The 288,358-nt window shown below is 44.4% G+C and overlaps 4 protein-coding genes across 19 annotated transcripts in view; 1 reads left to right on the forward strand and 3 right to left on the reverse strand.

The window, feature by feature from the left end:
- Nucleotides 1-34,195: 34,195 nt before the first annotated feature.
- Nucleotides 34,196-168,418, reverse strand: LOC129820886 (rap guanine nucleotide exchange factor 6-like). Of its 12 annotated transcripts, XM_055877966.1 has the most exons (34): nt 168,045-168,418; nt 142,656-142,726; nt 140,069-140,125; nt 135,191-135,274; nt 116,665-116,734; nt 111,210-111,341; nt 108,626-108,643; nt 80,273-80,404; nt 73,453-73,633; nt 72,330-72,466; nt 70,818-70,976; nt 69,427-69,579; nt 68,549-68,713; nt 66,412-66,519; nt 65,893-66,096; nt 65,578-65,686; nt 65,037-65,280; nt 62,091-62,102; nt 59,901-60,058; nt 58,295-58,309; nt 56,261-56,501; nt 52,891-52,999; nt 52,464-52,747; nt 49,702-49,913; nt 47,885-48,008; nt 45,702-45,725; nt 44,774-44,994; nt 43,887-44,063; nt 43,074-43,235; nt 42,338-42,463; nt 39,122-39,344; nt 37,061-37,602; nt 35,534-35,824; nt 34,196-35,078 (listed from the first exon to the last, which is right to left on the reverse strand). In XM_055877966.1, exons 1-34 carry the CDS (start codon nt 168,111-168,113, stop codon nt 35,056-35,058), a joined length of 5,037 nt encoding a protein of 1,678 aa, XP_055733941.1. In that variant the 5' UTR covers nt 168,114-168,418; the 3' UTR covers nt 34,196-35,055. The 12 variants fall into 12 exon arrangements, with proteins under 12 accessions (XP_055733941.1, XP_055733950.1, XP_055733961.1 ...); XM_055877975.1 differs by lacking the exon at nt 62,091-62,102; XM_055877986.1 differs by lacking the exon at nt 58,295-58,309.
- Nucleotides 168,419-178,277: 9,859 nt separating this feature from the next.
- Nucleotides 178,278-209,541, reverse strand: LOC129820937 (folliculin-interacting protein 1-like). Of its 4 annotated transcripts, none has more exons than XM_055878082.1 (18): nt 209,336-209,541; nt 197,975-198,104; nt 195,122-195,268; nt 192,976-193,076; nt 192,439-192,513; nt 192,183-192,274; nt 190,846-190,929; nt 189,927-189,998; nt 188,720-188,855; nt 187,970-188,171; nt 186,269-186,354; nt 184,411-184,557; nt 183,793-183,962; nt 181,528-183,298; nt 181,187-181,352; nt 180,835-181,035; nt 180,610-180,725; nt 178,278-180,303 (listed from the first exon to the last, which is right to left on the reverse strand). In XM_055878082.1, the coding sequence occupies exons 1-18, from the start codon at nt 209,422-209,424 to the stop codon at nt 180,225-180,227; spliced, it is 3,864 nt and encodes a 1,287-aa protein (XP_055734057.1). In that variant the 5' UTR covers nt 209,425-209,541; the 3' UTR covers nt 178,278-180,224. The 4 variants fall into 4 exon arrangements, with proteins under 4 accessions (XP_055734057.1, XP_055734048.1, XP_055734066.1 ...); XM_055878073.1 differs by having other exon boundaries at nt 195,122-195,271; XM_055878091.1 differs by lacking the exon at nt 209,336-209,541 and adding an exon at nt 201,554-201,805 and having other exon boundaries at nt 195,122-195,271.
- A 4,965-nt stretch (nt 209,542-214,506) lies between these two features.
- The window catches only part of LOC129820953 (long-chain-fatty-acid--CoA ligase 6-like), an 81,936-nt gene continuing 8,084 nt past the window's right edge, over nt 214,507-288,358 (reverse strand). Inside the window, exons 2-22 of one of the 2 annotated variants that reach the window (XM_055878119.1) lie at nt 260,845-260,922; nt 247,160-247,380; nt 246,410-246,527; nt 245,690-245,754; nt 244,963-245,064; nt 244,637-244,736; nt 243,677-243,855; nt 238,419-238,451; nt 236,934-236,985; nt 234,652-234,725; nt 234,278-234,355; nt 230,520-230,654; nt 230,143-230,277; nt 229,778-229,873; nt 229,527-229,599; nt 222,206-222,294; nt 220,631-220,747; nt 220,264-220,407; nt 217,179-217,280; nt 216,848-216,919; nt 214,507-216,728 (exon numbers count right to left, since the gene is read on the reverse strand). In XM_055878119.1, coding sequence (XP_055734094.1) covers nt 216,588-216,728; nt 216,848-216,919; nt 217,179-217,280; nt 220,264-220,407; nt 220,631-220,747; nt 222,206-222,294; nt 229,527-229,599; nt 229,778-229,873; nt 230,143-230,277; nt 230,520-230,654; nt 234,278-234,355; nt 234,652-234,725; nt 236,934-236,985; nt 238,419-238,451; nt 243,677-243,855; nt 244,637-244,736; nt 244,963-245,064; nt 245,690-245,754; nt 246,410-246,527; nt 247,160-247,363 — 2,109 coding nt within the window. In that variant the 5' untranslated portion in view covers nt 247,364-247,380; nt 260,845-260,922 and the 3' untranslated portion in view covers nt 214,507-216,587. Of the gene's footprint in view, nt 216,729-216,847; nt 216,920-217,178; nt 217,281-220,263; nt 220,408-220,630; nt 220,748-222,205; nt 222,295-229,526; nt 229,600-229,777; nt 229,874-230,142; nt 230,278-230,519; nt 230,655-234,277; nt 234,356-234,651; nt 234,726-236,933; nt 236,986-238,418; nt 238,452-243,676; nt 243,856-244,636; nt 244,737-244,962; nt 245,065-245,689; nt 245,755-246,409; nt 246,528-247,159; nt 247,381-257,678; nt 258,153-260,844; nt 260,923-288,358 lie in introns of those variants that run through there. The other variant, XM_055878110.1, reaches the window with a different exon arrangement.
- Nucleotides 273,925-278,307, forward strand: LOC129820963 (interferon regulatory factor 1-like). The gene is made up of 8 exons (XM_055878131.1): nt 273,925-274,073; nt 275,453-275,544; nt 275,789-275,888; nt 276,060-276,271; nt 276,473-276,707; nt 276,829-276,863; nt 277,021-277,150; nt 277,626-278,307. The coding sequence occupies exons 2-8, from the start codon at nt 275,458-275,460 to the stop codon at nt 277,763-277,765; spliced, it is 939 nt and encodes a 312-aa protein (XP_055734106.1). The 5' UTR covers nt 273,925-274,073; nt 275,453-275,457; the 3' UTR covers nt 277,766-278,307.

Here is a 288,358-nt window from a genome sequence, read left to right on the forward strand (position 1 = left end):
ATTGTTGCCACTTCAATCCAACCCCCCAAAAATCTATGTGATAACATTTTGTCTTTACACTGCTACTACTCGCTGTTTAACATCTATGCACAGTCACTTTACCCCTACCTACACTACCGTTCAAAGGTTTAGGGTCGGAAATGTCCTTGTTTTCCATGAAAACATACATGAAATGAGTTGCAAAATGAATTGGAAATATAGTCAAGTGGTTGACAAGGTGATAAATAATGATTTCTAATTGAAATAATAATTGTGTCCTTCAAACTTTGCTTTCGTCAAAGGATTCTCCATTTGCAGCAATTACAGCCTTGCAGACCTTTGGCATTCTAGTTGTCACTTTTTTCCAATCTTCCTCTGTCCAGTGTCTGTGTTCTTTTGTCCATCTTAGTCTTTTCTTTTTATTGGTCAGTCTGAGATATGCCTTTTTCTTGGCAACTCTGCCTAGAAGGTCAGCATCCCGGAGTCACCTCTTCACTGTTGACGTTGAGACGGGTGTTTTGCGGGTACTACTACTGTATTTCATGAAGCTGCCAGTTGAGGACTTGTGAGGCGTCTGTTTCTCAAACTAGACACTAATGTACTTGTCCTCTTGCTCAGTTGTGCACCGGGGCCTCCCACTCCTCTTTCTATTCTGGTTAGCGCCAGTTTGCGCTGTTCTGTGAAGGGAGTAGTACACAGCGTTGTACGAGATCTTCAGTTTCTTGGCAATTTCTCGCATGGAATAGCCTTCATTTCTCAGAAAAATAATAGCGTGACGAGATTCAGAAGGAAGTACTTTGTTTCTGTCCATTTTGAGCCTGTAGTTGAACCCACAAATGCTGATGCTCCAGATACTCAACTAGTATAAAGGACAGTTTTATTGCTTCTTCAAACAGCACAACAGTTTTCAGCTGTGCTAACAATTGAAAAAAGGTTTTCCAATGATCAATTAGCCTTTTAAAATGATAAACTTGGATTAGCTAACACAATGTGCCATTGGAACGCAGGAGTGGTGGTTGCTGATAATGCTGCTATACAGCCTGATCTCTGTGTGAACGAGGTCCTGTTCCCCAGTCTGGCTGCACTTAACAGTGGAGGTGATTGAGTGAGCCGATTGGAAGCTCTGACTGGTGCGATACTTGCGACCTGCTAGCGGGTCAATAATCAACTAATCACGATCTTCAGTTTAGAATGCAATTAGTTTAAATCAGCTGTGTTCGCTAGGGATGGGGGGAAAGTGTGACACCAATCAGGCCTCCGAGGAAGGGAATTGCCTAGGCCTGTGCTAGCCCAAAGCCACACTGTAAGTTTCATAGGGCCCGCCCCCATCTTCTGGCCCCCCTCTTCTAGCCCCCACGTACCCCTTTCCTCCCTCTCCCTCTCCTCCGCTGGTTGCCAGGACTGCAGTTAGTGGCCCTTCATACAGTACAGAACCATACAGCCAAACTAAACCTATTTAGATATTCCATAAAAAATCTTCATAAAAAAGTTTCGAGCTACAATAGTCATTTACAACATTAACCATGTCTACACTGTATTTCTAATCAATTTGATGTTATTTTAATGGACCAAAAATGTGATTTTCTTTCAAAAAGAAGGACATTTCTAAGTGACCCCAAACTTTTGAACGGTAGTGTACATGTACAAATTACCTCGACTAACCTGTACCCCCGCACATTGACGGTACCGGTACCGGTACCCCCTATATATAGACTCGTTATTGTTATTTTATTGTGCTACGTTTCATAGAATTTTTTACTTTTGTTTATTTAGTCAATCTTTTCTTAACTCTATTTATTGAACTGCATTGTTGGTTCAGGGCTCGTAAGTAAGCATGTCATGGCTAATTTGATTTGAACATGGAAAACGGGTTGGATTTGCAAAAGGTCATCAACTTAAGGGCATTTCTTTCACCCAACTTGTAACCTAAATCCAATGACATGTTGACATGTGTTGTTGATTTCCCTTTGAATTCACATTAGTTGACAATTCAACCAAATAAAAATCAAAACTAGATGTTGAACTGATGTCTGTGCCCAATGGGTTGGGTGAGACTGTTACATGTTGACATCGCATTGTCTCTCAGGTGTCATTTTTACACCATGATGAGATATTAATCTCCTCCTGCTTCCTGCCCTCCCTCTTATTTGTTGCCTGATGAATATCTGATTACTGTTGATGAGGTTCTTTGTGCAAATACAAGAGAGAGATAGAGACAGGGGGGAGAGAAAATGACAGAGGGGGATACATAAATAGGGAGAGAGAGAAAGACAGAGAGAGAGCGCGAGAGAGACAGAGGCATGAGAAATAGGAAAAGACAGAGAGGTAGCGCTAATGTGGTCACGTGTACAAAAGTCTTATCAGGGGGGTCTCAGCACAGGATTGGAGCAGAGACAGCACTCTCTTTGAACAGTCTGCCAGTTGAACAGCTGCATACACCTCAGCTACGACTGTGTGACAGACAGCCTCTGAGCCTTGGAGGGATATTAAGACGGCATGCTTCCTCTCTCCTTCGTCTGTTTCCATCTGGGGTTATACATTAATCTGAGGCAGGAGGAAATCACACAGACCAATGTCCTCAGGGGTATAAAGGGCTGCATCCCTTTCATATTTAAGTGCCTTTCAAACGCATTATGTTGCGGTTACACGCTTTGTTTGGTGAATCAGAGAGATGTCTTGGACATCTCTGTCTTTGCGCTGTTTGTGTGGAGATCAAATTAGGTAATGGTCTGTCTTTGCCTACCCAATGCCACTAGCTAGGTTACCTGTATCCGACTGCCTCACAGCAACATAACTGTACTAGAGATCTGGATTCTCACTATTGGTCAAGGTGAGATTTTCCACCTCCACCCCACCATTCTTTAGATGAGGTAACACAAAAGTACCAGTACTCTACAGCAGAAGAGTTTCCCAACTTGGTCCTCCAGTACCCCAACAGTACACATTTCTGTGCTGTTGGGAGCACTCGAGGACTGGAGATGGGAAAAACAGCTATACAGCCTGATCTCCGTGTGAACGAGGTCCTGTTCCCCAGTCTGGCTGCACTTAACAGTGGAGGTGATTGAGTGAGCCGATTGGAAGCTCTGACTGGTGCGATACTTGCGACCTGCTAGCGGGTCAATAATCAACTAATCACGATCTTCAGTTTAGAATGCAATTAGTTTAAATCAGCTGTGTTCGCTAGGGATGGGGGGAAAGTGTGACACCAATCAGGCCTCAGAGGAAGGGAATTGCCCAGGCCTGTGCTAGCCCAAAGCCACACTGAGTTTCATAGGGCCTGCCCCCATCATCTGGCTCCCCTCTTCTAGCCCCCGCTTACCTCTTTCCTCCCTCTCCCTCTCCTCCCCTGGTTGCCAGGACTGCAGTTAGTGGTCCTTCATACAGTACAGTACAGAACCGTCGAGTGCAGGGAGAGTCATCAATCACATTGACAACGCGATTGACCGCAAGCACCTCCAGTAATCTCATCAGGAATATTGATTGATATGGAGGTTAAGGACTCTGTATCATAATGCATCGATTGATTTGGAAGGAACCAGTTTGAGAAATCTCAAGTGAATTGCACCTCAGTGACCTCTTGAGCAGCATTTGAATACTCAAATAATACCATTTTATTAAGCAGTTGGGAATTTAAACCCATCTGGCATTAAGCAATTGTTTGATTCCCCGAAGTAGCCTACAGTTTATGTTTTTGTTAAGAAATATATTACAACGTGTGAAGTGAAATACAATTAATCATATTTTCAGTCAAATTGCAGTGAGGATGTCTCAACTTTTGATATTCAGCAATATATATTAGACTAGTCTGCAGTGGTCCCTCAGACTGATTATGTACAGACTAGTAGGACTACTATCCCACCTTTACTCAGTCAGACAGACAGGGTAGCCCTTCTGCAGCCTGAGTCATGCTGTGTATTCTGGGAGGGAGGGAGGGAGGGAGGGAGGGAGGGAGGGAGGGAGGGAGGGAGGGAGGGAGGGAGAGCGGACTGAGAGACTAAATAGCCCTCAGTCAGTCTCGGTCTAGACAAAAAAGATCAACGGAGACAAATTTGGGCATCTGGTGAACCTTGCTCCCTCTCTCACTGAGGTGTGTTTCAGCCATTCTCCCTGCATGACCAGAGCTGCAAGCCCCAGCGTGTTGCCCTTCGCAGGGGAAGGACAAAGTGAAGCCCATTAATCCAGCCTGATTGCAGGCTCTTTACTGGGAGGGACACGTAAGTAGAGGAAGAGGGGGAGAAATCTATATGTCAGGATGCATCACTTCCATCCCTGAACAGGCCTATCAATCAAGCCCATCTGGAGCAGCTTAACTCCTTTATTTATCAGCCCCTGGTGCACTCCTGTAAATAAAACACCACCACGTATGGAGAGGAGGCCAGAGAGAGAACTTCCCAGCAGCACTTCCTGGGTGAGAGTCAGGAGATGGAGGGGAATCATTAATAGGTGTGTGTGTGTATGAGAGTTGACACACACACACACAGACAGAGAGCAAAGCTAAGCATCGTGATTTGTCCCTTTCCTATTACGTAGGTCTGTAGCTAGCTTGAACGTGCATTACACACCGTATCAACACATTTCCAAGGTGACTCCGACGAAAGCCTTTAAATCGACTTATATTTCGATCAGTCACTGAAAACGTGCACAGTGGTTAGAGCCGCTCGACGGTTCTCGTTTTCCATAGACCTCGTTACAGATCCGTCTCTCCTGGCTGCTTGTCACAGGTCTTCTCTCTCTCACTCACACAATAATAATTGCGCACTGTATAGGGGATAGGGTGCATTTGGGATACAGATATACTGTGGGACTGGGTGTATTCCCTGCTGTGGCATGTAACAGAGGTAGAATGCTCATTACCTGCTAAATTACACCTGTACCGTGGGGAGGCTGTCCCTCTGTCACCGTCTGTACTGCTCCACCAACACCATGGCACAAGAACTGACTGCAGACCGCACATAGCAGAGAGATAGCGCATGACAGAGAAAGAAATTAGAGAGATTGTACCGATATACAGCACCAGTCAAAAGTTTGGACACACCTACTCATTCAAGGGATTTTCTTTATTTTTGTACTATTTTCTACATAGTAGAATAATAGTGAAGCCATCAAAACTATGAAATAACACATATGGAATCATGTGGTAACCAAAAAAGTGTTAAACAAAAATCAAGGTATGTTTTAGATTTTAGATTCTTCAAAGTAGCCACCCTTTGCCGTGATGACAGCTCTGCACAGGTCCATGCCATTTTGGGCAGCGTGGGACTCAAACATTTTTCTGTCCCACAAAAAAAAAAAAATTGAAAAGAAGTGATGCCTGGAATGTTCATGCTGGATGGTGTTGGTAAGGCCATCATGGGTGTCTGGTTGGCTGGGTGTGCTGAGGAGCAGAGAGGGCTGTCCTATCCAGAGCTGTCTCAATCAGGCCAAGCCGAGCAGGACGGTCCTTCACCCTCACCTGTTCCACTCAGCCACTTTGGATCTACTGGGGGTTTTATGTCCAGTTTATGTCAAACTCAGTAAGGTGAAATGCCGCTCTCCCCACCTCACGCTCCATTGCAGCCAAAACATGCACGCGCACACACACATACGTGCACGCACACGCACAGAAGCTCACACAAACGCGCTTTTGTAGGGTGTGGCTCATCAGTGTAGCAGGTCGCCAAGAGAGCCCATCAAAGAGCACTGTTCCACAGAGCCACGCCTGGTGCCAGCTCTGTCAGCCCAGCAGTCACACACGGGCTGTCTTTCTCTTGTCTTTCTCTTCAAAGTCTGCGCCTGAAATTAGGTTTCACATCCTGTCCTTTAAAAAGGGAGCGAGGGGGAAAAAAGAGAGCGAGGGGGAAAAAAAGGGAGCGAGGGGGAAAAAAAGGGAGCGAGGGGGAAAAAAAGGGAGCGAGGGGAAAAAAAGGGAGCGAGAAAGAGAAAACAGGAAGGAGGAATCCATTCATTTTTATCTCTGGTCCGAGCTCCACTGTAAACACAGCTACATCAATCAGTCCAGTAATCCGTTGTCACTCCAGCTGCACACTGACAGATGTCTGCACAGACTGCGTGCTCCATGGGCACCGGGCAGGAGCAGAGAGCTAACTCAAGCAGATACTAAACATATCCACATTCAAGAGGAAAGCTGCATATGAAGACCACAGCACACCCATCCGATAGAAACCATTTGCCTTTACGATATAGAGACCCATATCAATGTTGAGGTTTGCTGTCAAATGAAGCCAGTTCAAGCTTCATTTAACAGACATAGTTTACACCTCCTAAAATCATTTACTTGCTGAGCTGTAAACTGTTTATCCCAGTCACTAAAATACCCACGGTTTCACTGCTTAAAATGCCATTTGAGTTTACGGATTGTGGATTCTAATGGTAATTTCAGCAAATAGCATTTATGGTTTCCACTTAATTTCCTTCAACCTGAATTCGTAATCTACTGGTAAGTGAGCACTTTCGCTTTTATGGAAGGTTATTTCAATCAGGTGAGAGAGAGTAGACCAAGAGAGAGAAACAGAAAGTGAGTGAAATAGAGAGACAGCACGAAAGCCTGGTATCACCACCATTCCCTTACCTCGCCACGGAGCCAGTCCAGAGCAGCAATGTACAGAACACATTGCCAATAGAACCAGGCTGTCAGACTGTATGTAGCCCCCATATCCTATATTACAAAACCCAGACAGAACCTAAGCTGCCTCCCAAAAGGCACCTACACATTCCCTACATTGTGCACTACTTTCGACCCAATCCCTACAGACAGAACCTAAACAACTTAAATTAGACACTGTAACTTGCAGACTAAATGTGTTATACCTTTGAACAGAGGCAGTCCAAACAGAAGCTGTTGCTGCCACTTTTTGAATGCCAGACAAACTCCTGCTTCCCTTTGCTCATGTACTGGATAAATCATTAGACCTGGGCAATCAGCAGCCCGGGCAGACTGACAGTTGTGACTAATGTGCCCGTGTATCATACTGTAGCCTGGGCAACACAGCAGAGACTGAAAATATTGCACATTCACACTAGACGTAACATAGTAAACATAAATCCGGGAAACTCGAATGAGTAGAATATATTACATTTGGTATGGTTACAGAAAACTGTTGGTTGGTTACTTAAGTCAAAAATGAAAGTAGGGTGGTTGGAGTGTACGGGTGGGTGTATAAAGTGAACGTCTAGCAAACCCAAAGGTTGAGAGTTCGAATCTCAATACGGACAACTTTAGCATTTTGGCTCATTAGGAACTTTTCAACTACTCACTACTTTTTAGCTAATTTGCAACTACTAAGCATGTTAGCTAATCCTTCCCCTAAACTTAACCCTTTTAGCTAACCCTTCCCCTAACACTTTAAACAAACTCCTAATATTACCCCTAACCCCTAGTCTAGCTATTATTAGCCAGGTATCTAAATGTTAGTCACCTAGCTAAAAATTGTAACATACTGTATCATACGTTTTGCATATTCGTAACTGTCACGTTCCTGACCTGTTTTCTGTTGTTTTTGTATGTGTTTAGTTGGTCAGGGCGTGAGTTGGGGTGGGCATTCTATGTTATGTGTTTCTATGTTGGGTTAAGTGTGTTGCCTGATATGGTTCTCAATTAGTGGCAGGTGTTTGACATTTCCTCTGATTGAGAACCTTATTAAGGTAGGCTGTTCTCACTGTTTGTTTGTGGGTGATTGTTGCTGTGTCTGTGTTTGTTACACCACACGGTACTGTTTCGTTTTTTCCTGTTCGTGCGTTCTTCGTTATATGTAGTTCACAAGTTCAGGTCTGTTTAACGTCGTTTGTTGTTTTGTAAATTTGTCGAGTGTCTTTCGTGTCAGTGTTCGTCTTGTCTATTAAATCATCATGTATTTATCACCCGCTGCGTCTTGGTCCGATCCATGCTCCTCCTCGTCCGAGGAGGAGGAATTAGACGAACGTTACAGTAACATATAGTGCAATTTGTGAACTTGTAGCATATAACACAAATTGTCATTCGTAACATATCATATGAAATGGGTGATGAACATCCACAAATGAATACATACCATTCTCTTGGATTTATGTACAGAATAATACAAAATGCTCTGAGACCAGGTTGTGTGCACATACATACATACGAACGCGCACGCGCGCGCACACGCACACGCACACGCACACACTTAAAGTAAACATGCTGAATGTCATGCAGTGGTGTGAACAAGAAGGAGTTCTTTGAAAACACATGAACGTAACAGTCAACTCCAGGCATTAGTCCTTATATTCAATAATCACACTCAGATCTCATCACTGTGTGTAGGAGTAGAAAGAGCAGACCTAACTCACACTAAATTAAATCAAAACAGGAACATTTTACATTTGGCTAGAAATTCAAAAGGAAATGATCTCAACAGAGAAAAATGTCCTCCTGTGTGCTACCTGTATCCCCCCACTAGTATCCCCATAATTTAATGAAGACAGCTTCTCCATCCTGGATGGGTAAATCAATCATTTCCAGGCCCAGGGACATGTACTAGTCTGTGGTGACCTAAATGCCAGAACTGGACAAGAACCTGACAACCTCAGCACACAGGGAGACAAACACCTACCTGAAGGTGACAGCATTCCCTCCCCCATATGCCCCCCTAGGCACAACTATGACGACATAACCAACAATAACGGGTCACAACTCCTGCAGCTCTGTCACACGCTGGGTATGTACATTTACATTTACATTTTAGTCATTTAGCAGACGCTCTTATCCAGAGCGACTTACATAGTCAATGGTAGGCTTCAAGGGGACTCCTATGGTAGGTACACCTATAGCACATCTCTTGGCAGTAGTACTGTAGACTACTTTATCACTGACCTCAACCCAGATTCTCTCAGATCATTCACAGTCAGCCCACTGACACCCTTATCAGATCACAGCAAGTCTACTTGAACAGAGCAATACTCAATCATGAGGCATCAAAGCCAAAGCAATTGAATAATATTAAGAAATGCTATAGATGGAAGGAAAGTATTTATGTTTATTTATTTTCCCTTTTGTACTTTAACTATTTGCACATAATATGACATTTTAAATGTTTTTATTCTTTTGGAACTTTTGTGATTGTAATGTTCAATGTTCATTTTGATTGTTTATTTCACTTTTGTTTATCTACTTCACATGATTGGGCAATGTTAGCATGCCAATAAAGCCCTTAAATTGAATGAGGATGAGAAGGAAGGGAAGAGTGAATCTGAAACTACGTCTCAACCACATAGGCCCTATGTATCCCTGTCCACAGCTCCGGTGTCAACACCACTGAGATGGGCTGAGACGAGTTGTAAGGTCCTCGCATGGTGCCACGCGCCGCCATCTTATCTCATGTTTCAAAAGAATAACTTCTGATAGATCTCATGAAGGTTCGTGTGTTCTACCCACCACACTCTCAAATTGCCTTTGCGCTGAATATTTTTTACACCGTCCGAGGTAAAATGTGTGTTAGCTTAAGGGATAAAGACGGAGGTTTGAGAGGAAAGGGTAATGAAAGGGGAAATGAAAAAATCAGCGGGGATGTAACATCCACAGGCGTGACAATCACAATGGGAATTGTTGGAGTAGAAAACTAACAAACAGGTTTTAAAACAGAAACATTCATATCTTTATATATCAGATAAAGTGTGACTACTCCTGTAAAATACTGTGAAATAGACCAAGGTAGCTTCTGGCAAAAAAAACCTTTGTAAAATACAATGAAATAAACACTGACAGTGGTAAGGACCACAAGAACAGTATTCTTTGCAAAACAGGAAAATGACACAGGTGTCATCTCAACCACCATCTTAGCCTACCAATGCATACTGTATGCATCTTTCAGACTCAACCCTCCAAACACACTCTACCTAGACAGACGGCTTACTTCCGAGCTGTTCTCAGCCCAACGACACTACCTCGTGTCACTTTAACAAATCACATGGTGCTTTAATCTAGCTCTGCTCTAATGTAATGCATCACTTTCTTTCACGCGTAAATGAAGTGCATCCTCCTCTGGAGACAGATCAAAGCCCTGTTTCCTGCTGGGCCAAGCTGGGGGCACAGAGGGCTTCACACTGAGTCAGAGACCTCTTCTCCTTCCTCTCCTCTGCTTTCTCTCACACTCCGTTTCTCTCCTCTTCCAGCACCGCCTCTGATCCCTCAGGTGAAGGACTGCCGGGCAGAGAGTGTGTGTGGTGTGTGTTTAGGGGGGAAGCAGTTGGAGTTAAGGCAGTTAAGAAAGTGAAAGAGGGAGAAAGAGAAAAGAGCACCTTTTCTTTTCCATGCGACCACCCTTCAGCCCTCACTCTCTCACAACCCGCCTGATCCCCCTCATTATTGAAACGCGGTGTAAGGCAACCCCCCACACCCTCTTAGTCATGGGTGGTGTTCTGGAGCCACACACACTTGGTGTGCTCTTTGATTAACCTTCCACTGAGTGAAGTGTATTTCTTCATCGGAGACCAAGACAGAACTAATCACGTCAGGAGATGAGCGATTTACTGTGTAGGCCCTACAGCTCCCACAACGTTAACTACGCAATATCTTTGTGTGTATTTAGCAAAGGACCTCCCTATGATTTATCCTGTATCATTTAACACTGGATAATTGGCATTCTGTGGGAGGGACCTGGGAACAGTTAAGATGCCCTATGATGCTGCTGACTGTGTATACTAACTTTTGTTTTGAAGTTAGGGCCATAGCTGCACTCCCTAAATGAAAGTGATGGTTCTCGTTAGGGGAATGATATAGGTGCTCCCCATTATCAGGTCTATTACGTGCTGCTCTGACCACCTCTGTATGGCTGGGGAGGGAAGATTATAATGGATGATGGCTTTTCTGTTCACCTCAGTGCTGCACTGATGAGCGGAGCCATACACTCTCAAATAAATACACAAACAGAAACAATTGCGCACACACAGGATCACACACACGCACACACATTCACATAATTACACAATGTCAAATGCACCTCAATGCCCATTAATAGCAATGACTAAAATGACTGTGTGGAGGACAGGGCCATTTCCCTGGAGTCAACGTTGACTTGTATTGGGACAAAACCCCACAAAGGGCAAAGACAATTGTGACAAATATAATCACTGGCTCGACAAAGTCAGAATGGAATTGTTTCAACACAAACCAATTTTAGCAATTTGTACCTTAATGGGAAGGGCAATCTCCCACGGAAAATATGTTTTCCAAATTGTCCTCCTACACAAATCGTCTTGATCAAAACGTGAGTTTCAGTTTTAGTGGCAGACAAGCTGATAGTCAGAGAGCTGGGCCTCTGCAGAGGAGGACCACTGCCCCCTGGTGCCTGGTGGAGGACAGATGGTTTTATCCCATCAACTCCAGGCAAATCAGATGATGTACTGCCCTTTAAGCTTTGTTTGGACCTCTTGTTGCCTGGCGACTGTGCCCGGGCAGCTACTGTGGGGAACAACGTTGTTCGGCATGTGGTAATTATGAGGCAGATCTCACCTATAGCCTTAAAGCTGCACTAACAGCACAGGAGAAGCCTTGTCCGAGCCAGAATGTTGCACAGGGCAGGAGCCTATCTCCTGTTTCTGTACCGTGAAGAAGCTTCATGTACAAGACAAGTACACTCCCTGTACAGGACGCTAGGAGGAAGAGGTCCAAGGCTGTTCGCAGCACGGGACAAGGCGGTGAAAAGGGACAAGGCCAACCTTGGTACCTGACATGGCCGGCGAAGAACGTCACGCTCAGAGTAGAACTTGTACTCTGGAACACTGGGCTGTCTGGACAGTCATTGATCACCAAGCTGCCCTCTGCTCCTGATACAGGCCAGAATCACCCTGTCCCCTTCCTTCTTTCCACACTAGTCTACAGTCAGGACATAAATAGCACTGTCCAGACAGCAGGGAGGCTAGGGGCCAAAGGCTGGAACACACACCGGACACTCACTACCTCCACCTTCTCTCAGGAATTGCAAAGGTCAATCCTGCAGACAGACCCAGCACAAGGTTAAAGGCCCACACCAGTAGAAGTCCACTTTTTCCGAGCTGAAAGAAAATGGCCAGAGCTTACATGATCAAACGATTTAAGTCAATAAGTCATCGTTATAGTCCAAGTATGATATGTTTTGGTTCTAAGTGACAAATCTGAACTGCCCACTTCGTGCAAATCCGTGTGAATGTGGTGTCTTTTCCTATGATATGACATACACATTCTTTTTGGCCTACGTTTCATCAAAGATAGAACAATGAGACAGATATTTCACCGGATGTATAAATGTGATGCATTCTGTTGCCGTTTCCACTCCGTACCAAATATGGTGATAAGAGGAAGCCCAGTGGACGGCAGTGGGAGAAGATGGAGAGAGATGGATTTTGGCAGATATTCTGCTAATTTTCTCGTCAATGAAATATTTGATCTCCATACAGTTTTCTGTTTCCAAAATTAGAATCTGTAACAAACAGAGTGGACTGCATTTTGTAGACTTTACCCATTGCCAAAGTTACCAAAAACTGTGTTGTTTAGAAGGAGTGCAAGGGCGAATTTAGTTATTGATCAAGGGCGCTTCACAGAGTAGGTGTTCCCTAACGGAAATATGTAAATAAATGCTAGAAAACGGATCTCACTAACTTGTGCTTGGCACCTCCTTGCTTGTTCTGCCCACTATGATTCATTTGCTCCCATTGGAAACGACAGGCTGTGGTCTATCTTGGGTTAGTTATAAATATCTTTGGTTTTGTTTCAGGGCTGGGTTTTATTTGAATGTTACCAGCATGGCATTGTTTATTAACCAGAAACAGCTGGAAAGTTATTCCTATTTGTGACTAGACTGAACCAAACAGCCTTGTGTCCACTTGCCGCCTGAGCCATGGAGAATATTTATTTATTTATCAAATCAAAATCAAATCACATTTATTGGTCACATACACGTGTTTGGCAGATGTTATTGTGGGTGTAGCGAAATGCTTGTGTTTCTAGCTCGAACAGTGCAGCGCTATATAACAAGTAGTATCTAACAATTTCACAACAATACACACAAATCAAAGTAAAGGAATGTTATTAAGAATATATAAATATATGGACGAGTAATAACAGAGCGGCATTGACTAAGATACAGTAGAATAGAATACAGCATATACAAATGAGATGAGTAATGCCAAATATGTAAATGTTTATTAAAATGACTAGTTTTCCATATTTACCGGAAATAAAATAATAACAGCAGAACATGTTCACAATTTTGGATATTGGATAATATTGGATAATTTGTCCATTTTGACTTATTTCTGAGCCAGGTTGCATTAATAATATGACAACTTTATAAGTGGTATAATTGCGTGATACGATAGCATTTTGCAAACCCGCTCCAAGATGAGTGGTTTTGACCACCAAAGTTTTGCTTCACTAGACGCTCCACTGCTTTGATTGATGCAACGTTCGCTAGAAACCACAAGTGTCTATCCAGATAATGAAGAGGCACCAGCGAAATAACATTCAAGGAACTTATAGTTCCGTGTTATTTGCGGCGTGCATGACCATGAGCAAAGTCATTGTAGCCTATCATTTCACTTCCCCTGTGAGAACCATGAGCACAGTCTTCCTTGTTTTGCCCTAGGACAGCCAAAGCCTGTCTGCAGCCTACCAAAGGTTGCACTGTGTTCATTGCAATGTAGAAAATACACATATCTGCTATCTTCCAATAGTTATACATATTACCTGAGCGTAATCATTTATTTTAATTTTTTACTATTTCTAATGGGGGATTTGCGGCCGCAATTTATGGCCACAATTTATGGAAGATGACAAAACTTGAGATAACAATATATGGCAAAGTCAAAGACAGGACAGTGGTTTCCATCTGTGGCAAAGTTTTCCCTAAATCAATGCTTCTGACAAATCTAGCTCCACATCCAGCTGGCTAATATTTTGAAAACAGTGTAGTAAAAAAACAAAAAAAACAGCAACATAACATTCGCTAGCTAGATAAGGTTAGCAAGATAGCTAGCTAGCTAGATAAGTAGCAACGGTCAATTCAATTGTTAAAATGTTTTAAAAACAATTCTAATAAATACAACAGTTGGACAATGAAGATCATTTTTTTATAATCCATCCATCATTGACTGAATGAAAGCACCAAATATTTTACTGGCACGGACAAATAATGAACGGAGTTCAGGGATTTTTTTGTGTGGGAATTCAGGTATTCAATTTGTCAAATGTATTTTTTATTTTTTTTAGAATGCACTCACATTACTTTTCTATTTTAGTCATTTAGCAGACACTTATATACATTTTCTTATTGTATCAGAGATTTTTTTATACAGTATGTTGTGTTAAAATAAATAATAGTATGTGCCTAATTTCCGTAACTACACGGGTGTATTTGCATATATGAATACCTTAACATAAAGGGGTGGAACAGGGCTTCAACCACCAAACACTTGCTCTGAATACCTTACCAGCACTGACCTGTGCAGTTTAGACTGCCTCATTGATTACTGTTGTTGTCATGTTCGCTTGCACAATTCTACAGGTATATCAATATCAGGATACCCTCAAATTAAAAATCAACACGCTTGGCTCTAAATTCCACCCATCTAAACATACTTTACATCGTTTGCTAGATCACACATAATATCACTATAATCCAAGTGTTCATTTTCAGAAGTTGCTTTCATTTAAGCAAATCTAATTGGCAAACATTTCAACTGTACTAAATAACACCTTTTTTCAATTCTTCTCCTTCTTGTGATGTAAATTTCCTGATGAAGCTTTAGCATTCTTATAGATTCAACGGACAGACAATGTATTCCATTGATCCCATTTCAGGCATTACCGGGGTCTGTTTGGCAGGTCATTACAAACATTTCCGTGGTCGTAATGTTAACGGGGGAAAACGAAAGGCACAAGCAAGAGTATGAAAGGGTTGCAGGAGCAAAATTAAAGCAATCAATTCAGTGAGATTTAAGTGACAAGTGGATTTTGCACCCCTCAAACACAGGAAATACATGGCTGAAGAAGACAGATCCTGAGGTGGGCGGGGCATGCGTGTTGCTAAAATAAAGTTAGCATGTTAGCTAGTTACACTGGCCGTCAGTTACACGGCCGTCAGTGCCCTATTTCGTGATGTTTATCAACTCCACGTGGAAATTCCCATAACCAATTTGTGAATATCTATAAGAAACCTTTGTCATTCTTCGGAGGTGGAACCTAAACATGCATTTCATCTCTAGGAAAGGAAATGATGGGGGGGGGGGGTCAGGTAGATCTGATAGAAGTAAGTAAGGAAGTAATGTACAGTGCAGACACCAAATGTATGGCGAGTCAAACTGAATAGAAGTTAAGAGCTTTGCTTGACATACCAATTGTTTCATACAACCGCTCTCAACACGCAGCAAAGGCAGAAGGACATAGAGAGGAGCGGCTATATCCATGTGCCTCCAACCCAACTCCATCCCTGGGCCCGGCTCCATGAGGGGGCAAAAGGTGGTCTTAGCCCCCTCAGTTGAAACTGTTTTATGTCCCTAAAGTTCAAATGTTTGAGTGACAGGTTGGCGCAAAATCTATATTTAAGCTGCACTTAGTCAGCACAATGGACAGAGCGTGCCACGGTGTGCGTAGGGGGGCTATGGAAAGCCATAAAAAGTGGGATAAAATGCTTCACATCTGTGGTATGCTAAGTGAATAATGTGATACACCTCCGCCTGTAATATTCAATTTTTTATGGGGGGGGGGGGGGGGGGGGTCAAGTTTACCATTGAAGGTGCTTCATTCAAAGCTGCTTCACACCCCTCCGCTACAGAGTTTAGGTAGCTTCTTAGCCTATTTAGCTAGCTGGAACCAACTAATCTGCCACTGCCACGATTGATATCAGAAATTGGCTTCGCAAAAGTACCCAAACAAAGCCAAAGGAGAAGGGGACATCTGGCTAGTTGTTGTTAAAAGTTGTGACAGCATTTTGAAGTTCCTTTTTGACATAGAACACACGCCTTTCGTACAACACAGAAGTAAGACTCGAGGCCACAGGGCTGCTGAAGGCGGTGATGGACCCCGGCTTTAAGTTTACAGTCACTATTGGTGCACAGAATCATCATCTCAATCATCCAAACAAATTTCTCCAGTCAAAAGCAACGTATCTTTATACTGGAGTCAAAGTGGTCCACAGTGCATTGGAGTGCATCAAGAAGCTGAGGTGTGACATCGAGTCACAGAAAAGCCAAGAAGATCATCAAGGACCTCAGCCACCCGAGCCACGGCCCGTTCACCCCGTTACTATCTAAAAGGCGAGGTCAGTACAGGTGCATCAAAGCTGGGACCGAGACACTGAAAAACAGCTTCTATCTGCAGGCCATCAGACTGTTAAATAGTCACCACTAGCCGGCCTCTGCCCAGTACTCTGCCTTGACTGTAGTCACTGTTACTAGCCGGCTACCACCCGGTACTCTCCCTGCACATTAGAGACTGCGAACTGCCCTATGTACATAGTCATTGAACACTGGCCACTTTAACAATGTTTACATATTGTTTTACACACCTCATATGTACCACTGCTGTACATTAGAACGAGCAATGTCGGAGGCCGGGATATAAATATATATGTACAGTACCAGTCAAACCACCACGACACCTACTCATTCCAGGGTTTTTCTATATTTTTTGTATTTTCTACATTGCATGTATTTATATCCTGGCCTCTGACATTGCTCGTTCTAATGTTGCTTAATTTCGCTGCACCTGCTGTAACGTGTATATAGCAAAATATGTGTACACAATGTCTTGTTAACAAACTATAGTTTTGGCAAGTCGGTTAGGATATCTACTTTGTGCATGACACAAGAACCCTTTCCAACAATTGTTTACAGACAGAATATTTCACTTATTATTAACTGTATCACAATTCCAATGGGTCAGAAGTTTACATACACTAAGTTGATTGTGCCTTTTAAACAGCTTGGAAAATTCCAGAAAATTATGTCATGGCTTTAGAAGCTTCTGATAGGCTAATTGACATCATTTGAGTCAATTGGAGGTGTACCTGTGGATGTATTTCAAGGCCTACCTTCAAACTCAGTGCCTCTTTGCTTGACATCATGGGAAAATCAAAACAAATCAGCCAAAACCTCAGAAAAAAATTGTAGACCTCCACAAGTCTGGTTCATCCTTGGGAGCAATTTCCAAATCCCTGAAGGTAACACGTTCATCTGCACAAACAATAGTACGCAAATATAAACACCATGGGACCACGCAGCCATCATACCACTTAGGAAGGAGACACGTTCCGTCTCCTAGAAATAAACGTACTTTGGTGCGAGAAGTGCAAATCAATCCCAGAACAACAGCAAAGGACCATGTGAAGATGGTGGAGGAAACAGGTACAAAAGTATCTATATTCACAGTAAAACGAGTCCTATATCAACATAACCTGAAAGGCCGCTCAGCAAGGAAGAAGCCACTGCTCCAAAACCGCCATAGAAAAGCCAGACTACGGTTTGCAACTGCACATGGGAACAAAGAACGTACTTTTTCGAGAAATGTCCTCTGGTCTGATGAAACAAAATTATAACTGTTTGGCTATAATGACCATCGTTAGGTTTGGAAGGAAAAGGGGGAGGCTTGCAAGCCAAAGAACACCATCCCAACCGTGAAGCACGGGGGTGGCAGCATCATGGTGTGGGGGTGCTTTGCTGCAGGAGGGACTGGTGCACTTCACAAAATAGATGGCATCATGAGGGAGGAAAATTAGGTGGATATATTGAAGCAACATCTCAAGACATCAGTCAGGAAGTTAAAGCTTGGTCACAAATGTGTCTTCCAAGTGGACAATGACCCCAAGCATACTTCCAAAGTTGTGACAAAATGGCTTAAGGACAACAAAGTCAAGGTATTGGAGTGGCCATCACAAAGCCCTGACCTCTATCCTATAGAACATTTGTGGGCAGAGCTGAAAAAGCGTGTGCGAACAAGGAGGCCTACAAACCTAACTCGGTTACACCAGCACTGTCAGGAGGAATGGGCCAAAATTCACCTTATTGTGGGAACCTTGTGGAAGGCTACTTGAAATGTTTGACCGAAGTTAAACAATTTAAAGGCAATGCTACCAAATACTAATTGACTGTATGTAAACATCTGACTCACTGGGAATATGATGAAAGAAATAAAAGCTTAAATAAATAATTCTCTCTACCATTATTCTGACATTTCACATTCTTAAATAAAGTGGTGAACCTAACTGGCCTAAGACAGGGAATTTTTACTAGGATTAAATGTCAGGAATTGTGGAAAAACTGAGTTTAAATGTATTTGGCTAAGGTTTATGTAAACTTCCGACTTCAACTGTATTTCCAATGCAAGAACACAAATGACACCCCTGGGCATAACTACATATCAGTATGTTTCATCATAGAAATAGATACAACCACGAACACCATAATAGAATGTAAGTGGAACTGTACGTATTGGAAACGTGTTTATATTAGGCTGTCATTGTTTAATTGAAGTGTCTTGTGCCATTTCAAAACGTGTTGCTGAACTCATGAGCACCTTGATTTTTCATTTTTGAAGCGGACCTATCGGCCTATTTAATTGGCATGACAGCTGTGCATGGCTGCATCTCACTGTAGTAGGCTATAGGCTGTTTTGGATCTCCATTCGCCTTTTGTTTACTGCGTTTGATTACTGTTAATGCAACTAGCCTTAATATAGATTGTGTCATGCCTTTATCAACCAGATGTTTCACCTACTAGGCCTACAGTACTTGGTACCGCTGTTTTGTTCTGTTTGCATTCATTCGGTCGCATTTCTCAGTTGTGTCGGTATTCTAAGCCAAACTGCTGTTCAGTGTTTTCGTTCAGTGTTTTTGTTCATGCATGAATATCTAGGTTACTACTTACAGCATTTAATTTACATAATTTTGGGAAGACAGCTGTGTGTACAGCTGCATTCTCATAGGCTGTTTGTAATAGGTGAATTGCCTTATCTTGTAGTCTATATTCTTTACCAAAACATCCTTGCTCAGGGCGCAGTCCATTGTGCTGATACATTGCAGCTGAGATAGGCTACAGATTTCTCGCCAACCTGTCACTTCAAAAGCACTTAATCAATGGTCTCAGAGTCTCGGTATTTAAACTTTATGTTAAACAGAATTCAATATAATTCCAATGCAAGAACTCCTAAAAAAAAATGTGGCCCCATCACCGATTTCAACTGCCCCCTTAAAGGATCCTGGACTTCCTGACGGGACTCCCCCAGGTGGAGAGGGTAGGCAACAGCACATCCGCCACGCTGATTCTGCCCCAACGGATCCACTGATGACACCATCTCTATTGCACTCCACATTGCCCTCTCCCACCTGGACAAAAGGAACGCCTATGTGAGATTGCTATTCATTGACGACAGCTCAGCGGTCAACACCATAGTGCCCTCAAAGCTCATCACTAAGCTAAGGACCCTGGGACTAAACACCTCCCTGTGCAACTGGATCCTGGACTTCCTGACGGGCCGCCCCCCAGGTGGTAACGATAGGTAATAACACATCTGCCACGCTGATCCTCAACACGTGGGCCCCTCAAGGATGCATTCTCAGTCCCCTTCTGTACTTCCTGTTCACCCATGCCTGCATGGCCAAGCATGACTCCAACACCATCATTAAGTTTGCCGACGACACAACAGTGGAAGGCCTGATCACCTACAACGATGAGACAACCTATATGGAGGAGGTCAGAGACCTGGCAGTGTGGTGCCAGAATAACAACCTCTCCCTCAACGAGATGAAGACAAAGGAGATGATCGTGGACTACCGCCTGATATGGCAACTGCTCGGCTTCCGACCGCAAGGCACTACAGGCTTCCTTCTTTTAACTCTGTCAATTACATTAGTATTGTGGAGTATTTGGAACCATCCTCAGTTCTCTCTTATCACAGCCAATAAACTCTGTTTTAATGTCACTGTTGGCCTCATGGTGAAATCCCTGAGCGGTTTCCTTCCTCACCGGCAACTGAGTTAGGAAGGATGCCTGTGTCTTTGCAGAGACTGGTTGTATTGATACAACATCCAAAGTGTGATTATTAACTTCACCATGCTCAAAGGGATATTCAATAGCTGCTTTTTTTTTTACCCATCTACGAATAGGTGCCCTTCTTTGTGAGGCATTTGAGACTGAGAGACCTTACAGATCACAGAATGAATCCATGCAACGTATTATGTGACTTGTTAAGAACATTTTTACTCCCCATCTTATTTAGCCTTGCCATAACAAAGAGTTTTGAATACTTATTGACTCAATCAAGCCATTTCAGCTTATAAGTTAATTAATTTAAAATAATTTCTCTCAACAACAAAAAAATATTACACTTTAACATTATGAGGTATTGTGTGCAGGCCAGTGAAAATAAATCTCAATTTAATCCAATTTAAATTCAGGCTGTAACACAACAACAAATAAGTCAAGCGGTGTGAATACTTTCTGAAGACACGCTGTCTATCTCAGTTAGCTCGTATCAAGCATGTGAAAAAAATACAATTTGATTTTGATATGACTTTATCCTAGCGCTGGGTCTGTCCATCTATTCTCCAGTCGAGAGTTACACATGTGTGTCAGGGCAGCAGCAACACAGGTAGTCTACACTCTAGCTAACAACCATCTACTAAAATATCTACACAAGACATTGGCCAGACAGCCATATATAATGAGTTAGATTATTATGGATGTTAGATGATGAAGTTATTATTTAAGAGCATTAAAGATAAATCACAATCAGTGAAAATAACAAAAGAATTTAGCCATGTAAGGCTGGTATATGTGATTTTCCCTCCACTTCCCAACGTAACTCAGAGAGACAAAGTTAAACTTTGTGATGTATAATTCATTTTTGTGTGTAATTTTCAGGGAATCATTTCCAGCCAACTCAACTGGGATGTGAACTTTTACTCTCCGTTCTGATCAATTCTCTGTGAACTCCATCCTTTGAATGTGCTGCTTAACATGCCGGTAGCCACCAACACAGAGAATAGTGAGGCGCTGGACAAAGGCAGACTCAATGCTCCGACATTGTTTTGAGAATACTGATTGGAATATGTTCAAAGATTCATGCACCCCGGACTCATCAATCAACATTGAGGAATATACGTAGTCAGTCACAGGCATCATTAGGAAATGTGTTGATGGCGTACCCACAATCCCGACATACCCCAACCAAAAGCTCTGGACGAGCTGCGATATTCGTACAATGCTGAGAGCCCGTACCGCAGCATTCGATGTCAGCAGAACGAACCCTGATGACTCGGTGGCACGTGACACATACAAGGCAAGGCCTGTAAATCTATTAGGGCCGCAAAAAGACAAATACAGACTCAAACTTGAATAGATGTTCGACAACTCAGACTCGCTGCGCGTGTGGAAAAGACTACAGACTACAAAAGGCAAATCCATCTGTGCGGCGCCCACCAAAACCTCCCTTCCAGACTAGCTTAACAAATTCTATGCTCGCTTTGAGGCAGAAAATACTGAGCCATCCAGGAACACTCTCCCTCCCCCGGATGACCTGGTGTTTTCACTCTCCGAGGCTGACGTGAGGAAAACTCTCAAAATAGAGAATACTCAAAAAGCCGAGATAGCATCCCTGGCTCTGTCCTCAGAGTGGGTGCTGACAGGCTGGCAGGCATCTTCTCGGACCTGTCCCTGTCCCAGGCTGTAGCCCCCACCTGCTTTAAGGAGACCACTATCATCCCAGTGCCCAAGAAAAAACAAGGTGACATGCCCAAATTACTATCATCCCAACGCGCTCACCTCAGTCATCATGAAGTGCTTCGAGAAGCTTGTCATGGCCCACATCAAGGCCAGCCTGCCAGGCACACTGGACCCACTCCAATTTGCCTACGGCTCCAACAGATCCATAGAAGATGCCGTTTCCATCTCTATTCACACGGGTGTAACACATCTGTACAAGAGGAACACCTGCAGTACCAGTCAAAAGTTTGGACACACCAGTTTTTCTTAATTTTTTACTATTTTCTACATTGTAGAATAATAGTGAAGCCATCAAAACTATGAAATAACACATATGGAATCATGTACTAACCAAAAAAGTGTTAAGCAAAACAAAATATTTTTTATATTTGAGATTCTTCAAAGTAGCCACCCTTCACCTTGATGATAGCTTTGCACACTCTTCGCATTCTCTCAAACAGAATCATGAGGTAGTCACCTGGAATGCATTTGAGCCAATCAGTTGTGTTGTGACAAGGTAGGGGTGGTATACAGAGGATAGCCCTATTTGGTAAAGGACCAAGTCCATTTTATGGGCATGGTCCAAGAACAGCTCAAATAAGCAAAGAGAAGTGACAGTCCATCATTACTTTAAGACAGGAAGGTCAGTCAATCCGACAATCAGTCTGCTGCAGAGGATAAAATAAATGCTCCACAGAGTTCAAGTAACAGACACATCTCAACATCAACTGTTCAGAGGAGACTGCATGAATCAGGGCTTCATGGACTACTAAGGGACACCAATAATAATAAGAGACTTACTTGGGCCAAGAAACATGAGCAATGGACATTAAACCAGTGGAAATCTGTCCTTTGGTCTGATGAGTCCAAATTTGCGATTTTTGGCTCCAACCATCGTGTCTTTGTGAGACGCAGAGTAGGTGAACAGGATGATCTCCACGTGTGTGGTTCCCACCGTGAAGCATGGAGGAGGAGGTGTGATGGTGCTTTGCTGGTGACACTGATTTACTTCGACCAGCATGGCTACCGCAGCATTCTGCAACGATATGACATCCTGTCTGGTTTGCACTTAGTGGGACTATCATTTGTTTTTCAACAGGACAAGGACCCAACACACCTCCAGGCTGTGTAAGGGATATTTGACCAAGAAGGAGAGTGATGGAGTGCTGCATCAAATGACCTGGCCTCCACAATCACCCGACCTCAACCCAATTGAGATGGTTTGGGATGAGTTGGACGGCAGAGTGAAGTAAAAGAAGCCAACAAGTGCTAAGCATATTTTGGAACTCCTTCAAGACTGCTGGAAAAGCATTCCAGGTGAAGCTGATTGAGAGAATGCCAAGTGTGCAAAGCTGTCCTCAATGGCTACTTTAAAGAATCTAAAATCTAAAATACATTTTGATTTAACACGTTTCTTTGGTTACTACATGATTCCATCCGGTTTGGAGCGAGCGGTCGCATTTGCATTCGCTCTGCAGGTAGTATAACTTTTCATTACATTTCATTACATTTCATTATAGTACAACGGTTTAATTTGTTTAATTTGTCTAACCTTAGCAATTTCTTCTTAGCTAACTACTTAGCCGTCTGTGTATAAAAGATAATTGCGTAATTATCGTATTCCGTCGTCTATCGTAGTCCACACTGCTATCTGCCCAGCAGCTAGCAAACGTCCACCGTCTACCGAATAGTAGTATAACTTTTCATTACATTTCATTATAGTACAACGGTCTGATTTTCATTTTCACTACAGTACAACGGTTTGATTTGTTTGATCTTAGCTAGCTACATAGCCGTCTTTGCATCAAACATAATTGTGTAGTTATTGAGGTTCGCCAGCCAGCTATTTTCGCCCTAACGTAACGCAACGTAGCCAACACTGCTAGCTAGCCAGCTTGCCACCGAATAGCAGCATTGTAGAAACGAGTGCATTACAACGGAACGACTTGATCAGTGTAGTGTTGGCTGACTACACAGTTGTCTTTGCTATCTTTGATTTGTACTTGTTCGATCTTAGCTAGCTACTTAGCTGGCTACATAGCCGTCTTTGTATCGGTGACAATTGTGTAGTTATCAAGGTTCGCTGAGGTTCGCTAGCCAGGTATTCTCGCCCTAACGTAACGTAACGTAACGTAGTCAACCCTGCTAGCTAGCCAGCTAGCCACCGATTAGCAGCACTGTAGAAACGATTACATTACAACGGAACGACTTGACTTGTGTAGTGTTAGCTAGCTACATAGTTTTCTTTGCTATCTTTGTATCTAAGATAATTGTGTAGCTTTGAGTAATTATCGGTTAGCTAGCCAGCTATTTTTCGCCTGCCGCGCTGCCGTCCCCCTACCTAGCCAACACTGCTAGCTAGCCAACTTCTACCGAATAGCAGCACTGTAGAAACTTACATTACAACGGAACGACTTGATTAGCGTAGTGTTAGCTAGTTGTCTTTGCTGTCCTTGTATCCATGATAACTGTGTAGTTTAGAGAAATTTAGTGAAATTGTCGAGGTTACCTAGCCAGCTTCACTTTCAACAACGTAGCCACTGCTAGCCAGGCTACTTCACCAGCCAGCAGTACTATATCATTTTAGTCAATAAGATCTTGTATTTTATTTTTATTTTTTTGCAACGTAAGCTTAACTTTCTGAACATTCGAGACGTGTAGCCCACTTGTCATTCTAATCTCCTTTGCATTAGCGTAGCCTCTTCTGTAGCCTGTCAACCATGTGTCTGTCTATCCCTGTTCTCTCCTCTCTGCACAGACCATACAAACGCTTCACACCGCGTGGCCGCGCCCACCCTAACCTGGTGGTCCCAGCCCGCACGACCCACGTGGAGTTCCAGGTCTCCGGTAGCCTCTGGAACTGCCGATCTGCGGCCAACAAGGCAGAGCTCATCTCAGCCTATGCGTCCCTCCAGTCCCTCGACTTCCTGGCACTGACGGAAACATGGCTCACCACAGATAACACTGCTACTCCTACTGCTCTCTCTTCGTCTGCCCACGTGTTCTCGCACACCCCGAGACCTTCTGGTCAGCGGGGTGGTGGCACCGGGATCCTCATCTCTCCCAAGTGGTCATTCTCTCTTTCTCCCCTTACCCATCTGTCTATCGCCTCCTTTGAATTCCATGCTGTCACAGTTACCAGCCCTTTCAAGCTCAACATCCTTATCATTTATCGCCCTCCAGGTTCCCTTGGAGAGTTCATCAATGAGCTTGATGCCTTGATAAGCTCCTTTCCTGAGGACGGCTCACCTCTCACAGTTCTGGGTGACTTTAACCTCCCCATGTCTACCTTTGACTCATTCCTCTCTGCCTCCTTCTTTCCACTCCTCTCCTCTTTTGACCTCACCCTCTCACCTTCCCCCCCTACTCACAAGGCAGGCAATACGCTTGACCTCATCTTTACTAGATGCTGTTCTTCCACTAACCTCATTGCAACTCCCCTCCAAGTCTCCGACCACTACCTTGTATCCTTTTCCCTCTCGCTCTCATCCAACACTTCCCACACTGCCCCTACTCGGATGGTATCGCGCCGTCCCAACCTCCGCTCTCTCTCCCCCGCTACTCTCTCCTCTTCCATCCTATCATCTCTTCCCTCTGCCCAAACCTTCTCCAACCTATCTCCTGATTCTGCCTCCTCAACCCTCCTCTCCTCCCTTTCTGCATCCTTTGACTCTCTATGTCCCCTATCCTCCAGGCCGGCTCGGTCCTCCCCTTCCGCTCCGTGGCTCGACGACTCATTGCGAGCTCACAGAACAGGGCTCCGGGCAGCCGAGCGGAAATGGAGGAAAACTCGCCTCCCTGCGGACCTGGCATCCTTTCACTCCCTCCTCTCTACATTTTCCTCTTCTGTCTCTGCTGCTAAAGCCACTTTCTACCACTCTAAATTCCAAGCATCTGCCTCTAACCCTAGGAAGCTCTTTGCCACCTTCTCCTCCCTCCTGAATCCTCCTCCCCCTCCCCCCCCCCTCCTCCCTCTCTGCAGACGACTTCGTCAACCATTTTGAAAAGAAGGTCGACGACATCCGATCCTCGTTTGCTAAGTCAAACGACACCGCTGGTTCTGCTCACACTGCCCAACCCTGTGCTTTGACCTCTTTCTCTCCTCTCTCTCCAGATGAAATCTCGCGTCTTGTGACGGCCGGCCGCCCAACAACCTGCCCGCTTGACCCTATCCCCTCCTCTCTTCTCCAGACCATTTCCGGAGACCTTCTACCTTACCTCACCTCGCTCATCAACTCATCCTTGACCGCTGGCTACGTCCCTTCCGTCTTCAAGAGAGCGAGAGTTGCACCCCTTCTGAAAAAACCTACACTCGATCCCTCCGATGTCAACAACTACAGACCAGTATCCCTTCTTTCTTTTCTCTCCAAAACTCTTGAACGTGCCGTCCTTGGCCAGCTCTCCTGCTATCTCTCTCAGAATGACCTTCTTGATCCAAATCAGTCAGGTTTCAAGACTAGTCACTCAACTGAGACTGCTCTTCTCTGTATCACGGAGGCGCTCCGCACTGCTAAAGCTAACTCTCTCTCCTCTGCTCTCATCCTTCTAGACCTATCGGCTGCCTTCGATACTGTGAACCATCAGATCCTCCTCTCCACCCTCTCCGAGTTGGGCATCTCCGGCGCGGCCCACGCTTGGATTGCGTCCTACCTGACAGGTCGCTCCTACCAGGTGGCGTGGCGAGAATCTGTCTCCTCACCACGCGCTCTCACCACTGGTGTCCCCCAGGGCTCTGTTCTAGGCCCTCTCCTATTCTCGCTATACACCAAGTCACTTGGCTCTGTCATAACCTCACATGGTCTCTCCTATCATTGCTATGCAGACGACACACAATTAATCTTCTCCTTTCCCCCTTCTGATGACCAGGTGGCGAATCGCATCTCTGCATGTCTGGCAGACATATCAGTGTGGATGACGGATCACCACCTCAAGCTGAACCTCGGCAAGACGGAGCTGCTCTTCCTCCCGGGGAAGGACTGTCCGTTCCATGATCTCGCCATCACGGTTGACAACTCCATTGTGTCCTCCTCCCAGAGCGCTAAGAACCTTGGCGTGATCCTGGACAACACCCTGTCGTTCTCCACCAACATCAAGGCGGTGGCCCGTTCCTGTAGGTTCATGCTCTACAACATCCGCAGAGTACGACCCTGCCTCACACAGGAAGCGGCGCAGGTCCTAATCCAGGCACTTGTCATCTCCCGTCTGGATTACTGCAACTCGCTGTTGGCTGGGCTCCCTGCCTGTGCCATTAAACCCCTACAACTCATCCAGAACGCCGCAGCCCGTCTGGTGTTCAACCTTCCCAAGTTCTCTCACGTCACCCCGCTCCTCCGCTCTCTCCACTGGCTTCCAGTTGAAGCTCGCATCCGCTACAAGACCATGGTGCTTGCCTACGGAGCTGTGAGGGGAACGGCACCTCAGTACCTTCAGGCTCTGATCAGGCCCTACACCCAAACAAGGGCACTGCGTTCATCCACCTCTGGCCTGCTCGCCTCCCTACCACTGAGGAAGTACAGTTCCCGCTCAGCCCAGTCAAAACTGTTCGCTGCTCTGGCACCCCAATGGTGGAACAAACTCCCTCACGACGCCAGGACAGCGGAGTCAATCACCACCTTCCGGAGACACCTGAAACCCCACCTCTTCAAGGAATACCTAGGATAAAGCAATCCTTCTGCCCCCCCCCCCCCCCCTTAAAAGATCTAGATGCACTATTGTAAAGTGGCTGTTCCACTGGATGTCATTAGGTGAATGCACCAATTTGTAAGTCGCTCTGGATAAGAGCGTCTGCTAAATGACTTAAATGTAAATGTAAAAATTCCATATGTGTTATTTCATAGATTTGATGTCTTCACTATTATTATACAATGAGAAATTAGTACACAAAGAAAAACCCTTGAATGAGTAGGTGTGTCCAAACTTGACTGGTACTGTATGTGAGAATGCTGATCGTGGTCTAAGGTTCAGCATTAAACACTATCGTTCCCTCCAAGCTCGACACCAAGCTGAGAGCCCTGGGTCTGAACACTGCCCTCGGCATATGGATCCTGGACTTCCTGACGGGCAGACCACAGGCTGTGAGGATTGGCAACAACACCTCCTCCACATCAGTGGAGGCTGGTTGGAGGAGCTATAGGAGGACGGGCTCATTATAATGTCTGGAATGGACTAAATGGAACGGTATCAAACACAAACACATGGAAAGCACGTTTGACTACATTCCATTAATTCCATTCCAGCCATTACAATGAGCCCATTCTCCTATAGCTCCTCCCACCAGCCTCTACACTGACTCTTAACACAGGGGCTCCCCAGGGGTGTGTTCTCAGTCCTCTGCTGTACTCCCTGTTCATCCACGACTGCAAAGCTTTGCACGATACCAACTCCATCATCAAGTTCGCTAACAACACCACGGTTGTAGGCCTGATAACCATCGACGGGTCAGCCTATAGGGAGGTAAATGAACTGGCATTGTGGTGCCAGGTCAACAACCTCTCCCTCAATATCAGCAAAACAAAGGAGTTGATTGTTGATTTCATGAAACAAAAGAGGGAACATGCCCCGATCAACGGGACTGCAGTAAAGAAAGTCAGACTTGTTATTGACCAACAACACTCCCGCTCTTGTCAAGAGGGCGCAACAGCGTCTCTACTTCCTAAGGCGACTGAAGAAATTCGGCATGCCTCCTCGTGTCCTCTCCAAATACTACTGCTGCACCATCGAGAGCGTCCTGACCGGTTGCATCACGGCCTGGTATGGGAATTGCAAGGCACGCAGCATCATCAAGGATGCCACACACCCCAGCCACGAGCTGTTCTCTCCCTTACCGTCGGGCAGACGGTATCGGAGCATGAGGTCTGATAGAAACTCTCTGAGCCTGTTATCATTCACAAGCCATCAGACTGCTGAACACTTGAACTGGAGTGACCACCTGCTCTGAATCTCCACACATGCACACACCCACACTGAGTGTACAAAACATTAGGAACACCTGCTCTTTCCATGACATAGACTGACCAGGAGAATCCAGGTGAAAGCTATAATCCCTTATTGACGTCACCTGTTAAATACTCTTCAATCAGTGTAAATGAAGGGGAGGAGACGGGTTAAAGGATTTTTAAGCCTCGAGACATGGATTGTGCATGTGTGCCATTCAGAGGGTAAATGGGCAAGACAAAAGATTTAAGTCCCTTTGAACGGGGTATGGTAGTAAGTGCCAGGCTCACTGGTTTGAGTGTGTCAAGAACTGCATCGCTCCTGGGTTTATCACGCTCAACTGTTTCCTGTGTGTATCAAGAATGGTTCACAACGCAAACGACATTCAGCCAACTTGACTCAACTGTAGGAAGTATTGGAGTCAACATGGGCCAGCATCCCTGTGGAACGCTTTTGACTATTTTAGGAACGTGTTCCTAATGCTTGGTATACTCAGTGTAGATGTACATCACCTTTGAAGAGAAATCAGAAAAATAGATGGTGAACAATGATACTACAGTGGGTGCTGTATTGTATATAGGATTCTGAGGAGGAAAGTGCAAAGGTGAGTGGAATAGAACCATTCAATATCCTTCTAATTCTAATTCTATGATAAAACCCTTCAGCCCTGTAGATCATGGGTAGGGATATCAGCGCTGAGAAAGAGAGGATGTTGCCACACTTGTGTGAAAGCAGCACACTGATAAAAATCACTGCTCCTGGTTGCGCTCAGTGGGATGCAACATCACAGAACCCCCAGATAGAAAAATATTACGTAGAACAGACGTGCTTCTTTCCAGTGTGTAGTAAGAACGGTCCACCACCCAAAGGATATCTGGGAAGCATTGGAGTCAACATGGACCAGCATCCCAGTGGAACGCTTTCGACACCTTGTAGAGTCCATACCCAGACGAATTGAGGCTGTTCTGAGGGCAAAAGGGATGCAACTAAATATTAGGAAGGTGTTTCCCTCATGCTACATACACACACACACGCTAAAATGTTTATTCTATTCTACTGCTGCTTACTTTAAGTTCGTATACTTATCTTTTATTTCTTGTTGCATTGTCGAGATGGAACCTGCATGTAAGCATTCCGTTGGAGTATGTATACTCTGTGTATCCCGTACATACGACTAATACAACTTGTGTGACTAACAAACTCTGAGCACAGCGAGCCACACACACGCCTTGCCTCTCCCTCTGACTCAGGCAATAAACCATTAACGACTTTAAAAAATAAATAAAAAACTGACTGACCTTGAAAACAGCATGCGCTTCAAATGATTTTCTCCCAGCTCAACACCTGATCCAAACAGATATTGAGCATTGCAGGAGGGGGCCCATTTTGGAAAGAGGGATGATTTCCAAACGCCAATGTTTGCCTTCCTCCGTGTAAATACTATAACAACATTGATGTGAGCGTATCTGTTTTCTCGTGAGAATAATATAGATTAGATGCTGTAAATACCAAGCATCAAAATGACATCTCTGAACAGAGAAAACGATGCATTGATTAGTAATATTCAAAGCACACATGATTGAATAGGAGGCTAAAGGGTGAGCGTGAGCTGCTCGCATTATTCCGATACACATAATTAGCTATTCACTGCAGGTGCAAACAGACAAAAGAACAACGTTTACCAGTTTATTATTGTCCAAATTCATATCAGTAGACTTGGAGAAATAAAATTAACTTTTGCTTTTAAACATTCTCTTAAACAAAAATAGAATAAGTATTTACAATCACTGGTGAAAGTACAAAGAAGCATACAAGCAAATAATTGTCTTTCTAAAAGACATAAGTTACAACAGCTATGAAAAGGGTCAACCAAAGTAAGCCACAGACCAAATAATATCTTTGTAACCGACACTGTGCAGTACAATTGCTACAGTCAAGCTTACAATTGTGCAGTTCTGCTAAATGCCTATATGTTTTGAGTTACATAACATTTCACATCTCACTTATTGCATTCCGGGTAATATGACAGAACCAGAAGCCAGCGGTTAGCGAGCGGGTTATTTAATAATGCCTACGGAGAAAGCCACAGTGTTGTCAGGGGCAACCTTACGGGAATTAGCTTTTGGATGAATTCCTACTAACGTGACATAATCGCTTCTATCTGTGTGGTCCATTACAGATCTATCTGGTGTGGGATTGGCTTTAGCCCCAAAAACTGTTATGATAACAACTGCTATAATAACATTGGAGTGGATGCAACTGAATGCAGGGAAAATATCTTTCCGATATAAAGTCAGAGTACCGCCGGCAATGGTGAAGGTGATCAGCCAATCGAATCTCGACACAGGGAAACTGAACGTACTGATTGAGAAGGGGCCGTTTCAAAGCAAAACTGTTCTAATTGACTGCAGGGGGGTGTTTTAGTTTTCCCAAATGTGCACGGCATGCTATTTATTCAGTCTAGTAGTGGGTAAACAGAGGATTGGTAGGGTTTGGCATCAATCAATAAAGTGTTCCCCGATCAATATGACCAGCTGACCTGAAGGGCAGAAAGGAGCACAGTGAGCCGGGCCATGCAGAGGCAAGCCACACAGTCAGAGGGAAAACACAAGACAGAACAATATCATCGTCCATTCGTCAAAAATGGATGACTTCTCTAGTCTACGGTAAAGCAAATGTCTTGACATTTACACAGCTCTACAGCTGTATACTTAAATAAGGCAACTTATTTAAAATACGAGGGAACATTCCCATATACACTGAGTATAGAAAACATTAACACCTGCTCCTTCCATGACACAGACTGATCAGGTGAATCCAGGTGAAAGGTATGATCCCTTATTGATATCACTTTTTAAATCCACTTTAAAATCAGTGTAAATGAAGGGAAGGAGACGGGTGAAAGGATATTTAGACATGAGACATGGCTTGTGTATGTGTATTTTAAGTGCCTTTGAATGGGGTATGGCAGTAGGTGCCGTTTTTTGTCAACAACTGCAACGCTGCTGGGATTTTCACGCTCAACAGTTTCCTGTGTGTATCAAGAATGGTCCGCCACCCAAAGGACATCCAGACAACTTGTGGGAAGTATTGGAGTCAACATGGGCCAGCATCCCTGTGGAACGCTTTTGACACCTTGTAGAGTCCATCATGACCGAATGAATTGAGGCTGTTCTGAGGGCGAGGGAGGGAGGGAGGGAGGGGGTATTTTAGGAACGTGTTCCTAATGCTTGGTATACTCAGTGTAGATGTACATCTATTTTTCGGATTTCTCTTCAAAGGTGATGGTGAACAATGACACTACAGTGGGTGCTGTATTGTATATAGGATTCTGAGGAGGAATGTGCAAAGGTGAGTGGAATAGAACCCTTCAATATCATTCTAATTCTATGATAAAACCCTCCAGCCATGTAGATCCTGGGTAGGGTTATCAACGCTGAGGAAGAGAGGATGTTGCCACACTTGTGTGAAAGCAGCAGACACTGATAAAATAACTGCGCCTGGTTGCAACATCACAGAACCCCCAGATAGAAATATATTATGCAGAACAGACGTGCTTCTTTATCATGTAGACAAGGGAATACTGTCAGCTCTGCACCTGACATTTCTATCTGAGAAAGTGAATGTTGTCCCCTCCAGAAAGTGACCCTGCTCACAGTGTGTGGGCTAGTTAGGGGCGGGTGGCAGGGGCTTAGGGCATGTTCAGGGGAACTCTTTCAGCGCAGAAGGCAACTAGGCCACAGCCAGTGATGGACCTGGGTCCATCTGCGCGCCATAGGGAACGTGCCTGTCCAAAATGACCCAGAAGCCCTCGGTCAGGAGGGTTGCATCTCAAATGGCACTCTATATTCCCTACATAGTACACTACTTTTGTGTCAAAAGTAGTGCACTACAGCCAGAGGCTCTGGTCAAAGTAGTGCACTATAGCCCTGGGCTCTGGTCAAAAGTAGTGTACTATATAAGGAATAGGGTGCCATTCGGGACGCGGCCGAGGTGTGTGTGAGGCAGTGATTGCAATGAACCTGGTGAGGGCGGCAGAGTCAATACATACAATAACACCTATACAACAACGTATCAGAAGGAATCAAATCAAAAACAAAGCAGCATATAGATATATACAGAGATGGCAGCAAAACAAAGAGAGAAGAAAAAAAAAAATCCTTAAAAGATTCCTGCCCAATGACAGAAAAGGGGGAATCACAATCTTGGATTTTATTATAACAAAATATTAAAAATAGTCTTTATAGAGGACTCTCTTTTCATCTATACATGATCAGTAACATTCATTTATGACAAACCAAAAATATATGTATACATTTATATACGCACTGTATATATCGCCATTCATTTTCAAGTCTTTGTATGGCAAAAAAGAAATTTAAACAAGCATCACGTACAAACAGCCAAAGAAAAAGATCTAGATGAGATACTCCAGTTATATCCATAATTACAATACCATTCTGCAGCTTAACCCTCAACCCTAGAGGGTAAAACCTGTTCAGACTGTACAAATAATTAGCCTTCGCTTGCAATAAGAACAATTAAAGCAAATTCTTTAAAATACTCTACAAAAATGTACTCTTCTTCAAAGTGTGGCTACATTTTGAACAAGGAATGTAGATGCATTGCAAACCTGGCGTTTAAATACATTTTGCCTTGACGAGCATTGCTTTTTCTTTTGTTGCCCTGACTATAAAACAAGAAATGGGATAGATCACACACACTTAATAGCCAAGATGGAAGAGGTACATTAAAACAAAACCCACCAAATGTGTTGTTTATGCTGCATCCACATATTCCTATTGCATACAAAAAGACTTTACATATCAAATTAACCTGAAATCATCATGTTTTTACATTTTAGCCTGTAATTTAATAGACAACTGTTAGTCTAACAAACAAACAAACACTGTAAACAAGTTTGTAAGCATCTTTGTAAACAACTTGGGCTGTTGGCTGCATGCCTAGCATTTAACACTTGCCAACTCTAATGTTTGTACAGTGCTAATACATTGTTTAACTGTACTGCAATAAAGTAACGACATGTTGTGCTATTTTACAGCAGTGAGCCTTTTTGTTCGTCAACTCATTAAAAACTTATAAAACCATTTATTAAACATAAACGTGGCAGCATGACACTAAAGTACCTCATGTTACTGTGGGTTCACAAGAGACAACAAGAGTTAACAAGAGAGAGAGCCTCAATGGATGAGGGTGCCTCATACACAATGGTATGAGATGCGCACTCACTCACTGCCCCCCTCACTCACTGCCCCCCTTACTCACTCACTGACCCCCTCACTGCCCCCCCCTCACTCACTCACTGCCCCCCCTCACTCACTCACTGCCCCCCCTCACTCACTCACTGCCCCCCCTCACTCACTCACTGCCCCCTTCACTCACTCACTGCCCCCTTCACTCACTCACTGCCCCCTTCACTCACTCACTGCCCCCTTCACTCACTCACTGCCCCCTTCACTCACTCACTGCCCCCTTCACTCACTCACTGCCCCCTTCACTCACTCACTGCCCCCTTCACTCACTCACTGCCCCCTTCACTCACTGCCCCCTTCACTCACTCACTGCCCCCCCCCCGTCACTCACTTTCTTCCCCTCACTCACTCACTTCCCCTCACTCACTCACTTCCCCTCACTCACTCACTTCCCCTCACTCACTGCCCTCAAAATAAAAATATTTGTGGAGAGTTTCTGCAGCTTGCTTGATCTCTGCTTCATCAACTAACGAGAAGAAAAACGATTGTTCAGATTTTCTCCCTTCCTGGATATTCTCATATTACTTGTGTTCGCATGCCATTTAAAACTGCACTCACTGCCCTCAAAATAAAAATATTTGTGGAGAGTTTCTGCAGCTTGCTTGATCTCTGCTTCATCAACTAACGAGAAGAAAAACGATTGTTCAGATTTTCTCCCTTCCTGGATATTCTCATTTTACTTGTGTTCGCATGCCATTTAAAACTGAGAGCTTCAAGCAAACGGCTAAAAAAACAAAAAACAAACACTTTCAAGCAACGACTGAGGAAAAACTAATTCAAAACACCTGGGACAAGAGAGCACAAAAGCAAATGGAGGTACTGTTAAAAAGACAACAGCGGGCATCGTCCATCCCTTCTTCATCCTCAGCACAGCGTCCCCAAATGCCTGAGCCATATGCCGTGACGTCACACCACTTCTCAGTCTGTATACAGTTATGTTTCAGGGGTGTGGGAGTCTAAAACTTGGGAGCTTCTAAACCAATTTTAAAATGGAGTAAAACAGATGATTGTACAAGTTCTGTGGGGCGTCGTTGGTTTAGCATTGAGCAGCTGTCAGCCGAGCCGTGGAGGGCCTAGAGAGGGGCGTGAACCCAGAGGAGAGGCAGCAAGGAAGCTGCTGTAGCTTAGACCACCCCTCCCTCCCTCTCCAACGGCCTGCGGTGTCCGTTCAGGCGTCCAGCCAGCTCTACACCGCGGACACCTGCTCATCTGCAACAGACCAGAGAGGAGAGAGTTAACCCCATGACTGACACAATGATTTCAGACAAAAAAATCTAGGAGGATCTTACAGCGGTGTCATAGACACTATGACACGCTAACTTAGCAGCTCGCATGAGATCGTGTCACTCTAGTTTGACCAGAAACATGAGAAATACTACCGTTCTATACCTCTTCTTTTTATTTTTGATAACAGACAGAGAAGAACCAAGAAGCTGAGACTCAGATTACAGATAGCATGAACAGTAGGCCAGGTACATCCAAATCTGAGCCCTTCAATAGTGAACCATCTGCCAGGAACCCAACTCTGACAGTAAGGTAACTACAGCACTCCAGCAGCATCACATAGACCCCTGAGCTATAGTCTAGTCTAGTACGACATGGCTGGCGCTATAGTCCTCCATGTTAACCTTGGCTGGGGCTGGTCTCTGTCGTTCTCCACGTACCATCCTCACTATCCCCTAGGCCCTGTAGGCAGACGCTGGCCGGCCGGGACTGGCCCTGGGATTCGTGGTGGAGGAGGTTCACCCCCAGTCTCCGGGCCTCCACCAGGCCTCCGGGGCTATGTAGCAGCTTAGACCTCTGCAGGGCCACGCTATAGTCGGGCGGCCGCAAGTGGGGTGGTCGTAGGGGAGCTCCATCCTGTCCATCGACCAGGGTGAGGCCCTGGTATCCCGGAGGGGTGGGGGGAGGCCCCCTGTACCTATCGTCCTTGGTGGGGGAGGTTACACAGTACACTGGCCGCCGGGAATGAGGGAGGAGACGGGAGGGGGTGTGACGGTGGATGAATGGGGGAGGAGACGGGAGGGGGGTGTGACGGTGGATGAATGGGGGAGGAGACGGGAGGGGGGTGTGACGGTGGATGAATGGGGGAGGAGACGGGAGGTGGGGTGACGGTGGATGAATGGAGGGGGGTGTGATGGTGGATGAATGGGGGAGGAGACGGGAGGGGGGTGTGACGGTGGATGAATGGGGGAGGAGACGGGAGGGGGGTGTGCCGGTGGATGAATGGGGGAGGAGACGGGAGGGGGGTGTGCCGGTGGATGAATGGGGGTGCAGGTGGGAGGGGGTGGGGGGGTGACGGTGGATGAATGGGGGAGGAGACGGGAGGGGGGGGGGGGGGTGACGGTGGATGAATTGGGGAGGAGACGGGAGGGGGGGTGACGGTGGATGAATTGGGGAGGAGACGGAGACGGGAGGGGGGTGTGACGGTGGATGATTGGGGGAGGAAGGGAAAGAGGGAGAAAAGAAACAAAAATGGAGAAAATAAATCAATGAGATGTTTCACCAGCACCATGTAGCAACTAAACCACTCACATAAAGAGATACTTAGGCGTGGCGGGTGGGATAAATGGCAGCAGCAGATTTGGCCCGTACTGTACAGTACTGCACTTCTCTTTTTAATCCTTCTGTCCATCCAGTCAGAGGACAATACAATGGCTTCGTCCCAAGTGGACTCTGGTCAAATGTAGTGCACTATCTAGGGAATAGGGTGCCATTTGGGACGCATCCATTATCTCAGTTCTCTGCTCCATTACCAGAACACTGTGCTCCATTAACAGAACACTGTCTGTGCTCCATTAACAGAACACTGTGCTCCATTAACAGAAGATTACTGAAACAGGAAAAGCCTGATTGACAGGTTAGATAATGGACCAGCTGAAGAATTAAGTATGTGAGCGAGTAATAGTACATGCTTATGATGAAACTACAGCTGTGCAAATAGCAGAAGCACAAGCAGGGGACCCCCACTGTACTGCACTTCCAACGACAGTCTCACGCAGCATGAGTGAAAAAACAGAAGCATTTGAGACTAGTGGCCAGGCACAGCAAGTGCATCCAAAACAACAGAATCTGCTTTTGTCATTCCTCCACACACACCACACCCATAGCACGTCACAAGTGGGGTTCACAGTTACACTAACACAACAACACAGTAGCGCTGATGGGAGAGACACACAGAAGACCCTCACCTATGAGGCCTTTCTCTGTGCTTGAGGTGACCATTTTGTAGACGGGATCTGTGCTTTGGGGTGCGTCAGGGCCCTCCCCAGGGGCGGCGGAGACGCCTTCGGCAGTGCGGCGTTTGATGGTGCCGTAGTTCCCCTCGTAGGTGTCCGACAGCGAGGAGGATGAGGCCCAGCTCTGCCGTGATTGGTTTAGCTCTGAACTGTCTCTGGAGAGCCTCTTGGCGTCCTCTCCTCCCACGGACCCCGCCCCCGGTCCTCCCGCTACCCCAACCCAGGCCAGCCCAGCCTCAACCTCGACTATAGGCCCTGCTAGCTGGGTGTGGCGGAAGCCCCCAGGCACTAGGTGGTCCCAGGTGGGGGGTCGGCCCAGCAGGGGGACAGGCAAGCTCTGAAAGCTGTCGTGGGAGTTGGAGGAGCAGGAGGTCCAGCTGCCCCGCCCGCTGTCGGCCACACTGTCCAGGGAGACGTGGTCGGGAGTCAGCTCCTCTGTGGAGGTGGAGGAGGTGAAGGTGGAACCCCGCATCACCTGGCCCCGCGCCAACGAACTGACCAGGAGAGAGGAACAAACACAATGAAACAGAGAAGAACGATGAACCCAACAGAGAAACAAGTAGCAATAACTGACCAGGAGAGAAAACACAATGAAACAGAGAAGGAAGCAAGAGTAAACAAGAGTTAATTTCCTGTCACCTTGGAGGACAAAGCAACAAGGTGAACGATTCCCGTTTAATATGTCCTGTTGCCTCCTCCCTCCATCCCAATTCCTTTCAGTCTCACAACACTGCAGAGCGCAAGGTGTTTCTAGGATTTTATCACTGTACCCGCCATATAGTAAAGTTGTCCTTTCTTTCATTATTAACCAGACAGCGTTTCATTCACTGAAATGTTTATTACGAAGCGTAAAAAATAAAATTGATTTAATGAACCGACTGACGCCGCAGCAGGTTCCCAGGTAATGAAATATTGCACAAAAAGCAGAGTGTGGTCAAGAAGTAAATGGTTTATTTATTTATGTCAGGGATGCCTCGTCGTGGAGGGACAGTAAAAGGCGGTTGTTGACCTGTTGGAGTTTTAAAAAGCTGTACACATAAAATGAGCAACACAGTTCATTTGGGACAGAGAGTAAACATGTGATGCTGATAAACAGTGGCCCCTTTATGATTTCCTGTTCACAGTGTGAACGAGGACATAATTAGAACCCCTTATTGGAACTCCTTTGAGGAAGTATATTGTGTGTGTGTGTGTGTGTGTGTGTGTGTGTGTGTGTGTGTGTTAGCGAATGAGTGTGTGTGTGTGTGTGTGTTGGTCCTTCTATCCTTGTGAGGTAGATAGTAAAACAAAGAAAATTCTCCCTTGTGGGGACATTTCCCTCATCCCAATGAGGACAAAGGCTATTTTAAGCTTAGGGGTTAGGTTCAGGGTTAGGTTACAATTAGGGTTAGTGTGAAGGAACATTTTATGTTTGTGCTTTACTAATAACCAATTTGACTGGGTTCATGCAAGTGACTGATTAAACGTGCCCGGGAGGAATCCTCACAATCAGTATCTGACATTTTGCAGTACAGCCAGAACATTGTTTTGAGAACGGAAAGGGACATCTCAGTTTCAAGGTCTCAGCTTGGAAAGGCGAAGCCTCGTGAGGTATTGGTCGGTCACACGCATAAACCAAACGTTAATGATGAATTATTTACGAATAAGCTAAATCAGGCAAATATAAATTGTTTGTATAAGTAGTATATAAGACATCTAAAGGGACTGCCCCGGCGGAGCTCACTTCAGACTGGTACTTTATGCATTTAAGATTGAATGTGACCTCTCCAGCTTGCTGTTAATAAAGAATAACTCATTTAAGATTGACTTCAGGTGTCCCTAGTGGTAATTTCCACAACAATTCTGGTGGTAATTTCCACGACATTAGGGTAAAGGGTTAGGAGTTAAGTTTAAAGTTAGGATTTTTTAATGGAAATACATTTTAGGTCCCCGTGAGGATAGAAGAACAAAACGTGTGTGTGTGTGTGTGTGTGTGTGTGTGTGTGTGTGTGAGAGTAATACTATGTGTATTACCTGGTGCTGGGCTGGCTGCAGTCAGAGTCGGTGTGTGTGAGCTGCGTGGTGGTGCCTGGGGTCTCAGTGGTGTCCCTGGCCTTGGTGCCTTGGCGCTCCTCTGCAGGGCCAGCAGGCATCGAGTCCACAGAGCAGTTACTGACGATGCTGGAGCGGGACGAGATCTCACTGTGGCTGGAGTCGGACAGGTTGTCGGACTTCACTGCAGGCATCAGGGCATAGCCTGGGGAGAGAGGGCGAGACGATCAGCCTGGAGCCGTGTTCATCCACACAGCCTGTAACAAACTAGATGGGAGACACTACTTTGTACTACAGGCTCACTATATAGGCAGGCCAGCAGCATGTCCAACACTGATCCTGACTAGTTCAATGAAATTATTTTATTAAATCGTTCAAAAAATGAGACATTGTAAATAAGAATTTGTTCTTAACTGACTTGTTTAGTAAAATAAAGGAAAAAAAATATATATTTATATATAGTTGAAGTCGGAAGTTTACATACATTTAGGTTGGAGTCATTAAAACTTGTTTTTCAATCACTCCACACATTTCTTGTTAACAAACTATAGTTTTGGCAAGTCGGTTAGGACATCTACTTTGTGCATGACACAAGTAATTTTTCCAAAAATTGTTTATGGACAGATTATTTATCTTCTAATTCAATGTATCACAATTCCAGTGGGTCAGAAGTTTACATACACTAAGTTGACTGTCTTCAAACAGCTTGGAAAATTCCAGAAAATGATGTCGTGGCTTTAGAGGCTTGATAGACTAATTGACATCATTTGAGTCAATTGGAGGTGTACATGTGGATGTATTTCAAGGCCTACCTTCAAACTCAGTGCCTCTTTGCTTGACATCATGGGAAAATCAAAAGAAATCAGCCAATTGTTTGGGGTTTAGCTCTCCACAAGTCTGGTTCATCCTTGAGAGCAATTTCCAAACGCCTGAAAGTACCACGTTCATCTGTACAAACAATACTGCGCAAGTATAAACACCATGGGACCACGCAGCCGTCATACCGCTCAGGAAGGAGACGGGTTCTGTCTCCTAGAGATGAACGTACTTTGATGCGAAAAGTGCAAATCAATCCCAGAACAACAGCAAAGGACCTTGTGAAGATGCTGGAGGAAACAGGTACAAAAGTATCTATATCCACAGTAAAACGAGTCCTTTATCGACATAACCTGAAAGGCCGCTCAGCAAGGAAGAAGCCACTGCTCCAAAAGCGCCATAAAAAAGCCAGACTACGGTTTGCAACTGCACATGGGGACAAAGAATGTACTTTTTGGAGAAATGTCCTCTGGTCTGATGAAACAAAAATAGAACTGTTTGGCCTGTTTGGAGGAAAAAGGGGGAGGCTTGCAAGCCGAAGAACACCATCCCAACCATGAAGCACGGGGTTGGCAGCATCATGTTGTGGGGGTGCTTTGCTGCAAGAGGGACTTCTGCACTTCACAAAATAGATGGCATCATGAGGGAGGAAAATTAGGTGGATATATTGAAGTAACATCTCAAGATATCAGTCACGAAGTTAAAGCTTGGTCGCAAATGGGTCTTCGAAATGGACAATAACCCCAAGCATACTTCCAAAGTTGTGGCAAAATGGCTTAAGGACAACAAAGTCAAGGTATTGGAGTGGCCATCACTTAGCCCTGACCTCAATCCCATAGAAAATGTGTGGGCAGAACTGAAAAATCGTGTGCGAGCAGGGAGGCCTACAAACCTGACTCAGTTACACCAGCTCTGTCAGGAGGAATGGGCCAAAATCCACCCAACTTATTGTGGGAAGCTTGCGGAAGGCATCCCAAAACGTATGACCCAAGTTAAACAATTTAAAGGCAATGCTACCAAATACTAATTGAGTGTATGTAAACTTCTGACCCACTGGGAATGTGATGAAAGAAATAAAAGCTGAAATAAATTATTAATCACTATTATTCTGACATTTCACATTCTTAAAATAAAGTGGTGATCCTAACTGACCTAAGACAGGGAATTTTTACTAGGATTAAATGTCAGGAATTGTGAAAAAACTGAGTTTAAATGTATTTGGCTAAGGTGTATGTAAACTTCCGACTTCAACTGTATATTAAAAAAAATCCAGTGTTTCTTCCACCTTCATCAAAAACAACAACGAATAATCAACATTGAAACAATAGAAAACGGGAGCTCCCTTATAATCACATTGCCGTTGACCTGTGAAGTCTCTCAAACACAACCTACTGACCCTAAAACTTTTTTCTATCCTGTGAATGTAATAAATACAGTCCAATATCTCAGAATCAGTTATTACATATTGGAATAGTGACATTTTGAATGAACAAATTATTAAAACGGAACATCGTACTTCATATTAAATCGAGCTACATTTTATGAATAGCTATGCATAGGTTGTCACATTGTTGTAGATCTACTTGGACTGAACCTGAACCAACATGTACCATACAGTACATGAACACATTCACTATCTTTCAATGAACTGCTGAAAAATCATGACAAAACTTCAAGTACACACATAGAATATTTCCTCAGTTCCCTTAGCACAGAATGTACTTTCTCAGTCTATCTCGGTACTCTAAGCCAACTTGTGTTCCGTATTCTACACAGGGAGTATTGTAGTCTCAGTCTGTCAGATTGTTTTTCTCCTGTTGTGTCTGTCTCTGCAGAGCCATGCAAAGGCCCTGCTGGGGCTGGCTGACCTCCTGGCCTGACCTTTAGCCTGCTCAGCACATCCCTGTCCTGGGCTACCCTCCTGGGCCTTAGAGGACCCTGTCTGCCCCTGATCCTCCACTGGTGGCCTAACCATCACCAACGCAGCCAACTTCTCCCTAGACTGACTCCTCTCCCTCAGCATCCTGAATGGGGAAAGCTCCCTCAACCTCTTCTTCAATGGAGAATCTGGAGGTTTGGGCCTGGGGGGGGTTACATGCGCTGGCCCTTTCTGGGTCACTGTCTGGGGAGCGGGCGTCCCTCGCCTGGTGGCCTTTGCGGACCCTGATCCCGGGTCTCCATGGGACCCGGAATGGAGTGGAGCCCTGAGAGGGCTCATCATCCCTGACCTGGGGCTGAACGCTGGACCCGCCTGGGGGCCTTGGGAGCTCCATCTCCCTAGCGCTGCCTGCTCTGTCTCCACCTCTCTGTCCCTGTCTTCCTCACTGTCTCTGCTGTGCTGCCTGGTCATCTGCAGTAACCTCTTGTGGAGGAGAGCCCCACCTATGCCGTAGCTGCGGGTGCCCGCCGTGCCTGCCTTGGTGCTGGCCTCGCTGGTCAGAGAGGACGACGAGCCAGACATGTTCATCTGGCTGTTGGAGTTATGCTGGGGCTTGGCCATGCCACCCACTGTAGACAAACAGGAGACAGGGAGAATGACTGAGGAGCTTGATGGTAAAGATTACACTAAATTACAGTATGGATAGGTGAGAGGAGGGGAAAAGAAGATGCTTGAGTGTATGGGCAGTGTATGTATGTGTGTGTATTTTGGGTGCGAGCGATGTTGGTTTTGAGGTGCTGATACAGAGGGTGCGAACTGTGAGGTACAAACCTTGAGGTATGGGTACGAGATGGGTTATGTTTAGTTGTGAAATGAATGAATGGATTTGAGTAGATTCTGATGTGAGCGGTAATGTGCCAGGATGAAAGCGGTGCAAGTTATGTTACGTAGCCAGGATGTAGACGTTTGGGGATGCAAGGTAATAATGTAAGCTGTAATGTAAATGTGCAGCAGCCAGCAGGGTTTGGGTCAATTGTATTTAAATTGTAGTCAATTCAGCAAGTAAACCAAATTCCAATGACAAAATTTCCTCATTTAAATAAAGCATTGAAGAGAATTGGAATCGGTGTACTTCCTGGATTGACAGGAAATGAAATGGAATTGACCCCAACCTTGGTAGCCAGGATGGTCATGTTTTAAGCGGTAGGGAATGTAATATGCAGTAACCAGGATGTAGACCTTTGCGCGGGGAGCCCTGTGGCGAGATGGTGGGGCTGGAGTGCAGGGAGGACACGATGGACACAGTGTCTTCAGCAGACCTCTTCCCACTCCAGGGACTGTCCTCTGATTGGCAGAGCTGGGAGCTGGGAGGCTTCTTTATCACTAGGGGAGAGCTGGAGTCTGGGAACGGGAGAGAGACAGAGATATACACTGTTGGAGTCTGGCACAGACAGGGACATACACTGTTAGAGAGTGAGCCATACAGCAGGTGTGGCACCATTAGTGTACTACAGAATATTATCCATTTGGCCACGTCTCCCTTGTAAAAGAGGTCTCCTGGCCTCAATTGGACTTCCTGGATAAATAAAAAGATCACCCACAAGACATCACAATCTCATTTTTAACAATGACTCACTATAAATGAACTCACTAATACACAACATGTTTACAGTGACAAAGAAATAGTGCAGTCAAACTCGATTGTCCTGGAATTGAATACCATATCTTCTGATGCTATTTCTAGGGACCAATATATTGTAACTAACAATTCATTTGAAGAAAAAAAAATGAATGAAGGGATACTTAGTCAGTTGCACAACTGACTGCATTCAACCGAAATGTGTCTTCTGCAATTCGGTGAAATCCCAGGTAACTTTTCCCAAATTCCCATCTTTTTCCTGAAATTCTGGACGAAAGATTCCTGATTTCATGCTTATTCCATCCTTATCCCAAGGATCTTCCAACCGGGGATTTCTGGAAAAACTGGGCATTTTGTGAAAGGCACCAGGTATTTCGCAACACTAGAAGAGTGTGACAGCTCCAGTGACTCACTGTGTGCGGCGTGAATGTCCTTGGCGGTGCTCTTCTTCCGTTGGGGGTAGAGGGGTACCTGGATCTGTAGCACCTGGGACACGCGGTTCTGGGCCTTCCCCCCGGGCAGCGCCGAGCGCAGCGACACAGGCGAGATGTCCGACTTGGTGGACCGTCGCTCGCTCAGGTTCTTGGACACTGCAGTCATGGAAACAGGAAATTATTCATCTTGCACCAGGCATTGCAAGATTATTATGTTCCCGACAGTAATAACAGAAACCGCAGCGCTTATCAATGGCCTGACCAGGAGATGAGTTACTTCAGAGGGTTGGTGTGTAAATATAGTAAACACAGAGAGAGGGAAATTAAGAAGGTAGTCACACAGACAGGAAATTTAAATATATCTTACACGTTTATAGGAAGACTAATAAAATGGGTATATCTGCATGAAAAACATTTATTTGTAAACTTGACTCATTTCTAAACAACAAGGCATAACCTCCTCTCTCAATAGGGCAGTGCAGAAGGTTCTCCTCAACTGTGAAACATCGGACGCCCACTAGGTGGCAGTGTTGGGCAAGTAAAACACCCATGGCTGTCAGACGCCCAAGTGAAAAACACAACTTCATTACAAGTGCATTGAGGAAATGTTGTCCCCCAGCTCTCTCCCCTGAAATTATTATTAAAGTGTGCTTTTTGTAGGAGAGTAAAATAACCTTCAGTTCTGTGAGAGTAGAGCTCTGCGGGAGGCTGGGAGCATCAGAGTCGAGGGAATACCCAACCCTGCCACAGTCCGTGACTGGCAAGGGGACGACATAGCCTAGTAACACTAAGTGATTCTAGGTGACTCTAAGTGTCATACGGGGTTGCATTTGGCCACCGACATTGTGGTCACGGTGTAGACTCACAGGTGCTGTAAACGGGCTCGCACTGTAGAGACATAATCTGGTGTTTCTCCTCGTCCGTCTCCACCGCCAGGTTGGACAGGTACTGCTTGACCTTACGGGCCATCTGAGCGTCCTCGTACAGCTTCTTAGCGTTGAGCAGCGAGCTGCGACGCACGCGCTTCTTGTGGGCCCCGCCCTGCACGTCCAACATGTTGGAGTTGGTGCTGCCCTGACTCAGAGACCTGGAGAGAGGGAGGGACAGATGGAGGGAGGAGAGGAGAAGCGGATGGAATGAGGAATGGAGGGAGGGAGCCAGGGTTGAGAGGAAGGTCGGAGTGAAGTGAAGAACGGAGGGAATAAGAGAGGAAGGGAGGGAGACGGGTCAGTTCTCCAGGACGCCAGTGGTGACACTTAATAGACATGCTGCGGGTTATGGTGATCGTGCAGCCTCTCAGTATCAACCCCAGCACTACCTTGTTAAACGGTCACTGTGGCATACACTCTGGACATTCGGAGAGAGCACTTTATAGCGGATGGGCAGGTCACTAAAACCCCATTCTGCTGCCGACTGTATACGGAGCACTGGAGCGCAGCAGGTTATAACAACCATGCAACAAGGCCGTCTCACGCGGATGCACCATGCTTAAACATGGGTCGATAAATAACAAAAAAATAACATTCTGTAGGACGAGGTCAGTCGAAAAGGGTTAGAAAATGAAATGAATGAAAAATCAAAGTCAGGGGAAAATGGCAGGATGCACACACACACAACGCAAAATGGACTCAAGAGTCAATGGTGACCTTTGGGAAAGGATGGACCCAGGCGCACACTGTGAATGAAAGGGTTAGGGACTGAATGATACATGTAGGGGGGCATGCGGTTTGGGAGGACACTGGCCACGTGGGGTGCATAGTGACTGGATGACTGGACCATTACCAGGGGACTTACCCTAAACTCTTCCACCTCTTCTTCCTGCAAGCAAGACCCAATGACATTGAAGCAACGTGGCTTACAGAGACAGTACAGTCAAGGAAGGACAGGGGCACAGTGACCACATGAGGAGATTGGGACAGAGCACGGGGACACAGCGGGAACTCTCCACATTCCCCATATCAACTGTGTGTGTGTGGGACATTTTGTGCCCAAATGTAACTCTGTGAATCCACCTTGTGTTTTGACATTATGTCCAGTAGCAGTGAGAAGTGTGAGAGATGGGTGTGTGTACTTTCTGTTTTGAGAATGGATGTACAGTGCATTATGAAAGTATTCAGACCCCTTGACTTTTTCCATATTTTGTTACATTACAGCCTTATTCTAAAATGGATTAACTTGTTTTTTCCCCCCATCAATCTACACACAGTACCCCATAATGACAAAGCGATAACAGATTTTTTTTAATTTTTTCACATTTATGACAATATAAAAAACAAATATCATATTTACATTAAGTATTCAGACCCTTTGCTATGAGACTCGAAATTGAGCTCAGGTGCATCCTGTTTCCATTGATCATCCTTGAGTTGTTTCTACAACTTGATTGGAGTCCACCTGTGGTAAATTCAATTGATTGGACATGATTTGGAAAGACACACACCTGTCTATATAAAGGTGCCACAGTTGACAGTGCATGTCAGAGCAAAAACCAAGCCATGAGGTCGAATGATTTGTCCGTAGAGCTCCGAGACAGGATTGTGTCGAGGTGCAGATTTGGGGAAGGGTACCAAAATATTTCTATATATTTCTAAATATTTATGAGTAATCGGGGGAGAGGGACCTTGGTCAGGGAGGTGACCAAGAACCCGATGGTCACTCTGACAGCGCTCCAGAGTTCCTCTGCGGAGATGGGAGAACCTTCCAGAAGGACAACCATCTCTGCAACACTCCACCAAGGCCTTTATGTTAGTGGCCAGACGGAAGCCACTCCTCAGTAAAAGGCACATGACAGCCTGCTTGGAGTTTCCATAAAGACACCTAAAGGATAAAGACCATGAGAAACAAGATTCTCTGGTCTGATGAAACCAAGATTTAATTATTTGGCCTGAATGCCAAGCGTCACGTCTGGAGGAAACCTTGCACCATCCCTACTGTGAAGCATGATGGTGGCAGCATCATGCCTGAGGAATGTTTTTCAGGGGCAGGGACTTGGAAACTAGTCAGGATCGAGGGAAAGATGAACGAGGGAAAGATGAACGGAGCAAAGTACGGAGAGATCCTTGATGAAAACCTGCTCCAGAGTGCTCAGGTCCTTAGACTGGGGTGAAGGTTCACCTTCCAACAGGACAACGACACTAAGCACACAGCCAAAACAACACAGGAGTGGCTTTGGGACAAGGTTCTGAATGTCCTTGAGTGGCCAAACCAGAGCGTGGACTTGAACCCGATCAAATAAGCTCTGGAGAGACCTGAAAATAGCTGTGCAGTGACACTCCCCATCCAACCTGACAGCGCTTGGGAGGATCTGCAGAGAAGAATGGGAGAAACTCCCCAAAGCTTGTAGCATCATTCCCAAGGAGACTCAAGGCTGTAATCGCTGTCAAAGGTGCTTCAACAAAGTACTGAGTAAAGGGTCTGAATACTTGTGTAAATGTGATATTTCCTGTTTTTTTTATTTTTTTATATATACACTTGCAAACATTTCTAAAAAACAGTTTTTCTTTATCATTACGGGGTATTGGGTGTAAATTGATGAGGATTTTGTTTTGTTTTGAATCCATTTTAGAATAAGGCTGTAACGTAACAAAATGTGGGTAAAAGTCAGGGTTTCTGAATGCTTTCCGAATGCACTGTATAGGGGGAAACTGGTGCTGCTTGGTGTGGAGGGAGCCTGAAGGGGGCAGGCATGCACTGTCTGTGAGAGCCTGGACTGTAGGACACACTGGGTAGTACAGGGGGCGGAGAGTAGGCAGATGACAACTCTAACCCCTGATCAGCTATTATTTCATCCCCCTAATGGTTAAGGGTAGGATTGGGAGAGGGCCCATACTCATAAAGCATCTCAGGGGAGGAGTGCTGATCTAGGATCAGGTCCCCCAAGTCCATGTAATCTTATTCAATATGATCGAAAAAGGCTAAACTGATCCTAGATCTGTGTTTAAGGGCAGTAAATGTAGCCAGGGGAGCAGAGCACCCACCTCTGTCGGAACATAAGAGCTGGGTCCATGTTGGCTGAGGTCATACGGACAACGTGACGGATCTCCTTGGCGATCATCCTCAGCTTCTCAAAGTTCACCAGACCGTCTACTTTAGAGTCATTACCTGCGGGGAAAACAGTCAGGTGAGCTTTTCTTCAACTTCATTAAATGTGCAATCTGGGTTTTCGAAAAACAACAAAGCGTTCACCCCATCACTTGTTTCGGTAAATATCTGAGGGATGGGGCTGGAGATATGTACCACTCAAACACTAATGATTGGTTCCCTCCTTCAGCCTGTTTAATTGGGTTACATTTAAGAGCCGAGCACTGGTTTTTGAACCAGAAGGGAGTGTGTGCCACTTAATGTGTAGCTGTTGATGTGTTCTCACAGCTTTTCGCATTAGATGGGAGTGATTGATTTACTTCTCAAATTATCATGCATCATCTGCACTTCTGTTAACACCGTGTGATAACAATGGGTTCCCTGGCCTGTGCAACACATCTCACTGTGAGGAGATAACGGCAAACACACACTAATGGGGAAATCACAATAAATGTCATTAACGTCTTCCATCTGTCATCCCAATCACCAAACGATCCGTTTCCTGTTTGAGTACTACACCATTTTTGGACTTTTTTAAAAACTTTGCATAATACCGAAATCTCTGTGGTTGTTCTAACTTGGTCTCACACGGGATGCCGAAGCAGAAAGGGAAGCAGAAGTAAAACCCCCTGAGCAAGCTTGAGAGTGACCTCAGTTTCAGCTGAGCCAGGGGGAAGTGGAAAACCAAAGGCCCATATGGAAATCGCCCGGAAACAACATGTCAATGACCCCAATATGGTACGAAAGCTTTTTCCATCTTAAACAGCAAGTCTGTGAAATGCTAATGTGGCTAATGGACAGAAGATTAGTCCTTTGTCTAATGAGTGCCTGAGCTAGGCATGATTCACTGTATACAGTGGGGAGAACAAGTATTTGATACACAGCCGATTTTGCAGGTTTTCCTACTCTACAAAGCATGTAGAGGTCTGTCCTTTTTTTTATCATAGGTACACTTCAACTGTGAGAGACGGAATCTAAAACAAAAATCCAGAAAATCACTGTATGATTTTTAAGTAATTAATTTGCATTTTATTGCATTTTGTTTTAGATTCCGTCTCTCACAGTTGAAGTGTACCTATGATAAAAATGACAGACCTCTACATGCTTTGTAAGTAGGAAAACCTGCAAAATCGGCAGTGTATCAAATACTTGTTCTCCCTACTGTATATGCTAATACAGTATATGCCAAAAGGAGTATACTGGTGCAAGGTGCAACATTCTAGATGTAAAAACACTGGACTTTAAGTAGCTAAGAACTCAACATGAAAAGCCAACATGATGAGGTTTCGGTCAAAACAATGACCTTAAATCACCGTGACAGGTCGCTCTTGCAAAATATATCGTATAACATCTTAATCCGACAAGCGTGTATAAATAAAGGTTAGATAAACAGGTAACACTTTATTTGGATAGTCCCGAGCAGATGGTTTATAGATGTTCAGTCGATGTCCAATAACTGTCAACAACATTTCTACTAACCATCTACTTAACCCCTATCCTAACCCTAATCTTGAACTTATTACCCTAACCTAACCCTTTTTCTAACCTTAGCAAGCAGTTGCTTATCAACAGATGGTTTGTTGACAGTATTCCCATCTGTAGAGCATCTTTATGGGACTATCCAAGTAAAGAGTGACCAATAAGTTAATCCGATATGGTTTCCAATGGACAAGATGAAAGCATTTTAGGCAGACACTGAGAAAGGCATCCATACCTTCATGTAGGAAGGTGAGGTCCTTCTTGACGACGGGGAACAGGGGGATGATGGGCGGCTGCATGCTCTGGCTGCTCAGGACGTTGCGGTACTTGGCCATGTTCCTGGACGGGTCGAAGATGTCCTGCAGGTCGCGGAACAGCTTGTCGTACTTACTGGGCAGCTTCTCCCACGACGACCTGAGACGAGCTATTGGGGCCAGATTTAGGCCACTGTAGGGCAGGAGACAAGGAGGACAGGTCAGGGGTTAGGGTTCGGACCACTGTAGAGGAAAAGACAAGGAGGAGAGGTCAGGGGTTAGGGTTCGGACCACTGTAGAGGAAATGACAAAGAGGAGAGGTCAGGGGTTAGGGTTCGGACCACTGTAGAGGAAATGACAAGGAGGACAGGTCAGGGGTTAGGGTTCGGACCACTGTAGAGGAAATGACAAGGAGGACAGGTCAGGGGTTAGGGTTCGGACCACTGTAGAGGAAATGACAAGGAGGACAGGTCAGGGGTTAGGGTTCGGACCACTGTTGGGAAGAAGACAAGGAAGAGTTCAGGGGTTAGGGTTCAGACCACTGCTATAGAGGAGAAGCTAGAATGGCCTATAGGGCAACAACAGCCCATCTCCTGTTTCTGTAGCGTGAGAGTGAGGCCGCTTGATATCCACCCTGGACAGAACGCTAAAGAGATTGGTTAGGGCTCAAAACGCTCCTTCAGTGGTTTTCTAGTGGTTTTCTGCCCTGGTCTACTTTCCTTCATCCACACTTATCCAAATGTAGTGGACAAGTGAGAGGCAGCCCACTGTTAGACCTCACCCTCATCCTCTTACCCTCTCAGTCGTTTCACATCAACGCAGATGAAAGAGAGGAAGCAAGGAAAGGAAACGACATGAGAGTATTGGAGACACCCAGAGGCTAGGAAAAGGTGAGTCCGCTCTGAGCTGAACGGGAGAGGAGTGGTGAAGCGGGGCAAGCTGGCCAGATGACCACTCCACTGCCCAGACCAGCCCAGACACAACATGCACACAGCACAGAGACACACTTCAGGGAATACAGAAGTGAAAGCTGAAAGCAATGTGTACCACTTAGGGGATGATGCACATTATCACAATTGAGGAGAACTCTCTTTCTTGAATGTACACCCATTCACTCACTAGGGTTGGGCGGTATGCAGATTTTCATACCGTTCCTGTACCATACTGGTGTATAAAGCTGTATTGCATACGTTTCTGCCGTACCTTACCTCATTGTAAACCTATAGATGTATAGGATACTGGACCCGGGCTCAGGGACGGCCAACTCTGGAGATCCGTTCCATCTCTACCGAGATGGGTCGATCTGCTTTTAGTTTTTTTTTTGCACCTTAAGTGTGGAATGATCTACAACGCACTTTAAAATTGGAGGAAAAAAAGGTTCAATAAAAAAACTACCGGCAGTGCACACAGGGGGCGCTATTTCTTTCCAAATATATATATTTATTTTTTTTACGCACAAAACAACTTCACGCAGCAGGGGTCTTGATCCAGGGGGGGATTGATCGTCTCTGCTGAAACCATGAAGCTTGGTCTTGCAAGCTAGCCACTTAGCTAGCAAGTTAGCAAACTAAATCCATAGCTTGAGCCCTGAGCTGGAGATCATTTATTTGGCACATCTGAGATAGTCAACGTATAGTTAGTTATAAGCAGTGGCGTAGCACTCCCCCCTCCATTGTTTTTATTATATATAATTCATTTTTACAGTATTGAAAATCATACCGTCTGTATTTCAAAATAACCCGGTATACATAGTATACTGCCCAAGCCTATGACTCATTCGCTCACAACAAAACACGCCATTCAAAAACGAGGCATCTTCAGTGTTTGTTTTCCCATTTCCTCAATGAACTCCTGTGGCTTTGTGAACTCAGAGCAGATTCATTTAGAGAGCTGCAAATTATGACTGGTGTTTCCTCTTTCCTCTCCTCCCTCCCCCCAACCCCCTCGTTCCCCCCTCCCTCTCCTGACAGACCTGGCAGCGCTGCTCTAGAATTACCCTCCTCATTGTTCTCTGCTCTGAAGTGGAGTCTCCAGCCAGCCAGCCAGCCAGCCAGCCAGCCAGCCAAGCCTATCAGCCAGCAGGGGTACTGACTGATCTGATTGCTCTAAAGAGGGCTTGAGACAGAGGGCCGCGTTACACATTGGATGACACAGACAGTAGTGAACACACACGACACAGATGCATACAGACACGCACACATGCAGAGTCAGGCAAACACGCACGAGCTCCGGCAGCCAGGCCGTTCCATGGCTGAGTGAGGAGACCACAGCGAGCCTAACCAGATTCCCATTGTCAGAAAGCTCTGAGGACATCCTCTGCCTCACACACACACACACACACACACACACACACACACACACACACACACACACACACACACACACACACACACGGACAGACACACACACGGACAGACACACACACGGACAGACACACACACGGACAGACACACACACAACAGTTCCCTGAAGATTCACGTCAAAGTAACAGCACAACGGACAACAGAAGCTCAATGTAGCCAAACCATAGAAGGCAGAGTTAACAACATAGCAAAGCAGAAATGTCATAACTGTTTTGGGACTCAATTTGGACAGGCAATAAGTCGTAGGGACAGATGTAGGATTGCGGGGCACGCTGATGCAACGAACTGCTTCGAATGGGAACAGATAGAGGACAGAACAGGGAGTGTTGCCTTGGGAGGGAGGGACTGGTCTCCTGGCCTCCAGACCCCAACTAACTCACCTGATGATGGCGAACATGGAGTTGAAGTTCTTGCACTCTCTACAGTTCAGAGCGATCTTGATGAAGTGTTTGATGGTCTTCATCCTTTTCATGGCGTTGGGCTCCCTCAGGATCTCCGTGGCGACCCAGAAGGTCTCCTGGTTGATGACCTCCTCAAACTGCTTGAGGCGCGTCTGCTGGACTCCCCCCGAGGAGTCCAGTAGCTTGAAGAGGTCGTCCACGTACTCGGTGGACTCGATGTTACGGAACAGCTCAAAGTCCCTCATGGAGAGCTGGGCGGCCACCTGAACAACAACACAACGGACTTTATTAACGCATACGAGACGGGGGGACGTGTCTTCTGCTGTACGGTCTTCAACCCCTCCGTTAAACACACAGAAATACACAAACACACACGCGCGCACGTAAATACACCAGATACACACACCTCCACGGTGCTGAGCTGGAGCAGGGTGATGTGACTCTCCTTCAGCAGCTCCTGGGCGTCATCGTCTGAACACAACGTCTCCGTATCCATGTTGTTCTTCAGGTAGTACCTGGGGACAGGGGGGGACGGGGGGGGTGGGGAGGGGACACACACACACGGTAATAATGAAGGTTTGTACCGGTAAAACGACGTGTTGATTACAAAGCAGACATAACATCAAGACCACGTCTAGAAACAATACGGGATCTTTATTTTTTTCCACGACAAATTAGTTATTATTAGCCCTGAATGATGATTGGCTGAAAGCCGTGGGATATCGCGGAAATGACAGGAAATGACTAACTATGTTGGTAACCAGTTTATAGTAGCAATAAGGCACCTCTGGGGTTTGTGGTATATGGCCAATATACCACGGCTAAGGGCTGTTCGTGGGCACGACGCAACGCAGAGTGGTACGTTGGTCATGCACCACAAACCCCAGAGGTATCTTATTGCTTAATTATAAAATGCAGCATTATCATTAGAAAATATATAACCACATGAATAAACATGCCTGCGTTATTGTATGTATTGTCTGTATACTATGTCAACTCCCTGGTCGACACCACCAGGGCAGCAGCAAACAGCAGCAGTATTAAGATGTGTTGGGGGGAGAGCGAGAGAGAGAGAGGCCCTGACAGTGGTGATCCATTACAGCCATACATTTTCCCATGGGTGGGTGAGAGAGAGAGAGAGAGAGACACATTTCTCCCCGATGCCCTTTTCTGGGAGAGCGTCCAAGAGCAGCACATTAGACTAGCGCTTCTTAATGGAGCCAAAATGTGTCTACAGCTAAACCTAGAATGCAACGCAGTGGCCAGCAATACATTTACAGTGTGCCACTTTTCAGGGGCAACGTCCGGGCGCCCGTTATCGTACTTGATGTGTACTTAAAATGCCCTGGCCGACGCTGCCAACTCAAGGCATCAGGGATGGGGATCTGAATAAGTGATGGGTACAGTAGAGGGGGCCAGGTCTCTGCTGCTTGGCCCCATGGAACCTGCTGCTGCTTCTAGCTGTCTGTGGCTGACTGGAAGGCCACTTGGGCTGATGCTGGGGGCTGGTCAGGGGCTGATGCTGGAGCTGGTTGGGGAGACTCTCCTGGCTAGATGAGTGTATGGGCTTGTCAGGAGTGAAGACTGGAGGGTTTCTGCTGGCTAAGCTTGTGTATCACCCACCAAGTCAGATCGAGGGTCAGTTACTCAAAGCATAGAGAAGTCCCAACAGGTCGACCAGGCACAGCTCTATTTTCATGGATAAGGGGGGCAACAAAGTGAGGGATGGTGGAAAGAGGGACATGCATAATACAACACCAAACAGATGTTGAATGTAACACGGTGGGCACCCGAGTGGCGCAGCGGTCTAAGGCACTGCGTCTCAGTGCTAGAGGCGTCACTACAGACCCTGGTTCGATCCCGGGCTGTAACACGACCGGCCGTGATCGGATGTCCCATAGGGTGGCGCATAATTGGGATGGTGTTCTTCGGCTTGCAAGCCTCCCCCTTTTTCCTCCAAACATAACGATGGTCAATATAGACAAAGTTATATTTTTGTTTCATCAGACCAGAGGACATTTCTCCAAAAAGTACGATCTTTGTCCCCATGTGCAGTTGCAAACCGTAGTCTGGCTTTTTTATGGCGCTTTTGGAGCAGTGGCTTCTTCGTGGCTGAGCGGCCTTTCAGGTTATGTCGATACAGGACTCGTTTTACTATGAATATAGATACTTTTGTACCTGTTTCCTCCAGCATCTTCACAAGGTCCTTTGCTGTTGTTCTGGGATTGATTTGCACTTTTCGCACCAAAGTACGTTCATCTCTAGGAGACAGAACGCGTCTCCTTCCTGAGCGGTATGACGGCTGTGTGGTCCCATGGTGTTTATACTTGGGTACTACTGTTTGTACAGATGAACGTGGTACCTGCAGGCGTTTTGAAATTGCTCCCAAGGATGAACCAGACTTGTGGAGGTCTACAAATTTCTTTCTGAGGTCTTGGCTGAATTCTTTTGATTTTCCCATGATGTCAAGCAAAGAGGCACTGAGTTTGAAGGTAGGCCTTGAAATACATCCACAGGTACACCTCCAATTGACTCAAATTATGTCAATTAGCCTATCAGAAGCTTCTAAAGCCATGACATCCTTTTCTGGAATATTCCAAGCTGTTTAAAGGCACAGTCAACTTAGTGTATGCAAACTGCTGACCCACTGGAATTGTGTAACAGTGAATTATAAGTGAAATAATCTGTCTGTAAACAACTGTTGGAAAAATTACTTGTGTCATGCACAAAGTAGATGTCCTAACCGACTTGCCAAAACTATAGTTTGTTAACAAGAAATGTGTGGAGTGGTTGAAAAACTAGTTTTAATGACTCCAACCTAAGTGTATGTAAACTTCCGACTTCAACTGTATATATTGTTTTTTTATATACTGTTGTCTACACAGGCTATCTGTAAGCTTACTAGACAAGAATGTCTTTCGATTTCCATTGTCTAGCCTAGGCTGCTCTATTTTGGCCACTACCCGGCGTCTATTACCCGTAAGGCACCAGGGCTCTGTGTGCTCCCGCTGGCTGTGTATGTATTAATTATTCCAAGCGTGCAGTCAGTCTGCAGAGAGAGGCACACACACAGTGACAGAGGATCAAATATTCATGCTAACCTAGTTAGGATGAGTCTGATGTGGGACGAGAGGAGCAGGGGCAGAGACGGAGAGCGGCAGCAGAGAGGGAGAGCGGCGGCAGAGAGCGGTGGCAGAGAGGGGGAGCGGCGGCAGAGAGGGAGAGCGGACGCAGAGAGGGAGAGCAGACGCAGAGAGGGAGAGCGGACGCAGAGAGGGAGAGCGGACGCAGAGAGGGAGAGCGGACTCAGAGAGGGAGAGCGGACTCAGAGAGGGAGAGCGGACGCAGAGAGGGAGAGAGGACGCAGAGAGGGAGAGCGGACTCAGAGAGGGAGAGCGGACGCAGAGAGGGAGAGCGGAGTCAGAGAGGGAGAGCGGACACAGAGGGAGAGCGGACGCAGAGAGGGAGAGCGGACGCAAAGAGGGAGAGCGGACGCAAAGAGGGCAGACATTTTAACTGACGAGGGCATTTCTGGGAATGAAGAGGAGGGGATGGGGAGGAAGGAGGAGGGGAGGCTTAGCAGTCCCTCCGTCTCACTACAATCTAACTAATTTTCAGACCTGAGGGGAACCAACTGGGAAGAAGTTTCACCAAACAACTGATACAGGGTCAGATCATATTATCCCAATTTGTATCCCTTTAAGGTTAAAAGATAGGATTGGGGTGGGGTAATCTGATCCCAGACCTGTATTTAAGACCACCGTCCAGTGTCTTACCTGCCGTTGAGCTGGATGCGGTCAGCCAGCTTGGAGAGCTGGTCAGGTAGCCTGCGTTGTTTGATGACGCCCTCGGGGCTGACCGACACTTCACAGAGGGAGTAGTTCTCCGGGGCTGCGCTCAGGCCAAACTCGTTGACCACGTGACTGACCACGTCCTTGGCAGTGGTGTCCTTGCTGATGATGATGTAACAGCTCTGCTGGTCAGCCTTGAACACCCGGATCACCTGGTCTGGAATGTCTGACGAGTGGAGGAGAAGAGCTTCGAAGATTTAGGATGGACGGAATACCAGAATGCACCGGATGCGTCCCAAACGGCACCCTATTCCCTACAGAGCGCACTACTTTTTGACCAGGACCCAAAGAGCTCTGGTCAAAAAGTAGTGCACTATAATATAGGACACAGGGTGCCATTTGGGACGCAGATCTCTTTCATACAGAAGCGTAAATATAGTGACCCAAAATAAAAGTCTCCAGCAACAACAAAAAAGTTTACAATTTCCATGGTAACCCAAAAGTTAAAAATAAGGAAGCAAACCGCCCTCGTGGCTAAAGGATACGCACGCGAGATGCATTTCCCAATATGCCAAAGGGAAGAAGCACTTCAGACTTTCTCTGCTTGCACATGAAAGTGCTTGTGGTCCATTACACACACATCAGCAGGGTAAAACAACGAGACATGAATAGCGGAGGACGCTAAGCGGTATGGGTGGAGGGGAAGAGCGTGGATAAAGGTATGACATTGGAGGGAGTGAGGACGGACGGACGGACGGACGGACGGGGGGGTGGGATCGCGTGCCTGGGAGCAGTCATGCAGGGAGCCTAATGACTTCAAGAGGAAAACATAAATAAAAGGGGGAATGGGCTTGGCTGACAGATGACCGTATTGAACACGCCACTGCTCCCTCCGTGTTTCCCAGGGAGTAGAGTGAAGCGTGCTCAACGGACTGTGAGGCCACAGCCATTATGGAAGCTATGTGCTCCTTTCTGGCCTCATCTCTCACTATGGCTGAGCCCATAACTAGAAACCCCATTCATTATTCCCATTACAGCAGCAAGATCGGCAGAAACAAATCACTGAGCCACACCAATAACACTGCTGCAGATGAGTCTAAATACAATGCAGTGGCTAAGCCATAATCAGCCATTTCAACCTACTTAAACTAAAAGTGGGGGGGCGATTTGTGCCGAGGGTCTAGACTAGAGCAATCATATACCCTCCAATCATATCTAGTAATTATCTATACACCTCCTTGACAGGACTAATACCGCCCTAAACGAATGAAAACGATTTACAAAACCAATTATTTATTGTATCGTGAGAAAGATGGCGGCCCCACAGGAAAAGCCCGTTTTCCACTGAGAAAAGACTCCTGGCTCTTGGGCGGTGATCTTCGGTACATTCTGCTGACGCAACGCTATTAGGGTTCCTACCCCCCCCCCCCCCCCCCCCCCTCCCCCCCCAACACCTAACGCCCCCTAGGCCTGCCTGCTAAGCCTTTTTCCTGTTCTCTCTGTCACAGAACCACGAGATATAAATCCCACCTAAAGCAGCATTAGCAGACAGGGGAGGAGCAACGGAGCTGGGAGGAAAGCACAGGGCCAGACGCACAGGGCCTGACGCACAGGGCCAGACGCACAGGGCCAGACGCACAGGGCCAGACGCGACACGGCACTTTAACACGAAGCTCCTTCGACATAAAAATAGTCAAACACATTCAGCCATCGCGAAGGATAGGTCCCAATTAGTTGCACTACATTTGACCAGGTCCCATAGGTCTCTTTTCAAATGTAGCGCACTATGTAAGGGAACAGTGTGCTGTTTGGAACGAGGCCCAAGACCTCCATGCAGAGCCCAACTTAGACTGGGGTCCATGACGTATGACACAGAGAGAGACGGAACTCGAAAGCTCATGAATGAAGAGGGGAAAAAATGACGGGAGGGGAAACTTGGAAGCATAAACTGAATGTTGCCAAAACGAACACAGCCCCGGTTGTCCACTGAAACTGGGAAGAGAGCATGTAGATACTTACAGTAGAAGCCCACGGCTGGGGAAGCAGACAGAGGAGGAAAGAGAGAGAGAGAGAGAGAGAGAGAGAGAGAGAGAGAGAGAGAGAGAGAGAGAGAGAGAGAGAGAGGGAGGGAGTGAACAGTGGTTGGAAACATGGAAGAGAAAGAGAGGACTTTGAACGACAGCTTTCCCGTTGTGGGAGGACGGAGAACGTCAGCGGGGCAGAGGGACTTTCACTAAAGCATCTGTTTATAATCAGATCAGGGAGAGAGGGAAGGCACAGTGTGTGTGGGACAGAGAGCTGGGATCTGAGTCTGCCGCAGTGTCACACACACACACACACACACACACACACACACACACACACACACACACACACACACACACACACACACACACACACACACACACACACACACACACACACACACACACACACACACACACACACACACACACACACACACACACACACACGCCTTCTTACACCCAATCAAAGGCCTAGATGAATAACACCGTACTTAACTCCAAACTCCAGTTTCTCTGATCCCCCCCTTAATCTAATTTGAGGCCAGGATTTGTGAGGGATTACTCCCCACACTGAAAGGGCCGCTTTGAAATGAGTGGTTGGGGGGGTCTACTGGGGTGGTGGGGGGGTCTGCACTTGTCGCTGAACATCCCCCCCCTACCTACCCGTCAGTCACAGTGAAAGAGCCAGAGCGCGGTCGGTGGAGAAGAGAAATGGCACTAATAGAAGATGATTCATCTCCTATCTCAGTGGGCTTGGCGGAAGGGGGGGGGGGGGGGGGGGGGGGGGGGGCAGTCCTCTACAGGCGTGCGTGATATATTGGGGCTGCAGACTGGACCCTCTGACTGCAGGCTGCGCTGAATGACAAATGATTGGGAGGATAAATCAAAAGCATATTCCCCCCTCCACTCCCCTCTCTTCTCGGGGAGGCCGCTTAGTTGTTTCAATAATTATGGGCTCTGAAATCTGTCAGCGTTTAATCCCTTTCATATGGCTCTAATTCGGTTTCATGTCCGAGCTCTTGAAATGGAAATGCTTGAGACACAGAGGAGAAACGGAACACCAGTGTGTGTGTGTGTGTGTGTCTATATGTGTGTGGCGTTCTCATAATGATCAATTCTGTGATTAACCCAAGGGCCTGCGGGGCAGAGCAGTGTGAGGAGTTTCTCCAAGCAGGAAGTGCTTTCACTCTCTGTGAGAAGTATTCCTCCCTGAGTAATTACTGCTGTTTTCCCACCGCACAGCTCCACTGTTATGCCTATTGCCAACATAACCGGGTCTGAAGAGGGCCACGCGCTTGAAAAATGAACAAGATAAACACTTGTGTAAAATGCGGCCATCTTCAGTTGGTAATTGTCTCAGTGGAGTAGTGCGCAGTCTTCACTACCCAAGCAGTGATCGCCGTGTGGCGAGCACGAGAGTGAATGGTCAGATGTTGGCCTAGCGCCAGTGAGTGCTTCTGCCTCTGTGTTTTTATCTCACCCTTATTTAACCAAGAAAAGAGTGTGTGTGTGTGTGTGTGTGTGTGTGTGTGTGTGTGTGTGTGTGTGTGTGTGTGTGTGTGTGTGTGTGTGTGTGTGTGTGTGCGCACGTCTTTCACCTGCTGGATTGGAGAAGTCCAACACATTAGTGGCTGGCTGCAGCAGGTCAGGGCTGCTGGATGAGAGGCTGCCAGGGATGGGCATGATGGCCACGCTGTGCCTGCACTGCTTAGTGCCCACGATGCTGTCATCCTGAGACTGACCCACGCCACCATCACTGTGGCACAAGAGAGACAGAGAGAGGGAGATGTGAGGGGATGTCAGATCCCTTACGATAATGGGCTCGAGTTTCCCTTGGTCAGGAACTCCTGGCCCCAGAGCCATATTCAAATCACTCTGCATTCAAATCAACAGTTAAAAGAAGCATTCCTGGCGTTCTTGATAGCTCTACAGCGCACCGCAATCCCAGCAATCCTTTCATAGGTAGTGAAGGATACACAAGGGGTTGGCAAAGATCCATCCATGAAAGATCACATGAATGACGCGGCTGACGAGCAGGGTGCACCGAAACCCAACACAAACCGGGCCCAGGAATGATGGCGACAGCCCAGTGGGCACACATACACACATCAACAAGACACGCACAGACACCCAAACAAACACTATGCATGATTGATGGCAAGGATGAGGAGCCTTTGTACAGACACCGAGAAAAAAAACAACCGTTACGCGTGACATTCAATCTTAAGACAGACATTTCAATGGGTCTGGGATGAGAGGTCTGCTTGCCTGGCCTGCCTCTCGGTGAGTATGTCTCGAGTCAACTCTCGAGGGTAAACAGGGACAGAGAGAGACATCCGCATTGAAAGGGTCTGATATGCAAATGGGATCCTTTTTGACGAATGGTCTCATTACGATGGGGGGATGCGGTGGTGTCTTTGTGGCTGGATTGCTACTCCCCTGACAGTGTCAGAACACCAACACACCATCATCAGGCCTCCAGGCTATAGCTCTAATTGACTGTTTCCGTACTTAAACGGCCCTCGCAGCTGCTGGAGACGGAAGGGGACGTGGCTGACGTGTAAAGCGATACTTCAGCCTAGACCTAATTTCCCGAATTGGTTCAAATTAGGTTACGGTCAGTAAGAATTTGGCTTATGGTTAAGGTAAAGGTCCGTTTTAGATTTTGGGATGCTGGTCCACACACAGGTGGACTAACTGATTGACACTTCCAAGGCCCCTCCTCCCCCAAATGACACACACAGTGATACGGGACCAACATAGCCTGCTGGTCCCAGATCCTTTTGTGCGGTCTTGCCGACTCCAATGGTTTGGCGTGACGATGACCATAGGGCTTGACAAGACAGTACAAAGAGACCAGGGACCAGGCTAGCGCGGTTAGCAGAGCTCACATAACAACTTACCGACATAGACACACCATAAAACCAAGACAACACATATCAGACATAACAACTTACCGACATAGACACACAGAAACATACACGCGTCACAGATAGGAATCTATCATATGTACTCCCGCAGAAAGTCCTAATGCCAATCACATTCCTCAGTAACGTGTGATTCAACCAAACGTTTAAACTCTACTTCCTCATACCTCAAAACTCAGTCTTAGCCCTACACGGCCCACGGTGATTCAGATGTCTACATTACGCCTAGGTTAGGTACGTGAGCACTTTTCAGAATACTATTATAGGCAAGCACCTTATGTTACACTCCAATCCCAATCAAATTCATACATGCCATGTCCTTAATACTACGGTGTGTTGCATGCATTAAACGTGAAGTGAAGCACTATGGGATGTGAAGCCGACAAATGAGAAGAAAGCTGCACATGGAAGCACAAACGAGTGTAGAATCGCATCACCCTGAACTCGACCCAATACTTCACCGCATTCTCAAGCTCTACTCTAACCGACCGTGAAGCTGCAGAGAATGCTACAGAGGGGAATAAACTGGTACGGTAGGAACAGCAGAGAACATCTACACGTTTCACGGATGCCTCGGTAGCATCAGGAATGCGTGCAGAGATTCTGAAGGATTCCCCCCCCCCCCCCGCATGAAGATCCCAATGCAGTCCTCCGGGCTTTCCGTTAAAAAGGTCATTGCTGAATTCCTCCCTGCCTACAATGACTGTGTGCGCCCGCGTCAGATATGGCACCCTATGCCCTACGTAGTGCACTGAATGCCCAGGGCCCATATAGGGAAAAGGGTGCCATTTGGAACACATACTGCGTTTTCTCCACGTTGCCAGTGAATGAGGGAACTAAATTACACAACAAGTGTCTTACCCAAAGAGTCGCCTGTGCAGGTGAGGCAGTTAGAGGAGGAACAGAGGACAGTGAAGAGCATGAGAACAACAAGGCTGCAGTACAGTACAGTGTGCCAGCGGCATGTTAGCACTGAGCAGCAACAACACAGACAGGCAGATAATGAGACGACGGGCAAGGCCACAGTATCCAGACACTGGACGTTACAGACAGACAGAGACAGACAGAGACAGACAGACAGACGGAGACAGACAGACAGACAGAGACAGACAGACAGACGTTACAGACAGACGTTACAGACAGACAGACAGACAGACGTTACAGACAGACAGACGTTACAGACAGACAGACAGACGTTACAGACAGACAGACGTTACAGACAGACAGACGTTACAGACAGACAGACAGACGTTACAGACAGACAGACGTTACAGACAGACAGACAGATGTTACAGACAGACAGACAGACAGATTTTACAGACAGACGTTACAGACAGACGTGACAGACAGACGTGACAGACAGACGTGACAGACAGACGTGACAGACAGACGTGACAGACAGACAGACATTCAGTAAATGTACCTCAGTGGAGGCTGCGGAGGGGAGGACGGCTCATAATAACGGCTGGAACAGAGTAAAGGGAATGGCAGCAAACCAGGTGCTTGATACCATTCCACGGATTCCGCTCCAGCCGTTACCACGAGTCCATCCTCCTGCCAATTAAGGTGCCACCAACCTCCTGTGATGTACCTACACACATCTCAGTCAAACACACACACGGGCAGACACAAAAGTAGTGAAAAACGATTGTTTCCTTATTTAGTTGAACCAATCATCATTGACTTAACTGATAACCTCACACTAATCAGATATACTAAAAGTATTGAATATACATTTACACATCCAATATACACTGAGTGTACAAAACATAGAATGACCAGGTGAATCCAGGTGAAAGCAATGTTCCCTTATTGATGTGACCTGCTAAATCCACTTCAAATCAGTGTAGATGAAGGGGAGGAGACAAGTTAATGAAGAATTTTTAAGCCTTGAGACAATTGAGACATGGATTGTGTATGTGTGCCATTCAGAGGGTGAATGAGCAAGACAAAAGATTGAAGTGCCTTTGAACGGGGTATGGCAGTAGGTGGCAGGCGCACCAGTTTAAGTGTCAAGAACTGCAACGCTGCTGGGTTATTCACGCTCAACAGTTTCCCGTGTGTATCAAGAATGGTCCGCCACCCAAAGGACACCCAGCCAAACTGACACAACTGTGGGGAGCATTGGAGTCAACATGGGCCAGCATCCCTGTGGAACGCTTTTGACACCTTGTAAAGTCCATGCTCAGACGAATTGAGGCTGTTCTGAGGGTAAAATAGGGTGCAACTCAATATTATATCGTAAATGTTTTGTACACTCAGTGCACATTTACATCAGGAAACCCACAGGACAGCCTGCTTTTGACAAATGGCTGATATATCTACTTATACACTTTTAAACACAGATAATGTGTATAAGAAGGAGAGTTTAAGAGGTGAGATGATACATACCCTGGCTATCCCTTGCAGTCGTCTCGTCAAATCACCACCATTCATGTCCAGCTCAAACTACCTAGTCTATTGGCTGCCAATGGAATCCCAGTAAATCAACTGGTTGATCAATATATGACCCAGCAGCAAAGCCAGGCAGTCATGTGACTTGCCTACTGTAGAATACTGCAGGGAGTAGCCTACATTATTTGTATTTATTTATATATTTTTATTTTACCTTCATTTAACTAGGCAAGTCAGTAAAGAACAAATTCTTATTTTCAATGACGGCCTAGGAACAGTGGGTTAACTGCCTTGTTCAGGGGCAGAACGACAGATTTTTATACCTCGTCAGCTCGGGGATTCGATCTTGTAACCTTCCCGGTTACTAGTCCAACGCTCTAACCACTAGGCTACCTGCCGCCACTAGGCTACCTTCGTTGACCTGTCCATCCTCCTGCTACCATCGCCATCAGAAAAGGCACATGACTCAAGTATCACACAAGCGGAATAAAGATGGAGACCTGTACTTGCCCTTTGTACGGTCTTCACCACTGTTTATTACACTAAGCCTGGGTCCCAAACGGTTCACTATTCCCTTATGGGCCCTGGTCAAAATAAAACGCGGGGAATAGGGTGCCGTTTGGGACACAGCCTAAGTAGAGAGAAAAGGACATGTTCCATCACATCAGCAGCCCAATGAGTTGACAGCATAAGGCCCAGCATCAGAAGTGACTGACGTCTGAAATCATACACTGACCTCACTACCCCAGCACGAAGAACGACCACACACAAAGCTGTTGATGGCGTGTACCGTAATCGCTAGCTACTAGCATCCGCCGCGGTGCGCTACTACCACGTTCTATCACATTGTCGGTCTATAACAGATAGACTACTAAAGAAGCGTGATGCTCCCCAATCAGTCTCTCATTTCCACTCTCTCTAAGTCCCCGCGGAGTAAATGGAATGAAACATGAATGAAAGCGATGTGATTTAGATACAGTTGTTGGCTATGGCAGATCAACGGCTAAATGACACTAAACGGTTTCCTGAAATGCAGGGCGATTACACGAGAGCTGACGGAGCAGAGCGTGCGTCGAGGGGAAAGGCAGAACTTTACGTGAGAGCGTTGCCAACGTCTCCCTGGGCAAGTAACACTGTTTCGTTCTCACCCTGCACTGAAACAGTACGGATCATAATGAGTCCAATGGAAGGTATGAAGGACTAAAATTGCATGTTTATGTTTTCAAAGAACAGACCCTCCCCAAAAAAAGCTTTTCCTTTAATCTACAATAACTTTAAAAGCTTTTAAGGGTAGAGCGAATGAGAATGGTCCAGCTGTCGCTGATATGGAGCGAAATCGAGGATGATGACGATGACTCCCTTTTACCTTAAAGCCCAGTGAATACAAACAAATACAACACAATACTCTCCTACCTGAAGGGTTTAGGTGGTAGGATGCTGAAGCGGGTCTTCTCTAGCATCTTCCTGATCTTGTTCCGTCCCCCAGAAACGGTGTTGGCCTTCATCTTCTTGGTGGCCTTGTGGTCTGTGGGGAACTCCATGTCTCCAGGCAGGTCAGGGATGGAGAAGCGGTTGCCCTTCTTCTCCTGGATCTTGGGGATGTGCGGAACGCCATTCTTCTTCTCGTGAACGATCCGGCTCAGCAGCTCTTTGAACACTGGGGAGAGGAGAGGAGGGTTAGTGGGTGAATGGCAAGACGCAGGTCACAGAACTAGGGTTGTAAAATAGGGTTGTAAAATCCTGATAATTCCCAGGTTTTCCAGAAAGTACGGTTGGAAGACTTGGGAAACTTGAGAAAGTTACAAGCATTTTGCAACCCAACACACGACCGGCCACAGATACAGACACAGACCCAGGTACAGACTACTGTTGACATCTGGCATTTTAATTGCAGATGGTCCTGCATCGTTAATGAAATAATCCTAGTTATGGTAAGAGGGCAGATTGTACTAACCGAAGATGTTAGTCTTGACTGTGAGGGAGAGGTGTGTGTTGTTCCTCAGGAAGTCCATAGCTTTGACGTAGGAGACGTTCTCAAAGTTCTGACCATTGATCTCCATTATCTGAACGAGGAAAACACAAGAGAGCTTCGAGTCAACTGCACTTGTTACTGAAACTACACCCGCAAAGGGCATCTGAACAGCAATCTAAACCGTATGAAATGGAAGAAAAAAAACATGGACTTCAAAAAGCAAAAGCAACAGCGTTTTCTTTGAATATTAACAGTACAATATAAAAACATTAAAACACGAGTAAACACTTCCCCTACCTGGTCTCCCCGTTTGAGTCCAGCCTCCGCGGCCTTGCTGCCCCCCTCCACCGACTCCACGAAGATGCCGAAACCCCTCTCGCTGCCGCCATGCAGGCTGAAGTAGAGCGGGGACTCTCTGGACGGTTTCTGCAGAGTGATCTGCCTCCACTTGGCCTTGGCTGCACACGCTATGTTCAGTAGCCTCAGGTGACCCTTCATTTTCTAAAAGGAACAGAACCGGGTTCAACACCTACTCACTCACTCAACTGACCTGGGCTAACAGCTAACACATCTGGCTCAACCGCAGAGTTGTTACACCCACAGACAGAAGCTCCGTACGTCTGTCTGACCACAGAGTGAAGCTGAAGGTGTGAGGCTTTAGTTCAGTGACGGTGTGAACACCTATTCATTATATAGTGCACTACTTTTGACCAGGGCTCAATAGTGCTTTGGCCAATAGTAGTGCACTATAGGGAATAGAGTGCCATTTGGGACGCACCGTTAAGTATAGACACAATATGGGAAAGGTGATCTTACTGTGGTTTCCAGCAGCTTCTCAAAGTCTTCAAGGAACCTTGTCATGGCTGGGTCACCTTCAAAGTCGTTGAAATGGTTGTTCACCCATAACAACACTATGCGTGTCACCTACACAGCGAAACAAGGCTGTCAAAGCTTAGTCAACAAACATAGAGAATCCTGTATATTTTCTGAAAAGCAGCAAACTCCAAACTTGAAACATTCAATTTTAGCAGAGGCTAAAGATACCTCTTGACTTATTCCACACTTTGTTGTGTTACAGCTCGAATTCAAAATGGGTTAAATATATGTTCCACTCACCAATCTACACACAATACTCCATAATGACAAAGTGAAAACACGTTTCTAGAAATATTAGCAAATGTATTGAAAATTAAATACAGAACTATTTCACTTACATTTAAGTTTTCACATCCATTTCTACTATGCTACTCCAAATCGAGCTCGGGTGCACACAATTTATTTTGATCGTGCGTGAGATTTCACGGCAACTTTGATTCGAAAGAAAAACACATGTCTATATAAGATCCTGCAGCTGACAGTGCATGTCAGAGAAGAATCTATACCATGAAGTCCGAGGAACTGTCCATAGATCGCCGAGATAGAACTGTGGGAAAGGGGATGAAAACATTTCTAGTGTTGAAAGTTTCCAAGAGCACAATGGTCTCCATCATTGGGAAGTGGGAAAAAAAATGGAACTACACAGACTCTGCCTAGAGCTGGCCGGCTGACCAAATGTAGCAACTGGGAAAGAAGGACCTTGGTCAAGGCGGTAACCAAGAATCAAATGACCACTCTGACAGAACTACAGAGTTCCTTGACTGAGATGGGAAATCCTCTCCAGCACTTCACCAAACTGGGTTTTATGGGAATGTGGCCAGATGGAAGCCACTCCTGAGAAAAAGGCACCGCTTGTAAAAAAGGCACGTGAAAGACTGAGATCATACGGCAAAAAATTCTGCGGTCTGATAAAACAAAAATTGTACTCTTTGGCCTGAACGCAGAAAACCAGGCACAGCTCATCACACCTCTAAAACCATCCCCACCGTGAAGCATGGCGGTGGCAGCATCATGTTATGGGGATGCATTTCAGCGGCAAGGACTGGGAGACTGGTAAGGATAGGGGGAACAATGAACGGAGCCAAATACAGGTAAATCCTGGATGAGAATCTGCTTCAGAGAGCAAACAACCTTAGACTGGGGCGAAGATTTACATTCTAACAAGACAATGACCGTAAGCATAGATGCAAAGCAATGCTGTAATGGCTTCAGAACAAGAATGTGAAAGTCCTTGAGTGGTCCAGCCAAAGCCCAGACTTTAATCCCATTGAAAATCTGTGAAAAGACTTGAAGATTGCTGTTAACTGCCACTCCCCATCTAACTTAACAGAGTTTGAGAAAATCTGCAAGGAAGAACGGGGGAAAATCCACAAATCCAGATGTGCAAAGCTGATACAGACATACCCAAGACGACTCAAAGCTGTAATCACCGCCAAATGCGCTTCTACAAAGTACTAACACTCAGGGGAATGAATACTAGATATATCTGCATTTCATTTTCACTAAACTTGCAAACATTTCAAAAAACATGTTTTCACTTTGTCATTATGGGGTATTTGTGTGTAGATGGGTGAGAGAAAAAAAAGATATGACATCTATTTTGAATTCAGGCTGTAACAATTTTTTTTTGAATAAGTCAAGGGGTATGAATACTTTCTGAATGCACTCTATCATAGAGAACTGCAAGAGTTCGGAAATGCAGTGGGTGAAAAAAATAAATAAGAGTAGCATTGTTAGAATCTAAACAAAGGTCATCTTCGCACACAATGAAGCAACCACACCGCAGACAGAGCTACAAACAGCGACTCTCTCTTTGAAGGGAAGGGCCCCTTTAAGAGGAAGAATGATTACACAACAAATTACATGCCAATACAGACTATTGACAGCACAAGACTAATCTTATGTTAAATCATTTATGCACTATGAGAGTATCTGGACGGGACAAATCCCCCGTACAACCAAGAACGCTGACCTGGCACAAGTTGTATTGATTACTGTGTAGCATACCCACGCCTTCACATAAGGAAGCACACATACATGTGCACGCTCACACGCACACACACAGTACTGTACACACCGTGTCTCTGAGGCTGTCGACTTTGAACCACTCGAGCAGCTTCTTGCCGACTTCCATGGGGCTGGAGAGGAAGGTGCGGTAGGTGAGGAGGAAGTCTTCGATGTAGGTGGGGTCAACCACCGATGGCTCCTCCACCAGGTGCAATATCAAACGCTCTGGGGTGCCCTGAGTGGACAGACACATTAAATCACGAATGCATTCCAACTCTCAATTCAATCCAATACAACTTTATAAGTTCCCTCGGTAGCAATTAAGACAGTATTTTCACCAAGGAGATCAAAGTCATTTTGGATTACTTTAAGAAAAAATGGAATTGGGTGAAAGGATAGCACTTCAAAGCAAACCTTGTGTGAGCAGTCACCTGACAAGAAGAGATCACCACGGAAACCGAGTGTGTTTTTAGGGCAATAGTAATTAAAGTGAGCCGTTTTCAAATGATTGAAAGACAAGAATACAGAAGTGAGGATCAGATCAGCCACCCGTCTGTACTGTATGTGTTTGGGGGAACGAAGGAGTCTTAGGAGATGAAGACAAGGAAAGCAGTCTAGTCCATCAGTAGATCAATAGCTGGCTGTTTACGGAGTCTTGGAGACCGATTAAGGGGGTGGACAATAGGCCGCACGCAAAAACAATAGCGTCTACAGGAGCGACAGCAGAACACGGTGGCAGTCACAGGTAGGTAGTCTCTGCATACATTCAAACAAAGCCAATTATGAACATTTTAAGACGATTTCTCAGACAGATTACACCCTAAAGCTAGACTTGGACTGACATGTAAACTCAACGGGGGGGGGGGGGGGGATCATCATTCTGGACTAGGGATAGCCTAATCTGTGTCCGGCAAAAAGGCCTTTTAACTCTTATATTTTGTTCCTCACCTTGATGACGATGTGTCCCTTCCTGGTGCCGCTGCGGTCCAGCTCGCGATGTTCCTTCACCATGACGATCTCTCCCTCCTCCTCCACCTTGTGTGTGTTCTTCTCCACATGGTTGAGGATCCGCCAGTAGTCCTCTTGGGCGATGCACACAAACTGGTCCACAATGACATGGGGACAGCGGGTGAACTTATAGTACAGGAGCCTGGTGCTCCGCACTAGAGCTGGGTACTCAAACAGTAACACGGAAGAACCCCGGGAGCAGGAGAGAGGCATGGCAGGGATGGATGACTGGTGGCTAGTGCTACTGGTCCAGCAATGCTAGTCTACAAGCGAACAGACTAGCTCCACTCCCTTGGCAACTGGTCCATCTATGATAGCATACTGCGGCTAGTGTTTACTATCTTGGTCCTGCTACTCTCCCGTAGCGAACATTCACCTGGCTGAAAGGTCAAGTTACACACCCCTGGCTGGCGTTCACCTTTCTGCCTGCGGCCGTCTCACTGGGCTGTCGTTCCGGGTGTGAAACAGTGACAGAAAACAACGCTTCTGGTGGAAGAGCTCTTCACGGAACTAGACATTGTTCGTGTAGAAACTGGGTAGTGACAGAGAGAGTAGCTCAAACCACTTCTCGAGCGGCAGGCTACTTTTACAACTGCTGTCTCCCATCTCTATATTAAGACCTGGTTCCCCTTCTGTATGACTAAGCAACAGCTCTTCAACCTAGCCCTCCTTTTGCTTGTGAAAGTCAACACCGTTTTAAAAGAGATTAAACACTATCTTAAGCACTTACGAATTGGAATTTCGTAACATATCATATGAATTGCAGATTGTAATATTTCTATTGCGGGACGTGACGTATCATAGAAATGGAATACGTCGTACACAATTGTGCTCAATTGTCGGGGGACCCATTTTGGCTCTTGGGTGCTACTTTGAAAACTACTGGCTGAAATGATACAAAACCTCTGTACCATCACTTACATTTAAACCATAGATCCCAACACTACGTTTATACCAGCCATCTCTGTATTCGCAAGGAACACAAGAACACCGCCATCTTAAATCATCCAACCCTATTGTCAAAAGGGAATGAAAAGTTCCCATTTCATTTCTCGATGAGGCTGCTCCTTGCTCAGTATAATGGGGTTATCATAGCAGTCTGACAAGAGGTCGAGCGGGCCGCCTCGACTCGGCCATTCACAGTGAAATGAAAGTCAGCGCCCCCAAACCGCAACCCTAATCACGATATAGTGTACTGATTTTGAGCAGGATCCATTAGGGTCCCAGGGCCCGTAGTGCACTATACAGGAAATAGGGTGTGATTTGAGACTCAAGCCTAGGAGTCCAGACGCTAGGAGTCCAAATATCTCTGTGAGAGAAGAGCAACTCACCTGGCAGTCGTCCCCCTTGGTGCGCAACACTCCGCTCATGTACTGCTTGTCCAGGGAGGGGGAGATGCCGAAGCTGTTGCCCATGCAGAGGGTCTCCATGCGGCTGTCTGGGTGGCTGATCTCCACCGCCCCGTTCAGGATCACATACCACAGGTCCAGCTGGGAGGGGGGGGGGGGGGGGGCACAGTGATGACAGCAGCAGTGCCAAACACCATCACTAAAACAGGGACTGACTGACTGACTGGCTGACAGGATGACTGACTGACTGGCTGAACCTCATAATAGAGCAGACGCTTTTATGCACCTTCACTCAAAGTAATCATTGTTGCCTGGTATTATCATGTGTCTCTGGATGTGGTATACAGAGCTTGAGCGAACCGAAGACGTTCTCCAAAAGCGAACGTGTGTTTTCCAACCTTGTGAATCTCGGCACGAGCGTGCGTGGAACAGAAGACACTGGAGTCTCATATCAGACTGCAGACTAAGGGTGAGGTATGTGTGTGCAGAACTCCGTAGGCGGGGAAGTGCTCGTCTAAGAGAGGAACATCTAGCTTACGTCCGCAGTAACTCTGAGACGGCTGAACATGGCTTTTTCAACCATGAAGGCTTTTTAAAAAGTGGAACGCAGACAGGCAGAGCGCTATCACAGGGAAGCATTGTGAAGGACGGAGACGGAGGAAATGTGATGAGCTGCGTTGACCTTTCCCCCCCCCTCTAGTATTTATTTCCTCTCCCCCTCATTGTCTCGTAGCAGCGTTAAGGATCCTGCAGTGCAGTGATGGCTGACTGATTCCTCCTTGACCTTCACACCAGCCCACAGCGGACCAGGCCAGGCAGCGGGTCTAGGAAACCTAGCATCGCCAACCTGTCTATCATACTGATCTCACACACGCACATCGCTTTGTGTAGCTGTCCCCTGCTTTACACACATGCGTGTGTGTGTGTGTGTGTGTGTGTGTGTGTGTGTGTGTGTGTGTGTGTGTGTGTGTGTGTGTGTGTGTATGAATATATATTGTATATATAGACACCTGCTGCCTCACTTTAATAACGCAGATCCCATCCACTCGTGCTAAAGTAAGCGGTGAGGCCATTCAATGGAATATACTATGCTGTCGGCTGGCCACTGCCTTTTGCAGACAGCCGTGAAAGATTCCCTTTTCCCCGGGATGTAGCGTCATTCATTCGTTCTGTAAGTCTGGTTAAATGACTGAAGGCTGCTGCTCTGCTACATACTGTACATCCCATTCACTGGGAGATGAAACCTTGTGACTACAGGGTGAAACGTGGTGCTTTCGAGATGCGGTTGTGATCACTGGTGGCTGCTGTTATAGGCCAGAATAACGTTACCACGTAACCAGACCAGGGAAAACTCTGGGCCCTAGCTACAGCCCGTATAACTTCAACCCTGTCGGTTGTTCCCGGTAAACGTCACATGGTCAGGGAAAACTCCCAGGTGTAGTGAGTGTGGAGTGGTTAATCGGGGAGGTGTGTGTTCTGTCTATGGCCCCGTACCTCCTGTTTGTCCTTTAGGATCGTGGTCCCCGCCTGCTCCACCACCTCAAACACCATGACAGTACACAGGTCCCGCCGGACCGACATGGTCATGTTGGCAAAGGCTGGCAGCTGGTGCATGAACTCCAACAGTTGTTCTGGATGGGGGAGGGAAGAGAACATGAGAGGAGAGAGCAGGGTCAAAAATGGGCTTAGCGGTGTGGCAGGGTGCTCGGTCGGCGCAGCTGAATTTTAGAGAACATTCTAGAGGCCCCCCCCATCGTGACGGTGTAGAGTTGTATTTTTTTGCATTTAAGCCAATTTCCTGCAATTCTACCAATTTCTCCATGCAGCTGTGAGAAGACGTTGCCGTTTTAAAGCTAATTTAGCCATGGCTAATGCTGTGCTCTTTTGCTCAAACACAAGAACAAAATCTATACTGCTAAGTTCATTGTCTTGGGAATTTTCATTTCTCCCTGTCTAACTCTTATTTTGGTGATTGTTAGTTCTCAAAGATGACATATAAAAGATGTAGGCCCGTTATCATTTCTACATACTTTATATCTGGTTTTAGTCGTTTAAGTTTACACTGAAAGTGTTTTTCCATCACCTTTTTAGGCGACCTGAAAAAAACGCTTAGGCGGCCCGCCCAATGATTTCAATGGCAGAAAAATCCCCAGAGAGAGAGTAAGAAATGGAGAGAAGATATGTGCCTACTGCCTAACAAGCCAACAGCAAAGGAGACTTTCAACCCATGCATCCCACAGCCTCCCAGGAAGGCCTCTCTCTGGGTCCTCTGATGTGTGGCCATGCAGCTTTCCCCCTCCCCCAGGAGGTCCACTGGACTGGTCTGCTAATGAGGTGGCCCAGCTGATTGCCCGCGCAAACATAAAAATGGAAATTAAAAAGGGAAGGCCCTTAGTATTTATAGAAACAGAGGGAGGGGGTGTGGTAGCGTGTGTGTGTGTGTGTGTGTGTGAGAGAGAGAAAGAGAGAGAGAAAGAGAGAGAGAAAGAGAGAAAGAGAGAGAGAGAAAGAGAGAGAGAGAAAGAGAGAGAGAGAGAGAGAGAAAGTGTGAGAAAGGGAGAGAGACCGCGACTGAGTAAAAGGGGGCATTCAGGGGAGAGTGTGGCATGCAGCTCACCGATGTCGTCATCGTTGCGGTCCACGGGGTCCTTCTCCAGACACTCCCGGACAAGGTCTCTACCCAGTAGGGTGTCCGACGTCCTCTCCAGGTCTTCGTCCTCCTCCTCCTCCTCCTCAGAGTCCACCGCCGCCTCCGGGAGCCCAGACAGGTCCACGTCACCCATCTCGCTCTCCGTGGCCTGCAGAGGTGACAGACATAACCATGGTTATTGTTTTAACTTACACAAAAACAAAAAACATAACATAACGTCAGAACAGACACCCTGTGCAAAAAAACAAGAGATTGCCAAACACGTCGCTAAGCATTACGCATACGCTAATTATTCATATTGCCCATTTTCTCCATGCTGTTTGGCCAGATGGTTGGGAGGGTTGAAAGGAGCTGGTTCTGAGGCCTACGGTCGTTTCAGATCAACTGGGATTTGAACCCACAACCCCAGGTTAGGGACTAGCTCTCCAGTCACTGTAGCAATATTGCATGCCATCTGTCTGCCCCCTAGGACACAGTAACAGAGACTACACCTGCCTGCTCTGCTCAACTCAACAGCTTCCCTTAACACTAGAACCGCTAAAGCAGTCATTTTTTACACCGCCATTTTTAAAGTCATTCCCCCCTCCATCCATTACGTTGTCTAAATAAGTCTATATAAGACACTGCCGTTGTAAGAATCGCAGTATCACAAGCAGAACTGGAGTTATAACCCCCCTCCCCTTTTAGAAGGGCATTGCAATTTTTCCTGCGCTGCCCCTCCTTCTCCCGACAGTAGGATCTGCTCCGCTCCTTCTCCCGACAGTAAGGTTTGCTCCGCTCCTTCTCCCGACAGTAGGATCTGCTCCGCTCCTTCTCCCGACAGTAGGATCTGCTCCGCTCCTTCTCCCGACAGTAGGATCTGCTCCGCTCCTTCTCCCGACAGTAAGGTTTGCTCCGCTCCTTCTCCCGACAGTAGGATCTGCTCCGCTCCTTCTCCCGACAGTAGGATCTGCTCCGCTCCTTCTCCCGACAGTAGGATCTGCTCCGCTCCTTCTCCCGACAGTAGGATCTGCTCCGCTCCTTCTCCCGACAGTAGGGTTTGCTCCGCTCCTTCTCCCGACAGTAAGGTTTGCTCCGCTCCTTCTCCCGACAGTAGGATCTGCTCCGCTCCTTCTCCCGACAGTAGGGTTTGCTCCGCTCCTTCTCCCGACAGTAGGATCTGCTCCGCTCCTTCTCCCGACAGTAGGATCTGCTCCGCTTCTTCTCCCGACAGTAGGATCTGCTCCGCTCCTTCTCCCGACAGTAGGATCTGCTCCGCTCCTTCTCCCGACAGTAGGATCTGCTCCGCTCCTTCTCCCGACAGTAGGATCTGCTCCGCTCCTTCTCCCGACAGTAGGATCTGCTCCGCTCCTTCTCCCGACAGTAGGATCTGCTCCGCTCCTTCTCCCGACAGTAGGATCTGCTCCGCTCCTTCTCCCGACAGTAGGATCTTCTCCGCTCCTTCTCCCGACAGTAGGATCTGCTCCGCTCCTTCTCCCGACAGTAGGATCTGCTCCGCTCCTTCTCCCGACAGTAGGGTTTGCTCCGCTCCTTCTCCCGACAGTAGGGTCTGCTCCGCTCCTTCTCCCGACAGTAGGGTCTGCTCCGCTCCTTCTCCCGACAGTAGGGTCTGCTCCGCTCCTTCTACAGACAGTAGGGTCTGCTCCGCTCCTTCTCCCGACAGTAGGGTCTGCTCCGCTCCTTCTCCAGATAGTAGGGTCTGCTCAGCTCCTTCTCCCGACAGTGGGGTCTGCTCCGCTCCTTTTCCCGACAGTGGGGTCTGCTCCGTTCCTTCTCCCGACAGTAGGGTCTGCTCCGCTCCTTCTCCCGACAGTAGGGTCTGCTCCGCTCCTTCTCCCGACAGTAGGGTCTGCTCCGCTCCTTCTCCCGACAGTAGGGTCTGCTCCGCTCCTTCTCCCGACAGTAGGGTCTGCTCCGCTCCTTTTCCCGACAGTATGGTCTGCTCCGCTCCTTCTCCCGACAGTATGGTCTGCTCCGCTCCTTCTCCCGACAGTATGGTCTGCTCCGCTCCTTCTCCCGACAGTATGGTCTGCTCCGCTCCTTCTCCCGACAGTGCCCAGTTGATAATCACCCTGATAATTGCCTCAAAAACTGAACCTAAACAACTTTTGTGCATATAACAAGTAAAGTATGATGGGGGAGAATGGGTGAGTTGATGAACGAGGGGAAGCCAACGACGCAAAATTATTTAACCAATTGTGACTGAAGAACAGTGCGGCCATTTAATTGTATTGGTACATTCTAATTCTAATCTCTAAATGGTTTGTACCCTGTATCAGTCCACTGAATCAAAGCAGTCTCATAAGTCTACTCTGGCCTCCTTGGAGTACACAGTGAGAGCGTGCATCATTTACAATGGCAAGAAGACCAAGACAAATGGATGCGCGTGCTGCGTCAGCGCTGCTACACGATCTGATGAACGCGACTCCGACGGTGGGGGAAGAAATGAATCGCGACATGTCAGCACGGACGACAACTTCACTTCACCGTCTCCGGCGAACAAGTTGCTGGCAAATAAAACAAGCACCGTGAACAAAGCGAGACGGGGGCTCCCTCTCCCTCTGCGCAAAACAAGGCGCCTGCACAGCCGCTGTACTCCACAGCGGTGCTGAGGAACAACCGGAAAACAGTCCCGCACCCGACAGTTGCCATCGACTAGGATACAGTACATTTATGCAACGCCTTATGCTCTTCTGTATAACACGTGCCGTGTTTTTCCCTACGGGAAAACAATCCTAATCTATTCTACTCTATTCTGTTCCATAGGTTGGCGTGGATGTTCAAGATCAGACGACACGGCGAGAAGGAAGGCGCCCGCCGCTGGCCTTGTTGCTGCTCGACTTGGCTGCTGTCAACGCACACGTGTTGTCCAAGCAGTGCATCGACAACACCCTGCCCATCAAGAGTTTGGCACACGGGCTACGTGCAGAGCCAAGGCAGTAGCAAAGACTCCACGTGCCAAGTTGCGCGCACAGCTCCCGGGGAGGAGACAGTGCCAGGTGGCCAGATGCACTAAGAGCCCAAGACACTTGTGTCACCTGCAAGCGACGTGTTTGTGGGAGGCGTGTCAAGCCATTGAAAGTGGCAGCGATTTGTGTCGACTCTTAGGTCAAGGCCTAACTGCTAAATGAAATCCAGCTGATGCCATTGCGTGAAAATGCACACCATGGTAGCACGAGCAGATAATAACTCACTATTTTGGACCGCTGTTCATAGAGACACTTTTGATCTGATTTCCACAATTTAAAATCAAGCACACTTGGCGCTTACAATGTCGTTTAAGCTACTGATGTTCTCATTTTTACATATAGCCTGCGGTAACACAAACTAATGAAAATGCTCATGTCTTAGTTGAAATAAACAAAACCTGCATTCTAATGTTACCTAAGACCTTCATAAACACTACCAGATTATTATTTTAGCAATAGCATATAAGGTCCAGGTATGAGCCTAAAAAACAGTCCTAGGTTGGAGGATTGACAGCACGGTGAGGGTGCACGACTCAAGCCTTTATCTGGGTCAAGCCCTCCTATGATCTACTTACAACCAAAGTAGCCATATTGAAAACAATCCATACATCCCCCAGTTTGACTGAAGGTAGACAGTGCTTCCTGAGAAGCACAAAAACGGTAGCGCACCATTTTTGAGATCTTACAACTGCCTTGCAAGAGTTTACAATGGCCAAGTAGAGGCAGACAAGAACTAGGCTAAAGAAAGACTGTCTGTACAGACGGTGTGAAACCCTGAGAGGATCAGTGTCCTCTTCGCCTCTCTCCTCATCTCTGGATCCTTTGTGCTTTTGTCTGGGTGTCAGACTTTAGAGCAGCTCGGTTCTTTCAGCATGTGGAGGAGGAGGGAGAGCGAGAGAGACCCAGAGAGAGACAGAAACAGAGTGAGAGAAAGAGAGCAAGAGAGAGAAAAAGACAGAAACAGAAAGAGAGAAACAGAGAGAGAGAGAGAGAGAGAGAGACACACACACACAGACAGAAAGCGAGAGGGAGGGAGGGTTTGGGCCCATGCAGTTCTCAGAACAGTTACGGGGCAGCTCTAAACTGACAGGAACATCAGTTCCTGCTTGTGCAGGAGACTGAGCCAGAGCCATCACATTCCCCAGAGAGAGAGGAGAGCGAGGAGAGGTGGGGTAGAGGTACAGCTGGGTTAAAAGTATATGTAATGATGAGGGTTGGGGTGGACTGGAGTTAAAAGGTAAGGGTGGGTGGGGTTAGCAATGATGATGCAGTAGGAGTAGGGCGGGGTCCTGTGTGCTCTGACCTTTAGCACACAGCGCTACAGGAGGGACAGAGGGGCCCCTCAGAACCACAGGAAGCCCAGCCAACACACACTATAATTAACAAACCTGGACGGAAGGGAGAGGAGGAGGGGACGTGTTCTTTCCACCATCGCTGCCATTGAGCTGGAGAGGCAGGGGGTAGCCGGGGAAGAGTGGGGAGAGGGATGAGGAGTGGCAACAAGAGGGCTAGGGAGAGCGCTTGGGGAGAGGAGCTGGGTCAGTCATGCTGGGGAAGCCTCTGAGATGGCAAAGTCAACACCTTTTCTTCCTTCCTGCTTCACATGCAGATCCAGTACATTCACCAAGAAAGCATTGACTGACTTCAAAGTCATACAGTATTAAGAGAACAAAAAGGCTAGGAGCATTACTTAAAAATAATGGAACTTCAAAAGCTTTTGAAAAGGGATGTTACAGGCCTACAACCAGGGTGGGAAATTAACTTTTGGGTCCACCAGCCACTCAGATTAAAAACTCTACAAGCCTTAATTACACCAAAAATGTCATTTAAATAACGATGACCATGCTTTCTAATGTTTCAAAAACAAGAAACGTATAACTAGTAAGAAGTAAACAGGGTATATAGCTTAATTTCATTTACTTTTTGAAACCAATGTATGTTAAAATAAATCATTTACATCCAATTATAAAAACAGATAAATACTCCTACAACTGAGCATCAAGTGTTCTGCAACTGAGCATCAAGTGTTCTGCAACTGAGCATCAAGTGTTCTGCAACTGAGCATCAAGTGTTCTGCAACTGAGCATCAAGTGTTCTGCAACTGAGCATCAAGTGTTCTGCAACTGAGCATCAAGTGTTCTGCAACTGAGCATCAAGTGTTCTGCAACTGAGCATCAAGTGTTCTACAACTGAGCATCAAGTGTTCTACAACTGAGCATCAAGTGTTCTACAACTGAGCATCAAGTGTTCTACAACTGAGCATCAAGTGTTCTACAACTGAGCATCAAGTGTTCTACAACTGAGCATCAAGTGTTCTGCAACTGAACATCAAGTGTTCTGCAACTGAACATCAAGTGTTCTGCAACTGAAAATCAAGTGTTCTGCAACTGAACATCAAGTGTTCTGCAACTGAACATCAAATGTTCTACAACTGAACATCAAGTTCTACAACAGAACATCAAGTTCTACAACAGAACATCAAGAGCCCTGCCACAAGGAGTACATGATGTGCTCCTAAGTAGAAATGTAGAAGCACACAAATACATCTAGGAGAACGACAAAGTGAGTGAATTCAAGTTTTTGGGCGTGTTCCATGCTCAATCAAGCACAATCATTAGGCGAGACAAAAAATGTCAACTGGCCCTTTAAGGAACGGGCCATTACCATGGTAACTTGGGCACTAGCTTGTGATGAAAAAAATGTCGGACTGCAATGTCTTCCAAGCAGAAGACAGTTGCAGCCAACACAAACTAACATTGTAGTGCTGAGCGATTCATTCTTTTTGAGGCCGTTTCGTTGGATTATACTTTGATTTTTAAATAAGAAATTATTATAAAATTTTTTGTTGTAGAAACATTACATTCACAATGCATTATGTGGGTTGAATGCTGTTACAACACCGAATAAAACAATGAATACAAGTCCCATGATGTTAGTGACTGCCCATTACTGCTTATCACTTATTAACCATCATTTATTCACATGACTTTATTTAATAAAATATTTAATTTGTTATGTATATTTGTTTTATTTGATGACTTTATGATTTCATTCTAAGTCGTCTCATCTCTACAGAGCTGCTGTCTATGCTGTCTGAAAGAAATCACTATTTTAGTAGTTCTTCAAAGTAAATAAGGCATACTTTTATGACTACTGAATACCAACTATCAATCACTTAGATCATGTATTTTCAGGTAGAGATACCTTGCGAAGCAACTGCTCTCTATGTATCCCATCTTGATCGCGCGTTCTTCTGTCTCTTAAGTAGCAGGCGTAAAAGAAACACAGACCGGACAAGTAGGCTGCAATGGATTATGGTCATTGTAGATAACTATCACGTTTTGTGTGCTAAACTATGTAGAACATTGGCCTGTTGGAAACTACAACTCCCTACTACATCGCAGAGTTCATGCAGCGCATTAAGCTCAGAGGGAGAAAAACCCCCGAACGAAACGGAATTCAAATAATTGAAGTGATTGTCAGAAAAAGAACTGACACTTCGGATAATTGTTCAGCACCATAACATTGAAAAACAACCTAGAATGTGAACAAAACGATGCAACCAGCCAAGAAACACGAGGACAAAGTCACACTTTCTAGTCTTGCTTGTCAATTCGACCAACTTCTACATGTGGGCAAAACAAACTTAAGCGTTCCCAAACACTCCATGTGACTACCCGCCAACGTGGCTGCTGAAATATGCATTCTTACCCCACTAATGACAAAATCTACCCGCATTTGGCGGAAGATCATTTTAAACCCTGCCTACAACATCAGCTCAGTTTGTGAATGGTGAATTACATAATGTGTGTATAGACCTGGTAGATGTCTGATAGGCTACTGCTCCCCGAATCACTGGCGATGCTGCATCCTGATTGGCTGGGCGGCACATGCATCCCCTGGCTGTGGGGGTGGTCTGTAAGGTGCATCTTGTTGAGGTCTCCGGGAAGCTGCTCAGACACACAGACAGGAAGAGAGGACAGCTGTTAATACCACAGGACACACACAGATGAACACGCGCACACAAACACACACACACACAGACACACGTGTGTTGTTGCAGCTGCCTTTGTGCGGTCGACTTGGCAGCATGAAGCTTGATACAAGATTTTTTATTTCATCAAAATAAAGGAGGGGGACGGAGACAAAACTTGAGAGGATTATAAATAATGGGGAGCGCGGCACTGACCCTCAGTGAAAGGTCATACTTCTTGATGGTTTGAGGGGGGAAAAAAAGAGTGTTATGGTTTCCGGGTGACTTTAGGGAGTCTGAGACAGAGTTGTGACAGTAAATCTGGACCAGTGACTGTGCCACAAATGGCACCCTATTCCCTGTTTAGCGCACTACTTTACACCAGGGTGCCATTTGACATGCACACACTGCCTGGCCTCCCAAACTCCTCTTTCTTACATTACCTACCCAGGCCCACTGTCTGTCTGTCACACTATCGGTCATACCGTTTGTCATAGCTCAACAGGCACTGATCAGCCGCTATGATACAGCCCTATCAATATGACAGGCAGCAGCTCACTGAATGACTTAGTGCCTGGATGCTTTCTCACACACACACACACACACACACACACACACACACACACACACACACACACACACACACACACACACACACACACACACACACACACACACACACACACACACACACACACACACACACACACACACACAAAGAAACACTAAGCAGTCTGATCTCGTTCAAGCTTGGCGACTTCGCTTGGAAGCTAAACCTAAGATCGCTCTTAATTAAAAAAACAGAAGAAATCTATTTGTCGTGAAAACATTTAGTCGGTTATTCCTTTTCATAACAAAGACAGTAAACCAATTTGTCCCCTGGCGAAATGAGAAGGGGATAAAAAAAAAAAAAGATAAGCTGTAATTGAAAGAAAAATGTATCACTGTCGTCGTTCTCTTTCGGGACGCAGATTTGTTCTCTGAGATGGTATATAAACAAACAATCATCAAAGCCATACGCTAACAACACAACACATCAATACTGATCACCTCACAAAGACTGGAGGACAAGATAAACTGCCAATCAACCTGAATAACGCCACAACAGCCCCGTGTTTCATCAACCAACCAAGCAAACCATCCCACCTATGAGAGACTCAAGAAACACACTAGCCCACAAAGGCCAAGCAATCCAAAAGAGACAAAGAGCAGTCACCAATGCCTTGCTAACAACCAAACCACACACATCCAACGTGACCCAGTTCAGCTTCTATATTCCATTGATCAGGTACTCTACCAGCTCCAGTCCAGCGTGCCCAGGTCTTACCAGTCCGCAGCGGGTGAGGGAGCTGGTCCGGTTGCGTCGACAGCGGGTGACCCTGCAGCACACTTCCTCCATAACCTCTGCAAGCTTGGCGCTGCCGGCCGGCCAGACAACAAGACACTCACCCAACGCTGGCGCCGGAGCCATCGCAGTACCACCATGCAATATTAAACAAGTTAAGTCTACGGTATGTACGGGTGGGGGCTGGGCTGCCCCACTACCTCTACAACCCACCCCCCACGGGGCTGAGGAGTAGGGCTGTGACGACAACGGAATTTGGGGTAAAGATTCATTGTCATGCAAATGTCCGCGATTCATGTCAGAAATTATTTTTTGGGGTATAATTTCATAATGCATATTTGCAAATTCGTTGTGGTACACCTAACGAATACAACACAGCTTTGGTGACAAGCCCATCTTCAAAAAATAATAGTTTTGACCACTTGGAACGTTTGAAAAAGAAGCTTCTCCTCCCATCTGTGCCGTTCTGCTCTTAAAATGATTACCAACTTTACCCTATTCATGTAATAATGAAAACAGATCATGGGTAAAGTACATCTACTTGAATATAAAGTTAAATCTCCCCTTCACCAAAAAATGAATGTATTTAAACGGTTCTGCTGAATTTTTTGTTGTTGTTGTTATTGTCGGTTATACGATTATACGATAATTGTGGGAGCCCTACTGGGGAGAGCCCATCCTCCAACCATGAACCAGCAAACGTCTCTAACACACACTTTCCAACACACCGCCTGTACAAGGAGAGAGGAGAACCAGTTGCAATCATGAGAACAACACTCTACTCAATAACACCTAGTTGGAGCTGCAGAAATCATACACTGACCAGACGGTTAGACAAATGGTCATTGACCAGACAGACAAAGAGGTCTCCTGGATGGGCTGGGCTCTCCCACCTCAGTCCTATGTAAAGAGACAGGCTAGTGGGGTAAAGAGGTCCAGACCGGGGCTGTCAGAGTAGCCTAACTATTAAAAAGTGTTGCCAGCCAAACAGGGGCCGGTTAGAACGGACTCTTTCTCAACGTCTCTATCGGCGCTAGAGGGGCGGTCCATTCTGTTTATTCCACAGCCAGGTGGGTCAATATTGATTCCTCTATGATGGGGTCAGGTTTACGACAATGGCCAATCTCCCCCCCTGCATCCATTAAACAAATCTATCCGATTCCCAGAGGACACAATGAATGTACGCATCCATCCTCCATGGCCTCCAACCCATGGAAGTACGCATGGAACATATAGGATCTCTATGCGCCAACCACTCAGGTTAAAACTCACACCGTCAAACCACAGCAATAACAATGCTGCAATTGTCTACAATCAGGAGCATTAGTGGTGACACCAGAGCGGGTGTTGATGTCACGGGGCACGGCAGCCAGAGTCTCTTATCCTGTGGATGTAGTCTGATGACATATGAGAGGCAGTGGGCGGGTGGGATTGGCTAATGAGGGCGCCAGGAGGACAAACGGACCAATGGAAAGGGAAGACCTCGCTAATAGCTGCAGCCTCGTAGAGCTCATTTACATTTCACACCAACAGAAACTTAAGATCGCACTCCAGTCCCCTCCCACATACCACCGGCTGGGGAGGGGCTCTCCTCCCATTCTGCTCATGAATTAATGACGGCCGTGTGGGGTGATTAAAAATGAATGATTGCCTCCTGCTGTATGAATTCATCACGTCAACGAGGGGACGCGCGTCGAGCCAGGACCGATCCTTTAACGCTCATCTCCAAACATCCAAACATAGTCTGAAGAGTCACAACAGAGAATATGTAATTTATTCACTCGTGTTCTAACCTTTTCTTGAAAATACGACTATTATACTGAACTCATTTCATCTCCGTAGACTGGCTACAGTAATTAACTGTCGCGGGGTTGAACCTGCAGTCGCCTTGTTCCCGTGAGACCTCGCCTACGTCCCAAATGGCACCCTAATTCCCTTCATGGCGCACTACTTTCGGAACAGGTCCCTGTTAGGCACTATAAAAGGGAATAGGGCGCCATTTGGGACGCAGCGATGGTATAAAGCAGTGAGAAGCCGTCTGGGTGTGATGCTAGTAATGGCTCTGGTTCACACAGACAGGCTAACGGTCCAGAATAGGCCGCTCCATCAGAGGCAGGGGAGTTAAGGCACCGCTACAGGATCCCAGCAGGGGCTCTGTCATTAAAACATAGTGGAGCTTGCCAACTACGAACTAACTGCCTTACTGCTCCAGCTCACCACAGCAAGGGAGGGCTAGCGTTAGCCTATCCACAGAGACTGCTGTGCGCGTAGCGCATTCAACAAGCACGGATCCACTCCATTTCTTTTCCAGTTTTCATCCGGGGGGGGGGGTTCAAAACATCATATTCGGTTTGATAGGAGAAAAATCCTCCCATCCCAAAATGAAAGATATAGGCTGAGAGAGATAAGCCAAAGGGAGAGGCTGTCTTCCTTTTATCACAGAGCCAAGCAGTCCACGGAGACAGAGACACGTTGGCCTGAAGGGTTGGCTGTGCTCGGGGGTTGAGGGAGGTAGGACTTCTGATGATGTCACCGGAGCCATCATCATCATCTGTCTAAATGATTCACTCCGGTCCCCTCCCCCTAGCGTCAATTACACTCCCAGACAAACATTTGTCACCCGGAGGATTGGACTGTTCCTCCTCCTCCCACATGGCGACAGGGCGGGCACGTTAACCCTGGGCTGACTTTGAGCTGCCGCAGAGGGGGGGGGGGAGATGGATCCATTTTAGATGTAGAGACTGAGAACACTGGTTACAACTGATCTGATCTCCATTTCCTATGTATCAAGACAAGAGGTAACCAGTGTTGACGCTGTACTCATTTCGCAGCAGCGCACTTAAAGCATACACTTAAATTACTAAAACCAGAGAAAGTTTGTAGAAAATATTATTGACCTACATATAAATAATATCATCTTTGAAAACTAGAAATCGCCAAAATAAAAGTTCATGCGATGAAACCAATAAAATAAAACAATGAATTGAGGAGTACTTTTGGAATGGCTGAATTACCAACCCGGGATCGCAGGGCACATGCTCAGGTGCACCAATTGAAATTGTTATAATGTTTAAGCACAAGAACACAGGATGCCCAGTGACATCCCCCACCCCCCTTCTAAGACCCTTGCTAAAAGAATCGAGGGGAAACACTGAAGTACTGGTTTAAGATACCAACAAGCTGTCCCAAAGCCACTTCGTCTCAGCCATAGCTATTTGTATTTATTATGTATCCCCATAATAAACGCCCCTCTTCCTGGGGTCCAGCAAAATTAAGGCAGTTTATATAATTTTAAAAACATTACAATACATTCACAGATTTCACAACACACTGTGTGCCCTCAGGCACCTACTCCACCACTACCACATATCTACAGTACTAAATCTATATGTATGTGTGTGTATAGCGCATATGTTATCGTGTGTGTGTGTGTGTTTTTTATTTTATCTATTTCACTTTTATTTAACCAGGTAGGCCAGTTGAGAACAAGTTCTCAATTACAACTGCGACCTGGCCAAGATAAAGCAAAGCAGTGTGACACAAACAACACGGAGTTAAACAAATGTTCAGTCAATAACAAAATAGAAAAGTCTATATACAGTGTGTGCAGATTAGGTAAGATTAGAGAGGTAAGGCAATAAATAGGCCATAGTGCCGGAAATAATTACAATTTAGCAATTTAACACTGGAGTGATAGATGTGCAGAAGATGAATGTGCAAGTAGAGATACTGGGGTGCAAAGGAGCTAAATAAATAAAAATATGGGGATGAGGTAGTTGGGTGGGCTATTCTACAGATGGGCTATGTACAGGTGCAATGATCTGTAAGCTGCTCTGACAGCTGATGCTTAAAGTTAGTGTGGGAGATATGAGTCTCCAGCTTCAGTGATTTTTGCAATTCGTTCCAGTCATTGGCAGCAGAGAACAGGAAGGCAAGGTGGCCAAAGAGGAATTGGCTTTGGGGGTGACCAGTGAGCGCGTGCTATGGGTGGGTGCTGCTATGGTGACCAGTGAGCTGAGATAAGGCAGGACTTTACCTAGCAAAGAATTATAGATGACCTGGAGCCAGTGGGTTTGGCGTTGAATATGAAGCGAGGGCCAGCCAACAAGAGTATACAGGTCGCAGTGGTGGGTATTATATGGGGCTTTGGTGACAAAGTGTGATGGACTGCATCCAATTTGCTGAGTAGAGTGTTGGAGGCTATTTTGTAAATGACATTGCCGAAGTCAAGGATCGGTAGGATAGTCAGTTTCACGAGGGTATGTTTGGCAGCATGAGTGAAAGATGCTTTGATCCGAAATAGGAAGCCGATTCTAGATTTAATTTTGGACTGGAGATGCTTAATGTGAGTCTGGAAGGAGAGTCCACAGTCTAACCAGACACCTAGGTATTTGTAGTCCACATATTGTAAGTCGAAACCGTCCAGAGTAGTGATGCTAGACGTGCGGGTAGGTGCGGGCTGCAATCAGTTGAAGAGCATACATTTAGTTTTACTAGCATTTAAGAGCAGTTGGAGGCCACGGAAGGAGAGTTGTATGGCATTGAAGCTCGTCTGGAGGTTAGTTAACACAGTGTCCAAAGAAGGGCCAGAAGTATACAGAATGGTGTCGTCTGCGTAGAGGTGGATCAGAGAATCACCCGCAGCAAGAGCGACATCATTGATGTATACAGAGAAAAGAGTCGGCCCAAGAATTGAACCCTGTGGCACCCCCCTAGAGACTGCCAGAGGTGCGGACAACAGGCCCTCCGATTTGACACACTGAACTCTGTCTGAGAAGTAGTTGGTGAACCAGGCGAGGTAGTCATTTGCGACACCAAAGCCGTTGAGTCTGCCGATAAGAATGCGGTGATTGACAGAGTAAAAAAAGCCTTGGCCAGGTCAATGAATACAGCTACACAGTATTGTTTTTTATCGATGGCGGTTATGATATCATTTAGGACCTTGAGCGTGGCTGAGGTGCACCCATGACCAGCTCGGAAACCAGATTGCATAGCGGAGAAGGTACGATGGGATTCAAAATGGTCTGTGATGTCTGTTAACTTGGCTTTCGAAGACCTTAGAAAGGCAGGGTAGAATAGATATAGGTTTCTAACAGTTTGGGTCTAGAGTGTCTCCCCCTTTGAAGAGGGGGATGACCGCAGCAGCTTTCCAATCTTTGGGGATCTCGGACAATACGGGAGGTTGAACAGGCTAGTAATAGGGGTTGCAACAATTGTGGCGGATAATTTTAGAATGAGAGGGCCCAGATTGTCTAGCCTGGCTGATATGTAGGGGTCCAGATTTTGCAGCTCTTTCAGAACATCAGCTATCTGGATTTGGGTGAAGGAGAAATGGGGGAGACTTGGCAAGTTGCTGTGGGGGGTGCAGAGCTGTTGACCATTGTAGGGGTAGCCAGGTGGAAAGCATGGCCAGCCGTAGAAAAATGCTTTTTGAAATTCTCAATTATCGTGGATTTATTGGTGGTGACAGTGTTTCCTATCCTCAGTGCAGTGGGGAGCTGGGAGGAGGTGCTCTTATTCTCCATTGACTTTACAGTGTCCCAGAACTTTTTGGAGTTTGTGCTACAGGATGCAAATTTCTGTTTGAAAAAGCTAGCCTTTGCTTTCCTAACTGCCTGTGTATATTGGTTTCTAACTTCACTGAGAAGTTGCATATCGCAGGGGCTATTCGATGCGAATGCAGTACGCCACAGGTTTTTGTGCTGGTCGAGGGCAGTCAGATCTAGAGTGAACCAAGGGCTATATCTGTTCCTGGTTCAATTGTTTTTGAATGGGGTATGCTTATTTAATATGGTGAGGAAAGCACTTTTAAAGAATAACCAGGCATCCTCTACTGACGGAATGAGGTCAATATCCTTCCAGGATACAACGGGCCAGGTCGATTAGAAAGGCCTGCTCGCTGAAGTGTTTTAGGGAGCGTTTGACAGTGATGAGGGGTGGTCGTTTGACCGCGGACCCATTACGGACGCAGGCAATGAGGCAGTGATCGCTGAGATCCTGGTTGAAGACAGCAGAGGTGTATTTAGAGGGCAGGTTAGTCAGGATGATATCTATGAGGGTGCCCGTGATTACGGATTTGGGGTTGTACCCGGTAGGTTCCATGATAATTTGGGTGAGGTTGAGGGCATCAAGCTTAGATTGTAGGACGGCCGGGGTGTTAAGCATATCCCAGTTTAGGTCACCTAACAGTACAAACTCTGAAGATAAATGGGTGGCAATTAATTCACATATGGTGTCCAGGGTGTGTGTGTGTGTGTGTGTGTGTGTGTGTGTGTGTGTGTGTGTGTGTGTGTGTGTGTGTGTGTGTGTGTGTGTGTGTGTGTGTGTGTGTGTTTGCCAAATGGTTGGCACATGCAGTTGTGCCCATATATCATGCAGTTGTGCCCGTTTAGGTTAAATCCCCCCCAACCTAAATCAGGTGGGTTAGAATAGAGTGGGTCTCTAGAGGTGTCTGCTAGTCAGTGACGAGAGGGCAGCCATCGGACACACGTGATGAGTGTTGTTGTAGGTAACAGGCTTGCCAGTTTTAGGGCCCGGGCAGCAGGGCAGAGCGTTGCAGGGCAGAGCACTCAGAGTGAAAGATCAGATTATTGATATACAGTCGATTTACTCCACTAGCCTGTCAGCTTCCCATCCCTTCCACGAGACCCAAACACCTAAAGCAGTGCTGGTAACAGAAAGAAAATGAGCGTCAATCCTGGCTGCCACCCCCTCTCATTAGGCTAACCTTTAATGGCCCAATAGACGGATGCACCGGAGGTAGAGTTGCGACGTAGCAGAGGACGGAAGGTGGAGACTAAACACTGAGCTGAGTCTCAAACACTGGGGCCCCTGCAACACAAGAGTCATTATGCATTCTATTTGGGTGGCGGAGAGTCATGCTAATTAGCAGCTTATTATGGACCATTGACTGCTGAGTTCTACTGGAGGACAGAAATGAGTACACACTAAAACAAAGGGATGGTTGTAGAAATGGATTGGCCAGAGGAGCCATTTAAATAAAAAAAATAGCCTGTAGAAGTTGTCATTCTCTCGGGAATTGGAACGTCCGAATAATGACGCCACCACAACGTTAGAAAGGGACACGACACGAACGTCAATGGCACGCCAGTACCCATGAACCCAAAAAACAGAGTCCTGCGTGTGCCAACCACTTGGCAAACAGTGTCATTGTTAACGTCATCCTCTCCATTCCAAACCACGCAAACATAGTGAGAAAGAGAACAATCTCCAGTATTTCAACATGTTACACAACTGTTATAAAGCCAACCTAGGTTGAGAAAACAGTACAAGGCACATGCTGTCGTTCTCCTTCGATGTCGGTCAATTCCGCTCCAGAGTGGCGCAGCGGTCTAAGACACTGCACCTCAGTGCAAGAGGCGTCACCACAGTGCCTGGTTCGAATCCAGGCTGCATCGCATCTTTGCTGTGATTGAGAGTCCCATAGGGCGGGGCACAATTGGCCCGGGTTTGGCCGTCACTGTAAATAAGAACAAAGTCTTAACTGACTTGCCTAGTTAAATAACGGTTCAATAAAATATATATTCATTCCATCTTTATTTAGAGATCGCCCTCTTCCACTCACGGCATCACAGCCAAATGGAGCTAAATGCTAAATAAGTGTCGTCAGAAGTCAAGTGTGAGCAGTGCCGAGAAGGCGCACACACACACACTCGGAGAAACGCACACACACTCCGAAGAGCACACGCGCACACACAGTCGGAAACTAGCCCTGCGGCTACAGACCGCTTCGGTTGGCTCAATGGTGTTACAGAGGTACAGCGGACCGAGCGCCGGTATGACGTCTCACACGTTAAACTCTCTGTGAACCAGCCTGCCCTGAGAGCATCCCGACCCTCCGCTTCCTAACACCCTGACCTTTTCCCCCGCTCCCAAAACACCTGCTGCACTCTCACACAACAGAGCTATAGAGCAAACTAAAGTCTAGATTAAGATACAGTAGAGGGAGTAAGAGAGAGCGAGAGAGAGAGAGGGCGAGGGAGAAGGGGGGGGTAGTATTCTCTTTTAAGAACCCCCTTTCCTCCTCCCCCGCTCCCTCTGAAGTGAACACACGGGGCTTCGGCAGAGAAGAGACTGCGGGTGAGAGAGAGGTGTAATGAATTGAACTTGGAATTGGAGGTGACGCGTGCGAAGACAGGCGAGGCGGGCAGGGCTGGGCGAGGGGGAGGAATAGACAGCGAGAGAAACAGAGCGAGAGAGCAGGGGCCGTGCCACACGGGGAGACGAGAGGAGAGTAGGAAAAGGCCGTCAGGAGAAGACCCTCACATCTCTCATTCATCTCTCTCCCTCACCCCCCGACGTAATGAGGACTGAATCAAAGGGGTGGGTAGTTACTCTCTGTGCCCCTTTGGTTTTACGCCAACGCACAAATCAGAGCCAGCAGCATAAGCATGACAATCAAAAGTGTCACATTTCATATCACAGCCTGGTCATCATAATATCGCATTTAACTCTCATCTCGAGAGGCTATTCCTTGCCCAGCACGAGTGTCACAGTCCGCTTGGCCCCAAAACAGGAAACAGTAACACCAAAATATTGTCATTATACTATCTTAGGGATGATGTTCCTGGCCCTAAAGAGATTCCAGGGAGCTGAATCATCCCCTTCCTGTGTTGTAACAGAACAGAGTCAGAGGAGGAAGGGTTGGCTTCACTTTGGAGCAGGCACGGCCAGTATTGTGATAGCCAGGATGTTAAGTGGCGGCCTGGTGCTGATTCTGGCCCCGCCAGCTAAGGGCTTTGACTTTTGCCCAAGGTAGAGCCTGCAGTCAGTCAGAGTGGCAGCCAGAACTGACTAGCAGACAGACATAGCAACAGTCTATGGGTGACGCTGTCTCTGTCTCAGGTGTGACAACAGTGACTAATAGTGTAAGGGCCATCCATGTTTAAATCACCAAGTTGGAATTACACTACACAATGGATTACCAGGTTTTGTGTGTGTGTGTGTGTGTGTGTGTGTGTGTGTGTGTGTGTGTGTGTGTGTGTACAGGTTTAAAGGCATTGCATAATCACTCATTTCATTTACCCTCTTCTGCTGGTCAGTGAGAAAATTACATGAGGTCAAAACTTTAAAGCGAAGTGTTCCTGTATCCTCCCTCTTCAGGAATGGTTACATATTAAAATCTCCTGGTTCATTTACATCAGTGTGGGGGTGAGGCTGTGCTGTCTCAGAGGGATGGGTTCAGTTCCCTGCCAGGGAGGTTTAATGTGTCTGTCTCCAACATGAATATTCATGATGTGGCATGGCTGAGACCTATCGCAAACCTCCTCCCTCCTCTCGCCCTGGCCTGTGTCCCATACTCAAACAGCACTGGAAGGGAGAGAGAGAGAGAAAGAGGAGAGAGAAAAGATGTGAGGGAGGGAGGGAGGGAGAGGGAGGATGTGAGAGAGAGCAGCAAGATGTGTGATTTCCGGATTTTTTTTTATTTCACTTTTGTTTATTATCCATTTCACTTCATTTGGTAATGTAAACATATGTTTCTCATGATAATAAAGCCCTTAAATTTAAATTTTGAGAGAGAGAGAGAGAGAGAGAGAGAGAGAGAGAGAGAGAGAGAGAGAGAGAGAGAGAGAGAGAGAGAGAGAAGAGAGAGAGGAGAGAGGAGAGAGAGAGAGAGAGAGAGAGAGAGAGAGAGAGAGGAGAGAGAGAGAGAGAGAGAGAGAGAGAGATGAGAGAGAGGAGAGAGAGAGAGAGAGAGAGGAGAGAGAGAGTGAGAGGAGAGAGAGAGAGAGAGGAGAGAGAGAGAGAGAGAGAGAGAGAGAGAGAGAGAGAGAGAGAGAGAGAGAGAACAAGAAGGTGGGAGTCTGGGCCTATCAGGAAAGAAGGCCATGGCCAGTGCTACCCGTATGAAGGACACAGGAGGCTAAACACGGTATTTTTAACGCAGCCCAATCCGTCCGGCCGCCCAGCCAAACCCAGCGAGAGGTCACTCCAGAGCCCCCTCCTAACCCCCTCTCCTCCCAGATGCTTCCTGCCCTCGTACCCCCCTCCACACCCTGCCAGGCACAACCACAATAACAACAACATGCCCAGGGAGGGACCACCAGACTAAAACAAGGGGGACCAGCCTGCAGGACAGTCAGCCACACCCTTCTGTTCTCGTGTTGTTGCTTGAGCTGGACCCTGTTCTCTACAGTCGGTACAGTCCTCTCGGCCCTCCAGATGGTGGAAAACACCGCAGCGGAGCGAGTCCTGTCTGACAGCTTAGTGTGGAGTCCTAACTAACAGAGTGGATCGTGTGGATAACAATACAGTCCACACAAACACACTTCACAAACATCCTTCCTCAGAGGGAAGAAATCCTACTATACTTCCAAATCAAATCAAATTTTACTTGTCACATACACATGGTTAGCAGGTGTTAATGCGAGTGTAGCGAAATGCTTGCTGGGGGTTTAACTGGGTGTTGTTGGTCGAACTGACACCGGGCTGTATGCAGGGGGTTGGGTATACAGGCTCATACAGGCCCAAGGATCACAGTCAATTAGTACTGTATGTGAACCCCTGTAGGAGCAAGCAGACAAAGACAGGTCTAAACTCAATCTGCCTGGAAGGACAGGCACACAGCGCTCGCATTTTTGTATTTATAAATGCCCTTGAAAATGATCCAAAGAGAGAAGGGCCTGCTATGTATAGGCCTACCCAGTGGCGGAGAGAAATCAATAGCACTAAGATAATGGAAACAGCTGGAATGGGTGAAGCTACTCTGGCTGAAATATCATCAGCGCCTGGGTCTGGTGGGGAGGGGGCACATGGATGACAGAGCTGTGGGACTGTGGAGGGGGCTCTCTCTCTCTGTGTGTGTGTGTCTGTGTGTCTGTGTGTGTGTGTGTGTGTGCGTGTGTGTGTCAGGGGGACGGCTAAGTAATGGGATCATCTGCAGTTAGCATGTCTTTGAGGCTCCACTAGTAGTCTGAGGTCATTTGGTCCTATAATGGCAGCACTAGCAGCACAATGAAGAGGGGGGCCAGGGATGCATCCAAAATGGCAAACTATTCCCAATTTAGGGGACTACTTTTGACCAGGGCCCATATGAGTCTGGTCAAAAGTAGTGGACTATATAGGAAGCCATTCGGGACACAGGCCTAGATCAGAGTACTCAACAACGCTCATCATCACATTTATTGGACAGCAATTACACAGGCCAGAGAGCTAGACAGTGTTTCTCATCCCGATACCAAATCTCTTCCACTTGTACCAAAAAAAAAAATGAAACACAAAAGCAGAGCTGTAGGTATAACGCTTTCAAATGATGCGTCGCTTCAATATTGCAGAGTAGTGCATTATCAAGATCTTACGCATCGTACTGGCAAGGAGGATGCGTTCATGCATGGTTCGAACAAGATTCTGCAAGGCGAGAGTAGAGTACAAAGTCCAAATAGGCACACGGTTTCTGAAACAGCACAACTGCGACGCTTTAACTTTTTTTGTGGGACCAAATCTCATATTTTTTTTTTGTGGGGGGGGGGGGGATGTTATAGATTTGTTCAGATACTTTTTTGTGTGATTTGACTTGGTTTTGAGAAACTTACCCCACCACCAAGAGTTTCTCATTGCTCGTTCTGCAGTATGGGGACCACAGATACCTTTCCATGTCCGAGCATGCGCGGTTTCTAGTTTCTCGTATCATAGTATAACATGCTATTTACATAAAAAAAAAAGAGAGCGACTTGTCATTTAAGGTAGCCAAATGCCTCGTCATCTAATCAGTGGCGTGCGTGAACGGATGAACGAGAGGCATAATTCGAATAATAATACGGATGAATAATAATACGAAAATAATAAAGAGGACAATTTCAGGCTGTTGTTACTTGAAACATCTTAATATTCGACTGACAACAGCAGACGGAGAGAAGCTCTGGTCTGGGCTGGTAGACAGCTTTCTGTGTCCAGGGAGGTCTAGGGTGTCATCCGGACAGGAAGGCGATAAGGATCGATACGTCATGCATTAGGCTTTTCAACAGCCAAAAAATTCTAAAATGATCATAAAATATTCATGAAAACAAATATTTGCCATTCGGTCCTCATTTAAGATTAGCATTAGGCATGAGGTTAGCGGTGAGTGTTAAGGTCAGGTTTAACATTTGATTGTTAAGAAATGAAGGGGTTTGGCAGGGTTTCGACATAATTATGACCATGCATTAGGCCTCCGGCCCATCCCTCGCAAATAACCATTCACAACAACAACTTTCTATGGATGTCTTCCCTTTGCACTTTGGTCAAATTTCGTAGCCTCGCAAAGCCGCCTGATCCCGCGAGCTTACATTGAATGTTGCTCCACAGATATCAGCAACATTCATGTAAGGTCGCGGGATCAGGTGGCTTTGCGAGGCTACAAAAGTAGTCCACCGTAGGGAATAGGGTGTTATTTTTGACACACTCCGTCTCTCTGCTGTGTGTGTTGTGAGTCTGAAAAGGCCCTATGCAGTGCACAAAACATTAGGAACACCTTTCCATGACAGACTGACCAGGTGAATCCAGGTGAAAGCTATAATCCCTTATTAATGTCACTTGTTAAATCCACTTCAATCAGTGTAGATGAAGGGGAGGAGACAGATGAAATATTATTTTTTTAAGCCTCGAGACAATTGAGACATGGAGTGTAGTGTGTAAGTGTGCCATTCAGAGGGTGAATTGGCAAGACAAAAGATTAAAGTGCCTTTGAACGGTGTACGGCAGCAAGTACAAGTTCAATGCGTATTCCTCTAGACACAAGTAAGTATAAGGGTCAATCAATGTACAGTAATCAAGTATTTGTGAATTAGGCCCATCTTTTGCACATTGCAGCTTCACAATGAACTGCCATGTTATCGAAAATGATTAATTGTACCAAACAAGTGTTTAACAATCTTCCATGGCCAATACATCACAGCAGCAAAGATGTATATAGATTTTTCACATTTTGATTTCCAATACTTTCCCCCTCATCTAAACCTACCTAGAATACTATAATATAATACCTTCGGATAGGATCTAATGCTTCACATCGGACTTCATCCGTCCTGATAATAATAGAATATGATTGGATGAGGTCCACATCCAGTGAGAGCCAGAGCCCGGTCTCATAGACTAGACATAACCTAGTAAATGTAAATCCGGAACACTCAAATTAGTATGTGTTACATTTGGTATGGTTACCTAAGACAGATGGTTACTTAAGGCAAAAAAACTACAGTAGGATGGTGGGTGGGTGGGTGGGTGGGCGTATAACGGGAACTTCTAGCGTCCCAAAAGGTTGCAAGTTCGAATCTCAACCCGGACAACTAACGTTTTAGCAACTTTGAAACGGTTTACTACTTTTTAGCTACTTTGCAACTACTTAGCATGTTAGCTAACCCTTCTCCTAACCTTAACCATTTAACCTAACTCCTAAACTTAACCCTAGCTAACTTTAGCCTGCTAGCTAACCCATGCCACCCTAGCCACCTAGCTAGAATTCATAACATATCATACATTTCCGCAAATTCAGAACATATTGTACATTTTTGCAAATTCAGAACGTATAATATGAATTGTAAATCTTAACATATCATACAAAACGGGTGATGGACATCTACAAATTAATACAAACCAAACAAAACGTAACATATCATACTAGGACACCTGTAGCACCCGATGTCACAGGAAGGCCAAAAAGATCATCAAGGACAACAACCACTCGAGCCACTGCCTGTTCACCGCGCTATCACCCAGAAGGTGAGGTCAGTACAGGTGCTTCAAAGCTGGGACCGAGAGACTGGAAAATAGCTTCTATCTCCAGGCCATCAGACTGTTAAATAGCCCTCACTAGCACCTTAGAGGCTGAAATCACTGAGCACTTTAATATGGGAACATTGGTCACTTTAATGTTTACATATTTTGCATTACTCATCTCATATGTAAATACTGTATTCTATTATATTCTACTGTATCTGAGTCTATGCCGCTCCAACATTGCTAGTCCAAATATTTATATATTCTTAATTCCATTCCTTTAGATGTGTGTGTGTGTATTGTTGTGAAATTGTTAGATATTACTTGTTAGATATTACTGCACTATTGGAGCTAGAAGCACATGCATTTCGCTAAACCTGCAAATGTGACCAATATAATTTTATTTGATTTAAATGGAGTACCTTGATTTACGTACAAAATAATACGAAATGCACTGAGACCAGGTTGGGCTGAGAGACAGTTACCCCACCAAGAGAGCCTGTCGATTGGGCACCCTCCCTACCTGACTGCCCTGGATCCATTTCACTGCAGATATTTCTCCCCTCCGCTTCCATTACTATTCAAAGGGGCATCAATCCAAAGTTCTGCAAGCCCATTGATTGCGGAGGTAGCAAGACTAAGCACTCTGCACTTGAGCAGGGAAACACTCTCCCCTGAGGGAAGGAAAGGCATTCAGTGGCCAAGTAGATAGTAAACACCTCAACGCAGCAGAACAGAACAAGGCAACAAGCCTTATCAACCCGCTGACAGCTCTCCTGATCCCAGAGCAGAGCCGTCAACAGGGGACAATGGATGGACGCTAAAAGCTAACGCGCTCCAGGCTCCATTGATAACCCTCGACCAAGCCTGCGCCCCAAATGGCACCCTATTCCCTATACAGTGCACCACGGGCTGCCATTTTGGGACAGAGCTCAAGTTACAGGAGATGCCCAGATGGGATGCCCAATAGTAAACAGGAGGAGGCTTAAAGATGCAGGGGAGCAGCACCCCACAGCAGCAGCAGTCCCCATTACTGTGGCCCTGGCCTGAATTGTATGATTGGAGACCATTGGTCTCTCTCGGGAGCCCATCAAAACAAACTACAGCCTCAGGCAGTCAGCCCAGGAAGTTTACAGTGACACAGAGGGATGGGGACAGGCTCCAGGGAGGTTCACGGGGTTCAGGCCAGGGAAAACAGTGCGCCGGATATTGGCTTCTGTCATCCGAAGACATCCACAGTGAATCCGTGTCACTTTCTAATTGCGTCGCTCACTTGTTAATCTTATTCCAGCGTGTTTGAGTATTCATTAAGGCATGGCCTGCTATGTCAATATTGAAAACCAACTCATGAACTGTTGAGCAGCCAATAGTGCTGTTTTTGCATGCTCCAGTTTGGAAGTAGCTAATTCATTCGCAATAGCATTCACATAGTAGTCTAATACGTGGAAAGAGTTTGTCCAGCACTGCCACAGATGAGAAGGACTCCGGTCGATGAATGCTGGCAGTGACCATCTTGTTCAGAGGAAAAATGGAACGGCGTAACACAGCCACTTCCCAACCACACAACAGTAGATCAAAAGAGATGGGAGTCAATACCCCGGACGGCCAACCGTAAGTGAGCGTCAGAAACTCGCTCCTCAGAAAGAGGTAGACATGAATTCAGCAGAATCCTCCTTGGCTCGGGCACAACACAAATGATCATGACCTTCATGCTATTTCTGTCCATACTGTAGCTTCCGTTAGTCTTGTGCTCGGGCTGATGGGCTCGCAGGGAAACTTCATTAACCTTTCTCCTCAGGTCCGCTCGTCTCATCAACGACGGGCGGCACACGTCGACTCTCATTAGCCACGTCTTCAAACAGGCTGCTTCTCGTCTCAAACAGACGGATGATACACAAGACTCCACTGTGGATGGAGAGGTCTTGTGCGCGACGACGGGATGTGTGATCTCTTATCTCCGATCATAGACGTGTCTTAGTTGGCAGTAAAATGCAGCCATTCCAAGTTCTTTTATCAAAAAAAGCAGTGGATAAGATACTTTACTAGGCCCACACGAGTTGGAAATGTGTCTTCTGCGTTTTCCCAAACCCCTCCAAGACACACACACACACACACACACGTTAGCGCAAATGGTGTGCGCCTAAGGTCAAATGTTTTTCACAACACCGCGCTCAGAACTTGTGGTGCGTAGACCGAAATTAAAGGGCTAAGGCCTAACATGATCTACCCTTTCCATAAATCACACAGACATTGATTTCGGAGCATTAGCTTATCGTTTAGGCTATGGAGCCATTTATTCATTCCAATCAATGCAAACATTTAGTCAACCTTTCGCTAATTCTGAAGAACCACAGAGCCTAAAAACACAAAATGTCGAGAACCCATAACTTGGTCAAAAGGAGTTCAGCGGAAAATGGAGTAACTTGGAACGCAGACCTGGAGTGACAAGAGATTGGCATTAACGTGTCAACCATTTTCACACCCCTCCCTCATTAAGACAGTTCTCATAACGAAGACAAGCAATCTTGGAAGCTCTCAACACCAAGATGTCTGGTCCCTTGGCGACACTGTGATTTTACTGTCAGTTGTCTGCCAGGACGCCTGAGTAACCTGTGATTAGGGGGCTTCTTGGCCCTCAGGCTGGATGGATGGACACCTTAGCACAGGAGAGAGACAGACAGCCACCGGTCCTGCAGCTCAGGTGGGCAAAATGTTGTCAGACAGTCAAGTAAGAAGAGAATCAACCAGCCCAGAAGAGCCCAACCAGCATAGTGACAGAGCCATAGACACTCACTCGCATTTACCTTTCATGCTGTGCATTCCAAATTCAACCTCATCATGCATAGCGTAAAGACTCATTTCATCATTCACACCATTCAAAATAGGACATGGGCTCTACCACACAAACCTGTCATTCGGTATTTTTTTTTTTAGCAGAACGCATTGTGAAATCTGAATGTCCAATTAATAAATACACGCCCATAATCTAAATAATGCATTTGAATTTACAGCAAAGCATGCATGAATAAATGATAAAAGCAGCGGTTGATTGAGGGCTGTACAGTTCACACCTAAACGCAGAGCATCACACACACAGCATCCTAACCCAGCAGAGTGCGCTGGCCACAGAAGGGATTACGACATCGCTTACTTTGGAGGACCACGGCTGCAAGCAGTTGGCATAGCAACGGACAAGGAAAGCCATGTTCAGAGCGAGAGCAGGGAGGCAAAGTTTCCCCTTTCGACACCAACAGACAGGGGGGAAAAGGAAAAGAAGGAAAAGAAAGCAGACGCCGAAAAGACTGAGGCTTCTTTCGAAGGGGCGAAAGGAAATCCAATCCTCAACGTTGTCCAAATGTCCTCGGGCGTTAGTTGTCAGTTTGCTATTGTTCATTCAGGTTCTGGCAGTGACTGTCACACGTCAATCAAGAGGGAAGCCAATGCCAATGGCGAGAGAGGCATTTAGAGGATCACTAGCGACCCTCTACATTCAAATTAAGAAATGTATTTAAAAAGCTGGACTCAGAAACAATTAGCCATTCGACATCTCCAGAGGGCTAAATGCATTAAATCCCAAAGACATAGCTGGTTGCATGGCCACAGCCTCAACGATCAGCGATCCTGCAAACTTGCTCAAGTTCAGTCGTGTTGTAAAACTGCAGACAGGAGGATCCTTAGAGAGAAGTCAGAGGGTTGAGGAAAAGTCATTTAAAGTCCCTGGTAGTTTTCTTTCCATCTTTTCAACCTGTTTGTAACTATGGCTGACAGACAGCCTGTTCTCCAGGGCTGCGCCAGCGGTGCTGTCACTAGTCAATAGTCCCAGAGAGAGAGAGAGACCACTAGCAGGACTTCCAGTCAGTCAGCATGCACTCATCTGTGTATTTCCCTCCTCACACCGCCTGGCTCACTGCAGCTCTCTTCCTCCCTCTCTAGCTCTCTCTGTCTAGAGCGCTCCGACAGCACGTGTGTGTGTGTGTGTGCGCGCGCGCCCGTCCGTCTCCAGAGGGGCCAGACCGCCTGCTCCCGTTCCCCAACTCAGAGTGCACAGACCCAGGTTAGCGCACTGCCCCCCCCCCCCCCCCCCCCTCCACGAGAACCTCCCATCGATTTGACGGTCCACCGCAAAGAGACAACAGCTAATAGGCGGAGGGAGGGAGGGGGGAGGGGAGCCCGGCTAAAAAAGAATGACATCACCTGGGCAGGGAGAGGGATGGGAGGAGGGATAGATGGGGGGAGGAAGAGGAGGAGAGAGCGAGTGCCAGGGGGAAACTGCATTAGACCGATTGGCTGGGAGCGGAGAGAGGGACAGAGGGAGAGAACTGAGAGAGGGAGACCAGAAAGAAGAGGAGCGGGAGCATCTTTATTGATCAGGCAGCAACATAAAGCCTTGTGCATTCAGCCACCTCCACTCCTTTAAATAAATGGCGAAATAACTAAGGGGAAAAAGAAAAAAAAACATAAATCACAGCACGTTATCTGAACCCAGAACAGAGGGCGGCAGCACACAGCACGCGTCTGCTTGGGAAATATGCTAATGCCTTGCCTTTCACAAACGCCCCAAATCAACGGCCTGGTTGTGAAATAGGACTTGAAATAGAGTAAATGGCTTTGATTTTGCAGCGCAGGCGCATTATCCCAGTTGCAATGTGAAGCACACTGAATTACACCTGGGCCAGAGACTGCGGTACCAAAGCGAGATATGCAAAAATGTGTACTACTAAAAGGAAGAGTACTAAACCCTTTCGCTGTAACAAAGAAACCCAAACCTATACAACCACTACTCTCCCTTATGGAGAGATGCAGAATGCAGCCGGCGGTGAGGGAGGAGGATGTGAAACTTTGTAAATCATTAGGTTCTCTACTTCAGTCTGCTGTCGAGTAAATGTGTCCATGTCGTAAAGTCTTCTCTCCCTGCACCACTGTGCTGAAGAGAGGAATAACTCAAGACCGTTTCCCCGCTCCGCGCGCTACCGCGTGCTGCTAAAGGATGACATCATTCTTTTAGAGAGCAGCCAATAGGAGGCCAGCACATAGAGCCTTTCTGGGAGCGCTGTTCGTAAAGAGGAGAGATATTTTTCTTGGGGATCTCTCCCTCCACACCCACTCCTACCTGACCCCAGCCCCTCAGCATGAATAAAATGACCTTTCATGTAATTGATTAGAGGTTGGTAGACGAAGGAGGGGAGGGAGGGAGACAGCGAGCGGGAGCGTGTGTGACGGTGAAAGCCAGCTGCAGCCTCGTTCAGAATTGTGTGGGGGCTCTCCCCTCCTTTTTTTATTTTTTTTATAGGAGGCACAAACACACCTCAGCAAAGCCTGTTTTACCATCCACGACTCAAAACACAAAAACAAAGGGAGGCATTCTGCTAATCACTGAATTCCTTCTCAAACAGTCACAGAGGAACCTTGAGGAGTGCCTTTTCATGCAAATCCTTCCAAACCCCCCCACCACAAACACAGTCATCAGTTGCATCTACTAACTGCTCTACTGACCAACACCATTTCACAGCCTTTTCTCTGATTCTGAGGCAGTCAAGGCGGCAGAGAGAGAGAGTTCAGGCAGGATGTACATCCTGTGTGTGTGTGTGTGTGTGTGTGTAAGAGAGAGTAATTTGAACAGATAGGCCTAAGCCTAGCAAGATAATGAACAATACCAACATGTCCATGATCTAAAACTGCCAACGCAGGCAGGCAGCCCCAAGGAGACACGATTGCATCATTCCACAGGCCAGTCATCAGGGGACTTCAGTCAAACAACTGGTCTCCAGCTGCAACAGCGCTGCTTGTGAACATGTATTGAGAAACATGAAGGAAGCTATATGCAGTTGAAGTCGGAAGTTAGCCAAGTACATTTAAAGTCAGTTATTTACAATTCCTGACATTTAATCCTAGGACATTTAGGATATCCACTTTATTTTAAGAATGTGAAATAATAGTAATAGTAGAAGGAATAATAGTAGAAGGAATGATTTACTTCAGCTTTTATTTCTTTCATCACATTCCCAGTGGGTCAGACGTTTACATGCAGTCAATTAGTATTTGGTAGCATTGCCTTTAAATTGGTTAACTTGGGTCAAACGTTTTGGGATGCCTTCCAAAAGCTTCCCACAATAAGTTGGGTGAATTTTGGCCCATTCCTCCTGACAGAGCTGGTGTAACTGAGTCAGGTTTGTAGGCCTCCTTGCTCGCACACGATTTTTCAGTTCTGCCCACAAATTTTCTATAGAAATGAAGTCAGGGCTTTGTGTTGGCCACTAAAATACCTTGATTTTGTTGTCCTTAAGCCATTTTGCCACAACTTTAGAAGTATGCTTGGGGTCATTGTCCATTTGGAAGACCCATTTGTGAACAAGCTTTAACTTCCTGACTGATATCTTTAGATGTTGCTTCAATAAATCCACAAAATAGATGGCATCTTGAGGAAGGAAAATTAGGTGAAGTGCACCAGTCCCTCCTGCAGCAAAGCACCCCCACAACATGATGCTGCCTCCCTCATTTTCCACCAAATCTAACAGATGGTTAGGCCAAACAGTTATATTTTTGTTTCATCAGACCAGAGGACATTTCTCCAAAAAGTACAATCTTTGTCCCCATGTGCAGTTGCAAACCGTATTCTGGCTTTTGATGGTGGTTTTGGAGCAGTGGCTTCTCCTTGCTGAGCGGCCTTTCAGGTTATGTCGATATAGGAATCGTTTTACTGTGGATATAGATACTTTTGTACCTGTTTCCTCCAGCATCTTCACAAGGTCCTTTGCTGTTGTTCTGGGATTGATTTGCACTTTTCACACCAAAGTACGTTCATCTCTAGGAGACAGAACGCGTCTCCTTCCTGAGCGGTATGACGGCTGCATGGTCCCATGGTGTTAATACTTGGGTACTATTGTTTGTACAGATGAGCGTGGTACCTTCAGGCATTTGGAAATTGCTCCCAAGGATGAACCAGACTTGTGGAGGTCTACAAATGTATTTCCTGAGGTCTTGGCTGATTTATTTTGATTTTCCCATGATGTCAAGCAAAGACGCACTGAGTTTGAAGGTAGGCCTTGAAATACATCCACAGGTCCACCCCCAATTGACTCAAATGATGTCAATTAGCCTATCAGAAGCTTCTAAAGCCATGACATCCTTTTCTGGAATATTCCAAGCTGTTTAAAGGCACAGTCAACATAGTGTTTGCAAACTGCTGACCCACTGGAATTGTGATACAGTGAATTATAAGATAAATAATCTGTCTGTAAACAATTGTTGTAAAAATTACTTGTGTAGATGTCCTAACCGACTTGCCAAAACTATAGTTTGTTCACAAGAAATGTGTGGAGTGGTTGGAAAAACTAGTTTTAATGACTCCATCCGAAGTGTATGTAAACTTCCAACTTCAACTGTATATATTGTACAATGGCCATCCCTGCTCTGATGAACAAGATTGTGACTCTAATTGTAATGTATAGAGAATGTGTGTGTGTGTTGGGATTTCTCCCATGGGACTCATTGTCCCTGCAGTGCTCAGGAGAATGACAGTGGCGAGACGGGATCCTTCGATATCCCTGAGCCATAGCAAGGCTCAGTGAACACTGAACAATAACACACACACGCTAGGCCGCGTCTGTCTGTGTCTGTCTGTCTGTCTGTCTGTCTGTCTGTCTGTCTGTCTGTCTGTCTGTCTGTCTGTCTGTCTGTCTGTGTCTGTGTCTGTGTCTGTGTCTGTGTCTGTGTCTGTGTCTGTGTCTGTGTCTGTGTCTGTGTCTGACCATCAAGCTATGTTGGGTATGCTATCACAGACAAAAGTGCCGCGTGTGTGTGTGGGGCACCGGGCTTACATTCACAGCTAATCAGTTGTGTGCGGAAAATTAGAATGTGTGAGCTGCCGAAAGCCCCTCCAGCCTGTTAAAAATAAATGGCCAGCAAAGCAGAATGCTGAGTTCTGTGAAAAGCTGTACAACTTCCATACAGATAAGGTTTTTTTCTTTCTTCACCAGCCACTTGCATATATTTTGGACCACTGCCTATTTCATTAAATGCAACAACAACAAAAAAATGATGAATACAATTGGTTCTCCCCAACTAATCTTCCCCTACCAAATACCTCCTGCAACAGTGAACGCAGAAAGTTGCTATTTTAATAATTGGTGTTACACATTTTTATTTTTTTTAAGAGCTTAGACCAGTAAAATGAAACATGCCTTTGGTCTACAGCTCTTTATAGAATCCGTATTATACAAAATAATCCCACGCTTGAGAGTCCAGACCACAGTCCCTCAAATTATTTGGGGTACTGAGCAAATGTTTGGTCTTGTGAGCGGAAACTTGAACGTTGTGAGAATTTTGTGCAAACTTCCAGCGCGCGTTTACAGTGAGGCCGTACCCTTACAATTTTAGCCAGTAGCCAATAGGCCATTGTGGTTATTTCTGCATAATGTAGACCTACCAACAAAACCAATGGAGCAAATCCCAGAACATTTCACATGGAAATAGCTTACAGTAGCCTGTATGTGGTGGTCAATGCAGGTCTACATTGCATAAGACTTCATTATTATTATTATTATTATTATTATTAGGGTTTTTCTCCCCAATTTCGTGGTATCTACGGACTCGGGAGAGGCAAAGGTCGAGAGCCGTGCGTCCTCCGAAGCTTCTTGACACACTGCTTGCTTAACCTGGAAGCCAGGCGCACCAATGTGTCGGAAGAAGCACCGTACAACTGGCGACTGTGTCAGCGTGCACTGTGCCCGGCCCGCCACAGGAGTCGCTAGAGCGCGATGGGACAAGGACCGGCCGGCCAAACCCTCCCCCTAACCCGGACGACGCTGGGACAATTGTGCACTGCCCCTGGGTCTCCCGGTCGCGGCTGGTTGCGACACACCCCGGGATCAAACCCGGATCTGTAGTGATGCCTCAAGCACTGCAGAGCCTTAGACCACTGCGCCACTCGGGAGGCCCGTTTTGACATTATGAAGGGCTTGACATGAATTCATGATTTTTTACTTGGTCTGTAACAACATGGGCCAAATAGGTGACTGTAAATTGTATTTTGTTGTGTTGAATGATGCAACAAACCACTTTACAAAATAAAATCTCTTATTATTACCCTACAGAGAATTATACAATGTAGGCTATCACTCTGCATATTGGCTTATTTGAATATTCAAGACTGTCTCAAAATACAACAGTGCCCCTTTAATTAATACATACGCTTTTTACCTGACTGGCTTTTCAAAGACAGCTTGAAATGTAGCCTACACATTGTAGGAAGCAGTAACTCCCCATTGCTGACCTATACTTATCTATAACTGGGCTAATAACTTGCTAACTAGCAAAGAATATCAACAAATGTGCACACACACGGCTCTGAACAGAAAGACCGCTCATGGGCTACCCCGCCAATAGAATTCTACTCCATTGTATGCCGTCTCTGCCTACATCAAAATCACAGTCTCAGTCTTGCAAAGTTAGATTTGTGTTGGTTTGTTGCATTGAAAAGGCGCTGATATAATGTTGATTCGATCACAGAGAAAACGTTGATCTATACAGTGCAAACTAATGGGGGGGTGGGACTCAGCCAAGTTCAATGTCTTGCGTCTGTGCACGGCCTGGCATTTCTTCTGCGTGGCAGTCCTGGAGGAGCTTAGAGGGAACATTGGTCCAGACCACCAATACTCCCTCGGATTAAACAGGCAAGCCCCTTTGGCCATATGAATAGCTGATGAAGGCGCCATCATCTTGTACTTGGCCGTCACAATGCTTTCCTGCTCCACTACCCACACAAAGTGCTCCAGCAGACCGCTGTGCTGTGGTATGGTGTACTGTACTGAGTACAGGTCTCCGGCTCGGAGCCCACTTCTCTCCTGCAGGACAGGAATTCCTGCCTTTTAACAGGGCCTTCCCTTCCCACCCAGTCCCTGTAGGGAGAGTGGGGAGATGAGAGGGAAGAGAGGGGGGGAGGAGAGGGAAGAGACGGGGGGAGACGGAATAGAGGGGAGAGAGGGGGGAGAAGGAAGAGAGGGAAGAGGAGAAGGAAGTGGGAAGAGAGCGGAGAGGGAAGAAAGCGGAGAGGGAAGGAGAGCGGGGAGGGAAGGAGAGCGGAGAGGGAAGGAGAGCGGAGAGGGAAGGAGAGCGGAGAGGGAAGGAGAGCGGAGATGGAAGGAGAGCGGAGATGGAAGAGAGCGGAGATGGAAGAGAGCGGGGAGGAGAGGTAAGAAAAGAGAGGGGGAGAGGGAAGAAAAGAGAAGGTGAGGGGGCAGTGAGAGGGGAAGAGGAGAGAGGAGAGAGCAACGAGAGAAGGATAGGAGAGAGAGGGGAAAGAGAGGGGAGGAGGCCTGGAGGGAATGTGTTGCCTGCGTGTGAGGGTGCATGTCTTGGACTGGTGATCCCCGAAGCCCCATGGTAAAGTGCTTGCCTGGCTTGAGCAGAACAGTCCGGCTCCATAGCACTCCAAGTACAATGAAAATAAGAGCCTTTCCCTGGAGGGGGGGGGGGGGGGGGGTTCAGCAAGGCTGTCATCTTAGCTACGATGATGTAATCACTAAAATTAGCTCCAGAGGCAGCGGCAGGCAGCAGCGGTACAAGCAGCACAGAAGGAATGACGTTAACATTTAGATGTAGGTCTGGCCTGGATCGTAGCCTGCGGTATCTTCTCAGGTCCCAGATCCACCTGCCCTGGTCTGCTTGTTCCCACTGCTTCTCACCGGTTTCACATGGCACACTATCTCCAGGGCTTTCACTTGTATATACCGGTAGTCAAAGTGCCTGGCCTGATAACAGTGTTTTACAGTGTTGTTGCTACAGCTGCTGTGCTCTTATTATGGAATATCAGAGCAGTTAATTACAGCGTTGTTAAAAGCCTTGTAGTGTTTGTATAATGGTACATCAGCTCAGGCTGGTGTGTGTGTGTGTGTGTGTGTGTGTGTGTGTGTGTGTGTGTGTGTGTGTGTGTGTGTGTGTGTGTGTGTGTGTGTGTGTGTGTGTGTGTGTGTGTGTGTGTGTGTGTGTGTGTGTGTGTGTGTGTTTTTGCTGGGGCTGGGAGGCTGAGGGGTGGTGGCTGGGTGGAGGGGGGCTGGTTCCAGAGGGGAAAGACATGATAAATCACCCAGCAGCCTCAGGCCTCAGTAAAGGGGGGAAGCATGGAAGTGAAAACCCCCAGAGGTCTCCTCTGCTCCCAAACCCCTCTCCCCCTTCCTCATCTCACCTCCCCCCTCACCACTGGCCAACATCCCTGCTCTATCCCTCACCCCAGGGGCTATTTGGCTCTGACAGAGGGGCACACTACGACCCCTGCCGCTCTGGGGTTAAATGTGCATTTTGATAGGACGAGACGGGATAGCGCTAGATGGAGAGATGGAGCGAAGTGGACGTGTGCCACATCACGTCACATCCCAGACAAGGTCGCGGAGAGTAGGGGGGGACAAGACAAAGAACATCAAGCTCACCTCTAAAAGATGACACGAGGGTCTCTGTGACAACAAGTCAGCGAGCAGCCATTTGCAGCACGACACCATGAGACACATCCCAATGTCATCATGACCTACAGTATCTACAGAGCCCGGCGGAGATGTGGAGCTGACGTGTAAATTAGCACTGGGATCAGGGTACAGACTGACAGCCCTCTATGTAATGCAACCCAGCCAGCAGCGCACTGACTCATCTCTAATGGCTGAACACCTCAGACTCTGTGATGATCGTGAGACCGAAATACACAGAGATACAATATCCGCTGAGACCTGAGGATTAGTCACTAACCAACGAGCGACTAGCGTTGAAGCTACGCTAAAGCTAGGCTGCGTTCCATTAGCCTACGTGTGTTTCCACCCACGTAGATGCTCACGCTAGCTACGTGACTGGTGGAGGTGCTGGTGCCGGAGAGGTTAGAGGACAGGAAGGGTAAGAGGAAGAGAGGCACAGCCTGCAGCAGACGTCTTGCAGACTGACAGGAAGTGAAATACCGCAGACCGTTGACTAGCCTAGCGACCTGCTTCTGCTACTAGCTGGGTGTCATGCGCCAAGACAAAGCAGAGACGTGCAGACGAGTGATCATCTCTCTCCAACATGAATGCAGCCTAGTCATTCTATTCAGGCCAAGTTGAGACATTCATGGGTCAGTTACCGGGTAGACCAGGTTTCGTAGAAACGTAATGATCCATGTAATAGTGTCTTGGCTAGGAAAGCACTTAGTACATAATTCTGAAGGCCAAGTGAGGTGATGTGTCCTTTTAAGGCATTGTGTGTGTGTGTGTGTGTGTGTGTGTGTGTGTGTGTGTGTGTGTGTGTGTGTGTGTGTGTGTGTGTGTGTGTGTGTGTGTGTGTGTGTGTGTGTGTGTGTGTGTGTGTGTGTGTGTGTGTGTGTGTGTGTGTGTGTGTGTGTGTGTAATTGAGTAAGGCAAGTAGGCAATTGATGTCCTAATAAAGTGGGGCAACGGAGTCATCCTTCCGTTCATTCGTCAGCATCCGTATATTAAATCCCATGGTGCATCATGCTAGTAATGCACCCCAGGTCTCCAGGGGGATGGCCTGGAGGAGGGTGATATTTCTGGATCAATGGCAGTCAATGTCAACAGCACGTCATAGGGATACTCATCAATTAGGGCCAGGCGTAGACACAAAGACACTGCTTTTGTCTGGTATACACAACATAGCCTGACGGTCCAGTTTGTTGGCGCTTTAGCCAAGTCCTCTCAAAATCCATCCTGGCGGACCTTACGGGTCCTTGAGGCAAATTTGTTCGGCATGAGGAAAGACACCTAGACACAAAGTTTCAAGTATCTAGGTCAAACGGGCAGCGGATGTGAGCGTGTAAGAGACATGCGTAGATTTCTTCCCCCCTGTGTCGTACAACAGCTGATGAAACATTTTGTCAGTGTTATTTCCTGTCGATGGTTGAAAACACAATCTACAATGGATCTTCTAATCAGCAGGTTTTCATACGTTTTCGGGTTTTTCCCCTCCCCACTCACAGACAACCCTAGCAAAATTCTTGATTGAGAAATAGTTCTTTGCTAAAAAAGCTTTTGCGCCCATTTTAATAGAAAACAATTACAGTAAGGTACTTAATTGTTACCCAGAAATGACTTGATATCGATATAAAACGTCTGCATTGGGCCTTTAACATACACCGCCACACTCAGTGAAGAAGTCAAGCTTCCAACGTACCTGGTTATACGCATAATCCTAAAGGACGACCACAGCAAGCATCAGGGGTGGAGAGGGAGAGATGGAGGGACGGAGAGAGAAAGACAAGACATCAGGAGGATCAACAGAGGGACAAAAACATAACTTGAGTTAACTTATGACTTCACTGTTAAGGGATTTATCAGTTTGGCTCTGTGATCAGGTGGCTGGTGGTGGGAGGAAGGGAGGCTATGTTTAAGCCAGACGTTATTGACTTTCCCTGGACATCCTTCCGGAAGGGCTGGGCTTCAACAATCCCAGCAGGAGAGGGGATGGGGACGTCAACCGCCTTGTCAGGGGGCGTGATGGAGCATGGGCCGGGGTGATTACTGAGAACAGCAACTGAAACACGGCATTGCCTGCGCCCAGCGATACTATCAGCAGCATGAGGGAAACTCCCCCGTCTGACAGGAGGGGAAACCAGGGAGCTGACACACACAGATGCAGATGTATCACCCACACAGGTGTAACAGACACACATGGACACAGAACACACACACACTCACTCACTCATATGCTGCACTCACACGCAACGCACACACCCCAACAGTTCACACACTACTTGTCAAACACAGTGTAAAGTACTCACACCCCTTGACTTTTTCCACATTTTGTTACGTTACAGCCTTATTCTAAAACTAATTCAATCGTTTTTCCTCAGCAATCTCCACACAATATCCCATAATGACAAAACAAAAACAGGGTTTAAGAAATTTTCGCAAATTACAAAAATAAACATAAAAAATACCTTATTTACATAAGTTTTCAGATCAGTTGTATAAGACTCGAAATTGAGCTCAGGTGCATCCTGTTTCCATTGATCATCCTTGAGATGTTTCTACAACTTGGAGTCCACCTGTGGTAAATTCAATTGATTGGACATGATTTGCAAAGGCACATACCTGTCTGTATAAGGTCCCACAGTTGACAGTGCATGTCAGAGTATAAACCAAGCCATGAGGTCGAAGGAATTGTCTGTAGAGCTCCGAGACAGGCTTGTGTCGATCCACAGATCTGGGGAAGGGTACCAAAACATTTCTGCAGCGTTGAAGATCCCTAAGAACACAGTGGCCTCCATCATGCTTAAACAGAAGAAGTGTGGAACCACTAAGACCTTTCCTAGAGCTGGCCGCCCGATCCAACTGAGCTATCGGGAGAGAAGGACCTTGGTCAGAGAGGTGACCAAGAACCTGATGGTCACTCTGACAGGGCTCCAGAGTTCCTCTGTGGAGATGGTTGTCCTTCTGGAATGTTCTCCCATCTCTGCAGCACTCCACCAGTTAGGCTTTTATAGTAGAGTGGCCAGACGGAAGCCACTCCTCAGTAAAAAGGCACATGACAGCCAGCTGGGAGTTTGCCAAAAGGCACCTAAATGACTCTCAGAACATGAGAAACAACATTCTCTAGTCTGATGAAACCTAGATTGAACTCTTTGGCCTGAATACCAAGCGCTACATCTGGAGGAAACCTGGCACCATCCCTACGGTGAAGCATGCTGGTGGCAGCATCATGCTGTGGGGATGTTTTTCAGTGGCAGGGACTGGGAGACTAGTCAGGATTGAGGCAAAGATGAACGGAGCAAAGTACAGAGAGATCCTTGATGAAAACCTGCTCCACAGCGCTCAGGACCTCAGACTGGGGTGAAGGTTCACCTTCCAACAGGACAACGACCCTAAGCACACAGCCAAGTCCTTCAGTGGCCCAGCCAAAGTCCGGACTTGAAACCGATCAAACATCTCTAGAGACATCTGAAAATAGCTGTGCAGCAACGCTCCCCATCCAACCTGACAGATCTTGAGAGGATCTGCAGAGAATAAATGGGAGAAACTCCCCAAATACAGGTGTGCCAAGCTTGTAGCGTCATACCCAAGAAGACGCGAAGCTGTAATCATTGCCAAAGGTGCTTCAACAAAGTACTGAGTAGAGGGTCTGAATACTTATGTAAATGTGATATTTCAGTTTATTTGGAATAAATTAACGCAAATTTCAAAACTTTTTGCTGTGTAATTATGGGGTATTTTGTGTAGATTGATTAAATTCAGTTAAATACAATTTTAGAATAAAGCTGTAACGTAAAAATGTGGGAAAAGTCAAGGGGTCTGAATACTTTCCGAAGGCACTGTACTTTCCTCACAGCACACATACCCCATTTCATACTGACACGAATAGCAAGCAAGCCCCCTGCAGAACATGGAACAGGCTTTATAGAGCCGCGGTAGTTCAGCGTGGATTAAAATGTAGAATACAGGCATGAAATCGACAAAACAATCATTCCTACGTATGTATCCTGGACACATTGGAAGCTGTAGACCAACATCTCAACCACAAACTGCTCTTTGACCTTTAACGACAACATAACAAGCAGTACTTCGTTAAGCCGTGTGTCCAACCTTCATAACTTCACCACAGCAGTCAACTCTACTTACTCCACACAGAGACCTAAGTACACCGACACCTTGGCTTCCACACTGCTGTCAATGGTATCGCCCTGTCTGAGCCTAGTAGACGTCCTGTAACTTCAGCAACTGTGATAGTGAGTAAGCTATACATTAGCGTTAGTCCTTACCGTGGGCTCCTGGCCGTCAGTGATCAGTTCCCGCTCTCCCCGGGGGTTGACTTTGCGAAAGCGTCGGCGGGAACGTCTCTGGGACGCCTCCCTCTGCAACGCCCTCTCCTCGACCTCGCTGGCATTGTCCACCTGAAACACATGACCAAGCTGGGCCTCAGCGCTAGAGCTCTGGGTCGGGAGTGCACAGCCTCCACCACTACTAGACTGTCCCTGTTCTGAGCTCAGCGTCAGTTTTTCGGACTGATCACAGTTCTGACTGGCTGCTGGTTCTGAGATCTGATTCTGGATCTGGTCCTGTTCAGGCTCCTGGTTGAACATCCAGTTCTTCCACAGCACAGAGAGCCTGTGCAAGCGCAGCGTCATGGGGACGGCATCCACAAGACAGGCGAGAGAAGAGGCGATATAGACGAGGACGGTATGAGGCGCTCTCTCTAGCTCTCTTCGAGGCTGTGACGAGAAGAGCTCTAGTCATTCTGTCTCGGTCTGCTGTCTAGAGTCGGGAGGCTGTTGCTGTACAACAGAACTCACAGTGAGGCCACAGTTTCCTGCAGGAAACAGTCAATATACAAATATCCTCTCCGAGCAGAACAGAAAAAAAAAAAAGAAAAAAAAAAGATTCCGGCCATACAATTAATTCCTGAGCGCTTTGTACTACTTCGCTGTTGTTATTGCTGGGGAATTTGTTTCATTTTCACGTTATACACTGAGTGTACGAAACATTATGAACACCTGCTCTTTCCATGACAGACTGACCAGGTGAATCCAGGTGAAAGCTATGATCCCTTATTGATGTCACCTGTTAAATCCTCTTCAATCAGTGTAGAAAGGGAGGAGACAAGGTTAAAGAAGCATTTTTAAGCCTTGAGACATGGATTGTGTATGTGTGCCATTTAGAGAGTGAATGGGCAAGGCAAAAGATTGAAGTTCCTTTGAACGGGGTATGGTAATAGGTGCCAGGCACATAGGTGCCAGGCACACAAGAACTGCAACGCTGCTGGGATTTTCACGCTCAACAGTTTTCCGTGTGTATCAAGAATGGTCTGCCACCCAAAGGACATCCAGCCAACCTGACCACTGTTGGAAGCATTGGAGTCAACATGGACCAGCATCCCTGTGGAACGCCTTCGACACCTTGTAGAGTCCATGTCCCAACGAATTGAGTCTGTTCTGAGTGTAAAAGGGGGTGGAACTCAATATTAGGAAGGTGTTCTTAATGTTTTGTACACTCAGTGTATAACCAAAACTGAGCAAATAGTTTACATTTGTGAGGTGATTTGTGAAACGGAACTATTGAAAACCATTTAAACTATTAAAAAAATGTAAGGAAGAATGCTCCAACTGTTTAAGAGTCACATATTTTAAGAGAGTTTTTTCACTAGAACAACAAAGCTTTTTTGATGGTCATTGTCATTCGGTGTTTTCTTTTCTTTTTTTTTTAAGTCAGTGTTGTTTGAGAGGAGGCTTTACGAGGCCAGAGAGCGGGTTTATCGGGACAGTGGAGGAGCTGATGTAACCTTCCAGTCTCTGTTGTGTGTTTGTAAACCCATCAGATTCTGCTCGTTTGGACACAGTGAGGGCCAAATGCCTCCGCCGACCTAGCTGGAGGAAAGCTGGAGCCGAAAAAAAAAAAAAAAAAAATGAAACTCAGTTAACAGAAAACATCTGCAATCGTCTGAACAATGCTGGGCTCCCCCCCCCCCGACCAACTGCTCCCTCTCTCGCTTTCTCTTTCCTTCTCCGAGTCGTGAAATCCCTGCTCACGCAAATCAACTTTTTCCACTGTATTTTACGCATCACGGGTGGACAATTACGTACGCAAGAACACTTTTTATTGCCGACTGTTTCGCTACGCTCAATGACTTAGATTACATTTCTAGTTCATATAGGAGTGGGTGGGTAAAACCTCTGAGCCTGGAGTAGAGTGGGATTGAGGAGGAGGATCAGAGAGGAGAGGGTAGTCTGCAATATACAAACCCAACCCAGAGAATCTGTGTGTGTGTGTGTGTGTGTGTGTGTGTGTGTGTGTGTGTGTGTGTGCGTCTTGGTGTCTTGGTGTACAGACTGCAGGGCTGTCATCTCTGTGAGCTCCAGTCATCCATCAGGATGTAATGAAACACATGATGGGCACAGAGGATGAGAAGAGATGGGAGAGGCATGACAAGGGTGTGGCCCCCGGACCCCTCTCCTCGGCACATCAGCTGGCCGGGACAGACGGTAGAGACTATATGGACACTGCTGACCTGCAAAACGACTACCCACAATCTGAAACTGACCCTTAACCCCAACCAAAACCTTAAAGGACAAGTCTGCCATTAATAACCAGTTATTATGCTGGTAGTATTTATGCACTACTGTAAGTGCACTACTGCACAATTCCTTGTTAGTTGTCATTTTGAAAAGGCCTGTATTGCCGTCGTCTACAGCATACACCGATTCCCAGGGTGCATTCCGTCTCCCATGACACAATTCTCTACCTAGTTAGCCTGCAGTGAGCTGTCAGGCCCGGACGACACCTAGTCTAAATATATTGCTCAGGTCATAAGTTATGAGTGGACTTCACATTACTTTTGGGTTGTAAATATATTATAACGCTTGCATGAACGTCTTGCTGAACAGATATGTTCACGTCATTACCATTACAATGGTGCAATACACCATTTATTTACATTTTTATGCAGCGACGCTCCGCATCCAACCTGGCAGAGCTTTTGCTTTGTCATTATGGGGTATTGTGTGTCGATTGATTAAGGGGGGAAAAAAAACAGGTTAATACATTTTAGAATACGGCTGTAACGTAACAAAATGTGGAAAAAGTCAAGGGGTCTGAGAACTTCCCGAATGCACTGTACATTTCTCGAGCCGGTAAATCTTGCCGTGTTGTGTCGCGCACGGGACTCAAGCATCTTCGGCTTTGTTTCTGGCTACAGAGAAAAGGCATTAAAGGAGATAAATAGACTCTGACAATAGGCCTACAGTAAAAGGCACGTTGTGTTGGGCGATGTGGTAAAGTCTGTTGCATTTTGAAAAGTAGACGGTGACAGCGTTGGGTTTATGTGGCGTTCCCTTGTGCGTGTTGTCGCGCGCGCAGGAGGCCCACGGCTGTCGTTTCCTGCTTGCTTGGCAGAGTTCGCAGAAAAGGTCAAATTGGGAACCCCGTGACCCCAATTGATCACATAAAATGTACACGTCGTATCTCACAATCGACTGGGCTCGCCGAGTTTAGTACGTTGGCAGTGACAGAATGCTTATTTTTCGTCGTCGTAGATTTGCAGCATTCCACAAAGTTCACAAGGATAACCTTGTGACCTCGCTCTACCTCCCTCTCCCTTAGTGAGACAGGTGCACACTTTGACAGACAGTCCAACACGAAGTCAGAGAGGCCTTTTCCTGCAGAGACCACTCCCATTTGTGCGTGCGTTAGCCACTAACGGGCGTATGCGACAGCGAGGGAGAGGAAAGCCCACACGTCAGGGCCGTGCTGTAAAAGCCTGGCCATTTTGCCTGTCACTAGAGATTAACAGAGACACGGACCCCGCTGTCACAGATACGAGGCGCAAAGATTTTCTGTCATGGTTGAAATGTACTGAATAACAACTCTAGGAGGGTTTGGTTTATGGAACAGCACATACTGCTGTAATGAAAAACCAACCAGACCGACGGCCTAACAGTGTTGTCACTGCAACGTCATCAACAGAAGACTGACTGAGCATCTCAACCTTACATTAAAAACACTCTAAAGACTAATAACTGTAATGACACACATACTAGTAAACAGAACGTCTCAACACTGAACAGTGTTGTTCACAAAGAGTCTGTCCACGTGGAGAGATATTTCCTGCTTGGACCATTAACAAGTTATCTCCTGGATGAGCCGGTCTCGGTGTGTGAACTACAAGGCTCCCTGACAAACAGGCCGAGACAGACAGAAACAGACAGAGACATAAAACAGACATAAAATGCCATACATCTCCAACGAGTCCAACCACTGGCCTGGCTACGCAAATTACGTGAGCAGTTAGTCTGTGATAATTCCCCAGGCCTCAATTAGGTAATTGGTTGGAATGTGAGTGATTTGACTGAGTGGTGCAGCGTGAGTGAGTGAGTGAGTGAGTGAGTGAGTGAGTGAGTGAGCGAGTGAGCGAGTGAGCGAGTGAGCGAGCGAGTGAGCGAGTGAGCGAGTGAGCGAGCGAGTGAGCATGTGTTTGTGTGTGTGTCTGCGTGTCTGCAGTGGCTCAGGTTCCCTCTATTACTACCCCTGGAATATTAATGGGAACGAATTTCCTTTTCAGTCATGCAACATGGCTTCATTTGAACACACATGCAGTGGCTAAGCATTAGGCACGGCTAGGCTGTTCAGGAACGCACTGAGGCCGCAATTGGGTGTGGGAATGATGCAAAACGCATGTCCATTAAAATAGTCAGTCATGTAAAAGGTACCTGATTGACACCTTTGTCAGTTTAGAACTCAAGTGATTATTCTCCAATGACTTTGATACGACGCCATCAATGAAGGGTCATTCCCAACAGTCCCTGTCTCATTTCATTCTCTCTCTCTGCTGCCCGTGTGGACCGATCCAACAGCACCCACAACACTGCCTGTGGTTATTATCAGTCCTATGGACGATAGGGTGAGGAAATGGGCGGATAGGAACAACAAACAAACAAGCAGCTTACGTAATGGCCTTTCCCCCCAGCCTACCCCCCCTCCACGTCCTCCCAGGCACAGGTAATCAGCCAGTCCATCTGCACACGGTGAAGACTTTCATTTCCATTCCCCATACCCCTCCTCTAGTGGATGATAACCAGCGGACGGACAGAGGACTTAGGCCAGCAGGCCAAATCTAATAGAGGAGCTCATTTCCTGCTTCCTCCCTCCCTCCCTGCCTCTGCTTCAGAAGCAGCGGTGTGCCGTGCTCGCTGGGCAGGCCTGCTCAGGGAGATGGCTCAAGTAGATTTGCTGTACCTGCCCCGGCCTCTGAACAGTGTGCTGGAACTATGACGAGCTGTAGCTGCCTTGCGGACAGACAGACACACGTCAACGTAGGCCGACGCACTGATCGGGAGACTTTGTGGGCATCGCATCGAATTGTATTATTGTCTTCCTAAGATCAAGGCTATAAGGCCTCGTTCAGACGAAGCTGATAAACTCCTGGAGAGGAGAGCTTCGGGACAACAAACGCTACGCCACGCGCCCATGGATGTTCATTTCTTTCCCGCAATGAGTCCGGATCCGAGAACACCCCCCCCCAACCCCCAATGATTTCTAGACCGCACGTGGGTAAAGCGGCTTCCTACCGCCACAAGTCACTGTTTTTGTTCTTGTCTTTCTGTACTGAGTCGGTAGATATGGAGAAAGGGAGAGAGAGAAAGAGAGAGAGAAGAGAGAGAGAAAGAGAGAGAAAGAGAGAGAGAAGAGAGAGAGCAAGAGGGACAAAGCGGCGGCTCAACTCACCACGATCATTTCTGTCGGCTCTAAAGTGATGCATTCACAGCCTCGCCTGCCCCCCAGCTGCTTGCCAAAGCTGTGGGGAGAGAGAACACACAGCACAGAGGACACAGAGTGTTAAACCAAGAGGCAGAGAGACATCTGTACATGGCCAAGGTTGCACCCACCCACGTCCTGTACTACACTGAATACACTTTGACAGCAAATTAGAGATGCTGTTTTTTAGTGGCAGTTTCAATGTATTTTGCAGATTCAGTCAATACTGATGTCTGTGTCCACGGATGCAAAGTTCCAAAACTTCCAATTCAAGCAACAATAGGCCTATTTCTAATAGTGATCCAGAGAAATCAACAATCATTCTCCGCTAAGGCATTGAGTTGAACTGGAATTTGTCATTTAGTGCCAGGCTAAAGTTGAAAAAAAATGAATTCACCTTTAACTAGACAAGTCAGTTAAGAACAAATTCATATTTACAATGACAGCCTACCGGGGAACAGTGGGGCTAACTGCCTTGTTCAGGGGCAGAAAGAAAGAGTTTTACCTCCTCAGCTCGGGGATTCGATCCAGCAACCTTTCGGTTACTGGCCCAACGCTCTAACCACTAGGCTACCTGCCGCCCGCTCTCTCAGTGGGATGTTTTTTTAAACAAACAGAGTTAATGCTTGTTAACAAATAAATAATTGGTAGAAGGAAAGGTTCACAGTGAGTTAACAGCTCCCCTCTGGACAACGAGCTCATGTTCGACTAGGATCACAAATGAGCTTATTGATCTCCACACAGCACTGGGCAGCGTCCCAAATAGCCCGCCAAATTCCCAATATAGTACACTACTTTTGACCAGAGCCTTCGTAGGGAACAGGGTTGCCATTTGAGACAAACGACAGGACTCAACCGTTTTGCTGGTTGCGCAACACCAATACACAACAGGCTGGCTCGGATGGCATCCACACTTCTCCATTCAGATCAAACCACACGGTATAATAGTATCACATTAGTCAGCCCAGTCACTTCCCCATTCACTGGAACGGAGCGGTTCTCTGCACCTTGACATACCAAACCAGTCACTAACTAATTCAACCCAACGGGAAGTGCGCGAGGAGAGGAGATAGAACACAATCCATCTGCAATCAGAAAGAAGCAGATTGCGCCGAAAATAACCGCACTCCAATTAAGAGCGAAAGCGAGGACTCAGCACTGATGCTACTGCTCTGTGAGACTCACTGATTCTAATTACGAGACGCGTGCTGAGCAAGGACAGTCCCGTATCGTCCCTTCCTATTCTCCTTGTCGTGGACTGTGGGCCGATGTGATAAGTCATTTAAGCGTGTTCTCCCTATCCCAGTCTGTTGTCCTCACTTGCTTCAAGATGTCCACCATTGCTCCTGTACCCAAGAAAGCAAAAGGTAACTGAACTAAATGACTATCGCCCAGTACCACTCACTTCTTTCATCGTGAAGCGTTTTGAGAGGCTAGTTAAGGATCATATCACCTCCACCTTACCAGGCACTCTTGACCCACTACAATACACATATCGCCCCAACAGATCCACAGACGACACAATCGCCATGCACACTGCCCTATCCCACCTGGACAAGAGAAATACCTACGTAAGAATGCCGTTCATTGACTACAGCTCAGCCTTCAAACCCCATAGTGCCCTCCAAGCCCTGGTTCTGAACTTCTGACCCCAAGTGGTTGGGCGTTATCCAGATTTTCATATCGTCATACCATCCTTCTCTCCTCCCGGGATTTAGTGTATTACCAGCTGAGTACACAAGGGGGCACCATTTATTTTTTTTTAACCCAAAAAAGCCCATTGGGCGTCTATTACCAGAATGCTAACAAAATTCTATAGCGAATTTCTATGGAGGCTGCTAGCTAAGTATAGTAACGAGCGCAAACAAAAATAAACTAAATTGCAAAGACAGCCAGAAGAGCATTTTTAAAAAAAAGTGTAAATAAGAATAGGATGTTTCAAACCACTTCTACATTAATATGGATGCGGTCATGATTACGAATAGTCCTGAATGAATTGTGAATAATGATTTGTGAGGAAGTCAGAAGCACAAATATCGTACCTCCCACGCTATTGTAATGGTGAGAGGGGAAAGGTGGATAACCTAGTCAGTTGTACAACTGAATGCATTCAACTGAAATGTGTCTTCCGCATTTAACCCAACCCCAAAGGTTAGCATGTCTTGGGGATATGATATTTATGCCTCTAACTTTCTCACTCATCATTATTCACGATTCATTCAGGACTGTACGTAATCATTGCAACATCCGGATTGACGTAGAAGTGTTAGGAAACATTCTATTCGTGTATACAATAAAAGAGACTCCAAAATGACAATACATTATTTACCATTCATTTCTATCGGGCACAAAATCATCTGAAACGCAAACCAAAACAAAACGACAAAAAAGCATCCAACGAGTGTGTAGAGTCACAAGCCTGATGTAATCATCGTGTGCTAGGAATCTGGGACCAAATTATACACTTTCGACTACTTTAATACACATAAGTGAATTTCTCCCAATACTTTCATTCCCCTAAAATGGGAGAACTATGTACAAAAAGTGGTGTAATTTCTAAAGGGTTCAACCGATATGGGATGAAAATACCCTCAAATTAAAGCTGACAGTCTGCACTTTAACCTCAAAGTCATTGTATCATTTCAAATCCAAAGTGCTGGAGTACGGAGCCAAAACAACACAAAACATTTTCACTGTGCCAATAATTACAGAGGGTACTTTATATAACGTTTCTTTATATTCCAGTCTCTGACACTGCTCTTTCTGAATGTCTTTATTTGTTTTATTTCGTGACCAATAAACGTTGATTTTGATTCGATTTGCCTGCGTACCAAAACGGCATCTTATTTTCTACATAGTGCACTACTTTTGACCAAAACGTTTCACTACACAAAAACGTTCAAACTTTCTCATTTCTGAGAATGGAATCCACCCATCGCACTGCACACACACACACAACCACAAAGGAACAATTACGTAAACATTGGGAAATATCAAAGCTTGTGTGTAAACTAATTTGCCAGGTGAAAGGGTAGGTTTCTAACTAAAGCCAAGGGTCTGGTAGCCTGACGTCATCAACATGGGCAGTGTGTGAGAGACTGAAACTTCCACTGTTGCAATATGGCCCAGAATCCTGGGCATCATATCGTGCCGGGTGGCACGACTTAAGGCTCTTTCTTATACAGTCAAACATATGTTTACATTGCCAAAGCAAGTGAAATAGATAATAAGCAAAAGTGAAATAAACAATAAAAAGTAAACATCACAGTCACAAAGGTTTTTGTGAATAAAGACATTTCAAATGTCATATTATGGCTAGGTAGTGTTATAACGACATGCAAATAAAAAAATAAAGCACAAAAGGGAAAATAAATAAGCATAAATATGGGTTGTATTTACAATGGTGTTTGTTCTTCACTGTTTGCCCTTTTCTTGTGGCAACAGGTCACACATCTTGCTGCTCTCTCACTCTTTCTCAATAGCAAGGCTATGCTCACTGAGTTTGGACTTTCCTTAATTTAGGGTCTCTCTCTCTACGTGCGCACCTCTCTACGTGTGTGGGCGCGCGCGCACATCTCTCTATGTGTGCATCTCTCATGTTTTTGAATAACAATGAGCAAAAGCTAAATGTGCATTTTAAAGTGAGGCATGGGGAGGGGCTCTATGCAGGGTTTTCCAGCACAGATTTGTGTTTTGAGTGTGGGGATTTGGGGCATAAGAGGTTTGCGTGCCCACATAAAGGCCTTAAACAAAGTGAGGGTACAAGCGCCAGTTGGGGAAATTGAGGTCAACATGCAGGGGGCAATAAGACGCAGACAGCAGAGGCTGGGCCCAATCACGCCAGAGATGGTGGTGTAGATGAGGCTGGGCCTAGTCATGCCAGTGATGGTGGGTTAGCTGAGCCTGGGACTAGTCATGCCAGAGATGGTGGTGTAGATGAGGCTGGGCCTAGTCATGCCAGTGATGGTGGGTTAGCTGAGCCTGGGACTAGTCATGCCAGAGATGGTGGTGTAGATGAGGCAGGGCCTAGTCATGCCAGATGGTGGGTTAGGTGAGGCTGGGTCTAGTCATGCTATGGAGGGTGGTGTAGATGAGGCTAGGCCTAGTCATGCTATGGAGGGTGGTGTAGATGAGGCTGGGTCTAGTCATGCTATGGAGGGTGGTGTAGATGAGGCTGGGTCTAGTCATGCTATGGAGGGTGGTTTAGATGAGGCTGGGTCTAGTCATGCTATGGAGGGTGGTGTAGATGAGGCTGGGATGAGTCATGCTATGGAGGGTGCTCTAGATGAGGCTAGGCCTAGTCATGCTATGGAGGGTGCTCTAGATGAGGCTGGGTCTAGTCATGCTATGGAGGGTGGTGTAGATGAGGCTGGGATGAGTCATGCTATGGAGGGTGCTCTAGATGAGGCTAGGCCTAGTCATGCTATGGAGGGTGCTCTAGATGAGGCTGGGTCTAGTCATGCTATGGAGGGTGGTGTAGATGAGGCTGGGATGAGTCATGCTATGGAGGGTGCTCTAGATGAGGCTAGGCCTAGTCATGCTATGGAGGGTGCTCTAGATGAGGCTGGGTCTAGTCATGCTATGGAGGGTGGTGTAGATGAGGATGGGTTTAGTCATGCTATGGAGGGTGCTCTAGATGAGGCTAGGCCTAGTCATGCTATGGAGGGTGCTCTAGATGAGGCTGGGTCTAGTCATGCTATGGAGGGTGGTGTAGATGAGGCTGGGATGAGTCATGCTATGGAGGGTGCTCTAGATGAGGCTAGGCCTAGTCATGCTATGGAGGGTGCTCTAGATGAGGCTGGGTCTAGTCATGCTATGGAGGGTGGTGTAGATGAGGCTGGGATGAGTCATGCTATGGAGGGTGCTCTAGATGAGGCTAGGCCTAGTCATGCTATGGAGGGTGGTGTAGATGAGGCTAGGACTAGTCATGCTATGGAGGGTGGTGTAGATGAGGCTGGGACTAGTCATGCTATGGAGGGTGGTGTAGATGAGGCTGGGTTTAGTCATGCTATGGAGGGTGGTTTAGATGAGGCTGGGATGAGTCATGCTATGGGGGGTGGTGTAGATGAGGCTGGGTCTAGTCATGCTATGGAGGGTGGTTTAGATGAGGCTGGGTCTAGTCATGCTATGGAGGGTGGTTTAGATGAGGCTGGGTCTAGTCATGCTATGGAGGGTGCTCTAGATGAGGCTGGGTCTAGTCATGCTATGGAGGGTGGTGTAGATGAGGCTGGGATGAGTCATGCTATGGAGGGTGCTCTAGATGAGGCTAGGCCTAGTCATGCTATGGAGGGTGCTCTAGATGAGGCTGGGTCTAGTCATGCTATGGAGGGTGGTGTAGATGAGTCTGGGATGAGTCATGCTATGGAGGGTGCTCTAGATGAGGCTAGGCCTAGTCATGCTATGGAGGGTGCTCTAGATGAGGCTGGGTCTAGTCATGCTATGGAGGGTGGTGTAGATGAGGCTGGGATGAGTCATGCTATGGAGGGTGCTCTAGATGAGGCTAGGCCTAGTCATGCTATGGAGGGTGGTGTAGATGAGGCTAGGACTAGTCATGCTATGGAGGGTGGTGTAGATGAGGCTGGGACTAGTCATGCTATGGAGGGTGGTGTAGATGAGGCTGGGTTTAGTCATGCTATGGAGGGTGGTTTAGATGAGGCTGGGATGAGTCATGCTATGGGGGGTGGTGTAGATGAGGCTGGGTCTAGTCATGCTATGGAGGGTGGTTTAGATGAGGCTGGGTCTAGTCATGCTATGGAGGGTGGTTTAGATGAGGCTGGGTCTAGTCATGCTATGGAGGGTGGTGTAGATGAGGCTGGGATGAGTCATGCTATGGAGGGTGGTTTAGATGAGGCTAGGCCTAGTCATGCTATGGAGGGTGGTGTAGATGAGGCTAGGACTAGTCATGCTATGGAGGGTGGTGTAGATGAGGCTGGGACTAGTCATGCTATGGAGGGTGGTGTAGATGAGGCTAGGACTAGTCATGCTATGGAGGGTGGTGTAGATGAGGCTGGGACTAGTCATGCTATGGAGGGTGGTGTAGATGAGGCTAGGACTAGTCAGGCTAGAGATGGTGGTGTAGATGAGACTGGGACTAGTCAGGTTATGCTAGTGGATGAGGAGAGTATAGTGGGGAAGGGCAAGAGACTAGGGGGGAGGAGGAGGGTGTCAAGCAGAAAAGGAAAAAGGGGGAGAAGAAAGGAGGTGGGAGGAGAGAAGCAGGTGTGGTCAAAGGCGCCAAGGAACCTTTGCTTGGGGCTGGGGGGGGGCCCTGACCAGAGAGGAAGGCTAGAGGTGGTCAGGATAGGAGATGGAGATGAGGAGGAATGCGAGTCTGAGGAAGAGGATGCCTTTTTTTCAGACTCCTCTTCAATGGGTCAGGAGCTGACAGCCAGTCAAGCAGAGGGTCAAAGAACACGTTGGAGGGAACTGACAAGGTTCCTGAATGAGACCAAGAAGAAAAAAGTTAATCTTGAGGCTTTTTTTTTCTGATCTGAGAAAGTTGGTAAGATCAGTACAACATGCTATGAAAAATGAGGGGCATGGTGTCCTCTCACCCAGGAAACGGTTTAGGAAGTGGGTCACCACAGTGCGTAAGGGTCTACCTTCAGACACTGTTTAGATGTATAGTTTCGTTCTGACACTGCGGCTTTTTGAGCTTTGCTATTGGTCTCTTTCTTTGCTGACTTTTCTCCCACTTCTTATGGAGACTCTTCGGGTAGACTCGTTCAATATAAATGGCGCCAGAGACGCGGGAAAGAGGAGTGTGTCGGGTGAATATGTAAAACCTCAAAAAGTACAGGTGTTGTTTCTGCAAGAGACGCATAGTGACGTGGTGAATGAAGTCGATTGGGGGCTCTGGTGGAAAGGGGCAAGTGTGTTGAGCCATGGGACAAATTTTAGTGCAGTCCTTTTTGCATCAGGTCTGTCTGTAAAAATGTGCTCCTAAAAGGAGGTGTGTAGGGGTAGGCTGCTTGTTGTAAAAGCAGAAATTAACAACATGGGTTTCGTCTTTATAAATGTGTATGCGCCTAACACAGGGAGAGAGAGAGGGGTTCTATTTGGGTGTCTTAGACAGGAACTCTCACAGGTAGCGCCTGAGGAGACGCTGGTGAACGGCGGGGACTGGAACTGTACAATGGACTTAACGAAAGACAGAAAAGGGGAAGAGCCTTATTCAGTGTCAGTGGGAGTGGTAAGGGACTGTTATTAATCAGTTCGACCTAGTGGATGTTTGGAGAACTAAACATCCCAACACAAGACAGTATACAAGGGAGAAGGTTTTTGGGGCTAGGGTGAGTACAGCCCGAATTGATCGTTTTTACATGTCCAGGAATCAGAGCAATAGGCTGTTGGGAGAATGGTAGCGCCCGTGGGGTTTTCGGATCACCACATGGCCTCGGCAGGCATTCTATTGGAAGATTAATGTAAAGCATTTTGACCAGGTTTCCAGACTTTTTGGGAAAGGTGGGGGCAGCGAAGAGAGGCTCTCTCTCTCCTCGCCTAACTCTCTCTGCGCCTCTCCCTCTCTCTCTCATTCTCGCCGCGCCTCTCTCTCTACGCCTCTCTCTCATTCTCTCTGCGCCTCTCTCTCTCAGCGCCTCTCTCAATTCAATTGAATTTGCTTTATTGGCATGACGTTACAATGTACATATTGCCAAAGCTTACTTTGGAGATTTACAATATTAACATCATTAAAATAACTATAATCAATATTGTCAACTGGACAACAGTAAGAACACTAATCAAGGGTGAAATTAACCATACAATGAACAATAACAATAACATTGGCACAGAAGACAATATTAGGTAGGTTGGTCTCTGACACTGTCTCTCAATTTCAATTCAATTCAATTCAATTCAATTGAAGACTTTATTGACATGGCAAGTTCATTATTACTTACATTGTCAAAATACACATATAGAAAAAATAAACATGTATATCTATATAAAATATCTATATATATATTTATAGATAAATAAATGGTGGGACCAATAGCAGTAATAATAGTAGTAGTGAACATGGGATTACCATTAACAACAACAACAATATTAATGAGAACAACAATACATTAAAGCAATGGTGGTAGACCAGTGTCAACGGGACTGAGAAGACATGACATGGTATGAAAGACAATACAAGAAGGGAAATATTATCAACATTACATTGCACTTTTCACTGGCTGTCCCTCAGGTTGGGGCTGTTAAGTTCATGTTTTAAGTATCCCTATATTTCTGTTATTACGGGGCTATCACTCAGTCAAGAGTGCGCATGCGCAGGAGGTCGTGGTCGTTGATGGACCTAGCCTCGAGTGTAATGGCTACTTGTAGTGTGTTCATATAGTATAGTAAACTTTGTTAAACTGGAACTTTGTCGTTGTGTCATTTCGAGTTAACAGGGGCAGGAGGACACATATTTGGCTGCCAAAACTGCACATTTTGGCTTTCCACCAAATAAATATTAGATTTTTTCTTCATCATTTATAGTTTCAAATTCTTTGTATTGAATTATAATTTTGGGAAAGAAATATTCTCTTAGGTCTGAGTATTTGTCACAGTGTAATAGGAAATCCAGCTCTGTCTCTACCTCTCCCCTGGAGCAGAGTGAGCACAGCCTGTCCTCTCTGGGTAGCCAGGTTTGTCTGTGACGACTGGTCTCTATAGCCAGACGGTGCTCACTGAGCACCTCTCTCTCTCTCTCTCTCTCTCTCTCTCTCTCTCTCTCTCTCTCTCTCTCTCTCTCTCTCTCTCTCTCTCTCTCTCTCTCTCTCTCTCTCTCTCTCTCTCTCTCTCTCTCTCTCTCTCTCTCTCTCTCTCTCTCTCTCTCTCTCTCTCTCTCTCTCTCTCTCTCTCTCTCTCTCTCTCTCTCTCTCTCTCTCTCTCTCTCTCTCTCTCTCTCTCTCTCTCTCTCTCTCTCCATGCGCCTCTCTCTCCATGCGCCTCTCTCTCTCTCCATGCGCCTCTCTCTCTCTCCATGCGCCTCTCTCTCTCTCCATGCGCCTCTCTCTCTCTCCATGCGCCTCTCTCTCTCCATGCGCCTCTCTCTCTCCATGCGCCTCTCTCTCTCCATGCGCCTCTCTCTCTCCATGCGCCTCTCTCTCTCCATGCGCCTCTCTCTCTCCATGCGCCTCTCTCTCTCCCTATGCGCCTCTCTCTCTCTCTATGCGCCTCTCTCTCTCTATGCGCCTCTCTCTCTCTATGCGCCTCTCTCTCTCTCTCTATGCGCCTCTCTCTCTCTCTATGCGCCTCTCTCTCTCTCTATGCGCCTCTCTCTCTCTCTATGCGCCTCTCTCTCTCTATGCGCCTCTCTCTCTCTCCATGCGCCTCTCTCTCTCTCCATGCGCCTCTCTCTCTCACCATGCGCCTCTCTCTCTCTCCATGCGCCTCTCTCTCTCTCCATGCGCCTCTCTCTCTCTCCATGCGCCTCTCTCTCTCTCCATGCGCCTCTCTCTCTCTCCATGCGCCTCTCTCTCTCTCCATGCGCCTCTCTCTCTCTCCATGCGCCTCTCTCTCTCTCCATGCGCCTCTCTCTCTCTCCATGCGCCTCTCTCTCTCTCCATGCGCCTCTCTCTCTCTCCATGCGCCTCTCTCTCTCTCCATGCGCCTCTCTCTCTCTCCATGCGCCTCTCTCTCTCTCCATGCGCCTCTCTCTCTCTCCATGCGCCTCTCAATTAAATTCAATTCAAGGGGCTATATTGGCATGGGAAACATGTGTTAACATTGCCAAAGCAAGTGAGGTAGATAATTTTTATTGTTTATTTCACTCATGTATATTAACAGTAAACATTTAACATACAGAAGTTTCAAAAGAATAAAGACATTTCAAATGTTGTAACGATGTACAAATGGTTCATGTACAAAAGGGAAAATAAATAAGCATAAAAATGGGTTGTATTTACAAATGGTGTTGTTCTTCACTGGTTTACCTTTTCTTGTGGCAACAGGTCACAAATCTTGCTGCTGTGATGGCACACTGTGGTATTTCACCCAGTAGATAAGGGAGTTTATCAAAATCTGCTTTGTTTTCGAATTCTTTGTAGATCTGTGTAATCTGAGGGAAATATGTGTCTCTAATATGGTCATACATTGGTCAGGAGGTTAGGAAGTGCAGCTCAGTTTCCACCTCATTTTGTGGGCAGTGTGCACATAGCCTGTCTTCTCCTGAGAGCCGTGTCTGCCTACGGCGGCCTTTCTCAATAGCAAGGCTATGCTCACTGAGTCTGTACATAGTCAAAACTTTCCTTAAGTTTGGGTCAGTCACAGTGGTCAGGTATTCTGCATGCATTCTCAATTTGGTGTTTGTCCCATTTTGTGAATTCTTGGTTGGTGAGCAGACCCCAGACCTCACAACCATAAAGGGCAATGGGGTCTACAACTGATTCAAGTATTTTTAGCCAGATCCTAATTGATATGTTGAATTTTATGTTCCTTTCGATGGCATAGAATGCCTATCTTGCATTCTCTCAGATCGTTCACAGCTTTGTGGAAGTTACCTGTGGCGCTGATGTTTAGGCCAAGGTATGTATCGTTTTGTGAGTTCTAGGGCAAAGGTGACTAGATGGAATTTGTATTTGTGGTCCTGGCGACTGGACCTTTTTTGGAACACCATTATTTTGGTCTTACTGAGATTTACTGTCAGGGCCCAGGTCTGGCAGAATCTGTGCAGAATATTTAGGTGCTGATGTAGGCCCTCCTTGGTTGGTGACAGAAGCACCAGATCATCAGCAAACAGTAGACATTTGACTTCAGATTCTAGTAGGGTGAGGCCGGGTGCTGCAGACTTCTAGTGCCCGCGCCATTCGTTGATATATATGTTGAAGAGGGTGGGGCTTACACTGCATCCCTGTCTCACCCCACGGCCCTGTGGGAATAAATGTGTGTGTATTTTGCCTATTTTAACCGCACACTTGTTTGTGTACATGGATTTTATAATGTCGTATGTTTTTCCCCCAACACCACTTTCCAACAATTTGTATAGCAGACCCTCATGCCAAATTGAGTTGAAGGCTTTTTTGAAATCAACAAAGCATGAGAAGACTTTGCCTTTGTTTTGGTTTGTTTGTTTGTCAATTAGGGTGTGTAGGGTGAATACGTGGTATGTTGTACGGTAATTTAGTAAAAAGCCAATTTGACATTTGCTCAGTACATTGTTTTCACTGAGGAAATGTACGAATCTGCTGTTAATGATAATGCAGAGGATTTTTCCAAGGTTGCTGTTGACGCATATCCTACAGTAGTTATTGGGGTCAAATTTGTCTCCACTTTTGTGGATTGGGGTGATCAGTCCTTGGTTCCAAATATTGGGGAAGATGCCAGAGCTAAGGATGATGTTGAAGAGTTTTAGTATAGCCAATTGGAATTTTTTGTCTGTATATTTGATCATTTCATTGAGGATACCATTAACGCCACATGCCTTTTTGGGTTGGAGGGTTTATATTTTGTCCTGTAGCTCATTCAAGGTAATTGGAGAATCCAGTGGGTTCTGGTAGTCTTTAATAGTTTATTCTAAGATTTGTTTTGATCATCTATGTTTCTGCTATTTGTTCTTTGTTATAAAGCCAAAAAGATTGGAGAAGTTGTTTACCCATACATCTCCATTTTGGATAGATAATTCTTCGTGTTGTTTGTTTAGTGTTTTCCAATTTTCCCAGAAGTTGTTAGAGTCTATGGATTCTTCAATTACATTGAGCTGATTTCTGACATGCTGTTCCTTCTTTTCCATAGCGTATTTCTGTATTGTTTTAGTGATTCACCATAGTGAAGGTGTAGACTCAGGTTTTCTGGGTCTCCATGTTTTTGGTTGGACAGGTTTCTCAATTTCTTTTAGATTTTTGCATTCTTCATCAAACCATTTGTCATTGTTGTTCATTTTCTTCGGTTTTCTATTTTAGATTTTTAGATTTGATAGGCATGCTGAGGGGTCAAATATACTGTTAAGATTTTCTATTTTCTCTCTCCCCCTCCGCGCCCCTCTCTCTCCCCCTCCGCGCCCCTCTCTCTCTCCCTCTCTCTCCCCCTCTCAAATTCAAGCTGCTTTATTGGCATGAAAAACATTGTTGCTTTGGCAATAGACACAATGTGTACATTGTAATAAAAGTATAAACAATAACAAATAATAATATAAAATGGTAGTAAATAATAACACAAAATTAAATACAAAAATAACAACAATATAGTAGAATGTAATAAATATAAATCTCTCTATCCCTCACCGCGCCCCGCTCCGTCCCGCTTCTCCGCGCCTCCCTCCCCGCCCCTCTCCGTCCCGCTTCTCCTCTCTCCATGCCCCTCTCCCTCTGCGCACCCCTCTCCATCTTTCTGCGCCCCTCTCTCACCCGCCTCTCCGCGCCCCTCTCCCTCTCCGTACCCCTCTCCCCGCACCCCTCTATCTTTCTGCGTCCCTCTCTGCGCCCCTCCTCTCCCTCCGCACCCCTCTCCGTCCCGCTTCTCCACCCCCCTCTCCCTCTCTGTACCCCTCTCCCCACGCACCTCTCCGCACCTCTCCATCTTTCAGCGTCCCACTCTGCGCCCCACTCCGTCCCGCCTCTCCGCGCCCCTCCCTGCGTCCCTCTCCGCGCCCCTGTCCCTCCAGCCTCTCCACGCCCCTCTCCCTCCCGCCTCTCCCTCACCTCCGCGCCCCCCCTCTCCTTTTGTCTCTGCGTGGATTTGTGATGTCGTATATTTTTTCCCCAACACCACTTTCCATCAATTTGTATAGCAGACAATCATGCCAAATTGAGTCGAAAGCTTTTTTGAAGTCAACAAAGCATGAGAAGACCTTGTTCGGTTTGTTTGTTTGTCAGTTAGGGTGTGCAGGGTGAATACGTGGTCTCTCGTATGGTCATTTGGTAAAAAGGCAATTGTACATTTGCTCAGTACATTGTTTTCACTGAGGAAATGAACTAGTCTGCTGTTAATGATAATGCAGAGGTTTTTCCAAAGGTTGCTGTTGAGGCATATCCCACGGTAGTTATTGGGGTCAAAATGAGGATGATGTTAAAGAGTTTAAGTATACTTAAAAATAAAGGAGAGCCGCATATATTCTAGGAGCTCAGATGCAAAAATATTTAATTTACCAATGTTTCGACAGGCAAGCCGTCTTCATCAGGGTACAATGACCTTGATAATTTATTGTTAAAACGAGAGGCTGCTTGGATCTTTAACTTAAAGACCCTTGCTCTCTTCGGTCTTAACGTGGACTTTGATCTGAAGCCATTCTTGTGATTGTTGTGACTTTGCCATTGTGGTTGTTTGGAGGCTTGTGTGGTCTTAAGTGAGTCTATGATCGTATGCTATCCATTTGTATTTATTGTATGCTGCTCTTTCTATGCCATTTTAATATTTGAGAAATTAACCAATGATATTAGGCCACTCTTGGCCATGATTACAGACACCTGTGTGTCTTGACACTATATATAAACGAGTCATCCCGCAGTGTCTGTGATTGTACCCTGATGAAGACAGCTTGCCTGTCGAAACGTTGGTAAATTAAATATTTTTTGCATCTGAGCTCCTAGAGCTCTCCTTTATTTTTAAGCTTTCTACTCCGCTAGCCAGCACCTCGCCTAAATAGGTGTGCGTTTCTTTTTCTTCTAAAGAGTTTAAGTATAGCCAATTGGAATTTGTGGTCTGTATATTTTATCATTTCATTTAGGATGCCATCAACACACTCTCTCAATGTCTCTCTGCTCAGATAGGGTTGGAGGACTGCTTGGCTTAATCAGCTGTGAGAGCCAGAGGTCAGCCTCGCTTTGACTCCTCTCTCCACACTCCAGTGAGGCTGGGCCTGGCCTTGTGCAGCCTGTCAGCTGATGGGAAATGCTGCCTGCCAAGCCTTTCTGCATGCCTGCCTAGCTCCCTCCATCTCATCCCCCAGGAGCTAATATATGCCTACGCCTCACTCCAGCCCTCCATTATCTCCCCCTATCTGACACTACAGCGCCCCCACCACAGCAAAGGCATCAGCAGCTCTGGCCCCTCGGGCGAGGCAAGAGTGACTGGAACACAGAGATCCTATTTTTCTCTCACAACGCTGTTATCAAAGCAGTTCTGTGGTAAAATAACTGGATTATGGCAAATCTAAAAAAGGCAAAATTAACTTACTGTGTCCTTTAGAGTCCTAACTCTGTGCAGTAAACATCTTTGGGGTTTTACTAACAGACAGGTCTTTCAGCAGGTGTTGAGGGGTTTCTCTCTCCAGAAGATGTCCAGTAAGAGAAGAGGTTCAACCCAAACCTCCAGACAGCTGCAAAGCCTAAGGCCCTCGGTGAGATACCAAAGCCACACACACACACGTCTTTAACCCAAATATAGACACTTCTTGAGGTAGTCATGTTACCCTCCTGGTAACCAAGCCCGGTCAATAAGTAAACTCAGTTCGGGAACAGCCTGGTTAGAAACTAAAAAACAGAAGTTGTTTAAAAAGACGTTGAAACAGAAGTTGTTTGGCGCCCGTGTCTCCACGGTAACGATGACTAACAGTGGAGAGAGAGAGAGAGAGCGACCACACACCACTGTCGAGGTGGAGCCGAGCATCTTGCTCTTAGCTCAGACTGTTCTGCTCTCTTGGACAAAACGCCACACAGTCATTAACACTACAGCCAAGACCATGTCGGCTAGCAATAAATTGGCCGACATGAAAATAGCATATTGCACTGAACCACCAGATAGGCCTAGTTCTCACAACATTTAGAAATACTCATCAACTAGACTAACCCGTTTTAGTTACTAGAAATGCATGACTGCTACGTTACAACTACGTAAAAACGTACTATTGTTACTACGCCCAGCAGCAACAATCACAAAATAGCATCAATGTAAAGGGGGGGGGGGGGGGGGGGGGGGGTCGATGAAATTCAAGAAAGTATTTAGGTGAAATTGAGTGTAATTCTATCAAACTCAAGCCACAGGGTTGAATATTGACAGAAAGGACAGAGGCATTTTGTTACCCACGACATACTATTTATATATTTATTTAACCTTTATTTAACCAGGTAGCCCAGTTGAGAACAAGTTCTCGTTTACAACTGCGACCTGGCCAAGATAAAGCAAAGCAGTGTGAGAAAAACAACAACAGAGTTACACATGGGATAAACAAACGTACGGTCAATAACACAACAGAAAATCTGTATACAGTGTGTGCAAATGAAGTAAGGAGGTAAGGCAATAAATAGGCCATAGTGGCGAAGTAATTACAATTTAGCAATTTACACCCCCACTGATATATGTGCAGATGAGGATGTGCAAGTATAAATACTGGTGTGCAAAAGAGCAGAAAAAAAACAAAAACAAATATGGGGATGAGGTAGGTAGTTGGTTGGATGGGCTATTTACAGATGGGCTGTCTACAGCTGCAGCGATCAGTATGCTGCTCTGACAGCCGACGCTTGAAGTTAGTGAGGGAGATATGAGTCTCCAACTTCAGTGGTTTTTGCAATTCGTTCCAGTCATTGGCAGCAGAGAACTGGAAGGAAAGGTGGCCAAAGGAGGTGTTGGCGAAGGGGGTGACCAGTGAAATATACCTGCTGGGGGGCGTGCAATGGGTGGGTGTTGCTATGGTGACCAGTGAGCTGAGATAAGGCAGGGCTTTACCAAGCAAAGACTTATAGATGACCTGGAGCCAGTGGGTTTGGCGACGAATATGTAGTGAGGACCAGCCAACGAGAGCATACAGGTCGCAGTGGTGGGTAGTATATGGGGCTTTGGTGACAAAACGGATGGCACTGTGATAGACTACATCCACTTTGCTGAGTAGAGTGTTGGAGGCTATTTTGCAGTAAACAAATTAGTCAATAAAACCACTAGTCTACATTACTGAGCAAGAATACGAATGATGTTTACATTAGAAAAACACAAACAAATGCAAATGTATGAGATTCTAAAGGAACCTGCTCCAGTGTCAGATAATCAACAACCTCCGTACATGAGAAGGGCTGTGGTTTCACCAGAATCAAAACATGGAAAGACATGAGAACTTCACAAGAGCTGAGACGATAGCCTGCCCATCAGGTTTAGGATCACGTAGTCTCGTGTTCATCGAGGCTGTGGTTAAGTTAAGATGAATCCGTTTATAAGTGAAACTGTGAGTAGAAAGAGACACTTCTAATGGGCTGTCGCTGGCTCGGTAATTTCTTGCTCAATGTGCCTTTCCCTCAGTAGTAGCAGGCTTGTCTTTCAGATGTTGAGAGTAGATTTAAATCGACATAGTACGGTATCCACACAGGCCCGATGGCATCCTGCCAATGCGTGCCTTACCGCAGGGAATTACAAAACATTTAATACATGGGTTCACGTTCCCATTCCCAACCTTCCTTGATTTGAGGGGTCAATTATTTTTAGTTATTTTTTTTACAATTCGTGATTGGTATAAACAAATCTAAATCGCCGATGCTTTAGGATAAAAACAAAGTGGTAAAATGTCAGAAGGAAGACGCGAATCGGATGCTGCGCGTGGGAATATCTTTGGTTTGTCATTCAGACGCCGAGCTGTGTCCTAAAGTAGACGAGTCAAAGACATCTAACTTTCCTTGGGAATAATCTGATTCAAATGTGAGGATCTGTCGCTATCAATTGATGAAATCACTTTCTTTAAAATATGTATCATTCAATTTAGGTTTCATATAAATGACCATAAAAAAAACATTTGGTAGCGGAATAACATTTGGGGAAAACGGGTGTATCGGTTTACTTTATTTTGTATTTAATATAGGCTCTTAATAACCAACCATTCAAATTAAAGGGAGGGAGTAACATTTTTCAAATGTGAAAAGGGGGACTCTTCGGGAAAAATAGGTTGGGAACCACTGATATAGCCCATAGCAGCATTTAGATTCCCAAGCCGGCTTCAGTCCACAAGCAGAGGGGGGAGTTAAACTCCTTAATGACTTACTAAGGCATACATCCACGACTCCAAGTCCTAGGGCTCAACTCCTAACGGAACGATTAACAGAACGAGGAACACGTAAACACCAACCTGACAAACAGCTACGTACAGATCTGCTTCTCTGGGTCTCTGATGGGAGATGATTTCCAGCATATCCTCAATTGTTTTGGAAGTAAATAGAATGGTACAGGTCTCGACCCAAACTGTTGTAAATCCAAGTCCAGTCTGTTTAGAGATCCAGTGGGAAGAGGAGGCGAGTCATTGTGGGCTTGAGTCTTTTCTAAGGGACGGAGTGCGTTTTTCTCTCTGGTCTGTGTGTCCAATGGCTCCAGGGCGTGTGTGTTTTGTGTGTGTGCTCATTTCCTGCCTGGATATGCTTCTGGGCTACATGCTGCTCAGGAACACATGGCCATTCCCAGTCCTGCCAGGAGTTCCGCATTCCCCACCTCCCTCTTCCCTTCCCCCTGCTCACTGCCCTCCTAGCCCCCCCTCAGCCCCATGGACCCCTGCAGAGGCAGCACCCCAACCCCACCGCTCTGCTCTGTCTGTCATCAACTGCCGTGCACAGGAACGTGCACAGACGCCATGTTCACAGTCACGCATAGGCCTACACACAGACACACACACACACTTCAATATCTCTTCAAGGCAGCCGTGGTTGCCCACCTTCTCCTTCTGCACTGAAGCACATGGCGGTCACCTCATGTGCGCCCAATTGCTGCCAATATGCAGATTCAGCTTCACACAGTGTTTTCCAATGCTTTTTGTCCCCATTTCCCATTTGTTTCATCCTCAATGCTTCAAATCTGATATATGCTGTGCAGTAGGGTAGAGGAAGTGGTACCATGTGCAAATTATCTTTCAAAATCTTTGTGTTTCATGGCTGGGCAGGAGGGGGACGGGGGGACGGATGTGTTGGTGAGACCGACCAGGGCAGGCAGACGAACATCATTAATAAAGCGGTGAAAATGGGCCTGGCTGGTGTGTCTGTGTCCGAGACATCTGTACTCAAATCAGCAACACACACACACACACACACACCCCTCATTATCAGTGGCTGCAGTTATTATAGCCATGTGGTGCTAGAGGAATCTCACACTTGCCTCAAAGGTGCACTGCATCAAAAAGACACGATCCCTACTTTACGTGTGTGTGTGAGACAGTGAGAGGGAGACCATGAGAAAGTGTGCATGTGTGTGTTAGAGACGTGTGCCTGTCCGGCTCTCCCGCTCCCCTCGCTCTGACAGACGAGCCAGTGAACTGTAGCAGAAGCCCACTCGGTTCAGAGCTCACTCCTTGCTCTATAAAACAGACACTTCATCACAAGCTATCTTATCAAAGCCCACACAGATCTGAAGCACACCGCCGCTTGCTGCTGCTGCCTTCGTCCAGACAGGCCGGTGGTCTATCTCCTACCTGGTTGCGTCCCAAATGCCACCCTGTTCCCTATATAGTGCACTACTTTTCACCATCACTCTATGGAACCTGGTCAAAAGTAGTGCACTAAATAGGGACTAGGGTGACATTCGGGACGCCCACGGCCTCTCTCTCCTTACCCCGTCCAGTCAGTCTCTGAAGAGGCTGTGTGCTGATCAATGGACGATAGATGGTACCTACCAGCATCTAGCCAAGTACATGTGCTCCTTGACGAAGACGGAGCCGGAGAGGAGGATGTACCAACATGTGGCGAGGCTGTCTTGGCTGTAGGGGGAGACAAGATTACAAGGAACATTGTGTTAGTCTACATCAGGGTTCCCCAACTGGTGGCCCCCGCGGGTGGTTTTATTTGGCCCCCAAGTTTTCTGAGCAAATTTAAATAAAAATACAAATTCCAGGGTGTGGAATTTTCATTTCTTAGACATAAGAAATCTGTTCCCAAGTATTCCCATGCATAATAGAGACAGTGATCGTATACAAATGTAAGCAAAGGTTTGAAATGATTCGGTTCTAGTCAAACATATGTTTGGGCTTCTTACGGTCAATTTGCAGAGGACAAATTATTTGTAATTATGTTCCGACTGCCCGACCATCCCCTCCAGAAAATAAATTGTCCCGCGTCTGAATCTAGCTGATGATCCCTGGTCTACATGTCGCCGTATATGGACACGTCTGCATGGTGACATCACATGTGCATTATATTTGAAAAGGATAGGCCGTGAATTTTTCCTCAACCGGGTAAAAAAAAAAGAAATCTGGGCCCTACAAACAAGTCTTGAATGGTGGTACAGTAGATGCATTAGCATCGTTTAAGTAGAGGCTGAATTGCCTTGGAGAAATCCACTTGCATGGCTTCGATAGTCCTGTTGATATTCTGTCCAAACAGGGCACTTCATTAGCCGTCAACCATGAGGAGAGGCAGTAGCATCTCAGTCTCCTCCTCAGAGAGGGAATATGCAGCCGGGGCAGCCTTATTAACAGATGCAATATGGATGGAGAAGGGTAAGGTTTAATTACAATAAAAGTACATTTACGTTGGTAGCCTAATGTATAAACCAAATACATTAGCAGGTTCACATGGGCTTTAGTATTTCATAGGGAATCCAGATTTTTTTTCCATATGCTGTTTACTACCTCCAGCAGGTACAGTATTAGAACGTTGTGTCAAGAAGCAGTGCGGCTTGGTTGGGTTGCGTTTCAGAGGACGCATGGCTCTTGACCTTCGACCTTCGCCTCTCCCGAGTCCGTACGGGAGTTGCAGCGATGAGACAAGACGGTAACTACTACCAATTGGATAGCACGAAATTGGGGAGAAAAAAAGAAAAAAAATGGGTGAAAAATACAACAACAACAAAAAATAAAATGGCCAGAGTCGGTCCCCTCCTCAAGAAACTGCAGACCGGTATCTTTACTTTTCTGTTCAATAACCCTTAAGCGTGCTGTCCCTGACCAACTCTCTCACTATCTCGCTCAGAACCATCTTCTTGACCCTAACCAGTCAGGCTTCAAGACGGGTCACTCAACCGACTGCTCTCCTCTTCGTCACAGAGGCACTGCCAAAGCTGACTCTCTCTTATCTGTTCTCATCCTCCTAAATCTATCCGCTGCCTTCAACACCGTGAACCATCAGCTCTTCATCTCCACCCTCTTTGGGCTGGGCGTCTCAGGCTCTGCACACTCTTGGATTGCATCCTACCTGGCAGACTGCTCCTTGCAGGTGGCGTGGAGAGAATCTGTGTCTGCACCACGTACTCACACTACTGGTGCCCCCCACGGCTCTGTTAGTAAATCCATTCAGTCGACTCATTTCCTCATCTGGTCTATCATTGCTATGCGGATGACACTCAACTGCTTTTCTCCCCCCCTTCTGACACCCAGGTGGCGACACGCTTCTCTGCGTGCCTGGCAGATATCTCAGCTTGGATGTCGGTCCACCAGCTTAAGCTCAACCTCAACAAGACGGAGCTGCTCTTCCTCTTGGGGAAGGCCGGCCAGCTCCACGACATCTCCATCACAGTTGACAATTACGGTGTCCCCCTTCCAGATTGCAAAGAACCTTGGCGTGACCCTGGACACCAACCGGTCGTTCTCTACAAACTTCAAAGCAGTGACTCAATTCAGCAGGTTCACGCTGAACGTAGAGTACGACCCTATCTCACACAGGAAGCGACACAGGTCCTAATCCAGGCACTTGTCATCTCCCATCTGGACAATTGCAACTCGCTTTTGGCTGGGCCATCAAAACACCTGCAACTTATACAGAATGCTGCAGCCCACCTGGGGTTCAACCTTCCCAAGTTGTATGTGGTGGTACTTTGCTGGTGACACTATCAGCGATTTATTTAGAATTCAAGGCACACTCAACCAGCATGGCTAACACAGCATTCTGCAGTGATACGTCGTCCCTTCTGGTTTGGGCTTAGTGGGACTATCATTTGTTTTCAACAGGACAATGACCCAACACCTCCAGGCTGTGTAAGGGCTATTTGACCAACAAGGAGAGTGATGGAGTGCTGCATCAGATGACCTGGCCTCCACAATCCCCCGACCTCAACCCAATCGAGATGGTTGGGGATGAGTTGAACTGCAGAGTGAAAGAAAAGCAGCAAACAAGTGTTCAGCATATGTGGGAACTCCTTCAAGACTGTTGGAAAAGCATTCCATGTGTGTTATTTCATAGTTTGTCTTCACCATTATTCTACAATGTAGAAAATTGTAGGGGGGGGGACTTGAATGTGTAGGTGTTCTAAAACTCTTGAGCGGTAGTGTAGATATCACATTTACATTAGTATACAGACCCTTTACTCAGTACTTTATTGAAGTACCTTGGCCTCGAATACAGCATCAAGTCTTCTTGGGTATGATGCTACAAGCTTGGCACACTTGTATTTGGGGAGTTTCTGCCATTATCCACTCAAGATCCGTCAGGTTGGATGGGGAGCGTTGCAGCACAGCCATTTTCAGGTCTCTCCAGAGATGTTAGATCGGGTTCAAGTCAGGGCTCTGGCTAGGCCACTGAAGGACATTCAGAAACTTGTCCCGAAGTCACTCCTGCGTTGTCTTGGGTGTGTGCCTAGGGTCGTTGTCTTGTTGGAAGGTGAACTGTCGCCCCAGTCTGAGGTCCTGAGCGCTCTGGCGCAGGTTTTCATCGAGGATCTCTGTACTTTGCTCCGTTCATCTTTCGCTCGATCCTGACTAGTCTCCCAGTCTCTGCCGCAGAAAAACACCCCCAAAGCATGATGCTGCCACCACAATGCTTCACCGTAGGGATGGTGCTAGGTTTCCTCTAGACGTGACACTTGGCATTCAGGCCAAAGAGTTTCATCTTGGTTTCATCACACCAGAGAATCTTGTTTTTAGGTGCCTTTTGGCAAACTTCAAGCGGGCTGTCATGTGCCTTTTACTGAAGAGTGGCTTCCGTCTGGCCACTCTGCCACAAAGGCCTGATTGGTTGAGTGCTGCAGAGATGGTTGTCCTTCTGGAAGGTTCTCCTATCTTCACAGAGGAAATCTAGAGCTCTGTCAGAGTGACCATCTGGTTCTAGATCACCCCCCTTTCCAAGGCTTTTCTCCTCCAATTGCTCAGTTTGGCCAGGCAGCCAGCTCTAGGAAGAGTCTTGGTGGTTCCAAACTTCTTCCATTTAGGAATAATGGATGCCACTGTTCTTGGGACCTTCAATGCTGCAGAAATGTTTTGGTAGCCTTCCTTGTGCCTCAACACAATCCTGTCTCGGAGCTCTACGGACAATTCCTTCGACCTCATGGCTTGGTTTTTGTTCTGACATGCACTGTCAACTGTGGGACCTTATACAGACAGGTATGTGCCTTTCCAATTTATGTCCAATCAATTCAATTTACCACAGTTGGACTCCAATCAAATTGTAGAAACATCTCAAGGATGATCAACGGAAACAGGATGCACCTGTGCTCAATTTCGAGTCTCATAGCAAAGGGTCTGAGTAGTTAAGTAAATTAGATATTTCCGTATTTCCCGAGTGGCGCAGTGGTCTAACGCACTACATCGCAGTGCTAACTGTGCCACTAGAGATTCTGTGTTCGAGTCCAGGCTCTGTTGCAGCCAGCCGCGACCGGGAGACCGGTGCACAAATGGCCCAGCGTCGTCTGGGTTAGGGAAGGGTTTGGCCGGCAGGGATGTCCTTGTCCCATCGCGCAAAAGCGACTCCTGCGGCGGGCCGGGCACAGTGCATGCTAACACGGTCGCCAGGTGTACAGTGTTTTCTTCCGACACATTGGTGCGCATTGTGTCAAGAATCAGTGCGGCTTGGCTGGGCTGTGTTTTGGAGGACGCACGGCTCTCGACCTTCGCCTCTCCCGAGTCCGCACGGGAGTTGCAGCGATACATTTTTATTTTTTAAAAAGCAATCCGCAGTACATAAAACAATAGAGGAAATATGGATGTAAATTAAGACGTAGTATTTTCATACTTTAGTATACGCTTTTCATATTAATATGAAACTCCTGTTATTTTTCATAGACTTTCACAAAAACAAGTGTAACTCTGAAATGTCAACGGACCACTGAAAGTATACCAAGTTTTTTATTTTCAAAGCCTTTTACATTTAATTCAGCATGTGTCATGCGAATTTCACTTTTTGCGACCTGCGGAAAAAACTTCGAAGACAACAACCACAAAATATAAAACCCCAAAAAGTTGTTACGAGAAACCTGCACCCACAGCTGTGCCCATGCCCAGACTTTTTGGATATAATGTTAAATGAAACGTTAAAGTAAGACCCCTCTGAATGATTCAGAACATGAAGAATCTTATTTGCCTTGGTAAAAAAATCTATTTTATAACATAAGTGAAATTTCATCACCTGGGCAGAGTGGGTGGACACTACCATCATCAAAACTGTGTACGCAACCAATAAATGTATTTGATGCTGCAGACAAAAACAGAAAAGGAAAGCAATGTTCTTCAAGAGAAGCAAAGCAGATGTTTAGGTTTTCCTGTACGTGTGTGTGTGTGTGTGTGTGTGTGTGTGTGTGTGTGTGTGTGTGTGTGTGTGTGTGTGTGTGTGTGTGTGTGTGTACTTACTAGAACAGGACGTGGTTAGCTTCGTGTCTCTCATACCTGGCTGAGGTACACATCGACCTGCACAACAACAAAACATCATCTTTATTATGACTATCAGTTCATACATTACCAGTTTTATAAATTATACGCGTATACATTATCAGTTCATATATTATCAGTGTCATAGATTATACGTTTACACACACACGACAGGTTTTTTCTGGAGGTGTAGATAACTTCCTGCAATTTTAAACCAATTTCCTGCAATTCTGAATTTCTCCATGGAGCTGTGAGACATTTTTGCAGTTTAAAAGCTAATTTCCTACAATTCTACACATTTTGCCACAGATAATGCTTTGTTATTTTGCTCAAACATAATAACAAAATCAATACTGCTAAATTCATTGATTTTGGAATTTTCAATTCTCCTTGACTGTCTAGCTTTTATTTTGGTGATTGTTGATTCTCAAAGATTATATTGCTGAAAAAGATGTAGGCCCGTTATCATATCTTCGTACTTTATATCTGGTTTTAGTCGTTTTAATTTACACTGAAATAATGTCCAATCAGTGGAGAGAAAAAAAATATATATATATGTGTGTGTGTATATATGTGTGTACACACACAAATATTTATATTTTTTCTTTCTCTCCACTGATTGGACATTAGCGACGTGAAAAAACACTTAGCTCAGACACTACTAGTTCATACGTTATCAGTCCATACATACGTTTCCTACATGATCAGCTTTATATATTACACGTTTATGCATCATCAGTTCAGATTAGTGATGGGGGAAACAAATCACATATTTACAATATATTGTTAAAAATAATATCACGCACCAGAGTCTCTGGGTTCGCGCCCAGGCTCTGTCGCAGCCGGCCGCGACCGGGAGATCCGTGGGGCGACGCACAATTGGCCTAGCGTCGTCCGGGTTAGGGAGGGTTTGGCCAGTAGGGATATCCTTGTCTCATCGCGCTCCAGCGACTCCTGTGGCGGGCCGGGTGCAGTGCGCGCTAACCGAGGGGGCCAGGTGCACGGTGTTTCCTCCGACACATTGGTGCGGCTGGCTTCCGGGTTGGAGGCGCGCTGTGTTAAGAAGCAGTGCGGCTTGGTTGGGTTGTGCTTCGGAGGACGCATGGCTTTTGACCTTCGTCTCTCCCGAGCCCGTACGGGAGTTGTAGCGATGAGACAAGATAGTAATTACTAGCGATTGGATACCACGAAAAATTGGGGAGAAAGGGGGTAAAATTAAATAAAAATAATAATAATAATAATATTAAATATCACGATATGTATCGTTTTGACAATATCACAATATTATTTTGGCACTAGTTGGATGTACTTGCACCAAAACTCTGTATAGATTGTTCTCCGTCTTTTTAAATAAGGAGCCAAATCGTCTTCAGCACATTTATTTCCATGACTGATCAAAACTCTCGTCCCTCTGCAGCAAACATACGGTGAGCAATATGTTTGAAAGATCGAATCGCAATAAATAAAATAAAAATCACAGTATCAAATCACAATACATATAGAATCGTAAGAAATCGCAATACATATCTTATCATGAGTAGTGTTGCCCGGTATACCAGCACCACGGTAATATCACGGTGCCAAACTGTCATGAAACTTATGACGCCAACATTTTCGAATACTGTAGTACCATTTCATACGACACCGACTTTTTCATCCCTACCGATCAAAATAAATATTCATAAAGTCAGGTCTGTTTATAAATTCAGTTGAATTTAAGCAACAGCCACTGGTCTATTTTATGCAGATTAGGACTGAGAAATGCCTGGGACCTCACAATACAATATAATCACAATACTCTGGTGCCGATACAATATGTATTGCAATTTAATACTGTGATTTTATTGCAATTCGATGTTCCAAACACATTACTCACCATATCTGCTAAAGAGGGACAAGAGAGCCATGATAAAACTAGTTTGAATCAGTCAGAGAAATAAATGTGCTGAAAACAAATTGGCTCCCTATTTAAAAAGAAGATGGAGAACAAGCTATGAAGGGGGGAAAAAAACGCTGTTTTGGCGCAGGTACAGCCGATTAGCGGGAAAATAATATTGCGATATTGTCAAAACAATACATCGTCAAAAAGAATATCCCGATATGTAACTGCCTTTTTTCTCCCATCACTAGTTCAGACATATACATGACCACAACCAGACTGACAGCTCTCATATCCGAGTGTTGATTACGTGGAATGGTTGTGGTTAATGTCTCAGTGGTGTATGGCTGCGTGGCCTGGCCTGCACGCCGTCCCCAGTGTGCGCAAGTCAACTCTGTCCTATGTATGAGCAGGAGATTGGACTGGAAAGGTCATGTGGATGAGTCACAGAACACTAGTTGCAGCTTCCACACCTGGGCCTGTATTCATAATGCCTCATCAGAGAAGGAGTGCTGATCTAGAATCAGGTCCCCCCCTCCCGACCATGTAGAAAAGCCCAATCTCATTCATGATGTTTTAAAAAAGGCCAAACTGATCCTGGATCAGCGCTCCTACTCTAAGATGTGGTGTAGGCAGCTTTAGCAGGGTGGGTGTTTTGGTGTAATGGTTGGACGGAGAGGTAAATCTGACCTGAGCTGGTGCTCCCTGAGGTGGGACAGGACATCCATGTGGTAGAGGTGACAGTAAACGGTGTGCAGGTCCTGGAGGAGGCGAGATAAAAAAAAGACATTTTAAAAAGGTTCAAAACAGACATCCCACCTCACCCAGAGGCAAGGCAACACAGGTTGATTGACACTTGAAAGACTTGAGAAATGCAGCTCACGGTCAGGCTGTGGTTGGTTTGCCAAAAAGGTCTCTTACTCTAAAGCAGGAAGTGGAGACCTAAAAGCGTAAGTCACGTGTACACTATAGGCTTAATACTCTCAGATATGTATTGAATGACGGCGCAACATGTTTGGGCACGCAGGCGCTCAGTCAGGATTGACCAAAGAGTCTCAAAACGCTGGAGGATTTGTACGGATTACCAAATGACTGTCAATCAACCGTTTTTCACAAGACACACAGAACACACATACAGCCATCCCATATCAGAGCAGCACAACGCTCGTAAAAGATTAACCTCTGGCTGCTTAACTAGGGAATAAATTAACCTTTGTGCATGATTTGTGTGTCAACTCAGCACTATGCAAACCAGACCAAGGGCACGAGCGAATGTTCATTTTCCTTGAGGAATTTAGGCCCATTGCGTAAAACCATGTTTCCTATCAAATTGACAAATTTAATCCGGAGCGACAAACACTCACTGACACACAAAGCCCTTAAAAACAGAGTCCTATCAAACACAGCTGTTCAAACATTAAGAGCAGAAAGCCTGAAGAACGCATGTGGAAACTTCCATGCGGCCATATGGTGTGGTAGGACAAGAGGAGCTATTGAGCCTACGGGCAACTAACGTTAACAGGTGTGGCACACTCCCTCAGTGACTTCAGCCAAGCGCGCGCACACACACACACACACACACCGATGTGTGTGGCAGCAAAACAGCAAGTGCTAGTTAGCTGAGACGGCTGAGGGACAAATTCATTAATAGTATCAAACCTCTGGGTTTTTGTCTTTGTGGACATCCTAGCGTATTTGCTGAGCAAGTCAAGGTGTACCGTACTCAGATGTGTGTGTGTGTGTGTGCGCGCAGTGTAATACAGCTGGGACGATAAACCGAAAAATATCGGACACAGGCCATACCGATCACTTATCGCAGGCCTTTTGCTAATATAGGTGATTGTTAAATGGGACACTGGATGGCTACAACCATTACAGTTGTAGTAGTAGTTTAAAGGATAATAAAAAACTAAAGAATATTATAAACATATCGTTTTATTCATCATTATCACAGAAATTCGGCCAATTTATCGCAATAGGGATTTTTGTCCATATCGCCCAGCTCCTCCGTGGACACAAAATAATTTCTCAGTGTTGAATAGACAGATCCTTCAGAAAACACCAGGCAACGCTGGAATGTGACACAGGAGACTGTAATAAATACAGGGAGGGGTAGAAGTGAGTGACTGTGTGTGTGGGTGTACAGCATAGACCTCCTGTCCATGTGCGTGGGGTTTAACAATGAATAACAACATCAGAGCCATGGCAGGCTGGGCTCCTCAGCATTTAGCCTCTCCTTCCGCTAACACTTCCTGGGAGAGCTCATCTGGCCTGAAAACCAGAGGCCAGCCAGGATTTGCTGATAGAAACCCTCTGACTGTCAGTCACTCTACACTCCTTCCTTCTACTTCACACAAAGGAAAATCGGGAGGAACAGGTGGAGGGAGTCCACCTATTGCAGGGGTAGGCAACTAGATTCAGCCGCGGGCCAATTATAGTCGGAGCAGATGGCAGGGGGGGCGGAACATAATTATAATAATTTGTACACAAATTGACCACAACTATGCCCAAAAAGAGATTGTATTTTCTATACAGTACCAGTTAAAAGTTTGGACACACCTACTCATTCAAGGGTTTTTCTTTATTTTTAATATTTTCTACATTGTAGAATAATAGTGAAGACATCAAAACTACGAAATAACACATATGGGATCATGTAGTAACCAAAAAAGTGTTAAACAAATCAAAATATATATTATATTTGAGATTCTTCAAAGTAGCCACCCTTTGCCTTGATGACAGCTTTGCACACTCTTGACATTCTCTCAACCAGCTTCATTAGGAAGTAACCTGGAATGCATTTCAATTAACGGGTGTGCTTGTTAAAAGTTCATTTGTGGAATCTCTTTCCTTCTTAATGCGTTTGAGCTATTCAGTTGTGTTGTAACAAGGTAGGGGGGTAAACAGAAGATAGCCCTATTTTGTAAAATACCAAGTACATAATATGGCAAGAACAGCCCAAATAAGCAAAGAGAAATGACAGTCCATCATTACTTTAAGACATGAAGGTCAGTCAATTCGGAAAATGTCAAGAACTTTGAATGTTTCTTCAAGTGCAGTCGCAAAAACCATCAAGCGCTATGATGAAACTGGCTCTCATGCACCACAGGAGGACCCAGAGTTACCTCTGCAGCAGAGGATAAGTTGATTAGAGTTAACTGCACCTCAGATTGCAGCCCAAATAAATGCTTCACAGAGTTCAAGTAACAGACACATCTCAATATCAACTGTTCAGAGGAGACTGCGTGAATTATGCATTCATGGTCGAATTGCTGCAAAGAAACCACTACTAAAGGACACCAATAAGAAGAAGAGACTTGCTTGGGCCAAGAAACACATTAAACCGGTGGAAATCTGTCCTTTGGTCTGAGTCCAAATTGGAGATTTTTGGTTCCAACCTCTGTGTCTTTGTGAGAGGCAGAGAAGGCGAATGGATGATCTCTGCATGTGTGGTTCCCACCATGAAGCATGGAGGTGGTGTGATGGTGCTTTGCTGGTGACACGGTAAGTGATTTATTTAGAATTCAAGGCACACCTAACCAGCATGGCTACCACAGCATTCTGCAGCGATACATCATCCCATCTGGTTTGCGCTTAGTGGGACTATGACCCAAAACAATGACCCAAAACACACCTCCAGGCTGTGTAAGGGCTATTTGACAAAGAAAGAGAGTGATGGAGTGCTGCATCAGATGTCCTGGCCTCCACAATCACCCGACCTCAACCCAATTGAGATGGTTACGGGATGAGTTGGACCGCAGAGTGAAGAAAAGTGCTCAGCATATGTGGGAACTCCTTCAAGACTGTTGGAAAAGCATTCCTCATGAAGCTCGTTGAGAGAATGCCAAGAGTGTGCAACTCTGTCATCAAGGAAAAGAGTGGCTACTTTGAAGAATCTCAAATATATTTTGATTTGTTTAACACTTTTATGGTTACGACATGATTTCATAGGTGTTATTTCATAGTTTTGATGTCTTCAATATTATTCTACAATGTAGAAAATAGTAAAAATAAAGAAAAACCCTTGAATGAGTAGCTGTCTAAACTTTACTGGTACTGTAAGTATTTTTCTTTTAACTAAAAACTGGTGGGTAAAAAAATAATTTGCGGGCCGGTTTTGGCCTGTTACCGACCCCTGACCTACAGTGTGACTGAGCCCCAACCCTCCTCCTGATAGTCTGTACATGGAGTAGTCGGGACAGAAGTCTGTCATCAACTCAGTCATAGTCTGGATAGAAAAATACTTCTTCCAGACAGGGCTGCACTTGGCTATTCTTTAGAAGTTGAGCTAGGCTTATTTCCTGACCATGTGACCTGACCAGTGAAAACCCCTGGCCCTATATTATCTAGTAAGATCTGTGTTCCTTATGAGGGTCTTGTTCAAGCAAACTGCTAGGAGGGGTTCCCGGTCTTCCTCCTATAACCCTTATGACCAGAGATTTACAGGCAAGCCTGTATTTTCATAGACTATATTACCTCATGTTGAAAAGTAGACCTCTTCATCCATAGGCTTTAAAACACAAGCACCACTGAATTGGATAGGGAGAAGATGCCAAATGACGACCTGAAAACGCACACCACGGTACAATTCAATTCATTCTGTATGAAATAGCCCTAGGCCTGCCCCACTTATAGCTCGGAAGAAAACTACAATTCTTGAAAACACTGGCAGCAGCATACTTACTGTACACCGACGTCTTCGAGCTACTAAAACCGTATTGACTTTCCCTCAGAGCTAACTGGGTTAGCGAGAGCAGCTTCTGCAGTGGCAAGCACTATTCTTTCTGAGGCCAGAGGAGTCAGCCGGGTGAGCGCAGCGGTTGAGTTCCAATTTGGACCCTATTCCCTAAGTAGGAAACTACTTTTTAACAGGGCCCATATGGATCTGGTCAAAAGTAGTGCACTATATAGGGAACGGGGTACCATTTGGAACACAGCCAGTGAGTGCAGTATGGGGCCGGCCGGGCCAGGACCCAGAGGTGACTGAGGCCAGTAGTGTGTTCAGGTCATGCCAGACAGACCCCTGTCCCCTACAGTCAATGTGTCCCACATGACCTGGGGCAGGGGTCCACTCAATATGCAGGCGCCACTTTGCGCTTCCTCTCACTGGGGGGGGGGGGCAAGGCAAGGCCAATGGTCGCCTACATTTAAAACACTGATGTCTATAGGCTTAGGTCTACAACTGGCCTCCTTTCCAGAGTCCACAAAAAAAAAAAAAAAAAAACTGCTCCCCTTCAGTCATTGATCAGACAGAAACTGATCATCAATAGCCCCAGACAGGATGTCAGAATCACCAGCGTGAACCTTTTCAATAAAATTGTCTGTCTCCCCCATGGAGTGCTGTAACTCAATCACACTACAGTCAAAGTCCAGCTCTCCTGTACTGACAAGGCTGCTTTGCAGGGTGAGGGGGTTAATTATGTTTCAATTAGCCTAATCTAAATAAATTCATGCAATAGACACATTCCAATTCTGTAGGCTATTTAAATGTAACTCACCCGCACCCTGCTTCTTTGACTTTAACTGTGTTGGCGTAAGAAGCACTCTAGGATGACCTTTGACCTATCGTCTCCCTAGAGGTTCACAAAGTGGCCTGACCCCATCTGTGACACGTGACATCCTCAGAGTGTTGAACCATCCATTAAAACACATCACCAGCTAACTACAGACAAATAGCGTATCACCTAAAGTGCAGATACGATCATCTGAACTGTCAAAACATACCATTTTCCAACATGTCAGTTTACACTAAATCAAATGTACAACGATAACAAAATAATGTTCTTCATTTCACTTAGGCCTATGCTTGACAAAAATGATGTGGTAAAAGATTAGGATTGCCTATTTAATTATTTTTAATCAATCAAAGTGGGCCTAAACATAAAACACAAGAAGCTGCAAAAGGACAGCAGCAATCTTGCAATTGAACAGCAAATGTAAGCAATGTCCTTTTGTTTATATGTGTAGAACAGAGTGACATGCAGGTACAGTGTTGCTGCCACCTTCTGGCACATAGGCTGCCTGCTCCTCAGGTGACCCTGTGCAATAATTACAAGCAAGCTCTTTCTCGCTACAGAAGCACCACCCTGGTCTGTAGACTAGAGTTCAAATGGTCTTCCAAGCCTACATAAAATGTACAGTATGTAGACCTTACAGAGGAGGGCATTGTACATAACACCACAGCCATTCAGGTTGCAGAATAAACATCCTCCTGGACATTTCCATAGACTTCTAAAACTTCTATCAACAGCATAGGAATAAACACATCTGAAGACTTCACACATTCACTGCAATTCACCCCGGTATCTTAAACACGACGGGAACACAGCAGACTCTTTATACCTCACTTCATAATACACACATTATTTGAGGCTTGGAGTACGCCCAGGCAGAAACGAGCGTAGGCTAAGGCAGTGAATTAGAGGTCTGTGGACTCGGGGAGGCAACACGTGACCGCTTCACTGTATTGTAGGGCCGACTGAAGAGATCTACACACCCATTCAGGCATTTAAGCATTTCAGATCAAAACTCTAAAACCAGGGACGATGCAGTAGCACTACAAATCTCCTTACTTGACATTAAGAAGGCTTAAATTCTGTGAGAAAAAAAAAAATGTTCCCATTAACGGTTTGACATGCACGCCTGTAAAGTCAGATTTGATTTTATTCCCGCTTAAGACCGTTGGTCATAGAGCAGCAAAGTGCTCGGGTTAAATCCTCTCTCCTGTTAGCGCTTCATCAAGGAGTCCCGAGTGGTGCAGCAGTCTGAGGTACTGCATCTCAGTGCTAGAGGAGTCACTACAGACCCGGTTTTGATTCCAGGCTGTATCACAACCGGTCCGTGATTGGGAGTACCATAGGGCGGCGCACAATTGGCTCAGCATCGTCCGGGTTTGGCCTTCATTGTAAAATAAGAATTTGTTCTTAACTGACTTGCCTAGTTAAATATTTTTTATAAAAGAGTCAGAATCATGCTTGGCTTTCAGGTAGGACTACAGCGCTTACATTTTGCCATGGTACGGAGCGTCAAACTAATCAAATGGTCCTTAGCCTAGCCTTTATGCAGTGGTATAAAATACTAAATTAAGTAAAAATACTACTTTTAAAGTATCTGTACATAATTGACAACTTTTGGATTACTACATTCCTGAAGAAAATAAATCTACTTTTTACATTTTCCCTGAGACCCAAAAGTACTCGTTACATTTTGAATGCTTAGCAGGACATGAAAATGGTCCAATTCACACACTTAAAAGAGAACATCCCGGGTCATCCATACCGAGTGATCTGGCAGACTCACTAAACACAAATGCTCCATTTGTAAATTATGTCAGAGTGTTGGAGTGTGGCCTTGACTATCCGTAAATGAAAAAAAAAAGAAGACTATTTTGCCGTTTGGATTGCCTAATAGAAGTAACTTTAAATTATTTATACTTCTACTTTTGACACTTAGGTATATTTTTGCAATTACATTTACTTTTGATACTTAAGTATATTTAAAAGCAAATACTTTTACTCAAGTAGTATTTTACTGGGTGACTTTCACTTGAGTCAGTTTCAAATAATGCATCTTCACTATACTCAAGTATGACAATTGGGCACTTTTCCCACCACTGCCTATATGTACAGTATGGCGCTTTTAGAAGGGGGCAGTGAGGTTCCTTGGCCCCCCAAAGTCGATACTTTCAAAGCGGTTGATCCCTTACGGTGTAAAAATAAAAAGTGGGTCTTTAGTGAAATCCTTAAAAGCCTGTGGGGAAAAAAAACAAGAAGTTTATAGAAAGCCCAGGGTAGTAATGGGGCATCATGGAAAAAAGGTAGAGTGCTGCTGTACCATCGCCACACTACAGTACAGCTGTCATCTATCCACCAGCCCCTGTGCCAGACAACACAGCCAAAAGCTCGGCTGGAAAACACCATTTTTTTTTGCCATTATGTAATCTTAACTAATTCGCAGAGATTGATATTTTAGACTCGACGACGGCTGAAGAGAACAGCAAAGTTATGACAACAACTTAGGATGTCAAACTTGAGCAAAGGCTCTAACTCCAAGTCAAAATCCAAGCTATAAAAAAAAAAAAAAAAAAAAAAAAAAAAACTCTGGGTTTACTCTTTATTCTAAATTGTAGATATAACAAAAAAAGTTAAGGGCTACGGTTGTTTTCTCTCTACCCATAAGCCTGGAAGACACCTTGTGAGAGAGAGCAGAGTGCTGAGCTCACTTTGGTGAGGCTGTAGTCTCTCTGCTGCCAGCCCGAAAATAAGTGTTTGAGGGTGGGCGGCTGGGCTTACAGTGTCTACAAAGCATTCACACCCCTTGACTTTTTCCACATTTTGTTATGTTAGAGTACGCATTTAAAAATGGCTTACATTCAGATGTTGCGTCACTGGCCTAGACAGAGTACCACAATGTCAAAGTGGAATTAAGTTCTTTGAAATGTTTACAAATGAATACAAAATGAATGGCGGAAAGGTGTGGGAGTCAATAAGTATTAAACCCCATTCGTTATGGCAGCCAAAATAAGTTCAGGAGTAAAAATGAGCTTCACAAATCACATAATGAGTTGCATCGGCTCACTCGGTGTGCAATAAAATGATTTGAATGACTACCTCATCTCTGTACACCACACATACAATTATCTGTAACGTCCCTCAATCGAGCAGTGAATTTCTGACACAGATTCAACCACAAAGACCAGGGAGGTTTTCCATTGCTTTGGAATGAAGGGCACTATTTGGGAGATGGTAAAAAAAAAGAGACATGAGCATGGTGACGTTATTAATTACACGTTGGATGGTGTATCAATAGACCCAGTCACTACAAAGATACAGGCGTCCTTCCCGGAGAGGAAGGAAGCCACTCAGGGATTTCACCTTGAGGCCAATGGTGTAACTTACAACAGTTAGAGTTTAATGGCTGTGATAGTAGAAAACTGAGGATGTGTCAACATTGTAGTTACTCCACAATACTAACCTAAATGACAGAGTGAAAAGAAGGAAGCCTGTACAGAATACAAATATTTTTTTAAATGCATCCTGTTTGCAACAAGACACTAAAGTAAAACTGCCAAAAATGTGGCAAATAAATGTACTTTATGTACTGAATAGAGGTCAACCGATTATGATTTGTCAACGATTATTGGAGGACCAAAATAAGCCGATACCGATTAAATCGGCCGATTTTTTTTTGTTTATTTGTAATAATGACAATTACAACAATACTGAATTAACACTTATTTTAACTTAATATAATACATCAATAAAATCAATTTAGCCTCAAATAAATAATGAAACATGTTAAATTTGGATTAAATAATGCAAAAACAAAGTGTTTTAAAAGTGCAATATGTGCCATGTAAGAAAGCTAACATTTAAGTTCCTTGCTCAGAACATGAGAACATATGAAAGCTGGTGGTTCCTTTTAACATGTAAGAAGTTTTAGGTTGTAGTTATTATAGGACTATTTCTCTCTATACCATTTGTATTTCATATACCTTTGACTATTGGATGTTCTTATAGGCACTTTAGTATTGCCAGTGTAACAGTATAGCTTCCATCCCTCTTCTCGCCGATACCTGGGCTCGAACCAGGAACACATCGACAACAGCCACCCTCGAAGCAGCGTTACCCAAGGGGAACAACTACTCCAAGTTTCAGAGCGAGTGACGATTGAAACGCTATTAGCGCGCACCCCGCTAACTAGCTAGCCATTTTACATCGGTTACACCAGCCTAATCTCGAGAGTTGATAGGCTTGATTTCATAAACAGCAGAGCTGATGGCAAAACGCACAAAAGTGCTGTTTGAATGAATGCTTACGAGCCTGCTGGTGCCCACCATCGCTCAGTCAGACTGCTCTATCAAATCATAGACTTATTTATAACATAATAACACACAGAAATACGAGCCTTAGGTCATTAATATGGTCGAATCCGGAATCATCTTGAAAACAAAACATTTATTCTTTCAGTGAAATACGGAACTGTTCTGTATTTTATCTAACGGGTGGCATCCATCAGTCTAAATATTCCTGTTACATTGCACAACCTTCAATGTTATGTCATAATTATGACGTAAAATTCTGGCAAATTAGTTCGCAATGAGCCAGGCGGCCCAAACTGTTGCATATACCCTGACTCTGCGTGCAATGAACGCAAGAGAAGTGACACAATTTCACCTGGTTAATATTGCCTGCTAACCTGGATTTCTTTTAGCTAAATATGCAGGTTTAAAAATATATACTTCTGTGTATCGATCGATTTTAAGAAAGGCATTGATGTTTATGGTTAGGTACACGTTGGAGCAACGACAGTCCTTTTTCGCGAATGCGCACTGCATCGATTATATGCAACGCAGGACACACTAGATAAACTAGTAATATCATCAACCATGTGTAGTTAACTAGTGATTATGATTGATTGATTGTTTATTCTAAGATAAGTTTAATGCTAGCTAGCAACTTACCTTGGCTTCTTAATGCATTCGCGTAACAGGCGGGCTCCTCGTGAGGCAGGTGGTTAGAGCGTTGGACTAGTTAACCGTAAGGTTGCAAGATTGAATCTCTGAGCTGACAAGGTAAAAATCTGTTGTTCTGCCCCTGAACAAGGCAGTCAACCCCCCGTTCCTAGGCAGTCATTGAAAATAGGAATGTGTTCTTAACTGACTTGCCTAGTTAAATAAAGGTGTAAAAAATAAAAATAATAAAAATGATTTTAAAAATATCGGCGTCCAAAATTACTGATTGTTATGAAAACTTGAAAATCGGCCCTAATTAAATCGGCCATTCCGATTAATCGGTCGACCTCTAGTACTGAATATAAAGCGTTATGTTTGGGGCAAATCCAACACATCACGGAGTACAAAAGACATTTAAGAATGGTGGTGGCTGCATCGTGTTATGGATATGCTTGTCATTGGCAAGGACTAGGGAGACTTTTAGGATAATAAGAAACAGAAGAGCTAAGCACAGGCAAAATCCTAGAGGAAAACCTGGTTTAGCAGGACAATTACCTAAAACACAAGGACAAATATACACTGGAGTAGCTTACCAAGACAAGATGTTCCTTAGTGGCCTAGTTACAGTTTTGACTTTTAAAATCGGCCTGAAAATCTATGCCAAGAAAATGGCAGTCTAGCAATGATCAACAACCAACTTGACAGAGCTTGAATCATTTCGAAAAGAATAATGTGCAAATAATTGTAGTCCAGGTGTACAACGGTCTTAGAGAAGTACCCAGAAAGACGCACAGCTGTAATCACTGCCAGAGGTGATTCTAACATGTATTGACTCGGGGGGTGTGAATACTCACGTAAATTCGATATGTCTGTATTTCATTTCCAATCAAATGTGCAAAACTTTCTGAAAACATGTTTTCACCGTCATTATGGGGTATTGTGTGTAGATTGGTGAGAGAATTTTTTTTTAAATAAAATGTTAAAATTCAGGCTGTAACAAAACAAAATGTGGAATAAGTCAAGGGGTAGGAACACTTTCTGAAGGCATACAATACTGTAGCTAGCTACATAGATCAGTGACAGAGGAAAACGACAGGTTCTGTGAGGCTGTGGCCTACATGCTTTTACTTGTCTGAGTCCACAGGCTGCCTGCAAGGCCTAGCTAGGTGTTTAACTTGAAGGCAAATCTGCTTCTGTTAAGACACAAGTCAAGTACAATAAGATTTTTCCAGACAACCGTGTGGCTGGTGGATATTAAATACACAGAAAAGGACACTTTTTAAAAACAGGGAACGGGAGATACCTAGTCAGTTGCACAACTGAATGCATTCAACTGACATGCATCTTCCGCATTTAACCCAACCCCTCTGAATCAGAGAGGTGCGGGGACTGCCTTAAAAATCGACGTCATCGGCATCCGGGGAGCAGTTGTTTGGTGGTTAACTGCCTTGCCGGCTCGGGGATTCAAACCAGCGACCTTTCAGTTACTGTCCCGACGCGCTTAACGGCTAGGCTACCTGCCGCCCGAAATGAACTGCGGTGATATTATAAAAATGGACGTGACAATAGGGATTAGCCCAAATTTAAAGAAGAAGAGCCCTCAACCACATCCCCCGGTTTGAATACATTTGCATGGGAAATAAGATGGTATGTTGACTGAACATGGCTCCCGTGATGGTGACAACAGTGTCACTTATCACCTTGGCAGCACAAACATGTCGGTAGCCCTGGGGGAATGGCATCTTATCAGGGGAACATAGCAGCATTTGGTGTACTGGGAAGGGACACGCAGAACAACATATTGTACTTCGAGTGCATCTATCGCTTGCTGCTTACTCTTTTGTTCAAAGTCCCAAGAAATACATTCTCTGTGCAGGACTGATAGAAGTTCAAGCGCTGAGAATTCTGCTCTTGACACATTGTTACTACTAACATGATAATTGGCCTAGGGTGACGGTTAGAACACAAGGCCCCTTGAAGTCTGTTTAGTTAAGAAATATGAACAATTCAAAAAGGCAAACAAACTATACTGAGCAAAAACAAAACTCAACAATTTCACAGTTCATATAAGGAAATCAGTAAATTAAAATAAATAAATTAGGCCCTAATCTATGGATTTCACATGACTGGACATGGGTGGGCCTGGGAGGGTATAGGCCCACCCACTTGGCAGCAAGGCCCACTCAAAGGGGGGCCAGGTCCAGCCAATTAGAATGAGTTTACCCCCCCAAAAAAGGGCATTATTGCAGACAGGAATGTATCATCGAGGCACAGATCTGGGGAAGGGTACCAAAACATTTCTGCAGCATTGAAGGTCCCCAAGAACACAGTGGCCTCCATCATTCTTAAATGGAAGATTGGAACCACCATGACTCTTCCTAGAGCTGGTCGCCCGGCAAAAATGAGCAATCGGGGGAAAGGGCCTTGGTCAGGGAGGGGACCAATAACCCGATGGTCAATCAGAGAGCACTAGATTTCCCTCTGTGGCGTTTTTTTATTTATTTAGGTTTTTAGGCAATAGATATTGTTGTCATTTTGTCACTCAAATATCACATGAATACACATTAGAAATGGCAAAATGTATAAAACAGCAACAAAATGTGCTTTTAAAAAACTGCTAAATGTTCTTTGCACCCCATGACAAGGTCTGTAGAATTGTAGGAAATAAGCTTTTAAACCTGCAACATTCTCTCATGAACAGTGCCCCCAAGTGAAAGTTTGGAAACCCCTGTTCTACACTATACATTGCTTGTTTTGTCATAAACTGAAATTAGGCGAACTATTCGAATTTTAGCAACCAGGAAACGCTGGAGCGATTTCTGCATATTGCACGTTTAATGTTGTTGAAATATCATAGCCTTTTTGTCATGTCTATCGCATTAACAAATATGTATTTATCATTGTCGTTACACTTTTTTTCAATTTGTCTCAACAGATGTTTCATTCCTGACCACGTCAGTAGTGGTTCACCTGATGAGAAGAAGAGCTGGCTGCATGCCTGTGTCACAAATCGTGGACAGATGTGTCATGTTCGGTGACATCACTGACATTGCAACCGGCGTCAGAAATATGTCCAGGGGCCAACCTCTACAGAGGAAGCATCTCCCATGTCACATTTTCCAAGTTGCAGAAATGTCTACACATACAGCAAAGCAAAATAGAACCATCAGAAAAAAACTATTCAGTGTCAGATGCAAGCAGGGGTGTAATCATTATGCTGATTCTGTTCCAAGACATTTAGTCTGTTGCAAAACCGTTTACTCCAAACAGAAAACACAAACAAGAGTTTCTATTGGACAAATTCAGGTAGGTCCCTCACCTTTTTAGTTTCTCCATTTGCTTCTGTTTGGTTCTTAAATGGTAAACGGTTTCTGTAATGCATACACTCTGGCCTAGTGAGGGTAAAAAAACTACAAAAACTACAAAAACATACTGAGGCGAGACTGAGCTATGGCTTCTTCCTGTCCAACATGCAGGATGGAGTACAGGAGGGAGATATTGAGGTTATACATTGTAGCTCTGTTGTTCTACAATGCCTATGGTCATAGCCAATATCCCCACTAGCTGGCTACTAGACACACAATATAACAGTTGGCCCTAAAGCTTTTTGTAGGGAGCAAAGAAAAGCAACTACTGCATGTATCAGTGATGGACACTAGCTAGAATGTGGTCCAATGCTTTTACAGCAATATAGCTAGCTACTAATACAATAGCCCAACTTCTTGCACAACACATAAGGTTGTCGCTTGGTCAAATCATAAATAATACTATATACACACACCAAATAAATTGACCAACAATAAATATAACAAGATATACATAATGTATTTATACTGTATGTTCCTTATCATTTACTTAGTATAATCAAACCTCATACAGGTACTGCACTACATTGTCAATCCGCATGGAATGCAAAATTACTATTTAGCTTGTATTCTCCAAACAAAAACAGCAGTATACCTGTAACAGATTGTGTATTCTTTAATATACAGTGCATATTCAGACCCCTTGCCTTTTTCACATTTTATTACGTTACAGCCTTATTCTATATTGATTAAATAAAAAATATCCTCAATCTACACACAATACCCCATAATGACAAAGCAAAAAACGTTTTTTTCTTTCGTTTTTTTTGCGAATTTATTAAAATACATAGCTATTCAGACCCTTTGCTATGGGACTTGAATTTAGGCTCAGGTGTATCCTGTTTCCATTGATCATCTTTAAGATGTTTCTACAACTTGATTGGAGTCCACTTGTAGTAAATTCAATTGATTGGACATGATTTAGAAAAAGGCACAGCTGCCTATTTCGCACAGTTGACAGTGCATGTCAGAACAAAAACCAAGGTATAGCCATACGACAGGAATGTATCAACGAGGCACAGATCTGGGGAAGGGTACCAAAACATTTCTGCAGCATTGAAGGTCCCCAAGAACACAGTGGCCTCCATCATTCTTAAATGGAAGAAGATTGGAACCACCATGACTCTTCCTAGAGCTGGACGCCCGGCCAAACTGAGCAATCAGGGGAAAGGGCCTTGGGCAGGGAGGTGACCAATAACCAGATGGTCACTCAGGCAGAGCTTTAGATTTCTTCTGTGGCGATGAGAGAACCTTCCGGAAGGACAACCATCTCTGCAACACTCCACCAATCAGGCCTTTATGGTAGAGTGGCCAGACGGCAGCCACTCTTCAGTAAAAGGCACGACAGCCCGCTTGGAGTTTGCCAAAAGGCACCTAAAGACTCTCAGACCATGAGAAACAAGATTCTCTGGTCTGATGAAACCTAGATTCAGATTTTTTATGAAATTTGCAAAAACATTTCTGAAAACATAATTCCACTGACATTATGGGATATTGTGTCTAGGTCAGTGACAAAAAAATATAAATTTAATCCATTTTAAATTCAAGTTGTTACAACAAAATGGGGATAAAGTCACGGGATGTGAATACTTTCTGAAGGCTCTGTACGTCAAGTTAACATTTGATTATTTATGTATGGAGGTTGTTATTATAGGCTATTGGTTCCTTACTCAGCCCGCAAAGGAAAGATAAAAATCATCGACTATTGAAATACTGCATGCATCATCAGCTTTTCTGAAAGATCTTGGCCCGGGACAGTATTTTTATTTTATTTGGGCCAGCAGCTTTCGTTTGGCACTGGCAAATTTACCTACATTTAAAGGTCTGCAAAGCATGTCAACCTGGGCCCTGCATGACCCAAATGCATTTATAAACTTGTCCGGGCCAGCGAGAAGAAAAAAAAGTTAACGTTGGACACCGCAGGGATGTGCTCTCTTTTCTCAACGGCTTGAATCAACAGATCAGCCTTCTCCATTGAATCGCAGCATTGAAGAAAAAAAACTGATTTCCTCCTCAAGAATGGGAAGACACTTGGGCCGGGCCCCATACGACAGGGCAGGAAGGGGGAGCACTAAGTCACTTCCCAGGTCACAACCTCTGCTCTATGTAGCCCATAGCGACAGGGTCAGTGCTTATGAGGAGCTCAATAGGATCCACATAACGCTCCCTGCTGCAGCTCCCATCCTCCTCGTTACCATCCAGCAGCACCAACTAAACAAGGGGCTCCAAAGGAGGCGCAGTGGGCTAACTGGAGTCTAAACAGAGGAGGACTGAAACCGACCTCATAACTCACACAGCATGGGCAGAGCCTCTGAGCCAGGAGAGGCATAAAGCAAGCCGCTGGCTGCATGTAGTGTGTGCTGCTGCTGCTGCTATTTTCTGATAAGAAGATAACATGTTAACAAGCATTGGGAAATACATTTGTGTAATCCTTAACTATGTGTCAAAGGGCAGGAAGTGAGGTAGCGCGTGGACTTTTACAATACATCTGAACATCCTGCAGTAAGGTTAGCCTAGGCGACTTCCTAGCTGGCAAAATCATTCCAGTTGACTTTCAACTAGACATTGCATTCAACTTGAGGCACACCTTCATAACAAAAGGCACATAGCCATGACAACACAAAAGACAACCCAATGTTTTACATGTCTCCATGTACATGTCTATTTAACAGGCTTGGGGGAAAGGTGTGCCGATGCCAAACAATCCAAAGCTAATGGGATTCCCAAACATATAAAGGGTCAACCAAATGACTGTATATGAATGGACCAAAAAAAAACATTGATCACATGATACAATTAATTCCTCTCCTTCAGGAGGATGAAAAGATTTGGCATGGGACCAAAGATCCTCAAAAAATTATATAGCTGCACCATCAAGAGCATCGTGACAGGTTGCATCACCTAGACTTGGTGCTCCGGCTTGCCTTGCGATAGGAGAGAGAACAGTCTATGACTAGAGTGGCTGGAGTCTAACATTTTGTAGGTGCTTAATTTGACACTGCCTGGTATAGAGGTTCTGGATTGCAGGAAGCTTGGCCCCAATGATGTACTTGGCTGTACGCACTAACCTCTGTAGTGACTTGCGGTCGGATGCCGAGCAGTTGCCATACCAACAGTGATGCAAGCAGTCAGGATGCTCTCAGTGGTGCAGCTGTAGAGCTTTGATGATCTATGGCAAATCTTTTCAGTCTCCTGAGGGGGAATAGGCGTTGTTGTGGCAACTTCACAACTGTCTTGTTGTGTTTGGCCTATGACAGTTTGTTAGTGGTGTGGACGCCAAGGAACTTGAAGCTCTCAACCTGCTCCACTGCAGCCCCGTCAACGTGAATGGGGGCGTGCTTGGCCCCCCTTTTCCTGTAGTCCGCGGTCAGCTATTTTGTCTTGCTCCCGTTAAGGGAGAGGTTGATGTCCCGACACCACACTGCCAGGTCTTTGACCTCCTTGCTGTAGGCTGTCTTATCGTTGTTGGTGATCAGGCCTACCACCGTTGTGACTTTGGGAAACCTAATGATGGTGTTGGAGTCATGCGTGGCCACGCAGACGTGGGTGAACAGGGAGCACAGGAAGGGAGTAAGCACGCAACCCTGAGGGGCCACCATGTTGAGGATCAGCGTGGCAGGTGCATGTTGCCTACCCTTACCACCTGGAGGCGGCCCTTCAGGAAGTCCAGGACCCAGTTGCAGAGGGAGGTGTTCAGTCCCAGGGTCTTTAGCTTAGTGAGGGCACTATGGTGTTGAAAGCTGAGCTGTAGTCAACTAACAGCATTCTCACATAGGTGCTCCTTTTGTCCAAGTGGGAAAAGGCACTGTGGAGTGCAATGGAGATTGTGTCATCTGTGGATCTGTTAGCGCGATATGCAAATTGTAGTATTGTTAAGAGAATTTTGTTCTCAGTTGTTCATAATACCCAATTGAATTAATTACTCAGCCTAAAACCCAGAATTTGTAAGAAACTGGTTGAAATGAATCAAGCGTAGGCCCAGCTACAATTGTCAGGAATGTTTATTTAGAGAGCTCTGCTTATCATTTCCGGTACATTGGTCTATATACCTCACATTTCGTCATAAACGTCCCTCCTCTCAGATACAATGGCAACATAGTTCACAAGTCCTACAATGTATAACAGGTGGCGGACGATCTACTACAAGCCCAAGGTCTCTCCCCTCCCTGGGTGGGGAGACTTCCATCCCTGTTATCAGTTTCACAGTGGTCACAAGTTGTCTGCCACAGTTCCTTGCCTACCAACAGTCCCTCTTTCTTATGGACAAACATGATTCCTCAGACAGGATACAATTCTGTTAGTTATAATTCTACGTTAAATGTATACATCGTTTAGTCATTATTCATACAATTCCCATAACAAGTGTGTCTAGGGTTTCTGGGATGATGGTGTTGATGTGAGCCATGACCAGCCTTTTAAAGCACTTCATGGCTACAGACGTGAGTGCTACAAGCAGTAGTCATTTAGGCAGGTTACATTCGCTTCCTTGGGCACAGGGACTATGGTGGTCTGCTTGAAACATGTAGGTATTACAGACTCGGTCAGGGAGAGTTTGAAAATGTTAGTGAAGACACTTGCCAGTTGGTCAGCACATGCTCAGAGTACGCGCCCTGGCAATCCGTCTGGCCCTGTGGTCTTGTGAATGTTGACCTGTTTAAAGGTCTTCGGAGAGCATGATCACTGGTGCTCTCAAGCATGGTTCAGTGTTGCTTGCCTCGAAGTGAGCATAGAAGGCATTTAGCTTGTCTGGTAGGCTAGCATCACTGGGCACTTCCTGCTTGAGTGTTTGCTTGTAAGCAGGAATCAGGAGGGTAGAATTGTGGTCAGATTTTCCAAATGAAAGGCGAGGGAGAGCTTTGTATGCATCTTTATGCGCACGCGATATGCTGATGGAAATTAGGTAATTCAAGTCCCCAGCTACTTGGAGTGCTGCTTCTGGTGAGAATTCTCATTTACTTATGGCCTTACATAGCTCATTGAGTGCGGTCTAAGAGCCTGATTCGGTTTGTGGTGGTAAATAGACAGCTACAAAAAATATAGATGAAAATTCTACCTCAGACGAGCAAAACCTCAAGACTTCCTTAAATATTAGAGATCGCGCACTCCTGTTGTTGACAAATAGACAGACCACCACCCCTCGTCTTACCAGAGGTTGCTGTTCTGTCTTGCCGATGCACGAGAAACCCAGCCAACTGTATATTATCCATGTCCTCGATCAGCCACGACTTGGTGAAACATAAGATATTAAATGTCCCGTTGGAAGGATAGTCTCGAACGGAGCTCATCCAGTTTATTCTCCAGTGATTAGACATTCACCAGTAGGACGGATGGTAAAGGTGGATTATCCACTCGCTGTTGAATTCTCACCAAGCACCTGGATCTGCACCCCTGTATCGGCATCTCCCCTATATGCGAATGACAGGATTTGGGCCTCATCTGGGAGGAGCCGTACATTTTTGCCCTCTGATTCGTTAAAGAAAAAAAATCTTCATCCAGTCCGAGGTGAGTAATTGTTGTTCTGATGTCCAAAAACTCTTTTCAGTCATAAGAGACATATCAGAAACATTATGTACAGAAAAAGTTACAAACACGATAACACATACACAGAACAGCACGATTGATTAGGAGCCTGTAAAACAGCAGCCATACCCACCAGTGCCATAATGTATCCTTATAACCTTTTCTGTGTGTGATTGTTTTTAAATTGGTTCAAGGACATAGTGCATTCGTAAGGTACTCAGACCCCTTCACTTTTTCCACTGTCAGGTTTCAGCTTTATTCTTATGTTTTCCTTTCACCAATCTACACACAATACCCCATTATGACAAAGTGAAAACAGTTTAGAAATGTTAATTAAAAATAATAAACCTGAAATACCGTATTTACAGAAGTATTCAAACCCTTTACTGAGACTTCAAATTGAGCTCAGGGCCATCCTGATTCCATTGATCATCCTTGAGATGTTTCTACAAATGTTTTGGAGTCTACCTGTGGTAAATTCAACAGATTTGGACAGGATTTAGAAAAGGCACACACCTGTCGATATAAAAGTCCCACAGTTGACAGTGCATGTCAGAGCAAAAACCAAGCCATGAGGTTGAGGGAAATGTCAGTAGAGCTCCGAAACAGGATTGTGTTGAGGCACAGATCTGGGGAAAGATACCAAAAAATGTCTGGAGCATTGAAGGTCCCCAAGAACACAGTGGCCTCCATCATTCTTAAATGGAAGACGCTTGGAACCACCAAGACTCTTCCTAGAGCTGGACGCCCGGCCAAACTCAGCAATTGGGGGAGAAGGGCCTTGGTCAGGGAGGTGACCAAGAACCCGATGGTCACTCTGACAGAGCTGCAGAGTTCCTTTGTGGAGATGGGAGGACCTTCCAGAAGGACAACCATCTCTGCAGCTCTCCACCAATCAGGCTTTTAAAGATAGAGTGGCCAGACGGAAGCCACTCCTCAGTAAAACGCACAACAGCCCTCTTGGAGTTTGCCAAAAGGCACCTAAAGGACTCTCAGACCATGAGAAACAAGATTATTTGGTCTGATGAAACCAAGATTGAACTCTTTGGCCTGAATGTCAAGCGTGACGTCTGGAGGAAACGAGGCACCGCTCATCACCTGGCCAATACCATCCCTACGGTGAAGCATGGTGGTGGCAGCATCATGTTGTGGGGATTTTTTTCAGCGGCAGGGATTGGGAGACTAGTCAGGATCAAGGGAAAGATGAACAGAGCAAAGTACAGAGAGCTCCTGCTCCAGAGCGCTCAGCACCTCAGACTGGAGCGAATGTTCCCTTTCCAACAGGACAGCGACCCTAAGCACACAGCCAAGACAACACAGGAGTGGCTTCAGTACACGTCTCTGAATGTCCTTGATTTGCCCAGCCAGAGCCCGGACTTGAACCCGTTCGAACATCTCTGGAGAGACCTGAAAAAAGCTGTGCATAGAAGCTCCCCCTCCAACCTGACAGAGCTTGAGAGGATCTGCAGAGAAGAATGAGAGAAACTCCCCAAATACAGGTGTGCCAAGCTTGTAGCGTCATATCCAAGAAGACTCGATGCTGTAGTCGCTGCCAAAGGTGCTTCAACAAAGTACTGAGTAAAGGGTATGAATACTTATGTAAATGTAATATTTCAGTTTTAGGCTATTGTGTAGATGGATGAGGTGAAAAAACGATTTAATCCATTTTAGAATAAGGCTGTAATGTAACAAAATGTGGAAAAAGGGGTCTGAATACTTTCTGAATGCACTGTTCATCTGGTGTATTAGAAGCAATTATTGGTACCATGATTGTCTTCTAAACGTTTTTTTTTTTTTACATGAAAAATTCAATTTTCCCATTACCTATAATGGGGGATCCTGTTATCTGCAAACAATGCCAGCAGTACAGTGATCAGCCCTTAAATTCTGTGGCATCAATGAGGGGGCAGTTGTTCTCCTTTGGGCCAACCCATAGACATGAAAACCAGTAGATACTGATAGCGCTGCCTTAGTCACCAGCAGCTCCAGACCTGATAACTTCCATCACAATGAGTGAACAGCCTGAGGGGAGGGCACTTCACGGAACCAGCTCATATTCCCGGCATGCAAGAGGTGTGCACGTTGCATTCTTGTCGCACGCGTCAGCTAAATTAGGGATTTAAAGAGTCAGTTCCGGTCCAGCTTCATTCTTTCATGTTAGTGCTCTGAAGTGGACTGCCAGTAGAGCCAATGTTCAGAATCGGCACAATCTGTACTCTGTGGGTGTGTGCGTCAAGTTGTCAAAATTACCACTTGTAAAGGTATTTTAACCGAGTGTTTTGAAGCAATGCCACAAAAAAATATTTTGGTGTCTTGCCCGTCCGTGTTTGTGTCCGAAAATGGGCTTTAGAGATAACAAAAGAACGTGTGAGAGGGGGCGGGTGCATAGCCTTGCAATTAAACCAAGAAACAGATGTTCCACTTCCAGAGCATTGTTTAGAGGAGGACCAGACCGAGAGGAAATGTGGGACTGACTGCAATAAGGTATTGTGTTGTACTGAGTGACTCAGCTTTTCCATAGTCTCAACATTGGTCTTAAGACAGTACCATTCTGTCAATGACAGTACATAAAATTCAACCCTAAACAAGATCACCTCAAATAAAAGTGCCAATATATGAATTGAAGGGAAAATAAAGGCATCATGGCTCATCAGCCCAGGAAACTGTGGTTGTTTAGACTTGCTGCATGAGCAGTGTTCTACTCCAAATTGTCCAGATCTCAAATATATATTTTTTTTATATTTTAACTTTATTTAACTAGGCAAGTCAGTTAAGAACAAATTCTTATTTACAACGGCGGCCTACCCCGGCCGAACCCTAACCCCAGACGACGCTGGGCCAATTGTGCGCCGCCCTATGGGACTCCCAGTAACGGGCAGTTGTGATACAGCCTGGAATCGAACCAGGGTCTGTAGTGACACCTCTTGCACTGAGATGCAGTGCCTTAGACCGCTGGTTCACTCGGGAGCCCTATCACTAGCTTTTTTTTAATATAGCCCATCTTCTTAAAGGGAACACAATGCAAAAGAGAAAGAATGGACAAAGCCCAATGTAGACTTCTATGTCCAAAGACACTCAAATAAACTTCACATTTTCCAGGTCCTTCTCTAGTGTACCTGCGCAAGGCTATTGAGTGGAATGTTATTGTGCTAACTTCAATCTCATTGGGTTGTATGCAGGATGTTTGTGACCTATATATTTGAGCTGCCTTGAAAGAATAGGAGAGTCGCCGCGCCTCGATCAGACCGACAGCGTCATTGCATCAATGCCGTGTATCAAACTCTGCAGTCAAACTTTTTTCATTACGTAATCCACATTTTTTACTGGATATGTATGCAACAGAAGTTCAACCTTCACCTTCTGCTACCATTTCTGTCAAGTCTGCACATATATCCAACGTATGCGTCAAATTTTATCTAACCTACGCACCAAAAAGAACACAGAACGCACTGCAACTGCAACGCTGCAAGACAAACGCAGCGTTCCATTGGAAACCAGTGTACTTCTGGTGTACCAAACACGCAATGACGCTGCCGGTGGGAGAGAGGCGTTACAAGGCCCACTTTCCTTTTCTATAACTCACACAGAGGGGAGTCAAACTGACAGACAGGGATTCCAGACCAGTTTCGCAAAGTAATAAATACACTTTAATAAGACTACCAGGGCGACAGTTTTAAAAGCAAGAGCTTGTAGTCTACTTCTCTGGTAGCCCCTATAGAGGGATAAGAACAATAATAGAGACAAACATCAAAATGTAAGTCTTTAAAAAACTTTAATGCTGTGAAAACTTCTGTTTGGACACATGCTCTGCGTGTATACCGAACAAAAATATAAAAACGCAACATTTAAAGTGTTTCATGAGCTGAAATAAAATACCCCACAAAAAGCTTATTTCTCTCAAATATGGTGAACAAATCAGTTTACATCTCTGTTAGTGAGCATTTCTCCTTTGCCAAGATAATCCATCCACCTGACAGGTGTGGCATATCAAGAAGCTCATTAAACAGCATGATCATTACACAGGTGCACCTTGAGCTGAGGACAATAAAAGGCCACTCTAAAATGTACAGTAGTGTCACACAACACAATGCCTCATGTTGAGAAGGAGCGTGCAATTGGCTTGCTGACTGCAGGAATGTCCACCAGAGCGATTGCCAGAGAATAAAATGTTTATTTCTCTACCATAAGCCGGCTCCAACGTAATTTTAAATAATTTGGCAGTACGTCCAACCGGCCTCACAACCACGTGTAACCACGCCAGTCCAGGACCTCCGCATCCGGCTTATTCACCTGCGGGATCGTCTGAGAACAGACACCCAGACAGCTGATGAAACTGAGGAGTATTTCTATCTGTAATAAAAGCCTTTTTGTTCGGAAAAACTCATTCTGATTGGCTGGAGCTTGCTCCCAGTGGGTGGGCCTGGCTCCCAAGTGTGTGGGCATATGTCCTCCCAGGTCCACTCATAGCTGTGCCCCTGCCCAGTGATGTGAAATCCATAAGTTAAGGCCTAATGAATTCATTTTAAATTGACTGATTTCCTATATGAACTGTAAACTCTGTGAATTTGTTGAAATTGTTGCGTTTACATTTTTGTTCCGTATAAAATAACAAAACATTGCAAAGCGTCTACAATTTACTTTCAGGGTGTGTTGTTTTCAGGAATTCAACAGGAATTCCCATTGCTTCACCAGGGTGAAACGTTGACCTTTGTGACTAATGTAGCCTGCCTACTTCAGAGTGGCCCTGCAGCGTCTGCTTTCACTATCAGTACTGGCTCTGAGGGAATATGCCTCTTCACGCCCTGAGTACCGCATGGAATGCTGCTTTACATGCAGGCAGCCTTCACACAACACAGCCATTACAGGCTGGAAATATGTGCTTGTCTTGTACCAATACAAATTTTGAAAATAAATGATATCAGCTTCTTGTTTTGTTTCCTTACTACAATTCTTCCGAGTTGCACGGTACTGATATCGTAACAACCCTACAGTAAATCATACAGTAGTGGGCACCTCTACCGACACAGCCTCTTAGTGGATAGAGCAGGATGATTAACAGGAAACTCAGGACACGGACATCATTGTGCATCGCAAATGGCACCCTGTACCCTAGCGCACTACTTTTGATCAGCAGTTTATTATGTAATATGTAGGGAAAAGGCCACCATTCTGGATGCAGCCCATACCTGGAGCATAAAAGTCACTCATAACGCCCTACATCTGAGAGCAACGCACGCAATGCCTATGTCTGCCTACGAGATAAGCACCAAGACCACATTTTCATTCATATCACTCACCTGACAAACTTACCTTCCTCAATAGTAGTTTTACACAGCTGTTTTGTTTATGTTTGAGGACCAACACATGTTGCTTAGAGTGTGTTGTCACTTTGTATTATGCACTCGCCCTCTCTCAAAAAGGAACAGAAACCCCTCTTTGCACATTGAGTGAAAACAAAACCGTGGATCAGTCTAAGAAATTGGCTTTTGAACTAGGTTGTAGGTAGGATTTAGCCAATTGTGCCTTGAAAAGTGCTTGCAATTCAAAATGTTCTGCAGCTGAACAGAGTAGGCTATTTGGGGAAATAGTATGGCAATTGCACAGTAACAGAGTGATGCTGAGACTCCGATTTGTACACTTTAAAAAAGTGTGTGAAACAAAAACCAAAGACTGCAGAGTTAAACAAACCCTGCACAAAGACTACATTTTACAAAAACATTTACTTGTAGAACAGTGCAAATGAAAAGTTTGGTAACAGAATGATGGCACAAACAGTCATTCTGTTATAAAACTGCGCATCTGAAAATGTTTTTCAAGTATATCTGTTTTAGTAACATTTTCAGTCAGTTACTGTGGAATTGCCTTATGGCAAAAGCAATGCCAATTAAACTGGGCTGAGGTTTGGATTGTCAGAGAAGAGCAGTTAATTTAAGCTGAGGTTTAGAAAAATAACTTCTGCATCTCTGTGGGATGACAGGGGAAGGAACGATTCATGGATTATAATAGTATTCTTAAAGTAGAATCAAACAAGCCCATTCAGAAGTCAGAGAATTTGGAAAAGTTCTATCAAATGGTACACCATATAAAGGCTACTGTTTATAAAGGATGATTGTGTGTGAATGGGGGGGGGGTGTAGTTGCCTTTTTGAAACAGCTGAATATCCTCAGATGATAGATCCCTTGTAATGATGACAGTCCCACAAAACCCTTAACAGTAATGATAGCCAGAGAGAGATACTATTGAACATATGACCGGAGGCCCCCATAATAGAACAGGACAACAATTGCATTATCGTTTAATCTTAAAACTGCAAGTTTTCAGAAAACTTAAAAGGGAAACCGTACTGAATGATATTTATGACGTCATCTAAATAAGATTGACACTCACTTTCCATTGCAGTAGTTACAAACTTTCTCTCAGGTTGGATAGCTAGCTAGAGTAACTTCAGTGTGTGTGTATATATATATATATATATATATATATATATATATATATATATATATATATATATATATATATATACACACACATATATATAAAACACACAAAGGTGGTTCGTTCTCACCTTCCTGGAAATAAAACCAACTGAGTGACTGGCTGGGTGAATGGATAACACATTGCTCCTCGTCAACTAGTGCGTTAGAATGCTAGCTAGCAAGATAATTATTCCAGCTAGCTAGCTAACTTTTTTGACATGAGAAATTCAAACCAAGAACACATAGCTAACGTTAACTTGCTTACCTCTGTTGTCCTTTGTGATGGAGGTTTCTTTAAAGCTTGTTTGAAAGAAGTTTCCATCGATCCAGTCATTGTCACAACTTCACACCAGAAACAAATCCCCAAGAAATCAATGCATTGATCCCATCTCACTTTAGGCCGATGCCGCTATACACCCATCCCGTTGCTATCCCGTTTCTTCGCCCGAGCATGGAGGGAAAAGTCCTTGTTAAAATGAGAACAAAACTAAAAACTAAAACAAAACTGGTTCACATAAAATTGACCGAAAGTACATAATACAAAAATGGATATGTGAAGAACGATATACATGGTTAACATCCAGTTAGAAAGTTGCCTCCCTCTGATCAATTCTTCATTTGGGAAGAATTGACTGCTGACACTACTATTCTGCTAGCAGCACTAACGATGATGTCACTTTCCTATGGTAATGTACCTTCGAAATAAAAGCCCGCATTTCAAAACATTGCAAAGAGTATAACTCATTCAAAAGATACTACATGTTAATCGATTTGTATTATGCTTACAATGAAATGCAAGAAGGAATTTATTTTGAAATATGTTTTTAAAACATTATTTTAAGACCATTGTTGACAAATACAATGTTCAGACTGGTATGTTGACAATATGGGGCTTATAGTGAAAAAACGATTATTTGTGCCAATATAAAAGTGGGGTTTAGAGTACTCATTAGGGTCTGTAGAATCTATCAGTTGAGGCTCCTCCGAGTAGGAAGGAGAGGACCATCCTCCAAAGTAAATTTCATTTTTTTTAAACAGACCATTTAAAAAGTTCTCCTTTTTAGATAAAACTATACTAAATATAATCACGTCACCTAATAATTGATTAAAACACACAAATTTGCAATGAAGGTCTACAGTAGCCTCAACAGCACTCTGTAGGGTAGCCCCATGGTGTAGCCAGAGGACAGCAAGCTTCCATCCTCCTCTGGGTACATTGACTTCCAAACAAAACTCAAGTATTTTTGTTCACCCAACTTAGAATACCTCACAATCAAATGCCGACTGTATTACCTCTCGAGAGAATTCTCTTCGGTTATAGTCACAGCCGTGTATATTCCCCCTCAAACCGATACCACGACTGCCCTCAAAGAACTTCACCGGGCTTTATGCAAACTAGAAACCACATATCCTGAGGACACATTTATTGTAGCTGGGGATTTGAACCTCTATTAGATCGGTGTCCACCCGCGGGACGGTTGAGCTAATGTGCGCTAATGTAATTAGCATGACGTTGTAAGTAACAAGAACAATTCCCAGGACATAGCCATATCTGATATGGGCAGAAAGCTTATATTCTTGTTAATCTAACGGCACTGTCCAATTTACAGTAGCTATAACCATGCTATTGTTTGAGGAGAGTGCATGTACTTGAAAATAGTAGTTATGTAGTTATGTACTTGAAAATGTATCAATAAACCAATTAGGCACATTTGGGCATACTTGATACAACATTTTGAACAGTAATTCAATGGTTCATTGGATCAGTCAAAAAAAATGCACACACTGCTGCCATCTAGTGGTCCAAATCTAAATTGCGCCTAAATCGGAGTAATACATTGTGGCCTTTCTCTCGCATTTCAAAGATGATGGAAAAAAAGAATATGCATATCCTTGCTTCAGGCCCTGAGCTACAAGCAGTTAGATATGGTATGTCATTTTAGGCAAAAATTTGAAAAAAAGGGTACGATCCTTAAGAGGTTTTAACAAAGCATATTTGAGTTAAACGCTACGGAAGTTCTATCAACACATTGACAGTAATACTCACAATGGAAAAACATTGAACCACTGCTAATCAACTTTTCTAAATGCCTACAAGGGCCTCCCTTTGGCAAATCTGATCACGACCAATAACATTTGATTTGAAAGTGAACTGTGTTTACATTCCGCTGATTCTGTTGAAAAACTTGACATAAACGGAACAAAACAGGGATGAAGTTAACTGAATATGTCCAATAGAAACTCTTGGACTAATGATTACAACCTATATCAGCTAGATGCAGGCAAGAGTGTGCAAGGTGGTGACTGTCTGGGCTAGGTTGTAGCAACCTCATGATGGGTATAGAGAAAATGTGAGTATTATGTAGTAGAATTAACCTAGCTATGTTATATTGAGCTGGGTGAGTTGAATATGAATGACAGTCATCCAATATGCTGTAATTGAAATAAGGCCATGCTCATGAAAAAATTAAGTGTTCTCCCTCATCTTAAATGGCACCGACCGCCACTGGAATCTAAATGTCACTTCATGGGGCACTGAATAATACAGATTGTTTACTACACCCTTTCCATAGGCCACAAAGCAAATCACTGGCGCATTACACATTGGCTAAAAAGGTGAGATGAGAAGTGAGGGGAATTAAGGTTTAGAATGTTCACATCGAGGGTCTGGCGTCATTGTGCTTTTGTACGGATTGTGCTTTTGACCCAAATAACAATATCAACAGGTGAATAACATGATACAAAGACAAGGGAATTCTGGTTTGTCATTAGATATAGTGCTAACAGACAGGCATACCTGTTCTAGGCATTTGTCTAGATTAGAGTGCTGCTGGCCTTTCAAGCTGCCCATTCCATTGGCCAGAATGCATTACACTGTAAATGTAATACATATTGAAATGCTGGTATTAATACAATATTAAAATGTCAAATGATCCATACCTTAAGGTGGTTGCAATGTTGTGAAAAACAAGAGTGCAGCAAAAACATATTTATATTTCCCAAGTTTAGCATGTCTTTGTAAAAGGACTCTAACATTTTTTCTGCGTTCCTGTTGCCAGCATAATATCCAGCGGTGTAAAGTACTTTTTTTTGTTTAATTGGGGGAGGGAAATCTCTACTTTACTATTTAGACAACTTTTACATCACTACATTCCTCAATAAAATAATTTATGCTTTAATTTTGAAAGCTTAGCAGGACAAGGGTGCAATTCACACGCCTATTAAGAGAATACCCCTGGTCATCCCTACTGCCTCTGATCTGGCGGACTCAAGCAACACACATGCTTCGTTGGTAAATTGTCCGTGTACCCCTTGCTTTCATTAAATAAAAAAGAAAAATGGAGCCATCTGGTTTGCTTGATATAAGGAATTTGAAATGAATTGTACTTTTGATACTTAAGTATATTTACAGTGTTCCACAATTGTTTACACATATTTGCTGAATCTTTAGCCCATTGTCCCCAAAACTCTCTCTAGCAAAAGCAAACGTTTTTTTTTGCAGCAAAAATGGCACACGCATCATATGAATAGATCTGTCTACCAACCAACACTGATGTGCTCAACACAAAACACTACTATGAATATCCCATCAGTAGGTTCATGCCTTTTCAGTGTTACACTGTAGCCGGTTGTAAAAGATAACAATAATCTACTCAAATATACATAAACACACAAATGCAATACAGTAACAAAAACATTTCCAAAATGCTGTGTTTTGTATCTAACACTTTCCATACCCAACAAGATAAAACCTAGAAAAAGAATTAAGTAAGATAAAGGGTTTTCTGTACAAAAATAAGTAGCGCATTCTTTCAAAACAGACAAAAACAAATGCAAAATGTAAGAAAAAAATGACATTAGGCTGCATCCTATTATGGTCTGGCCACAGCACCTCATTTACATCACAAGCGATGTTTCTCCCTGACTAAAGAATCTTCTGGAGTGACGGCTCCAGCCGCCGAAAGTCCCCACAGCAACTTCACCACATGCATCTGCCATTGCCTGGAGAAGAAGCATGCGTGCGAGGGGATGGCGGTCGTACACCTTCCATCGCCATGCCGAAAAAAAACTCTTCAATTGGGTTTAGGAATGGGGAATATGGTGGGAGGTATAGAACAATCAATTGTTTGTGGTCAATGAACCAGTTGCGGACCAGAGCAGCCCGGTGGAAACTCATGTTGTCCCAGATGACAACATACCTGGGCTGCTCTGGTCCACCCCTCTGTTCGGCTAGAATGAGGATGCCATGTAGTGTGTTCAGGAATGTGATGAGAAAGGCGGTGTTGTAGGGACCAAGGTTGACATGGGGATGGAGGACACCTTGCTGGCTAACGGCTGCGCACATGGTGAGATTCCCTCCACGCCGTCCAGGGATATTCACAATGGCCAATAATGTTCCATCCCCTTCTTTTGGCTAGGCCAGCCTCTATGTAAATATAAACGTGCTGATGCAGTGGCATCCAGCTCCAAGACCCTGAAACAGACAAGACAATATGTGACAGACCTAGAGCAGTCAATATGGTGAGGCACAATACACGGGATTACAGTACTGTGCTTATACAGTGCTGATATGATAGTAAATTCACAGTATAGTACTTACATGCACATATTCATAGCGCTGTTCTTTAACCCTCCGACTTTTGCTCAAATGGCACCCTGTAGACCTGTTTCATCCAAATTCGGTTGCGCTGTAATACACGGCCCAATGTAGACAAGCCCACCTGGTGAATGTTATTGAATATTGTGTTTGTCTGCAATTATGTGGTTCTGGATTTCTCGTAGTCTAATGGTATCGTTTGCCACCACCATTTTCAGAAAACAAGTCTCCTGTTCTGGTGTGAACAGCCGGTGTCTTCCAAGATCAACAAATATGATTGGTTACAGTAAGCTATAATAATCAATTTTCTTTCAATATGAAATTACATTCCTGTAACATTGGTCAACAATCACTGAGTAACATATGCCTAGTAATATGTCAGACTGCAGTATACATACATACATACATAAAGAGCATAGTGTAGATGGTAGGTAACTTACCGGTTCTCATTTCTGGATATACAAATGATAGATGCAACCATGTAGCGGTTCAGGTTGGGCTGAACTCTGCCCAGCCTCCCTCATACTCAATCCATGGTTGAGCACATGGTCAACCAAAGTGGCCCTGATCTCATCTGAGCCAGCCAGCCAGCCAGCCAGCCAGCCAGCCAGCCAGCCAGCCAGCCAGCCAGCCAGCCAGCCAGCCAGCCAGCCAGCCAGCCAGCCAGCCAGCCAGCCAGCCAGCCGTTCCCCTCTCTCCTTTACATCTAGCTCTTGCTTCACCATTGATTTCCTTTTATACAGCTAAAGCTCTGATTTCTAAGTGAACAATTCATCAACTAGTGTTTACACCTGTGAGGAGTGGGTGTTGCCAATTGGTGTATATAGCTTGGCATTGCTTTTCAAAGGGACTAAAGAGATTTACATTTTGAATGTTGTGCCTAATGTAGAGAACTGTGTGTAGTGTTTAGCAAAAAAATGTGATATAGAATTGAAAGCTGAGTCTAAAGCAGGAATTGTGCTTGCAATTTTGCAGACTTGGTTTAGGGATTTGGTACATGAGTTTCAGGTTTCAGTGATTGCGTTTCAAGTTCCAATTTTAGTGTGTAAACAATTGGGGAAAAACTGTAAAATGGTTGTACTGGGACAAGTTTTAATACAATTGTAGGCCTCGTTTTAAAATGTTATGAGTCCGCAGTTGTTCTGTGTAGTTACGCTAATCATATTTGTCATATACACATGGTTAGCAGATGTTAATGCGAGTGTAGCGAAATGCTTGTTTGAGACAAGTGTATTGCAGTTATTTTTGTCTTAGACTTAATAAGCCAAATATGTTTGAGTAACAAATTGGGAAATAACGAGTTATTTGGATTTTAGTTACCACTAGTACTTGGATAAATTCGTGCTCGTTGACATTAAATTCACATTATTGTCATTGACCCGTGTCCGATCTCTGTACACTTTCGCTGCGTATTGACCAGCGGAGAACAACTGCCCACTCTCATCGAAGCCACGGAAGTTAAAGGCCGACCGAGGTATTGCATTGTTAGCAAAAAACAGGATCCCCTATTACAGTGAATGGAAATGGTCAATCTTCGTGGTCAGTCTTCGTGTAAATCAAATAAAAATGGAAGACAATCATGGTACCAATAGTTGCTTCTAAAACAAGAGATGTATGTCCTATAAACAATTATTTTAAAATCGCACACAGAAGAAGTTAACTTATTTTAAATGCTAATGTCAGCCTGCAGTACCCTCCCTGATCGTCCTTCAATGTGAGTTAAAGTGTCTGCATACTAGGTTAGGTTTGCTCCAAACAGAACTCCGCTAGAAGAAGTGCACGTTTTTGCCTCGCATACTCCCTTAAAACACCGCTTGAAAAAAAGAGGCAATAGTACTTTATGTCCCTCTTGATACGCCTTAGCCAGTATAGATTTAATCAAAATAGTCTGAGGTAATCTATGATAACTCAAGAAATCTGTCATTCATTTAGACGTTTTTGCTGAGGTCTTAATCATGCAATTGTACATTTAACTATGATGTTTGGTGCAGTATTTCTCAAGTGGAAAAATGTGCACGAGAACAAGTCGTCTCTCGTTGAATGATATACTTCATTGAAGTATCCCTACTGTTGACCAATCACCGAACGAAGGGGTGTAGACTTCGGCTACCGAATTTCGGCTTGCCTCGAGGGAAACAAGATGTGTGTACGTACATCGCCACCAAAACTAACAAAAATGGCACAAAATGTCATAATATATGCACCAATTGTTTTGGATGGGAAGCATGTAGACGCATTTAGTCACTGAGAGGAGGCAGCACTGAGCTAGCAAGCAAAGTCACTCCCTGGAGTAGCTCAAACTGCGCATTTTATCAGAGAGAGAGACGAAGCGAGAGGTTTTACTCCTCCCAAAATCTGTTCACGAAAATGAACCCTGTGAGGAACGTTTGTATGGCGGTCATTGAGAGTGTAGAATTAGGTCAACAAAAAATGTAATTGCTCATTTGCTACGTGAGGCTTATTTGATCTAACATCCGTTTCGTAATGGTTAGGTTGTTACGAATGCACTGACGTAAGTGGACGCACGTGACATTTTGGCAACTTTGGGGAAAAAACGACTTTGTAATGGAGCTGTAACTGTTGTCATATAGATATATTGAGAACTCATCATGGATATAACCAATTTTAGCATGGACATTGCCATTGAGGGCTTCCACCATTTTAAGTGTGGGAATTCCTATGAGTTGGGAGAAAACAGCCAATGAAGAACATGAAAATGGACTACTTTAAAATGGTGATGGCCTCAATGGCACGGGTACAAAGATTCATCCACTATTTCTTGCTATGGCCTGTTGTTCACGTGCGTATCTGCCCTCTCATTGGCTAGAATGGTCCCACCTGATCTCACCTCTTCCCGCCTGCCTTCCATTTTTGAGGACATGTAGTTTTATTGTTAGAGCGGTCACATTGAATATCTTGTTAATATAGTTTTGTTTGATAAAATACATTTTTATATTCAAATGTTGGAACTGGGTTCTACAGTTTGAACCCGTGCCGTTTCTGGCTCCACACCCTGATGATCCATCATGTATGACATTCCTGGGAGTGTGTAAACTTACATTTTGTATCACCATTTTTGTATGTTCTCTATAGTTATGTACTTGGAAATGTATCAATTGACCAATTCGGCACATTTGGGCAGACTTCATTGTCCAGTATTGTAATTCTTCACTGGATCAATCTGAAACTTTGCACACACACTGCTGCCATCTAGTGGCCAGAATCTAAATTGCACCTAAACTGCAATAATTCATGACCTTTCTCTTGCATCTCCAAGGAAAACGCTATGTCTGGCACAAACCCAACTCCTCTCATCGCCTGAGAACACCATCCCCACAGTGAAGCATGGTGGGAGCAGCATCATGCTGTGGGGATGTTTTTCATCGACAATTTATAATTCATAAAGGTCATGTTAACTGAGAGTAAGGGTTAAGAGTTAAGGTTTGGGATAGGGTTAAAACCAGTGTCCACGACTAGGATTGAATGTACAACCTGATCCAGAGTCATAAGATTACGCCCTTTCACCACTCCGTCCACAACGCCTTAGCAAAACTCAAGCCTACTTGATGATAATAGCACTCACTGTTGCCCCTAGTGGACAGTTTAAGGCATTTCCCGACATCCTCCAATTTCAATGTCAATCTTGAACGACCTGGCGGAGCTAGCGAGTTCTTCTGTAAGAAATGACATTATACTACACGTGTTAAGCTCCTGCATAAATTAAATATTAGTATACAGTATTAGCATCAGGTAGCCGAGTGTCGTTTTTTGTTACGCATTGAAAAGGTAAAACCTTGATTGCATAACTTCGTTCATTTCCAAAATATTGTGAGAAAAACGTATTCCACTAATTGCATCCCTGACAACGGGTATTTCTATACCTGTGCAGATCAGGTATAAATAAATTAGTTAATCAAGAATATAGTACAGTATTTCAAGTTAGTCATTTTTTGACGTGAAATTATTTGTAAAACTGCAGTGTAGAGATGCTGCATCAGTACATCTGAAAAACTTCCACCTTTCCTCGATCGAAAATAATAACCCAGCAGCATCCCTAGTAGTTTGTTTGAAAATCCATTATGAAAATCCATTATGATAGTCTATAGTGGCTAAGTCAGGCATGAGAGACCATGAGTAAAAACACCTTGAGTATATTAGTTGTTTAGTAGTTATTTGGCACGTTGAAAACCCTCAAAATAAGTTAACTGATAATATAAAGGTGGTTTTGTATACCAGGCTATGACAACTCCAAAAGGCGCTTCCCCAGGTTAAAAGGTAACGCAGTAAGTTGCAGTAGCTTACTGTATATGTATGTATGCATGTACAGTGCCTTCGGAAAGTATTCAGACCCCTTGACTTTTTCCAAATTTTGTTACGTTACAGCCTTATTCTAAAATGGATTTAAAACAAATCCTCAGCAATCTACACACAATACCCCTTAATGACAAAGCGAAAAACCGTTTTTTGGATAAAAAAAAACAACATTAAAATAAAAAAAACAGAAATACCTTATTTACATAAGTATTCAGCCCCTTTGCTATAAGACTCAAAATTAAGCTCAGGTGCATCCCGTTTCCATTTATCATCCTTAAGATGTTTCTACAACTTGATTGGCGTCCACCTGTGGTAAATTCTATTGATTGGACATGATTTGGAAAGGCACACACCTGTCTATATAAGGTCCCACAGTTGACAGTGCATGTCAGAGCAAAAGCCAGCCGATGAGGTTGAAGGAATTGTTGAGAGAGGATGGTGTCGAGGCAGAAAAGATTCTGCAGCATTGAAGGTCCCCAAGACCACAGTGTTCTCCTTCATTCTTAAATGGAAGAAGTTTGGAACCACCAAGAGTATTCCAAGAGCTGGCCGCCCGGCCAAACTGAGCAATCGGGGGAGAAGGGCCTTGGTCAGGGAGGTGACCAAGAACCCAATGGTCACTCTGACAGAGCTTCAGAGTTCCTCTGTGGAGATGGGAGAACCTTCCAGAAGGACAACCATCTCTGCAGCACACCACCAATCAGGCCTTTATGGTAGTGGCCAGACGGAAGCCTCTCCTCAGTAAGACACATGACAGCCCGCTTGGAGTTTGCCAAAAGGCACCTAAAGGACTCTGACCATGAGAAACAACATTCTCTGTTCTGATGAAACCAAGATTTAACTATTTGGCCTGAATGCTAAGCGTCACATCTGGAGGAAACCTGGCATCATCCCTAAGGAGAAGCATGGTGGTGGCAGCATCGTGCTGTCGGGATGTTTTTCAGCAGCAGAGACTGGGAGACTAGTCAGGATTGAGGCAAAGATGAACGGAGCAAAGTACAGAGAGGTCTTTGATGAAAACCTGCTCCAAAGCGCTCAGGACCTCAGACTGGGGCAAAGCTTCACCTTCCAACAGGACAACAACCCTAAGCACAGCCAAGACAACACAGAAGTGGCTTTGGGACAAGTCTCTGAATATCCTTCAGTTGCCCAGCCAGAGCCCGGACTTGAACCCGATTGAACATCGCTGGAGACCTGAAAATAGCTGTGGAGAAACGCTCCCCATCAAACCTGACAGAGCTTGAGGATCTGCAGAGAAGAATGTAGCTCCCCAAATACAGGTGTGCCAAGCTTGTAGCGTCATACCCAAGACTGTAATCGCTGCCAAAGGGTCTGAATACTAAGGTAAATGTGATGTTTGTTATGATTAATATATTAGCAAAAAATGGTTTTTGCATTGTCATTATGGGGTAGTGTGTGTAGATTGATGGGGGAAAAAACAATTTCATCCATTTTAGAATAAGGCTGTAACGTAACAAAATGTGGAAAAAGTCAAGGGGTCTGAATACTTTCCTTAGTTTGCACTGAAATTAAACATGAATTTGAAATGAAAAATGTATACTGAAAGTATTTACTGAGACACTTGCATCTATAACATTGGCATCTTTATTGCACAACATTCCCATAAAATTGGGAAAGGATAATTTGAGAAACAATTCATATTGAAATAAAATTAATATGTACAGTTTACATTAATCATTACACACCATACTAAATTATTTATTCATATATAAAGAGAAAAGTAGATATAAAGTCATACCTCCGAGAAATAATCAGGGGTTTCACAAAATGCAATAAGTACAACATATCCTGCAGTGGCCTAGCATCTTACATGATAAGCATGTAAAAAAAAATGTTTACAGCAAAATAAATTCTTCAGAAGCCCCTGATCCATTCACACTACATGTCCATTAAAGGTAGACTCAGCGATATGACGTAGATGCATTAGGTAAACAGCATAGCGGGTCAATTTCCACAACAACTAAGAGTGTTGAAGTGCGAAGCTCAACTTCTGAAGCTCAACTTCTCAGCTGTTTTTGTGCCATGGCTACCATGCTGTGAACAGCAAGAAGCGAACCTGGGCAGATACTGTGTGTGACTGTGTGAAAGCTAAGTCTTGCATCTCAATATCTCCAGTGCTGCTCTTTCGCTGAGACTCCATTGTATGGCATTCTCTCTCCAGACAAAGTACTTCAAAATCAAATGCAACATCAATTTCTTGGTTGGTAAAAATATTTGTAAAAAACAACAATAAAACTGATTTGTGGTTTCACCTCTTGCTTTTGTAAAATCAAACGCAGTGTTGTGTTTAGTTAGCCATAATTAAATATTGGAGTATAGTGTAATGAACTGATACACATATTGTTAACATATATTCCACAACTCTCCCTTTGTAGCATTCAATACAGCCGTAAACATAGTATAATGGTGGCAAAGCGATAAAAAAGTTTTAAACCGTGAAAATATTTCAGTTTGAAAATATATGTGATCATTATTTCGTTTTTTTCAACATACCGCAGTAGAAATGGGCTCTCATTGTACTCAAGAGAAATACAATATTTTTCCCATTTTCAGGAATTAAATTAACATCCCCTTTTCAATAAAGCACAGCATTGTGTTCGCACAGTTTTATTTCCTACGATTAAAAACAAAATATTTTTTCCCTCAGGCATTTCTAGTGGGTAACTATAAAAAGCAGATCTGAGGTAGTGTTGTACCTGTGATAAAGTATGTCAAAGCCACATTAAGCATTTTTCAACCTCAGCTAATAATTAAAATGACTATCGATTACCCAGATATGACCTCTAGGCCTATGTTTATAATTAGTGAAAAGATGTAGTTCATTTTCAAATGAAATCCAATGAATTATGGATCATTTAGAGAGACATTTTAGGGCAAGTACACTTGTAAACAAATACATGAAGAACACAAACATAATTGGCATAAAGTGACAATATTCTCTATGATATTTACAACAAAAAATGCATCCTATCCATCTCCGGAGTCCGTTGCTTCCTATGACCTGGTTAAAGATTGTACAGAAAAAAAGTACATGAAAAAAAAAAAACTATTTTAGTACCGCTTTCTTTATTATTCATACTCAACAGAAAATGTCTGACTTTGGCTTTCTTGTCCTTTAACAGGGTTAAAATAGTCTGGATGCAGAGGTGGGGGAAAAAACATTCAAAAAGAAGAGAACGATTTAGGGATGCCTCCTTGGCCTGGAGTTAGCCAGCAGAGCTTCAGCACTTACTAGCGGAGAGTAGACTGTGGGCTAGGCTGACCCCTTGTGGCAGTGTGTTTGTATGCCCAGTGGCAGCAACAGCAGTATCCACCGAGGTGGCCCTTTCTTCATCCCAAATGACACCATATACACAAATTATGAATAGGATGCCATTTTGGATGCACACCTTGTCCAGGAGACCCTCTCTGAGAACGTCAGCAGGGCGTTGGCGGACAGGGTCAAGCCGCCATGTTAGGCCAGGGCAGAGCACAGTATCAGTCATACTCCATCTCTGGCTTTGGTTCCATCTATTATAGCAGTATTTGGGCCACATAGGGAGAGTGAGTGCTCGCCACAGCTGCCAGCAGTGGAAGGTCACTGGACTCAATACTGAAATGATAAGAAAAGCCATACTTAGATTATTGTACATAGCTGAGCAAAAAGCCATGGGTATATTCTAACTCCGTTACTGTGAATGTTTTTCAGATGTAAATAACAAAGTGCAGTATGTTAAGAACAGAAGGAACATTGATCACAACATTTATATTTGACAATAAATGGCACCCTATCCCCTTATATAGTGCACTACTTTGGACCAGGGCACATAGGGCGCTGGTCCAAAGTAGTGCAATATATAGGGGAATAGGTGCAATTTGGAACGGAATGCCATTGTATAAGAACGGTTTAGCTGCTCACCCCAGGACCATCCCCAGCTCCTTGACGTGCACTCTAGTCTGTCCCTTCAGGTACTCTGCCAGCATTTTACTCTTGAAGTAGATCTCCTGGAGTCTGTCCTCAAGGTGCATTATGCACTGAGGAGAGTTATAATCTTGTTAGATGTTTGTGATACCGAGTAGCCAAAGTAGGGAGTACTCACACTGCTAAAAACTGCATGCTAATTTGGCATTTGTATGAACTTACAAAGTTGGGGGAGACGTTCATTTTGTAGAGCTGGTGGGTGGACTGGAGGATGCTGGACACGAGGCTGGACACCAGGACTTCCTTCCCCAGTTTGTTGTTGTCTGTCGCTCGTCTCTGGCTGCTGGCTACCTGCACTGTCCACTTATCAGTGTCTGCGATAATGCAGACAGCCTCCGCAATGGGCTCATCCAACACTGGATGCTGCAAGAAAAAAAAAATAGGAGAATACTTTGGGCTCAGACGGCTGCAGATCAGATACAGCATGTAAAGGATTAAGTGAGTTAGACTTTAGGGTCTCACGAAGCCTCACAATCCAGCTGTTTAGTGCTTGAGGTATATAGCAGTCTTTTACCTGTACAGCGTGGGCCAATTCTGACATGAGGCCCTGCCTTAACTTGTCATCGTTGGGCATCCCCTGCAGAACAAAGTCCGGCACGTTGGTCGGACAGTACCCTCCGAACAGTGACCTCCCAAAGTTGGCAATGCTCGGTTTGGAGAAATTCTCCACTAGCTTTGACCTGTTGATTTAAGACATGGCATAGATGACATCAGAACATATTCTGACACATAAGTCACAGAGGTTGAGTTGAAAACAATGTTTTTAATGTTGACATCAATACGCCTTGTAAAACTCAAGACGTATACTGTGTGAAAGTGGCCAAGCTATTGGTTCAGAGCCAGTGTGTATCTCACCCAGGGAAAGGGACCTCCACCTCCTCCTGCCACTCGTCTGGTTCCTGATCCTCTCTGTAGTAGATGTCGCTCTCGCTCTGCCTGTGGATGTCCTGCCCTGCGTCTTCGCTCTCGCTGTCCCCCAACGCACTGTCCGAACTCTCGTTCCGGGGGATCTCCCAGTCATTAAGCGGGGCCACCTTCTTTTGTTGGTCCTCTATGTTGTCCCCTTTGCGGACAATTACTGAAATCACAATGCCCTTGTCCTGCTCAGCAGAACAGCTCCTACAGGAGTCTGCCTCCGACGTGTCTGTGGAGCCACACCTACACCTGGTCTGGACGTCTGCCCCCCCTCCACCCCCACCTACCTGTCCCATAACGCCCTGTCCCGTACCCTCCTGTCCCTTAGTGCTACTGCTGCTCTGGACTCCCGAAGGGTCCAGCAGCTCTTTCTGGGTTTTGTCCGTGCCGCTCGACAACTCTAGGCGTTTCGCCACGTCATCTATAGTTCTGGTCTCGACAGGGTTGTCGTCACTGAAGTATTCGTCGAACAGCTCCGAGCACTCCTCCTCGCTGACAGGGTTCCACTGGGGCATCTTACTGGAGACGCGCATCAGAGTCTTCTCCCCCCCACCGTTGGTCTTGGTTTGGTCCGCTGATGTGCCGGTTGTGGACTTCACCCGTTGATCACCATCGTCACTGCTCCCACTCTGCTGCTGCTGTTGTTGTTGATGTTGTTTTTGTTGCAGTAGCTGTTGTAGTAGTAACTGTTGCTGCTGTAGTAGTAACTGTTGCTGCTGTTGTTGTCGTCGTAGTTTCTGTTGATGTTGTTGTTGTAGCAGCTGTTGTTGCGCTTGATGTAGTAGCTGCTGCTGCCTCTGTTTCTCCATGATGTATTTCTTGTGCTTCTTAATGTCCTCCTCCACCTTCTTCCTCCTGTTCTCGGTGTCTGACCCTGGGGACTGGGGGTCGCCGATAAGAAACAGCACTTTGGTGGCAGGCTCTTCCTGGTGGTTTGACAGAAAGGGGCCGGGTACAGGTACAGGTACGGTCTTGTCAGGGGGCTTCTTCTCCAGTGGTATCCCTGAGGAATGGAACAACTTGATGGGCATCTCCTCTGTCACCTCCTCCTGGCTGGCCTTGACCTCCAGCTCTGCCTCAGGCTCGGTCTCCAGGAGCACACAGGCTTGCTCCCCGGGGGAGGCTGAGCCCACACGCACCAGCGTCTCCAGCTTAGCATCCACACAGGAGGTCGGTGACTCCTTCAGCGGCGCGGGCTCACTATCATCCTCCGTGTGGACGATGATGGGCACAGCGTTGGTGTTGTGGCTGTGGTGGGCCAGGGCCTGCAGGACGCTGCTCTTGGAGCCTTGACTGTTCTTATTACTGTCCCCCTCATCGTCGTCCTCCTCCTCCTCCTCAGGCCCATTGCCAGCCTCAGTGTCTGTGTAGGTGCTACTCTGCAGGCTGTTGTTGCTGTCTGAGGGGTAGCTGCTGTCCTCTCGGGACTCGGGACCCTGGCTCAGATAGTCTCCGCTAGGCTTGTGCATGGTGACCAGCACATAGTCGGACTCCTCCACCTCCCCGCGCCGCAGTGAGGTAGTGATGAGGGAGCCGGGGATGACGATAGCCTCGTCCTCAGCGCTGTCCAGCATGTGGGTCTCCAGCAGCTCCGAGCAGCGGATGAAGTAAGTGAGCACGTAGAGGAGTCTCTGGACTAGCTCCTGCCTCCGACCCACCACTACCGTCCTGGACAGACGCACCGGGGAGCCGATGGCCCCGTACAAGTCACCTATAGGCACAAAACAAACACCACAGTTAACTACAGTTCATCCCAATTAACTACATATTTCAAATTCTGACTTTGTTACATATGTACAGCTACAATTCAAATGTGGTCAGAAGTGTATAACTTATTCTTTCCCTTTTACATTTGGGAGAGTGAGGGAATCAGCGTTCTGTTTGATCCTTTTCAGCCACTAGGAGGAGCTGTACACTAAAGTTGCATGTGCTAAAATGAAGCCCACTATTTGGTATTTACAGCTAGTTACTGTTAAGTATAGGAGCGTCTTTTAACAGTCGACTAAACAGAGATATTTCTGCCATGTTATTTAACATGAAGTGAGCGATGATGACTTTCATACCATTTAACAGCTTACAAAAAAAATGGATCCTGACAAATATGCATGCCACGATGGGATGGAATTTAAGGATTGTGAGCACTGGCCAGCCGATTTAGTAGACCGCGATTTCTACTAACCCAGGTAACATTCGGTCTGTCCTTACCGAGCTGGGCCCACAGTGGGTTGTAGGGGTGGGTCTTGGCCAGCATATCCACGCTCTGAGAGGAGTGTTTCTCCAGAAAGATCTTGATGGGCGGCTGTCCGTTGGGCATGACGGTGGGCACCCAGGCCAGGTGGTTGGTGAGGATGGCTGTGAGGAGGGCAGGGAGGAACCTGGGAGAAGAGGAAGAGAGAATTATTTAGTGCTCTACTTTTGACCATGGTTCATAGGGCTCTGGTCAAAAGTAGTGCACTACATAGGGAATAGGGTAACATTTTGGACACAGTCACCGTCTACCGCTTCCACTCTCTGTCTGACTCATTTTTCTCAATCTCCACCCCCTCTGCAGCCTCGTGTTTCCCCTCTTCTCGAACTCATGATCATTCCCGAGATACATCATAGTGGTCACTGGTCAGTCTAAATCACGTGGCAGTAGACTACTGCATCCTAATACAGTGAGTTCTATGGATGTCTTGCTACATTGGCAAATGATTAAGCTTGGTTTTGTAACCTCGACAAAAACAAGCTAAAGATTGGCAGGGATTCCTGACTTTTCAGCTCGTTCACTATTGCACACATACAGCACTCACATACAGAAACAGACAGACAGGAGCACTCAACTGGTTCTTTGAAGCCTGCTCCATAAGCAGGGAGAGCTCCCTCATGAACTGTCCACAGAGCTGGTTCTTCTCGGGGGCTCCAGACATCATGGTGAGCCAAACGGGCTCGGCCACGCGGGGCATGGTGTAAAGGTTGACGATGGTCGTCCTGGAGAGGGGGAGGGAGAAACACAAGCCATCATTGTCTCGGGGTGAACAAGAGGGCCACAGTTCTCAGTCCAGGCCTTGCTTACAAGGGAGACCCTCTGAGGCAATTCAGCGTCTGGAAATTTCACAGCGGGAAGCAGTCCAGAGTTTTACACAGAACTGAGGGCATCTCTGAGGATGGAGGAATGTGCGGCATTATAGTTTTAGATCCCAGATGTTTGCTGATGAGCAGGGGAAACAAGTAGTGTAACTATCGAACAACAGCTATAGGTAATAGGAAGGAGATGACAAGTAGTGAGGAGATCGATGATTTGTAAAAGGTCTTTCCCTGAATGAAATTCACAGAAACTAAAAGATGAACACAAATAACATATAGGCATATTGTGTCTCCTTTTACAACAGTAGTGTTGTTAAACATCAGATTTTAGTTTCAACTGACTGGGATCATTTTGACACACTGCTAGGAAATATGCAGACATCGCGTAACTAATAACCCTTCAACCCCACTCTACCTTAATGTTATTATTCAACGAACACATAAATCCAGAACCTTTTGCTAAAGTTCATCACAGCAACACTTCTCAGCCGCTATTGTGAAGTACCCTATTAAAAGCCCATGGCGTGGGTAGTGAGGTTTTTCCCTGACGTGGGGAAGCCAGCCCATGGTCTAGCCTTACGGCCGTCTGACCAGCTGTCCAGGTGAACTTTAAGGCACCGACGGACGTGAAGGAACGTCAAGTCGACTGGACATTTATAAAACCGACTGAGTCTAAGTTTATACTTCATTCATTCCATGCGACCTCAATACCACTGTTGTGCGGGCAGAGCATTTTAAGTCCGTCAAAGAACGAAGAGACTTTTGATTGGTTTTTATCATATCCCAATCCTACAAAATATACAATTGGCATCGTATGTGTGTTTCCATGTTGCTTCCGTGGGTATGGGTGTGCATTATATCAGACTGCGTCAATTTACACCTGACTTCGTCATCAAGCAGCATTTCTTCCATTTTACGCCATTATGTTTCCATGACCTCAGAGACCTAAAGGTCAAACACAAATAGCAACTATATTGGCCTTCCTGCTGATGGCACTGACATTATTTACTCTTCTGGTAGCCCGGACACTGTCTGAGGGAGATCGTGTTTCCTCAGCGCGGGGGCTTGGGTTGCCATGGCACAGCGCCAGCAGGCATATGACTGCAGCAACGGGAAGCCTTCACACTGTGCTCAACACGTCTCTCTCCCTCCCCTCCCACCGCGTCAGTGGCTCTGCAGCAGGGGATTTCCCAGCATGCACTGGGAGCAGCAGGGATGTAGCTGGCCTGTCGTCACCGTGTGCGAGTGTGGACAGGACAGGTAGGGACTGCATGCTCCCTCTCTGCTTACAGTGCAGATTATTAATGAGCTTATTTTGGCCGTGCTTGTGAGAACACCCTGTGGGGACGCTGCCCAATGTTAGGAAGGTCAGAAGCTATCTACGTCACACTAACTTAAACTAAGGCATGGATTAATGATCTACTGCTCTCCGACACTGTATATTTCCTTTTATGTAACATATATCAAAAAGTCCCTATGGCAACCAATTATGCCTCCACCTGTCCTCCCTCCTTGCCCAGGCTCCTAGGTAACAAGCTAAGGGATTTGCCTCTGCTACATTGTCAGTGTGGTTTGCTTCAGTCTCAGTAAACACATGACAGTAACAGTAACTCACCTGAATTCATTGAGGCCATCCACCATGCGGCTGTAAGCCAGAGCCCTCTGACTGGCATCAGCTGATCGCCGGCTCATTTTCATGGCCTTGTAAATGAGAACAGAGGCATGTTTAGAGGCATGTACTTAGAGAGGGAGAAGATAGAGCAGGGACCCCCCCTGAGACTACACACACTGACAAGAACAGAGACTGGATACAGTGCCTTCAGAAAGTGTTCACACCCTTTTACTTTTTCCACAGTGTTGTGTTGCATAGTGGTATTAAAAATGATTTGTCATTTTTTGTCAACGATCTACACAAAAAAACTCTAATGTCAAAGTAGAAGAACAATTTTAACATTTGTAAAACATTTATGAAAAATAAAACACTAATATATCTTGATTAGATAAAAATTCATACAAGAATTCATTCAATTCATACATTAATACATGTTAGAATCACTTTTGGCAGCGATAACAGCTGTGAGTCTTTCTGGGTAAGTCTCAAAGAGCTTTCCACACCTGGATTGTGAAAGATTTGCCCATTATTCTTTCAAAAATAATTTTTCTTGTTGATCATTGCTAGATAACTAGGTTTTGCCATAGATTTTCAAGCAGATTTAAGTCAAAACTGTAACTCGGCCACACAGAAAAATTCACTGTCTTCTTGGTAAACGATTCCAGTATAGATTTGGCCTTGTGTTTTAGGGTATTGTCCTGTTGAAATGTGAATTAATCTCCCAGTGTCTGTTGGAAAGCAGACTGAACCCGGTTTTCCTCTTGGATTTTGCCTGTGAAAAACTCTCCAGTCCTTAACGATTACAAGCATACCCATAACATGATACAGCCCCCACTATATGAATAGCGGTACTCAGTAATGTATTGTATTGGATTTGCCCCACACACTTTGTATTCAGCACAAAAATAAAACTGTTTTAAAAAGTCACCATTTGCCTCAGCTGTTTCTTCATCTCCGGCAACTAAGTAAGGAAGGACGCCTGTATTTTTGTAGTGACTGGGTGTATTGATACGCCATCCAAAGTGTAATTAATCATTTCACTAGTCTCAATGGAATGTTCAGTCTTATTTTGTTTTACCCATCTACCCATAGGTGCCCTTCTTTGCAAGGTGGGGTACAGGTGGGTGGGATACAGAGATGAGGCAGTCATTCAAAAATCATGTTAAAACTATTATTGCACATAGTCAGTCCATGCAACTTATTACGTTAAGCACATTTTAGGCTTGTCATAACAAAGGGTCTGAATACTTAAGACTCAAGACATATCAGCTTTTTATTTTTGAATAATTTGTCAATTTCAAAAAACATAATTCCCCTTTGACATTATGGGATATTGTGTGTAGGCCAGTGAGAAAAACTCTCACTTTAATCCATTTTAAAGTCAGACTGTGACAACAAAATGTGGGAAAAAGGGGTGTGAATACTTTCTGAAGGCACTGTAAAAAAAAAAAAAAACAGCCACAAAAAAAACACACATGGCGCTGACAGATCTAACAGAAGTTGAGATTTAACACAAGATGGTTTTTACTTTTCCATCTCAGGCCCACATACATTGTATATGTTTAACACACTGAGCAAGTCTGATTGAAAGCCTCCCGCTCTCCGTTCACAACATATCATTTTGTATATCTACCATCACTGTCAAATATGCCAGGGAGACTTCTCCACACACCGACAACAATATCTATGGGAGCAGGTCCTCACCTGTTCAATGGCACTTTTGAGTTTGTTCATGTGGCTCTCGAAGAGGGGGAAGTGGGAGAAGAAGAAGTCCTGGAACTTGCTGTTCTCCTCCTCGTCCTGGGAGAGGAGGAAGATGACGCCGATGGCTATCTTCTTCTTTCTCGCCACGCCCAAGCTAGGACCTCCGCTCTCGTCCGACATGTTAAAGCTCTCCTCCACAGACCTGGGGCAGGGGGAAAAAAACAGACATAAATTCTACGGGGGACACAGAGACATCGTGACTATGAAGTGAACGCCAGTATTCTTAACAGGCAAATGTCAAAGGAGAGAGGTAAAGGATGCCTTGACATAAGATCTCAACCTGGAAAAGGGGGAGAACAATAGACAATAGTACTCACTCACTAATCAGGATAGATAGAACACCAAGAGTAGTTGATACTCTTCAACAGGGACAACTCCCAGAATAAACGATACGATGGAATACCTAAATGTAATTTGGAACTGGTCATGTACTATTAAGCCAACACCCAGTGACAGTGCGTTTGGTGTCCTGTAATTGATAGGTGTAGATAGAATTCAGGGAGGGGCCAGTGGTCCCACACAGTATTATGATCCTCCAGTCCAGTCATTTGTATATACAGTAGCGATGCCTGCTGGAATTTGAGGAAGTCATCAGGGGCTCCACTTCACATGGGCGTTCGAGAGGCCCAGGTGGGGGGTGGGGGACACCAGAAGGGGAATGTGTGTCATTGTGTTGAGCTGCTGTCTCACCATCTTGGGAAGACCCCGTTTTCCAGACTGGTGGTCTGGCTGCGGAGCCAGCGTCTCTGGTAGCTACTGGCCTGGCTGCTGGTGAGGGAGGAGCCCGGGGAGGGGAACGGAGTGATCAAGAGACTGCTCAGAGACGCTGTGGAGGGAGGGAGGCATGGATAGAGCGAGTAAGAGAAGAGGAATGACAAAGGGGAAAATGGGAGTAACAGAGAGCCATAGAAGTGTAGAGAGCAAAAGAGAGGAGTTGAGGAATGAGAAAGGAGAGAACAAAAGGAGAGAATAGAAGAGAGGGGGAGGGTAACAGAGAAAAGAGGGAGAGTGAGTCAGTCAGGAAGGTTACTCATACACAACAGAACAGGGGAAACTCACATAGCAGACGTCTGCACTGCATTCGTTCAGCTTCCCACAGCCCTCCCTGAATATTACAGCATGGCTGTATCACCTCACAGTCACAAGGAAAGCTGACCCAATACCAGGCACCACGTAGGCATAGATCAATGGAGGCATGCCAAATGTTTGTGATTGAGGACTAGGGAGGTGTATGGGTGTAGGAGAAGGGGAGCTTTTTGTGTGTGTGTGTGTGTGTGGTAGAGGGGACCAAATTAGAACCTCATTTACTAGTACAAGGTTTTGGGAGGTGCTATATTTAAGCATCTGCCTGTGACGTGGGTGGTTGACAGAAAGTGAGATTCCTCTCATGCTGGCAATGCCAGGGCTGGGGGTCAGTTTCCACTGCACAGGATTTTCCAGCATCTCTCTCTCCTCCACACCCCCATGAAGGATGGCTACATGGTGGCAGTGGGGGTCAATGAATGGAAAAAAAAAGGGTGGCCGTTAACATCTGTGCCATGCCTCCATTAGAAAGGCCCTGGTCAAACGTAGTGCACTGTGTAGGGCACATGGTGCCATTTGGGATGCAGCCATGGTGACACTATCAATCCAGTTTGACCTTGAAGAGAAAGAAATGCTGTGTGGAGCTGACTGGTCTACAGCCGTGACCCAGAGGAAGGTGGCTTCATCTAAACCCATTAGTTGTAAGAGCACTCTTGTTTAGAGATGGTTCAGCGAGAGAGGACACACCAGTGAGGTGAATCTAGTACTAAAAGCCAGTAACCGAGGCGCAGCATCTCAGAGAGACATATAAGGCTTCGGATCAGTGCAGGGTGTCTAGCAAGGCTAATCCTGGATTTAGTTTAATAGGCATTACCTGATCTGGCGATTCCACTGTCTCTCTCGTCGTACAGGTTTCTGCCCGGCATATCCATGGGGTTACTGTGACCTGCAGGAGAGAGAGAGAGGGAGAGAGAGAAGGGGAAAGACTGAGAAACAGACCAGGTCAACTCGGCCCACTGAGGAGCGCAAGCCGGGAGGGGTGCCAGTGCTTTACCCACCACCGCTCTCAAAGCAAGGGGCAACCTTCGCTACCACAGAACATTAATTTCCCAATGACCAAGTCCACCAATTACATACCGCCACAGTGCAAGACACTTGCTACAGGGCCCTCTACTAGGGTACTGTGGTTTGTGTTCATTCTAACCCCACTCGGTGTTGAAGCAGGTGCAGCAGCAGTAGCATCGGAGATACACAACAAACAACATGTACGTTCGCAGAGGTTTACCTCGGCGTGAACACAATAGGCTAAATGACAAAGGGAAAGTTCACGCCATAGTTTACGAGTGCAGAAAAATGTGGTGGCCAAGGCATTGTGGTGGCCAAGGCATTGTTTAGTGTGGTGCTGTTGATATGATTTACGGTCAAAACAACACAAGCTTTGCTGCAACGCGCCGTTGCCCCCCGCCCACCGTGGCCTGCACCTTATGAACATTCCACTATAGCATAGCTAGGGAGCAACATGCCGTGCCACCTAGCAGTGGCTTACAGAGGGTCACAAGGAGGCTATTTATACGTAAATCACCACAAGGGGAGAGGTTTCGGCGGTTCAGAGAAGGAGGGAGGAAAAGAAGGAGGGAGGATGGAGTGGTTATGGTTCAGAGGGTAGGAGGGAGTGAGGAAAGTGAGGGGTACAACAACCATAAAGCAGATATTGATCATGCCCCGTAATACACTTGCTGACACATGCGACGTACGTACACATGCATGCAACTGCACACAAGCACATCGCAAACCTGAAAAGAAAGAGGCACTCTTGATGAGGCGGAGAGGGCCCTGCTCAGAGAAGGCCCGCCGCGGGCTGCAGAGCTGAGATAAACCTGCGCAGCACAAAACGGACAGGGAGAAGAGACAAAACAAAACCGGACATGAACCACTGTTAGTAGAGAAGCAGGAGGCCGACTACCATGTAGGCACTCTAACCCCGACGGAGAGACAGACAACCTGGAGCAGTCCGGGACCACAATGTGACCACAACGGAACCGCAACGTCCGTCGGATATATTTAGTTGCCACGGAGAGTAGTCGGTCAGGTGGACCAAGATCCCGCACAGAAAATACAACCTCACAGCGAAATACTTTTTAGAAAACATTCCGAAATTGTAGAGGAGAGTGTATTTTCTGTGGGGATGACAGAGAGAAAACAAGAGATGAATTTGCCAAAATATCTGTGTTTGCATCATAAATCTCTAGAGGCACAGGCTCCAGTGGAGAACTCTTGGCAAATTCAACTCAGCCTGTTTTAAACTGTCCTGAAATGGACGTTCAAGGAAAGGGAACAAACAGTTTGCCTGGAGAATACACATCAATTCAGGTAAAGTCAATTTACATGTGACACACGTAAAAAGAGAGCCAGTGTCTGATAAAGATTTGCAACACAGATCACATACAGTTAACTGCCCAAATAAAGGAAACACTTGAGGAAATGAGGGATACTAAGTATATTGAAAGCAGGTGCTTCCACACAATTGTGGTTCCTGAGTTAATTAAGCAATTAACATTCAAATCAGTCTTAGGGTAATGTATAAAAATGCCAAGTGGCCCATTCATTTTGGCTACCATAGAAGAAGAGTTCTCAGTGACTTTGAAAGAGGGGTCTCAAAGGAGCATAGGGGTTTTCAAGGGTGTGTCTGTGTCTCAAGTCACCAGATCGCAACCCAATTTAACAGGTATGGGAGGTTCTGGAGCGGTGCCCGAGACTGTTTTCCATCGCCATCAACAAAACACCAAATTATGGAACTTCTTGTGGAAGAATGGTGTCGCATCCCTCCAATGGAGTTCCAGACACTTGCAGAATCTATGCCAAGGCGCAGTGAAGCTGTTCTGGCGGCGGCCCAACGCCCTATTAAGACACTTTATGTTGGCGTTTCCTTTATTTTGGAAGTTACCTGTGTCTATGCATGGATAAAACGATAAACAAAGACATGATAGATAAACGGAGATAAACAAAACAGTGCTTCAGCACAACCAAAATAAAATAAAACCCATAGGTGTCGATATGAACAGTATACATCCATTCATGTGTGAGACATTGTAGGTGCCAGACCAGTCAGTTGTACTGTGGTTGTGGTTACCTATGTTCCCCAGTAGACCGTTGGCCACAGTGTTCTGATCCGGCCTCAGAGCGTTGGGGTCCTGACCGATGAACTCCAGGCTGTCTTGCAGTCTGCCAGGAGCACACAGACAATGGCACAGGTTCAAAGGGCATCAGTAGAAGAGATCGAGATAGATGGAGCGAGTATAGAAAGAGGAGGAAGAGAAAGACAGGAGAGAGAGAGAGAAAGACAGGAGAGAGACAGATACATGAGGGAAGGTGGTAGTAGGGCTTACGTGTTAAGGCTGCCATAGACACTGCTCCCTGTTCGGGCTGTAAACACTTTACTCAACATCAGCTGATGGGGCGACCTGTAAACAGACAAGGGAGAAAGGGCGAGAAAAATAGGGGGGGGGGGGGGGGGGGGGGGGGGGGTCGGGGGGGGAATTCATGATGACTTGGTGCTCCTGACGTGTGATGTACAGTACCAGTCAAAAGTTTGAACTCATTCAATGGTTTTCCTTTACTTTCACAAGTTTCTACATTGTGGAATAATATTGAGGACATGCCAAGAGTGTGCAAAGCTGTCATCAAGGCAAAAGGTGGTTACTTTGACGAATCTAAAATCTAAAATTTATTGTGATTTGTTTAAAACTTTTTTGGCTACTACATGATTCCATATGTGTTATTTGATAGTTATGTCTTCACTATTATTACACTATTCAATAATGACAACACATCAAGACAGCTGCTGTGTACATTTCTTAGAGCTCCAGTTCAAAGTGCTGTGGGACACAATCTCCCCCCCCCCCCCCCCCCCGCCTGGATCTCACCGTATCTGATGGATTTTGAGTGTGGAGCCCTTGTAGCTCATGGCCACAGAGCCAAACATCATCTCCCCCAACATGTTGGCGTCAGAGGAGCACCGTGACCCCTGAGAGACAGGAGAGGAGAAGGGGAGAGAGGGAAAGGAGAACAGAGAGGGCGAGTAAATTGCATGGTTTTCTGCAGTCAAGACTGAAACATAATACATTGGATTGACATTAAAGTCTGAAAGGCATTTATTTTTTTGTTGCCCAAAAACTTTGCTCACTTGCCCTCAAATGTAAATGAGCTATTCATGCAGAGAACCATATATTGCCTGCCTTTCACCAACACATAGGGGACAAATAAGAAATTATCCGTAAAACAATTCTCAGAGCAGGCTCAACTTGCATGACTGCCATAAATGGTCTGCCTTTCACTCAAATGGGGAGGAACCAGAAATATCAGTTGTAGGCTACTGGAAGTCGTTGCAGTTTGGTTATTTTCGCAATCACACACACCTTAGCCAAATACATTTAAAATTCAGTTTCATAATTCCTGACATTTAATCCTAGTAAAAATGCCCTATTTTAGGTCAGTTAGGATCACCACTTTATTTTAAGAATGAAATGTCACAATAATAGTAGAATGATTTATTTAAACTTTTATTTCATCCATCACATCCCAGTGGGTCAGAAGTTTACATACACTAAATTAGTATTTGGTAGCATTGCCATTACATTGTTTAACTTAGGTCAAACGTTTTGGGTAGCTGTCCACAAGCTTCCCACAATAAGTTGGGTGCATTTTGGCCCATTCCTCCTGACAGAGCTGGTGTAACTGAGTCAGGTTTGTATACCTCCTTGCTCACACATGCTTTTTCAGTTCTGCCCACAGAGTGGCTTTGTGATGGCCACTCCAATACCTTGATTTTGTTGTCCTTAAGCCATTTACCACAACTTTGGAAGTATGCTTGGGGTCATTGTCCATTTGGAAGACCCATTACCGACCAAGCTTTAAATTCCTGACTGATGTCTCGAGATATTGCGTCAATATATCCACATAATTTTCCTCCTCATGATGCCATCTATTTTGTGAAGTGCACCAGTGGCTTCTGCAGCAAAGCACCCCCACAACATGATGCTGCCACCACCATGCTTCAAACCGTAGTCTGGATTTTTTATGGCGGTTTCGGAGCAGTGGCTTCTTCCTTGCTGAGCGGCCTTTCAGGTTATGTCGATATAGGACTCGTTTTACTATGAATATAGATACTTTTGTACCCGTTTCCTCCAGCATCTTCACAAGGTCCTTTGCTGTTGTTCTGGGATTGATTTGCACTTTTCGCATCAAAGTACGTTCATCTCTAGGAGACAGAACCCGTCTCCTTCCTGAGCGGTATGACGGCTGCGTAAATTGCTCCCAAGGATGAACCAGACTTGTGGAGGTCTAGTTTGAGGTCTTGGCTGATTTCTTTTGATTTTCTCATGATGTCAAGCAAAGAGGCACTGAGTTTGAAAGTAGGCCTTGAAATACATCCACAGGTACAACTCCAATTGACTCAAATTATGTCAATTAGCCTATCAGAAGCTTCTAAAGGCATGACATCATTCGAATTTTCCAGGCTGTTTAAAGGCACAGTCAACTTAGTGTTTGTAAACTTCTGACCCACTGGAATTGTGATAGTGAATTATAAGTGAAATAATCTCTGTAAACAATTGTTGGGAAAATTACCTTTGTCATGCACAAAGTAGCTGTCCTAACCGACTTGCCAAAAATATAGTTTGTTAACAAGAAATTTGTGGAGCGGTTGAAAAACGGGTTTTATTGACTCCAATCTAAGTATATGTAAACTTCCGACTTCAACTGTATGTATGTATATAAAAAAACATATATGTCCATGAGTGACTGTTCAGTTTACTTGCCTCAGGCAATAGGGAAACCCTTTATGTCAAACTATTAGGGTTCAAGCCAGTGTCTTTTGATCATGAAATAGCTCTCAGTGGTATGCTTTGAGGAGCTGTGGCCCATCTATCCAAACAGCGCGTGAGGTGTCAGAGGGACCATTCTTACCCATAGAGATGTACTAGAGAGTTAAATCTCCTTTCCAATGGTGTTTCGCCAGCCAAAACAGGCTTCGAGTCAAGTACGCCTCTCTGTCCAACAGTATGTTCTCACCTGGAAACGCAGGCCCTGTTCCCTGGGTTCGCGGGGCTCGGAGGCGCAGGAGGAGGAGCTGTCTAGAGAGCTGGAGCTGCCCCCTGTAGGCCTCAGCTGGCAGCACTTCCCAAACACCTTCATCTGGGCCTCACTACTGCACATCTTCTGCTGGGGGAGGACCAAACAAATAATACATTTATATATATACACACACACAAAATTATGTGGACACCTCTTCAAATTAGTAGATTCTGCTATTTCAGCCATACCTGTTGCTGACGGGTGTATAAAATCAAGTCATAAAATGTTTGCCCTGCTAGAAATGTCAGTGCTGTTATTGCGAAGTGGAAACGTCTAGGAACAACAACGGCTCAGCCGCAACATGGCAGGCCACACAAGCTCACAGAACGTGACCGCCGAGTGCTGAAGCGTGTAAAAATCGCCTGTCCACGATTGCAACGCTCACTACCGAGTTCCAAATTGCCTCTGGAAGCAACGTCAGCACAATAACTGTTCGTTGGGAGCTTCATGAAATGGGGTTGCATGGCCGAGCAGCTGAACAAAAGCCTAAGATCACCATGCGCAAAGCCAAGCGTCGGCTGGAGTGGTGTAAAGTTCGTCGCCATTGGACTCTGGAGTAGTGGAAACGCGTTCTCTGGAGTGATGAATCACGCATCACCATCTGGTAGTCCGATGGACGAATCTGGGTTGGCGGATGCCAGGAGAACACTTCCTTCCTCAATGTCAACTGTAAAGTTTGGTGGAGGAATAATGGCTGTTTTTCATGGTTCAGGCCCCTTAGTTCCAGTGAAGGGAAATCTTAACGCTACAGCATACAATGATATTCCAGATGATTCTGTGCTTCCAACTTTGTGGCAACAGTTTAAGGAAGGCATTTTCCTCCTTCAGCATGACAATGCTCCTTTGCACAAAGCGAGGGCCATAAAGAAATGGTTTGTCGATATCAGTGTGAAAGAACATGACTGGCCTGCACAGAGACCTGACCTCAAACACCTTTGGGATGAATTGGAACGCAGACTGCGAGCCAGGCCTAATCGCCCAACATCAGTGCCTGACCTCACTAATGTTCTTGTGGCTAAATGGAAGCAAGTCCCCGCAGCAATGCCCCAACATCTAGTGGAAAGCCTTCCCAGAAGAGTGGAGGCTGTTATAGCAGCAATGTTCCAACATCTAGTGGAAAGCCTTCCCAGAAGAGTGGAGGCTGTTATAGCAGCAAAGGTTGGGACCAACTCCATATTAATGGCCATGATTTTAGAATGAGATGTTTGAGCAGGTGTCCACATACTTTTGGTCATGTAATGTATGTAGTACAAGAATTAGGCCCTGGTCCTTTGAGTTTCTCGCATACACCCCCCCCTCCCAAAAAAAACAACACTAGTATTTGTCATGGCCTATCACATAAATAAGAAGCATACTGCCTCTGTCTTAGGTTTGATGAGCTTCTGACTGATCTTTAAACATAAACGCTGGATATCTTTTGCACAGAGGGCACATTTATAGGAATTGTCTGACAGTATAGTTACACATAGACACACCCGGATGGAATTCAATAGTTTAGCGGTACAATCTTTCCCCCAAAAAATATGCACGTAGAGCGACAAAAATGTTCTTCTGTTCATGTTTGAATGATTGATGTTTATAGACATACATTGCTTAAATAATGATAATAACAAATACAGTGCATCGAGGGATTTCCTAAGAAACCAAAGTGTTAGTAACATTAAATGTAAATAAAACATTTTTTTAAATCAAGCCTTTATCAAAGCTTTATCTCGTATTCCTACGCAAACACAACCAACAAAGAGGCTTTCTGTATCTCACGAAATGAGATTGATGTCAGAGCATTCGACGTTATTTCTGTTCGTCTTAAATCCATACAGATTAAAACACAAATCTTATCCCCCCCCCCATGTGATGTGACTTAATTTGTCAGCAGAGAATGGCACCCTATTATACTGGACTGCGTGTGTTGCTTTGCTTTAGTAATGGCTCACATCAAACAAATGTCTCGCCACACCCTGATAGAGTACACAAAGGCTTGGTACATGTGAGTGCCTGTCATATGACTTCCTCAGGAACTCGTGAGCTGGAGCTGCAACCGCACTCTTGCTCTCCCTCCCTCCCTCCCCCTCCCTCTCTGCAGCACCCACTCCCTCCCCCTCTCGCACTCACTCACTGCTCACCCTCTTTCTAGCTTGTACAACCTCGTTACTCCCCCTCCCTCCCTCTCAAGCTAACTCACTCACTCTAACTTGCTCTCCACCTCTCTAGGGAGAAACAATATCCTCAGGCAAAAAACCATCATGTGACAGGGGTCACACAGGAGCAAACTAAACCTTAATCATGCTGCAGAATGCATTGAATGGCAATGACTAACATAGTACCCACACTTGTTGCATAGACAGGGCTAGCTAATTGTGGCCCTTATCCAATAAACTCATATTGCTTTTTAATACAAACATTTACAATAGGTTGTTAAAGTAAATACACATGCTCTATTTGGACACAAGGGTGATACAGGTCAAGCAGTTGGGGTGTTGTCAACACCAAAGTACATTGCAGCAACCCATGACAGCGCAATGCCAAAAGGGCTGAAGATGTGTGATAGAGACTCAGACTGGTCATGTGAGTCTGGAGGAATGTTTACACATCGGTGGCGGGTGTCAGCTGATGCTATTATTATTGGAGATAAGAGGTCCAGTTCAAACCGGTCAAGCCCTCTCTAATACAGCCACAGGAGCTTTAGACAGCATTACCCATTTCCCCCACACTATGGTGTACAGCCTCATAAAACATCTTCCCCAGACAAGACACATCGCCCCCCATATCCCTCACCAAAGTGTCACTCACCAAGGCAGGGGCTTCCTCTGCACTCCTCTTTTTGGCACTGGAGTCGAAGAGGACATTTCTCCCCCGTCGCTCACAGTCTTGGTACACTATCAATCTGATCTGGCTAGGGTCCAGCTGTGGGGATGACCAGCTAGAGAAAAAGAGAGAAAGAGAGATGGGGGGGGCAAGCATGAAGCATATGAGCATGCTGGCACTACTAGCAATGAATGTAGACCTGTTACTCAAACTATCAAACTGACTCCCAAAATATCAGCAGCACGTTAAGACAGACATTCCCCAGTCAGACCTGTCTTCAACCAGTCAGAATACCAGAACCAAGCAGAGGTCCATAATGGCCCAGGTAAACTCCATCAAATAAAGGTGGACTGACAGTTGGTTAATAAGTCCTCTTATTAGGACCTTTCGGTCGGTGGGCCTCCCCGTCGTGCCATTGCGGCCATTCCTCCCCTCATTCTGCCGCCTCCCCGATGGGGAGCAGAGACAGCTATGGCCACCCCCCAGCCTCCACCACAGGGCCTGTTCGGTTTGGAGGGCCGTAAAAAAAAAGTGATGGACAGACAGACGAAACAGAGGAGGATTTTTCTCAAATCTGAGGGATGGGAAGCAGGGAGTGGATAGGCCTATTTCTAGCTGTTTATTGGAGAGTCTGTGAGGGGTCCTCTTAAATGCCACTGTTTTGAGGGGGGTGAGGGAGCTTAGCTGTCCTAACTCCCTGTCAATACCATTAGTCACAGCCCACTGGTATTTGTGTTCTCTGCATTACTGTGGTCCTTCAGGGCCAGGGATGTGTACTGGTCTGGGCTAAGTGCGTGTGTGTGACATGCTGTTTACCAAAACATTGGTGTCAGTCACAGTATAACCTACATACCTAATTCACTTGGGGGGGGGGGGGGTTAGTTCTTAAGCCTCTAATCTAAAGGAACTTTTAATCAAGTTATCCATTGCTCATCTCAAGTCATTTGATAATTTATATCGTTGGTATTAGGGGCTTGGGTGGTACACTATATATATATATATATACACACACACACACACACAAAACACACACACCGCATCCCGGAGTATTTTGCTTAAGTTTAATACATTTGAATATTTACAGATACTTTTTAAGTAAATACTTGCAGTCAACTTGTGCAGTACCTCAGAAGATAAAGAAGATAGTGTTCTTCATTTCACCTGTCACCATTTTTTATTAGAAGGCTTACCTGTAGTCCCCAGGTAAGTCCTCACGTGTGGTTTGTGTACAAGCACACGACGAAAGACCGGAGCCTTGTTTGTCACCCACTGTTGTGCTGCACGCGCCAGGTGATCTAGTTACAGTATGGAATTCACAACTAAATGTTTGCCAGCCAGGTATCTTATTACTATTAAGTTAACGGTCTAAAATATGCCAAATTTTCCGCAGTTGTGCATTTGGTTTGCTAATTTAGTAGCTAGTTAGCTATCTAGCTAAGTGGTTAGCTACAGTACTTCCAAAATCAAGCTTTGCTTGGTAACAGCAGAGAATCCGCTCCTGGACCAAGAGCCTTGCTGTTTAATATTTGTTTTGTATGTGCAGCTAACTTTGAGTAGCATTTTTTAGTTACTTGTATAGTTTAAGTCAGAAACTATACAATGTTAGCAATGCCTTTTTTGAATTTAGTTAGCATTCTCTACGGGATTTTACATGTACTTGTTAGCATTGATAACCTTCGGATTAGAGCCTCGGTGGGGTTGAAAACAGTGTCCCTTGTGTTCAACGCCAATATTACCGAATATCCCAGTGTGGTACAAGGTTGGTAGGAAAGTATGACACTGGATACTGCCCAAGCCTAGCTCGTATGACATTGGCCGAACATAACGTCTATCATTGAAATAGATTCATTATCAGTGTCCTCACAATAATTGCTACGTCCGTGTACAATATTCCCTTTATGTGCCCATCAAACCTTCACTCAATGACAGCACAAATCGAGTAGGTCGGCTAAACGAAAAACAACATTCAAGAAAAGAAACCCTGAAAGTGAATTTGGTGATGGTACACGAATCCTATAAAGTAATCATCCTTGGACTCATTCATGGAGTGCAAAAGTTGTCCATTTTGAAAGCAAGGCATACCCTGGCGAGAATCAGCATTCCATGGCAGGCCAAGAACACTCCCCTACCCATTGCAGAGCATAGGAAAGAGCAGACTAGTCAAACTTACTGTGCCTTTGTCCTAAATGGCACCCTATTCGCTACATAGGGCACTACTTGTTCCACAGGGTTATGGTCAAAAGTAGTGCACTATATAGGGATTAGGGTGCCATTTGGGATGCAAAGAGCCTGTTACACCCCAGGCTCTCCATAGCTGGCCTATATATTCTGTTCAGAAACATCCAATTCCCCTCAGACAACCAAGTCATCAATGATGTTGACTCTGAGTTACGCACGAGGCATTCACTTTTTCTCATTGGGGCAAAAGTCGGTCCGCTCTCCTTCCTGTGTCGTCGTGTAGTTGAGAAGTGTCAATTTGTTAGTAGGTGAACGGAAGTGTCCTATAAATTGGACTAAATGATAGGATCATACCGTATGGACTAAATGATCGGATCAAATGACAGTAGCGCAGGCCTACAGCCTGTCAATATGTTTTAAGCACGATGGCATTACTCCTTAGCATGATACATTTACATATAGGCTAGGCCTAGCTAAAGCTAGTAATAGGATTCATTCAGCCTAACAAACAGAAGGGAGTACAAAAACTAAAACATAATATGAGCTTGGCAAATCATTTCAGCAGAGGACAACAGACAACGCAGCTCTCCATCTTATCAGAACAGAAGTCAGCAGACGAGAGAAAGTGGAGCAGTTTTAAGAACACTGTGTCCATCAACCAGTGACAGAGAGCGAGCGGGGAGAAACAAGGAAACAGACCCTATGACAGTTGGCTATTAGGAGCCATTCATAAAAGCAGCAGCACACAAGACTGTTACATACAGCAGCACAGTGCTGACCTCAATTCAGACTGAGCCTATAAAATAGCCTACAAAAAAAGGCCTATAAACATCATATTAATTTCCTTGCGGTATCCATCTCTTAATGTGTTTCTCTATCCCTCAGTCTATGAATGTTTCAAATGTACTATTTAGACTAGGGCATTTGTAATAACAACAACATTTTGCTTATAGCTCAGCTGTATCAATCAGAGCATACAAAGAAGCATTGTGTGAGCCGGAGCCCTGCAGTGCCAAAGTAAACTCCCTAAAAATTACAGAAGACGGACAGCCTTTGACTGAACGGCGGTAAACACTGCATCCACACTGGTTCCAAATAGAGAAGCAACTGCAAGCTGTCAGAGCACTAATCACCACATTACATAACACAGCAGCACACTGTCACCACAATTATAGTGAAAATATATAGCCTTGCGCCACTTAAAAACAAGTAGATTCAAGCACCGCGACACACAGCTGCAGCTCTCGCCGTGAAGCTGAAAGTAACCTTGAGTTAGGTATTCTAACCACATTCAAATCCAACACGGTCAAATCCTGAACAGTATCACAAACACCTGGCAATAATCATACACACAAGCAACAAGCTGTTTGAAATATTACTAGGTACCTGGGCATCATTGTGCATCTGCCAGTCTTTCCCCCAGCCCTCTCTTTGCCCTCTCATCCACTGCGTGGCTAAGAATAGCTCTGAACTAAATTCACACAACAACATGAGACTGTCAGGTGATCTTTGCGCTGTGCTGGACAGCGCCTGGACAAAGGCATCCCGGCACTGCCGCTGCCCACTGGGCGGGAGTCTAGTCCCCCTCTGAAACTAAAGAAAGTGACAGGCACAGCCATCCACTGGAGGTCTTCACAGGGAATCATATGTCCTCCTCGCTGTGACCGCAGAACAGCCCTCCCTCCCACCAGAAAGGCACACGCTGCAGAGGCCATTGGGACACTGTGTGTGTGTGTGTGTGTGTGTGTGTGTGTGGTGGGCAGCCAAGTGGGGTGAACATGCATGTTACATAAACAGTCAACCTAAGCTGTGATGCTTTTCCTCTGTCTGATAATGGGGGTTGTTTTTGAATACACAGAGGGTACTTTTCCAGATAAGCATTCTCGTGAACCAGTCCAGCTAGGCTATATTCTAAAACTCTGGGCTGAAAATGAAACCCTGCTTTGGGACGCTGGGTGCTAGAATAACCTAATCACACTTTCTTATGAGTGAAAGAGGACACCTGCTTACCGACTCCAACACACAAACACCATCTCACACACACACACACACACACACACACACAACTGGATCTGTGGACAACACACACATACCCTCCCTGCTAAAACTAAAAACACAGTGACTGCGTCTGAACTGGGGAGGGGTCAGTGGGAGCTGGAGGAAGGGGGAATCCTTTATCCAATCTCTCTCAACAGCCCCAGGGAAGCCACAAGATGCTAATGCAGGGGAGCTTGAAAGCTCCAAGTCCCTACCACGGCTGACTCACTTGGACACCTGACCCACAACCTGTTGTGTTTCCTTGGTTTCAGCCAGGTGACCGCTCACTTCTGCATTCCACTCCATGAGTCATATGATCCACGAGTGTGTGGATCACATCCACATTCTCGTCAAACCAAGTTCAACCCCTGATTGTTCAATGGAAAGGATGCCAGAGGAAACCACAAACCCAGGGGCTGTGTGTCTATGACTGAGTGGATCATGCTGCATCACACATGTGTAAGAACGGTGTAACATTGTGGAATGCTATTGCTGTTACATGATTGGCAGACTCGCATTATCTCTGGGGAAAACAGTTATTCTACTTTAAGTCAAGCTGAGTGCAAGGGGACTATGCCTAATTCTGAGCTTCAGTTCTAGACCAAGAAATGGCTGTCTGAAAGCCCCCACAATACTGAGTGTCTCTGTTTTGCCAGACTGTACAGAAAGTAGGTAGTCAGGTGATATGGGATGCATCACTGATATGGGACTCTCAACTAAATAGGTTAGACCTAGATTACATTCCCGAGACGCCTTTAAAATGTTCATACCAGTTTATGGTGTGCCATTACACATGATTGACAAAAGCATATTTCTCTCAAATGTTGTGCACAAATGTATTTACATCCCTAATTAAAATTAGCATTTCCTCTTTGCCAAGATAATTAATCCACCTGACAGGTGTGGCATCAAGAAGCTGATGATAAACAGTATGATTATTAAACAGGTGCACCTTGTGCTGGGGACAATAAAAGGCCACTAAAATGTGCAGTTTTGTCACACCATAATTCCACAGATATCTCAAGTTTTGTGGGAGTGTGCAATTGACATACTGACTGCAGGAATGTCCCACGGAGCTGTTGCCAGATCATTTAATGTTCTTCTCTACCATAAGCCGCCTGCAATATGATATTATTGAATTTGTCAGTATGTCCAACTGACCTAACCACAGACCACATGTATGGCCGAACTGTTATCAGCTGGGAAACATGCGGACGCTTTTAGGCCTGCATATTAAAATCTAGGATAAATGCCGGTAGGCCTACACCGTTCAAACACCAGCTTTTCAAAGGCTTTGATGTGGTTTATGAGGAAACATTGATTGTGCTGCTAACTAAGAGAGCATGGAAGAGTTCAAGAAATAGGCCTAGTAGGCTACATATATTTACATTTGATAGCCTAAATCTCACACAAATAGGCTATTCTGTTTCCATTAAGACATAGGCAACTATTAGTACTTACCAGTACCATAGGTAAAGACAGGGTGGGGTCCTTTACACAAAATATATATCTTTACCATGACCCTGCTGTTCTCAGAACTCTTGAGTCACTTAAAAATAGCACTGATAGGAAGAACATGTCGACAAGCTGTCTTACAGACCACTGGCCTGCCTGATGAGATACAACACACTCACTAGACCAACTCATTAAAAAAGAAAAACCACAAAGTAGCCAAACCACAACTCAAGACGGGGAAGCAGGAGATTGGATGTAAAAAATAAATAAAAAAGCAACAACTTTCCCTCATCTAACCTGGCAGCTACTTTTACAGGTTGTGACTGACTAGGGAATAGAAGTGATACTGTGACAGACGTTATGATTGATGATCCCGCACATGACACACACACACACACACACACACACACTGTTATGAAACTATGTGCAGAGGGAACTTGAGCCTAGATTTCACCTCTCTCAACCATTCCACTACTACATCTTAAAGTATCTGTCCAGTGTTCGAGAATGTTTATGAAATATTACCTACAATTAATTACAACATGAATTAAATAGATGTCCTTCCCCAAAAATTTAACTAAGGACGTTAAAAAGCAGCTTTTCTCTGTGCCTCTGCTTGGCCTGTTAGGAAAGAGTGGTTTGGGAGTAAACTGCTTTGACAGCTCATCCAATGAAACTTGCATACAGCTGGATATTCAAATTAGCTTCCATGTGGGGGCACTGGGGCAGTCTGCCTGAGCCCGAAAGGACCAAGTCAAATAGTTTGGATAGATTCAGGATTTGGAAACACACGATGGAACTACTAGTGCACTTTACCATAACAGCAATAAATGCAGACAGATAATTTCACAAGTGTGAGTCGTTTCTGTCCTTTGCTTTGTCACTATATTCCTTTGCTTGAAAAACAAGAAAAAAGCGGTCTGTGTACTGTTGTCCATCTTTACACTTCCTCAAAATATTCAGAATTAATCGGAGATAACTTAAGAAATCTGTCATGAATTTACACCTTTTTGCAGAAGAAATCATGATGGTACAATTTTACATTAAGATGTTTGGTAGACTATTTCTCAAGTAATCTTTTGTTGCATATAAAGTGTAATTGAATAACAAACACTTCATTGAAGAATCCCTACTGTAGACAAATCACTGACGAAGGAGTGTAAAGTTTGGCTTCCCTCGAGAAAAACATTTCTGTGCACGAAGCTGCTTGTCTAATCACATAAGGGCACATCTTATCCAAAGAGGATGATGTCATTATCTAAGCAAATTTCAAGAGTTTTTTTTTTAAACGGTTTGCTTCAAAAATAAGTGTACTGAGTAGGGATGCACGATATATCGGTGAACATATCGGAATCGGACGATATTTGCTAAAAAATGCCAACATCGGATGTCTAGTTTAACGCCACGATGTGCAAAATCTGATGTCAAAGGTACCGTGCATATATATAACGTAGGTACATGACCGCAACTTAACCCTGTTGCCCAAAGCTAATGGTATAAGCAGCCAGCTAGCTTCATCTGGCTAGTAAGGCTCGACCGCACCGGGTTGTGTTGTGAAGCTAGCCACAATAAGGATTAGGCACAATAGTGGAATTTACGGTTGGCCTTCAAAATAAAATATATGTCATTGACAGTAATGCAAATATATACAAATAGTAGAATTATGCCATACTTTTATTTTGAAGGCTAACTGCAAAGTCCACCATTGTGGCTAATCCTTATTGCGGCTTATCGATGGGTCCGACCACAATTAATCAAACAAGAACTGTCTTATAAATTAGGGTTATTTTAGATGACACCTAGCTATATACACTGCTCAAACAAATAAAGGGAACACTTAAACAACACAATGTAACTCCAAGTCAATCACACTTCTGTGAAATCAAACTGTCCACTTAGGAAGCAACACTGATTGACAATAAATTTCACATGCTGTTGTGCAAATGGAATAGACAAAAGGTGGATATTATAGGCAATTAGTAAGACACCCCCCAAAAAGGAATGGTTCTGCAGGTGGTGACCACACACCAGTTCTCAGTTCCTATGCTTCCTGGCTGATGTTTTGGTCACTTTTGAATGCTGGCGGTGCTCTCACTCTAGTGGTAGCATGAGACGGAGTCTACAACCCACACAAGTGGCTCAGGTAGTGCAGTTCATCCAGGATGGCACATCAATGCGAGCTGTGGCAAAAAGGTTTGCTGTGTCTGTCAGCGTAGTGTCCAGAGCATGCAGGCGCTACCAGGAGACAGGCCAGTACATCAGGAGACGTGGAGGAGGCCGTAGGAGGGCAACAACCCAGCAGGGTTGTGTGGGTTGTAGACTCCGTCTCATGCTACCACTAGAGTGAAAGCACCGCCAGCATTCAAAAGTGACCAAAACATCAGCCAGGAAGCATAGGAACTGAGAAGTGGTCTGTGGTCACCACCTGCAGAACCATTCCTTTTTGGGGGGTGTCTTACTAATTGCCTATAATTTCCACCTTTTGTCTATTCCATTTGCACAACAGCATGTGAAATGTATTGTCAATCAGTGTTGCTTCCTAAGTGGACAGTTTGATTTCACAGAAGTGTGATTGACTTGGAGTTACATTGTGTTGTTTAAGTGTTCCCTTTATTTTTTTGAGCAGTGTAGTTAGCTAGCTAACTAACTATAGCTACTGAAACAGAAGTCATGTTATTTGACACATCAAAGTGTTATTTGACATGTATCTTTTTTGACACGCAAAGACCTGAACGGCATTCCATAGAAGTACTGGTTGAGAATGAAACAACTGAACAAGCACAGCAAGTAAATCAGCACAGCAAGTAAATGAAAAAAATAGGTAATGACAATGTTTTACTGGTAATGGGAGCATACATAACTGCCAACAAAATAACTTTTTGGTCAGTGTGGTGTGTATGTAACATTTATTTAACTAGGCAAGTCAGTTAAGAACAAATTCTTATTTACAATGATGGCCCGGAAGATGCTGGGCCAATTGTGCGCCGCACTATGGGAATCCCAATCATGGCTGGATGTGATACAGCCTGGATTCGAACCAGGGACTGTAGTGATGCCTCTTGCACTGAGAAGCAGTGCCTTAACACACACACATGGACGCAGTGGTCTAACTATTTAACTGTACTAGCATGCTTAAAAAGCCGCTAAAATTATAAATATCGGTTATCAGTTTCGCTTTTTTTGGCAAGGAAAATATATCGGAAATCGGTATCAGCCAAAAATGTCATATCAGTGCATCACTAGAACTGTGAGTGTTTTTTCTCTAATGTATGCTTTGGCTAATAAGTAAATGGTGAGTCAACAACATTATTTGGTTATGAGCAACCAGGAATTCATCTAGATGTATTTTTTTTTTTTTTTTTACATGAGGCAGCCACCAACATGCTTGAAAATACGAAGTGTAGCACTTAGTGATGTGTTGTCCCGAACATAATGCTTCGTATTCAGGACATGAAGTTAATTTCTTCACTGCCTTATTGCAAACAGAATGCATGGAATATTTTTTTATTCTGTACATGCTTCCTTCTTTTCACTCTGTCATTTAGTTTAGTATTGTGGAGTAAATACAATGTTGATCCATCCTCAGTTTTTTCCTATCAAAGCCATTCAACTCTAACTGTTTTAACGTCACCATTGGCCTCATGGTGAAATCCCAGAGCGGTTTCCTTCCTCTCCGGCAAGTGAGTTAGGAAGGACACCTGTATCTTTGTAGTGACTGGGTGTATTGATACGCCATCCAAGTGTAATGAATAACTTCACTATGTCCAAAGGGATATTGAATGTCCGTATTTTTATTTTTTACCCATCTACCAATAGGTGCCCTTCTTTGCGAGGCATTGGAAAACCTTCCTGGTCTTTCTGGTTGAATCTGTGTTTGAAATTCATTGATCGACTGTGACCTTACAGATAATTGAATGTGTGGGGTACAGAGATTAGGTAGTCATTCAAAAATTGTGTTAAACACTATTACTGCACACAGAGTGAGTCCATGCAACTTGTGAAGCAGATTTTTACTCCTGAACTGATTTAGGTTTGCCATAACAAAGGGGTTGAACACTTGACTCAAGACATTTCTTTCCATTAAATTGGAGAATATATCTTTTTTTAAACACAATTCCACTTTGTCATTGTGTGTCACTGATCTACACACAATACCCCATAATCTCAATTTAATCAATTTTAAATTCAGGCTGTAACACAACAAAATGTGGAATAAGTAAAAGGGGTGTGAATACTTTCTGCCTGGGGAAGGAGCAGTGTGTTTTGAGTTCTAACTCAAGGCTGTGTGTGTTGTTCTGTGGTACAGGAAGGAAGCTGTTTGCATTCGAGGCAGGACGGGAAGCAAACAAAGCCTTTGGCAGGTATCTCTCAGCGATATACAGTATAATGCCCTTGGTCACACGTAGCCAGGGAGTCAGGGTAATATGAGCTCTGTTAAGGGTTTTCCTCAGAGTGTCAACCAACCTGCTGCCCTGCCTGGTATTCTTATAGTCAGTCCAGTGTCAGTATCTGAGTAGTTTTACTGTCAGATAAGCAAATCAATAATTTTGTAGTAGGAGACACCAACATGCTTGAGTGTGTGTTAAAGTGAACTATCAGTCCCGTGTGTCTGATGAATGAAGCCTGGGTGCAAAGAAATGTACTTAAGTGCGGGCCAGAAAGGGAATAGTAACCCATGCCACGATGGGGGCCAGTGCAAAATGAACTCTGCTGCATCTCTCTCTCAGCCTGGACATCTTTATGAATGTGGATTTGACACATATAGGGGAGGGTATTTAGTATAATGGGTTCTCATGAGTGACAGATATAAATGGAATCCACCTGAATTCATTGACATTTCTCTTAAAATGATAGGTCTATAATTCATAAGATCTGTATTTTTAAAGGATGTTTAAAAGGATTTCCCAATGCGCAGTAACAGAAGATAAATATCAAACGGTTTGTAATTTCATAGTAATCAGAGAAACTAAGGCACAACTAATGTATTTTCTGAGCATTCACAGAGCAGCTTCAGCTTGCCAGCCATCCGTTTGTCATAGGCCCATTGAACAGTCACGTGCACAGAGCACATACTGTCCCTGGTTGACTGGCTGGCTTGTGACCACATCTCAATGCCTGCTACTGTACAATGATGTATGTATATATACACACACACACACACACACACACACATCATTGGTGTAGTAACATGTATGCAGCGCCGTTGTACATTGCACCGAGTGTTGATAATAATCTGGAATTGTAGCAAACTAGTTATGAATAGTTAGTTATTCATTCTAAAAATCGATCATTTATTCCATGGAAACACACCCCAATTATGAACACCCTATCCAGCCCAAATTAGTAACATTAGCATTAGAAGTTAACACTTGCTTTGTCTCGTGTTACCGAAACGTCTTCAAGTAATTGCCACCAAGAGTGGCGGCATTGCCTTATTTTCTACAAAGACCCAACATGTTCCTCGAGCGAGTTCACAAGGTGGGTTAACCTTAGCTTGCCGGTGGCAACAATAAGGGCCGCATTCAGCTGCTGTCATCAGACATTAGTTATGCTAATACGGATTGCATAGCAGTATCCTAATACAAGGCTCTGGACCTTTTGCTCACCTCTTTCACAAGATGAGCTGCTCAACTAACGTTAGCTAGCTAGTTTATTACGGATAGCATGCGCACGTACCTGAACGCGGGATCCTCTTTGTTGCATCTTGGGGGCGGCGAAAAGGCATTTCTTTTATTAAAAAGTTTATGGAAAAGAGTTGGAGGCATTTTGTACCAAATATTTAGGTACAGAACGTCTCACTTTCTTTTAAATCCAAGAGCAACGCTAGTTCCTTGAAACTAATTCCATTTGTGTCGGAGTCATATGACAAGCATTAGTCACACGAGCTGCTTGGAAACCCACTACATGTTTCTGATTGGACGATGATCCACTGCTCCTTGTCGAAAATACTTGATTGGCTGATATTTTTGGCCAAGCACCACGTGGTCAATAGAAATGCTGTGTTGATGTTTTGGCTTAAAGTTACCACCTGGTCGAGATACGAAATAAAATGTACATTAAAAACTCCTAAAACATAATAAAGAATCCATTTATATCCCAGTCCAGGACACCGTAGGAGATTACATATTTTGATAAGTTAAATATGGTTCATATTCAATTCCTAGCCTGAAACATACTGTATGTCACATGTCAAATAGCTCAAATACCAGCTCTTCAACAGGGTGGTAATATTAATATGTATTTAGTTAAACAAAATCAATGTACATTATGTATTACAGCAACAGAATTTCATACATGTTTATTTTCTATTTAAAAAAACAGACAACCTGTACATGGACTGTGAAAACATTCTCTTTTTCTTTACAGAATTGTCCTAAAATAAATAATAAAAAAAAAAATGTACAAACTGCCTTTTCATTAGTTTTGTATAGCTTCACAATTGTGTATTGAATTACAAGTTTGCAAAACTATTTCAAAACATGCTTACAGGGCCTTGTGAGATGAATGTGTTGTGAAAATGTCATGTAAAATAAGGTTATATATGAGCTTCAGCCAATGTGGTTTGTTTGCTTTCTCACCTCGATTGATGACAGCTTTAACAAGTTGTGGTAGCTTTCCTTCCCGGAGGGGTGGAACCGGCACACCTTGCACAGCTGGTTCTGGAACTGCAGAGTGAATAAAGCACAATATTCAATAAAAACAATAGAACATGAACAGATGTAGCAGCAGATTAATCATACTCAATAACCATCACTATAAATTATTATGACAAAACAGTATGTTTCATGGATAGGGTGGCAGGAATTGAGCCCAATTTGAGCCCAATTTACAGCCAATAAATAGAGACAAGTTTTTCCTGCTCCAGTCACAATAGTCAGGAAAAGCTCCTGGCCCTACTCATGGAAATGCTTGAAAGGACATGATGAAAGGTCGCATGAGAAAAGCATGACCTCTAATGGACATTTTGAGTAATGACATATTTCTGCAAGACATTTCAGTGCAGGGTAAATAGAGTCCGAGGATGTGGAATTTACAGTTTCTTTAGAACAAAAATCTGCAAGACTTCATCCTGTGTAGAACTGGTGAGCATACCAAACAGCTTCACCCTCATCTTCAAATGCATCTGTCGAAGGTACACCAACATTGGCGAATATCATCTGGTGGCGAAAAACACCAGGCCCACGGTCAGTCAAACAACATTCTATGACAGCAACTCATCCAGATTGACGATTCAGAGAGAATGCTTACCCTCAGGGAGGAGCACCTCTGCCACACTTTTTTGAAATAATGTGTTCTTTTCTTTCTCGTCTGCAAAGTCAAAGAACCTGGTTTGCTCCGGGGAGTATTGTGTGGGTCTTTTCTGGACTTTTGGGGCTTCTTCAGGGGCAACCGTCTCTCTGTCGCCCCCTGTGTTTCCGGTCCTCTCAGTGATTTCACTGGCCGTGTGGCCACTGACGGGCTCACATTGTTCACTACCATCTTCTCAGTGGTAACAGAGTCACTGAATGTTACTCTCTTCCTGCATTTTGATCTTCCTGGGTCTAATCATCACTGACCTTGAGAGAAAGATTTCATTACTAACTGACATTCATACACTATTTTTTGTGTGTGTGTGTTTTTTTTTAACCTTTCTTCAACCAGGAAAAGCCCATTGATACTCAGAGTCTCTTTTTCAGATGATTCACAATTTCTCTTGAGAATGAAACAATTTCTCTTGAAATGCCACTGTGATACAGCCAGCCAGAATCTGAGAAATACAAAAAGACAGGGGAGTGTTTTCGTACTCGTGGTGTTTTCTCGGGGACTGAGGGCACAGTTACTCCTCCAGGCAAGGGTGTTCTTTCAATGGAAAAATAAGCATTGTACATACAGCTTGTCTACAAATACATGGAAAATAAATAATCAGTTCGATATGTGTTCTCCTGCTTTTGTTAGGTGTTTGACAGAAATAAGTCAATTGTATATTACAAACAAAAAATATAAATGATAAACAAATCCCTAAAAATGTGTGTCTAATGGGCAGTGCTAAATGGCTGTGAACAAAGAAATGTCATTTGTTAGGATATACTGTTTCATTCTATGAAAAAATGAATGTGACATCTAATACATTGAATCCAATTGACCTCTTTTCCTGATGTTTTCCATCATTCATTTGGGAGATATCTGCAAAGATACAAATAACATTGTGCACACATAAAGAAGCATGGAATACTTTATATCCCAGGTTGGCAAGGTTTCACTTTCCTTTTAAAAACGACACATTGGCTGTGTCCCATGGCAACCTATTAGCTAGAGCAGGTGAGTGAGGGCTGGTTGGGGATGCGGAGAGAAGCAGGTGAGTGAGGGCTGGTAGAGGATGCGGAGAGAAGCAGGTGAGTGAGGGCTGGTAGAGGATGCGGAGAGAAGCAGGTGAGTGAGGGCTGGTAGAGGATGCAGAGAGAAGCAGGTGAGTGAGCGCTGGTAGAGGATGCGGAGAGAAGCAGGTGAGTGAGGGCTGGTAAGGGATGCGGAAAGAAGCAGGTGTGTGAGTGCTGGTAGAGGATGCGGAGAGAAGCAGGTGAGTGAGGGCTGGTAGGGGATGCGGAGAGGAGCAGGTGAGTGAGGGCTGGTAGGGGATGCGGAGAGGAGCAGGTGAGTGAGGGCTGGTAGAGGATGCGGAGAGAAGCAGGTGAGTGAGGGCTGGTAGAGGATGCGGAGAGAAGCAGGTGAGTGAGGGCTGGTAGAGGATGCGGAGAGAAGCAGGTGAGTGAGCGCTGGTAGAGGATGCGGAGAGAAGCGGGTGAGTTGGCGCTGGTAAGGGATGCTGGGAGAAGCAGGTGAGTGAGGGCTGGTAGGGGATGCAGCTGTTTGATTACAGCTGCCACACGTGATATGAGCATGAAAGTGAAGTGGATATTATTGAACCTGTGCATACAAGAGACCAGTGGCTGTTGCTTAAATTCAACTGAATTTATAAACCAAACTAACTTTATAAACATTTTATAACAGGCGCCAGCAGGTTCTTTAGATTGGTAGGGTTGGAAACTTCAGTAGTATCACATGAAACTGTACTATGGTATTCTAAAAATGTTGGTGTCATAAGTATCATGACGTTTTGGTATCGTGGTATTACCATGGTACCGGTATACCATGCGACACTAGATTTAATAATTTAATATTCAGATTTAATAATCAACAATCAACTTCTTACAGCATAGGCTGTCAGCCAGGTATTTTTTACAGTGCCTGCTGAGTCCTAGACCAACATACACATACACACATACACACCATAGACTTCCTCTCTGCGGAACATCTCAGGTGAGATCAGACTGCTGGTATCGCTGGAGATAATATCATCTGTCAGTTTCATCACAATCCAACAGGAGGGAGGAAACATCCATTGGCGAAACTGCACCTAGAAAATGCTTTACGTTCAGTGGTCAACTTTCTGACCCAATTACAATCCAAAACATCACAGACCAAAAGGAGCAAAGGCCCTCCATCCCTTCACTCACTCACTGACAAAAAAACCCAACATGTTCCAAACTCAACTTGCACGGTCTTCTGTGCTTGAATTGATTGTGCTCTCCTGAAAAAAAAAATGGAGAGTGATAAGCTAGAGTAAATCGGAGGTGAAGCAAACTGGTTTAATTGAATGTTTTCACTCATCAGGGGAGCAGTTGACGAGACAGATCTGTTTAGGTAAGCATTGTAATGGGATGTCAAAGGGATGATCAGTCACTTTATTGTAGCTACAAATATTATCTGTCTGCATCCCATATGGCAACCGATTCCCCATTTAAAGCACTACTTTTGATCAGGGCCCATATGGCTCTGGTCAAAAATATTGCACAATATAGGGAATAGGGTACCATTTGGTACTCAGGCCTTATGACTGCTATTACTTGTTAAGCAGATGAAGCAGCTCACCTGTGGTTAGCGCATATTGACTCATTTATGGGTGTCAGGACCTTTTTGCTGTGCACAGAGGGGTTTAACGAAGAGTCACTTCAGTTCTGAGAATTAAACAAAAGATGTGCTTGATGATCAGTTTGTCTGGCAGACCAATTTGCTTCTGCCAGACAAGTGAACAGCAACCATAGTGGGAAAACCTACTGATCAGCTATGAGCAGGACTTAACTTCATCTGCAAAGTAGAAAACTAGTTTGGTAATGAGTACACTGGGCTTGGGTTCTTTTTTTGTCTACCAGTTGTGCTGTAGGTAAATGTGTGTAGCTGGTTGTCAGAAATTGTTTTTCTAATAATGTTATAGATGGCTCCTGTATATCTTTTATGTGTAGGAATACATTAAAATAAGTCTATGGAGATATGGCCTTCAGGTATAATCATAGTAGCTCATACTGTAATTGTTCAAACAAAACACGAATGCGAGCTAGCAAACGTGTTTGAGTGACCAGAAAATGACCCCTGCTAAACTAGCTACTGCTAGCTAGGCAACATATTTTTTTTGCCCAGGTGTTTCACTTGTTAGATGTAATTAGAAAGCCAGCGAATCAAAAAGATAGTTTGAACAAACTATTCTTAATAAAATTATTTAAATATTGTAATTGGCCATAGCGAGTATTTCAATTCTGGATCTTCAGCAACTTGAATGAGCTTGAGCCTCTCGAGCTATTCCGATATTATTTGGAATGGCGGTGTTCCCCCAAAAAATGTATTTTTTGCGACCCCTGCTGGTCATAAAAGTGAGATGCAAAAATAGAGTACACTTGCGCCAAAGAGTTTTTTATAACTAACCCATTTTATAACTAACTCATTGTTCTATCTGTGCTAACGCTGTACCAGGTTTGAAACATGACCTCACCTGGAGTCATGTCATTAGTCAAAGAAGACACGGACTATTCAAATATCCAACATGTACAGCTTTATTCCTCTCCTGCCCATCATTTAGGTTTACTATAAAACATACTATTATTTATATATTTTTAAACATACTACATGATTATTTATATTCTGCCCTGTTTACATTCATCAGTTGGAATTTGACTATACATTTTTTATTGATTTCTCACCAGTCGCATGGTTTCACATGCAAAGAAAAATTGTATACCTTTAATACTTTACATTAATTTACATAAGTGCTGTACAAGCATGCTTGTTCTGCCAGATGCAATGTACACAATCCTCGTACTCTCCCCTACACATATCAATCACATCTTATCTGTTAAGTGGATTCATGTTATCCTCTGAACAGCTTGTTTGTAAGCAGAGACTTGTGATTGTGACTCAGGATAAAAAACATTTTTTTTATTCTGGTTAGATATTTATGTGACAGGTGTATTTGTCCAGGCAGAAATGACTGAGAGCGCCCTCAGCTGGTGCAAACTTGAAATAAGTGCGATGGAGGACTACCGTCAACGGCCTATGGTCCTTATAGGAGCCAAGGGCTTAAGTCAAGTATTTTTTTTGACAGTGTAATTTAAAAAAATAGTTTTACCAAATAAAATGAGCTGGATGTTGCAAATGTATTATTTTAATCTGTGTGATGGACGCTACGATTTGAGCCCTGGCTGACTGTGTGTCACAGCACTGTGTTAGCCTGCAGAGCTAAATCATGTAGGCATGTACTTTGTGGGCTAGTCTTCAGGCCTCAGTTCACTCAAAACCCACTAAAATTACAATTGTTAGCTGTAACAGACAATGTGAGGTTCTACTGCTCACGAGCATATTTCAGAGGCTCTGTAAGTGCAGCCTTTCCCCCACTAAAATCAGACATCAAATATGATGATGAAACATCTGAGGTACTTGAAGAAAATACACCATATAGACCTTCAGCACTCAACATTGTGGTTGTTGGCTGCTGAGAAGAAGCAGGCACTAGTATTTAGTGCCTGCTTGTTGTGCCATAGTAAACTTCAACCAATCACACAGCCACGTTAACTGTGTAAAGCTCAATAGACTCCAAAAACACAGGATGAACACTTCTATGGAGACTGTGCCACCTGTCCAACTGTGTGCATGCTCACATTACCCTATATCACTATCGTGATCATAGTTAACACTTTGTCTATATCGCCCAGCCACATGAGTCAGTGTTGCAATGCAAAGGTAATCCTGTTTTAGTTTGATTGAGCATCGCTTGACATGGAAAGTAAATAAATAATAAATAAAAATTATTCCAGAATTTATTTTATTTTTCTCTGCCCCATCCCTACCCCAACACACCCCTAATCCTTATTGCTGCACTCATTCAATACAAGGATATGGTGATGATTCCATATGACAGAAAATTCAATAAAAGTTACAATTCATCTCACTACAAGCAAAAAAATCCATTCATATGCTTACATCTACATCTACATAGTGATACTTTGCGACCAGAATTAACTCAAAAGCCTATACATTTGTACTATGTAGACCCAAAATGTCACTGTCCATTTTGTTCTAACCTCCGTCAATGGATGGAGCTTGTCGATATCGACTACATGAGAAAGCCTTACAGTTGGACTGTCGACGACCAGAAAATCCCAGGACAAATTTTGAAGTATCATGTAACAGCAGTCCCAGCAATGCAGAGCACACTGCATGCACTGCCCTTAGCCCATGTATGTATGTTCTTACCAGGCAAACTCTGAGCACATCATGTAGGAAAAAAAACTGATGCAATCTTTAAGTTATGTTTTGATAGGCCTACAAAGGAAAGAGGAACGTGCAGGCTATGTTGACTGTCTGTTGCTGCCGTTTCACGATGGAGAGGAGGCTGATTTGGTTGTAGATCTACATTGGCTGCCGTGGGGCAGCGGGCAACACTCGGTCAGCGGGCGTCAAAAGAGAAATCGATTATTCCTTCCTGAACCACAGTCACTTGTTTGGCTGATTTGAGTCTGTTTTTGTGGTTTCATAGGGGTGAAGTGGAGTGAAGGAGAAATGTGCATGAGGAGTGATGTTGCTGAGAACCAGGCTTTTAGTTTGTGGTCGTGGTAGTGTTTCACATGGAGATGTTTTCGTACAGGTCTTCAATCTTCTCCTTGAAAAACTCCCTCAGCTCAGGTCTCTTTGCTTTTAGTGTCGGAGTCAACAGGCCATTCTGAATGGAGAATTGCTCATTATGGACGTAGATGTTTTTCACCTTAGGAGAAAATGAAGACATTATAAAATGTAGACAGGATCCTGTGTCATCATCGTGTTCTCTTTCAGATACTTGTCAGTTGCCCCCACCAATGAACACCTCACAATTGACACACCCACCTGCTCGAACGAGTGGAGGCCGCTCGCCTTGCCCAGTCGCTGCAAGTCTTCCATGATGGCTTTCTTCAGGACCTTTACACAAACAGAGACACAACACCACCACACTATGACTCTCGAAGATGATACCATGTGTTGTGCCAACCTTTTCAACAAAGGGCCCAACTCTTAACAAAAAAGGGGTTCAACAGGGCACCCTTTCATTTTGTTTAATCAGTTTACTGAGAATCTAGGGCTATTTCTCTATTCGCATAACACATAGTTGACACCTTTCATCATGGCAACAAATGGAACAAACACACCATTGAATGTAGACTAATTTAAAATCACATACAGTATTTTTACAGAGGTCCCGATAGCTCCCTTCCATGCCTTTCTTCAGGGCCCAAGCAGGCATTGTCTCTGGGTCAGGAACAACTATGGCAACCAGACAGGACTGGAAGAGTAACAGACCATATAGTATATGAACATTAGAAGTTAGAAAGGGGAGAAAATAAATATATACAGCCCCAGTCAAAAGTGTGGACACACCTATCGATCAAATGTTTTTATAAAGCCCTTTTTACATCATTTACTCATTCAAGGGTTTTTCTTTTTTTTTACTATTTTCTACATTGTAGGATAATAGCAAAGACATCAAAACAATGATATAACACATATAGAATCATGTAGTAACCAAAAAAGTTAGTAGTAACTAAAAAGGTTTTGACTCAAACGCAAAGGAAAGGCTAGCAATTATAATTTTAGTGGTGGTTGAGTGAAAAGTTAAAAAAGTTAAGTGTTAAATCAAAATATATTTTAGATTTTAGATTCTTCAAAGTAGCCATCCTTTGCCTTGATGACAGCGTTGCACACTCTTGGCATTCTCTCAACCAGCTTCACCTAGAATGCTTTTCCAACAGTCTTGAAAGAGTTCCCACATATGCTGAGCACTTGTTGGGTGCTTTTCCTTTATTCTGCGGTCCAACTCATCCCAAACAATCTCAATTGGGTTGAGGTCAGGTGATTGTGGAGGCCAGGAGATCTGTGGTAGTGGGACTAATTTCAAACCAGACAGGATGGCATATCGCTGCAGAATTCAGTGGTAGCCATGCTGGTTGAGTGTGCCTTGAATTCTAAATATGTCACAGACAGTGTCAATAGCAAAGCACCCCCACACCATCACACCTCCTCCTCCATGCTTCACGGTGGGAACCACACATGCGGAGATAATCCGTTCACCTACTCTGCGTCTCACAAAGACACGGCGGTTGCAATCAAAAATTTGGCCTCATCAGACCAAAAGGACAGATTTCCACCGGTCTAATGTCCATTGCTCGTGTTTCTTGGCCCGAGCAAGTCTCTTCTTATTGGTGTCCTTTAGTAGTGGTTTCTTTGCAGCAATTTGATCATGAAGGCCTGACTCACGCAGTCTCCTCTGAACAGTTGTTGAGATGTGTCTGTTACTTGAACTCTGTGAAGCATTTATTTGGGCTGCAATCTGAGGTGCAGTTAACTCTAATGAACATATCCTCTGCAGCAGAGGTAACTCTGGGTCTTCCTTTCCTGTGGCGGTCCTCATGAGACCCAGTTTCATCATATTGCTTGATGGTTTTTGCGACTGCACTTGAAGAAACTTTCAAAGTTCTTGACATTTTCTGGATTGACTGACCTTCATGTCTTAAAGTAATGATGGACTGTCGTTTTTGTTTGCTTATTTGAGCTGTTCTTGCCATAGTTGGACTTGGTCTTTTACCAAATAGGGCTATCTTCTGCATACCACCCCTACCTTGTCATAACACAACTGATTGTCTCAAACGCATTAAGGAAATAAATTACACAAATTAACAAGGCACACCTGTTAATTGAAATGCATTCCAGGTGACCACCTCATGAAGCTGGTTGAGAGAATGCCAATAGTGTGCAAAGCTGTCATCAAGGCAAAGGGTGGCTACTTTGAAGAATCTCAAATATAAAATCAATTTAAAAAAATTTAACACTTTTTTGGTTACTACATTAATCTATGTCTTCACTATTATTCTGCAACATAGAAAATAGTAAAATAAAGAAACATCCTTGAATGAGAAGATGTGTCCAAACATACATATCTATATACACTACCGTTCAAAAGTTTGGAGTCACTTAGAAATGTCCTTGTTTTATTTGAAAACATACACGAAATGAGTTGCAAAATGAATAGGAAATATAGTCGAGGTTGACAAGGTTATAAATAATGATTTATTTTGCACCGGGGCCTCCCACTTCTCTTTCTATTCTGGTTAGGGCCAGTTTGCGCTGTTCTGTGAAGGGAGAGGTACACAGCGTTGTACGACATCTTCAGTTTCTTGGCAATTTCTCGCATGGAATAGCCTTCATCTCTCAGAACAAGAATAGACCTGACGAGTTTCAGAAGTGCTTTGTTTCTGGCCATTTTGAGCCTGTAATTGAACCCACAAATCCTGATGCTCCAGATACTCAACTAGTCTAATGAAGGCCAGTTTTTTGCTTCTTAAATCAAAACAACAGTTTTCAGCTGTGCTAACATAATTTCAAAAGGGTTTTCTAATGATCAATTAGCCTTTTAAAATTATAAACTTGGAATAGCTAACTCAACGTGCCATTGGAAAACTGGAGTGATGGTTGCTGATAATGGGCCTCTGTACGCATATGTAGATATTCCATAAAATAAAAAATAAAAATCAGAAGTTTCCAGCTACAATAGTCATTTACAACATTAACAATGTCTACACTCTATTTCTGATCAATCTGATGTTATTTTAATAGGGGAAAAAAATATTTCAAAAACAAGGACATTTCTAAGTGACCCCAAACTTTAGAACGGTAGTGTATATATAATTTAATATGTTTTTTTCTTCTGGATTATGGAAATTCTCCTGTGACTCCATTTTCATGCATACATCTCTCTATGTACACACACACACACACACACACACACACACACACACACACACAAACAAAACCATCACGGGAGGGAATGAGCTGGTGAAGACTGACTAGAACTGGGTGCGTTCAAGTCGTCGATGGCCAATGATCACAAAGGAGCTACAGTATGGGCCTAAGTAAGTCTGTGTCTCTATGAAACTAGCTGTACATAAACAGTGTCAAGCATAAACTGTGGCATTAAGAAAAGTCACAACTGACTTGACTGGATAAGGGGTTTATAAACAAATTGAGCGACATATATAATGAATTGGCTTGACCCGATTATTTATGTCCTCTGGCAACAAACAGAAAAACTAAAACTGCATGGGTTCGGTTTAGAGCACATGGGTACATGTACAGTCTGGACACAGAGATGTCTAGGTATCCTCAGGTGGTTCTGGGTCCAGTGACCATCTCTCATCATAATGCTCAAACAACGAACCACGTGCTGTGATGTGATAAGGAAGAGAGGTGGTTAGGGAGGTAGGTTAGTTCACCTGTAGACTGTCACCATGGACGTAGAGCTGGGTCACAGGCTCACAGCGGATGTAAATGTTCTCTATCTTCTCAGGGGAGATGTACTCTCCCTGGGCCAGCTTAAAGATGTGCTTCTTCCGGTCAATGATCTTTAGTGTTCCGTTCTGAGGAGTGTAGAGGACACGAGAGAAGAGGGCAGACGTCATAAGGAGATAGTGGGAAACAGGTCTGAATCCTGTCTTGAAATACGCTCATACCTTACATTTGAACTGAGATACTTGTGGATCGGATTCAACCATAAAATAGGATATTGTACAAGGATGGCAAAGAGATGTTTGAGGAATTGTCTTTGCAAGTGAAGGGTCATAGACAAGCGTGTGTACGTACGGGTAACCATTTCCCTATGTCTCCGGTGTGGAGCCAACCGTCTATGTCTAGCGTTTCAGCCGTCCTCCCTGGGTCTTTAAGGTAGCCCTTAAAAACATTGGGCCCTTTCACACACACCTAATGGATGATTGGAGGGAGGGAGGGAGAGAGAGAGAGAGAAAAACAAAGTGATAATTAAGGAGAATATGTTCAGCCCACAACTATCATTTTGACTAATGCTGACATATTTTACATGCAGTGGCTATCAGAAGTATTCACCCCCGTTGTACTGTTTCACATTTTGTTGCGTTTCAAAGTAGGATTGAAATGAATTCAGCCCCCACTATGCTTGAAAATAAGGAGGGAGTTACTCATTGACGTGTTGTGTTGGATTTGCCCCAAACCTAAGGCATTGCATTAAACCTAAGGCTTTGCATTAAACCTAAGGCTTTGCATTAAACCTAAGGCTTTGCATTAAACCCAAGGCTTTGCATTAAACCTAAGGCTTTGCATTAAGGCCAAAAAGTCTATTCCTTTGTCGTTTTTCTTTTCCTTCTTCAGTATTACTTTAGTGCCTTCTTTCATACAGGATGCATGTTTTGGAATATTTGTTACTCTGTATATTTTCTTTTCACTCTGTCATTTAGGCAATTATTGTGGACTACAATGTTGTTGATCCACCCTCAGTTCTTCCTTCACAGCCATTGAACCCTGTAGCAGTTAAATAAAGAAATAAAAAAATACTAATTCACCAATGACCTCAAGGTGACATCCCTGACATCCTTTTTCCTGCAGCAGATCAGGAGGATGATTGTATATGTGTTGTGTCTGGGTGCTTTAATACTTCATCCACGGCATAATTATTAACTTGACCATTCTTAAAAAGAGATATTCAATGTCTGATATGTTATGGTTACCCATCACTGCCCTTCTTTATGAGGCTTTTGAAAAGCTCCCTGGTCTTTGTAGTTGAAATTCAATACTTCACTGAGGGACCTTACATATGTTGTATGTACATATGGAGGACAGAGGAAGGGATAGTCAATCAAAAATCATGTCAACCCCATTTATTTCACACAGAGGGAGTCTTATTTTGTGATTTGTTAAGCCAAATTCTACTCCTGAAATAATAAAGGCTTACCCAAACAAAAGGGGTGAACACTTTGGCAACTATATTTTAGTTATTACATTTGTCTTAGTTTGTTAACATTTGTAGAATTTTCTTTTCACTTTGACATTGAGTACTTTGTGTAGGTTTATTACAACAACAAAACAAATCATCAAAAAGAGAGGAGGACCAAGGCACTCTTCATATAATTAATTAAAATGCCTTTATTAGTATGGCATGTTCAATTGAAACAAAGTTCTTTAAAAAACGACGCGGTTCGGCTGCATGGCCTTTGTCAGTTTGTCAGGGAGTACAAAAAAATCACAACAAAATCCATTTTAATCCTACAGTCACGGAACAAAATGTGAACAAATCCATGGTGGGGTAAATAATTATGATACCCATTATAGCCTCAATGACCAACTGTCTGTGACCCTGTTCAAGTACAGACTATCAAAAAAATATCCTTGATGTTTCATTCAACTCACCTCTCCTTCTCCTTTGGCAGCAAAGTAGTTCTTTTCAGCCACATCCACCAGCTTGATGAGGTTACATGGCAGTGGTGCCCCCACATGACCTAGAGTTAGTCATCAAAATAAGGACAAATATGAGCAAAAATCGAGTTTACAGACAGCACTAACTGATTTCTTTATTTGTTTGATTCAAGCCATTACACAGTAAACTGCCACTGAAAAGTATGGAGTACAGTATAATGCCCCCAAAAAACAAATATTAAGCTGAAAATACAAAAACGTAGCCCTCTTGTTTATTTTCCAATACCTAACACACAGGTGTCAAACTCATTCCACGGAGGGCCTCGAGCCATTTGCACACACTGTATATAGACTTAATTTTTTTCTATTGTGTTATTGACTGTACGCTTGTTTATACCATGTGTAACTAACTCTGTGTTGTTGTTTGTGTCGCACTGTCACGTTCCTGACCTGTTTTTCCTTTTTCTTGTGCTTATTTAGTTGGTCAGGGCGTGAGTTGGGGTGCGTTGTCGGTGTTATTTTCTATGTTGGGTTGTTTGTGTTCGGCCGGGTATGATTCTCAGAGACAGCTGTCAATCGTTGTCCCTGATTGAGAATCATACCTAGGCAGCCTGTGATTCACGTGGTTTCTGTGGGTGTTTGTATCTCGTGTAAGTGTTAGTACCACACGGGACTGTTTGCGGTTTTGTCACGTTTGTTGTTTTTTGTATATTAAGTGTTCAGTCTACGTGAATTAAAAGATGACCACTTTCCACTCTACATATTGGTCTGATCCTTCTCGCCTCTCCTCCTCGTCCGAGAAGGAGGATTACGACAGCCGTAACACGCACTGCTTTGCTTTATCTTGGCCAGGTCGCAGTTGTAAATGAGAACTTGTTCTCAACTAGCTTACCTGGTTAAATAAAGGTGAAATAAGATATAAATAAAATAGTGTCTGCAGGTTTTCGATCCTCCCTTGTACTTGATTGATGAATTAAGGTCACTAATTAGTAAGGAACTCCCCACACCTGGTTGTCTAGGGTTTAATTGAAAGGAAAAAACCTGTAGACACTAGGCACTCCATGGAATGTGTTTGATACCCCTGACATATAACATATTCAACATGTATTCTATAGTAATGGTTTTACATCTATTATATCAACTGCAGTTGAAATATGCTCACCTTTTCTTTACAATTGTTTAACTGTTTCCTTTTCTGGTATTTTACCACTGTCAACTGTGTTTATTTTCAGCAAACTTAACATATGTAAATATTTGTATGAACATAACAAGAATCAACAACTGAGACATAAACTGAACAAGTTCCACAGACATGTGTCTAACAGAAATTGAATAATGTGTCCCTTAACAAAGGGGGGGGGTCAAAATCAAAAGTAACAGTCAGCATCTGGTGTGGCCACCAGCTGCATTAAGTACTGCAGTGCATCTCCTCCTCATGGACTGCACCAGATTTGCCAGTTCTTGCTGTGAAATGATACTCCACTCTTCCACCAAGGCACCTGCAATTTCCCGGACATATCTGGGGGGAATGGCCCTAGCCCTCACCCTCCGATCCAAGAGGTCCCAGACGTGCTCAATGGGATTGAGATCCGAGCTCTTCGCTGGCCATGGCAGAACACTGACATTCCTGTCTTGCAGGAAATCACGTACAGAACGAGCAGTATGGCTGGTGGCATTGTCATGCTGGAGGATCATGTCAGGATGAGCCTGCAGGAAGGGTACCACATGAGGGAGGAGGTTGTCTTCCCTGTAACGCACAGCGTTGAGATTGCCTGCAATGACAACAAGCTCAGTCCGATAATGCTGTGACACACCGTCCCAGACCATGACGGACCCTCCACCTTCAAATCGGTCCCGCTCCAGAGTACAGGCCTCGGTGTAATGCTCATTCCTTCAACGATAAACCCGAATCCGACTATCACCCCTGGTGAGACAAAACCGCGACTTGTCAGTGAAGAGCACTTTTTGCCAGTCCTGTCTGGTCGAGCGACGGTGGTTTTGTGCCCATAGGCAAAGTTGTTGCCGGTGATGTCGGGTGAGAACCTGCCTTACAACAGGCCTACAAGCCCTCAGTCAGCCTCTCTCAGCCTATTGCAGACAGTCTGACCACTGATGGAGGGATTGTTCGTTCCTGGTGTATCTCGGGCAGTTTTGCTATCCTGTACCTGTCCCGCAGGTGTGATGTTCGGATGTACCAATCCTGTGCAGGTGTTGTTACACATGGTCTGCCACTGTGAGGATGATCAGCTGTCCGTCCTGTCTCCCTGTAGCGCTGTCTTAGGCGTCTCACAGTACGGACATTGCAATTTATTGCCCTGGCCACATCTGCAGTCCTTATGCCTCCTTGCAGCATGCCTAAGGCACATTCACACAGATGATTAGGGTCCCTGGGCATCTTTATTTTGGTGTTTTTCAGAGTCAGTAGAAAGGCCTCTTTAGTGTCCTAAGTTTTCATAACAGTGACCTTAATTGCCTACCATCTGTAAGCTGTTAGTGTCTTAACGATCGTTCCACAGGTGCATGTTCATTAATTTCATTCCTTCCATTTCCTTGACTTGAGAACCCAAGCCTCCCTCTTCTTTCCTAGCTGAACTCATGAGGTTGGTGGTCACCAAATACTACTTGGAGTTTGACGATGCCTACTTCCTGCAGTGTAGCATGACCGCCATGGGCACAAGGATGGCAACCAACTTCACTAAACTGCACCTCGGATAAGTGGAAAAAAGTTCATTCTAAACTAGACCAACTCTTTTTTCGAGAGCCTGATTCTGAGAGCCTCCCTCATCTATTCAGAACGAGCACCGACAAACAACTTCTTCCATGCTCAAAGTTAACAACATAGGGTCAGAGCTTCTGCTTCCGTCAATGTGCATTCGACAGAAGATTACAGATTTAGAGCAAAGGGCTACAATCACACATGGAAAAAACCAAGCTGAAAGTAAACTCGTGGAAATTCCTATAGCACAGCTACTGAGCAAGCCCTAGACCTAGATCCTCCATCCAAATGGTCACTACCTCCATCCAAATGGTCACTGCCTACACCGAGCAAAGTCCAGAACTCCTAGGCATCATCAAAAAACGTTGGCATATTCTCTGCTTAGACCCAGCTCTAGGCAATACATTTCAGCAGCCTCCCATGCAGCTTAACATTGCGCTAAAAACATTTAAGACAATATTGTCCCATCCGATGTCAGCCAAAGCGCAAACGAGACCAGCATCCTGCCAATTCCTCCTGTACTTCATATACATTCAGGAGAAAAGCTCACTAGTGCGCTATTGTTAGAACCAGTTAGTCCTTTTTGCTTTTGACGTTCTCCCTAGTTTTGTTTAACCCTCATTTCCCCCCCCCCTCAAAACCAAATATTTTCTATAGTCGTGGTTTTACATCAATTATATTTACTGCAGTTGAAATTTGCTCCCCTTCCAATTTACTGTTTGCTGTTCTGTATTTTACCACTAGGTGGAGACATTGACCACAGTACCCCTCACCCTGTATAGTCTCCCCTCTTGTTAGCACCACCGGTTGAAGAGTTTTCTACCTAATTGGGAAAGGGATACCTAGTCAGTTGTACAACTGAATGCATTCAACTGAAATGTGTCTTCCGCATTTAACCCAACCCCTCTGAATCAGGTTGCCTTAATCGACATCCACGTCTTCTACGCCCGGGGAGCAATGGGTTAACTGCCTTGCTTCAGCACCACCCCCAACATCAACATATGTGAAAATTACGCATTTCTAGGTTTTGTAGTAAAAAAGAGACACCATTTCCAATGACATCATTGGTGTGCGTGGTGATTTTAGCAGGCGTTGCCTACCGATTGGTTGATGTCATTGGAAATACTTATCTTACTCTCGTTTTTTACTACAAAACACAGAAACGTACCACTTTCACATGTTGATGTTATGGATGGGACACGAGCTATATTACTTTTACAACATCTGAGCCACAACATTATTTTGTGGAAATAGGCAATACTTCGTGTGGTTTGACAATCAGGCCTGCACAATAGTTGAAGTCATACGTCTATCCACACTTGCTAAACATTTTTAAAAAACGCATGGCACAAAACCAAAGACCAATTCTCGGGCATTTGACGATCTTGACTTGTCATTCCCCCCCGACACCCCTGATTCAGTTTTGTCTGACGTCGTTTCACACATTCAGTTGCCTGATCCAAACTAACACTGAGCTAGCCCACTGATTAGGTACTGTAAGAGCACAGGGCCTTATTATGAACGTGAACTGATTTGCTTTTTGAATAACATGATCCACTCCTGCCCTGTGAAGAAAGGATCTATCTGCTGGTAACCGCAACAGCCTCGTGAAATAATAAGAGGCAGACAGGAGACGATTGACATCCGCGTTCAAAAATGGCTCCCTGTTCCCTATGTAGTGCATGGTTTAAAGTAGTGCACTATATAGGGAATACGGTTCTGTTTGGGACGCACAGAGGGTTTCATGGGTTGATGTCTGGGTTAGGCGTTTCAGTTCCTTTAACAACCATTAAACCACAAGTACTGCAGCTCATTACTTTCCCAGTGTAACCTTTGGCCATGGCTGTTTCACCTACGTAATAAAGTGCATACTTTATCATATAGCAACTGTGAACCTGTTGTAAAACACAGAACAACAACATGGTGCGTGGGTAAATACTGTATGTGATCCACAGGCCTTTGACCCCAATCTGGTCAGGTCTACCGACACGTCACCCCTGTTCTCAAACGTTACAGAGGGGAAATGGTTATGGTCCTATTTGGGCGTCCGAGCGGCACGCTGCAGAAAGGTGGCACCTGCATCCCATAGCCACAGAGCTCAAAACCTAAAACCTCAAAGGTTGTGTGAGGCTGAAAGCATGTGACTCTGACTAATAACACTATCTCCCGAAGGGTGATACGATAATGTGTTCCCAACACGCAGCATGTTATCTCTGTTTGATTTTGTTTCCACTATAGTCAAATTGGAGACTTTCACCCAGTGGTGCAGGATAAGGTGTTTATATTTTACAGAAAACAAATGAACATCGGACTTTCAGCATGCTTATAAGGAAGGGCACTCAACATGCTCGGCACTGACACAAATGACTGATGATTGGCTGAAAGAAATTGATAGTAAGAAGATTGTGGGAGCTGTTTTGTTAGACTTCAGTGCAGCTTTTGATGTCATTGATCATAACCTGTCGCTGAAAAACGTAGGTGTTACGGATTCAGCGTTACCTATCTAATAGAACACAGAGGGTTTTCTTTAATGGAAGCCTCTCTCATGTAAATTCTGTTGAGAGTGGTGTACCGCAGGGCAGCCGACTTTGGACATGATTGTTTTCTGTTTTTACGAATGACCTTGCACTGACCTTGAATAAAGCCTGTGTGTCTATGTACGCTGACGACTCATCAGTATACACGTCGGCTGCTACAGTAAAATGAATAACTAAGACATTTAACATAGAGCTTCAGTCAGTTTTAGAATGGTAACTAGCAATAGGCTGGTGTAAAATATCTCAAAAACCAAAAGCATCATTTCTGGGACAAATCACTCGCTCAACGCTAAACCTCGTTTATATCTATTATTGAAAAATGTTGCTATTGAGCAAGTTGAGGAGACTAAACTGCTGGGTGTAACCCTAGATAGAAAGCTGTCATGGTCAAAACATATAGACTCAATGGTTGCTAAAATGGGAAGAGGTGTGTGCATGATAGGGCGTTGTTCTGCCTTCTTGACATCTCAGTCGACCAGACATGGAGGGAAAGTGTCAGTAACAGGCATGTCAGTCCCTCCTGGCTCAAAGTTGAGGAGAGATTGACTGCATCACTATTGGTCTTTGTGCGAGGTATTGATGTGTTGAAGGTACCGAACTGTCTGTTCAAGCAGTTGGCACAAAGTTTGGACACTCATCGGTACAACACAAGACATGCAACCAGAGGTCTCTTCACAGGCCCCAGGTCCAGAACAGAGGCTGGGAAATGCACAGTATTAAATAGAGCCATGACTACATGGTTCTCTCTGCCACCCCAGGTAACTCAAGCTAGCAATAAAACCATTTTCAAAAAACAGATAAAAGAACACCTTACTCCACAAAGAGGACTGTTAAGAGCCATTTTATATATCTTGTATTGTAATTTACACTGTACTATGTACTAGACCTAGATATTGTGTGTATGTACTGGTATGTACTGATATGTAGACTATGTGTGACATTTTCAATGTATGTATTTCTGTCCTTGACTAATAATGTCCTGTACTATGTATTATGCCATGTTTCATGTGGACCTGATGCTTTTGCATCAGTTTACTTTCTAAACTTGTTATCATGGTCGAATTACTGTCCGGGGTGGCCTCCATTGATTTTGCTAGTCTCACTCAGATATCATATAAAAAAAACTGCAAACATTTCTCTCTACCCTGTGGAAAAATCTGAAGAATTGCAGGAAATTAGCTGTAAAACAGTGTAGTAAAGTTGCAGCAAACTTGGGTTAAAACTACAACAGCGACTCTCAACTCGTGGGTTGCGACCCAAATTTTGGTTGCAGGAGGATTTGAATAGGTTGCGGGTCACTTGAGTAATTTATTTGTATTCTTTTTATGGAAAAATACTCCAGTCTGAACTTAAACAAGTAAAAGCAGCTAGAAAGTGTGTAAATAAATATAACTGAACCTACATTTTTTAAATAATTTAATCACAGTTTTTTAATATAAAGTTAAAGTATTAGCAGTGCTATTTAGCAGATTTGGTTTATTTAATGGTCTCAAACCAGGGAGCTTATTAACATTCTACATCAAGAATACGGGCAAAATCTAATTATTGACAATTTAAAAAGTGGGAATAATTTTCCAGATTGCATTTTGGCCCCCCAAAAATTGGGATGCGAATATTGGGTAGCGACTGAGACAAGCTGGTTCAATATGAGTCCCGAAGCACAACCTGTTGAGAACCACTGCTTCATACCCCATGATAAAAATGTGTTAGAATTGCACTAAATTAACAAAAAAGTTATCAGCTGTCAAGATGGGGGGCCACTAAAATGTTAGAATTTTTTGTTGCCCTCACCCCCATCAAAGTTGCCCACCCCTGTCGTAGAGGTATTCTTGCTCCCTGGTCTACAGTAGGGGTATGTCCCAAACGGCTCCCTTCATATGCACTATGTTTGTCCAGGGCCCGATTCCCCTATATAGTGCACTTCTTTTGACCATCTGGTCAAAAGTAATGCACTATATAGGGAATAAGGTGCCATTTGGGATGCGTCCCATATTATAAGGTTTGTTGGGTGAAGTGGGAGTGGAGCATCTGGAGAAGAAGAGGAGAGGGAAGATAAGCTAACCTGAGGTCCAGTCTCCAGGAGTGGTGAAAGTACAACCAGCAGTACACTCCGTCTGGCCATACGCCTCATACACCTACAGCCAGCAAGGATAGACAGCATGATAGGAGGTTGTGATTTGCGTGGTTTGTCTGTGTGCACACATCCTCAGGTGTTTGTGTATGTGTGCCTTCTTGTGTGTGTCTGTTTGTGTGGGTTTAAGCACTCATACATGTTTGTGTGTGTGTGTGTGTGTGTGTGTGTGTGTCACTCACCTGACAACCCAGTGCTGCCCTGAGAAATCCCAGTACGGTGGGGGAGGCCGGAGCAGCTCCAGTTACAATCATACGTAACCTCCCACCCAGGCTGGCCTGCCAACAGAACACAATATTATCACAACCCAAACTCCAACAACACACCAAACATTGAGTCTTTCTTGGAATACAGTGGATTCTGCCTGCCAAAGGGTCACACTGGGGACATACACAGGGCGTATTCCCCATTTATTGTCTGAACACACACACAGCACACATCTATGTATCAATCTTCACATCCGTCCGTCCCTCCGTCCATCCATCCATCAACCGTGTCAGGCCACTCATAGGAAGGAGAGGACAAGAGGAGGAGGTGAGGTGGATACCTGTATCTTACTGAAGAATATCTTATCCCACAGGCTGTCCATGCGGATGATCCCACGGCTGACCTCTGACCCTTTTCTCTTGGCTGCAAAGTTCAGCAGCCAGCGCTTCAATGGGGTGTTGGCCTGGCTGAAGATCTGTGGAACACACACACACACACACACACACACACACACACACACACACACACACACACACACACACACACACACACACACACACACACACACACACACACACACACACACACACACACACACACACACACACACACACACACACGAGAGAGAGAGAGGGTGAGTTGATATAAGATATGGAGAATGAGGGGAGGTGTGTGCGCGTCTATGCGTGCGCATGTGTGGGTAGGTGGTTCTCTCACCTTGTCGTACATGCGGTTGAGCAATCGAGGCACCACGGGGAAGATGGTGGGCCGTAAGGCCTTCATGTCATCAGACAGCAGGCGGATGTCACCTTGGAAAAAGCCGATCCGGCCACCGTGACAATACACCACAGACTGGGGAAATAGAGAGAAAGAAGACAAAACAGTGACCGTTGATTCAAAAAGCACTTATTGCATACAGTTGGGGAGAGTGGGGTAAGTTGAGCCAAAGGGATAAGTAGAGCCACCCTTGTTTCTAGCAAACCATACACAAAATTAATAATTTGAGTCCGTGGAGGAAGAAACCACATGGAAAAAGTGGTAAGCAAGTTAGGACTTAAAAACATTTTCACCAAGTCAAATGAATTTATTGTGTTAGCGATTTCATGATGCTTGTATGTAAACCAAAGTAGATCATTTCAAGATTGTTCTATACATCAGTTGGGGTCTCTATAAGCTTCAATATGAGGTCCTAAACCTAGCATGAAAGTGCATCCTTGTAGCTGTGTGGGATAATATAGTCAACATGTTTGCTTTGGGGTATGTTGAGCTAATGGTTAAGCATATGGCAAGTTAAGAAAACTGAAGTGTTTTCTTCCCATGTGTAATGCAAGGCATTATAGTTGGGATATGAGGTAACAACAGGGCCTGGCCTATGTTAAAAGTGATTTTAAAAAAGTACAAAGTGTTTGTTAGGTGTTAAGCCTGTGTTAAAAGATTATAACAATTATTAAAAGACAAAAAAAAAGTGATTGTGATTGTGTTGAATTGTGTTTGGAAAATAAAGATAGACATCGTTTTAAAAAGGAAGTGGTAATATTTCATTCAGTACAGAAATGTGTAGGTGGCTTAATTTACCCAATCCTGCGGCTCAATTTACACCATATAAGCCATGTTTTCAAAACTGTAATGTTTACATGAATTCTGATTATTTCCAGGAATGCGCAACATCCTAAAAATATATGTAGATATTTTTGTTGGAAAGAATATTACAAACGCAACATGCAACAATTTCATTGTATTTACTGAGTTAGTTCATATGAGGAAATCAGTCAATTTAAATAAATTCATTAGCCCCTAATCTATGGATTTCACATGACTGGGAATACAGATATGCATCTGTTGGTCACAGATATGCATCTGTTGGTCACAGATATGCATCTGTTGGTCCCAGATACCTTTTTAAAAAATGGGCCTCACAATGAGCCTCAGGATCTCGTTACGGTATTTCTGTGCATTCAAATTGCCATCAATAAAATGCAATTGTGTTCGTTGTCCGTAGCTTATGCCTGCCCATACCATAACCTCACGGACACCATGGGGCACTCTGTTCACAAAGTTGACATCAGCAAACCGCTCGTCCACACGACGCCATAGACGTGGTTTGCAGTTGTGAGGCCGGTTGGACGTACTGCTAATTTCTCTGAAACGACGTTGGGGGTGGTTTATGGTAGAGAAATTAACATTACATTCTGTGGCAACAGCTCTGGTAGACATTCCTGCAGTCAACATGCCAATTGCACGCTCCCTCAAAACTTAAGACATCTGTGGCATTGTGTTGTGTGACAAAACTGCACATTTTAGAGTGGCCTTTTATTGTCCCCAGCACAAGTTGCACCTGTGTAATGATCATGCTGTTTAATCATATTATTGATATGCTACACCTGTCAGGTGGATGGATTATTTTGACAAAGGAAAAATGCTCACTAACAGGGATGTAAACAAATTTGTGCACAAAACTTGAGAAAAAAGCTTGTGCGCATGAAACATTTCTGGGATCCTTTATTTCAGCTCATGAAACATTTCTGGGATCCTTTATTTCAGCTCATGAAACATTTCTGGGATCCTTTATTTCAGCTCATGAAACATTTCTGGGATCCTTTATTTCAGCTCATGAAACATTTCTGGGATCCTTTATTTCAGCTCATGAAACATTTCTGGGATCCTTTATTTCAGCTCATGAAACATTTCTGGGATCCTTTATTTCAGCTCATGAAACATGAAACACTTGACATGTTTATATTTTTGTTCAGTGTACAGTATATTTCCCTTGACGGAGTGATGCTGAATGTATTTTTTTTAATAACATGATACTTGGTTACAGAGCAATTAAATAGAGCAATTTGTCACGATCTTCTTTAGGTGAATGAGAGGACCAAGGCGCAGCGTGATACGAATACATCTTCCTTTTTATTGACGAAGATGAACACGAAACGAAACACTTTTACAAGCTACAAAACGAAAGTGCAGTCACACGCTACTAACATTTAAACATAGACAATTACCCACAACCTGTCTAATGCCCATGGCTGCCTTAAATATGGGTCCCAATCAGAGACAACGATAGACAGCTGTCTCTGATTGAGAACCACTCAGGCAACCATAGACATACCTAGACACCTACACTGAACACAACCCCATAAACTCTACCAAAACCACCTAGACACTACAAACACCCTTGACTAGACAAAAACACACAAACATCCCACACAATTGAATAGCCCAATGAATAGTGTGGGCATTGTGTACTTTTTTGGCCTAGTTGTTTCAGATTTGTTTATACACTTTAGAAGTACCTTTTTATCCTTCCTAAAAACCAAATGGCTGATAGTAACTTATAACCTCCACACTCCTCTCTGTTTCTTAACAATTAGACATTTGGTTAAAAGGGGATCTGACCTAATACATGGTCATGGTTAGAAGGGATACAGCTTTTATCAAATAAACGTCAAAAGTGGAAATGTTTAGCATTTTAGCTAACCCTAACCCCTTGTCTAACCTTAAGCTAATTCTCCTAACCTGCTATGTTAATTCTCCTAACCTGCTACTCCCTTCTAGCCATGACCCTAATTCAATCCCATCTTTGGAACATTTCCTACTTTGGAGGAAAGGCTCTGCAGGGACCGCCTTTTCTCTTCTTCTCCGTGTTGACAGACGTGATTTGCATAATAAGACTGCAGCACCCTGGCAGGTATCATAACACTGCATGTGGCATAAATGTTTTATTGTCACATCTACAGTGTTGCAGTGAAATGTGTTGTTTTATAGGGTCAACCATAGCAGTACTTCATCCCTGGAGCAATTATGGTTAAGTGCCAGGCTCAAGTGCACATCGACAGATTTTTCACCTTATCGGCTCGGGTGTTTAATCCAGCGACCTTTCGGTTACTGGCCCAACGCTCTAAGCGCCAGGCCACCTGCTGCCCTAGGAATATCACAGCATAGGCATAGCCTACTCACGGAGTTCTACACAGAACATGAGGTGTTCCTTCTGAGGATTAACTCGTGGGTATCTGCATTGCTGCATAGAAGTCCCACGCATTAACACTGTCTGGGTGTGTGTCTTCTCGTGAACGTGAAGAACATGTCTGGGAGGTGGTTTCCTGTGTTTGTCCATAGCTACAGGAAACAACAGACCAAGCTTGTGGTCCAAATGGCTCCCTATTCCCTTTGTAGTGCGATATATAACATAGGGTGCCAATTGGGACTCAAGTTTCCTGTAGCTGTGAGAAACGGATGAAATAAAGCACACACCCGTAACTGTATGAGCCAGCTTTTACAGAGGCAGCAGATAGGGTATCAGTAAAGAGCTGACGGGCTATGGCAAAGTTAACATCCCAGATAGCAAGGTCAATTGCGGCCGAGGACCAGGGCAATTGCCAAGATCCTTCAGGTCTGGAAACGCACGCACACACACACACACACCAACTATAATAATACAACTCAAAGCCTTGTGTGGACTTTGTTTGGGACATTACCTCAATGAGTCTCTCAAACATGTGAGCCAAAGGCAGGAAGGAGATGAGAACATCGTCTTGGTTTGGGAATATGACTTTCTGTGGCACGCCAGACAAGCATGGGGGAGAGAAGCGGTGGTTAGACAGGTTCAGAACCATTTGTTTCCCACCACTAAATTGTCAAATATGATACTAATGAGAAACATAAATGATGCACAAAAAATAAATACATCTGTGTCTTATTGTCCCATGTAAGATATTGGACTTGAAGCAATTTAGTGAGCCTTGCCTCTAATAGAGTTACAGAAATGGGAGAAAAGTACCTACTAAAGATAAATGCAAGGCAAATTTCCCCAAAGGAAGGGTCTGTGACACAATAGTCTGTTTGAACTCACATCTGTGACTTTGAGGAAGCCTGAGAAATCAGCCACTACATTCCCGTGTGTCAGCATGACTCCCTTTGGGTTTCCTACGGAGGAGGGATTCAGAAAAAACTCAATGAACTTCTCCCCCTATCCCTGCTCTCAACAATGAGCATTAGCTCTGTCCCAAATGGTACACGATTTCCTTTATAGTGCACTACTGGTCAAAAGTAGTGCACTATATAGAGAAAAGGGTGCCGCATACAGTATCAATCCATGGAAAACAACCAAGGTAGATATACACTGAACAAAGATATTAACGCAAAATGCAACAATTTCTGAGATTTTACTGAGTTACAGTTCATATAAGAAAATCAGTCAATTGAAATAAATGCATTAGGCCCTAATCTATGGATTTCACATGACTGGGAATACAGATATGCACCTGTTGGTCAAAGATACCTTAAAAAAAGGTAGGGATGTGGATCAGAAAACCAGTCAGTATCTTGTGTGACCACTATTTGCCTCATTTAGCGCAGCACATCTCCTTCGCATAGAGTTCACATCTCCTTTGCATAGAGTTCACATCTCCTTCGCATAGAGTTCACATCTCCTTCGCATAGATCAAGCTGTTGATTGTGGCCTGTGGAATATTGTCCCACTCCTCTTCAATGGCTGTGCGAAGTTGCTGGATATTGGCAGTAACTGGAATACTCTGTTGTACGCGTCGATCCAGAGCATCCATAACATGCTCAATGGGTGACATGTCTGGTGAGTATGCAAGCCATGGAAAAACTGGGACTTTAAGCTTCCAGGAATTGTGTACAGATACTTGCGACATGGCATGCTGAAACATGAAATGATGGCGGCGGATGAATGACACGACAATGGGCCTCAGGATCTCGTTACGGTATCTCTGTGCATTCAAATTGCCATTGTAAAAATGCAATTGTATTTGCTGTCTGTAGCTTATGCCTGCCCATACCATAACCCCACCGCCCCCATGGGGCACTCTGTTCACAACGTCGACATCAGCAAACCGCTCACTGTCTGCCATCTCCCGGTACAGTTGAAACCGGGATTCATCCGTGAAGAGCACACTTCTCCATCGTGCTAGTGGCCATTGAAGGTGAGCATTTGCCCACAGTTTGTGCAGAAATCCTTCAGTTGTGCAAACCCACAGTTTCATCAGCTGTCTGTGTGGTTGGTCTCAGACGATCCCGCAGGTAAAGAAGACGGACGTGGAGGTTCTGGGCTGGTGTGGTTACACATGGTCTGCGGTTTTCAGGCTAAAAAGAACGTTGGAGGCGGCTTATGGTAAAGAACTTAACTTAAAATTCTTTGGCAAACGCTCTGGTGGACATTTCTGAAGTCAGCATGCCAATTACATGGATGGATTATCTTAGCAAAAGACACATGCTCAAAAACAGGGATGTAAACAAATGTGTGCACAACATTTGAGAGAAATAAGATTTGTGCTTATGGAACATTTCTGGGATCATTTATTTCAGCTCATGAAACATGGGACCAACAATTTACATATCGCGTTTATATTTTTGTTCAGTGTATATGGAAAAACAAACAGTTAGCTATTAGCAGCCTAGGAACTAACAGAACAATAATATTATGCCACCTGTTTTTTCAAATTACACATTCACTTTAAAAAAAAATATGTATTTGCCATGGTGGAAAATGCCTGAGTTATACCACCCTGTAACAACTTTTGGAACACACACTCAGAGACAGACCACAGGATATAAGAGGGCACCAGCAGAGACATCCACCAGGGGGAAACAGGCTTCAGGCTAATGGAAGTTACACTGAAAGACCAACAGGTGGCACTCTTTCCACTACTGCAGTGGGCCGCTTCGCTGCCTGTGACTAAAGCTGTGGTTTCCACCCTCGTCGGAAATATCGGGATTCTCCTAATCTTACTCCTGATCTTCTTTGTGACTGTGCTTGTGGCCAGACTGTAATAACAGGTTAAGATTCCAGACAACTCCTCTTTTATGTCTAAATGTCTTTCTCTCGGAAGTCTGACAGTGTTAGGAGCCCTACCATGACCATACTATTAACTCTGACACATGGCATTGGCCCTGGTCTGAAATGGTCAGGGGGGGGGGGGGGGGGGTGGTCTCTTCCTGTTAATAATATGTCACGCACAATGAGAGAAGCAATAGACACACGCCACCACTGTGATAATACACATTAACACTGCGATAATACACATTAACACTGCGATAATACACATTAACACTGCATTCAGCTTGAAAGAATAAGACCCTTTGGGGTGTCTGGTGGCTGGATGATCATACCTGTGGTACCACTGGTGAAGCACACGATGGACAGGTCTTCTGGTGTAGGTGGCTGTGGGGGAACAAACGTTCAGTCAGGATATAGCCCTGAAGGAGATCCTTTTTTTTTTTTAGATTTTTTTAAAATTTTTATCACATTTTCTCCCCAATTTTCGTGGTATCCAATCGCTAGTAATTACTACCTTGTCTCATCGCTACAACTCCCGTACGGGCTCGGGAGAGACGAAGGTCGAAAGCCATGCGTCCTCCGAAGCACAACCCAACCAGCCGTACTGCTTCTTAGTACAGCGCGCCTCCAACCCGGAAGCCAGCCGCACCAATGTGTCGGAGGAAACACCATGTACCTGGCCCCCTTGGTTGGCGCGCACTGCGCCCGGCCCGCCACAGGAGTCGCTGGAGCGCGATGAGACAAGGATATCCCTACCGGCCAAACCCTCCCTACCCCGGACGACGCTATGCCAATTGTGCGTCGCCCCACGGACCTCCCGGTCGCGGCCGGCTGCGACAGAGCCTGGGCGCGAACCCAGAGACTCTGGTGGCTCAGTTAGCACTGCGATGCAGTGCCCTAGACCACTGCGCTACCCGGGAGGCCTGAAGGAGATCTTTAACTCATTGACATCATCTTTAGACAATAATCCCCATCACAATGGCCCATCTCTGGCATTTTAAGCAAGGTGTGACTGTGGAGAAGACGCGCACACAGCAAAGAGAGATAAAGTAATGACTCAAGTAGTGTTTCCAGGGTGACTTTCTACTTTAATTGAGTCCTTTTCTATTAAGGTACCTTTACTTTTCCCCCCGAGTCAAGTAGGACTGACAATTGGGTACTTTTTCCACCATTGAAGAACACAAGCACTCAAAGTGCTCTTTGAGATCAATAGTACGCATTTCAAGCAGCGGTTACTACGGGAAAAAGACAACTAAAGAATGTTCGCAAGACCTTATGTCTGCGGTGTGATCTCAATTCTTCCATAATAGCACACGTAGTTCAGTGCTCCATATGGCAATCAAAGGAAACCAATTGGTTTGTACTCGAAATAACAAATGTTCGATGGAGAAAAAGTAAACATATTCAAATACTCTCTCCGCAAACACAAATAGGTCTAGGCGGAAGAAGTGTCACCAGGCCAGAGATATGTAGTCCGCAGTATATCCAAAACAAAACATAGTCAGCACGACACCGAGGTCTTCCTGCATTCTGCCTGTTATTACAGGGACAGACAATATCCATCTCAAGGCTATTCGAAGATGCTAATTTGTGGTCTGTGCTCCCTAACCACAAAGTTGCATCATGCACTGTTCTCCAGTGTGTGAGATTAGACAATAATTACAGAGAGACAAGATTACAGCCAAGACCTCGATGTGAACTTTTCTCAACTAATTAATTATTTCCCTAGCTGGGTAGGTTATGACTGTGTGGATGTGATGCAGCTAATGATACAGAGATGCTTACTCAGTCAAACCAGACATACAGACTGCACTTACCATGGGATTTCTATGCTTCTCTCTGCCCAGTGCCTAGATGGGACGACAGCATGCAAAGAAGCACAACACCTTGTGTTAAATAATCATTAGAAGAATCATAAAATACAATTTACAGCCATGATGAAGTAGAGGGGCTTGAATATCTGAACAACGGTAATGTCCCAACAAAAGAGAGGCTTGCATAGTTTCACGCTAGCATCATTTTGTTATAAAAAGTGCCGAAGCAGTCCTCAACTGGCAATTTCATTTAAACAGTACACGCAAAACACCAGTCTCAACGTCAACGGTGAAGAGGTGACTCCGGGATGCTGTCCTTCTAGGCAGAGTTCCTCTGTCCAGTGTCTATGTTCTTTCACCCATCTTAATCTTTTCTTTTTATTGGCCAGTCTGAGATATGTCTTTTTCTTTGCAAACTAAATGTCAGGGGTGTTTACGTTTCTATTTTTACCGCTTCTGAACCATGATGATGTAACCTATATTTGCCTCATATTTCTGAACAGCTGAAATAAAAAAAAAACTGTGGTGATTTCAACTAATATTCCCAAAAATATTTATTGAAGGCTATACAACCTTCTCTTTTGTAACAGATGTTGCAGTCACACAAGCAGGAGGAAGTCCCTACACATTGCTTTGGAGCAAAAATGTTTTACATTCTACATTCTATTAATGCAATTGTCTGCACAATTTCCAATCCCCCATATATATTTTTTGTCAATATTTATATTAATTTAAATATATACTGTATATATATATATATATTTAAAAAAATATATATATTTCTGTTCTTTATTATTTTCCCCTAACCCTACTTGGAGTTGTAACGGCTGTCGTCTTCCTCTTCCTCGGACGAGGAGAGGAGAGAAGGATCGGTGGACCAATACGCAGCAAGGTATGATGACATAATGTAATTTATAGAAAGACAAAGACGAATACGAAAACACTTGGAAAATTACAAAATAAGAAAACGACGTAGACGAAACCTGAACATGAACTTACATAACTACACGTAGAACTCACGGACAGGAACAGACTACATCAAACGAATGAACAGCCAAACAGTCCCGTATGGTACAGACACGGACGACACAGGAGACAATCACCCACAAACAAACAGTGAGAACAACCTACCTTAATTTGACTCTCAATTAGAGGAAAACGCAAAACACCTGCCTCTAATTAAGAGCCATACCAGGCAACCCAAAACCAACATAGAAACAGAAAACATAGACTGCCCACCCAACTCACGCCGTGACCAATAAACACATACAAAACAAGAGAAAACAGGTCAGGAACGTGACAGGAGTAAACTAATAGACAACAATACTTAGGATTCCACTTCCAGCTTGTACATACCACATACATTTCATGAACAGTATATTTTCTATATTTTATCTTTTGTTTGTTTTTAGTCCCAGCCTTCAGCTACCCTCAACCCATCCCATCTATCTCTGAAGACCATCTTGTTTTGATTTCTAGATGCCACATATATTTTTCCACTGTGCTGTGATTTTTCAGAAAAGTTCTGAACCTTTCTATTCTCATAGTGTCACCCCCTGATCTGTTTCACCTGTCTTTGTGCTTGTCTCCACCCCCCTCCAGGTGTCGCCCATCTTCAAAATGATCCCCCGTGTATTTATACCTGTGTTCTCTGTTTGTCTGTTGCCAGTTCGTCTTGTCTTGTCAGGTCTTACCAGCGTGCTTGCCCGTCTTCCTTTTTCTCAAGCTCTGCTTCCTAGTTTTCACGGTTCTGACTATTCTGCCTGCCCTGACCCTGCCTGCCGTCCTGTACCTGCCTGACTCTGACCTGATCACGAACCCCTGCCTGTCCTCTACCTGCCCTTTGCCTGCCCGGTGTTTACAATAAATCATCTAAGAACTATACTATCTGCCTCTTGTGTCTGCATCTGGGTCATATCCTGAGTCCTGAGATACATAGTTTCTACAGATTGTAAATTAAAGATAAATACCTTTGCTAAGAGTATTATTATATTATTGATTGATTGACTATGACTTTTCAAATCAACCAGCAGTGCTATTTGCAGAGTTACACTACAGTTCAAAAGTTTGGGGTCACTTAGAAATGTCCTTGTTTTTGAAAGAAGAGCCCTTTTTTGTCCATTAAAATAACATCAAATTGATCAAAAATACAGTGTAGACATTGTTAATCTTGTAAATGACTTTTGTTGCTGGAAACGGCAGATTTTCTATGGAATATCTACATAGGCGTACAGAGGCCCATTATCAGCAGCCATCACTCCTGTGTTCCAATGGCACGTTGTGTTACCTAATCCAAGTTTATCACTTTAAAAGGCTAATTGACCATTAGAAAACCCTTTTGCAATTATGTTAGCACAGCTGAAAACTGCTGTCCTGATTACAGAAGCAATACAACTGGCCTTCTTTAGACTAGTTGAGTATCTGGAGCATCAGCATTTGTGGGTACGATTACAGGCTCGAAATGGCCAGAAACAAAGAACTTTCTTCTGAAACTCATCAGTCTATTCTTGTTCTGAGAAATGAAGGCTATTCCATGCGAGAAATTGCCAAGAAACTGAAGATCTCGTACAATGCTGTGTACCTCTCCCTTCACAGAACAGCGCAAACTGGCCCTAACCAGAATAGAAAGAGGAGTGGGAGGCCCCGGTGCACAACTGAGCAAGAGAACAAGTACATTAGTGTGTCTAGTTTGAGAAACAGATGCTTCACAAGTCCTCAACTGGCAGCTTCATTAAATAGTACCTGCAAAACACCAGTCTCAACATCAACAGTGAAGAGGCGACTCCGGGATGCTGGCCTTCTAGGCAGAGTTCCTCTGTCCAGTGTCTGTGTTCTTTTGCCCATCTCAATCCTTTCTTTTTATTGGCCAGTCTGAGAGTGCTTTATCTTTGCAACTCTGCCTAGAAGGCCAGCATCCCGGAGTCACCTCTTCACTCTTAGGTGTAGGCAGGGCTATAATTAAATAAGTAAACTGGGGTATGACTAAATAGTTATTCAGGGTGATTTTTCCACAAATAGACGTTCTATTAAAATGTATTGCAGTGAGATTATTTATTTATTTTGGGATATGAAATCCGAGTATGTCCACTTCACCGTCGGACCATTTTATTGGTGAACTACACAGTAATATAAAAAATTGTATTTTATTTTTTAGATCTAATACGTAATATGGTGCACTTATCATCATTCGATTTTAATCCAGAGAGATTAGAAAAAATATCTAGATCCTCTACGAGGCTGTGCAGGGATCCAAATTGTGGATTTAAAAGACAACATGAATCATCATCGTACAATGACACATTTGTTTTTTAGCCCTGGATTTCTAGCCCTTTGATATTATTGCTGGATCTGATTTTAATAGCTAACATTTCGATGGCCATAATAAATAGATATGCCAATAGTGGACAACTGTAACGGCGGCCTTCCCTCTCTTCACTAGAAGGGGGGGGTGAAACAGGGATCGGACCAACACGCAGCGTAGCCAGTGCTCAACATGTTAATTAACAACAACTACCGTGAACACTAAACAAATACAAAATAACAAAAGTGGCAAACCAATGCAGACCACAAACACAGAGACAGGAAACAACCACCCACAATCCCCAACACAAAACAAGCCACCTATATATGATTCTCAATCAGGGACAACGATTGACAGCTGCCTCTGATTGAGAACCATATTAGGCTGGACACAGAAACAGACAAACTAGACACACAACATAGAATTCCCACCCAGCTCACGTCCTGACCAACACTAAACAAGCAAAACACATAAGAACTATGGTCAGGACGTGACAACAACCTTGTTTCACTCCTCTTGACAATGTAAAACTTTGTGAGAAAGTACTTTCTCATATCTTTAACCCATTGTACAAAATTAAATTCCAATTGTACTTTATCAAAGGGATTTTCAAAGTCATCTATGAATACCAGGCGTGGTTTCCCCCGATTGTTCATAGTGTTCCCTTGTTTCCTATACTTGTTTTATATAATCTCCAATGTAATGTCCATGTAAAAAACCTGTCTGAATAGGAAGAATAATATCTGACAATACCTTTGTAATTCTACGCGTTATGCGTAAGGTCTCTCCAGTTTTTTAGGTGGACTGGATCTTTATATTTACCACCTGGGTCCTGTTTCAGTAATAGTGAAATCAAATCTTCTTGCTGAGTATATGATAGTCTACCATTTTTGTAGGAGTGGTTAAAACACATTAATAATGGACCTTTGAGTACATCGAAAAATATTTGCTATACCTCAACTGGTATGCCATCCAGCCCTGGAGTTTTCCCAGACTTGAAGGCTTTAATTGCATCTAGAAGTTCTTTGTCTGTAATTAGGCCTTCACTTGACTATTTCTGTATTGCTGTTAATTTTACACTATTAATGGAAAAAAATCCTTACAATTAACTTCAGTTAGTGGAGATGGAGAAGACTGAAATGAAAACATATGCTTAAAGCACTTTGCCTCCTCTTTCAAAATATAGTTTGGTGAATCATCTTTATAGTCTTAAGCTAATCTTTATAGTTGCTGCCATATTTTAGCCACTAGCCAGTTCCTGTAAAAAAGAATGTAACTCCCAACTTGAGTTTTCCATTGGGGGAAAAAACAATCTGTGTTTTAACCACATATAGGCACTACTAACTGCTATTTTGCTTCTCAATGATCATGCAAGTACCGCACGAGTAGGCTACCTAGCTGTTCCACCTCTGGCCAGCCGAACGTTCTAGGCAAACCCGAGCATGTGTATCCAGACCGGTAAACAAAGTCTGATAATGGGCGAGCTTGTTTTGCATCGCCTGGCACCCGGTGAGGTATTATTCCTCACCTCGTTTGTCAACTACTACTTTCGGCTGCCTACTATTTGCAATGATAATGTTCATAATTATGCTGCCATATCGTAGCGGGTGTTGCTTTAGTGTACAACATAAAGTCTCCCCCTTCATGCCAAGGAGGCGGAAGCGGCAGCGGAGCAGTGGGAACACTGAGCAGAAGCTAAGTAAGCAGCAGAGTGGGTAGCAGCTAGGTAAAGAAAAAATACTGCACCTGCGCAGAAATCTGTATCAATAGCCACAAAATCCGGAACTGTAGCCACTCCGTAAAGTACATTAGCTGGGCTGAGTCCCCTCTCCCTCCCTATCTGAGGTCCCTCCCTCCCATCTCCATCTGCCCCTACTCTCCCCACTCCCTCCCTCCTCTCTCCCTACCCTCTTACACTACTCCCCCATCCCCCTTGCCCCCTTAGACTCTCCCTACGTACCTCAACGTCTTGCATGGACTGGACGATGACCCCGCAGCCTTCCCCCTGCTCCAGCAGGGCAGGGTCAAAGGGGTCCATGAGGATGATCCTCTTCAGCCCGGGGGTGTCCTGCCTCTCCACGTTACCCAGCAGCACCTGGGCCTTCTCAGGCTTGTCGCAGATCACTGTGATGATGTCGGCTGAAAGACAGCACACGAGATCCTTTTGTAAGAACTAGAACACACATACATGATCCAATCAGCTAGTAAACACACAGCTAACTAACTACTGCTCTACAAACAGATTGCCCTTCCATGGCCTTGGAGCAGAGACAAATCCTGTTGGGGCACTGGGCCAAAACCAACGCACTATGTCACTGAGGGGCAATTGGAAATGATGAATAACATGATGAAAGTGAGTTAATGCTATCTGTCTGACTAGTGTGAGGATGGAAAGCCCTGAGGTCATGGGAGAAAGAAGGAGAGTGCAACGACAGATCTCAAGACCTGCTCCCTCCCAAACCCACTGAGCTGAGCTCATTACCTGCAGCATAAGGCGAAGGTGAGCCCTTGCCTGATTCCTGTGAGTGAGTATGCGGAGTTAAGGGGATTGTGTAACTTAAACACGAACAAACACAATTCTCTGGTCAAGGTAAAACTGTTATTCAGGAAGGGAAGGCTGAGTGTCTCAGTTTTTGTTCTTTTCAGACACATCTATAGGTAGTATGTGTTTCATGACATCGCCAACGCAACTTGATCAAGAAAATAATTAAAAGAACTGGGCTATGAAATCAAAAGGAACATTCTAAGATCTATTGGTTTGGGCGAATAGAGTAGACAGCAGTACACTTACAGCAAGTTTCAGTCCCAAATGGCTCCCTGTTCCCTATGTAGTGCACTACTTTTGACCAGGGCCCATAGGTGAACAGTGTAGGGAATAGGGTGCCACTTGGGACACACCTCAGAAAGCTGCTAGTCTTACCAGTGTTAATGATGTACCGTATGGCATCAGGCCCTAGTGTGTCATACAGAGGCACCACCACCATAGAGTAGGTGTAGCAGGCCAGCTCCGAAATGATCCACTGCAAGTACAGACAGACAGGTCAAGAGGAGGTCAGCGTCGCCATAAAGAGAATAAAAACGCCTCTAGGTGAGCAGTCGGGGCTGTTAGACTGTACGTCACGTCAAAACATTTGTGAATCAGATGTCATCCCAAATGGCACCCTATTCCCTATATAGTGCATTATGTGGAGAATAGGGTGCCATTTGAGACGCACACACAGTGTCTCGCCGTGATGATGACCTCACCTCTGGCCTGTTCTGTGCAAACACTCCGATGAACTGATCTGGGCTCGGCGTGCAGCCCTGGCTCAGCAGCCCCGACCCCAAGTGCTCCGCCCGGGTCGTGACCTGGAAGTGAAAAATAAATAGCAGCTGAGCATATTGGGAAATGAGAAATATGCCAGTATAAAAGAGAAACATACTATCCTCTGCTCAATTCTCATGATGTCATAGATTCAAATTTGGAGCAGAATCCTTCCAGCTGCAGCATTCCAATGCTGAAGCGTTTATAAGCCTCCTAAATAAATCCCTTTCAGTAACATCGAGGAGAAAATACTATTAAAGAATTCCATACACAGAATGCTGAAAATGAATTCCTCACTTTTGATTGTGTTTGGAAGCCAAAATCCCTTCAAATGTGTGTGTAAAAAAAGGACAGTATTTCAGTAGTTGTACAGAAAGCTTTAGTGTAAATCAACTTCAAATTCAACTCTGTGTTACTACAGAGGTTTGAGTAGTAGCAGACGTCTCTCCTTGAGGTAGGGGAGACTGTAAACTGAACCTGTGGATCTGTCGAGACACCATATGCCACACCTCCAAATGCAATACAAACCACAAGGAGTGAGTTACACACAGAGCTATAGATTACACTAGCCCTATGAAGGAATAGACCACACAGAGCCTGTGTGCAAAGCAGAGAGCTGCTCTTGTGCTTCAGTGTTCTGTACAAAAGGTAGTTCTACTGTGTGCTTACCTCTTTATAAGACAGCCACTTGTAAGGCTGGTCGGGTAGCCGGGAGCCTAAACAAGGTCCATCACCTAGAGACAATACAACAACAGGATGAGTCAGGGGGGAAAAAACGAAAACACAGAAACCCCCAAAACGATCACATAAAAACACAGAAGTTCTTGACTGACACCTATGACCACGCATGTACAGTACATTTTGATTCCGCTATCTATTCCTTTTATTTTGTTCTCTTCGGCAATCTCTTCACAGTGTACTAACAATAACATGACTGTTGGACCTCAGCATTGGTCATTCAGCCCATTCAGAACCAGATGTAGAGAGATACTATCTACTTTATATACGGTCTAGTCTGTCTGCAGTTTAACTTTAGGCCTCACACACTAATTCCCACACGCTCGGTTGACATGATAACCTAGATGGCACTTTTTCACTCACACAGACAGACCACACAGGCTGTGGTCCATCATCACTTTGTCGGACCACAATGTCTATGTCTGGGTATATTACTCAGACCACATGCACACAAAAAAAAACATGTTTGTGTGCATGTACCGTATGTGACATTCATGCAGACACTGTGGTCTGAGTAAGTGCTAGTGTGTGTGCATGTGTGCACACATGCTGTCTGTCTGTCTGCGACTGTGTCTGCACATGTAAGAGTATGTGTGTTTGTGTGTGCGCGCGCGTGTGCGTGCGTGCGTGTGTGTGCTTGTGTGTACACACCGGCTATGTGGAGGCCTCTCTGGAACACCTCGTACATGGTCTTGGCATCCTCATGGTAGTGTGCCAGCAGCTTATTGGGGCTGTCCCCCAGCATGGACCTGCGACCCCCATCTTCATGCTAGAGACCGACAGGGGGAGATAGACACAATGAGGCTAGGGAACACACACACACACACACACACACCAAAGTAAAAACATTACTATTTCTGAATGTGGTCCAAATATACAGTAGGTTCGATGACCAAAATGTTACCCTTTATTCTCTTACTTACGTGAGGATGTGATGATGTGTGTATGAGGTAAATGGAGTGGGTGTAACAGTGGTATTGTGTAACCCTCAGGTAAACCTCTGTGGGGTTTTATGTATTAGTCAGCCCCCTTTGTTGTGTGCTGCCCTGGTGCCCAGAGCCTATATTCACAAAGTGTCTCAGATTGCTGGTCTAGGATCAGGTACATCCTGTATTATTCATCATGATCTAAAAGGCAAAACTGACCCGAGATCAGCACACCTTCTCTGAGACACTTTGTGAATACGGGCCGAGGTGGAGTATCGCATCCAGAGGAGGCTGGTGGGAGGAGCTATATGAGGACCGGCTCATTGTAACAGCTGTAATGGAATACAGGGAATGGTACGAAACACATCAAACGCTTGGAAAGAACGTTTGACTCCATTCCAGCCATTACACTGAGCCAGTCATCCTATAGCTCCTCCCACCAGCCTCCTCTGATCGCATCGTATCTCTGGCTTACCAGCACTTCCTCAGACTGGTGCCGGAGGTTGCAGGGAGGAGAGATGGCGCGTGGCCGTGTGGCCAGCCAGTAGGCCAGCACAGCAGTCAGAGCACCAATTCCCACCAGCGTGGAGGTGGGCAGGGAGCGGAAGAACTGGGTTAACTCGTCCAGCTCAGGCAGCCGTAGACTGCTCATTAGCTCCTGGGCCTGCATCCTCTCCATCAGGGTGGAACTCAGCTCTGGGGTGGGAGAGGGGGGGGGGGGGGGGGGGGGGGGGGGACAGAAGGGTCGAGAGGAGAGTAAGTGAAAAGAAAAGGCAGAGAGAGTCGTCCAGGTCCTGAGGCAACAAAGCATCCCCAAACCATCACGCTACCACCACCATGCTTGACCTTTGGTATAAGGTTCTTACTGTGGAATGCAGTGTTTGGTTTTTGCCAGGCATTATGGGACTCATCTGTCCATAGAACATTCTTCCAAGAGTCTTGATGATCATCCAGGTGCTCCCAGGTGAATTTTTTGGCAAACTTGAGAACTTTTTGGACGAGATTGGTCCCATTATGTGTGGTGAAAACAAAACACTGTATTCCACAGTAAGAACCTCGTACCAACGGTCAAGCATGGTGGTGGTAGTGTGATGGTTTGGGGATGCTTTGCTGCCTCAGGACCTGGACAACTTACCTTAATAGAAGGAACCATAAATTCTGCTCTGTATCAGAAAATTCTACAGGAGAATGTCAGGCCATCCGTCTGTGAGCTGTAGCTGAAGTGTAGCTGGGTCATGCAGAAAGACAATGACCCAAAACACACAATCAAGTCTACATGAAAATGGTTAAAAAGCAATACATTTGAAGTTTTGGATTAGATCTAGACCTAATCCCAATTGAGTTGTTGTGGCAGGACTTGAAATATGCAGTTCATGCTTGAAACAGCACAATTGTTGCTGAGTTAATGCAGTTCTGCATGCAAGAGTGGGCCAAAATTCCTCCACAGTAATGTGAGACTGATCAACAACTACAGGAAGCATTTGGTTGCCGTCATTGCAGCTAAAGGTGGCACAACCAGTTATTGAGTGTAAGGAGGCAATTACTTTTTTCACACAGGGAAATTGGGTGTCGTTTGTTAATTAAATATGTAAAATAAGTACACCCTTTTTTGTTATTTGTAAACTCAGATTCCCTTTATCTAATATTAGGTTTAGGTTGAAGATCTACTATCAGAATCAAAAATATGCAAAAATAGAGAAAATCAGAAAGGGGGCAAATACTTTTTCACTGCACTTTATATAAAGTATTTATCATATAGTGCAGCACTAGAAGTCAACTACTTTTCTCCTTCCCTCCTTCTGACACCCAGGTGGCGACACGCATCTCTGCATACCAGGCAGATATATCAGCATGGAAGTCAGCCCAGCTTGGATGAGCAGCAAGAGGAACTGCACCTCCCTAACTTCAGGCTATGATTAAAGCCTACACCCCAACCCGAGCACTCCATCCTGCCACGTCTGGTATCTTGCCCCCCCTACACACATTTACAGGAGGACAGCTCCCGCCTAGCCCAGTCAAAGCTCTTCTCTGTCCTGGCACCCCAATAGTGGAACCAGCTTCCCCCTGAACCAGCTTCCGAAAACATCTGAAACCCTACCTCTTCAAAGAGTATCTTAAATAATCCGACAGCACCCCTCCCATCACACCCTCTCTTTACCCCTTTCGTGAACTAACACTCGCAGTTGACTTTTTGCTGACTTTGCTGATAGCTACCTTATTGAGGAAAAATGTACTTACTATGACTTAGGCATGTTTTTGTCCCACCTAGCTATCTTAAGATATACATTACTGAATAACACTGAATCATATACATTATTCTGTATGGTTGGTTGGTAGACGGTTAAAATGCTGAATTTGTGTTTCTTCCCTAATGGTATGAGTCACACAGAACCACAAGCCCAGCCAATCACAATCACTTCCTCCTCGTTCTTGGTTCACTATGCAGCAGAGAGAGACATCAGAAATGACAGTTACAGCAGCCACCATGTGAATCAACCATCTACCAGAACAGAACAGGCCGCACTTCCTCTTCTGTCACTACAAAACTGACACATTCACACACGTAGACTCTACATATCCTGTGAGTATTTTGAACTACATCCCTATGGTTTAGTACCATCTCTATTGAAAGGCCACAGCAAGGTTACAGTGATGAGTCATGTGCAACATTATGGTAATACTAATATTGCTCATAGTGTTATGTGGTACATGGTGCTTTTTATGGCAATTGATTTGACAGACATTGCAATTCTATACCATCCTGACCTTCCTTGTTTCAGTTGCTGTGTTAGTATTAGGCTAGAACTCTGTCTCTGTCCGATATCTATCTCTGGTGGGGGGTTTTCAGCCTTGATGAGGGTGAATTATACTGCCAGGCAGTTGTGGGAAAAGTACCCAATTGCTATACTTGAGTAAAATTCTAAAAGTATTTGGTTCTAAACGTACTGAAGTATCAAAAGTAAATGTAATTGCTCAAATATACTTCAGAATCAAAAGTATAAATCATTTCAAATTCCTTATAGTGAGCAAAGCAGACGACACCATTTTCTTTTTTTTTTAAATTTACGGCTCGACATGGGCACACACCAACTCTCAGACATCATTTACAAACGATGCATTTGTGTTTAGTGAGTCCGTCAGATCAGAGGCAGTAAGGATGACCACGTGTTCTCGTGATAAGTGGACCATTTTCCTGTCCTGCTAAGCATTCAAAATGTAACGAGTACTTTTGGGTGTCAAGGAAAATGTAGGGAGTAAAAAGTTGTTTATTTTCTGTTTAAATACTTAAGTAGTACTTTAAAATATTTCAACTTAACCCAAAATATTTCAACTTAACCCTTTATGCCACTGCTGCCAGGTAGATCTAAGAACGGAGCTACACCTGCCATTATACACTCATACTAAGCATGAAAAACAACAGACAAACAGGTAAGGCCAAAATGAATCACAAGGATATGGATTGCCTACAATGTAAAGTGTTTACAAAAACTTGAGAGAGACTTTATAGGCCTAGTAGTGTAATTTGAGAAACATTCTGATCTACCCCTTAACTGAACCTTTCCAATGAAACACATAGTAGGCTATGTTGAGGTAGCATGGTTGTGATGTGTCCCAGTCTGTTCGGCACCAGAGTTGAGGCGTGCTGAGCACTAAGCGGTAACAGAACATAACCTGCTGTATGTTAGGCTACCAGATGAGGCTAGGCTATCTGAGGAACCATATCAGCCTCAGACTAGGCTAAACGCTGTCCAGGTGGAATACAGAAGTCAAATACCCAATCAACCTTCGAGAAAGTCATGACCCCAGTTGGAGAGTAAGAACGCTTGGTTGTAAACCAGGAGGATAACAGTTGTAGACCCTTCCATTATTGATGGCAGCCCATCATCAGATTGCATCTGTCTCATTGTTAGAGGGTTAGCCTATCCTCTCATCCAAGAGGCAGTGTCCCTTCTCTGCACTCTTTGTTCTATTGTAACCTGTCCCTATGCTAGGCAAGCAGAGGATCACTCACACACAGGTCAGAGCCAGCTATCTTTAGCCTAGGAAGAGTACTACTGGGCAGAGGACAGTGGAAGAGCTGCTCAGGCAACCATCACTTCCTGATCCACCACGTCGCCATCATCAACAATAATGACCTTGATCAGATGGACCAATCACATAAGTCGTCTAACACAGCCTAATTTGGGTCAGTAGGGACACAGTGAGCTCATGATATTTGTGGTTGGAGGGGTACACAGACAGCAAAATATACACTGAGTATACCAAACATTAGGAACACCAGTGGTGTAGAGTACTTTTAAGCCAAAATACTTTAATGTACTACTTAAGTCTTTTTTTGGGTGGGTATATGTATTTTACTTAATTATTTATACTTTTGACAACATTTACTTTCCCCACTACATTCCAAAAGAAAATAATGTACTTTTTACTCCATATGTTTTCCCTGAAACCCAAAAGCACTTGTTACATTTAGAATGCTTAGCAGGACAGGAAAACTGTCAAATTCATGCACATATCAAGAGAACACCTGGTCATCCCTACTGCCTCGGATCTGGCAGACTCACTAAACACAAATGCATCATTTGTAAAAGATGTCTGAGTGTGTGCCCCTGGCTATCCGTACATTTTCAAAACAACAAAATGGTGCCGTCTGCTTTGCGTAATATAAGGAATTAGAAATGATGTATACTTTTACTTTTCATACTGAAGTATATATTTTTTTTATTTACTTTTGATTCTTAAGCAAATTTAGAACCAAATACTTTGACTTTTACTCAAGTAGTATTTTACTGGGTGACTTGAACTTTTACTTGAGTCATTTTCTATTAAGATATCTCTACTTTTACTCAAGTATGACAACTGGGAACTTTTTCCACCACTGATCTTCCCTAGATGTACTGTTTCTTTCCATATGTAGGCCTACTGTGTCTATTCTGAATCCTTGGATACTGTACATGTAACCTACCGGTAGTGTAAGGGTTGGGAACGGAAGGTATTGGCTGACCACACTAACCACAGAGGCCTGAGTCCCGCCCCCTCTCCCCATCTGCAGAGCGTCACCAGCAATTAGGCTATCCTGCCATGAGATTATGGCCTATTAGTACAGAGACGGATGCACACAAGTAACCCCCCCCCCCCCTCCCCCGGCTCTGCCTTTTCTATTTAAAGTCACCTCGCTCTCTCTTTTCTCTCAGTCTCTCTCTCTCTCTCTCTCTCTGTCTGTCTGTCTGTCTGTCTGTCTGTCTGTCTGTCTGTCTGTCTCTCACTCTCTTTCTCTCTCTCTTTCTAGCTGTGTGACCATCCAGTCATTTTATCTCAACAGTGTCACCTCCGCAAACCCACAGTCACATTAAGCCCATGTTCTATGCGTGCTGTGCACATCCACGCACTCCATGTGAGTGCACTGGCTGCGTTCTAGGCTAACGACACATGGAGAATCTTGTTGATTAAGACAAAGGCAAGTGTGGAGGGTGCTTTAAAAGGGGTTAGGGTTCAACATCAATGCACAGGAAAGCAGCTGCATTAATAAGGAAGCAAGGCACACTAGACTCTGGTAGTGAAGACTCACAAGGCAGCGCAGTAACCCGTCAGTCTGTGTGTGTCTGTGGTGTCTGGGCCCCCGGGCAGATCTTACTTTGCCCTCTGCAAACCTTTGATTACCTCCCACCGCTGGGAGATTATGCTCAGCAAGGGAAGCGATGGGGGGAAAGGAGAAGCGCATTTGGCTTAGTTTGTGCCTGGCTGGCCACCGTATCACACCACCTTCAGCAAACGTTCCAGCTATTCTATCTCACCCCCCCCCCTTTCTCTCTCCTCCGCCCTCCCTAAACCCACAGGGCTTCCGTTCCTCCAGCAAATGATAAATATTGTATGTACCACACACACACACACACACACACACACACACACACACACACACACACACACACACACACACACACACACACACACACACACACACACACACACACACACACACACACACACACACACACAAACACACACACACACACACACACACACACGAAGACCTCAGCACAAAAACAAACACACACATGCAAGTTTAAAAGCTAACATTAAATTTTTTTTCAAATTAACCTATATTTAACTAGTTAGTCAGTTAAGAACAAATTGTTATTTACAATGACGGCCTACCCTGGCTAAACCCTCCACTAACCCGGGCGACGCTGGGCCAATAGTGCGCCGCGCTATGGGACTCACGGCCGGTTGTGATACAGCCCAGGATTAAACTCGGGTCTGTAGTGAGGCCTCTAGCACTGCGATGCAGTGCGTAAGACCGCTGTGCCACTCAGGATCCCAAAACATACACGCACATACAGTGCAGACTCAATCAAACACATTAACATACGAACATACAGGATTGAGTCATACAGTGAGCAGATCAATGAGTCATTTTAAAAGAGATGGGGGATGTCAGGCAATGGTTTTTCTAGTTAATGGTCCAATGCAGCCGTTTTTATCTAAATATTAAATTGTTTCTTGGTAACAATTGAGTACCGTACTCAGATTTTTTTTCACTTAAAATTGTCAAAAAGAAACAACAATAGCTTCTTAGCAAAGAGTAATTTCTCAAGCAAGAATTTAGCTAGGACTGTCTTTGTGGTTGTGGTCGGAGCGAGGAAAACTAGCTGTTATTGGCAGAGAGGTTTGGAACTCTCTTTCTTATTGGTCTATTAACTAATTTACCGCCTAGTGATGTCACCCAGGCAGGCTAAAACTCCATCCCACCAAAACAGGCGGAAAATTCAGGCCGTCTTTTCAAACCGCTCTTCATCCTTTTCACAATTTCGTGGTATTATTCCAACCTCATAGTGTTGAAATATATACAATACACAAGAAAATCACGTTTTTGAGTGCCTTTAAGACTGATCTAAAGATACCTAGTAAAGCATGCGGTGCATCAGGAGAGGACGTAACCCTTGTTCAGCACTTTCCACTTTGCCAATGCAGTCCAATAACCGACATTAAAGCAATGGGAATGCTTGGGATGCTGGAACATCCACACCATCCACCCCTACTCTTCATAACACTCACAACTGTCTGCGTGAGGCAATATCCATCCATTAATATAATTAATGCGATGGATTATATGAGATTCCAGCATGTAAATATCATATCATGTCCTCTCTTTAAACTTGGAATGCACTTACATACTGTAAATATGAACCTGTAAATGAACACCTCACACATGTACAGTAGCATAGCCTACTGTACAGGGGCCAAATCTAGCTGATAGGGTAACGGCTAAAGGTTCTATGCTTGATATTATCCCCACTCTTCTCATGCAATGTTTCTAATTTACAGGGATAACACTAAACTACCACTGGTATAGTATAACGTTCACTAAATAGGCTATAGCCTAGCTAGGTTCTGTGAAGACATAAAAAGTCATTCAATTGTAGGCTGATTTACAAATGTAGTCTACAATGTTCAGAAAGATACTGCATTTTTGCCAAACTTTTCAACTGAGAAGCACTCATATACGCTTTCTCAGTCTGTAACTCTGTCATGGGTGGAGCATGTGGCTCATCCTCTGAATTATTAAGAGGGGGGAAAATAATAGGTTTACCTGTTAGTCCATGAGCCAGGGGGGTTGGTCGGTCTCACTTGGGGTGATGATGTCTCATCTCTCATTCATCCCTCCATCCCATTCATTTTTCCCATAGGAATTTTACCCAATAACGAAACAATTGAATATAACAACAAGTTCTTGCTCACTTATACCCTTTAATCATATATATTTGGAAAGATAGCTATCCATCAGACACATTTTTCTTCATGTTCAGGTCAACAGAACTTTGACTATCGGCCTCTAGGGTACATATCAGAATTACCTGTAAAAATTGCTTTAAAAAGGAAACCTGTAAATATTTTTAAAACTTTGTTTGACACGTGGTTCTGAAAGGTCATGAAATTACCTTTCAAATGATATATAACATAACCAACGTTGGAAGCATCAGCTGCTAGAAAATCGCCATCAACATTAGACATCAACATCAACATTATTGTGCCATCAACATTAGACATCAACATCAACATTATTGTGCCATCAACATTAGACATCAACATCAACATTATTGTGCCATCAACATTAGAATGTTGGAAACTTAGAATTCCATGTAATGGGGCAGCTTTTTTTTTTTTTTTTTTGGATTCTAACTTTGGTGATAGAGGAACCAAATTACACACACACAGCTAGAACAGGGTTTAAAAAATATCACAGAATTCATGTATCAACCCCACAGAAGCATTTTCCCAATATGGCTGCCAAACAACTCAATGGGCTCTTATTGGACAATTTCGCATGGCCATGTCTGTATGAAATATAATTGTAGTATTCCCAATTATATCTTAAAGGTCCAGAGCAGTTCGAAATGGGATTTCCCTGTGTTTTATATATATCTCCACACTATGATTTTGGAATAATACTGTGAAATTGTGAACATTTTATTTTATTTTAAGAGCTGTTTGAAAAGACTGCCTGAAATTTCAGCCTGGTTTGTTGGGATGGAGTTTTGGCCTTCCATGGTGACATCACCATGCGATACATTTGTTAATAGAACAACAAGAAAGAGAGTTCCAAACCTCTCTGCCAATCACAGCTAATTTTCAGTTTCCCCTCTCCACTCAAACCACTCCCAGACAGTCGGAGCAAAATGTCTGCTTGAGAAATTGCCCTTTGCTAAGAAGCTAAATGTTTTCTTTTTGATCGTTTTAATTTAAAACAATCACAATAAGGTACTTAAATGTTACCAAGAAATGATTTGATATGGTGATTAAAACGGCTACATTTGACCTTTAAAGTGCTCATAGTGATGTAGAATACACATCCAAATGAGCCAGGTGTGCCAGATATTTTACATCACTATGAACATTTTAAGATATTTTGGGGCATGCTACAATTATATTTCATACAGGTATGGTCATGCGAAATTGTCCAATAAGATCCCATTGAGTTGTTTGGTGGCCATATTGGAAAAAAGTTTATGCAGGGTTAATGTGTGTGTGTGTGTGTGTGTGTGTGTGTGTGTGTGTGTGTGTGTGTGTGTGTGTGTGTGTGTGTGTGTGTGTGTGTGTGTGTGTGTGTGTGTGTGTGTGTGTGTGTGTGTGTTTGTGTGTGTGTGTGTGTGCAATTTGGTGCCTCTATCACCCAATTACATGGAATTCTATGGCCAAGCTTCCAACATTCTTATTTCAATGGCACAATATGGGCTATTTAAACAATAGTTGTATCTGGTGCTTTATATCATTTGAAAGGTAATTTCATGATCTTTCAGAACCACTTGTCAAACAAAGTTTAAAATGTGTCAGGGTTTCCTTTGTAAAGGAATTTGTACAGGTAATTCGGATATGTACCCTAGAGGTCCAAGGTCAGAGTTCTGTTGACCTGAACATTCCCGAAAATGTGTCTGATGGATAGCTGTGAATCTAAGCTCTCCAATGATATATGATTACAGGGTATAACTGAGCAATAACTTGTTGTATATTGACATTGTTTGTCATGGGGTAAAATCCCTATGGGAAAAATGTATGGGATGGAGGGATGAAAGAAAGAGTGATAACACACAGAAAGCTGTCATTTCTGTACTGCTATTGCACATTTTCCAACTCTAGGGACATAGACCTTCAAAAAAGTTACTATGAGACATTGTCGCCCTAAGTGAACCCAATAGACCAAATCCGGGGGGGTCTGGCTCATGGACTATGTTTAGTAGCCTACCTCAGATGTTAAAACAATGCATTACGCATGACGATGACTTTTGACAGCGCACAATGGCTGTAAAGCAAATGTTGACAACCCAACAGTTTAACGGGCCCTAGGCTAATTTATCTTTTGCAGTCGAGGTTACTATAGATCAAACATGCTGATATGTGGAATATGTGCCTAATGTTGATTAATATAAAACGTTTTTTAAATTGTCACATTTTCCCCCACACCCCTGACTGGCAGAATGAAATAGTGTTTTACAGAGCATTACCCAAGAAACTGCTAATACACTCGAGCTGGATGCAGTGATTCAGGACCCTCAGCACTGGACAGCTCCTACCAATCAGACATGCCCTCTTCAGCGCGTGAAGTCGCACGTCACACTACCCACTATGGCGTGGGTAGATTCTGAAGACATCCATCGGCAACCACTATGCCACGTTGCTATATAGGCCTATCCTGCAATTGTTTAGCAAAATGTATATTTTTTGTTGATCTAGCTAGCTACGTGTTATCTGGCTGTCTGATAATAGCCTACATTTACGCTGATGCATGTTAGCAGCTGTCACTGAGCCATTGGCAAGCGACATACAGTTGCTAAATGGTTGAGAGATTAGCGTTTTCATTTACGTGTTTCCGGTTTAGGCATATATCCTACAGTATCTGGCACGACCTTAATAACCTGCAGACACGAATTTCTCCCACTGAAGCCTGTCATGTGGAATAACTTAGCATAACAATACCGGAAATGTGTATAACTAGCTGAAACACAAAACAATATATATGTTCAGAAAAAACTGTATCGACCCAGTTGTCCTATGCACATTGGTTATTGCATTATGTTGCGCTATGCGCTTTCCGAAGCCATGCCATATGGCTGTAATTACAAGGCCCGCTTAGAATAAAATCGTTATTCCGTGAAAATGTCTCAACAACTGGTTATTATTATAAATGACATCAAATAGGTTATGCTATAATTGTGCACTAACTGTCAGGCCGGCAGATACGCACATAAAGATAACCTTTCCCAGATGCATTCGGTGTAGGCCGCACGCGAATAAATGTATCCTGAAAATGTATCATCCAGGCCACTCTATAGGCTATTCGAAATATGGAAGAGGCACCTGTAAAAAGAACGCATCCTATTCTATATGAATTCTAAATCAATAACATGTCTCACAATTTCAGAGAGGCTGCGCCCATACAATAAATGGCACTTGCTATTCTAGGGTGAACACAACGAATGAAAATATATGAAACTCACCTAATATTATCCAGACAGACCCAGAGACCAGAACGAAGGAAAGCATGTCTTTCTCATTGAGTTTGCGGTCGCAGCACACAGAGAGTGCAAGAGCCTAAAACTGCAGCATCGACTGCAGTAACTCGCCGACAATCCGGGAGATTATAAGAATCACGGAGTAATAGCCTACTAGTCTATTTACTGCAAGCCAGTCAATTCAGATTGCAACGTCCAACCGTTACAGCCTAGGCTATACCTATTTGCATTGGAGTACATACATAGCTATAGGTGCGCACGAGATAGAAAAAAATGCATCCTCAAATATGAACGAATATAGCCTACCATCCCTCCTGGACTATGTATTTTATTTCACCTCTAGGTAGACTATAGGCTTCCCTGCGTTTCCCTGAGCAGCGGCATACCGACTGAAATTAAAGCGTTTTACCGACGTCGCAAGTGAGATGCGCGGAGAGCAAGGTTACGCAGAGATAACTGTACTGGGTGACGTGCACTATTAGGATATAGGATATAGTAGCGATATTGTAGTGGCTCTATTTCTTTTTATTTGTTTTTTTATTCTATACAAAAATACATTCCAATTCCCAACATGCATGACAGCATAGATGCTGGGTATAAATGAGTTAACAGATCAAACGTATGTTGGATAATGGTACATGATTAGGTTAGATTTGTGGATTCGTACACTAATAGCTCTATATACCGGCATTTTATTATCAGGGGATGCACAGTTGAAGTCCTAAGTTTACATACACCTTAGCCAAATACATTTAAACTCAGTTTTTCACAATTCGTGACATTTATTCATCCAAGTAAAAATTCCCTGTATTAAGGTCAATTAGGATCACCACTTCATTTTAAGAATGTGAAATGTCAGAAAAATTGTTGAGAGAATGATTTATTTCAGCTCTTATTTCTTTCATCACATTCCCAGTGGGTCGGAAGTTGACATATACTCAATTAGTATTTGGTAGTGTTACGTTTCCAATGGTGAATGAAGGAGTCAGGCGCAGAGAGCAGGGTAGTTTCGAACAAGTGGATATATTTTAATATTCCAAAATAGAATAGAAACGAGACGGCTACGCCACACAACAAAAGGGAGCATCAACATCCAGTCCACAATAAACAAGGACAAAATCCACACGAATACAAACACCACAAACAGAATAACAAGCCCGCACAAAAGCCAGCGGGCCTACTGCCCTTAAATAGCCTACCCACAAAACTAAACTCAAAACAGGTGCACCCAATCAGCCCAAACTAACAGAAACAAAAACAAGAGAATCGATGGCAGCTAGTAGGCCGGTGACGACGACCGCCGAGCGCCGCCCGAACAGGAAGAGGCACCATCTTCGGCGGGATTCGTGACAGGTAGCATTGCCTTTAAATTGTTTAACTTGGGTCAAACTTTGCGGGTAGCCTTCCACCAGCTTCCCACAATAAGTTTGGGGAATTTTGGCCCATTCCTCCTCACAGAGCTGGTGTAACTGAGTCAGGTTTGTAGGCCGCCTTGCTCGCACACGCTTTTTCAGTTCTGTCCACAAATTTTCTATGGGATTGAGGTCAGGGCTTTGTGATGGCCACTCCAATACCTTGACTTTGTTGTCCTTAAGCCATTTTGCCACAACTTTGGAAGTATGCTTTCAAAGTCCATTTGGAAGACCCATTTGCGACCAAGCTTTAACTTCCTGACTGATGTCTTGAGATGTTGCTTCAATATATCCACATCATTTTCCTCCTCATGATGCCTTCTGTTTTGTGAAGTGCACCAGTCCCTCCTCCAGCAAAGCACCCCAACAACATGATGCTGCCACCCCCGTGCTTCATGGTTGGGAGGGTGTTCTTCGGCTTGCAAGGATCCCCCTTTTTCCTCAAAACATAACGATGGTCATTATGGCCAAACAGTTCTATTTTTGTTTCATCAGACCAGAAGACATTTCTCTAAAAAGTACAATCTTTGTACCCATGTGCAGTTGTAAACCGTAGTCTGGCTTTTTTATTGCGGTTTTGGAGCAGTGGCTTCGTCCTTGCTGAAGAAGCCTTCTTCCTTGCCTTTCAGGTTTCAGGTCCCATGGTGTTTATACTTGCATACTATTGTTTGTACAGATGAACGTGGTACCTTCAGGCGTTTGGAAATTGCTCCCAAGGATGAACCAAGGATGAGGTCTACTATTTTTTTCTGAGGTCTTGGCTGATTTCTTTTGATTTTCCCATGATGTCAAGCAAAGAGGCACTGAGTTTGAAGGTAGACCTTGAAATACATCCACAGGTACACCTCCAATTGACTCAAATTATGTCAATTAGCCTATCAGAAGCTTCTAAAGCCATGACATCATTTTCTGGAATTTTCCAAGCTGTTTGAAGGCACAGTCAACTTAGTGTATGTAAACTTCCGACCCACTGGATTGTGATACAGTGAGTTATAAGTGAAAAAATCTGTCTGTAAACAATTGTTGGAAAAATTACTTGTGCCATGCATGAAGTAGATGTCCTAACCAACTTGCCAAAACTATAGTTTGTTAACAAGAAATTTGTGGAGTGGTTGAAAAATGAGTTTTAATGAATCCAACCTAAGTGTATGGAAACTTCCGACTTCAACTGTATATTGTAAACCTACAGTATATATAGGCTATGCGAGTTACAGTGGATTCTAGAGTTGGGTTTAGTACATTTCAGTGGCTCTCCATGGGGAATGTGTGTGTCCTGCTGATTCACATTTTCCCAAGAGGGAGATGTGTTGGAGATACACTCCTCACGTGACATGACACATCACCTTGAAAATTGCTCCCTCCTAAGCAAGGGGACCGCCCATTGCTGCTATTGCAACCATAATATTTTTGTGATAATTTAAAAGGACATACAGAGATAATTTTATATTTCTTGGTTTGTCATACGTATATCATATTGCACCTTAAATGTCAAGCCTACTGTAGCATATTTTATGCAACGGTTAATCTGGAGTCTGGACACATCTTAAGTAGCCCTAGCCTACTTATGTCCCCATTGTATTTTTTTCTGAAACATTTTGAGCAGCCTAAAACACTTCCTGGAGGCAGTCTCCTGAGGTAGCCAGGGAGGGAGCCAGCGAGGGGAGGAGTGCTCCTCTGCAGGTAGGCATGGAAAATTAGGCCTAATTGTGTTATTGTAGTGTCAGCATCACATGACTGACCTAATCAAGTGGGTCATTGTCAGGACCTCCCCATCTGTCACTTCCTGTCCTGCCATCAGTCACATCTTCCTCCTCCTGCTGCAGAAAAGACAAACATGGCCACAATAAACATGTTAAACAGAGGCAGGCAGTCAGGGGCGTATTCATTACGCCGATTCTGTTTGCGAAACGTTTCTTAAAGTGAAGCAAACGTAACTAAACGGGGAGGGACCGACCTGAATTTGTCCAATAAAAACTCTTGTTTTGCAACTGTTTGGCTAATGATTACACCCCAGATCACACAGGTGGATGCAAATGGCACCCTATTCCCTTTATAGTGCACTACTCTCCATATGGCTGGTATACAGTAATGCACCATATAGGGAATTTTGGGATGCACCCACAGACTGTGGAGGGAATTCAGGGAGGTCATGCAAGAGAAAAAAACCTACTGATGGACAATAGGGATTTCATTGCATGATTGCAATGCCCCTTGCATAGATGTTAGGGTACACAACACACACATGGCATTAAGTGATAACAGAGTGAAAGGGATATTTCCTTCAAAAGGTGACATGTGTCTTGTACTACAAAGACAGCATGCCTTTTCCCCACCCGAAGCTTGTTCTGTCCATGTGATTTCAAAGCTCCACACATAAAACTTCTTCCCATACACTATTCCTCTTCCTCCATGTCCATAAAGAATGTCGGGTTATCTATTGCATCTTCAGGCTTGCCTATCTCACCGCTCAACATGTATATGGGGAGGGTTGTGGCCATGGTGGAAGGGGGAGAGGTAGAGGGAAAGTAAGGAAAAGGAGGAAGTAGAGAACTGTTGCAGAGCAGCTGTTAAAGGGGGGCAGGGCCGCCACCATGAAGTATCAGCAGTGGCTTTGATTTGATCCAATGTCACAGAGCTGTCAAAGCAGATTTGTATTTATTTAACCTTTATTTTATCAGGGAGTCAAACTGAGACCAAGGTCTCTTTTACAGATGAGCCCTGAATTACATAAATTACAGAAAATACACGCATCAAAATATAAATACAAAATGCAAGTAGAAAGAAAAACACGATCATAAAAAACACACACATTCATCAGTAAAAGGTCCTCATTCAGCCTTCTGAATTGCCCTAGAGGCATCCAAATATCAAATTTTGTTCCACAAATAACATGCAAGGCTTTCCTTACTTCGTGGAGACCAAAACCATTTCCAGAGTTAACCATCCTTGAGACCGGGTGTGGTAACTTGTGTCTAAAGTTTAGTAAAGACGTTAGCTACAGTGGGACTTTCTGTAAAAGGACTTAATAAATGAAAACATAGCAATGTATCAACCAACTTTCTGATAGAGAATGCAGCGATGATACAAAAATTGTCTCCTGTAATAAAGCGCATGATAAACTGCTACTGACGGCTTTAATGAAGTGGCAGCTGCATTCATATCAATGATGTCGCCACAGTCTAGGACCAATAGGAACGTCAACTGAATAATCTGTCCTTAAGCTGTTCTTGTCTATTAATGTTCTGTATTATGTCATGTTTCATGTTTTGTGTGAACCCTAGTAAGAGTAGCTGCTGCTTGGGGATCCTAATAAAATACCAAAAAATACAAAATCTGCATTCTACTATTTAACGAGAGGCAGGACCTATCTCTATAAAAGAAGCACATTTTTATTCTCACCTTTACTAACTAATCAATATGCTTTTTAAAATACAGCTTTTCATCTATTCAGATGCATGATCAATATGGACACCGCTCTAGTGAACAACATATACTTAGTTGTACCTGCATTCAATACTAATTTCAGGTCAATACAGTTTTTCTGTAATGCTATGAAGGCAGACTGTAGTTCAGGTAGAGCCTGGTCAACCGGCGAGATAATTGTCACGCTTGCTCCCGCTTCCCCTCACTCGCGCACGAGGGCGCCAGGCTGCTCATCATTATGCACACCTGTCACCATCATTACTCACATCAGCACTCATTGGACTCACATGGACTCCTTCACTTTGTTTGACCTTCCCCTCTATATCTGTCTGTTCCTCAGTTGGTTCCCCGTGTCAGCATTATTGTTGATAATAATATATAATAATAATGTTAATGTAAACAGTACAAAGTACAGGACCCAGAATCGACCTCTGTGGGACACCTTTCATAATATCCAGGAAACCTGATTTAACACCATCAGTAGATACACATCGAGTTATATCTGTCAAGTAATTTTTAAATCAGTTACATGCAGCCTGGTCTAAACCAATTGAGGAAAGCCTCTGAATTAGAGATGAGGGGTCAACAGTATTGAAAGTCAAGGACAGGATAATGAAAGGGTCTGGCACAATATTGCCTTTTATCTATACAGTTAATCACATCATTTATAACTAGGAATGCAGCAGAGATAGTGCTATGACCTGGTCTAAAATCCGACTGGTGTACATTTAGAATACATTTCAAAGATAAGAAAGATCTTAGCTGAGAATGAATTAAGGATTCTAAAATTTTAGCTAGGCGAGAAAGTTTAGAAATAGGGCAATAATTATTTCGGTCACAAGAGTCACCACCTTTGTGAAGGGAGAGTACATGGGCAGATTTCCAAACCTTGGGGATAGTAGCAGATCTAATCGTTAGGTTAAAAACATGGGTTAATGATTCAGCAATCAGGGGGGCAGAGAGCTGCAGCAAAAATGGATCAAGCATATCAGTCCCAGTGGATTTAAAAAAAATAAACTTAATAACTTCTTGTCAATACGGGGGCTCTGTTTCCACTTTGGAAAAAATCGTGCCCAAATTAAACTACCTCGTACTATATTCTAGATCGTACAATATGCATATTATTATTACTATTGGATAGAAAACACTCTCAAGTTTCTAAAACTGTTTGAATTATATCTGTGAGTAAAACAGAACTCATTTTGCAGCAAACTTCCAGACAGGAAGTGAAAAATCTGAAAACGATGCTCTGTTCCAGGGCCTGCCTATTCAATTGCCTAATATTTATCGATATGCATGCACTTCATACGCCTTCCACTAGATGTCAACAGGCAGTGGAAGGTGGAATGGGGTGTCTAGCTTGATCTGAGGTCGAACAAGAGCTCTTGGAATGACGTGTCCAGAATTTCCTTTCTCTACCTAGGCGCGGGAAGCACCTCCATATTGTCTTATGATAAGCGTTCGGTATACACAGATAATATCTCCGGCTTTGTTTTTATTTGATACATATTAGAAAAACATCATAAAGTAGTTTTTTTCAACCGAGTTTCATCAGTTTATTCAACGTTCAATGGGACTTTTGGAGTTTTCCGTTCTCTGCGTCGAGAGAAATTGGGAACGTCATCAACATTGGCTAGCCTTGTGGAGCGAATTCGACAGGAGAGAAGGACATTCTAAAACCAAACAACGATTTATTCTGGACCAAGGACTCCTTGTACAAGATTCTGATGGAAGCTCAGCAAAAGTAAGAACAATTTATGATGTTATTTCGTATTGCTGTGTAAAATGTTGAGTCCTATTATCCGCCGTTTTGGCGGGTGCTGTCTCGCTATAACGTAAGCTGTTTGTTATGGTAAAGTTATTTTTAAAAATCTAACACGGCGGTTGCATTAAGAACCAGTGTATCTTTCATTTGCTGTCCAACATGTATTTTTTAGTAAAGTTTATGATGAGTTCTTTGGTCAGATTAGGTGAGTGTCCAAACTAGCTCCGGACATTCTGGTGAATCGATGCTACATATTCACAATGTATAACCACGGTTTGCAGCTCTAAATATGCACATTTTTGAACAAAACATAAGTGTATTGTATAACCTGATGTTATAAGACTGTCATCTGATGAAGTTGGTCAAGGTTAGTGATTAATTTTATATATTTTGCTGGTTTTTGCGATCGCTACCTTTTGCTGCTAATAAATGCATTTGTGTGTTTGGCTATTGTGGTAAGCTAATATAATGCTATATTGTGTTTTCGCTGTAAAACACTTAAAAAATCGGAAATATTGGCTGGATTCACAAGATGTTTATCTTTCATTTGCTGTACACCATGTATTTTTCATAAATGTTTTATGATGAGTATTTAGGTATTTCATGTTGCTCTCTGTAATTATTCTGGCTGCTTTGGTGATATTTTTGATGGTAGCTGCAATGTAAAACTATGATTTATACCTCAAATATGCACATTTTCGAACAAAACATAAATTCATTGTATAACATGTTATAAGACTGTCATCTGATGAAGTTGTTTCTTGGTTAGTGACTAATTATATCTCTATTTGTCGGTTTTGTGATAGCTACCTATGCGGTAGAAAAATTGTGAAAATATGCGGTTGAGTCTTTTGCTACTGTGGTTAGCTAATAGAAATACATATTGTGTTTTCGCTGTAAAACATTTTAAAAATCGGAAATGATGGCTGGATTCACAAGATGTTTATCTTTCATTTGCTGTATTGGACTTGTGATTTCATGAAAATTATATTATATGATATCCCTGTTAGGCTAGGCTATGCTAGTCAGCTTCTTTGATGAGGAGGATCCCGGATCCGGGAGAGAGAAGCGGTAGAGGTTTTAAGCAAGGCATCTTGCACCTCACAGACGCCAACTATTGAAATTAAATGTAAAACTCAATAGAAGTTGACGTTGAGTCAGCTCAAATCTGGCAGAGGAAAGATCAGTCGATTGACTGACCAGGGTCAATTAAACCAGTTTCTCTCAAATAAAAAGCCTCCCGGGATAAAACGATGATTAAAATGATCACTTATTGCATTATTTTAAGTTATGATGCCAGAGTCAGACAGAACTTGCTTAGGCAGAGAAGAGAAATTTGCACACTTCAGTGCCTTTTCTGTTTTCCAAAATTTAGAAGGATCACCAGCAGAGTCAGAGATAGTGCTTAAAAAATTGCTTAATTTAAGCTTTCTTAATCAAGATAGTACATATGTTCCTCAATTCTCTGAAAGATTGCCAGTCCACTACAGACTCAGTTTTCCTTGCTTTGGCCCAGGCCTGATTTCTCATATGACTGAGCTCAGAAGGCTCAGAAGAAAACCAAGGGTTAGATCTATCTTTGACTCTGAATTGTTTAAACGGGGCGTGTTTATCTGCCAGAGGAATAAATATGGAGGAGAAATGTTCTAGAGCCAACTCAGGGTCAGGAATACAGAAGATAGTGGCTAAATCAGATTAGAACAGGTCATGTAAAAACCTTGAGGAGAAAACGTTAAAATATATCTTCTTAATTAAACAAGGATTAGTATTTAACTTTTTCGTATCTCTAATACATACTATGGGACAATGATAACTGAGATCATATGCAAATACTCCACTAGACAAATATTTATGAGGGTTATTAGTAAGAATTTGTCATACCCTGATCTGTTTCACCTATCTTTATGCTTGTCTTCACCCCCCTCCAGGTGTCGTCCATCTTCCCCATTATCCCTTGTGTATTTATACCTGTGTTCTCTGTTTGTCTGTTGCCAGTTCGTCTTGCCTTGTCAGGTCTTAACAGCGTTCTTTCCCACCTTCCTATTTCTGTAGTTCCGTTTCCTAGTTTTCCCGGTTCTGACCATTCTGCCTGCCCTGACCCCAAGCCTGCCTGCCGTCCTGTACCTGCCTGACTCTGACCTGATAACGAACCTCGACCTGCCCTTTGCCTGCTAGTGTTTAATAAATAATCTGAGAACTAAACTATCCACCTCCCATGTCTGCATCTGAGTCGTGATAGTACGAACTGGCCATGACTGACCCAGCAGCTCTGCAACGCCATCTCCTCCCAGGTTGCCACCATTAGAAGACACGAGGGTTACTTCAAGTTTTTTTATGGAAGGATTCCAGACCTTGGTGGGAAGCCAGGGCCATGCCTTCAACACATTGCTGGAGAAATTCCGCAAATTTTCTGTGAGGCAACCCGCCACTACAGTAACCCCCCAGACTGTCAATTACCCTGCTACCAGCGGCGTTTCTCCCAGATCTACCACACCTTCCCAAAACCATGCTTACCTCCTACGGAGCGCTTGGAGATCCCGGATCCTGCTGGGTGTTTCTCTCTCATTGTTCTTTCATCTTTGAGCTGCAGCCCTCTTCATTTCCCTCAGATTCCTGGAGGATAAAGTACATAATAATGCTGTTGTCCGGGGGGCTCTTGCCTGGGCTACGACGATGTGGTAGCAACAATCCACCGTTTGCCTCAGATTGGAGGAGTTTGTGGCGGAGTTACGGAAAGTGTTCGATTCTCTATTGTTCAGGCGAGGCGGCTCGTAAGATGCTCCAACTACGTCAGGATTCCCGTAGTGTGGCAGACTTCGCTGTGGATTGTTGCACATTGGCAGCTGAGAGTGCCTGGAACCTGGAAGCCCTATTTGACGCTTTCCTTCACAGATTGTCGGAGGTGATTAAAGACAAGCTCGCAGCCCGGGAGCTGCCCCTGAACCTCGACTCCCTCATATCCTTGACCATCCAGATCGATGGGTGGCTAAGGGGAACGTAGGAGGGAGAGGGAGTCTGTTCCCTGTTGCCTACACTCGTCCTCGATTTACACCACGCCTCCGAGGAATTCCAGAAATCCCCAAAGGCCACAATTTCCGAGTGGAGCCAATATCGGCCGAAATCTCTCGGAGATCAGGGCAGCCAAGTCGTCTCCTCCGGAGCCCATGCAACTGGGCAGGGCTAGATTGTCTCCTGCTGAGCGCTTACGCAGACTTAACACACAGAGCTATCTGTATTGTGGAGCTACGGGACATGTTTTATCTACCTGCTCATGAAAGAACCAGGCTCATCAAGGAGGTACTAGTACCTTGTTGTGGGGTGACCGGTCAAAATCCCTCCGGGTGCTCATAGATTGGGGACGATGAGAGCTTTATGGACGCTACCCTGGTGTCGGAATTGGGAATCCCCACATAACCCCTCTCCATTCCCATGGACGTCGGTGCGTTGAATGGGCGCTCTATTGGCAGACTCACCCACACCACGTGTCCCATAAACCTGAGTGTGTCGGATAATCATGGAGGCACTGGTTAGAGGGGGCGGAACACCCATTCATAGTATGGACAGATCACAAGAACCTGGAATATCTCTGCACAGCCAAGTGCCTCAACTCCAGACAAGCTCGATGGGCCCTGCTATTCAACCGAATTAACGTCACAATCTCCTACTACTACTTCCGGTGGACATGGTCTCCGACCGGGGTCTTCAGTTCTCATCCCAGTTCTGGAAGCACGCTCATTGGGTTGTCGGCCAGCCTGTCCTCCAGGCTCCAGTCTAACGGCCAGTCGGAACAAGCCAATCAGGACCTGGAGAGGACTCTTCACTACCTGCTCTCCGCTAATCCCACCACCTGGAGCCAGCAGCTCGTGTGGGTAGAGTACGCCCGCAACACCCTCCCTTGCTCAGTCACTGGTCTCTCGCCTGTCAAATGCTCCCTGGGATATCAGCACAAAGAGGTAAAAAAAAACCTCGCCCAGATATTCGTCCGCCGCTGTCGTCATACCTGGAAGAGAGCCTGGTCAGCTCTTCTCAAGACCACCTCCAGGTATCGACGACAGGCGGATGGACCGCCACCGGACCCCGGCTCCCCGTTATCGTCTGTCCACTCGGCATCTGCCCCTTCGGGTAGAGTCCCGCAAACTGCCCCCCTGTTTTATCGTCCCTTTCCCCATCTCGAAGATCCTTAGCCCCTATGCTGTTGGACTTCTGTTGCCCCTTACCTTTCGTATACATCCCACGTTTCATGTGTCTAGGATTAAACCTATGTCTCACAGCCCTTTGTCTCCTGTTTCCTGACTCCGAGTGTCACGACTTCAACCGAGGCAGGCTCTCCTTCCCGTTCGGGTGGCGCTCGGCGGTCGTCGTCACCGGCCTACTAGCTGCCACTGACTCTTTTTCCTCCCCCTCCTTATGTGTTTATTTGTATCACCTGGTTTGAGTTAATTGTTAATTAGTGTGGCTTTATTAGTCAGCCAGCCCGTACACTTCTTTGTGCGGGATTGTTTCATTGTGGCTTTTGGATTTCGGGAGTGGATGTTATTATTGTGGACTGGGTTTGTTTATCGTGTCGTTGGACCGTTGTGTGTGACACCCAGTACGTCCGTGTTGGACATTGTGTTTGTAAGTTGAATATTAAAGAACTCAACATATTGAAGCTCTGCTGTTCCTGCGTCTGACTTCGCACCTCCCGACACTCAGAGCGTTACACCGAGCCTGCCTGCCGTCCTGTACCTGCCTGACTCTGACCTGATCACGAATAGTGAAGACATCAAAACTATGAAATAACACATAAGGAATCATGTATTAACCAAACAAGTGTTAAACAAACCAAAATATATTTGAGATTCTTCAAAGTAGCCACCCTTTGCCTTGATGACAGATTTGCACACTCATGGCATTATCTCAACCAGCTTCATGAGGTAGTCACTTCGAATGCATTTCAATTAACAGGTGTGACTTGTTAAAAGTTAATTTGTGGAATTTCTTTCCTTCTTAATGTGTTTGAACCAATGTTAATTGTTGTGTTGTGACAAGGTAGGGGTGGTAATGTATACAGAAAATAGCTCTATTTGGTAAAAGACCAGGTCCATATTATGGCAAGAACAGCTCAAATAAGCAAAGAGAAACAACAGTCCATCATTACTTTAAGACACGAAGGTCAGTCAATTCGGAGAATTTTAAGAACATTGAAAGTTTCTTCAAGTGCAGTCGCAAAAACCATCAAGCGCCATGATGAAACTTAGTCTCATGAGGACCGCCACAGGAAAGGAAGACCCAGAGTTACCTCTGCTAAAGAGGATAAGTCCATTAGTGTTACCAGCCTCAGAAATTGCAGCCCAAATAAATGCTTCACAGAGTTCAAGTAACAGACATATCTCAACATCAACTGTTCAGAGGAGACTGCGTGAATCGGGCCTTCATGGTCGAATTGCTGCAAAGAAACCAGTGCTAAAGGACACCAATAATAATAAGAGACTTGCTCGGGCCAAGAAACACGAGCAATTGACATTAGACTGGTGGAAATCTATCCTTTGGTCTGATGAGTCCAAATATTACATTTTTGGTTCCAACTGCCGTGTCTTTGTGAGACGCAGAGTAGGTGAACTGATGATCTACGCATGTGTGGTTCCCACTGTGAAGCATGGAGGAGGAGGTGTGATGATGTGGGGGTGCTTTGCTGGTGACACTGTCTGTGATTTATTTAGAATTCAAGGCACACTTAACCAACATGGCTACCACAGCGTTCTGCAGTGATACGCCATCCCATCTGGTTTGAGCTAAGTAGGACTATCATTTGTTTTTCAACAGGACAATGACCCAAAACACACCTCCAGGCTGTGTAAGGGCTATTTGACCAAGGAGAGTGATGGAGTGCTGCATCAGATGACCTGGCCTCCACAATCACCCCACTTCAACCCAATTGAGATGGGTTGGGATGAGTTGGACGGCAGAGTGAAGGAAAAGCAGCCAACAAGTGCTCAGAATATGTGGGAACTCCTTCAAGGCTGTTGGAAAAGCATTCCCCATGAAGCTGGTAGAGAGAATGCCAAGAGTGTGCAAAGCTGTCGTCAATGCAAAGGGTGGCTACTTTGAAGAATCTCAAATAAAACATATATTCTGATTTGTTAAACACTTTTTTCGTTATTTCATAGTTTTCATGTCTTCACTAATTATATACAATGTAGAAAATAGTAAAAATAAAGAAAACCCTTGAATGAGTAGGTGTGTCAAAACTTTGACTGGTACTGCATACGGACACTACTCCCCCTTTCTGTAATCTGTCACATCTAAATACATTAAAATAATTTACTTCAACGTCTTTATCAGATACATAACCCTTTAACCATGTTTCTGAAAGAACCAGAATGTCAGGACACGAGTCCTGTACCCAAACATCAATTGTGTCCATTTTGAAACAATAGTTTGCACATTAAGGTGCATTAACCTAAGCCCCCATTTCAGTCCCATAAGAGCTAACAGGCATAGGGTCATCTGCAGCTATTTGTTGAGTGAACTGGGACTTTGCCAAGGTCCCTGGTCAACCACATGAGAGCAGAGCAGACTGAACACTTTACAGACCTCCCCCGAGTCGCTAGATGCAGCGGCTAGAGCGGGAACTGGGAGAGAGCAGTGTTGGCAGATTTCAGTCCACCTTGATGAAGTACCTGCCAAATGAGTGGAGCTGCTGCAGGGGATCAGAGTGGCTGCCAATGCTCCATTCTGGGTGTGCACAGGAGGCCTTGGTGTAGCTCCTATTGCATGGTTGGGTCTGCCATAGCGGGCAGGAGAGTCCCAGGCCTGTCCTGGTGATGGGAGTAGGGAGGGTAACCAAAACTAACCAGCAACATTGTTTAAGGTGGGGACTGCCTCTTTGTACAGGTATACATTGTCGTAAAGACAGTTCAGGCTGAAGGTGGGATGGTGGGCCAGGTGTCGATTTGGCCATAGCACACAGTCCGAGACAGGCTGGCATTTACCCTCTGGATGGTGTCAGGGTGGAAATCTCTGGAGCAGGGTAGATATTACTTTTTCACAAGATGATGGCTGAGGGGAGATTGTGTAACCCCACCTCTTTAAGGAATACCTAGGATAGGATAAAGTAATCCTTCTAACCCCCCCCCCCCCACCCCTTAAAAGATTTAGATGCACTATTGTAAAGTGGTTGTTCCACTGGATATCATAAGGTGAATGCACCAATTTGTAAGTTGCTCTGGATAAGAGCGTCTGCTAAATGACTTAAATGAAAATGTGTAGTACAAGCCGATTCATCTAAAGCCCACAAGCTGCTGTTCTTCACTGAAGACAGACAGACAGGGACAATACAGTATATTTACTCACTCTAGAAGTATGACCTCGGAGGAGCTTTAGATGCCCATTTGAGGGATTTTCTACTTGCAAGCAGACTATTTATTATTCTCAGTTCCTTCATCTCCAAAGCATGGCACGGAGGCTACTTTTTCCTCAGCAGTTTAACATTCAGACAATTATTATATTATACATCTAATCTGTTCAGACGTTTAATGTGAGTTTTTGATTTATAAAGACCCAGAGACTTCAGTGTAGATTTCTGACACATATTCTGTGACTGATTTAACAGTCAATAGAGCACAGTAGTAACGGCGTCTTTATGGAGGCAATAACAGAGGCTATGGCTCGTTGGCAAAAGCCTATTGGAATAAAACATTGTCGTAGGGGGTTTTGGATAAAAGCCGAAAATAAGGTCTGGTAAACACAGGCTTAGGATATCTTATATGTTTTGTTCTATGAGATATTCTTCATCAGTCACTTGTTTTACATGTTGAAGCGTTTATGTAATCAAAATAAGCACATGAAGAACAAAAAGGCTTCATGATTCATAAAGGTTATGTTAACTGATGGATGTTAGTTCATAGAGAACAAGAAATATAAAATCTAAGCCTGTGTTAACCTCAGACCATAATTTCTGTGTTTATTACCAAACATTATTCTTTCCCCATTCATTTCCCCCATTGGAATGTCTGAATGAACCAGAGGTGTTCATTTCCGGTTTTTAGGACTACAAGCTGGCGAGCTCTATAGACATACTGGACGCTTCGCAAGGCCTTTAAATGAATCAACCAACATTTGTATTAATGCATTATATGCCCCATGCACTCAGAGTCGCAATTAATTATGTGAAGAAGTCTGGTGTCTATATTTCCTCTTCAGACAGATTTGTGGTGAGTTGCAATTTGAGAAGTAGTGAAATTAAAGCACTATACAAATGCAAGGAACGTCTTACTAAACATCCAAGTTGGGATTTAGCAAGCATGTAAAACATATCGAGGTACTAGGCTACCCATTGCATGTGAGAAGCCTCCTGGATAAGATATACCAAATAGTTAATTATACACACATTGGGTTGGTGGTAATCCAAATAATTTGTATAAAGGAGAAATAATATTGACCACCATTAAAAGAGAGATATCCTTTTTTTCTATTGGGAAAACCCTGGGCTTTTTGAACGGAGCAAAAACTCCGCAGTAGGAAAATACCCTGCTTTTCCTCATAGGACTGGGACACACCCACACACTGTAATACACAACTCCCCCGCGCGCTCCGAGCTCAAACATGACAGTCATTTTATGGAAAAAACGGAGACGTGTTCCTGCTTGACGAAGGGTTTCCTGGCGGATTAACCTCTGCACTGTAAATCAGAACACTGTTAAATACGCGTTTCTGTATTTATGCAATATGAGACAATTGAGATTAAAGCAGATCACCCCAAGTCCTTATAATAAAGTGCATGGCAGTTTCATGCTGTTAACATTCGAACATGGGCAATTCTTGAATAGTAATACATAACATGATTGCTTAACTTTGTAGAAGTTGGCAATTGGTATACGTGCTTTCTTTTGTAAACAAGCAGCTCGTGTCAGCAGTGACTTACATGAAGTCTGACTGGAGTCTGTGGCACCCTGTACCAATTTAACAAATCAACACTACCCCTGTCGGTGCTTTTAATTCCTACACCATTTCCCGGAAAAGCGCGACTTCTCAGTTCGGCTGCGATTTATTTAAAAAGGACTTGCCTATGCCTGGGCTATTGATGCTTTGCGGGACATAATTGCACCAATAACAGAAAAAGCATAGGCCACTCACCCACTGCTTGCATTTGGCATAGTCATGCAATTAAATAATGGAATCGTATTCTCTAATATTGTTACATTATTGGGGATAATCGACTGCATTCAATTAAATTATAGGAATACGTGTGGGATGATTACTTAACTGATAAGATAGCCTATGTGTACTATACATCATCTCTACATATTCCATAAGCACAAGTTAAATTAATAAACTATCAATAGTCTATCAATAATCAATAGGAATTATACATTTTCACTGAAAACAATAAGACATAAAAAGCCTAGATATTGTAAATTATACTTCATGATACTGCTACGATCAACACGCATGGCTATTTTATTGGGTCTGCTCACGCCTTTTCACGACGACCATAGCTTCGCTCACAACAGCATGATTTCTCGGAAATCAGGTTGCCTGTAGTTTGAGCGCGCCGGCCTTGTTGTGGCATTCGGCGCAGACGCGGACAGCTGCCAAAACCGTATGCATGCTACTAAGTGGGGAAGTCCCAGCATCTCTGTATAAAAACCACTGTTCCTTCAGCAGTGTACACACTGTCAATGAAGACCAGAGTGGATATTACAAGGAACAACATCTCGCTCCATCTTTACAAAAGAGAATACCTGCTTTTAGGCTACATTTCTAATCAATCGGATTAAGCGACATCATATTGCAGCTGTAAGTGATTTTATTTTCTTATTGCATGCACTACTTGGCTACATATAAACTGTGCTCATAGTTCTCTTTGTACATATTTATAGACGATATAGTTTGTGTTTATAGTAGGCCTATAGGCATTTTTTTTAAATATTGACTCGCATTTGTTTTAACGCGTGTGCAGGAGCGTGCGTCTTGTCATTGGGCATAGCCCACATATTTTGACAGATAATATTACACTGACACCAACGCGCCTAAAAGCAAAGGGTTTTGGCGGTACGGTCAATCAACCTGTTCGCGAATTAACCTAGCCGAAGTAATGCAAGTAGCTAATACAACATTGCAGTAGTATATTATGACTTTTCAAGAGTTCTAGTTAAAGTATAAATAATTGCACGTTTTAGTAGGTCTAGGTGTAACACGGTTTGTAACGTATCTAGGCACTGTAATGCATTGGTTTTAATCCGTTCGCTTGTTCAGTGCATGATCAGAGTGTGTATACTTGTTATTGGTTGAATATGTATGTCCATCGTGTTCTTTTTAAGTACATCTAAAGAACCTGCTCCATTTAACCTGGGATGCACCAGATATAACCAAACTCTTTATCTGCTTGAATAAGACAATGAAAAATAATTTTAAAGACGTTCAATGTAGTCCTATTAAATGCACATGACAGACATACTAGTACGGCTTTCTTTCACTGATTTGGATAGTGCAGTCATTTGATACTCGTTGGCAATGGTCATGGCTACATCACACTTCCTGGTCAGGACTAGATTAGGCATCCGATAGTGGGCGCTAGGGCTGCATATCGTCTAGAATTGACATGCATTCCCGATTCTAAACTTGTGCTTCTCCTGGACCGTCATCCTCAATTCAGACTGTAAAGGCACAATTCCCGTCCTTAACTATCTTTAATGGCGAACCCCCGGAAAATATGTGTTCTGTTTTAATAAAACACAATTTGCCACCACCATTTTCGTATTTTCGGGCAATTTAGGATGTTGTACACCCTTCGCTGAACGCGTTGTGCAACATCCTAAATTGTTCTAAAATACGAAATGGTAATATAAAATGGCGTTTTATTAAGACAGTACATATTTAATGATAGTTACGGAAATAAATGATGCCTTTGCAGCCTGAATGGAGGATGCTTGATGTATGAGCCGGTCCAAGGGGGACAGGAGTGTTTACTGGGAATGCACATTCATCTCAGACTAGTGCAGGTCTAGTTCCCACTATCGTCTGCCAAGGCTAGGTCATGAGCTTCACTGCACTAAACATCTGCACTAACTGAGAAGGGCAGTGGGAGGGCCTGAGTAACATGCTTGTACATCCACCTCACATTTCACAAGCCATGTGGCTAAAACGGAGCTAATCTATTCTCCTTGCTCTCCCAGGAACCATGCCTGTGTCTAGGATGAGAATGAGGCCTTGGTTGGAGGAAAAGATTGAGTCCAACTCCATCAGTGGATTGGTGTGGATGGACAAGGTAAGACTCATCAGACTCTACAAATGCATTTTTATGTACAATGGAAATAAATACTCCCTGAAACATTGCAGTGGCGGACACTCATTGTAAGAAGAGAACTTAGTCCAGACATTGACAGCTCAAAGCATATTAAGCACTATTACCCATGAGAAGGACTACTCAAAACTAAGCATGTAGAGGAGAAGCTGTGGGGAGAGATAGGAGGCGCTCATTTGAAACCTATTGCTTTGTGTTTTTTGTCCAGGACAATAAGATTTTCTCCATCCCTTGGAAGCATGCTGCACGTCACGGATGGGACTTGAACAAGGACGCGTGTCTGTTCAAGCAATGGGCCATGCACACAGGTGAGCAAATAACACATACCTAGACTACCTACTATAGCCCCTCTCATAATAAAATGTAATTTCACCTAGATGCATCATATGCTCTGCGCAATATGCACTTCAGCACCTTAACGTTTTTCAATCTACTTACTGCATCGTAATAACAATGATGTTACTTGTCTGTGGATGCAGGGAAATTCATACAAGGCGAGACTAAACCAGACCCTAAGACATGGAAGGCTAATTTCCGCTGTGCAATGAACTCCCTTCCTGACATAGAGGAAGTGAAAGACAAAAGCATCAACAGAGGGAGTGGAGCGGTGCGCGTCTACAAAATGAAGAACGTCTACTCTAAGCCAAATAACAAGAGGTCAAAAGCGAACAATGTAAAGAAAAATAACAAGGTACGGTTATATTCCTTTTTAACTGCAACCCGCTTTAGAATCCCTTCAACCCACTTTAGAATCCCTATCATCATTGTAGTAGTGTATTCCCTCTGCTATATAAAGACCTGTGCATGTCTATTTAGCTGGCTGTATCCAAGCCAGTGTCAACAGAGATTAGCATTATAATCTTACTTCATGTTTTCCTATTGCCTCTTCTAGGGGTCACAGATCAAGACAGAGGGAATGGCGTACAGCGAAACCAATTGCCCCAAGGACCTCAATACCAACACACACCTGCAGGAGGACAGTATGACACAGGAAAGCATAGTAGACAGCACAGACAACCTAGGGGATTTTACATTTGCTCCAGAGTGTTCCAGCAGTGTGGAAATAGGCCCAGACAGCACCAACAACTTCTACACATCTTTCCAAGTGTCACCAGACCACCCCACAGGTAAGATTGACCTTGCTAGATGTTTGGGTTTGACGAAACTCTTTGTGTTTGAGTGTGGGATGCAAATGTAAATTGAGGTTTGCACAATGCTCATGTCAATTGTCCTTCTTCAACTTTACAGACTATGAAGACGGTCACCAAGAAACCCTTATTGAGGTAAGTTTGTCTCTACCACTACAAGTTCAGTGTGCTTTTTTCATTATCAGGAATAGCCATGTTTGCCAGATATTCTGTATTGAATACTAAATATTCTAACACAGTTAAACCTAACAAACATTCAACCAGGCTCATCACCTGTGTTTTGCTCATTTAGATGACACAGCATTGGGAGCAAGGCAGTGTAAACGACAAGGGGTTCCTGACCAATGAAGCAGGCACAACAGAGTCCTTCGACACTGCAGAGTCTTACCACAGTCCAGAGAGCCAATGGAGTGATAACTCAGGTAAATCACGCTGGATGGAATCCAGGCTGTTAATTACACTGTAGTATTCAACGGCAGGATTTCGTCCTGTCTGCATGCATTGTCTTTGTAAAACATTTGTTAGTCAAAATGAAAGACTACGACAGGAAAAGGAATAGGAAAACTCTGGATTCCGTAGGCAATTGGAAACATATTTGTTAAACAAAACTGTCAAATGTAAAACACTGAGACAATTGAGGCCAGTGCTTCAATCAATAATATTTCCTTCTCATATGCATAAGGTGTGAAACATGATCATGCATATATGGTAAATAGATGGCAGACATAGAAGTGAATGATTACACCAGAGTCTAAGCTTGGAGTTTTTGTCATTGCATCAACAATCATCTGACAAGGCTGCTGTCAATAATGCGAAAACATAAGAAGAAGTTTGTGCCATCTTACAGCTGTGTTTCTCTTGCATCCCTGACCTCCTGTGTTTTGTTTTGTCCGACAGGGGCGGAAATAGAGCTGCGGCTGTACACAGAACTCATCTCAGGACTACCGATCATTGACGACATCCTCTCTTACAACGACTACTGTTCACTGAACAGCAACACATCCAGTTATCACCAACAGATCACGTGCCCACTCTGAGCCCCGCTCTCTCAGACCCCGAACAGAACCAAAAAGACTTCACTCCCGACTTTTTCTTTATCTCCTGACCTCAAGCTACACCATCTTTGCCATTTGACGAATGCTGCTCTGTGACAATTGGAGGATCTCTACAACCTTAGGTAGCATTTTTGAAAGGAAGTATGTCCGGTACTCTCTACTGTGTTTCCACTCTTTGTTAAATCGGGCTCATAGCTGTATTGTACTCAGTGTGAATAGCTCATTTACAAGATCCATAGTTGATATGAGGGCACCTAGTCCGTTGCCAAAACATCATATCAACTCTCCGCTTGGATGAGCAACATCAGGTTTTTCTGTTTCACTGTGACAAAATGTTCCGTTATTTACACACTATATGATATGCAGCAGTATATTCACGGGCGATAATCGTTCATAACAAACTATTATGAGAAAATGTCTGTTCATTTGGTGAAAGGTGTTAAAGATGTCATTTTGTGTATATTTGTATATATATTTTTAAGTCATTTTTTTTGTTGTACAAAATAAATTAAATTAAATGCCAACCTATTGTGAGTTGTGTGTATACTGTATAGTTCATATATTGTATACTATACTTAATATATAAAACATACTTATATCTGACATGACATACTTTTAGAGAGGTTTTGATGAGGGGAGAACAGCCTGTATAACCTGATGAGTTAGCTATCTAAGACATGGGGAGCTGAGTGTCCAATGCATCACAGCGCAACAGGCAACAGCCTGATGCAAGGTTATAGTAACATTGTAAATTACAATGTAATAATTATAAAATAACAATTTATTGGAAACATATTCGTTTTTAAGGGAGTCTTATTGCCATTCTTCAAAGTGGCAGGGCTTTTAACAGAGCATAAAAGTTTTTTTTTAATGCTGAAGGGGATTTAACACAGCATTGTGTGTAAATAACATGATTATTCCCAGCTGTTGTAAACTACACTACTATATAAATTAGAGAGGAATTACTTTCTCAGACTCAAGCATATAAAACACTTTTGAATACCGATGCACATTTTTTCATGTCAGGTTTGTAACGTTTCTCGGAAACAGGTCAAACTACTTTTGCAACTGCTTTCCACAGAAGATATAAGGGCACAGGGCGAGACCCAGATGCAGACACGGGAGGCCGATGGTTAGAGTCTCTGATATTTATTATAATCCAAGGGGCAGGCAAGAGAATGGTCGTGGACAGGCAAAAGATCATAACAAGGTCAGAGTCCAGGAGGTACAGAGTAGCAGGCAGGTTCAAGGTCAGGGCAGGCAGTATGTCAGGCAGGTGGGTTCAGAGTCAAGACAGACAAACAGGTGGGTGGAGACAATCCATGTTTTATAATTGTTCTCATTTCCTGTTTAGGTAGTTTGTCAAATCATCTCAGTGTACTTAATACAAGGTATTATACAGTCGTGGCCAAAAGTTTTGAGAATGACACAAATATGCATTTTCACAAAGTCTGCTGCCTCAGTTTGTATGATGGCAATTTGTATATACTCCAGAATGTTATGAAGAGTGATCAGATGAATTGCAATTAATTGCAAAGTCCCTCTTTGCCATGCAAATGAACTGAATCATGTCAGTGATTCTCTTGTTAACACAGGTGCGAGTGTTGACGAGGACAAGGCTGGAGATCCCTCTGTCATGCTGATTGAGTTCGAATAACAGACTGGAAGCTTCAAAAGGAGGGTGGTGCTTGGAATCATTGCTCTTCCTCTGTCAAACATGGTTACCTGCAAGGAAACACGTGCTGTCATTGTTTTGCACAAAAAGGGCTTCACAGGCAAGGATATAGCTGCCAGTAAGATTTCACCTAACGCAACCATTTATCGGATCATCAAGAACTTCAAGGAGAGTGGTTCAATTGTTGTGAAGAAGGCCTCAGGGCGCCCAAGAAAGTCCAGCAAGCGCCAGGACCGTCTCCTAAAGTTGATTCAGCTGCGGGAGCGGGCACCACCAGTACAGAGCTTGCTCAGGAATGGCAGCAGGCAGCAGACTTTTGGAGGATGCCCTGGTGTCAAGAAGGGCAGCAAAGAAGCCACTTCTCTCCAGGAGAAACATCAGGGACAGACTGATATTCTGCAAAAGGTACAGGGATTGGACTGCTGAAGACTGGGGTAAAGTCATTTTCTCTTATGAATCCCCTTTCCGATTGAATAGGGGAATCTGGAAAATATAAATATTACATTTACATAAGTATTCAGACCCTTTACTCAGCTTGTCCAGAGAAGACAAGGTGAGTGCTAACATCAGTCCTGTGTCATGCCAACAGTAAAGCATCCTGAGACCATTCATGTGTGGGGTTGCTTCTCAGCCAAGGGAGTGGGCTCACTCCCAATTTTGCCTAAGAACACAGCCATGAATAAAGAATGTTACCAACACATCCCGAGAGCAACTTCTCACAACTATCCAGGAACAGTTTGGTGACGAACAATGCCTTTTCCAGCATGATGGAGCACCTTGCCATAAGGCAAAAGTGATAACTAAATGGCTTGGGGAACAAAACATCCATATTTTGGGCCCATGGCCAGGAAACTCCCCAGACCTTAATCCCATTGAGAATTTGTGGTCAAGCCTCAAGAGGCGGGTAGACAAACAAAACCCACAAATTCTGACAAACTCCAAGCATTGATTATGCAAGAATGGGCTGCCATCAGTCAGGAAGTTAACAGAAGTTAGTTAACAGCATTGACAGCATGCCAGGGCAGATTGCAGAGGTCTTGAAAAAGAAGGGTCAACACTGCAAATATTGACTCTTTGCATCAACTTCATGTAATTGTCAATAAAATCCTTTGACACTTATGAAATGCTTGTAATTATACTTCAGTATTCCATAGTAACATCTGACAAAAATATCTAAAGACACTGAAGCAGCAAACTTTGTGAAAATTAATATTTGTGTCATTCTCAAAACGTTTGGCCACGACTGTATTGAACCATCTTGTCGACATTCTAAAACTGGAGCTGAAAGAACTGTGCTGAATTTGAGCTAGTCTAGAAATACAGAATCATAATAAAATGTGGATATATAGTATAGTTGTTTAAACATTTCATTTTTTTATTCAAATACTCGTGCAATAATGCTAATGGAGTTTGAGATATTTTCCTCGTAAGTAGTGACCTGTCCAGAATACTTAACAAGGATGGAATTCGTACAGAGAAATCACCACACTTTCTCTAGGCAACTGTTAGCATGGCAACAGGAGCCTTATCCATACATCAAATCAAATCAACTTTTTTCCCCCTTTTTTTCACATGCTTCCTGGACAACAGGTGTAGACTAACAGTGAAATGCTTGCTTACCAGTCCTTTTCCAACAATGCAGAGCTAAAGATAAGGTCCCAAAATAAATCAAAATAAATGAAATAGTGACACAAGAATAAAACAAGGAGTAGAAAATAACATGGTTATATACAGGGAGTACCGGTACAGTAATTATATACAGTGCATTCGGAAAGTATTCAGATCCCTTGACTTAATCCACATTTTGTTACGTTATAGCCTTATTCTAAAACGTTAAATTGTTTTCCCCCCTCATCAATCTACACACAATACCCCATAATGTCAAAGCAAAAATAGTTTATTAGAATTTTTTGCTAATGTATAAAAAATTAAAAAAACTGAAATATTACATTTACATAAGTATTCAGACCCTTTACTCAGTACTTTGTTGAAGCACATTTGGCAGCGTTTACAGCCTCGAGTCTTCTTGGGTATGAGGCTACAAGCTTGGCACACCTGTATTTGGGGAGTTTCTCCCATTCATCTCTGCAGATCCTCTCAAGCTCTGTCAGGTTGGATGGAGAGTGTCGCCACAGATCTATCTTCAAGTCTCTCTAGAGATGTTCGATCGGGTTCAATTCCGGGCGTCTGGCTGGGTCACAAGGATATTCAGAGACTTTTCCCAAAGCCACTCCTACATTGTCTTGACTGTACTTAGGGTCGTTGTCCTGTTGGAAGGTGAACCTTCACCTTAGTCTGACGTCCTGAGCGCTCTGGAGCAGGTTTTCATTAAGGGTATCTCTGTACTTTGCTCCGTTCATCTTTGCCTCAATCCTGACTAGTCTCCCAGTCCCTGCATATGAAAAACATACCAAAAGCATGGTGCCAGGTTTCCTCCAGACATGACGCTTGGCATACATGCCAAAGAGTTCAATCTTGGTTTCATTAGACCAGAGAATCTTGTTTTCTCACGGGCTGTCATCTGTATTTTACTGAGGAGTGGCTTCAGTCTGGCCACTCTACCATAAAGGCCTGATTGGTGGAGTGCTGCAGAGATGGTTGTCCTTCTGGAAGTCTGGAGCTCTGTCAGAGTGACCATTGGGTTCTTGGTTACATCCCTGACCAAGGCCCTTCTCCCCCGATTACTCAGTTTGGCCGGGCGGCCAGCTCTAGGAAGAGTCTTGGTGGTTCCAAACTTCTTCCATTTAAGAATGATGAAGGCAACTGTGTTCTTGGGGACCTTCAAGGCTGCATAAATGTTTTGGTACCCTTCCCCAAATCTGTGCCTTGACACCATCCTGTCGCAGAGCTCTATGGACAAATTCTTCGACCTCATGGACTTGTTTTTGCTTTGACATGCACTGTCAACTGTGGGACCTTATATAGACAGGTGTGTGCCTTTCGAAATAATACCCAACCAATTTAATTTATCATAGGTGGAGTCCAATCAAGTTCTAGAAACATCAATGGATGGATGATCAATGGAAACAGGATGCACCTGAGCTCAATTTCGAGTCTCGTAGCAAAGGGTATTTCTAAAAACCTGTTTTCACTTTGTCATTATGGGGTATTGTGTGTACAATAATGAGGAACATTTTTAATAGAATCCATTTTAGAATAAGGCTGCAACGTAACAAAATGTGGAACAAGTCAAGAGGTCTGAATACTTTCCGAATGCAGTATGTTAAAGCAGTTTTACATAGACAGGATCACAGTATTGTTTTCAATAATTAAATTAGCAATATCAAAAATTGGTTTATCCATTGAATCCTATGGGGAAATATTGATATCAAATTCTATGCATTTTTGTTAAAACGGATGTCCATACATGCAGTGGAGTTGGTGTTAGAGGTATCAAAACGATACTTTTATAGTTTTTTTCACAGTGCATGGTCCAGACGGTTTTCCTTCATAAAGTCATAATTTGACCGGACTTATACTTATAAATGGGGCCCTGAGTTTTTCCTGGTCATTTGAGTTTATTATATTGCTTCAAACTCCATGCATGTTCAGCTGCTTCTCAATAAGTTGGGTCTAGTTTCTAAATGTTCATGTGGCTTAGCTGATTCATGTCAGAAACATTCTCCCTAACTTGTCATTTTCTCGTATACTGTACTCTGGGGCGGCAGGTAGCCTAGTGGCTAGAGCATTGGACTAGTCACTGAAAGGGTGCAAGATCAAATCCCTGAGCTGACAAGGTAAAAATCTGTTGTTCTGTCCCTGAACAAGGCAGTTAACCCACTGTTCCTAGGCCGTCATTGAAAATAAGAATATTCTTAACTGACTTGCCTAGTTAAATAAAGGTTTAAAAAAATCACAACTCCACCACTGTCTTTGAGAGGGAGATTCATTCCTATGGTTCCGTTTGCCCTTGAGGACAAGTCTCCCACACATTTTGTTTCAGCTTGTCGACTTTATTCTGCATGGGAATATATAAAAATAAGGAACCCCTCAGCATTAGTAAATTGGTATGGAAACCAGTGTATGCAGTTTTGGATGGGCATCTTCAATATACCCATGGCAAACCAAGGAGGATGTATGTATCCCTTTGATGTTACAAGACAACATTGCACTTTGGATTGTTAGACATTATACAACGGCTGGGTCTAATCCTGAATGCTGATTGGTTAAAACCGCATTCCAGCTGGTGTCTAATCGACAAGTTGCCACTGGCTAAATCTATGATGTTAAAATGCCTATTTACTCTGTTCTATTTGACTGCGCAATCCACTGTCTCATCAGCCCAGCCAAGCAATTTATAAACTTGATTTTGACTATAAAAAGCATCTGGACATTATCTGACATTTCTTTTAGACTAGTTGCCAACAGCAGAGATTTGTATAAACCTTGTCTGTCTCTCTGACCCTCGAAGCCTATGTTTGGAGGATATATTGGCACGGTTTGCCAGCCCTTGACTTCGTTTAGGGCTTAACAACACCCGTGCCAATATTGTATATTGATAGGTTTGGTTTCTGAGCTTGAACTAGTATTAATCATTTGTTATAAAAGAGACATGAGGGGTGCCATAAGGAAGCTTGGGAGGGGCTGAGTGCAGGGAAAACGGTCACCTTTGGCAGTACTGATAAGGGGCGGCAGGTAGCCTAGTGTTTAGAGCATTGGGCCAGTAACCAAAAGGTTGATAGATCAAATCACCTAGCTGACAAGGTAAACATCTGTTGTTCTGCCCCTACACAAGGCAGTTAACCCACTGTTGCTAGGCAGTCATTGTAAATAAGAATGTGTTCTTAACTGACTGGCCTAGTTAAATAAAGGTTAAATAAAAAAAAGGGGAGGAACCGTTTAAGTCCCGTATCACTCAGCTCCCTGCCTAGCAATAAAGATGCAATGTTTTGTGATAAGGAGGAGACTCCATCCAAAGTGGGGTATGTATACTACCACAGGTGAAACCTTGTCTGATGCAGCTGTATTAGCCTCCTGGGAAGAATAAACTTGGTTCAAGCTTTCATAGAGTCCGTTGAGTTTGTGCTCTGAAAATGAGAACTTAACAATATGCTCCAAACACCGGCTTCTATGGAAATCTCTGTTAATTAGCATCTGTATACATAACCTTTACACGGCTTCATTTTATTTTATTTCAAGCATGTATATTACAATAGACTTAATCCATGATCCATCCTGCCCATGCAAAGAACTAGTAAGCTCTGTCACACTAGCTCATATGTAACCACAAACACACAAAGAGAGGGAGGGAGGAAAGGAGGGAGTGTACCAAAATCATGTGACAGAGGAAAAACAGAGGTGCTTTCCAATCCACACATGCTGTAGTGTACATATAATGTCTATCTGATACATAGGCTGTCCCATAAGAACAGAATTTCCATGACAAAAACAGAACCCTCTAACCTATGTGACTGTATTTCTCATTGACCAAAGGGGCTATTCTTCCTATCTATAATGAGATCCTTTTACTGTTATCATTAAGATGCTATCCAGCAAAGTGGTGCTGGTAGTCCGTTTCACCTGCAGTATCAGGTACGGATGAACAGTATCTTAGTTGACAATTACAGTACCCTACCCGAAGACGTATTGTCAGGAATAAAAGTATGCACCTTCATATTTTGTTGAAGATATACACTTTAAAGTGCTGATTTATTGCTTCTGAACAAGCAGAAGTTTAACATGAGTTGTTTTGACCGTTGTGAAATGAGACGGGCAACACAACCTCACCGCAGCACAGCAGCATGGGTAACTTCCCTTCTCACGTGGAGAGAAAAGTCTGTTTGGTATTTCCAAAACTTTCAGCCCTAATGACCCAGCATGGCTGTACATACTGACTCTCCACCAAGGGAGAGTTTATGCTGCAACTCTGGTCTTCTGCAAACATTACCCAGAGAGAATATAAATGATATATGAGTGTAAGAGCATAATGTGTTGACGTAAAGGTTTTAGTAGGTCTAGTACTGTAATATTGACTCATACTGGCACATATCAAGCACACAAAGCATGTGACAGAAAGGGTGAGAGCTGAAATATTAACCACCCATGCCACTCATTAAAAAGCAAAACGTATAGTCCTTGTTGGGGGGGGGGGGGGGGGTCAAGGACATCAGGGTGAAGACTCTCAATGACACATGTAAAACAAACATAGCGAGCGACAGACAAGGTGAGAAGTGTGATCGTGTGTGTGTGTGTGTGTGTGTGTGTGTGTGTGTGTGTGTGTGTGTGTGTGTGTGTACGTGTGTATGTGCAGGTTCTGAATTGAATTAGCAAGTATCTAATCTCAGAACAGGAACGAAACTGAGGGTGAGGTTGTCACTTCAACAATATCAACAATGGGCTTTTGAATTGTATTTCAAAGTGATGAATTATCATTTGTTCTCGACTCAATCAAAGCCAAGGGTTACCAAGGAAACAATAACTCAGATGTTTGATGATAATCCGAGATTATCAGAGATAATCAGATGATACGTTTTTCTGCTCACCTGGGAAAAGAGTGAGGAGGAGGACGGGGGATTTGGCAATGTCCAATGCCTTTCATTTAAATGAAGTCCCTTTTACTGGAAAGCCAGACTCGACAAACACACATTGGCTTCATCACCTGTCTTTGCACCAGATAGTGTGAAAAAGCCAACAGGATTGATAATAACCACAGGCTTTTCTGAATGACAAGATGTCAATAGGCATAGATAAAGTAGAGTAGAGAGCATTAAGACGATTTAGGCCAGTGATTCTGAATACCAATGCTCAGCAATGGAATGCATTTATGAGTCATAGTCAAGACTCAGCTGATATGCATGCCTTTTGAACAGATGTAAATGTGCTCCTATTAAACTCAGTTCTGTCTATGCAAACTCTGCTATTATAGATGAATTATTACACTATGGCCTATAATCAAATTGGATGGACATGTAGCAACGGAAGTGCCATAATCATTGTGGTATGGTGGTAATATTACTGTCGATGAGATGTTGTATGATCTTGTTGAACATAACACCATCACCACCACTTTAAACCCCTCTGTTTAAATCCCTTCCTTTACCACTAAATCCCTCCTCAAACTCACCTGCTCAAACGAATAATCAAACTAACAACATTTGATACGTCAAGGCAAAATGATTGAAATGAATGCAAGGAATCAAAACAAAGGCCAAACAAAACAACATAATAGAGCCCGGCTGGGGTAGGTTGATTTTCAGGTTTAGTTTCTGTGTTTACTGTGTCTTTAGACTTTGATGCTTTTGTTTGGCTTCTCTGGAAACCCTTCTGCGGGCAGGCACACACACCTACCCACTGGCAGCTACTCCTCCCAATGATGACTCAGGGTACTAATGCACTACCATACAACACAACATTACTACAGTACCACAATACACCCACGACACAGAAGTATGAATACTGACTAACAGAATGATCTGATGTGATCTGATGTGGCACGGTCGTATGTTGCGTCCCAACTGGCACCCTATTTAGAGCACTACTTTTGACCAGGGCCCTATGGCTGAGAGCAGGCTGAGAAGGAGGAAGAGATCCCTGAGTGACTCAGGCTCTAAGCTTCCCTATGTCTGTCTGCTGATTTACTAGAAAGACCAGAGCTTCTCTGAAACACACAGAGACCAGGAATGCCTGGCATGACATCTACCATGTAGTGGGAGGGTGTGGGTTGATAAAAAAAAACAACAACGGATGAATCAAGGTACATTGCATCTGTTGGAATATTGTTATTTAGCTAGATAGCTCATGGTTAGCTATACTACACTACACAACACTAAATTACCAAAAGGGGTCAAATTTGTGGATTTGGCTATTTCAGCCACACCCGTTGCTGACAGGTGTATAAAATCGAGCACATAGTCATGCAATCTCCATAGACAAACATTGGCAGTAGAATGGCCTGTACTGAAGAGCTCAGTGACTTTCAACGTGGCACCGTCATAGGACGCCACCTTTCCAAGAAGTCAGTTCGTCAAATTTCTGCCCTGCTAGAGTTGCCCCGGTGAACTTTAAGTGCTGTTGTGCTGCACACAAGCTCACAGAATGGGACCGCAGAGTGCTGAAGGGCCTGTCCTCGGTTGCAACACTCACTACCAAGTTCCAAACTGCCTCTGGAAGCAACGTCAGCACAAGAACTGTTTGTCGGGAGCTTCATGAAATTAGTTTCCGTGGCCGAGCAGCAGCACACAAGCCTAAGATCACCATGCGCATTGCCAAGCGTCGGCTTGTGTGGTGTAAAGCTCGCCGCCATTGGACACCTGAGCAATGGAAACGCTTTCTCTGGAGTGATGAATCACGCTTCACCATTTGGCAGTCCGTTAGACAAATCTTGATTTGGTGGATGGCAGGAGAACGCTACCTGCCCGAATGCATAGTGCCAACTGTAATGTTTGGTGGAGGAGGAACAATGGCCTGGGCTGTTTTTCATGGTTCGGGCGAGGCGCCTTAGTTCCAGTGAAGGGGTTTGATTCTGTGCTTCCAACTTTTTGCAACAGGCCCTTTCCTGTTTCAGCATGACATTGCCCCCGTGCACAAAGCGAGGTCCAAACAGAAATGGTTTGTCGAGATCGGTGGGAAAGAACTTGACTGGACAGAGCCCTGACCTCAACCCATCAAATACCTTTGGGATGAATTGTAATGCCGACTGTGAGCCTGGCCTAATCGCCCAACATCAGTGCCCAACCTCACTACTTCTCTTGCAGCTGAATTGAAACAAGTCTGCGCCCTAATGTTAAAACATCTAGTTGAAAGCCTTCCTAGAAAATGTTTTACACAAATTTGTTTATATTCATGCTAGTGAGCATTTCTCCTTTGACAAGATAATCCATCCACCTAACAGGTGTGGCATATCAAAAAGTTGATTAAATAGCATAATTACACAGGTGCACCTTGTGCCGGGGACAATAAAA

This window comes from Salvelinus fontinalis, chromosome 2 (assembly GCF_029448725.1).
Source record: "Salvelinus fontinalis isolate EN_2023a chromosome 2, ASM2944872v1, whole genome shotgun sequence".
Classification (NCBI taxonomy): Eukaryota; Metazoa; Chordata; class Actinopteri; order Salmoniformes; family Salmonidae; genus Salvelinus; species Salvelinus fontinalis.

Excerpts from the sequence above, each read along its gene's own strand:
- LOC129820886 (XM_055877966.1), bottom strand. The coding sequence starts at position 168,113 with ATGACTGGATCGATGGAAACTTCTTTCAAACAAGCTTTAAAGAAACCT. Across the intron at positions 66,097-66,411 it reads AGAAGCTGCTGGAAACCACA|AAAATGAAGGGTCACCTGAG; the intron begins GTAAGATCACCT and ends TGTTCCTTTTAG. Across the intron at positions 53,000-56,260 it reads CGCATCCAGCTCAACGGCAG|GTACTACCTGAAGAACAACA; the intron begins GTAAGACACTGG and ends CCCTGTCCCCAG.
- LOC129820937 (XM_055878073.1), bottom strand. The coding sequence starts at position 209,424 with ATGCCTCCAACTCTTTTCCATAAACTTTTTAATAAAAGAAATGCCTTT. Across the intron at positions 190,930-192,182 it reads CGGTCTACTGGGGAACATAG|GTTTATCTCAGCTCTGCAGC; the intron begins GTAACCACAACC and ends TGTGCTGCGCAG. Across the intron at positions 180,726-180,834 it reads TGAACGTCTCCCCCAACTTT|TGCATAATGCACCTTGAGGA; the intron begins GTAAGTTCATAC and ends AACTCTCCTCAG.
- LOC129820963 (XM_055878131.1), top strand. The coding sequence starts at position 275,458 with ATGCCTGTGTCTAGGATGAGAATGAGGCCTTGGTTGGAGGAAAAGATT. Across the intron at positions 276,708-276,828 it reads GTCACCAGACCACCCCACAG|ACTATGAAGACGGTCACCAA; the intron begins GTAAGATTGACC and ends TCAACTTTACAG. Across the intron at positions 277,151-277,625 it reads CCAATGGAGTGATAACTCAG|GGGCGGAAATAGAGCTGCGG; the intron begins GTAAATCACGCT and ends TTTGTCCGACAG.